Source organism: Schistocerca americana, chromosome X (genome assembly GCF_021461395.2).
Source record: "Schistocerca americana isolate TAMUIC-IGC-003095 chromosome X, iqSchAmer2.1, whole genome shotgun sequence".
Classification (NCBI taxonomy): domain Eukaryota; kingdom Metazoa; phylum Arthropoda; class Insecta; order Orthoptera; family Acrididae; genus Schistocerca; species Schistocerca americana.
This window is the reverse complement of record NC_060130.1, coordinates 594,179,891-594,439,900: the sequence shown is the minus strand read 5'-3', so window position 1 is coordinate 594,439,900 and position 260,010 is coordinate 594,179,891. Positions and strand designations below refer to the sequence as shown.

The 260,010-nt window shown below is 40.2% G+C and overlaps 1 protein-coding gene across 1 annotated transcript; it reads left to right on the top strand.

Annotated features, from left to right (window-relative positions):
• The first annotated feature begins 61,700 nt into the window (after positions 1-61,700).
• Positions 61,701-256,169, top strand: LOC124554973 (lisH domain-containing protein ARMC9-like). Its single transcript, XM_047128710.1, has 16 exons — positions 61,701-61,993; positions 62,074-62,158; positions 62,240-62,410; positions 69,361-70,005; positions 89,301-89,517; positions 118,965-119,089; positions 119,598-119,780; positions 131,020-131,351; positions 154,511-154,733; positions 156,057-156,164; positions 163,882-163,992; positions 173,107-173,227; positions 213,311-213,416; positions 219,332-219,459; positions 237,360-237,408; positions 255,935-256,169. Exons 4-16 carry the CDS (start codon positions 69,658-69,660, stop codon positions 256,008-256,010), a joined length of 2,127 nt encoding a protein of 708 aa, XP_046984666.1. The 5' UTR covers positions 61,701-61,993; positions 62,074-62,158; positions 62,240-62,410; positions 69,361-69,657; the 3' UTR covers positions 256,011-256,169.
• Positions 256,170-260,010: the final 3,841 nt, after the last annotated feature.

Here is a 260,010-nt window from a genome sequence, read left to right as displayed (position 1 = left end):
TCAGATTTAAGCAACACATTGAAGCTACTCAGAGTCTGGATGCTATATAAGTTACCAGTAGTTTCAAACTATGTGTGAGTATAATGAGAATCCCTGGAGGGAAAATAATGTTCTTTTTGTACAACACTATTGAGAAAATTTAGAAGGCATGAGAAATCCGGGTTCGGATGGTAGATAGCCTTTCTTCCCTCTCTCTGTTTGCGAGTGGAACAGGAAAGAAAATGATTTGTAGTGGTACAAGGTACCCTCCACCAGGTACCATTTGGTTGCTTGTGTAGTATGTATGTACATCAAAATACGGAAGAAAATTGTGACTGCCTACTACATTAAGAAGTAATAGTTGAACTAACCTAAGCTTTGTGATTTACTTCAAATGTTTTGTCCCACTGATACACTCTGACAATCAGTGACTTGCATTTATAGCAGTCTTACAATTTGGAGATGTCAGTAGGCTTACTGCTTGGATCTATTAATATTCCCTCATTGAGCTCTTTTTATCTTAAGATCACATACACTGGATTTTTGAGAAACTACATACAGGGAGATGTGATTGGCATATAGCTGTTTGTTTACAGAAAAACAGCGATCAAAATTTAAGCATATCGGTAACACACACTGGGCAAGAGCACATATCTGGGCTAGAGCACTATACTGGATTTCGCCCCCTTCCCCCCCTTTCCCTAGAAACCTTGGCTGGAGTAATAACTATTTGTAGCATAGTCTGAGGTCTACATTAGGTTGAAAAGCGATAATTTCGTCGACAGTTGTGGAACACAGCGAATGAGAAATAACGGTTGTGATAACAGACAGACGTGTGGCTTTGCCTAATATTTGTTTGCGGCGTATTTAAATGCACTTTCCCACATTTAATGCATTTCTCATAATAAAAAAATAAAACTACTGGGTCATCCCCAAAAAACATATATTAGAAAATGAACAATCATCCGACGTGTTTTGATGCATATTACTTACAGATATCGTACACAAACTGGAAAAATGGAATGGGCGTTCCACTACATATTCTTTACCATATTTGATTTGTTTTTCCGCATTTGATACTGCTGGTATGGGTTCAAAGACAAATTCGTGCTGCAAACGTCTCAGTGGTAGTTAGCCTACATTGGAAAGCTGCAGTTAATGCGTTAAAAACATTTATACACATTGTCCTCAGTGCGTAATATGTGTTTTGCCTTTCGACCAATAATTTGTTATCAGTTGTTATCACGTACGACTCTAATATGTAACTTTGACTATGCTGCGGATTTATCATGTCACTATAATCCAGATTATTCGCATTCAAACCTTCTTTCTGCATTTAATTATGTTAATGGAAGCTTCATTCAAACAATCTGGATTGATTTGACGTTCCAAAACGACAGCTGATGGCAAGTCTGTATAAACGCAGTGGCCAACTTGTGACGTCACTTACGTCAACAGAGTTGTTTACAGGTCTAGTCACCAGGCAGCGCTGTCACGCTTTCAGCCTTACTGATGACGTCATGAAGCGATTCCTCGGGGCCCGCGAGACGCACGTTACAACCCATGGAGGTAAAAATAAGAGGAGTTGTCATGACGTCACAAACTTGAAGCCGACCCAAGTCAAGATCCGCCATGTTAGCTACCCCAAAACATTCGCTTCTGGTAGTTTGATTTCGTGTAGTCGTGAAGTGTTTTGATAAAAAAAAATGCCGGCTTGCGTCGCTTACTGGTGTACTAATCGTTCTGATTGTAGTCTAAAGTTTAAACAAATCACATTTCATCCCTAAGTGGATGGTTGTAACATGGAGGTAGAATAAGGGGAGATGGCGCTACAGACTTAAGGCCCGTCCACACGCAACGATCTGTCTGCGCAAATGTCTGCGCACATCACATCTGCGCAGACAGATCGTTGTTTGTGAACAGAAGATTTGCACCAACCTGAGGTGTGTGCAAACCTGAAAGTTGGAGGTTTGAGCGAAACCTCTCAAATCTGTCGGTTCAAACCACATCTGCGCAGACAAGTTGGAGCGTGTGGACAGGAGATCGTCGCAAATCTGGCGCGAAACAGCTGTTTGCTCAGTCTAGTGTTTGTATTTGTGTGCACAGGGCATTAAAATGGCTGATACTCGTCAGTGTTGTCGAGAGTTTGTAAGTGAATTCATTGAAATATACAGGAACCACCCATGTTTGTGGAAGATTAAAAGTAAAGAATATAGTGACCGAGACAAAAAGACAGCAGCATACAATGCTCTAATTGAAAAATTGCGGGCAGTTGGCGCCTCGGCAAACAGATAAACGGTAATAAAAAAATAATTTCGTTGCGAACTGGCGAAATTATTTGCGGATGGATGTCGAAACTTACAATTATCTCTTAAAGCGTGTAACCCCTCATATTATGAGAAAAATACTTGTATGAGAAGGGAAATTTCTCCTCATGAACGCCTGGCAGTAACATTAAGATTCCTAGCAACAGGAAGGAGCTACAATGATTTGGAATTTTCATCTGCAATATCGAAACAAGCATTGAGTGAAATAATACCCAACACATGTGAAGCTATTTACGCTTTCCTGAAAGATGAGTTCATGAAGGCAAGTCAAGTAAATTAGTCTGTCAGCGAACTGTTTACCGAAAAGAGTTATCCAAAGTTCAAAAATCTAGAAGATCTGGTGTAGGAGTAGATCAAGTATACCAGCCAACGTTATGGTATTTTGATCTACTTGGCTTTCTTAGTGATCAAGAAACGCCAAGACCAAGCAGGAGTACAATTGAAGATGAAATTGGAGTGCTAATGTGCGAGGAAATGGAACACGAGGTTATGTAAAACAAAACAGGTTCGCCCTGCAACTCTTGCAGTAAATTTACGTGACAAAACTGCTTTCGCTTTAGCAGCCACTGTCTGCACCATTTTGACCGCTTTCTCTGTTTCCTGCGGTTGATCTGAATGTTTTTTGCAACACAAGTTGTGAACCCAGACCACAACAGAACTTCCTCCATTTCTATTTTTCAAAATAACTGAATTGAATTTTGACGTTTTCGGGGAGCGTAGTCGCTTGCCACTGATATTTCTTTTCTACACCGACAGATGGCGGGCGAGTAGTAGATTGGGGTTTGTGTCGTGTGAACACACCACAAGTGCAGCGATCTTTTGCATGTACAGACATCTGCGCCGATGTCTGCGCAGACAGATCGTTGCGTGTGGACCGGGCTTTACGCTGTACGTTGTTTTGAAGCCAGTGGGTGGGGCCTGCTGCCATCTTGGATCCTCCAAAACATTAGCAGACGAGTGTTTACAATTCTTTCGTGTTCGTTATATCGGTCGTGTGCACGCGATATTTATTTTATATAGTAAATGTTACACTGTTTTAGTGAACAACACAGCATAAGGAACGCAATTTCAATCGTTTTTCTGGTCTTAAATGCATATTCGATGCAGTACTACGACACCAAAATATGAAGCTTCTGGCCTCAGTACTGTAATTCCTTTTTGTTTATACAACGAATACCCGAGAAGAGAAGTATGTGCTGTGAAAAGCGTGCTTTCATAATCCATTTCTATTCACTTTCATTGTGTGTGTGCCGATAATTGATAAAGCCAGAACTCCAAAACAATGATTGATAGTTTACAGGCACCGATTTGTATTCGTTGCATTTTCAAATGTTCAGGTTTGCAAGAAACTTGCCTTATTTCCTTTGGTGTCCCATAGATCTATGCAGGGACGATATAAACAAGCCAGCTGTCGTGTCAACAAAGTGAAAGGTTCGTTAAATTACGAAGGAAAAGAACGGAATTTAAGATTGTCAGGCCCATCGTAGTTTACACATCTACTTTGTTTTTAAATTGTACCTACCAAGTGACATTCAGTGTGGCAAATAACAGCAATTTACAGGTTAACACGACAACACAGTGATTAATATAATGATCTAAGTAGCCGGGACATTGATAGGGAACTTTGCTTTAACAAATATGTAAACCTTTAAGTACTCATAATTTAACCACTGTAACATGTGTTCCACATATTTTACTGAAGATTTAATTAACTACATGAAGTTACACTACTTTTATATTAAATTATCGCATTTTAAAACATTAGTCTACATTTTCAGGATATTTATTGCCAGGACATTTCAGTTACTTGGGAATAACCAAACAATGAAAACCAAGTGTATTGCTCACCTCCAGAGAGTTCTTCGCATTGGACTGATAGGAAATCTAAAGTCAAATCACAGAAATAAAACCATAATGTATTACTTCACAGTGCATCAGAATTTCAAGCATATATAAGAAAATAGCGATTAAATAAGTCCACTTAGGGATGAAATGTGATTTGTTTAAACTTTAGACTACAATCAGAACGATTAGTACACCAGTAAGCGACGCAAGCCGGCATTTTTTTATCAAAACACTTCACGACTACACGAAATCAAACTACCAGAAGCGAATGTTTTGGGGTAGCTAACATGGCGGATCTTGACTTGGGTCGGCTTCAAGTTTGTGACGTCATGACAACTCCTCTTATTTTTACCTCCATGCTTACAACTCATGGAGGTATCATGGAGGTAAGAATAAGGGGAGATGGCGCTACGTATCCCAGCGGCACGATTCCGCTGCTGGACTCGCTGCGACGCACATCGTATCCGCGCACGCAACACCATGGCTGGGAAGCAGATTGCCGCCGCATTGGAAGTCCTCATCAACGCGATGGGTTTCAGCGGCAGCCGCCAACGGCAGCCAAGGCACAAGAGAACGCAGCGGAACGGGACGATGCTCCAGTGCTACAACTGCCAGCAGCTGGGGCACACCGCGCGCGGGTGTAAGAACGCCGTCGCGTGCTTGAAGTGCGCGGCGGCTCACGACACCCGCTGCTGCACGAAACCTCGTGGGGTGACCGAGCGGGGTGGCGCAGTGGTTAGACACTGGACTCGCATTCGGGAGGATGACGGTTCAATCCCGCGTCCGGCCATCCTGATTTAGGTTTTCCGTGATTTCCCTAAATCACTCCAGGCAAATGCCGGGATGGTTCCTCTGAAAGGGCACGGCCGACTTCCTTCCCAATCCTTCCCTAATCCGATGAGACCGATGACCACGCTGTCTGGTCTCCTTCCCCAAACCAATCAACCAACCTCGTGGGGTGGCCTGCAGCCGCGTGAACTGCGGCGGGCCACACGCCGCCAACTCACGTAGCTGCGGCTGCCTCCGCGAGTCACGCCGTCTACTCGCCGCACCACGTCCTGCGGTGACGTCCAGCGCCTCGACGGCCGCCCCGCCCCCCCGCTCCGGCGAGGGGTGCGAGCCGCGCCGACGTGAGGCCGCTACCGATGAAGCTCTGGCCGGCTTCCAAGCCGCCTTTGCGGCCGAAAGGGCCGCACTGAAGGAGGAGCTCGCAGCAGTCCATTGGGCTATCAAGAAGAAGCCGCCAGTTCCCGCCGCCGCCCCCGCTATGAGTCGTCCGGTGGGGGTCAACGCGGCCACGCAAACAACCGCTGCTCCGCCCCCTGCAGCAATGCAGGACGTGACCCCTATGGAAACCGACGATGTGACGCCACAGTCGTCACACTCCGCCAAGGCAGCTGCAAGCAAGGGTGCTGTGGCAGCGACCGACTCCTCCCATGCCGAGAAGTCTACCGCCAAGAAGTCACAGCTACGGAAAATGAAAGTACCAGATTCGCACGAGCTGCAGCCGTTCCTTAAGAACATTGCGGCGTCGATACAGGACGGGTCATACCCATTCGAGCAACCGTACCCCCTCACCCCAGCAGGTGCTAGCCCGCCCCCCTCCCACATTGCCCCCACCGCTTTAGCAAGTATGAGCTCAAGTGGCTAAATTTCATGACCAAGGAGGAATTAACCCTAATTGACAAATACCCCATCTTTACACCAGACGACTGGCAATTATTCGCAGGGCTAGCAGAAACACACGTGACGGGCCAGGTACCTTCCTACATTTGGAACCTACGTAGCAAAGCATGGAGAGAGTAACATCACAACTCAGCGTGACTCATCCGACCCCACCGGCCAGCCATTTAGGCCGTTCGTTTTCAGCGTCTCTTACTGTTCCTCTGACTATCCTTTAATCTTTCTTTTATTATTAAAAAAAAAAATCCCCCAGCACAAAAGTCAAGTAGCAAAAACACCCTCCATGTCATTTCACATTTTCACCCCATCATTTTAGAAGGTGAAGCGCACAAGGCGCTAGTACTTCGCCCCCAGCAGAGGGTTCAGCCCTAGGTCAAGTGCGTCTGCGTCTACGTATCCCAGCCGTACTACGTTTTGAAGCCATGGGGGCGTGGATCGCTGCCATGACACTCTGACCAAAACATTGCCAGTTTGCTATAGCGCTGCGTGTATTAAAGTCGCTAATTGCACCATATACGCATGTAACGTCATCAGATTGGTTGTTTCAAAGTTTTTATTTAAAACAAAACCTCGGTAAGGCGAAATTCCACGTTTCTTTTGATCAAAAATAGTTTTTAATGTAATATTACGAATAGCTAGTCTTCAATGTAAACGATGCAATTTTGTTAATTCAGTAATCAATGTGTATCACAAACTAGGTTTCTTTCTTTACTTATTCATACGATCATCTGATTGGACGAAGCAATGCCAGATTTACGAAAAGTGACGACGTCTTTTCCGATTTTCGTGACATACAAACCAAAACTTTTCAGTTGTTTGAGTTCAGAGTGATGTATTGTAGCAGCTATTTACTAATGTGTAACAGACTGATTGCGGTTCTGACCACCATCTATATCTGAAGAGGTAACCAAATGATCTGTCTTTGTTGTTAATTATTTAAACAATGAAGCAGCAGATAAATAAGTCTGATAAAATAACTCAATGTGAGTTAATGTTTAGCCAACAACCTGTCACATTGTGCACAACTTCATTCCGTTGTCAAGTGGAATATAACTGTGGAGAATCCCAAGAAATATAAATTCGGTGTTTGTTATACACAAAACAGGTACTTTCAGTTTGGATAACATTGACCCTGAGGAAGAAAACAAAACTCTTTGCCATACGGTTCATACACACTTCAATACATACCCACATTTCTTCTCTTAAGTGATATGCAGCAGCTCTAATATGAGACCGGGGCACTTTTTTTAGTAACTAACAAATCAACTGCAGCAGCCGCACTTAAATGACATGTCTGTTAGCCAAGGCAGTATAACAGTGTTCCAATTTTCATCTGCTATGGGACTCATTTTAATATTAGTAAGGAGTTCTACTTATTGCTTACTTACCTTAGGTTCCAATTTCTTATTTTGGTATGGAAGAGATTTGTTAACAGGGCAACCATGTCCCAGTGTTTTTAGGTAGCTTAGGCATAAACCATTCTTCATTGAGCTTTGTTTATGTCATTCCCTATTTTATAACTTTCATTCTTTTAAATGCAAGCCTTTCTTGTCAAGCTGACAGGTATTTACAGTGGTACAAAATGAAATGATGAAGGGATTGAGACAGATCATGGAGCAAAGCTTTACATCATAGTTTGAGAAGTGTGGAATGTCTCAATCAATAAGCAGAAGCTTCATTGCTTGCCAATGACAAAGTTTTACTAACATTGAAACTAGGATTTGCTTTTGAAATCATTATCCTACTAAAAATATAGGCTATATATTTCTTATTCATTCATAAAAAGTATGGGAGCTGGGAATGAAATAAAGCATAAATATTAGGTACTATATTCAGAATTTTAATCCAGCAAAAAAGCTTTTCTTGATCTGTTGTTATCCACTTTGTTGAACTGCTTGTTACAGGTATACAGAAAAATTATTACAATGTGACTTTTCAGTTAACTGCCTTTTTCAGAAGATTGTGGAATTTAAAAATAACAGAGTTCTATGTAAAAAATATTATATGAAATTGTAACAAAGTCCACATCATTGCTTGTTGAGAATGAAAGAAATGTCTCAGTCTCCTGACTGATACAAATGTAATACTATTTACCATTCCACATACATATGATTTATCACAGTGGTCTTGTATAAACCAGTAAAGTAGTCAAGCAAATAAACATAAGAAAATATGCAATCATTTATAAAATATGTCTTACTACAGATATAAACGTTGTGGGCTGTAGTTTCTGTACAACACGTGGGTTACATTTCAATGGATTAGGGGAGAGACTGCTAGAAAATTTAGTGCCCAATGAAGCAGTGAAAAACCAATAACGCCCACCTGCGAACACTACTATCTCTCATTTTTTGAGAGTAAACCACTGTTGGACTAGATCACCAAAAAATATAATTTGTAATGACACACAAGCAAAAACCATAACATACCACACAATGATAGTAATGTATTTCAATGTGACAAAAATGAGGCAATTCTATCTCTCATTATTATGTTGTCACTCGTGGAAACTTCATTGACAACACTGGCTCACACATATATAAAATTATAATTATCTGACTCCATCACACACCAGGAACAAATTTTCATAGATACACTGAATATGCTAGTACTAATAGTTTTAAGATACAGACATTACAAACATTTTGTAGCTGGTTATAACAACATAGACGTAACGGAAAAGGGAGAATGTGCATCATTTATTAATTACAATAAGGTTAAATTCCCAGTTTGCCTCAATGTAATGAGTGCTTTATACAATATGCCTCACACACTAGACCTCTGTGTACAAATATCAGTTACTGACCTTTAAAGAGTACCAGTTTTGTATAAGTTGTCCTGATTTTATTTTCATGCAATGCATCACTTATTCTCTTGGCTGCATGTTTTTGCCTTGTCAGGAGGTATCATGTGGCAATTGCTTTAATCAGCAGTATCATATGATTGTCCAAGGGATGCTGATTTTTCATGTGGTCTGCTAACTCCTTAAACACTGACTTGAATATGAATTCACTAAGCACCTCAGACACACATTTGGAAAACTGATTTTTCAAAGGAACTTTAGAATTACCTGTAGTATAGCACCTGAACACTTTTTCTGCACACACACAGATGTCAACAACATCATTCGATGGTAAAACCCACCATATCCTACTCTTTCTATGAATGAGAGAATAAGCAACATGGCTACCATCCCCCCTCAACACGGATAAACATGGTTAACATTTTAAGGTTTTCTCTAAGTGACACACCACAAATCCAGCTGTATATACTACAATATGGACTGCCACTTCAGAGAGATAAATTCCAGTAGCAAAGTAATCGTGGTCGTTGTCAGTTGTCGCTGCACTATTTTCCGTGCTTAGTAACTGCCACCGTTCCGAAGTGTTATTTATGTGATCTTCAACATCGGAACTGCTGAAAGTAAGAATGGGAATATCTTCCAAAGTTATACAATTCCCTCTTTCTGATCCACGGATCTCACTATGAATTAATAGCCTCTTGTATGCTGCAACAAACTGGCGAGCAGTGGGGTTGTTATTCCAACCACCACGACTTCGGATGGCACTAAAAAACATTTCCAAGTGGTCCTGAGAACATTTGTAAAAAGGCAGAAACTTCAATAGAGGAGCATGAGTTTGTGTCCCCACTACTTTGCTATACATGTGTAAAACACTGGATATACACACCAGGAATCCAATAAACCCTGTCTTTCTATTTGAGTCAACAACTCTCATTGCTTGAGGATTTGGACCAACAGTGAGTTCCTTGATGTACCTCTGTGCCTTTAAAAGAAATCCCTCTACAGCACTAAAATTTGCTGTATTTAATGCCTGCTTGAAACCACTTTGTAAAAGTGTTCTGGAATTGCAGACATCAAAGAGACAGTTGAAAATGCGTATAAATTTTACTGTTGCAGATGCCTGTTCAAAACCTGGGAGTTTCATATCACAACAGTACTGTATGGCATCTGCCACAGAATTGATATGCAGCTGAGTAGCCAGTTTCACCTTCATTTTATTTTAAAAAAAATTAAGGTGACTGGCAGTGATCTTGTTGCCTATGTGGAGCCCTTCCTTGACCTGTAATTTATGTAACAGTTCCAAAAAGTGCCAAGAAATGACACCACCTTGCTCATCCCAAAGAAATTTTTTATCTCCTAAAGCGTTGCGCACAAGTTTCAACATATGTGGAGGGTCTAGGAAAAATGACATTTCATGATCATTCCCTTCAACTGAAAAAGTACTTTTCAAAGTTTCACAATTGACATTGCAGCCTAAACATCTAGCCATTGACAAATTGCTAGCTGAACCATCACATGTGAGCGAAACAACTTTCACACCACTTGAATTGGCAAGATCAATGCACTGTTTAACTATCACGGCTTTTTGCTCACCAGTTATACCAGCAGTCAGGAAATACCCAACTGGGAGCTTCCAAGAAGCATTAATAGCCACAAGCATGAGCACAAATGCTTCTTTGGCAATGGGCAAATTATCTGTGTCTACAGATGACCCCATGTCAACATAACCGTAGTAGCATGTACCATCAAATTCTACATGTTGCCTGATGGCAATTTCATCAACTACCAAGCTACATATAGTTGGAAACTTTGTTTCACGGTGACTAGCTTCTGCCATGATTACCTTAAACGCCTCGGATGTGAAGCCAGGTGCTCCATCCACACACTGGTACCACTTTGTTAATGTTCTGGGGTGTGGCAAACATGTATTAAAACAGGGCCTAACATAATTATACGCCCTGTGGGAATAAAAATGCAGTGTTAAGGCAAAGGAGCGCAGTTCTGGGCTGTATGACCTAGGTACAGCCTGTGCCCCAGCTTTCGCAGTTTGTCGCTGCAGCGAGTCTCTCTGCATTCCAGGTATACTTTCTAGTATGTTTAGTGAACTTCCATCCATAAGATGCTTGTCCTTCAGTACCTTAATGATAGCACTCAAAGAAGCCACTTTCTTCTTAAGTCGTCGCTTAGACTGCTGAAGAGTTTTAATTTGTTTTTTGTACTGATCAGTTTTTCTTATGAGGTGTTCACACTTCGTCTTCAGTTCCTCACTTTCAGAGGATGACTGACTACGTTCTGGTGGTCCTGCAGTGTACTCAGGAACAAGAGCAGGAACTTCTTCATCCTGCACTCTGCTGACAGCAGCCAAAACTGAAGATGGAAAGGAAGAGCTCTCCTTCCGCAATGGTTGCTTTCTCTTCTTGTCTCCCTAAATGAAATAAATGGATGGAAAACATTAAGAACTGTTTTTAACAGATGGTTGAAGGTGTTACAGTCTTTGTCATGAACAGCATGTTACAGCCCACTAATTACTCCTATTCTTAGTCCTTTCCAGAATTATAAATTCTATTTTTCCAGCAACTATTTATCTTGTTCATAAAATACTCATTACTCTAACAAAAACCGTTGTTGTGTTCAGCAGACAACTTGAAATGCCTCCCATGTGCGAAGCTACAATTAATACACACTTATTGGAAAAATATAAACTTTGAACAAGTAAAATATTTCTGCTGGGGTGTCTTGTTTAACTGTCACACTGTATCGCTATGGGTGCTGTCAGTTAACAAGTTACCGGTCCAACAGTTAATGATATAAAATTGTGTGTTATATCTAATTTTGCATTAGTGGTTGGTGCACATTCAATGTTCCACAGTTGTGGATAATGTTAACAAGAAGGTACTGCCAAAGCTTTTTAATCAATGATATCTTTCAACGGAGAATGTCAATGAATAGTGCATCAAACAAAAGAAATGTTCATTTTCTGTGCTTAACCCAAACACAGAGTTATATTTAACACAGCCCACGTGTTAATTATTGTGACTTCACTAAATAATTATACCAGACAAACTTGTTAGCTTCAGTAGTCTCATAATCTAAACAGCGAACCTGAATTTTCTTCTCAAATATTCTCTTGTGTGCAGAGGCTGATGCTCATCAAAAAGGAGTTTCATAAATTTGTTTCTACATGACAATGTGGAGAACCAGATTATCTCTTTATAACATACTGTGTCGCTGCAGAAACACTTCAGTGTTCCAGCACCTCCCCCTCTTAAATTCTATATACAGCATGAAATCATTCCTAGGCAAAAGCTATGTGTAAGGACCTAATCAGGTGGAAAGTGAAATTAATGTATTCAAATGACCTGAAGGAATCCTCCCAAAATCAACATATATAAGTAAAACTAGAGCTGTATCAATTACTCCTAAAACATAACTGCCATTAACTAGCAAAGACAGTGCAATAAAAATGTTGTACAACACAGTAGACCAGACAAAGCGAGATGTTCACAAACTACTGCCTTAAATATTCACATAACTGATATAATTTACTTCACACGTGTATTCCATTACTTTCGTAGTTAGAGCTAAATAATAGAAACTGAAAACTAAGTTAGCTATACCCTCCCTCCAAAGCCCCATAAATTCATTTTGTTTGTAATACGTACTGGGACATTTCAGTTACGTTACTCTACTGGGAAACATTGTTCATTACCACCAATATTTACTGAAATACGGTACATAGAATGGCAAATCTACACAGTGTACTGTTTAGGCCTATACTTTACGCCAGTTAATGTAGTGTTAGCTTTTAATTTGGTACATGATGAAGACAAAGTGAGTTACTCAACACTTCGATTATCGACGATACGTACGTATTATACTGAAATGTGAACTTGAAAACTAAGAATTTAATTCTTTGAATTAACATACCTTTTGCAAATGTTTTGGGTGTGTAGGGAAAACTGATGGTACAGCATTTTCTCGGAGCATTACTGTTGAAAGGGAAGTTCGGTCTATGTCCTCTTCTCGGAAATGCTGAGAACATATAGTGCTCCACTTAGACGCACGCCAATTCTTCCTCCTTACGGCATTCTCCCACAGAGCTTTCCGACTTTCAATTTTAGGAAATCTAAAATCATACAGGAGAAAAACACGCTATAGTACAAGTACCGATGTAGCAGACGTTCATTCACAATGAAGTTGTAAAATCACACTTAACGAGACAACTTACACATGAAATGTTATTCCCTTCGATTTCGCATCACAATCAGAACGATTCGTACATCCGAACACCACACAAGTCACCATAATAACGCAAAATCTTTCCAAAAGCGAGCGACAAGCCTATGCACACAAGCTTACAGCAGCAAAGTTTTGGTCAGACTGAGATGGCTACCCTCGGCTTCACATAGCTTCACAGCTGTGACGTGCTATTTGTCCTAAGGGAACTCTTAAGAGCCCGTAGTTCATGGGGTATCATTATTGGATGGTTTTTGTTCATTGGAGCTCTGGATGTAATCAGTGTGTGAGGTGCAATCCTATTTGCAAAAATATCTGTAGAGTTATGATGCAATTTGTTAGGTCCATCTAGTTTTTGAAGGAGAGAGTAGGCCTTCCTACTAGATATTTTTCCGTTTTGACCCATTTCTATCGCCGAGCATCGTCTAGGCTATGCAGCAGGTCCTCTGCAATCTCAGGGTCTCGACTCTCAAGGAATCTTTCATACTTGGTTTCACACTTTTTGTCCCAGCGTAGTAAATATTGTTTTCAGAACCCCCTTGAGACAGTGGCTTTTGCTGCACTTTTAACGGCACCTATGTATCTATCATAGTTACTGGCAGTTGAGTGGATCAATCCCAAGCATTTATCCAGTTTCTCCGCCTCAGGCGTTGTGTGGTTGTTAATAGTGGTATATTAGTTCCAATTTCGATCAGGACTGGACGGTGTTGGCTGTGAGGGAAGTCTTTTCAACACACGTCTTGTTGAACTTAATGGGTTTTGGTTTTTGCCAGATGTCTGTTTTATATTCCTTTCTCCAAACTGCTGACCAGTCTGTTCTTCAGTCCTTCAGGTTGTTACTGTCTACCCACTCAACAACAGCCACGCCCATTTCCATCAGCTGTTTTGCATTTCCGCAGAGGGTGGTGGCTATTAAAATCCTCCACATATATGGCTGGGTGTTCTAGATAGGGCGGGACTTCTTGAGGCCAGGTACTACTTGGTGGTTTATACACATTATTCACTGAGAGTTCTCCTGTCTTAGCAACAATTTCATGTAAGTCATCGTGCACTGTTACTGAGAACAGATGGGCATCTCCAATTGCAGACTGAGCATATGTGGCCATGGCATAGGCACGATGATATGTGGCGCCAACTAGAGTGTAATCTGGGATCTTGCCTCTCTGTTTAAGTTTATCTTAGTTTTCAGCGTGAGTTTCCTGAACTGCAACCAGATCGATGTTGTCATCACATAAAATCGTACTTAACACTTGGCATTTAGCCCTATTTATTCTTTCTATGTTAATCTGGCAAATCTTGATGATTCATCCAAAGGGCCTCGTCCATGGGCTATGAGAAGAGCCTTCTCTATAGTCAGGCACGTTGGTGTGTCTCATATCAGTGATAGTCGATGTACAAATAGCCAGGAGATCAAAGATCAAGATCGAGGATTGTTTGGCTGCCTAAAAGTGGCTGTTCTTTGGCACCACACAGTGGACTTGTGTAGCTTAGGTATGCTATGGACAGAAACACTTGTTGACCATTGGGTACAGCTAGCTTGTTGAATATGTACCACTTCAGAGAGTACGACTAACTACTGACCAGACCCATTAGCGAATTACTGACAGTGCCAGAGGATACATCAAGTGGATGCCTGAGCATGATTCCGTGTGAGAGTTTGCTTGTACCCTCAGACCCTCAGAAACTGTGCTTGAAACCGCTAGCAAATTTCAATTAATTTTTGCCAAGATCTATGGACATGACACTTGTCAACAGCAACTGGCATAATTAAGAAAATGTGTGCTGTACTTAACGAGCCTTTTCCCAATGTTCCTCCAGAAATAATAAAAATTTGCGTCAGAACAAGGACCTTTATTCTACTACACTGGCTGTTATCAAAAGAAAAGGCAAAGAAGGCAGTGGCTGCTCACCATCACAAAGCAAGGAAGCGACACTTGTCTTCGTTTTTGGGTACAAAGGAACAATATTTGCAGAAATTAAGTTATGTAGGAACCTAAATTAGTGACAGAAGTGAAGGTCCTCTGACAGTGTTTGTTTGACAGCTACCCAGCAAGATTCCAAGACTGACAGTGCCAAGATTTAACTTAATGCCTCCCTCACTACATCCCAGCAATGCTGGACAACAGGCGTGGTAAGTGAACTTGCTTATTTTCCAATAGAGTTAAGTTCTCAGTCTAAAGTACTTTTATATGAGTTAATATGAACAACTGGGATCGACATTCTCTTCCCACTTGGTTAAAAAATGATGAGGTTAGAGGTGCGACTAAAATTATAAATTTGTGTGCAGCAGTTAGATTAGCTAATTTGAATGCCTTCTACAAATAAGACACTTACATGGCTCCTTGAGTGAAAACGACAGTGTCCACTTGTTAGTTGAAGTTGTTTTAAACTTGTGATATATGCAAAATGAAAATGAGGATTAGCTACATAGATCTTTTTATTTGTTAAAACTTTTCTCTGAAACAACTTGGGAAATTGAATTTACCTTGACAGAAAACTATGAAAACAGACTATACTTTGCGTATATTTTTAGATGCTTGAATTCGATAGAGTTTTGATTTTATTAAGTCAGCAGTGTCCATTTCAATTTGGAGAAGTTGCCGAATGTAGCAATAACATTATAGCAATACAAGCATTTACGTTTCATTATTCCAGTAGAGACTAAAATATACCACAAAGACATGGCATAAATGCGCGGCTCGCATATTATAGCGCTGTTCCCGAGGCAGACACTGTTTCATAGTGACATCGCAGCGTCAGCTAATCGCAGCTTGCTTACTGGAGACTACTAACTGCCCAACCTTATTTGTCTACGGACCTTGGCCAGAATCATCTCAAATTTAACAACTTCTTGACTGATGTCATGAGTAAACATTAGCAAAATTAGGTACTGAATGTACATGAGTTTCATACTACTGCTATGTATTATTTTAAATTACAGTCACATTCAAAAGTGATATTCATGGGAGAACTATCCAAAGTGTTTTTAATTAAAGCTCGGGTCTACAGCATGATTATTGTCCCCAGTTCTCTTCAACTTCATGTTAGAGAAGGTAATCCAATAATGGAAACAGGAATAACTTGGGAAAAAGTACGTCAATATACATCTGGAACACACACACACACACACACACCCACACACACACACACACACATAACACACACAAACTGGAGATACAATTTCATAGGTAGGCGTATGAAATGAGACTTCACCCAAACAGATCTCAGAAGGCCCACACAGCACTGACACACCACCATTTTATCCTCAGCCGACAGGTATCAGTAGATGCAGATATGGAGTGGCACGTGCTCAGCACACTGTTCTCGCCCACTGTCAGTTTCCATGACAAGAGCTGCAACTTCTCAGTCAGGTAACTCCTCAATTGGCCTTACAAGGGCTGAATGCACCCCACTTGCCAACAGCGCTCACCAGACCCAAATGTTCACCTATAGTCTAGGCACATACTCATGCTATTAACAAGGTTACATATAAAGGTAATAGTTTTGTTTAGATGTGTGACTATAATTTTCCTTTCACATACTGAGTCCTTTTTAGTGTTATAGCAGCTATATGTTATCATAAAATTGCTTCAGTTCTACTTTAAATTTATGGAATTACCCAAGTTTCTTTATTGTAACAATCAACATACTGAAACGTGGTATAGACTGATAAGTACACTTCTTTGGAAACGGCTTTCTTGTGGGTTCTCTGTTAAAAACTGAGCGAAGTGGCACAGTGTTTAGCACACTGGACTTACATTTGGGAGGACAATGGTTCAATCCCACATCTGACCATTGTGATTTAGGTTTTCTGTGACTTCCCTAAATTGTTTCAGGCAAATGTTGTGATCGTTGCTCTGAAAGGGTGTGGCCGTTTTCCTTCCCCATCCTTCCCTAATCTCCTCCTCCCTCCTTCTCATCTCTGTTTCTTGCTTTGTACTTGCAAACATGATTGTTCACCATTGAAAAATTCTTGATGAGTTTTCAGAAAACAAACCTGTTCCAATATGTATGAAACATGAATCGTCAGTATTTCAAATTCTTTAATGATATTCGTACATGACTCTCTATTAGGAATTCCTTTCATAATTCTATTAGTCCTTTTTTGAAATCTGAAACTTTTTGGCATATCTGTGTTTCCTCATAAGATTACACCATATCTAAGCAAGCTGATCATATAAGAATATTAGGTATACCACAATGATTCAGTGCTACAGTCCAAAATAATTTTTTATTCATAGTTTCTAGATGTTTTCCCACATCAAGTGCTCATCCATCCACATGCCTAGAAATATGTTGTATGAAGCCTGTACAATAATGTGGTTCATCTTTTCCAACATTCTTGACACTTTTTCCTGGTTCAACGTGGAGCTTTTCTGTCCACCTGATTCTTGGTCTTGGTTTTTCTTTCCCATAGCATAGCTCCCTAAATAGACCTTTTACAGATTCATCCAGGTTTTCTTCATTACCAACAGGATTTGCATCCAAACCTCTGTTAGGCAGCAGATTCAGTATTTCCTGGCGATCTAATGGAACAATGCCTGTTTTTTTTAAACCACTCCTAATGTTGTCTCCACAACTTTCACTCAGCACTTAAATGAGTTTCTTCAACATAGGTGGAAAATGTATCTTAGTCAGAGAACCTCGGTTACCCTGATTTCTCCACATCTGGAGGAGTGACCTCCATTTACTTTTCAAAGGCTTAAAAAAGGCCTCATCTACAGGCTGGGCCAGATTAGTTGAGTGTTTGGAGAGCATTACACTGTCCCAGGGGGTGTCTTGTAAAACCTAAGCATCTTTTTCTACCTAAAATGTTTTTTAAAAAGTTGAATTGCATTGAATTTAGGTTCAATGGGGTGAAGTGATACATGTACCATTTCACCCCAGGTAAGAAAATTATTTTTTAATTTTTAATTTTTAGAAAACCTTTCTTAAATGTGTAATAACAATAGCAAGTTAATGATCTTAGATACATTCCTTACCCTTTACAAGAAATTCAGCTTTATTCAAAAGTAGGATATGTGTTAGTTGAGCAAAGTTTCCAGTACCTTAAAAAAAAGCGCAACATTACATGTCAAAGTAAACAACTCAACTGACCAGAAAAATTGGCAGGAAAAAATAGTTGATGGTCACAGGATTTAGAACAGACCTAGATGGTCAGACAAACATCATTGTTGCCATCGTTTACTTTGAGTTGCTAATACAGAGACATATTATAACAAACGTTGCATTTTGTCTCATTTTCCCCCATCATATCACTTAATCCCAGATTATGGTAACAGCTCAGAAGACTTCGTGCAAAAGTGACGCCATTTTTACGTCACAGGAAGTATCGGAAATTTATTAAAAAAAGCTTTGTTCATAGTACGATTTATTGTTATAATTGAACGTCACATAATGATTTATTGGTGGTTAATGCTTTTAGGAGATCAAAGTTATCGTGGTGTAGTGGTAATGAGTGTGGAATTGTGAAGAGAACAATTGCTCGTTCCTAGTTCGAGTCTTGCAATTTCCAAATTCTTTTTCCCTCTCTCCATTTAATACTGATTTTGATGAAGTAAAGCTTATGCATTGCCCCATGTCTGCAAGCTAAAGAAAAACAGTATATCAGACATTGTGATTGCAGACTTTCTTTTCGAGTAATTATTTTGTAAGTTACATTGCAACAATAAAGTCTTTCTTCATAACATATGTGACACAGAGACTTTTCCAAATGTGAAAACTATTTTGACAGATGTAAGGAAGGCCTTTGTGAAACATTTTGAAAATATTTAGTTAATTACTATAATGAACATAACTGAAACCAGTTCTGAACTGGTCTGCTATTACTGTAAGGAAAAATTTGTGAAAATATTTATTAATTTACTATAACAGACACAACTAAAATCAGTTCAGAATTTATTTAGTATTGCTGTAATGTTAGAAACGCCTAATAACTTGTTAGATTACTATTTTTTCAGTTCTGTTTTGTGTTGGTTTTAGGTACAGATTCGTTCATTTGAAGTGCATACTCATATAGATTTGGTACATAATTTCTTCTTTTAGTGTAAATTTTCTATATTTTTGTGCATATTTTCATCCATAAATGAAAATAGACAGCTGGATATCTAGTAATGGCGGCAGCACCATCGTGTTTGCATTAAAAAAAAAAGATTAACAGAGATATTAGAAAATCTATGTCATTCGATATTCTCGTAAGTCGAGCTTAACATGTGACACTCCATAAAATAGAATAGGCTAAGTGCGAGTAGGACATGCGTTCTGAGGGTTCTGTACAAACTTAATTATGTATATAGATAGTTCATTCATCCCAGGAGTACAGAATCTCGACGATTTGTATCTGGCAAGATATCGCTCCCAGAAATTCCAAGTTCGAGAATGTTTTATGTTTAACCCTCCTAATATTGTGGGGCCGTAGTGACCCCAGTGTGGTACTCTCGCTAAAATAAACCTTATTCTATATTCCTCAAAGTTCTAAAAAAACTCTGATTTTTCCTGAAATAAGTACTAGTTTCATAATGCATCAACAAACTTTCTGAAGATCTTCAGTTTTGCAGAAAATCATGACACATTCGACTCCACTTCTCTCGTGGGGTTTTATCATATATAAATGTTGTTTTACAAGCTATACTTGTTGTTGTATTTGGTTTGTCCCCATATTGGAAATATTGTTGGAAAGTTCGGTTGTTAACAGGAATTAATATGCGGCCAGCTATTTGTTGCATGCTTCTGCTCCCGTGTCTTGCATTTCATTGAAAATGGCTCATCACCTATCTGAAAAGAAAGTGCTCAAAATATTACTTCAAGATAATCCTCTCTCAGGAGAGTGAGATAGTGATACAGATTTTGATGTCTCATGTATTGATGGAGAAATAGATGTCTTACAAGAGGATATTCTTGAATTATACGGAAGTTCGGACGAAGATTTGGGCAGTGCAGATGTCCAGCCTATAAAGTGATTGACACATACTTCTGACTTTTATAGATAAGTAATTATTGTATTTTAAATCTGTATATACGTGCAGTAGCGTCTAGTGCCATGACACATAGTTTTTATCTCTTTGGTCTAGGTCAAAAAACAAAGAAGTTGTGTAGCACAAACAGAAGTTGAGAAGAGGTTGTGGAAGAGAGGAAAGTTGCGATATAATGCGAGTAAAGGCTTGCCAGCAAAATTCGTTGTAAAAAATATTGACATCACAGGCTCAGCTTTTCAATTGTTTCTTAGGAAGAACATAGTGAATGATATACTAAAGTGGAATAACAAAGATAGCAGTCTTGTTTACAATAGTAGATGGACAACAATAGACGCCACTGAGCTGAAGTGCTTTATCAGTGTCCTCAGCCTAGCAGATGCTTACAAAAGGCCCTAAAACAGCAACTGCACATTTGTGGAATAAGGAGGATGGCAAACCCAATTTTAGTGAAGCAATGGCTAGAAATCGTTTTACCCAAATTTCAAGGTTCATCCGATTTGACGACAGAGATGCGAGATGTCACAATCGTACATCTGACAAGCTGGCTATCGTCACAGAAATATTTGAAATGTGGGTAAAGACATTTCAAGACACATATGTTTCTCACAGCAATGGAACGATTAATGGACAACTTGTGATGTTTCGTGGTAAATGTTCTTTTCAGCAGTATATTCCTTCAAGAGCAGAAAATTTGGGTTTCAGTTATGGGTTATACGTGATAGTGCAACAATGTATTCTCTCAGTCTGCAAGTGGACATTGGTCGACAAGAAAATGAATCATGTGAAGTTGGTCAAGACAAGAGAGTCGCTTTTGATATGGTGAAAGGCTTAGAAAACAGTGTAACAGCTGACAATTTTTTCACAGGCGTTACTCTGGTTGCAGCACTTTTGAAAATCGATCTCACACTTTTAGGAACAGTTAGGAAAAACAAAGGAGAACTACCAGAAACTTTTACTCAGACCAGAAGTCAACTCAAATATTAATCTATGTAATAATTGATTTGTGTGGTCCAAAAAAGGGCAAAGTTGTAACTTTTCTCAGTACTATGCATTCACAGAAATAAGTGGAAGTTGTGAAGAATCCAAGACGATAATGATTCTGGATTATAATACAACAGAGTGAAGAGTAGATACAATAGACAAGCTGGACAGAACATGCACTACAAATAGGATGATCAGGAGGTGGCCAATGATGTTAGTCGAAATGGAACGACTTTCCGATTTCTATCCTTCCCATTAGTATCCGCAGATCTTCTTCGAGTTTTATGCAAATTATATGCAGATCTTAATTGCAAATTATTAATTTTAATTGTTATTCAAATAACTTTTATATTGTGTGCAGAGTTTAATTATCATTTTCTAGTGTGACATAATTATTTGCATTAATTTTAAGTGTTAATTTATTAATCTTCCATTTCCAAAGATGTTAACGTTTTGTCAATTGTTTGTTCTTTAGGGAGATGTGTTTTGAAGGGAAGTTGGAACGGCAGTTGAATGCAAGTGGTTGGTGTTGATGGAGGAATTGGGCAGTAGAAATGTTTTGTATTTTTCGTGAATAAACAACGATGACTCAACAATTCTGCAGATTGTTATTGCAACATACACATATAGGAAGACCAGCTGCAGTAAGACCAAGGATTCTCTTTCCTAGCAGAGCAACCTACATCCAAAGGAATTTAGGTTAAGTATTCTTTAACCAGCAAGAGAGGACTGACTCTATAAACAGAAGTTTTTTTAGTTTTCCGGATGTTTATCTGGTGGTGGAGGAGACAAAGAAGCATGTGCTTAATTCTGTAAATGCAGACATTACTATTCGATGTAATTTTTAGTGTGTGAAGAACCCACTGATCACGTCGATAGTAATTGGAATGCTTCCCAAGGTAGCAGGAACATTTCATAGTGTACTGAATGTATTTCTAATACGACTGTATCTTATTCCAGGCTAAGCAGGAAGGAGTAACTACAATAGATGTACATTCCTCATAGAACTGGGAAAGCAATTCATTGTCAGAGAACTAGACAATATGAGTTCGCAATACTTTTACCAACACCACACATGTTAAAATAAGGATGGTGTCCGTTTTGTGAAAGTTCTCTGGATAGAAAATACAATGATAAGTGTTCATAATGTGGATGTTCTGTGTATAAAAACCACTCAGCAATTTCTTGCCTTAAATGCAATGCCTTATAATTGTCGAACTGGAATTTGATAAAAAATATCTGTAATTTCATGACACTCGTTTGAACCTTGTACTGAAATAAATGGTTAAAATAATTTTGCATTTTGATTTATGTTCATCCCACTAGCATAAAGTTTTAGAACATGAAAATAATATAAGGAACACTATTATACTCATCGCTTATTAAAATTATCCTCAATGAAAAATACACCAAACCGCCAAAGAAACTGATATAGGCATGCATATTCAAATACAGAGCTTTGTAAACAGGCAGAATAAGGCGCTGCGGTCGGCAACGACAATTAATCGCGCAAGCTAAGTTGATCCTCGGCGAGGTAGTTGATGGGAGCGACTGTAAATGTAAAATGGATTTATGGGCGCTTCATCAGCCACCACAGCAAGTGTCAGCTTACATTGAGAGATTAAAATGTAAGACAACAAGTGTTTTGTGCAGTTGTTAGATTGGTTACTGCCACCACAATGGTAAGTTATTAAGCTTTATGTGACAAACAATCCTGTTCGAAGAACATCCACAACTGAACATTATAGCAGAGGTTGGAAATACCGCTTCAGTTGTAAATTACTGTATTTTCACATGAACCAGTATTTCCAACCTCTGCTAAGCTTTATGTGAGTTTGAATGTGATGTTATACTTGGTGCATGAACAATGGGACACAGCATCTCTGAGGTAGCGATGAAGTGGCGATTTTCCCATATGACCATTTCACGAGTGTACCATGAATATCAGCAATCCTCTGAAACATCAGGTCTACGAGATCACTGCCACATGATGAAGATCCTGCCAGAATGGGATGAACAATGACTGAAGAGAATCGTTCAACGTGTCAAAAGCGCAATCCGTCAGTAACTTGCTGCAGAGTTCAATGCTGAGTCATCAACAAGATTTTGCATGTGAACTGTTCAAAGAAACATCATCAATATAGACTTTCACAGTCGAAGCTCTGCTCGTGTACCCTTGATGACAGCACAACACAAAGCTTTGCACCTCGTCTGGGACCATGAACACCGACTTTGGACTGTTGATGACTGGAAACATGTTGCTGGTTGGACCGGTCTCATTTCAAACTGTATTGAGCGGATGGACGTGCATGTCAGCAGGGGGCTGCCCAAACTGGTGGAGGCTCTGTAATTGTGTGGCATGTGCAGTTGAAGTGATATGGGACCCCTGACAGGTGTAAATACGACTGTGATAAGTAACATTTATGCAAGCATCCTGTTTGGTTACCTTGATCCATTCATGTCCATTGTGCATACAGACGGACTTGGGCAGTTCCAGCAGGATAATGCTACAACCCACAAGTCCAGAATTGCTACAGAGTGGCCCCAGGAAAACCCTTCTTAGTCTAAACAGTTCCACTGCCCACCAAACTCCACAGGCATGAACATTGTTGAGCATATCTGATGACAACAGTTCATGACAATTTTTTGTGCAATTTCCCATTTTCTATGACAAAATAGTATTCTTTCATATGATATAATTGTAAAGTAACAGTTTTCGTTTTTTTCATTTAATTGTACTACAAAACGCTGCTTCTTGCAAAATTTCAAAATTCTAGGTCAATGGGAAGTACTCTATAGCTTTTGATGAGTGAATTTGTAAGTATCAAAATGTGTGACAGAAATGGCCGTATTTTTTGAATGTATTGGCTTAGAAGCCTTCATTTTTACACCCCTAAGGGACTGCAGACCTTAGTAGATAACATAAATTTAAACTTGATACATCTACCAGTGCCTGAGAAAAAAGGGTCTCAACAATCTGACAGACAGACAATCTTACAACAAAATGGTACCATGAGGGTTCCGTACATCCATTTTATGTACAAAATTCTAAAATCACTGAACTAAATTGTGTTTTAACAAAGTATAAGCGTATGCAAAGTCGCAGGTAAGATGGCACTTAACAAACTGCTGGCCCATCTGTATAAAGATTCAAAGAAACCTCAATATGTCATTTTCATTGAAATTGTTTGAGCTGTACACACACACACACACTTATGCATGCACACAAACGCATATACAGGGTGACTCCCCTAAGCCTCATCAGGCACATTTCCTCCGGTGTTCCAGCAGCTATTTGCGAATTCTTAGATTGAGTTAGCCAAACAAATGCTCCTCAAGGCATCTTCCATCCCACTACCAGTGCCGTATGAAAGTGTAGTTTTGTTACAAACAAAATAATTTTTAAAGTGGAATTTTAGATGCACATTGGACAGAATAGTCTCAAATTGGTCTAGTGCAATATTCGTTTTATCTATTTGTGTTAACATGGAATGTAGAATATGATGAATAATCAGCACTGCAGCAGCAACAGCATTAACATTTTAAATACTTCTTGAAAAACATATGAGACAAAGGTCATAAACCATCTTGAAGCTGTACTGGTCCATTTAACAACCAAAAACAAAGAAATAGTGGTTGCTGGTGATTTCAATGTAGATTTCCTTAAAGACCCTCCCAATAAAAACTTATTTGAGTTAGTAACACTATCCTTCAACTTAATTCCCACTGTAAAGTTCCTCACTAGGGTAATAATAATAATAATAATAATAATAATAATAATAATAATTTTATTGTCATTCGGCCATTACAGCAATAGACAACGTCATATACATACTAAAATACAATTAATAGTTTGAAAGAAACAACAGGTTTCTTGTTAACATTATAGTATTATATTACAGTTGATAAATTCTCTTATGTCATAGAATGGGTGGAGGACTAGCCAGTCATGAATTGTTTGTTTGAATAATTGTTCAGGTAATTCTTGAACAGATTGAGGAAGTTTATTAGATAATTTGTACCCCATGATTTCGTAGCTGTTGAGTGACTTTGACAACCTGTGGTAAGGAATATAGAGGCACCTATTCCTTCTTGTATTGTGGCTGTGTACATTTTCTCTGGTTTTTGTTTCTGGTAATTTCTTCTTCGTATAAATTAGAACATAGTATATGTACAAGTTTATAACAGTCATGATTTTCTGTTCACAGAACAATGGTTTACAGTGTGCCTTATATGCAGAACCTGTAATTATCCTGATAGCTTTTTTTTGCAGTATTAATATGTCATGTACACAGCTAGAGTTCCCCCACAAAATAATTCCATATGTTATTATACTCTGAAAGAATGAAAAATAGAATGTTCTAACATATTTTTCAGGAACACAATCCATAAGTCGCCTTAACAGGTAAATAACTCTAGACAATTTACCACTAATATATTGTACATGTTGACCCCAAGATAATTTATCATCAATGTATACCCCCAAAAATTTGACATAACTTGGATCGTCTGACAGAAGCTTGTCTCTAAGACTACAGACCATCTGCTGTGTTTTGTTTTCATTCAGCAGGAATCCATTTGCCTTGAACCAATAGGATGCTTGGTCAATTGTCTTTGCTGCACAAGTTTTAAGGCTATTGAAATCCTCACTAGCATGAAGAAATGTTGTATCATCTGCATACAACACAGTGGTGGACTTGATAAATGACGGCAGATCATTTATCATTATCAGGAACAAAAAGGGGCCCAGCACAGATCCCTGCGGAACACCTACCTTGACTTGCTCTATACTCGACATTTCTCTCCCTACACAAACAACTTGCTTACGATTCTGAAGATATGATTTTATTAATTTAAGGCTGTTATGTCTAATGCCATAGGATTCCAGTTTTTCTAGGAGTGGCTTATGCTTTACACAGTCAAAAGCTTTGCTTAGATCACAAAATGTGAGTTGAGCATAGCCCTTATCCTCAAACACTTGATGTAAGTATTTGACTACAAAGTCTATAGCATCCACAGTGGACAACTTTTTCCTAAAACCATACTGAGATTCACTAATTATTCCTAATTTACACATTTACACATTCCAGTATTTTAGAAAAAGCTGGGACTGTGGAGATTGGTCTGTAACTGCAAGGTGAGTCCATATCTCCCTTTTTATATATTGGAATTACCCTAGCCACTTTGAGTTCTTCGGGAAAATATCCTTCAGATATGCATTTATTTATACAGAATGTTAAGGGGTACACAATATAGTCTATCACTTTCTTTAGTAAATTACAGGATATGTCGTATATATCTACACTGTCTGAAGATTTCATCCGTTTTACAATGCTTAGGACATGACTAGGTGAGACCTCGGAGAACATAAACGTACCTGTGTCTGTTGGTGTTCTGCAAACATTTTTAGAAAGTAACTCTGATGAATTGATTTCAGGTTTGATTATAGTATTTCCTACATTTTCAACAGATTTAATAAAGAAATCATTGAATTTTTGGGGACTTATATTAATTTTTTTGCTTCTTACATCTTTAGCAACACCATTTATTAATTTCCATGCAGCTTTGCACTTATTTGTAGAATTATCAATGGTATTGAAATTATGTGCTTTTTTGGCTTCCACGATGGCTTTTTTATACTCATTCCTGCATTTTATATAGGCTAATCTGGCATGTTCTGTTTTCTGATTGCTACATATATTGTGCAACACCATAACTTGGTTTTTCATACTTGATAATTGTTTAGTGAACCATGAATTTTGTCTGTTTGTAGCCCTGTTTGTAAAGCCTTTGTCAGTTAATTTGCATTTCTTTATGGGGATATTGTCATTAAATTGTGTCAGAAATGTTTTAAAAAATCTCTCAAATAATAGTTTCCCTGACAAATCAGCACTAAAACTATAACTTGTGTCACCATGACATCGGTTGAACCAGTCTCTCTCAGCAAGGGACTTACAGAGCTGAACAATTTTGTCATCTGTGACAGGCCTGGTGATTATAACTTTTGGGACAGGCTTTGGAATATTACTATTATCAATACAGAACCTACTTGTATAGTTTAAAGATACAGAGTCATGATCTGAAAATGGAAACGCTGTAACAGCACATGATTCTTCTGTAGTTTTAAAGTTGACAAAAATATTGTCAAGACATGCTTTATCTCTTGTGGGCCTGTTATTGATTGAGTGCAAATTGCACTGTCTTAAAAGGTTTTTCAACTCAGTCACAGTACGTTTATGTGTTGTTATATCAAAATCTGCATTCAGATCTCCACCAATTACTATGTCATAATGCAACCATCTGGTCCCTCTTAGTACATCTAACAGCATGTCCAATTTTTCTAGAAATACATTGATGATACCCTTAGGTGACCTGTAAAGGGATACTATTACTAACTTAAGACTGTCCATAACTATACCAGTGGCTTCAAAGTTCTGTTCCTCACATAAATAATCTAGGTCCAACTTAACAATGGAGCAGCTGAATGACTGATTAATATATATTGCCACACCACCTCTTATATGCAGTTTTCTACAGTAACTATTTGCTACATTATAGTTATCAAGTTTGACAACTGTAAGTACACTCTCAGTAACCCAATGTTCACTCAGACAGAAAATATCAAATTTGTTATCTAGTCCAAAACTGTTTACAATAAATTCTTTATCTATTAGTCCTTGAACATTCAGATAGCAAATTTTAAGATCATAATTGTTGTTTATTTTAGATTGAACGTTTTGGTGAGGTGTTGTGAAATTTGTTACACTACTTATCTCCTGGGCTGCTTCATCCTGCTGCCTTCCACTAAAAAATCATTTAGACGGACAGGAGGTGCTGTTTTCCGTCTACACGTAACACTTGATGCTGCTTCTCCTGCTGCAATTCTCATTTCTCCTTTTAGAGGCACTATAGTTACTGTTGCTGGTGAAACTTCTGCTGTTGATGCTACTGTTACTTCCTTTTCCACTGCTGCTACTGATAATGCCACTGGTGACTGTGACGCTTTACATGTTTGCACAGTTGTAATTTTTTCATCATAGGGTGTATCTGCAGATGTTTCTTCCTCATATGCTGTTGGTGCACTTTTCTTTTCTGTTGTCATTGGCAGAAAACCTGTTGCAGGTAGTGCTATTTTTACATAGGCACCCACTCCTGCTGTCTTTATCACCTGGAGAATTTCTTTCGCCAGCACTTTCTTGCCTAGGTTGTTTCTGTGCAGTCCATGTCTAGTAGTCAGTTGTTCACTAACAACCATTGATAATGTCTTTATAGAAAAGTCCAATGAGCAAAATATATTACAAAGGCAATAGTCAATGGCCTCTCAGACCATGACATACAGTTCCTTCTGTTAAATGTTAATACTGAACAGGATATAAAATCTGTTAAATCTTAGCTCAATAGGGTGATCAATAAGCCAAAAATTGATTATTTTGGTACACTCCTCAGAGACATTCACTGGACTGAGGTTTACAGTGCTCATGGCATGAATGAAAAACATAACACTTTTGCTAATAAAGTGCTTACCTTATTTGAACACTGTTTTCCCCCAAAACTAACCAAGGTTGGAGCAAAGTCTACAAAGAAGCCATGGATTACTCAAGGATTAGGAGTATCATGTAAAACAAAAAGAAAACTGTATCTGTCAATCTGAAACAGTTCTGATGTTGATGCTATAGCACATTACAAGAAATACTGTAAAATATTAAAAACTGTAATACGAACATCAAAGCAAAATATCACAAGGAAAAGATAGTCATATCAGATAACAAAATAAAGACAGTATGGGATATAGTGAAGGAGGAGACTGGTAGAACCACACATGAAGAGGGACAAATAGCATTAAGAGTAAATGATACATTGGTGACAGATGTGTATAGTGTTACAGAACTATTCAACAAATATTTTATAACTGCTACTGAAAAGATGGGATTGTCAGGTTCTGTAGATGCTGCTATGGAATACCTCAGACCAGACATTTCAAGTACCTTCCATAATATGAATTTGACCCACACTACCTCAGCAGAAGTAATGTCCAACATAAAACCTTTAAAATCAAAAAGTCTATTGAGTATAATGAAATATCAACAAAGTTAATTAAAGAATGTGATTCTGAGTTAAGTAACATAACCAGTGGTTTATCAGTGGAATATTTCCTGAATTGTTGAAATATGCTGAAGTTAAGCCACTGTTTTAGAAGGGAGATAAAGAAATAGTATCAAATTTCTGTCCAATTTCACTTTTGCAAGCTATCTCAAAAAATTTTAGAAAAGGTATTGTGAAACGTCCCCTTTGAATAATTTATACATGACTGTGCTTAAACTGACACACAATATTTTGTTAGCGCAACGCAATCTGACTTTCAAAATTCCCTACAAAAGAATGGCCCTGACTAACATTAAACTATACCCTTCACAAATCACTTACCTCACAAAAATCTTCGCTGCTCAAGCTACTGCAATACAGCGAGCGCCACTACTGCCAGCTAAATAAAAGATTCAAACTATGGAAGGCACTAACTACTGATAGGGATAGTTAGCAAATGAAAGATATTAATAGAGAACAAACAATGTATTTACCTTGATATCATCATATATAAAAATGAATTATTTGACATGATGAGTGATCGCCAAGGTGAGTTCATGACAATTTTTTGTGCAATTTCCCATTTTCTATGACAAAATAGTATTCTTTCATATGATATAATTGTAAAGTAACAGTTTTCGTTTTTTTCATTTAATTGTACTACAAAACGCTGCTTCTTGCAAAATTTCAAAATTCTAGGTCAATGGGAAGTACTCTATAGCTTTTGATGAGTGAATTTGTAAGTATCAAAATGTGTGACAGAAATGGCCGTATTTTTTGAATGTATTGGCTTAGAAGCCTTCATTTTTACACCCCTAAGGGACTGCAGACCTTAGTAGATAACATAAATTTAAACTTGATACATCTACCAGTGCCTGAGAAAAAAGGGTCTCAACAATCTGACAGACAGACAATCTTACAACAAAATGGTACCATGAGGGTTCCGTACATCCATTTTATGTACAAAATTCTAAAATCACTGAACTAAATTGTGTTTTAACAAAGTATAAGCGTATGCAAAGTCGCAGGTAAGATGGCACTTAACAAACTGCTGGCCCATCTGTATAAAGATTCAAAGAAACCTCAATATGTCATTTTCATTGAAATTGTTTGAGCTGTACACACACACACACACTTATGCATGCACACAAACGCATATACAGGGTGACTCCCCTAAGCCTCATCAGGCACATTTCCTCCGGTGTTCCAGCAGCTATTTGCGAATTCTTAGATTGAGTTAGCCAAACAAATGCTCCTCAAGGCATCTTCCATCCCACTACCAGTGCCGTATGAAAGTGTAGTTTTGTTACAAACAAAATAATTTTTAAAGTGGAATTTTAGATGCACATTGGACAGAATAGTCTCAAATTGGTCTAGTGCAATATTCGTTTTATCTATTTGTGTTAACATGGAATGTAGAATATGATGAATAATCAGCACTGCAGCAGCAACAGCATTAACATTTTAAATACTTCTTGAAAAACATATGAGACAAAGGTCATAAACCATCTTGAAGCTGTACTGGTCCATTTAACAACCAAAAACAAAGAAATAGTGGTTGCTGGTGATTTCAATGTAGATTTCCTTAAAGACCCTCCCAATAAAAACTTATTTGAGTTAGTAACACTATCCTTCAACTTAATTCCCACTGTAAAGTTCCTCACTAGGGTAATAATAATAATAATAATAATAATAATAATAATAATTTTATTGTCATTCGGCCATTACAGCAATAGACAACGTCATATACATACTAAAATACAATTAATAGTTTGAAAGAAACAACAGGTTTCTTGTTAACATTATAGTATTATATTACAGTTGATAAATTCTCTTATGTCATAGAATGGGTGGAGGACTAGCCAGTCATGAATTGTTTGTTTGAATAATTGTTCAGGTAATTCTTGAACAGATTGAGGAAGTTTATTAGATAATTTGTACCCCATGATTTCGTAGCTGTTGAGTGACTTTGACAGCCTGTGGTAAGGAATATAGAGGCACCTATTCCTTCTTGTATTGTGGCTGTGTACATTTTCTCTGGTTTTTGTTTCTGGTAATTTCTTCTTCGTATAAATTAGAACATAGTATATGTACAAGTTTATAACAGTCATGATTTTCTGTTCACAGAACAATGGTTTACAGTGTGCCTTATATGCAGAACCTGTAATTATCCTGATAGCTTTTTTTTGCAGTATTAATATGTCATGTACACAGCTAGAGTTCCCCCACAAAATAATTCCATATGTTATTATACTCTGAAAGAATGAAAAATAGAATGTTCTAACATATTTTTCAGGAACACAATCCATAAGTCGCCTTAACAGGTAAATAACTCTAGACAATTTACCACTAATATATTGTACATGTTGACCCCAAGATAATTTATCATCAATGTATACCCCCAAAAATTTGACATAACTTGGATCGTCTGACAGAAGCTTGTCTCTAAGACTACAGACCATCTGCTGTGTTTTGTTTTCATTCAGCAGGAATCCATTTGCCTTGAACCAATAGGATGCTTGGTCAATTGTCTTTGCTGCACAAGTTTTAAGGCTATTGAAATCCTCACTAGCATGAAGAAATGTTGTATCATCTGCATACAACACAGTGGTGGACTTGATAAATGACGGCAGATCATTTATCATTATCAGGAACAAAAAGGGGCCCAGCACAGATCCCTGCGGAACACCTACCTTGACTTGCTCTATACTCGACATTTCTCTCCCTACACAAACAACTTGCTTACGATTCTGAAGATATGATTTTATTAATTTAAGGCTGTTATGTCTAATGCCATAGGATTCCAGTTTTTCTAGGAGTGGCTTATGCTTTACACAGTCAAAAGCTTTGCTTAGATCACAAAATGTGAGTTGAGCATAGCCCTTATCCTCAAACACTTGATGTAAGTATTTGACTACAAAGTCTATAGCATCCACAGTGGACAACTTTTTCCTAAAACCATACTGAGATTCACTAATTATTCCTAATTTTTCAAAATAGACAGATAGCTGTTGGTAAATTACACATTCCAGTATTTTAGAAAAAGCTGGGACTGTGGAGATTGGTCTGTAACTGCAAGGTGAGTCCATATCTCCCTTTTTATATATTGGAATTACCCTAGCCACTTTGAGTTCTTCGGGAAAATATCCTTCAGATATGCATTTATTTATACAGAATGTTAAGGGGTACACAATATAGTCTATCACTTTCTTTAGTAAATTACAGGATATGTCGTATATATCTACACTGTCTGAAGATTTCATCCGTTTTACAATGCTTAGGACATGACTAGGTGAGACCTCGGAGAACATAAACGTACCTGTGTCTGTTGGTGTTCTGCAAACATTTTTAGAAAGTAACTCTGATGAATTGATTTCAGGTTTGATTATAGTATTTCCTACATTTTCAACAGATTTAATAAAGAAATCATTGAATTTTTGGGGACTTATATTAATTTTTTTGCTTCTTACATCTTTAGCAACACCATTTATTAATTTCCATGCAGCTTTGCACTTATTTGTAGAATTATCAATGGTATTGAAATTATGTGCTTTTTTGGCTTCCACGATGGCTTTTTTATACTCATTCCTGCATTTTATATAGGCTAATCTGGCATGTTCTGTTTTCTGATTGCTACATATATTGTGCAACACCATAACTTGGTTTTTCATACTTGATAATTGTTTAGTGAACCATGAATTTTGTCTGTTTGTAGCCCTGTTTGTAAAGCCTTTGTCAGTTAATTTGCATTTCTTTATGGGGATATTGTCATTAAATTGTGTCAGAAATGTTTTAAAAAATCTCTCAAATAATAGTTTCCCTGACAAATCAGCACTAAAACTATAACTTGTGTCACCATGACATCGGTTGAACCAGTCTCTCTCAGCAAGGGACTTACAGAGCTGAACAATTTTGTCATCTGTGACAGGCCTGGTGATTATAACTTTTGGGACAGGCTTTGGAATATTACTATTATCAATACAGAACCTACTTGTATAGTTTAAAGATACAGAGTCATGATCTGAAAATGGAAACGCTGTAACAGCACATGATTCTTCTGTAGTTTTAAAGTTGACAAAAATATTGTCAAGACATGCTTTATCTCTTGTGGGCCTGTTATTGATTGAGTGCAAATTGCACTGTCTTAAAAGGTTTTTCAACTCAGTCACAGTACGTTTATGTGTTGTTATATCAAAATCTGCATTCAGATCTCCACCAATTACTATGTCATAATGCAACCATCTGGTCCCTCTTAGTACATCTAACAGCATGTCCAATTTTTCTAGAAATACATTGATGATACCCTTAGGTGACCTGTAAAGGGATACTATTACTAACTTAAGACTGTCCATAACTATACCAGTGGCTTCAAAGTTCTGTTCCTCACATAAATAATCTAGGTCCAACTTAACAATGGAGCAGCTGAATGACTGATTAATATATATTGCCACACCACCTCTTATATGCAGTTTTCTACAGTAACTATTTGCTACATTATAGTTATCAAGTTTGACAACTGTAAGTACACTCTCAGTAACCCAATGTTCACTCAGACAGAAAATATCAAATTTGTTATCTAGTCCAAAACTGTTTACAATAAATTCTTTATCTATTAGTCCTTGAACATTCAGATAGCAAATTTTAAGATCATAATTGTTGTTTATTTTAGATTGAACGTTTTGGTGAGGTGTTGTGAAATTTGTTACACTACTTATCTCCTGGGCTGCTTCATCCTGCTGCCTTCCACTAAAAAATCATTTAGACGGACAGGAGGTGCTGTTTTCCGTCTACACGTAACACTTGATGCTGCTTCTCCTGCTGCAATTCTCATTTCTCCTTTTAGAGGCACTATAGTTACTGTTGCTGGTGAAACTTCTGCTGTTGATGCTACTGTTACTTCCTTTTCCACTGCTGCTACTGATAATGCCACTGGTGACTGTGACGCTTTACATGTTTGCACAGTTGTAATTTTTTCATCATAGGGTGTATCTGCAGATGTTTCTTCCTCATATGCTGTTGGTGCACTTTTCTTTTCTGTTGTCATTGGCAGAAAACCTGTTGCAGGTAGTGCTATTTTTACATAGGCACCCACTCCTGCTGTCTTTATCACCTGGAGAATTTCTTTCGCCAGCACTTTCTTGCCTAGGTTGTTTCTGTGCAGTCCATGTCTAGTAGTCAGTTGTTCACTAACAACCATTGATAATGTCTTTATAGAAAAGTCCAATGAGCAAAATATATTACAAAGGCAATAGTCAATGGCCTCTCAGACCATGACATACAGTTCCTTCTGTTAAATGTTAATACTGAACAGGATATAAAATCTGTTAAATCTTAGCTCAATAGGGTGATCAATAAGCCAAAAATTGATTATTTTGGTACACTCCTCAGAGACATTCACTGGACTGAGGTTTACAGTGCTCATGGCATGAATGAAAAACATAACACTTTTGCTAATAAAGTGCTTACCTTATTTGAACACTGTTTTCCCCCAAAACTAACCAAGGTTGGAGCAAAGTCTACAAAGAAGCCATGGATTACTCAAGGATTAGGAGTATCATGTAAAACAAAAAGAAAACTGTATCTGTCAATCTGAAACAGTTCTGATGTTGATGCTATAGCACATTACAAGAAATACTGTAAAATATTAAAAACTGTAATACGAACATCAAAGCAAAATATCACAAGGAAAAGATAGTCATATCAGATAACAAAATAAAGACAGTATGGGATATAGTGAAGGAGGAGACTGGTAGAACCACACATGAAGAGGGACAAATAGCATTAAGAGTAAATGATACATTGGTGACAGATGTGTATAGTGTTACAGAACTATTCAACAAATATTTTATAACTGCTACTGAAAAGATGGGATTGTCAGGTTCTGTAGATGCTGCTATGGAATACCTCAGACCAGACATTTCAAGTACCTTCCATAATATGAATTTGACCCACACTACCTCAGCAGAAGTAATGTCCAACATAAAACCTTTAAAATCAAAAAGTCTATTGAGTATAATGAAATATCAACAAAGTTAATTAAAGAATGTGATTCTGAGTTAAGTAACATAACCAGTGGTTTATCAGTGGAATATTTCCTGAATTGTTGAAATATGCTGAAGTTAAGCCACTGTTTTAGAAGGGAGATAAAGAAATAGTATCAAATTTCTGTCCAATTTCACTTTTGCAAGCTATCTCAAAAAATTTTAGAAAAGGTATTGTGAAACGTCCCCTTTGAATAATTTATACATGACTGTGCTTAAACTGACACACAATATTTTGTTAGCGCAACGCAATCTGACTTTCAAAATTCCCTACAAAAGAATGGCCCTGACTAACATTAAACTATACCCTTCACAAATCACTTACCTCACAAAAATCTTCGCTGCTCAAGCTACTGCAATACAGCGAGCGCCACTACTGCCAGCTAAATAAAAGATTCAAACTATGGAAGGCACTAACTACTGATAGGGATAGTTAGCAAATGAAAGATATTAATAGAGAACAAACAATGTATTTACCTTGATATCATCATATATAAAAATGAATTATTTGACATGATGAGTGATCGCCAAGGTGAGTTCATGACAATTTTTTGTGCAATTTCCCATTTTCTATGACAAAATAGTATTCTTTCATATGATATAATTGTAAAGTAACAGTTTTCGTTTTTTTCATTTAATTGTACTACAAAACGCTGCTTCTTGCAAAATTTCAAAATTCTAGGTCAATGGGAAGTACTCTATAGCTTTTGATGAGTGAATTTGTAAGTATCAAAATGTGTGACAGAAATGGCCGTATTTTTTGAATGTATTGGCTTAGAAGCCTTCATTTTTACACCCCTAAGGGACTGCAGACCTTAGTAGATAACATAAATTTAAACTTGATACATCTACCAGTGCCTGAGAAAAAAGGGTCTCAACAATCTGACAGACAGACAATCTTACAACAAAATGGTACCATGAGGGTTCCGTACATCCATTTTATGTACAAAATTCTAAAATCACTGAACTAAATTGTGTTTTAACAAAGTATAAGCGTATGCAAAGTCGCAGGTAAGATGGCACTTAACAAACTGCTGGCCCATCTGTATAAAGATTCAAAGAAACCTCAATATGTCATTTTCATTGAAATTGTTTGAGCTGTACACACACACACACACACTTATGCATGCACACAAACGCATATACAGGGTGACTCCCCTAAGCCTCATCAGGCACATTTCCTCCGGTGTTCCAGCAGCTATTTGCGAATTCTTAGATTGAGTTAGCCAAACAAATGCTCCTCAAGGCATCTTCCATCCCACTACCAGTGCCGTATGAAAGTGTAGTTTTGTTACAAACAAAATAATTTTTAAAGTGGAATTTTAGATGCACATTGGACAGAATAGTCTCAAATTGGTCTAGTGCAATATTCGTTTTATCTATTTGTGTTAACATGGAATGTAGAATATGATGAATAATCAGCACTGCAGCAGCAACAGCATTAACATTTTAAATACTTCTTGAAAAACATATGAGACAAAGGTCATAAACCATCTTGAAGCTGTACTGGTCCATTTAACAACCAAAAACAAAGAAATAGTGGTTGCTGGTGATTTCAATGTAGATTTCCTTAAAGACCCTCCCAATAAAAACTTATTTGAGTTAGTAACACTATCCTTCAACTTAATTCCCACTGTAAAGTTCCTCACTAGGGTAATAATAATAATAATAATAATAATAATAATAATAATAATAATTTTATTGTCATTCGGCCATTACAGCAATAGACAACGTCATATACATACTAAAATACAATTAATAGTTTGAAAGAAACAACAGGTTTCTTGTTAACATTATAGTATTATATTACAGTTGATAAATTCTCTTATGTCATAGAATGGGTGGAGGACTAGCCAGTCATGAATTGTTTGTTTGAATAATTGTTCAGGTAATTCTTGAACAGATTGAGGAAGTTTATTAGATAATTTGTACCCCATGATTTCGTAGCTGTTGAGTGACTTTGACAACCTGTGGTAAGGAATATAGAGGCACCTATTCCTTCTTGTATTGTGGCTGTGTACATTTTCTCTGGTTTTTGTTTCTGGTAATTTCTTCTTCGTATAAATTAGAACATAGTATATGTACAAGTTTATAACAGTCATGATTTTCTGTTCACAGAACAATGGTTTACAGTGTGCCTTATATGCAGAACCTGTAATTATCCTGATAGCTTTTTTTTGCAGTATTAATATGTCATGTACACAGCTAGAGTTCCCCCACAAAATAATTCCATATGTTATTATACTCTGAAAGAATGAAAAATAGAATGTTCTAACATATTTTTCAGGAACACAATCCATAAGTCGCCTTAACAGGTAAATAACTCTAGACAATTTACCACTAATATATTGTACATGTTGACCCCAAGATAATTTATCATCAATGTATACCCCCAAAAATTTGACATAACTTGGATCGTCTGACAGAAGCTTGTCTCTAAGACTACAGACCATCTGCTGTGTTTTGTTTTCATTCAGCAGGAATCCATTTGCCTTGAACCAATAGGATGCTTGGTCAATTGTCTTTGCTGCACAAGTTTTAAGGCTATTGAAATCCTCACTAGCATGAAGAAATGTTGTATCATCTGCATACAACACAGTGGTGGACTTGATAAATGACGGCAGATCATTTATCATTATCAGGAACAAAAAGGGGCCCAGCACAGATCCCTGCGGAACACCTACCTTGACTTGCTCTATACTCGACATTTCTCTCCCTACACAAACAACTTGCTTACGATTCTGAAGATATGATTTTATTAATTTAAGGCTGTTATGTCTAATGCCATAGGATTCCAGTTTTTCTAGGAGTGGCTTATGCTTTACACAGTCAAAAGCTTTGCTTAGATCACAAAATGTGAGTTGAGCATAGCCCTTATCCTCAAACACTTGATGTAAGTATTTGACTACAAAGTCTATAGCATCCACAGTGGACAACTTTTTCCTAAAACCATACTGAGATTCACTAATTATTCCTAATTTACACATTTACACATTCCAGTATTTTAGAAAAAGCTGGGACTGTGGAGATTGGTCTGTAACTGCAAGGTGAGTCCATATCTCCCTTTTTATATATTGGAATTACCCTAGCCACTTTGAGTTCTTCGGGAAAATATCCTTCAGATATGCATTTATTTATACAGAATGTTAAGGGGTACACAATATAGTCTATCACTTTCTTTAGTAAATTACAGGATATGTCGTATATATCTACACTGTCTGAAGATTTCATCCGTTTTACAATGCTTAGGACATGACTAGGTGAGACCTCGGAGAACATAAACGTACCTGTGTCTGTTGGTGTTCTGCAAACATTTTTAGAAAGTAACTCTGATGAATTGATTTCAGGTTTGATTATAGTATTTCCTACATTTTCAACAGATTTAATAAAGAAATCATTGAATTTTTGGGGACTTATATTAATTTTTTTGCTTCTTACATCTTTAGCAACACCATTTATTAATTTCCATGCAGCTTTGCACTTATTTGTAGAATTATCAATGGTATTGAAATTATGTGCTTTTTTGGCTTCCACGATGGCTTTTTTATACTCATTCCTGCATTTTATATAGGCTAATCTGGCATGTTCTGTTTTCTGATTGCTACATATATTGTGCAACACCATAACTTGGTTTTTCATACTTGATAATTGTTTAGTGAACCATGAATTTTGTCTGTTTGTAGCCCTGTTTGTAAAGCCTTTGTCAGTTAATTTGCATTTCTTTATGGGGATATTGTCATTAAATTGTGTCAGAAATGTTTTAAAAAATCTCTCAAATAATAGTTTCCCTGACAAATCAGCACTAAAACTATAACTTGTGTCACCATGACATCGGTTGAACCAGTCTCTCTCAGCAAGGGACTTACAGAGCTGAACAATTTTGTCATCTGTGACAGGCCTGGTGATTATAACTTTTGGGACAGGCTTTGGAATATTACTATTATCAATACAGAACCTACTTGTATAGTTTAAAGATACAGAGTCATGATCTGAAAATGGAAACGCTGTAACAGCACATGATTCTTCTGTAGTTTTAAAGTTGACAAAAATATTGTCAAGACATGCTTTATCTCTTGTGGGCCTGTTATTGATTGAGTGCAAATTGCACTGTCTTAAAAGGTTTTTCAACTCAGTCACAGTACGTTTATGTGTTGTTATATCAAAATCTGCATTCAGATCTCCACCAATTACTATGTCATAATGCAACCATCTGGTCCCTCTTAGTACATCTAACAGCATGTCCAATTTTTCTAGAAATACATTGATGATACCCTTAGGTGACCTGTAAAGGGATACTATTACTAACTTAAGACTGTCCATAACTATACCAGTGGCTTCAAAGTTCTGTTCCTCACATAAATAATCTAGGTCCAACTTAACAATGGAGCAGCTGAATGACTGATTAATATATATTGCCACACCACCTCTTATATGCAGTTTTCTACAGTAACTATTTGCTACATTATAGTTATCAAGTTTGACAACTGTAAGTACACTCTCAGTAACCCAATGTTCACTCAGACAGAAAATATCAAATTTGTTATCTAGTCCAAAACTGTTTACAATAAATTCTTTATCTATTAGTCCTTGAACATTCAGATAGCAAATTTTAAGATCATAATTGTTGTTTATTTTAGATTGAACGTTTTGGTGAGGTGTTGTGAAATTTGTTACACTACTTATCTCCTGGGCTGCTTCATCCTGCTGCCTTCCACTAAAAAATCATTTAGACGGACAGGAGGTGCTGTTTTCCGTCTACACGTAACACTTGATGCTGCTTCTCCTGCTGCAATTCTCATTTCTCCTTTTAGAGGCACTATAGTTACTGTTGCTGGTGAAACTTCTGCTGTTGATGCTACTGTTACTTCCTTTTCCACTGCTGCTACTGATAATGCCACTGGTGACTGTGACGCTTTACATGTTTGCACAGTTGTAATTTTTTCATCATAGGGTGTATCTGCAGATGTTTCTTCCTCATATGCTGTTGGTGCACTTTTCTTTTCTGTTGTCATTGGCAGAAAACCTGTTGCAGGTAGTGCTATTTTTACATAGGCACCCACTCCTGCTGTCTTTATCACCTGGAGAATTTCTTTCGCCAGCACTTTCTTGCCTAGGTTGTTTCTGTGCAGTCCATGTCTAGTAGTCAGTTGTTCACTAACAACCATTGATAATGTCTTTATAGAAAAGTCCAATGAGCAAAATATATTACAAAGGCAATAGTCAATGGCCTCTCAGACCATGACATACAGTTCCTTCTGTTAAATGTTAATACTGAACAGGATATAAAATCTGTTAAATCTTAGCTCAATAGGGTGATCAATAAGCCAAAAATTGATTATTTTGGTACACTCCTCAGAGACATTCACTGGACTGAGGTTTACAGTGCTCATGGCATGAATGAAAAACATAACACTTTTGCTAATAAAGTGCTTACCTTATTTGAACACTGTTTTCCCCCAAAACTAACCAAGGTTGGAGCAAAGTCTACAAAGAAGCCATGGATTACTCAAGGATTAGGAGTATCATGTAAAACAAAAAGAAAACTGTATCTGTCAATCTGAAACAGTTCTGATGTTGATGCTATAGCACATTACAAGAAATACTGTAAAATATTAAAAACTGTAATACGAACATCAAAGCAAAATATCACAAGGAAAAGATAGTCATATCAGATAACAAAATAAAGACAGTATGGGATATAGTGAAGGAGGAGACTGGTAGAACCACACATGAAGAGGGACAAATAGCATTAAGAGTAAATGATACATTGGTGACAGATGTGTATAGTGTTACAGAACTATTCAACAAATATTTTATAACTGCTACTGAAAAGATGGGATTGTCAGGTTCTGTAGATGCTGCTATGGAATACCTCAGACCAGACATTTCAAGTACCTTCCATAATATGAATTTGACCCACACTACCTCAGCAGAAGTAATGTCCAACATAAAACCTTTAAAATCAAAAAGTCTATTGAGTATAATGAAATATCAACAAAGTTAATTAAAGAATGTGATTCTGAGTTAAGTAACATAACCAGTGGTTTATCAGTGGAATATTTCCTGAATTGTTGAAATATGCTGAAGTTAAGCCACTGTTTTAGAAGGGAGATAAAGAAATAGTATCAAATTTCTGTCCAATTTCACTTTTGCAAGCTATCTCAAAAAATTTTAGAAAAGGTATTGTGAAACGTCCCCTTTGAATAATTTATACATGACTGTGCTTAAACTGACACACAATATTTTGTTAGCGCAACGCAATCTGACTTTCAAAATTCCCTACAAAAGAATGGCCCTGACTAACATTAAACTATACCCTTCACAAATCACTTACCTCACAAAAATCTTCGCTGCTCAAGCTACTGCAATACAGCGAGCGCCACTACTGCCAGCTAAATAAAAGATTCAAACTATGGAAGGCACTAACTACTGATAGGGATAGTTAGCAAATGAAAGATATTAATAGAGAACAAACAATGTATTTACCTTGATATCATCATATATAAATATAGCAGTTCATGACAAATTTCAAAACTCCGCCATCTCTCTCCCCACATCCACCACTGCTGGCGGCTCACCTCCAACTGCGCAACGCTACGCGCTGTTCACAGCCAGCTGCCTAACACTACAATGGCGAGTATTACAACAATGCAAAGCAGCCACAGACTACACACAGCATAGCCAGTGATTTTCATACAGAGGTGGCGTTACCAGTAAAAAAACCTAAACAGCCTACTTTCATAGCCCCCATGCTCCCCACAAAAAATTTTACAAATTTTTTTTGGTCACTGGCCAATACATATTTGTTAAAATTTTTTTTCACAATTACAATAACAAAGAAATCAGATGCACACACTTATTGATACAATGTTGGTCAAAAGCTCTAATTTTCTCACAGTCCAGAAAGACAGTCCTGATCGTTCATCACGGTAAAATAGTAGTGTTTTTCTCAAAGTCTGAGCAGTAGAAGAAAATGCACACGGAAGTAGTGAATTTCCATGCAGTCTTGAAGAAGTAGCGTTGTCCTTCCAACGGAAAGACAGTGCTGACTCTTGACATGCTGATGGATAATGGGTCACAACAGAGCAAACCCACAGCAGAGTCATTCGACGTTTTGAAGAATATTAGTAGGTAGGTCATCACAGAGTAGACCCACTGTAGTCCTGGTAGAGAGGATGGTATTGGTGGGCCACCAGAGGTGCAGACCCACTGCAGTCCTTGTAGAAATAATGGTATGAGATGGATCATCAAAGATGTAGACCCACTGTAGTCCTTGAAGAGATGGCCAGCAGCCATCTGTTGTGACTGTGCAGGTGCACAATCACCACTGAAGAGTCTTGCGGACAATATAGCAAGTCCATAAACCACCACTTGTGCACTCACAAAGTTTTTGAAATTGTCCTTAGAACCAGCAATGCTGTTATCCAGTCCCTTGCTGAATCATTAACACACGTGCAAACACTATCAGTCCCTACTTCTCACATATTGTCCATATACTATGACCAACAGAAACGTGTGCAGTGAAATGTAACTTAATTTGAAGAACTGGTGTCTATACAATTTTATAACATAAGAATACAATAACAAAGGTACAAAATACATCATTAAAGAACATAACAATACAGACAACATTTGTAGTAAAACAGGCGTTACAAAAGAATAGAAATAAACATATACATCAGTGTTACAGGAATTACGACATGAGTACAAAAATAAAAGATCAGAATCACTTTCGAAACATCAACTTCACACATGAGCATTAAAACAAAACAGAGTAAATAATGTCTAAACATCTTTACAAAGAAAATAACATAGTATTTGAAAAATTCTACAACATAAATCTTATTAGCTAAACACATAAAGACAGGAAAAAGACAAATACACAAGGGTACATATACACATACCAGAATAACACAGGAGAAAAGGACAGGGTTTGTTTTCAGTGTAACATTTGGTACTGCAGTATTTTGCGAACAAAACCTTTTTTGTTCTTGGAGATCTCCCTTCGTTCATCATTATTCCCAAAAAGTCCTATCTGTACCTCTTTTCTGTATTCTAACCATATTTCTTTCAAAATAAATATGGCTCATTGTACAATACTCATTTAGGCCCAAATCGTTTTCATATAACTTTCAAAGCATTATTTCCCTATTCTCCATAGTTAGGTTCTTATATAGTCTACCCCCTCATAAGCTAACTTAAATCTACTGAGCTCAGATATTAAACTAAGGGACGAGGCAATGCAGCAGCACAAAACAATTAACACAAACAGCAATGACAAAAAAAATGGAAAGTTGCAAAGCAAGCTACAGTAAATCTAAATTACCAAGCAATTCACATTACAACTAATATGAGGCAATGTGCAGTAACAAGAAAAATAAGTCAGTAGTAAAACTAGCTTAACAGAGTAACACAATTTAAAATTCAGTAGCACTATGCCTGGCAAACAGCAGCAGCAAATATAAAAAATATAAAAAATATAAAACTTATATCTATACATGACAAAGCTCAAGCAGAAAAGATATTACAGTAAAAATGGCCATGTCTAATACCTATGTCACATCTTAACACTAAGGTGATGCATCACGATAACTTACTCTATGAAATAAATTACCAAATATTGTAAAGAAAATTATGTATGCAGTTCCTGTGAAGGGTAATATCTTTTTGTGCTCCCTCATTTTTTTGAAATATATCACAAAACTATTATTTACTGGATCTGTAGACAGAAAATATTTATATTAGTACATCTATAAAATTTTATTTGAACCAATGCAGCAGTGCAGCTAGAAACTAGATATCAAATGAAATAAGCAACTATGTACACAGCAAAGCATAAGAACATCGTTCAATAGCCATGTGGCATTTCATAAGTTAGTAGAAAAATCTCTCAACTAGAGAGACAGTAGTCATAATCAGGTGTATAGACATAAAAATATTTCTCGTCATTTCATTAGGCATCCAGTGTAATCGTATGTTTTCAAGTTCGACCGTGTCGGTTTTGCGATGCTTTCTACAAAGGAATGTCAGAAGCGAGGTTAATGGCGTCTTTTTTTTATTTTTTATTTTTTTCTACCTGTGCCGCTGGAAAGGGCTCGCAATAATGGCTTTTCCTCCAGGCAACTGGCACACCTGGCCGCTCGCAAAGCATTACGTCACGGTCACTTACCTTTCTTACCGACATATTTACGACAGCAGTTTCCGCTACAGTGACAGTCTCATATAAACATTTCACAGCATTACTCCTTACCTTATTACACATATATATATTCGTCGACACGTCAATCTTGCGACGACACTTCAATATTTCATCATAATTGCATCAGCTTATTGATCATAAACATACCTCAACAGCATAATACACATCGTCGTCGTAAAAATATCATAACACCTCAGTCAAATCTCAAAAACGTCGTAGCTTTCTGCAATAATTTCAAAACCTAAAAAAATTCTCTGCTCATGTCAAAAGTGTCATCTGCCTCAAACGTACTTTAAAAATCATGATCCCATACCAAATATATCATTCAAAGCTCTCATAGTATCACAATGGTTCCAAAAAAATATGAACAGTTCACTAAGTACAGACAAAATACAATTTCGTAAGTGTGAAGTTATCCAACGGTATAATTACGTAAATATCTGTCACTGATGTAGTAAAAAAAAGTTTGTCTCTCTCAGTTAAATGATCAGATAGCTGTGTAATTATGTGTTAGAGAAATATGGTACCGATGTGTAAAGTTGTGTAAACAAATACCATATTAGCTAGGGCTCCTTGTGGTTGCCACACACATGGTACACAAAGTAAGCGTGTACCCCCCTGACGATTAATGTAATTATACCCTCAGGTGTTATAGATTATTGCAATGGAATGAAATGTATCACGCAAAACCTTCTTTGTAATTCAAAAATCTTTAAAAATAAATGGCTTAAGTACAAAATTAATCTCTCAAATGCGTGTCCTGTAGCGCTAAATGTGCGTCTTGCTGTAAGATAATTCTGTGGAAGTGTCGTAGTTATCGTCCTCCGAAAGCTAAGTTCTGCAGAAGTCAATGTACTTACCTCATGATACACAAAAGTGAAATGCTTTGCTTATAAATGTCTTAGTTATTACGCTTATTGCCGTGATGAGGAAAGCACTGTGCTGTAACGTATTGTTGTGCTACGGAAAAGGCAGTCTCATTGTAGCTATACCACAAAAGTTACTACTAAAACCTGTTTTACTTTCCAGAATAAAACAGAAAACTGTGCAGATATAAAACAGAAACACTGCAAAAGCAACATTGTAAATTGTCACTCATTAGTAGCGTCGTGATAAAACCGTGTAGTTGTCACATAAACTAACCACTGTGTCCTCTGGTATCTCACAGAAAGTACTTTAAACCCAGAATGTATTTTCAAGTAAACCAAAATGTTGCATTAAAATCTCATTAGCAGTACTGGTAAATGTTCTAAGTATGTAAGCCTTATAGTCGTTCCATAATCGTGCAACTAACAAGCAAGAATGTACACACACAATAACACTGTGACGTCTGTTCACTATAACAATGCATTCGTCGTTTCTGTTTCAATAAGTTCTCTTGGTTCTTGACTGGATATTTAACTTCAAACATTGTTGCATGTTAACAGATTCTAAGTCTGACAAGCATACTAGTAATGTGAAGTGAAAAGTTATATGGCAAAGACAAAGTTAAAAAGCAGATTATCTTTCAATAAACGGTTTTACATGTGAAATCTGGTGTAAACCTTTACTCTTCATAGTACTCAGAGTTTGAACTTGAATGCAATTGTCATGCGGTATACGTCGGATTCTGTAAGGTCCATTGTAAACTAGAAAGAATTTGTGACTCAAGTGTTTCTTCTTATGTGACAATGAATGAGCTTTAATGAGAACCTTCTGACCAATATACAATTTCTTTGCATTTGTTTTACCGTGTAGTTTTCTCCTTTTGTCTGCCGCAGATTTTATATTTTTAAGAGCCAAATCAATTATGTCTTTGTGTCGAAGTTTACGTATATTTAGGAAAGGTACAAGCTCTCTGATTCTGTTCGGTGGTTCTTCATTCTTTAGTACAAGAGTAGGTGGTAAAGCAGTGGAATCATGAGGCATTTCATTCAGCACATTTTGAAATAAGTGTAAATATCTGTCCCAATGCTGATGCTTTCTGTGACAATAAAGTCTGCAAAGCTTATTGATTTCTTTCATAATCCGTTCAGACGGGTTACAATGTGGTGAGTACAATGAAATAAAAACAGGTTTGATTTTATGGTTGCGAAGCATGCGTGACCAAACAGCAGATCTGAATTGCGGTCCGTGTGGTGGTTAGTGTTTAACGTCCCGTCGACAACGAGGTCATTAGAGACGGAGCGCAAGCTCGGGTTATGGAAGGATTGGGAAGGAACTCGGCCGTGCCCTTTCAAAGGAACCAACCCGGCATTTGCCTGAAACGATTTAGGGAAATCACGGAAAACCTAAATCAGGATGGCCGGAGACGGGATTGAACCGTCGTCCTCCCGAATGCGAGTCCAGTGTGCTAACCACTGCGCCACCTCGCTCGGTCTGAATTGCGGTCTGTTATCTGAAATGACTTTACTAACGTGTCCAACTTCACGTAAGAAATTTTTAACAAAGGCGTTGGATACAGACCGTCCAGTGGCTTTACGTAACGGTGTGAAAGAAACAAATTTTGAAGTAAGTTCAACAGCGACTAGAACGTACGAAAATCCATTAGGTGTTCTGACAAGCGGTCCCAAGAGATCAACAGCAGCAAATTCTTTTAATTTAGAAGGAATGATAGGAAACAGCGGAGCACTATGGGAGATAGTAGATGGTTTCGCCTTTTGACAAAGTTTACAAATAGACAAGACTCTTCGAATTCTCTTTTCCATATTGTTAAAATAACAAGTCGTTCGAAGAATATGATAACATTTTCGTGGGCCAAAATGTGCGTAGCTGAAATGAATGTACCAAATGAGCTTATTAACAAAATCGTCTGGAATGCAAAGTACCCATAGCTTGTCATCAACAGTGCAGCGTTTGAAGAGTATGTTGTTTCTAACCAGGTAATAATGCCGAATCTGAGTGTGTGTCTTTTCATGCCATTTACTTTTGATGTCTTTCCAAATCGGATCTTTATCCTGTTCATGAGCAATGTCTTTTAAAGATGTGGTGATGAAGTTTTCAAAGGCGACTTTCTGAATTTAAAGAATACTGAAATTTTTCTCGAGGTTGCCTTCTTTGTTACTTTTCTCAAGCCCAGCCGGTGCGCGTGACAGTGCGTCCGCAACAATGTTCTCCTTGCCGGGAATGTAGACTATTGTGAAGCGGAATTCTTGCAGAAACAACGCCCAACGTTTTAACCTGTCATGATTTAATTTTGAAGACATAAGAAATTGTAATGCACGATGATCACTGTATACTTTTACGTGCTTACCAGAAAGAAAGAAACGGAATTTGTTAAATGCCCAAACGATAGCTAAAGCTTCTAATTCAGTAACGGAATAATTTTTTTCAGATTTTGTTAGCACTCGGCTAGCAAAAGCAATGGTTTTCTGAATGGTAGTGCCATTTTCTATGGCTTCTTGAAATAAATGGGCACCAAGACCGACTTTAGAAGAATCCGTGCTAAGGCAGAAATCTTGTGACAGATCTGGATGAGCTAAGATTGGCGCGTGAAGTAACGCTTCTTTCAAAGAATTGAATTCCAATTGTGCTTGTTCGTCCCAGTTCCAAATAGTATTTTTTCCAGTGAGAGAACAAAGTTTTGGTGTAACAAGAATTTGCATATTCAGAAAACGACGGTAAAAAGTTACGAGACCTAGAAAACTGCGGACTTGTCTTTTTGTGGATGGAACTGGAATGGCTCTGATTGCTTCTAACTTTTCAGGATCCGGATGAATGCCTTCAGAAGAAATAATATGTCCCAAAAACTTCACTTTTGTCTACCGAATTCAGACTTTTCCAAGTTAACTGTAATTCCAGATTCTGCAAAAATACGTAACAAACTGTTGAGGATGCGATTATGTAGTTCCCATGAAGCTTCTGCTATTAGAATATCGTCCACATATAAGGTGATGTGACGTTTTAAGAACTCAGGTAATATGGAATTTAGCCCGCGAATGAATGCTGCTGAAGAAATGTTCAAACCAAAAGGAAGTTTCCGAAACTGATAACAAACGCCGAAACAAAGGAAAGCTGTGTATTTTCTACATTCTGGATGAAGTTCGATCTGATAAAAGCTGGATCTGAGATCAATGGAAGACAACACTTTTACACCATTAAAATTTTGAAGAAGTTCTTCCATCGTCTGCGGCCTGTCTGTTTCAGGAATAATGATAGTATTGATTTGTCTCGAATCTAAGACAAGCCTGATCGATCCATTTTTCTTCTCAACAACATGTAATGGGTTGTTGTATGAGCTTACTGCAGGCTCAATAATGCCCTCATTAAGCATAGATTGTATTTCTGTTCTAACACGGTCCCTATAATGCGCCGGAATTACGTATGGTCTAACACAAAATTTAGTATGCTCACGAACACGAAATTGGTATTGAAATCCCTTGATTGTTCCTGTTTTGTGAGTAAAAACTGTGGAATGTGCTTGTAAAATCTCCAAAAGGTCCTGCCTATCAGTGTCATTACAATTCTCAATTGTTTGAATTTTATTCTGAATTAACTTATTAGTGTCAAATGCGCCGTCGATATCATCCCTGTCAGTACTTGCAGAGTGATTGTTAGTGTCTAGTTCCGTAGAAAAGTCCGAACTGTTGTCTAACAGAAGGTAAAGCAGATTAATTTCCTCGTCATGGTTTGAGAGCCGATCTTCAAATTACAAAGCTATTGACTTACCTTCTTTCACTAAACTTATTTCAGCATCGTGAAAGTTTAAGATTGCTTTGAATTCATTCAAAAAGTCTACTCCCAATATAATTTCCGTCGACAATAATGGAACAATAAGAAAGTTCGTAGAGAAGCTGTGGCTTTGACAAAAGAATTCTAAGTTGGTTTGTTGGCGTACATCTACACTTTTTCCAAAGATTGCACCTTGTAATTTAATCTTACGTAACGGAAGTGTGGGGCAATCGTTCGATTTGTTGCATTTGCTAAAGGCTGTTTCACTAATTACTGAGATGGGACTGCCAGAGTCAAGTACTGCCGCAAATTTTACGTCATTTACAGTAATGTGAATCACAGGATATGCAATGTTGTTATGTTTTACGTCGTGTTCTTGGAGTAAGATGTCCCTAATGTCTTCCATTTTTACGTAATTACTAGCTGCGGCAGCTGCGTCGTCAGTTTCATAAGTACGTTTTGTGGCAGCCAGCGGTGTGAGTCATTGCCTATGGTCTCTTTGTTGGCGCGCATCGTTATTGGGGTTTGGACACCTAACTTCTACAAATTCACCGTGACGAGAAGGCCCTGCTCTGTTTGAATCCCGCCAGTTCTGATGCAATTCAGGTCTGTCGTTACGATCACATCGTCTGTCATCATGTCGGTAGTTCCTGTAGTTTCTTTCTTGTCCGTTAAGTGGTGGAGAATTTCTCCCTGAATCGTAACTGCGCGCTGGACCGTTGCGTCTAAAGTTATTCTGTCTCCCGTAATAATAATTATTTTGGTTCCCATATTGTCTGTTTCTCTGATTGTCTCTGTGATAGTCACTACCGCAGAGAGGTGATCTTTCCCTGTAATTATTACTACTCTGCCAACGGTTGTCATACGGGTGGTGTCTATTTTGGTCACGATTTGCGTTGTAAGAATAGACCTGTCGTGTCCAGTTATTGTTTCTGTCGTCACGGAATTGTGACGGATGTGACCTGTAGTGATTGTTTTCCTGTTTTCGCATCCCGCGACTGTCTGTGTCAATTTCCAGTTCTTGTAACAGTCCCTGAAAAGCCTCAATGTCTTCTTTGCAACGTCCTGCTAAAATAATATGTCGTAAATGTTCAGGCAATTTGAGTAAGCAAATGCGGATGAGTTCTGAGGGGCTGTATGGGTTTGAAAGATACTGATTCTTATGCAACATGTCTTCAAAATATTTCACAAGACTGGAAAATTCAGATCGTTCGAAATCTTTCATCATTATGATGCCATGTTTTACTCGGTCTTGTGTGGCTTGAGACCAATATGCTGAGAGGAAGGCATGGTAAAATTCTCCTTCACTGTGGCAATCGTGAATTACCGATCGCATTCTTACAGCCGGTTCATTCTCCAAGTAGCCACACATAAATTCTAATCTGTGTTCTAACGACCAGTTGGGAGGAAAACAATGAGAGAATTGATGGAGCCATGCTTGTGGATGAATGTCGTTGCCAGAATTCTTAAACGTTTTGAATTTACGTGTAGTAATGAACAGCTTATAGTCAAAATCGTCATGTCGGCGAGTCGCATGTCGGTCATTGTTACTTCGTTTCGGCGGTTCCATCTCAAAATCCAATGCGCCTTGCCAATTTCTTTCATAATTTCCGAAGTGTCCTGTGTTATTATTTTGTGGTTGTTCCGTATTTCTATGTCCCTCTTCCCGTATTGGAGCGCGAGTGTCCTCTGAAATACGTAATTCTTGTATTACCTGCGTCAACTGATCTTGTACTTCCCGGATTTCTCTTTTGTACTCTGTATTGATTTGATTTTGATTTTGTTTGAATTTTCTTATTTGTTCATACTCTTCTGTGTCAGTGAAGGCTACAGGTGTTGTGTTATTCAGATCATCATCTACCTTTGTAGATAAGTTAGTGAACTGATCTGAAAGTTCGGCTACTTTATCCGATAGTGAAATTATTTCCTCTGTATGTTTTTCTGAACCAAGTTTCAGAGTATTTACTGTGTCCTTTAAGTTTTCCTGAGTTTTTGCAAGTTGCGTAACCGAATCGGTAGATGCAACTGAGTCAAATTTAGCTTGCAAGGTCTCATGATTTTCATGAACAATAGTTTGCAGTTCTTTTATGGCTGCTTCGTGATTCCGTAATGCATTTTCATGCCGCGAAAAAATAGGTTGAAAATGCTCACAAATTTGAGTTTTTACGTCATTACAGACTTTTTGACATTTCGATTCAATGTTATGTAACTCAGTAGTTAAATCTTCACGTGTTTGTTCAAGAGTTTGTTCCAATGAGTCTAACTTTTTAAGATTTTGTTCCACTGTGTCTAACTTTTGCTGTGTTTGTCTCTGATTTTGTTCCATTGTGTCTAACTTTAGAAGATTTTGTCCCATTTGTTTCTGATTTTGTTCAAGCGTTGTGTCTAACTTTTGTAGCTTTTGTCCCATTTGTTGCATTAACTGTAATAACAATGCACTGGTGTCTGAAACATGTTCCTCAGTGCTTTTCGGCAGTGAATTTGCACCGGCAACATTCACATTTTGACAAGCGGAAAACGTGTCTTGACTCATTTGGGAAAACGGTGAGGACGCAAAACCTGAATCACCAGTATTTGCAAAATTGTGTCCTGTCATTTCGGAATCCTGAGGCGAGCTGTTGCCGACCGATCGATCGATAATGCTTCCCTCTTCACTAATTGTTTCACTGTCCACGCCATTGTTTGCCGCCCGCTCCATTTCCCTATGCACAATTACCAAATTACTACTTTGAACATCAGTTAATTCATTACTCGGTGGCGCTAACACACTGCTTTCATTTTCACTGTCATTTCTCAATTTACTTTGGAGCCTAGTATTACGTTTTTCACACGCCATTATTGTCACAGTATTTCACACGATAACACAGAAAAGCACAATTTGAAGAGCAAAAATAAGAGAACACATTAACATAACACTGAAAATAATATCTAGTTAATTGCAGCTGCGAAATACTTGGCGCAAATCTACATGCATACCACAACAGTTTTACTGTACAACAATGAAAGTCTGCAACTACAAAGGAGATTTTCTCTACAATTACGCGCTAGCAATAAACAAAATCTACACTAATTACACAAACTACAACAAAAAATCAGAAGATTCCAGTGAGGTATCCTCGGCTAAGGGTCGACATATGAAACGTCCCCTTTGAATAATTTATACATGACTGTGCTTAAACTGACACACAATATTTTGTTAGCGCAACGCAATCTGACTTTCAAAATTCCCTACAAAAGAATGGCCCTGACTAACATTAAACTATACCCTTCACAAATCACTTACCTCACAAAAATCTTCGCTGCTCAAGCTACTGCAATACAGCGAGCGCCACTACTGCCAGCTAAATAAAAGATTCAAACTATGGAAGGCACTAACTACTGATAGGGATAGTTAGCAAATGAAAGATATTAATAGAGAACAAACAATGTATTTACCTTGATATCATCATATATAAATATAGCAGTTCATGACAAATTTCAAAACTCCGCCATCTCTCTCCCCACATCCACCACTGCTGGCGGCTCACCTCCAACTGCGCAACGCTACGCGCTGTTCACAGCCAGCTGCCTAACACTACAATGGCGAGTATTACAACAATGCAAAGCAGCCACAGACTACACACAGCATAGCCAGTGATTTTCATACAGAGGTGGTGTTACCAATAAAAAAACCTAAACAGCCTACTTACAATTGTACAATCGGCTTTATAACCACCTTATCTCAAATAACATAATGTCAAAGGCGCAGTTCAGATTTCTAAAGGGTGCTGATATTGAGAAGGCTATCTACACTTACAGTGAAAATGTGCTTAATTAATTAGACAAAAAAATTGCAGGCAACTGCTATATTTTGTGATCTGTCTATGGCACAGGACTGTGTAAATCACAATATCCTTTTAAGTAATTTAGAATATTATGGTGTAACAGGAAATGCTGCAAAATGGTTCAAATCATATATCTCTGGCAGGAAACAAAGAGTGTTATTAGGAAAGAGACATGTTTTAAGCTATCAGGCATCATCTAAATGGGAACTAATTGCATGTTGGGTCCCAGAAGGATCCATTTTAGGGCCCTTACTTTTTCTTGTGTATATCAGTGACCTTTCATCAGTAACATTATCAGATGCCAAGTTCGTTTTGTTTGCCGGTGATACAAACATTGCAATAAATAGCAAATTAAGTGTAGTCTTAGAAAGATTGGCTCCTAAAATACTTGTGGACATTAATCACTGGTTCCTAGCTAATTCTTTGTCACTAATTTTTTAAAAAACACACTACATGCAGTTCAGAACTTGTAAGGGGTGTCCCACGAGTATATGCCTAACATACGATGACAAGCAGATAGAAGAAGTGGACAGTGTTAAATTCTTGGGATTACAGCTTGATAATAAATTCAACTGGGAGGAGCACACCACAGAACTTCTGAAGCTTCTTCACAAATCTCTATTTGAAATGCGCATTGTGTCAGACATAGGGGATATAAAAATGAAAAAGCTGGCATACTATGCTTACTTTCATTACATGTCATATAGGATTTTTTTTTGGGGTAATTCATCAAGCCAAGCTAAAGTTTTCTTGGCACAAATGTGCAGTAAGAATTATGTTTGGTGTGAACTCAAGAACATCCTGCAGAACCTTATTTAGGGAACTAGTGATACTAACTACTGCTTCCCAATATATTTATTCCTTAATGAAATTTGTCATTAAAATATATCACTTTTTTAATCCAACAGCTCAAGTCATGGAATCAGTACTAGAAATAAGAATAGTCTTCAGAAGGATTTAAAGTCACTTATTCTTGTACATAAAGGTGTGCATCATTCAGGAACACACATTTTCAATAACTTGCCAGCAGCCATAATAAGTTTAACACTCAATGAAATTCAGTTTAAGAGAAGCCTAAAGGATTTATTAGTGGCCAATTCCTTCTACTCCATCGATGAATTCCTCAGTAGGACCAACTGATATAAATATAGTTTACTATCTCAAAGATTTGCCTTGTGAGCCTGCTTTTATTCAACCTGCTGATATGTCCATAAAATTATATATATTTGCGTGTGTGTGTGTGTGTGTGTGTGTGTGTGTGTGTGTGTGTGTGTGTGTGTATTTACTATCTCAAAGATTTTTCTTGTGAGCCTGCTTTTATTCAACTTGCTGATATGTCCATAAAATATATATATATATATATATATATATATATATATATATATATATATATGTGTGTGTGTGTGTGTGTGTGTGTGTGTGTGTGTGTGTGTGTGTGTGTGTATGTATTATTATTATTTTCGATTATTGCCTTTTGAGAGAGCGATTGAACTTGGGTAGTCATGAGTTCTTCTTCTTTCTTTGTTCTTCCCAAATTCTCTTCATACATTCACTGTGTTCTTTCTTGCATTCTTCTGACCATTTTTTTCTTGTTGTGTTCTCCACCTACGCTCAATGGAGCACGTTATCATGATTTCATACGGGATACTCTACCTGTGCTGCTAGAACAAGTATGACACAGCATGTGGTTCATGCACGATGGAGCTCCTGCACATTTCAGTCGAAGTGTTCATACAGTTCTCAACAACAGATTCGGTGACCTATGGATTGGTAGAGGCGGACTAACTCCATGGCCTCCACGCTCTCCTGACCTCAACCCTCTTGACTTTCATTTATGGGGGCATTTGAAAGCTCTTGTCTGCGCGACCCCGGTACCAAATGTAGAGACTCTTCATGCTCGTATTGTGGACGGCTGTGATACAATATGCCATTCTCCAGGGCTACATCTGCACATCAGGGATTCCATACGACGGAGGGTGGATGCATGTATCCTCGCTAATGGAGGACATTTTGAACATTTCTTGTAACAAAGTGTTTGAAGTTACGCTGGTACGTTCTGCTGCTGTGTGTTTCCATTCCATGATTAATGTGATTTGAAGAGAAGTAATAAAATGAGCTCTAACATGGAAAGTAAGTGTTTCCAGACGCATGTCCATATAACATATTTTCTTTCTTTGTCTGTGAGGAATGTTTCCTGAAAGTTTGGCCTTACCTTTTTGTAACACCCTGTGTAAGTACAATATAACTTCTGCACAATTTCAGTGCAGTAATGTGTTCATTGTAAATAAGTGTGTGTGTGTGTGTGTGTGTGTGTGTGTGTGTGTGTGTGTGTGTGTGTGTGTGTGTGTGTGTGTGTGTGCGTGCTTGTGTGTGTGTGAGTGTGTTTGTGTAAGTACAATATAACTTCTGCACCATTTCAGTGCAGTAATGTGTTCATTGTAAACAACTATTGTAGTAGTTCTATTACATGTTTGTTACCTCATAAATAAAGAAAACCTTTTTTTATTTCAAATTCAGTGCATTAGTGTTTGTAAAATGATTGTTTCATATAGTCTTCATTTAAAAAATGACGATCATTCCAATTGGGACCTGTGGAAGGTACATTAGCTTATTTGTTTCAGTTGTAAATATTTGTCAGGTATTATTGTTTTTCTGACATGTTCCACATCCTGGAGGACCTCCTCACACTATGGATCAATTGGAATGAAAGTAAATCTAATCCGATCTATATGTTAATATCTAGAAATGAAAATACTGAAAAGTGAACATTGTACAACTCTCAACATGATTGAAATGTGTTTCTACATAACAGAATTTCAAGCCACAGTTAAAGGAAGGGCATTGTCTGCAGGATTGTACAATCATAAACAGGTTTCCTTATTGCAATTGCATGTAAGATTTCCAATATTTTTGCATATCTCACTTGCCTCTTGGTACAGTGATGTACAAGAGCTTGATGTATCAGTAATGTTATGCTTTTTGTTTGGTTAATCATTTCTGTCTCTTTTCTGTGTGTCTTTGCTTACAGAACTTGATCATGCATTATCACTGCTGTTTCTGCCAAAGCCATATCTCTCATCTAGACAAACTGATGGGCTGGTGCGTTACTTTCATGCAGTCTGTCAAATCCCCATTTGCGAAAAAATGAAGATGACATAGAAATGTTTGCATGGAAGCTTCCACTTTTAGTAATGTTCACTTGCAGAATTAGGTTCTGCAAAGCTTACTTCGAAATAAGTGTCTTGGAGCACTGTACTTTGGATGGGAATCTCTCCCAGAAGTTTCACTGCTACTGATTCATTACTGAAGTCAACGTCAGCTGAAGCACATCACTCCATGACATACTTCGCAGATTCGTGTATCTTTCCATGTCGCCGGCCGGTGTGGTCAAGTGGTTCTAGGTGCTTCACTCTGGAACCGCGCGACCTACCTTGGGCATGGATGTGTGTGATGCCCTTAGGGTAGTTAGGTTTAAGTAGTTCTAAGTTCTAGGGGACTAATGACCTCAGATGTTAAGTCCCATAGTGCTCAGAGCCATTTGATCTTTCCATGTAAGAAAAAATGGACAGATTTGTTGTATGTTTTTAAAATAGAATTCACCTGACAATTCTTATGAAAGAGACAACATAGAAAATTATTTACTTACACTTTGGTAACTCCATTCCATGTCTTACCTATGTTATGCCTTGCTACTGAGAGTAACCTAATAAGAGCTTTACATGTTTCTTTTAGCTTTGAATAGTTCTTTACATGTAGATTCTACAATATACTTCCATAGGTCCATAACTGACTTACTGCCACTTGTTGTAATTAGAGACCTTACTTTTCCAAGGCACTGGTTCTAAGCCTGCATCTGTTGAAATGAACACAAATATACTTTGGACATGAGGAATGCTTCCTTAAGTGTGCTTCTCTCAGACTCAGAGTAATTAGTAACCCAGTGAGTTGGGAGGAAGTCTGTGTTCCATGACTTAAAAACTTTTAGAGCTTCACTAACTGCACTCATATTTTATACCTGAAGAAAGAAAAAGCCAACCACTAAACTGCACTTATTTGCTTTGACTTTTACGAAAAATAAAGAAATATTGTATTTTGTCATTTTGTATGTTGCATCTAGTTAGCCCTTTAGGTCACAAATTATTTTTATCCTGAAAAGAAAAAGTCATGGCTTTGCTATCCAGTTCTTCGAATTAAATTGTGATTTTTCAGATGTATAAAATATTCCGTGGTGTCCCCCAAAGGCGGATACACCACATCCCCAAATGAGGACATTGTGTTCAAATGGGTGCAGTGTAAGTCGAAAACTCAAAATATTTTATTTGATTTTATTTCATCAAAGAACACAAATTACATTAAGTTTACTTATTTATTATATACACAAACTATGGTTTTACACTTGTGGAGAATAATAATCAAAGAAACATTTTTTTCTGTCCAGACATAAGTGAATGTTACATTTTACACAGTAAAATTTGCTTTTGCCTAGCAAACCCGGTTTCCTACACATGTCAAATGATTTTTTTGTCACTGACTACTGGAAGATACCCAACGTAGTAGACTTCCGCATTGACTCGTTTTGAAGTACTTAGAGATGGCATTGGACTCTCAGTAGTGGGACACCCCCCCCCCCCCCCCCACCCCCCCCTGTCCAGGCAGCTGGCTTATCTATTTTCGTCACTACTTTGACCACATTTGCCCTAAAGTGAGGAAAATCAAGTGTCTTAATTTTAGTAACACGAAATTCTGATGAATTAAATGGAGTTCGCCTTCAAGAGCAGTTAACTTCATGTTGTCTTTGGGTGCAAAGCCAGCCAAATGGCCAACAGGCGTGGCTGTCGCCCTGCTATGTCCGGATGTAAAGCCCTTGAACAGACACCAGACTTTCCAATCTTGATGTTTAAAGCTACCTTTCAGTCTGTTAAGACTAGAATTTTTTCTTGTTCAGTTTTGGGTTAGCTGCGCTGTAACAAATTCGTAAGCAACAATAACATTCTCGCTGCCAATGCATTGTCGTTTGGATGAGACGAGTGTTTCGTGATTATCTCAGTGTCACTTACCACGCAGTTAGCGGGCTTTGCGCTAGGCTACTCAACTTACAATATACTGTATGATATAAAACGTCTAACTCCTATATCATAGTATATGATAAAATGGATGCTCAATAAATAGTAAATAACCTCCATCATTGATCTCTTCTTCAAAATTATCGCCAGGATCATCGGATAGATCGTCAGTTTCATATGAATTAAGGAACTTTAAAAATTCTTCTTCTGTAAGTGGCATTCCTCTATCCTAGACTCGAGGCATTTTGAAATCACAGTAGATGGCTAAAAAGACAACGAGATAATGTCCTAAATTTCTGTACTGTTACGACCTGTCAATCATCATGTCCTCGTTTGTAGACATGTATAAAGTTATAAATATGTCACTTACCTTTCGTTCTGAAATACGCCTTTAGTTTTCACCTTCAAGAATGCACCTTTCTATGCACAAATATTTTTTTTTAACCTAAACTCAGAAGGTATTAATCGGCTGATGGAAGGCACAAAGATTACTGGAAAGCATCCATGTGACTGTGTGCATTCAAGTTTGTTTTGTGGTACCACAGATTGAGAGGAGATGTCGACATTGTTCTCAAATAAACACTCTGCTTGTGACAATAGGAAGACAACGATCACAAATGGTAAAATTTAACGAATTTTAATATATTGAGTATTTATTTAGTATGTCCTTACATGAGGACGCTGTGACCGAAAGGTTTAACATACATTCCCATAATTTCTCGGCAAATCCTTTGGCCACCTATTCTGTGGACCACGAGGGTGATCTTTACAACCTACCACTACCCTATAATATCATTGTGAATACATACAAAAACACTCAAATTAAATGTAATTGTGAAAAGGAGATGTTTTCCTTACTGTATTACATATTCATTCAGTGTTGATCACAGCAACTGAATCCAAAAATCGGACTCAAACAGTGTAAGGCCTCTTTGTACTGCTTTAACCACGAGTATGGCAGAAAATGCAACTTTTAAGGAAGAGAGAGGAATACAACACTGCATTAATACAAGTTCTTCTAATTTATTAAAGGACGATATTCACTTTTATATTACAGATTGAAGAGTGGAATTATAATGTGAACTAGAACACACTAAGAATGTTAGAAACATAAAATTTACCCAAGATAAACTTGCATTGCATAAAAGTCAGTATCTACTGTGTGTCATGTAGCAGAGAAACATTAATGTCTTGTACCTCAGCTATAGATCGTTTCTAAAAGTGCTTATGATGCACTATTTTTCTCCTCCTCTTTGTAGAGAACAGCTGTCTGTGAGGCTGTACACATCGTTCCCTTCTTGATCAAACACTGCAGGGACCAATTCTTTGATGATCTGTGTTGGAGTCAACAGCAGCTAATGTAGCTTTCAGGTCTGATATCTGACGCTTTAAAACCTACAGTTGCCTTGGATAAGATATTGTGACAATGAGACTGGTAAATTTCATCTTCATTTTCTCCTTCTACCAATTTAAATCTGAAGACTCAATATTTTCTTTGCTAAGTTCGACTAATATGCTTTCTTTCTCACTTATTGTTTCCCCTTCTTCATAAGTGTGTAATGTATCCTTGTGGATGTCAACAATAATATCAAAAAGTTATTGACGTTTGCTGAAATGGTTAGCTGTCTCATTTTTTGTTGACAGACACAGTGAATATGTTTACACACGTTACATCTGATACTGGACTCTTTGCATGAGTCCATATATTAATGTATGCAGGTTTGATATTTAATACAAATCAATTTACAGCTGCAGTCGTACAAATTTTTCTGAACAAAGAAAGTGACATCCATATCAGACATAGACAGTACAAGTCAGCCATTTCCTGCTCCAACTATGCATTCAGGGACCGCCTCTGCACTTAAGTTGTGCTTTGTGCAAATATCCTGGACTTTGCTTCTAAGTTTTTCCTTTGTCAGAATAATGAGCCTGTCAGGTAATTTGTTCTTGGCGAAGCCCATTAATGCATGAATAGATTTGTCTAGATATTTCACATTTTTACCATACAAATATAGGTGTTTTATTGGTCAGTGCATTCTTTTAATGTGCATCCATGTGTTGATACCATTGTTGGTTCTGCAATAGTATGCTCAGCACCTAGTGCTTTTAGAACAATGTTCTTAGAGATACAAACCAAACTCAGCTGTAGCAGAATCTGAAATAAGTCGCTACAGTGGTCAAGGAAATATGTGTTCAGATGTTATAACGTCTCCCTCTTCCATCAAAGTCCTTACTAGCTAATAAGTTTCAGCTTGTCTTTCCTTCGATTTGATTTTGGCACATATATTTTTCCTCTACGCCATGTCAGTGTGCCAAGAGCAATGTAGACTTCTGACAGGCTCTTCCATCTTGAAAGCCCAGATTATAAAACGGCTCAGGTAAATCTGACAGAAACACCTGAGGACGTAATTTTCCTACTTAAGTCTTTTTTTTTTTTTTTTTTTTTTTTTTTAATAGTTAGACCATCTCTTGATCAGACCTGTTTGAAATGAGAAATTCACAAGGACAACCTCGTCTCATGTAGTCATCCATAAGAAGTGAATTAACTCAAAACCATGAGCATTTGTTTCGTGAGTTCTATCGATGCAAATACAGTCACCCCTGTATTTCTTCAGAATTTCACATTGGGTAATGTTTGTAATGATGAGGACAACGACTTCCCATGAGTAGATGATGTTGGCTGCTTGTATCTTGTGGTTTGTCGGAAAACACTCAGGAGTTATCGCTAGCACTAATTTCGTTTACCCATACTGGTGCCACTGTCTTTACGTCTAATGACCTCGAAACACAAATTATTACAATGTTCAGAATTGTATAAACCTTGTTTTCAGCAGCTGGATACACTCTATCTGGAATCACTTACAGCATCGAGTATCGCATCGAACAGAATTTTGAGCGCTGTTAACAGCTAAAACGTTTCTTTCTTTCTTCTTCTTCTTCTTCTGGCAAACCTAAATGCCAAATAACAATTTCATGTCCCACATGAGTGATCACGTGTTTTACTTTGCAGCTGCCATCTCCAGCTTCAGTTATTTCAGTGCTGGAAAGACAGACACCTCCTATCTTGTTAGTTTCTTGGATTTTCATCTGGCGTATGCCCTTGCTTTTAGGTACATATTGCTCTGAACGACGACACAAAGAAACAAAGAAATGCAAGGAGACGTTGTCGGAAGTTCGAAACGACCCATACTTTTTGACGTAAAGTGTCCGTCTTTGTCTGCTTCTTCCAGTCAGCAAATTCCTGGAAATATATGTAAATTCAACCTCTTCTAAGTAGTCATAATCGCATTTCTTCGGAAGGACTGAAATATCGCATAATGGACATTTCATTTTCATGTAACTACTTTGCGATGCATGTTCGTTTTTTTGGTTGCATATTGGATTGCGCTCCTTGTTGAACTGTTTGCCACATCAACTATACTTATAAAAGTTCTTCGCTTTTAATTGTGGAACGATATCACTTCACTTTCCTTGATGTGCTTGTGGTACGTGTTTCCTCGGATTCTTGATATAGTCATAGCTTTCACAACACCTCAAAAATTTTACAGGACAACGAAAGCTATATACTCGATAGATAAGCAGTAGACCATGGTGAGTCGTGGAGTACTAGGCGTCAGGTAGCTGAACTTCGCGTATTTACCGTCAGCTACCATGTGCAACTTGGACTCTTTCCTTGAGAGATGGGCTCTGGAGACGCAGTTGCATTCCACGAGTGAAGACGATAGTTCAGCCAAAAATGCTAATATCAATATACGTCTGCACGGTAAAGTTGCTGATAGTTCACTTATTTTAGATTCTAACTATTAGTTTGTAGGAATTATTATTGATCAACCGATTACTGACCACTGGTGTCGGCGATCTCCAAGTTCTCAGCTATATTTCTGTAGTAATAAGACCGTATGGTGTAAAATCACTGTAAAATCCACGTTCCCCGACATTTATATACACGAGGAATTACAAAAGATTTGATTATAGCTTAAAAACTGTTTCAGTTTTTCAACAAGCAGAAATTAATCGTTGCTTGGCATGAGTAGTTGCGTCGTCTGCCGATATGACAAAGTTGATATCACTGTGATATTGTGTGTAATCAGAAATATACTTCCGGTTGGGAAGGCGGTGATTGCTTGAATGTCTGTTTACTTCGTACAAATCTTAAGTGTTCCGAGATAATTAGTAGCAAGATTTGCCCTGCTATTTGATGTTTATTGTTTCTATAGGAGCAGTTTTTGCTGTCATTTGGGTTACACTATAGTAGTACAATGAGTGCTATAAATTTTACATCGCCGAAACCAGTACTGCGTGATAAGTAAGAATTTAGCCGCTATTTTCACGATTTGATACCGCTTACATTCAAGTTATTTGTATGTGTTATGCTATTAATTTCAGCCGAAAGAATTTTGATTGGATGTCACTGATGGACAGTGACAGTGTTTGCTCCCAAGAGAATTTTGCGGCGAATTTGGTGTACGAGGTAAGTTGTTTAAAAAACAGACGTTTGTAGTACACAAAAATGCACTTTTTTTTTCCCTAACATCACGATTTCTGATTCCAGTTTCTCCGTAGCTACGAATTCAAGGAAACCCTGACCAGCTTCGTAGAAGAATGTAACAATATGGGTTTTGTGCTCAATGAACCGACTACACTGAAAGAAAAAATACAGAGGCAGGATGTTTGTAAGATCCAGAAAGTTTTCCTTGAAAACTCCGATATGGAATTTTTCAATGTAATTTAATATATTAGTTTTTGAAATAGTGATTTCGATAAAGTTGCAGAATTTTTTTATGGCTGTTGAACAGTAGAGCACTGGGTAAATTGATGCTCTCTTGTCACCTCTGATTTACAGATTTTTTTGTGTATATGCATTTTTGGTATGTATTTTATTCATTAGAAAATGTTAACATAATAGAATAATGTAAATAGTTTATAATCCAACTTTGAATTGTTTGCATAGTGACTATTGTCAACTTTGTTTTGACATCATTATTGTGTATGTGTGGTTGTATAATGCAGTGAAATATGTTCCTTCTCAAATGAGAAATACAATACAGCAGCATACCTCTTGGCAGAATGAAATGAAGTGGTGCAGTGGTTAAGGCACTATACTCTTATTCAGGTGACGCAGGTTTCAAATCTGTCTAGCCATCCAGATTTTAGATTTCCGTAGTTCACTTAAGGCCAATGCCAGTATGGCATGGCCAGATTCTTTCCCTGTCCTCTGTGACAAGCTTGTTCTTTAACGACCTTGTGACAGGACTTGAAAACCTGATGTTAGATAATCCCCTCTGGCTCATTTTATGTAACTTAGCTTGCATCATAAGTTTTTACTGCTTCTTGATTAAGAGATTCAGACCCTCATTCATTGTTACTTACTTGAAAGTATACAAGAAAATTAGACATATTTGACTCATAAGAAAGAATTAATTGTAAATGTATTAATAAATGAAGTCAACTTAACCATAATACCAGCCATCTCCTCTTGGTTTGAGGGTTCATTACATTTTTGTTAATTTTCCTGACTTGATACTACAGTGAGTTAGTAGCATATTTTAAAATTTCCTTTTTCTACTGTTGATTGGGGAAGGCAACTTCAGACACCTGTAGGTACTCATGTTGCCCACTTTGTTGTGTAATGGGTCAGTTTTGCAATTATAACACACTTTCTCAGTGAAAAATAGGGCAACATAATGACACTTTACATATCCATCTTAAGATATTAATTCAGTGCTAAGACATCCTGTGTTTACTAAGTTAAGATGAAGTATGGCTGCATTTGAATCAGTAAGTTACTTAGTGGGCCTCTGCCTTTTATATTTTTCATAGTTTATGTACTATATATTTACATAATATACATCAAAATACTTGTTGGAGTCTTTTCCATTACCTAATATAGGTTTCCTGAATATCTCTTGCAATTTTAGTTTTTATAACTGAAAGTGTTTTAAATGTAGCACTAACGTACATACCAGACTATACTACAGATCAAGTTTTACCAGAAACTCCATTTTGCATTTGTTAGCTTTGCCAACTCTCAGCCAGATTATAATATCCCCACCTAACCCATGTTTTGGTCTCTGCTGCAGATAATTGTCATCATTCCAAAGATTGTTGTTGTTGGTTTTTTTTTGGGGGGGGGGGGGGAGTGTTGCCAGTGGGAAGCCCTTTGTTAATGAGCAGTTGTAGTTTAGCAGAATATTCACCACATGCATTGAACGCATTATTATTATTATTATTATTATTAGTCGTAAAGCTCCCAACATGGAAGACGCTAAGTAAAGATGGTTCACTTCTGGGGCTTCTTATTCTTCTTGTTTGCCCACCAGGTCTTCATTCTTTGCGAGAATTCAGCTTTTCTTTCTTCGCTCCATTTTGTTCCAGTTCTCGGCGCTTTTGTCTCTGGTTTGACCTCCCATTTGTCAACTTTAAGTTTGAAATTGTTTCTTTTGTTCATGTCTTCAGTAGTAATGTTGGCTAATTCCAGATCTTTCTTTACATTTTTGATCCATTCTCCTCCATTAACAAGGGATGCTACGTATCTTACTATTTTTTTTGTAAGTCTGTGATCGGGAAGTCTCATTATGTGGCCATAGAATTTTAGACGCCTCTTCCTCATGTCTATCTCTATGTTAGAATATTCTTCAATTTTAGAATTTTTCTGTAATCTATACCCCTCTTTGGTCCATCTTGGTCCCAGAATTTCCTTTCCTCTTTCTTCAGGTTTTCCATATCTGTTTTCCTTTTAAGTGTCAAGGTTTCGCTGGCATATAGCATTATTGGTTTAATTACCGACTTATAATGTTTAATTTTTGTATTTATAGATAGACATTTTTTATTGTAAATGTTTTGGACCAGCCCTAGACCCCTACGAGCTTTTAATATTCTTTCTTGTTGTGAGTATTTTTCAGAAATTATCTCTCCTAAATATTTAAAGTATGGTACCCTCTTAATTTCTCCATATTTGGTTTGTAACTTAGAAATTTCTAGATTTGTTGTTGTAAACACCGTTTTCTCAAAAGATATTTGTAGGCCAACTTTTCCTGCACACTCTTTTAAGGTTTCTATCTGTTTGACTGCCATTTCACTAGAATCTGCCATTATTGCAAGATCGTCTGCGTAGGCTAAGTAGGGGATTTGTAGGTCATCTTTTTTGGTTCCCAGTGATATTGGTTTCCAGTACTTTTCTTTTTTGAGTTCTTTTTCCCATTCTGCCATGACTCTATCCAGAACTAAGTTAAATAACAGAGGTGATAATCCATCACCTTGTCTAACGCCAGTTTTTATCTCAAATGATTTTGAAAGTTTTCCCATGAATTTCACTTTGCATTTTGTATTTGTTAATGTCTGCTCTATGATGTTCCGTGTCTTCTTATCCAGTCCTTGTTCTTCAAGAATTTTAAATAGTGTGAGTCTGTGAATTGAATCATATGCCTTTTTAAAGTCGACAAAGACATATACTGTAGGCTTCCTTCGCATTTGTCTCATCCTTGTAATCAATTTCAAGTTTAAAATTTGTTCTGGACATGATCTGTTTGGTCTGAAACCAGCTTGGAAATCTGAGATTTTGGGTTCTAGCAGTTTTTGTGTTCTTTCAAGAAGACAAGCTGATAATATCTTGTATGTGACGGCAAGTAAGGAGATTCCTCTATAGTTGTTCACATCCGATTTATCCCCTTTTTTATGTAACGGATGTATTAGGGCACATTTCCAATCTTCTGGTATTTCTTCAGTAACCCATATGTTTTGAATAATTTTAACTAGCTCATTTCTTGAGTTGGACCCTAGACTTTTGAGAAATTCGGCTACAATTCCATCTTCTCCTGATGCTTTGTTATTTTTGAGTTTGTTTATGTGTTTGATAATTTCTTCTTCAGTTGGCGGTACAGAGTCTTGCTGTTGCGGGGCTTTAGTGCTGGATATTGGAAGAGCTTCTGTTGGTTCTGGACAGTTTAGTAGCGTTTCAAAATATTTGGCTAATTCTTCACAGTTTTCTTCGTCGCTTAGTGCCAGATTCCCATCTGATTTCCGAAAACAGACATTTTGAGGGATATACCCTTTAATTTGGTTTGCAAAAGTTTTGTAGAATCCATGCGTATTATAATTTTTAAAATCTGCTTCTATTGATTCCAGTTGCTGAGTTACATACTTTCTCTTCTCTTGTCTAATAAGTTTATTTGAAAGTTTCCGTGAACACATTATTATTATTATTATTATTATTATTATTAAAAAAAAGGGGTCCAAACTTGTTCTTATTCCAGTAGTGTGTATTTAATGGTTTAAGGCATACTGCTTGTTCATATTTCTCCTGATATGCACATGAGATTGGTAGCTGAATTAACTTAATGCAGTCAGGACACTACTCGTATTTCACTACAGTGAGAATTAATATTAAATTTAGTTATTAACTTTACAAACCTTTTCTGCAGTTTGAAAATTGTTTCCATGTTTTGTGCATGGAACAAGAACAGTTACAAGACACTGGCTATTGGCTGTTATACACTGATAATAGGACCCTAAAAGGGATAAAATGTTGATATCATCCTCTTTACGTTCATTGCATGTCAATGAACAACTGACGATTGTTGGGTCAAGAGGAATATACGATAAGAGTCACTGGCTTTGACCACTGACTTAAAGCTGATAGCTATGAGTGTATTCACAGTTTTGTTGTTAGTTGACTCGGCCAATGAACATTAAGGGGAAAAAAAAAATGTGGTTGTGGTTACGCCGATCTGTAGCCTAGCCTGAGGTCTAGCTTAGGTTAGAAGCCAGCTTGATTGAGTGTTGATATAGCCAACAAATGTGAAGTTTAAGAAATTCACTTATGGGGACAGACTGATCCATAGTGAAAAAGTGTGAAATAATTGCCACTTATGTTATGTTATAGTCGTCATGTTGTTTATTGCATGTTTCCTACATCACTGGTCAAAGCTGGCAACTCGTAGAGAATATCCTCTTTATCTGTAGTCACTTCCAGAAAGTTTTAGTTAGCTACACAGTCTGCAGATGTATCTTTTATGTTTAAAGAGACAGTTGTTTTCACTCTTTAATAAATTCGTAGTGTTTGTTTTCTTTATGTTCAACAGGTACAACTGAAACTTTTCATTAGCTATTCCTCTTATACCTACTGCTTCTGGTTTGTTTAGTAGTGATCTAGATTCTTCTTTATTTGCTCTACAGCTCATAATGAGTCTTGGCCTCTTCTACAATGTCCTTCCATTTCTCTCTGTCCTTTGCCAATAATCTCCAGTTTCTGTAGCCCATCCTCCTAAGATCTTTGATTACTCCTCCTTCCCGTCTCGCACTTGGTTGACCACGTCCTCTCTGCGCTCTTGGCTTTCCTTGTAATATTCTTTTTGGTACTTCTGTATCATTCATGCGAGCCACCACGTGTCCCACCCACCTCAGTCTGGATGATTTCACTATACTCCTGATGGGTTTTTCTTTGTATATGATGTACAGCTCATGGTTGTGTCTCCATCTTCCTCTTTCGCTGATTGGGTTGATAATTCATCTAAGTACCTTTCTTTCAAATTCATCCAGTATTTTAATATCTTTTGTTGTTAATGTCCAGGTTTCAGAGGCATATGTAAGCACTGGCCATATAAGTGATTTATAGATAGTTAATTTAGTGGTGCGAGTCAGGAGCCTTGAAGATAGAAGTCTTGTTAGGGCAAAATAGGCTCTATTGGCTAGTATTAATCTCTGCTTAATTTCATAGGAGGTATCATTTAGATGTGTAACTGTCAAGCCCAGGTTCTTGAAATGTTCAACTCTCTCAAACATATAAGTGCCCATTGTTATTGCATGTGGCATATTTTCTATAGGTGCAGGTATAGAATATATTTGGTTCCTTCTTTTCTAAAACTCCACTCCCCACCCATCTAATTTCTTGTAGTGCTATTATACTTTGCTTCAGATTCGTTATTTGATCCAGCATTACTTTCAGTGCTCCTGGACGATATAGGGATCTCACATTCCAAGTACCAATATATAAATCTGATCTACATGTTATATTTCTCTTCTTCCTTATTTTACCTCCTTCATTTACTTGTATTCCATCCTCATTGCCATTTTCCATGCCAAGTCTGTCTTCCTCCATCCGCCCTGCTTTACTTTGTCGAAGTTTTGCAACAATTGTTGTTTACAGAGTGGGCTGTCAACCCTGCATTCAACACCTACCGGCGTATGGGTGATTTTTAATCAGGGTTTTCTTCCCTTAGCCTTCGGAGACCCCACTCTGAACTGCAAGGCAGCAGTTGTTGTTCTGCTAGTTTTGGTCCGTCCTAGGTATTTTATTTCCCCGGTGTCCACCATATCTGGTGATGTTCCCCAATCCGCCACCTGGGTAGGTGTCCGATGGGAGACCAGCAACTCAACACGGGAGTGTTCTAGCTAATACTGAAAAATCCAGTACCAACTCTCACCTTTGACCAGTGACGTCAACAAGATGACACTCCCCAATTTCACCCTTATGCAATACAGCAATCATAACATCACACATTCAAGACAACACCAGAGGAAAACAATCCCATTATACAAAATATAATCAAAATAAGTTGAAGAACAACTTGAAACCAATGTAGGTTAGTTGAATTTCTATGGTACCAACACACAAATAAAAATGCTAAAAAATTGGAGTCAGAAATACACTTAACCTATGTAGCTCAAAAAGTCCACAGTACCATGCAACCACGACTCTCACTAAAGGATGCGAAAGAAAACTTTGCTTGACTTACATAGCTAGAACAAAGTCGAAGATACCAGAAAGCACAACTTGTTCCAAGAACAAGTACCGAAAACTTCACTTCACCTATGCAGGATGTACCATAATTTATGGTGTAAATGTATACAGTTGAAAGTACACAAAAAAACCTATAAGTATTGAGATTTAAAACTCATAGCTTTGCGCTATGGACATTTCTCCAGTATATGCGTGGTGTAATCGGTAGTGTTGTATATTGATAGTAGTGTGTGCTGACTGGTAACAGTTCAAAACTCATTGTAACCTACAGTTTTTACCCTCTGCCATGGATCTCATGGTGGTTTGCATAGTATAGATGCAGATGCATTTCACATTAGTGAAGATAAAGTAGTACTCATAGCTCTTAAGGTATGCCTTTTAATGCCCATGTTTACTGAGACTTCTTGTACTCCCAGTATCATGTACTTTCAACTGTAGGCATGGCACCATTAATTATGATACACAGTGTGTAACTTGTGCATAGTCAATAATGCCAAACTCACCTACCACAACTGATTCCAAAAATTAATACTGAAAACTTCACTTCACCGATATAGGAAGAACAAACTTCATCAGTAAAATACCAAAACTCGCTGCACTAACTAATATCGAAAACCTAACTTGACAAAAGTATGTAGTTCCAGCACTGCAATATCTGCTAATTTTAGTTAATCATTATGAACTGCAACTAATAAGAACCCACACTTCTTACATAATATACAACATGGGACTGTGCTTACCAACCAGTCAATCCACATTACACAAAATTAAAAGCAACAGTGTGTGTCATTGGAAATTCTTTTGTCTTACCACAGCTTATTGAATATTCTCCTCTGTGGTGGCCTCATTGTTAATAAAGTAAGTGCTTTTAGTTTTGCACACTCTATTTTATGTTTAGCTTTGTTGGTAACATGTTTCTTTCTCTTCATCCACAGGCTTGGAATACTCTCATACCACCATCAATAAAAAGTAAACTTGAATACAGAAAACTGACTTTTTACCTTCATGTCTATTTTGCAATAATACCACTAACTTTGGGCAAGACAAGTACATTAACATTATGACAGAAGGAATCTGAGAAACTGGAAGATCCTTCTAACACAAATTTTTGTAATGAGAACTCTGGACTTAAAGGAATTGCTGTGGGGCATGAAAATAATTGCAGTGATGCCAGAGTAGAAGACAAAAGTGAAAATGAAATAAATAAGAGTCACAATGTGAAAGAGAATTTTATGTCTTTGGAGAACACAGATACAATAACGGAATGTGGTGATCAGATGGAGTGCCGGCTTACAAATGAAATTAAAGATATGGATGTTAAAAGTGACAGTTCTGTTGTGGCTAAAAAAGGGGAGTTTTGTAACCTGGAACTAATCTCTGACAATTGCTATGAAAATGAAAGTGTTAGCAGTGAATCTGAGATGAACAGTTACAATGGGCAAAGTGGAATGACTGCCTTAAAAAACTTTTTGGAAACCGAAGGATGTGAATTTAGTGGTGAAACAGAATTTCTTCGATTCTATGCACTTCCATATGTTAATGATCCAAAGTCTCATCCATCATTCCAGAATCTATTTACAGTGAGTAGATATACACTGTGTGGACTTAATTCTTGTTTTGATAATGTACTGAGTATTGGGGCTGTGTGTAAAGTACATCGTGGGATTACTGCGATTACACGTTGTGTCAAATCATTTGTTGCTGGTATCACACTACTGACTGTTAAACTCCATATAGCTTTAATTGTTGTATTAAATCGCACTAGCACGTAATTTTGTTTTTTGTAATTCAGAGAAAAGACCACTGACTCCATACGAAGAATATTTCTTTTTATGTAGCTTTTCTTTTAAACATTTTTGTTGTGTACAGAGTGATACCGGCACTAATTTGTTTTTTACTATTGCTCATCATTTCAATATATGTAAGACTATTGTTTGTTGATATATGGATGTGATCCACAACTCAGTATAAGGGTTGATTGCTGAATGTAAATTTTTGTGACTTAAACTACTACCACCCTCATGATTTGCAATAGGGTTTTTTCCCCTCCCAGAAATATTTCTCAATACTCTTTTCAACTACAGGAAATCACTACATACAGCAACCCGTCTAATGGAGGGAGAAGCAAATCTGCATATTTCATTGGAGTTCAGTAGTGAACAGGACACTGTGGCTTCTGTGTGCTGTTAAATCTATCAACATGCGTGGAAGGGTGATTTTGGAATGTGACTAAGCATGCATAATTCCCTGTGCACTCCTGAAGGCTGGGCCATGGGTCTGACGTGTAACAGGTGACTAGATAACATGTAATTCCCAGCCCCGGGTCAACGAATAAGGTTCGCACGTTCCCCTTGGTACATGCCACACCCAGGGAGAGGTGATTACCTGAGCTGCAACCTTCCCAAATTGCCAATTGGTCCCTCTGTCAGGTGTTCAGGAGGTGTGACCTGAGGTTTGAACAATCACCTAAGGTGGGTGCGCCCCTTGGAAGGAGGGCACCATTGGAGGCACTGGCAATTGTGGGGGATTTTCTCGCAATGAGTCCATCATCTTTCCAATCAGTCTTCAAAATGTAATGAGGCTACTGATACAAAGACCCTTCCCGCTGCACCAAGATTCCTTGTGGTGTCACATACTGAAGACGGTCAGTCCTTCACCACGGTAAATCTGTTCATTATTCAGAAAGGTGTTGATACAATTGCTGGCCCTGTGAAAGCCTGCTCTCATTTATGGAATGGCACTTTGCTTTTGGAGACTACTTCTGATTCTCAAGCACAACAACTGCTTGCTGCCTCACTTCTTTACGGCTACCCTGTTCGTGTCTAGGCCCATAGAACTTTGAATTCTTTCCGTGGTGTAATTTACATGAGGCTGCTCGATGGTCTAACCGAGACCACAATCCAATCTTACCTCTCTGATCAGGGTGTCATTGCCGTCCATTGTGTAATGAAAAAGGTAGATTCCTCCTTAGTGCCACCCGCATTCTTTTTCTCTCCTTTGATAGTGGTGCTTCCGTCCAAAATCAAAACAGTCTATGAAATTATCACAGTCCAGCCGTACATTCCAAACCCAATGCGCTGTTACCTGTGTCATTGTTTCAACCACACTAGAACATTTTGTCGACACTCAGCCAAATGTGTAACCTGTTGTAGGGATGTGCACAAGGGCAATTGTCCACCTCCTTCTCTCCACTGTATCAACTGCAATCGCGGCCATGCCGCCGCCTCTCGGGATTGTCCCATGTATCTTGATGAGCGGGCTGTCCGAGAGATCCGTGTAAAGGAAAAAGTGCGTTACCCAGTCGCTCGCAAGTTACTGTCTAGTCACAAACCATGCGTACTCTCATCTGGCACCTATACAATATAACCCCGCTTTTACATTCCCAGAATTGATGTTTTGCTGCGGTTTACGACATTTTTCATTGGTCCCGTCAAATTTCCTATGCCCACAATGTTAATTTGCACCTGATTTTGTGTCAAAATATTTATAATTTTCCCGCGATCTACACATTACGAAACAAAATTACGATAAAATGACGCTGGTATGATGTTGGCCATTCACTAGTGTTTACAAATATTACGTGGTTAAATTTCTTGATACCAGGGCACGCTACTCAGCAGATTTGAACCAGTAAACATGTAAAAGTTGGAACAATTTGTGCTGTACCTCCCACCACTGCCAAGCTGTATTTGGCTTGGTGGCTGAGGAGAGTAACTACGTTCATTCGAGTGAAGATACCATGACCAGTCACAACCATTTCCAAGCTGTCTCTACTGCACACACGTAGTTTCGTGATCATCGTGACACCTTTGTTGAACCATATTTAGCGTGTGTGTGTGTGGGGGGGGGGGGGGGGGGGCGGTGTCTACATAACTGATGAGGCACAGTACCTGATAATCTCAAAAAGATTACTACTGTCCAACAGACACAGAATAACACATATTTAAACACCATACAAAATACTTATTTACATATTTGCACTTTCTGAAATGCGTCATGCTAAGCACAACAAAATATGTAACTAGTGCAATATTTCATTATTTAAATAATGAATGACAGCTGCTGGCTTTCAAGAACATCGATTATGACATATGAAATTGACTCAAACATTCCTACTTCCTAGAGTTACCATTTCCAGTTACATAGCAGTTTTTATTAGATAATAAACAAGTCCCTGACAAGTCTTTTGATGCCTGTTATGTACTTCATACATAAATTGCAAGGGCTATCCTATATGTAACTTATACAGCTTAAAATGTTATTTCCCACATATCACATTTTCCCGTGTTTTACCCCATTTTTTGGAAGTCTCTTCAAAAGTGTGGAAGCAGTGTTTCACTATAGTTCTGTTCTTTTTACCTCTCGCTGCATGAAGGACATGGCCACACAGACATGTGACCTCCAATTCAGCTCTGAGGTTGGGAGATCACCCAGTGTCAAGGTAGCATCACCATTCCCCCCCCCCCCCCCCCCCTCCCCCATCCAGCTGTGCAACAAGCCGTCAAACTCTCGCCTCAAGGGGCAACGCCACCAGCTACACGACCGGTTGGCCAGAAAGGACAGGAGGAGTACTAAAGGACAGGAGTACTCCCGTGAAGACTTCCTCTGTCCTTCCAGCCAAACAACACCCCAGTCTTCCTCTAACCGGAAAGGCGGAAAGAAGTCCAACAAAGGCAAACGGTCTTCTCCTTCAACAACTCTAGGATCCTCTTCGGCAGTTTTGCCATGTGATACCTTAGCCTGGCCGGCCTCCTTGTTGTCAGTGTGCACCACCAACTGTTTCTCAGCGTTGGACTCCACAGACCGACCGCACAAGCAAGCCAATGCTTCTGTGGACCCCATGGAGCAGGATCCTCCTCCTCCTGTGCCCTGTAGTAGCGACTCTTCACTGGCTGTCACTCGACAGCCGCCGAGGTGACACCCCTACATCTCTTCCTCATTGTGACTCTCCTCCAATGGAATGTTCGTCGCCTTTGGTCCCACAAAGAGGATTTACAGCTGCTTTTAACATCGCAGTGTCCCCTTGTACTCTGCCTTCAGGAAACGAAATTGTGCTCTCACGACCACTTTGAGCTTTCACATTTCTTACCAATTTGTTTTGACCTTCCCCTTGAGGTCGGCATTCCATCTCATGGGACGTAATGCTGCTCATAAGGGATGACATTCATAGTCAACCCATCTCCCTGACTACCTATCTACAAGCTGTTGCAGTTCGCCTTTTCCTTCCGCACCTGACTTTTTCCCTCTGTACCATTTATGTCCCTCCGCCATTCGATGTCACCAGGGCAGACTTTCTTCAGCGTATTGGGCCTCTACCTCCCAATTTTTGCTACTCGGTGACTTTAATGAGCATCATCCCCTTTGGGGTTCTCCCAGGACCTGTCAGAGAGGTGCCCTCTTGGCTGATCATCTTAACCCACTTAACCTTTTCTGCCTTAACACTGAAGCACCCACTTTCCTTTCAGACTCCTCCACACCTATTCTCATTTGGACCTATCCTTCTGCGCTGCCCAGCTTGCCCATTGTCTTGAGTGGTCCGTTCTTTCGGACACTTATTCTAGCGACCATTTCCTGTGTGCTATCTGTTTGCTGACTCCTACCCCATCCGTGTGCACACCCAAATGGCAGTTTACTAAGGCTGACTGGCAGCTTTACTCCTCCCTGGTGACCTTCGAAGAACAAGATTGCCCCTTTTGTGATGACCAGGTGGAATATCTCACAAATGTTATCCTTACTGATGCAGAACGTTCCATTCCTCGCACTTCCTCTGTACCATGTCGTGTCCCAGTCCCTTGTTGGACTGTGGCGTGCCACGACGCAATTCGCACGGAGATGTGCTCTCTGTGTTTTTAAGTGCCATCCTATGATGCAAAACTGCATTCATTATAAACATGTGTGCAAAGTGTCGTAGCAAAAGAGCTAGCTGGATTTCATTCCGTAGTTCTTTTAACAGTTCCACCCCTTCCTCTGTTGTGTGGGCCAACTCCAACGGCTCTCTGGGACCAGGATCAACACCTTGGGCCGCCATTTTGTGAAAGTTTCGAGCTCTTCCCACTATCACCCAGCCTTCCTCCATCGGAAATGAGTGGAGGCAGCTCGGGCAATACCCTTCTCTTCTTCGAATCGAGAGTCCTACAGTGCCGCCTTTACTATGAGGGAGCTAGTTCATGCTCTCAGTTCATCCCAATTCTCTGTTCCAGGGCCACACACCATCCACATTCGGATGTTGCAGCACCTTTCTTTTGCAGGCAAGCACTTTCTGCTTAACACGTACAACTGCATGTGGTCAGAGGGCACATTTTCCGGACGCTGCTGGGAAGCCACCACCATACCCATACCTAAGCCCAGTAAGGACAAAAACCTTCCTTTGAGCTCTCTTACCAGCTGCATTTGCAAGGGGATGGAACATATTAATCATGCCCAGTTGGTATGGTGGCTCGAGTCTCGCAATTTACTGACGAATGCATGGTGTGGATTTCGAGTGCAGCATTCTGCAGTTGACCATTTTGTTACTTTGTCCACCCATGTCGTGAATGGTTTTCTGCTGAAATCCCAGACTGTGGATGTTTTTTTCGATTTGTAGGAGGCCTAAGACACCTACTGGAGAACTGGTATCCTCGGTACTCTTTACATGTGGGGCTCCGGGGGGGGGAGGGCTGCCCTGTTTCCTTCAGTCAATTTTAAAACACCGAGTTTTCAAGGTGCATGTGGGTTCTGCCTTGTCGGACACTTGTATCCAGGAAAACGATGTGCCTCAGGGTACCGTCCTGAGTGTCGTCCTCTTTTCTATCGCCGTTAACCCTATAAAGGCCTGTCTCCTGCTGGGCATCTCTGGCTTCCTTTTTGTTGATGATTTTACTGTCTATTGCAGTTCTCCACGGACCTGTCTCGCTGAGTGCTTCAGTGATGTTTTGATCTTTACTTGTGGAGCATCGACAATGGCTTTCGCTTTTCCACTGACAAAACTGTCTGTATGAATTTCTGGCGATGCAGTTGGTTTCTCCCACAATCTTTACATCTTGGGCCTGTTACCCTTCCATTTGCTGAAACTACAAAATTCCTTGGGCTCATGCTTGATTGGAAACACTCTTGGTCCTCCCATGTGTCTTACCTGGCAGCCTGCTGTACTTGGTTCCTCAATGTCCCACATGTCCTCAATAGTACTTCCTGGGGTGCCGATCGAACTAACTTCCTCCGTTTGTACTGGTCCCTTGTCCGTTCGAGACTTGACTATGTGTGCTTTGTTTATTCATCTGCATGTCCATCCCTCTTAAGCCATCTCAACACTATCCCCCTCGTGGCATCCGTTTCACCATAAGTGCCTTTTACGCTAGCCTGCTTGAGAGTCTGTGTGCTGAAGCTGCTGAACTATCACTGTTCTACCGCTGTGACTTTCTTCTCAGCAGGAATGCATGCAATTTGCCGTGCATGGCCACCCATCCTATGCCTCCTTCTTTGATGATTCCTTTGATCACCAGTATGGGACGTGTCCCTCTTCTCTGTTACCTCCTGGAGTCCGCTTTTGGCACTTGATACAGTGGCTTAACTTCACATTACCTGCAACTTTCCCGGTGGGTGTGAACCTTTCACCACCTTGGCTTCGTGAAGTGGCCCATGTTAACCTTGGCCTTCATTCACTTCCTAAGAACACTACTCCAGCCTCGATCTATCGCCTTCAGTTTCACGACCTTCGTATTTAACTTCGTGATAGTACCTTTGTATACTCTGATGGCTCTTGGACTGACCATGGGGTTCGGGTGTTCCTGTTGATGTCGGCTCCCCGGCTCCCAGCATACCGCTCAGTATTTACAGCCGAGCTCTTCGCTATGTATCAGGTGATGGAGTACACCCAGCAATACAGCCTTTTCAACTGTGTCCTCTACTCAGACTCACTCAGCACCCTTCAAAGTCTATGTGCGCTGTACGCTACCCATCCCTTAGTGCAGTGGGTCCAGAAAAACTATCACTTCCTCACTCTTGGTGGAGCCAGTGTGATGTTTCTGTGGGTTCCTGGTCATGTTGATCTGCCAAGAAACGAGGCTGCTGATGCTGCTGCCAAGGCTGCAGTCCTCGTACCTCAACCCGCGAGTTCCTATATTCCCTCCGACGATCTCTGTGTTGCCATCTGTCAGGAGGTGGTATCTTTTTGGCATCGCCAATTGTGCTCTCACCCAGTGGCTTGGACGACCTCTTCTCAGCCCTCCTGCTGGGAGGAGGTCATTTTAACTAGGCTCCATATTGGGCACTGCCTTTTTAGCCATCGTCATTTGATAAGTGACTCTACCCCACCACTTTGTACACATTGTGCTCAAGTTTTAACTGTGTGCTACTTCCTGATGGAATGCCCATTTCTTAGCCTGTTATGTTCCTGCTTGGGTTTGCCACCTGAGTTATTGGCTGTTTTAGGAAAAGGTGCCTGGGCTGGTGAGTGGGCTTTACTTTTTATCTGCCAAAGCAATATGGCGAAGGCCATTTAATTTTTAGTTTTGGACCTCCATTTTTTATTATGTCTTTTTTAGCTGTCTTGTATTATGTCAATTGGGACTGACATATAGTCTTTTTTTAACTCCTGTCTGAGTTTGTGTTCTATAATTTTGAGTTGGATGCATATGACCCCAGTTGTTTTGTGCACCCTAAAGCAAATCAAAACCAAAACCAAACTGTAAATTGACACGCAAGGCGAGTTTTCATTTCCTCTTGCTAGTCTCTGTTCCCTGGCTTGTTCTTGAGTCGCCATCAGCCACTACCATACCTTGTGCCCACAGTGTTGTTTATAAGCGTTGTCACTCTCGTGTAGATGCTAAAGTGGCGATACAGGACATTCTCATCCATGTGACACTTCAATTTTTTTTTCCTCCCCTTTTCGTAGCATTAATTTTGAGCCACCATGGATCCAGCATTTTTACAATGCTGGAGGGAGCAGTTGCACCTACAAAAGGAGCAGCAGATGCAAGCACTGCTAAACCAGAATGCGGAATTGCTTCGCACCCATAACCATGCAGGTGGTGAGCCAGATGCCCGCTGTGCAGTCTTCTTCCCTGCCCCTGATGCTGTTTGCTGGTTTCGGTGAATATATGGAAAGGTGGGTGTTATGTCCGCACTATAACACAACAAATATTCCGTGATAACCAAATTTATTTGACCTTCTGTCACTCAAAACAAAACTTAAGTTCGACTACACAGCACTTCACTGGCTGTAGCGCCAAGGAGAAAATCAGAGTCACTAGTAGAGAATACAAGTCCAAACCACTGCCAACCAGTCGATACCGACGCGTCGCAAGTTTCCAGCCAGGGAGGCCACAGTACGGTTCGGTCGTCGTGAATCCAGCAGCCGGGTAGTAACACAGTCATCGTCGAAGATTGAACTGGTTAAACGGGCTCAGGGAGCTCGCTTAAATCCGCAGGTCCGGCCAATCAGAGTGTTGGTAGATGGCGCCCTTATACGGTTGCTCACTCTGGTGGCAAGGGCAGCACCGCCAGGGTAATCCGTACCTCATATGCAGACTCACTAATTCAGGACATGATTGCCTGGTTACCACCTGATCCTGAGGTACAGACAAAGGCATTGACCTTGTTCGACCTTACTTCCGCCAATGTTGCCCAGGTTGCAGAAGCGCATGAGCTTCTGGTGGTGGCAAAGGACCTCTTTCCTGACTATTGGTAGGTGGCACAATTAAGTGCACATGACCTCGGTGCCCCATGGCCTTCTCCAGGTGGTGGGTTTGTGTTAATGAAAGCATCGTCGTTCCTGTCTGCAGTGTTTTTTGTGTCCTCTGTGTCGCACTCCTTCTGTTTATTGCACGAGCCAGCAGACCTGCCCAGACTGTAATTTTGTGCATGTTTGATGAGATTTGCCTGGATGTGGAGGCCATGTGTTGGATATGCCATCAGATAGGCTATTTAGCAACTGTTTGTGATAGTTGGCATGCTGTGGATTGCTTATTAGGTGCCTCTGCATATACACTGGACTCTGCGCTGTCTCCAGTGCCCCGCACATGTTGCTCCATGCATTTTGCTGAGCTGCTGCCTCCATCTTAACCCAAAGGTGAAGTGGAGGCATATCCAGCATGGCTTCCATTCCCGCAATTGGTGTGCTGCTAATTCTGCCCGTTATGGCTAAGCAGGCCAATCTCTGCACCTTAACAAGCTCTTTAGCAGCAACCCACTGTTCTAACTTCTTCCACCACACTACAGCCCCATAGGAGATCCTAGCTCTAACCACTGTGGTGCCACAGGCCCTCCTAGTACTCACTAAAGTTCTTTTTGCCTTGGAGCAGATACTCTTAATATGAGGGGTCCAAGTTAGCTTCTCATCGAAGGTTACTCCTAGATATTTCACTGTCCCCTTCACAGGTAGAGTTTCATCGAATAGCTTTCAATTCCAATTTGCTTGCTGAATATGTCTCTTCGTAAATGGCACCACAACAGCTTTCTTAGGATTAACTCTCAGATCCTGATTAATGCACCATTTTTACACAATGTTCAACCCTCCTTGTGCCATATTCCTGACTGTGTCAGTGAATTTGGCAAGTATTACTATGACAAGGTCATCTGCGTATCCTTGGCAGAAGCATTGTCTGGAATTTAGTTCCTCAATCAGTTCGTTCACCACTAGATTCCACAATAGAAGAGACAAAACTCCTCCTTGTGGGCAGCCTCTAGTGGTCTTAATTATCATCTTTTCATTCATCATGGTAGCCTCTACCTTCTTTCCACTAAGCATGGCTCTGGACACCTACATATAGCGGACCCCAGGTCATGCACCTTTGCTGCCCTTACCATGGAATCGAAGGTCGTGTTACTCAAGGCCCCCTCGATATCCAGGAAGATGCAGAGGGCTATTTCTTGGAAGTGAAGTGCTTTTTCCACCTTCCTGACGAATTGGTGGAGAGCTGTCTCACATGATTTACCTGGTTGGTATGCATGTTGGTTCAGGTGTAGCCTACTTAGCCTCCTCTCCCCAAAGTATACATTAACCAGTTTTTCCAATGTTTTGAGAATGGAGGAGGACAGACTGATTGGTCTCATATCCTTGGTATGATCAATTCTCCCTGGCTTTGGAATGAAGACAACCTTCAGTGCCCTCCAAACATTGGGAATGATTCCTACTGCTAAGCTAACCCTAAATAGCCTGCATAGGATTCTTATAAGCTTTCCTCCTGCCTGTTGCAGGAGAGCTGGAAAAATTCCATCTGGGCCAGGTGACTTGAATGGCTGAAATGTTCCCACCGCCCACTGGATATTGTTGAAGTTCACACACTCCTTGGCCGAGTCCCAGTCCTCTCTTCGAGTGTCTGAGAATCGTTGTCTCTCTGGGGTCATATACTGTACTGATCTGTGTTATCTGGCAGAGCATATTGAGGAAATTGAGTTTTGAGGAGCAATTCCAGCGTCTCATGTCTTTGTATATTCCCCATCCTCCTTCCTCAACGTACCTCCTGGATTAGTTGGTACGCTAGTGAGAATATTGTGAAGTCTGGCTTGTGCAGCCGTGCCTTCCATTTCCTCACAGAATGCCTTCCAGGGTGCCTCAATTGCTTGTCTTATTGCAAGATTGTAACTGACAAGGACCTCACAATATTTAGCCCATTGTCCTTTACGTCTCGCAATATTAAACAGTCTCTGTACCTGTTTTCTTTGCGTTTCCAGTTTGTTATTCCACCAAGGAACACTCCTATTTGTGCACTTCCTGGTGATTGTGCAGTTGTCCTGATATGAGGTCACTATGGCAGAGGTAACAGCCTCTGCTACTTCCTCAAATTCTACTGGCTTCCTTATCGTGGTTTCAATTTCTGATAACCCTAAGTCAAGGTCCCTCCTATATGCCTCCCAGTCTGTTTTCCTGGGATTTCTATAAGTCATGGTCTGTCTGATTCCCATTTCAACCTTGAATTTAATGTACATGTGGTCCGATGAGGATGGCTCCAACACCACATGCCATTGTTTGACGTAGCTACCCATCATCATGAAACCAAATGTTATGTCAATTACTTCTTCCCTTCTGCTATTCATGAATGTAGGTTCATTGCCCCTATTCAGGACCTCTAAGTTGTTAGCTAAGAGGAATTCAAGAAAGTACTCACCTCTACTGTTGGTGTCCTTGCTGCCCCACACTAGGTTGTGGGCATTGACGTCGCACCCCACCAGCAGTGGGTCACCTTGTCAATGGCAAGTCTCAACCAGTCTCCTCACCTCCAAGGGAGGGGGAGAACTGTCTCGTAAGGTAGGTATGCTGAGGCCAGGACAATTTCCCTCGTGATACCTTCCTCACATTGCTGCATTTTGATGGTCACTAAGTCCCTAGAGCAGAAATCCATCATTGGCATGAAAGAAATGCCTTTTCTAACATAGATGCATGTTCTGGAGTTTCTTAGATTTCTAGCATAGATCAGCTTACCTCCAGTGCCTCCGAGGCCCGATACACCCCCTTTGTATAAATAGGGTTCTTGTGTCAGGACCATGTCCACTTCGTGTCTCCCCAGGCAGTGGCTCAGGGCAGCAGAGGCCCCTTTATTGTGCTGCAGATCAATCTGCAGCACCTCCAGGCTCCGTCTTACTGCCATCTTTGAGGTCTTTGAGAACCCTGATGGTGACCTGCGAGAACCCTAAAAACAGTTTCAGGTCCTGCTCACCTTTAGGGACTTCTCACCAACCTCCACCACCAGGGTTCGTCCTTCTGGAGCAACCTTCCGGTTAATCACTCTCCAGTCTTCTGTCGGGACTTTTGGGTTCTGGGCCCCCTATTTTCCTGAACAGAGTCTTGGGAGAGACTTCCTTAAGGATCTTGGGTATCCATAATGATATCTTTGCGGTCTTAAGAAGCTCCGGTGCCGTCTTGACCAGCAGCTTTGCATCTTCCCACGGGGATATCATGGGCACCTTGTCCTTGAGCCATTCTACTGTGTGCACCCCCTCACAGACCAAGATGAGTGCACCACGATGTAGATAGACCCTCCTGAAGTTGGGACCTGGGCCAGCGTCCCCCCCCCCCCCCCCCCCCCCCCCATCTTTTCAAAGAGGGCCATCTGTACTAGTTCCTCCTGCTGCGATGCTGCGAGGTAATGGTCACCAGTGGATAACCTTCCTGGATAACTGCCATCCTAAAAACTGAGGCTGCTGTACTATAGGTCTGTTTCCCTATTTCTTGCCTCGGTTTTTTCTGGACTCGCTTATCCTGGGAGGAGGGAGTCTTTGATTCCTCCCTTATCCGCTTACTACCTGTCTTTGACGTTGTGGGGGTCTGTGTGTCCCCTTCAACCTGAGACAGTGTTTTTCCTGGGGGTCTTGGGTTCTAGTCCCTTTACTTCCCTCCACTTGGGGTTACGAAGCCATTCTTTTCCTTCTGTTCTTTAGTAGCTTCCTCCTTTGGGCCCCAGACAAGCCTTTGATCTTAATCTGGTCTATCTTCTCAGTTACAGTTCCCACTTCTGGCTCAGGTCTAGACCCTGATTCAGTAGTGGAAGTGCCATCCATCGGTTCAGTCCCCGATGTTTGGGTATCTGAGGTGTCAATTTGCCCCTCAGTTTCTTTTTCTGCAGTCGTGTCCATGTTGGTCCCACGAGATTTGGGGATCTAGAAGGTCCACACCACAAATACCCCACACGGTGTAAGGCTAATTACTCAGGGAGGTCGCCTGGTATCCCTGAGGCTCTGTTTATGACACATCTTCCTATGTGCCACGCACCCCTCAGCACAGATCACATCACACCTTGGGTTGGGTCAGGGAATAGGGTAGGACTAGGAGTGGATAGGGAAGATGGGACGTTGTGGGACACTCTTAGTCTGATCCATCTGCTGAGGCCTTTCAGGCAGTAGGTCATCTACCTTCGGCATAGCCCTCAGCTTCCTGCGGGTACGCAAGCCTCTCCACCCGGACAGACAGTGCTTTGTCAAGGTGGTGTTCGCTGGAGAGGGGACCTGTGTTTATATGAACTTTTTTCTTTAGCTTTACTTGTAGAAAAACATATTAAAATATTTGCATATTTTCATGAATCACCCTGTATTGCTGAGGACTGTGGCTGCATTTTGTTTTATTGTCATTTGGTTTCCTGTATTTAGATTTTGTTCTGTTTACACTGTGTTTTCACCGAAAGTAAAGTCTTTCACTTGCATGGAAAGCTACTCTTAATGCAGTTTTCAGACATTGCTGAGCTATTATATCAGACACAAGTTCTTTTCATTCCATTGGCAGTTATTTTTCTGATGTCCCTCATTTAATGCAATAGTATCTATTCTTCATGTGTGCTGTATTTTTAATTTTGTGACATCTGGCTGGTAACCAAACTGTTGTTTATGCTGACTTACTTGAGGATAACTATCTCTTTCTTCTGTGCACATGTAATGAAAATTTAAGTAATATGTTAAGTGATAACCCTGAAATATGCGATCTTATGTTATCAGGTGCCAGTACTTACAATAGAGAATGTCAGTGATTGTGTGTTTTCTGTAGAGACCCTATAGGTATGGAACTGATGGTTGTCATTCTCTTTAGTGATTATTGTACTAAGAAAGTTAAATTTCACTTTTGACTGTGAAATTTATCGTGGGGTGAAATGTGCAAAGTTTCACAGCAACTTGAGTAATTTTTTTAAATTTTCTTTTCTTTTAATGACAATATTGAATTGACGTACATGTAATAGTATATAATTTTCTGAGCTATCACCAATATAGTGCTGTAAATGCTTTAGGCTTGTGTTAATACACTCCTGGAAATTGAAATAAGAACACCGTGAATTCATTGTCCCAGGAAGGGGAAACTTTATTGACACATTCCTGGGGTCAGATACATCATATGATCACACTGACAGAACCACAGGCACATAGACACAGGCAACAGAGCATGCACAATGTCGGCACTAGTACAGTGTATATCCACCTTTCGCAGCAATGCAGGCTGCTATTCTCCCATGGAGACGATCGTAGAGATGCTGGATGTAGTCCTGTGGAACGGCTTGCCATGCCATTTCCACCTGGCGCCTCAGTTGGACCAGCGTTCGTGCTGGACGTGCAGACCGCGTGAGACGACGCTTCATCCAGTCCCAAACATGCTCAATGGGGGACAGATCTGGAGATCTTGCTGGCCAGGGTAGTTGACTTACACCTTCTAGAGCACGTTGGGTGGCACGGGATACATGCGGACGTGCATTGTCCTGTTGGAACAGCAAGTTCCCTTGCCGGTCTAGGAATGGTAGAACGATGGGTTCGATGACGGTTTGGATGTACCGTGCACTATTCAGTGTCCCCTCGATGATCACCAGTGGTGTACGGCCAGTGTAGGAGACCGCTCCCCACACCATGATGCCGGGTGTAGGCCCTGTGTGCCTCGGTCGTAAGCAGTCCTGATTGTGGCGCTCACCTGCACGGCGCCAAACACGCATGCGACCATCATTGGCACCAAGGCAGAAGCGACTCTCATCGCTGAAGACGACACGTCTCCATTCGTCCCTCCATTCACGCCTGTCGCGACACCACTGGAGGCGGGCTGCACGATGTTGGGGCGTGAGCGGAAGACGGCCTAACGGTGTGCGGGACCGTAGCCCAGCTTCATGGACACGGTTGCGAATGGTCCTCGCCGATACCCCAGGAGCAACAGTGTCCCTAATTTGCTGGGAAGTGGCGGTGCGGTCCCCCACGGCACTGCGTAGGATCCTACGGTCTTGGCGTGCATCCGTGCGTCGCTGCGGTCCGGTCCCAGGTCGACGGGCACGTGCACCTTCCGCCGACCACTGGCGACAACATCGATGTACTGTGGAGACCTCACGCCCCACGTGTTGAGCAATTCGGCAGTACGTCCACCCGGCCTCCCGCATGCCCACTATACGCCCTCGCTCAAAGTCCGTCAACTGCACATACGGTTCACGTCCACGCTGTCGCGGCATGCTACCAGTGTTAAAGACTGCGATGGAGCTCCGTATGCAACGGCAAACTGGCTGACACTGACGGCGGCGGTGCACAAATGCTGCGCAGCTAGCGCCATTCGACGGCCAACACCGCGGTTCCTGGTGTGTCCGCTGTGCCGTGCGTGTGATCATTGCTTGTACAGCCCTCTCGCAGTGTCCGGAGCAAGTATGGTGGGTCTGACACACCGGTGTCAATGTGTTCTTTTTTCCATTTCCAGGAGTGTATATTTTGTAGAAATGGATGGAGATATGCCTCATAAAGTGTAAAACACATTACCATATGGGCTTTGGCACAGATATTAACTGAGTGGAGAAAATTTACACGGGGACGGCACTAACATTAAAAGATCATATATTGCTTTTAAATGTGTTTGTATGAGCAGTATGCAGTGGACACACGATTAAGAATTCTTCTGAAGAAATGATTGATCTTACATATTATATCTTGAACAACTTCACTTTAACCCTAGCATTACCAACGTATTTTTTGTTACATGTAATACCAACGGGGGGGCCTCAAAGGCCCATAAAGAATACCACAATTTATTTTATCATAAATCAAGTTTATTTACTTCTGATACCTCTAATAACAATTCAAAATGCTTAGACATTGTTTTTGAATACTGGATAATAAAAGATGTTATTATAATAGGAATAAAATGAACAAATCACGAGATTCAGTTTATATATTTTTTGGAATAATGTTTCAGAATAGTGTTTTCTAATAAAAACGAATTTTTTAATTCGATACACTACATGAAGCAAACAAAATTTACTGTCTCATTCCGCAACGCATTTTTCACACAACACTGTCTTCCTGCAGTGTTTCCCACAGACGTGTTTGTGGCACTGAGAGCAGGTAACAGTTGACTTTCCCAGCTTGTTGTACTTGATCTTTTTAGATGCAGCTTCTTGGCAGCATAGGTGGCACCGTCCACGTGTTCCTGGTTCTGCTGTTGAGGATGATGGTTCTACAGAGCAGCTGAGCTTCCGTTGTGTGATGCTTTCCATTGCCATTATTACTGGCTTCTGAAGTCCATACAAATTTTGTGCCCGTTTATCTACTTGAGATCTTATTAGTTCGAGACCTAAGTTAGTGATAAAAACTCTTCTGCGGTTTAGCAAATTCTTTTTCCAATTCGGAAAGTTGTGGAGGAAGAGTGAATATGCATTTATTGCTGCTATGTCAATGAGTGTGTAGAAGAGGGACAAAGGCCATCTTCTTGTTCCTCTCTTTGTGCTGTAGTGTCTTGCCATCTGGTCTATGGTGTCCACGCCTCCCTTTGTAGAATTATAAAAAAGATTTATGTTAGTCTTTTTTGAGTCTTCATTCAACACCCCTTCTGAGTGATAAGTTGAAAGCATCAACAGCAGTCGTTTTGGCTTCTCGCGGACTAGCGTTGATGCAAGAGTAACTGGTGGCCTCTGTGTCTGAGGGTCAGTATAAGCAAAGATGGAAGAGTGTAAACTGCGGCCAGTTGTAGTCTTCAGCTCTTCAGGTATGTGTCGTCTGTTAGACTGTAGGGTGCCAACAAGTGTGAGGTGAAAATCATTCCAGAGAGTCTCAGCAAGCTCCACTGAAGTATAGTACCGATCTGTGGTAACATTACGGCCTGATTTTTCAATAGGTTTTATTAGTCTCTTTACAATTTCCATCGGTCCATTTGAATGCTGTGTATTTCCTGACTTGCCTGTATAGATGTCCATGCTGATCACATATCTAGTCTCAGAATCAGACAGCATTCGAATTAGAATGCCGTATTTTCCAGGTTTTTCTTTTAGAAACACCTTGAATGGACAGCGACCACGGAACAAAGACAACATCTCATCCACTGTTGTATGTAGACCAGGAATGAAATACAATGGAAGTGAAGAATTGAAGCTTTCAAAAATTTCCCTCATTGGAGCAAACTTGTCAGTCTGGCGACAAATTTCTCTTGTGTTCTTATCATCAAACCTCAATATTTTAGTCAATTCAAAAAATCGGGTCCGACTCATTGATCCATAGTACACTTGTCGGCCCTGAAGCAAAGACCATAAATCTTGGACAGGTATCTTATTGTCATGATTTGAACCCATGATTAGCAAGAGTCCTATATAACAAAATAACTCATCTTCATCTGTGTGCTGAATACCTAGTCGAGAAGCCTCTTCATTTGAGTGTAGTTTTATTAGATTCATAATTTGAGGTGTAAAAAAGAGCTCTATAGCCTCTTTCGGAGACGCAATTCTTCCTTGTTGTCCTAGCCCCATTCTTTCTCGCACTATATTTTGTACAGAACGCCGATATTGTCGAGATGGCTTCGTAATATACTCTCGTCCACTTTTTGCAATGAATTTATCACATTCCGTATCATTATCATCTGGTGGATTGGCTTCAACCTCATCTTCATTCTCAGACGATGAATCAGTTCTAATTTCTTCCACATCATCATCCACTTCACTTTCCTCTAAATCTGATTCGTTCAAAACTTATTCTAGCACTCTTTCAATGGAACTATCACGTAAACGATGTCTACTCATGTTGCTGGTTTAACAGCAGCAGAAACACTGAAAATAACAATGGTCCGCTTCATAATAATATGTCTGAAGGCAACAATGCCAAAATTCGTTTCATGGTAAGAATTTGAAACGAGAGACTCAACCTCGTAAATCTTTCCTTGCTATTACCAACGGGTGGGCTTCTAAGGCCCACAGAGAATTAAATCAAGTAAATGAATTTTAATTACATTTTTATTCCGAAATTCTGTAATGACTCAATAGTACATTCAATAACGAACAATTACCTTTGCTTTCAAGTTCATATATCAAAGGGTGTGGATACAACATAGAAAAACTGAGTCAGTGGGCCTACGAGGCCCCCCGTTGGTAATGCTAGGGTTAAGATTCATGAGAGTTTTTGGATGGCAAAGATTTGATATGAACTGGTGTATATATATATCAAATTCAATTATGAAACTTCCTGGCAAATTAAAACTATGTACTATACCTAGACTCTAACTCAGGATGTTTGCCTTTTGTGGGCAAATGCTGAGAGGAGGGGTCATGAATCGTGCTTGGGTGACTCAGTTGGTAGAGCATTTGCCCACGAAAGGCAAAAGTTGAGAGTTAAAGTCTCAGTCCAGCTCACAGTTTTAATCTGCCAGGAAGTTTCATATCAGTGCACAGTGCGCTGCATGTTAAAAATTCATTTTCTAGATTCAAGTGTGTTTTCCACATAAAGAAACTTGAGAATACAGTAGGTGTCAAATTCGTTGATTATGGACCCAAACTACTTTAAGGAGATCTCAGAATTAGATTTGGTAGCGTTGAATAATACATTCGTGTGCAAAACTTAAGGATGAAAGTAACTTTCACATGATTTGTCACTGCCCAGTAACATAGCTCAATGAAACTTGGATCGGACATAGGAAAAACTGCTACACTGTAGTACAGAAGGTAACTGAAGGAAATACAGAAATGACACTTTTATTCAAAGACAGTAGTTACACTGAAGTTACTGTGATTTATGAGGGTCCCCTGGAAATTACAATAGGTAGCACGTGGTTTTTAATAGGGTGTCTTATCACTACGGATGACAATGCATCTCTGCAACTTGCACCCATGCTGGCTACAAAATTGGTAATGAGTTCTTGTGGTAGGGCATCCATTCCTCCCTTAGTGTAGTTGACAACTGCTGGATGGTCATTGATACACGTGGACATCCCACGCATGGATGATGGGATTTAAGTTGGGGGCTGGGCAGATCAGTCAGTTCGCAGAATATCCTCTCATTCCAAGATCTCCTCCACATGCGCTGTTTGATGCGGTCGTGCATTGTCATCCATAAAATGATGTCATGACTGAATGCACCCTTGAAGATGCACTTGGGGAAGGGATAGTCTCACAATAGCGTTGACCGGTGCGTGTACTGTGTTCAAAGATTTGGAGATCAGTACCCTTATCCAATATTATGCCTTAACATGTGGACCACCTAAATGACCACGTGCAACAGTGTTCTGAAGGGCATTATGTGTTCCTACCTCTTGTCATATAAGGGTATGTCCAGCATTGTCAAACATGAACTTTATCATCATCCTTAGAAGCGGTTTATACAGGTGATTAGATTATCTGCTCTAAAAAACTGCTGCTTAAACACTTTATTGGTCCACTTAGCTTGTACAGTCATTTGAACTGACAAAACCAGACAGTTGCTCAAACTACTGTTGTCAAAGTATATATAATCTAGTGAGTGGTTTCCTGAAAGTATGGAGATATTTTGTGCAACTGTAAATGAAGTACTTGGGAGAAAGTATGCTGTAGCCCACCGTCAAAAACCCAAAAGGCAGGTGTCATCATGGTGAAGCAATTGAATCTTGCTTGATCAAATACATAGAACTCCATGAAGATTAGACTGAACAATTTTTTCAAAAAAATATTATTTACTATGCTTTTTACCAAACTTATTGACCAACTTATGCTATTAACATTTGGCTTACATTGTGCATATATAGTTTTTCGTATACACATGAGAATCATCATCATCATCATCATCATAATCATCATCTGGCACCAAGCTTCCTTTGCTCATTTAAAGTTTGCTACAATTGCACAGGGATAATACTCCGCATTAATCTGTAGATATTTTGGATTAAGCATATAACTTGTTTCCTATCAAGCCTAGGTTTCTTCTAATGCACAGGAAACCTCCATTTCTGTAGCTTAACATATTTCTTTAGGAGTCATTTACTGTTACATTTGTGAATATTATTCTGCAGACTTGTTATAACTGCACTATGATACTTAACTCATGGATTGTTAAGGTCCGATAAGAAAGGATAACCTTTCAGTGTAAGTATTTATTTTTGGAAAGCGTGTGGCTTTGGACTGTTACTTTAAAATATTGGAAGTTAATCATGTTAATTTAGATGGTAATAAGAAATTTTGTGAGTAATTGTATTTTAGTTTAATGGGTAAACATATGTTTTATTATGTAGGATACATGGATTTCAGACCTAAGAGCCAAACTCAATCAGTTCCTGTTTGAACATAGCTGTGGACCAAGTGTTGCACCACAGTTATTACAAGTATGCAATGTATTCCACAACCACAAGGAAAACAGCAGAGGAACCACACAGTCTGTGCTACTTTCCAAATACCAAAAGTTGCGGCGAAACTATAACAGCTTGCGATCAGATCATCATAATCTAATTGGTTTGGAGCAACTTTTTATATTCCTGGTTAAATGTAGTGTTTTAAGGAAAAACACACTGTGGCTTTGTTGCACATTCTATTGGTATGTCTTATGCACCATGGTTTAGAAATGAAATAGTTGCACAGTGTTTGATGTTATGTTGCACAGATTTCTATTTATATGTGCATGTGTAGAAATTGCTCTTTAGAAGAAATTACTTAAAAAAATAAAAATAGTGTTTGGTTCCATGTTGGTTTATATCCATACACTCCTGATCATTGAAATTAAATGGCAAGAGAGAAAACTGTTGACTAGTCTCAATTTTTATATATTTACCTGTTATGCATCCCAGTGATGAAGTTTCATCTTGAGGAGAAAATTTGTCTATAGTGTCAGTTACAACGAAAGGCAATCAGCATTCATATTTACATGTAATATCAATGCCAGAAAACAATCAGTTGTGACCATATTTTCAACATATAAGCTTGGCTGCAATGATTGCGTTACATTGGTCAGAAATCTCGCAGTTCCATAAATGTGTAAGAAAGGTGCTAGGCATTAAGTCATTTGTGAACTTTGTGTATTGTGGGTCAGTGATTGGATTTATTGGTACCTGATAAAGGACAGTTTGTGGGGTCATGAAGTACTGGTGTCTCGACCTACTGTAGTTAATTGTACAGAGACTTACATTTGCCTTGGCCATGAACAACCAATCAACACAAATTTGGAGGACTGTGAAAGGTACATAGTTGAGGCTAACACCATCTTGGCAGCTAGCAAGTGTTAAGAGATGTTGCTCTGTAAGCAGTTGACCAGTCAATTTGGTAACACATTCTTGATTACCATACACTGCACATTCATGTAAACTAGATCATAAATGGATTATCACAGAATATGGTCTATATGCACCTGTGTTTAATAAGAATTCATCATCAAAAGACAGTTAAGTCAAAATAGTTCTGTTAGCTTGACAAGTTACCTTTCCCTAGTGTCTGACATAAATTTGTTTGGTGTCAGCTGCATGAGGCAACAGATTCATTGTGAATGGTGTCAACAAAGCTGATGATTATTGTTTAGTACTGTGTGTATGTAGTTGACAAGAACATATGGAGTAAATTTCGAGAAACACACTACAGATTACAACATTGCACATTTTTCAAAACAGTGCTGTCATCTTTCAAGATGAAAGAACTAGCCATTTTGCACATCATTTGGTAAAATGATACATTATATAAAGTGGTCCAAAATGTTTTTAACATGACCTTCATTGCACAAAAATGTAAAAAAAATTCTGCAGGTCACAAACGTTATGGTGACAGCCTTTAGACTTGTAGCTACCTTAGCAGATAGCATGTCAATGTCGCTGCCCAATTGCTAAAGTGGCTCCTTTGCGGATCTCACAAGGAAGTGTGGATCCTGTACCCCTACAGATATTTTGTGAGATCAGTAATTTAACATAGGACTTCCACATCAAAAGTCACCAATGCTAACAATTTAGTCATATAGGCTATTCACATTTCTCATAGTTTACAACTGAAACTAACATAGTGGTATCTGTCCATAATTAGATAAGTTTTTTTTACATATATAATGATGTAGTCTCCTCATTTTTCAACCAGCTGACATTTGCAGTTAATACACTGTAGAGATATTAGGAGTAGATCAGATTAGATTAGATGCAATTTTTATTCCAGTAGCTCCATAGTGAGGGGTCCACTAAGAAGTAGAACATGTCAGAAAAACAAAAGTACCCTTTAAATGTTTACAAAGAAAAACAAAGAAGCTAATGTACCTTCCACAGATCCCAAGTGAAATAGCCCTCATGCATGTAGAATAAGTAATAAAAAAAACCCTCTTGAACATATTTTTATTTAAAAGGTAATAACTGGTCACAAAACACACAAATGTTCAATACACTGAGGTGCATATGATTATTCTTAGGCCATTGTAGCCATACTCATCAAATATAAAAACCATTTTACAACACTTATTTACAATGACCACAGTACTGCACTGGTTGTGTGCAGAAGTCAGATTTTACAAACTTGTTACTTGATATTATTAGTAACATACAAATCAGTTGGTTCTGCTTAGAAATTCATAACTAGAGTAGATGTAGTTAATCACTAATAAATCTTTTAGGCTCCCCTTAAACTGAATTTTGTTAGTAGTTGAACTTTTTATGTCTGCTGCTGTGTAGACACCTTTCTGGACCAAGGTAAGTGACTTTAAATATTTGTGAAGATTGTTCTTATTTCTAGTATTGACTCCATGAACTGATTTGTTAGTTAAAAAAAAGAGATATGTATTTTAATGACAAATTTCAGAAAGAATTAAATATACTGGGAAACAGTAGTTAGTGTCCCCAATTCCCTAAACATGCCTCTGTTGGATGTTCTCAAATTCACACCACAAATAATTCTTATTAAACATTTTTTGACATGGAAAACTCTGGCTTGACATGGTGAGTTACAAAAAAAAAATGTTCCTGTATGACATTGTTGAATGAAAGGAAGCATAGTATGCTAGCTTTTAATTTTGATATCACCTATGACTGACAACATTCACATTGGAAATAGAGATTGGTTTAGGCACTTCAGCAGTACTGCGGTATACTGCTCTTCCCAGTTTGATTTGTCATCAAGCAGTAATCCCACCAATTTAACATTGTCAACTTCTCTCTGTTTCTCATCAATTTTAGGCATATATTGGTGGGAAACCTCTCGAAAGTTCTGAACTGCATGTAATGTTTTTTAATCTTTAGTGACAAAGTGACAGCAGTAACCAGGAACCATTTATTAATGTTCATGAAAATTTCAGTAACTAGTCTTTCTAACACTTGATTTGCTGTTATTGCAATGTTTGTATCATGTGCAAACACAACTGTATTTGTATCTGCTAACATTACAGACAAAAGGTCATTACTGTACACAAGAAAAGAACCATAAGATGGAACGCTGTGGGAGACCACATGTAGTTAGTTCTCAGTTAAATGATGCCTCATAGCTCAATACATGTGTCTTTCCTTCCCATTCTACTGTACTAATCTAATTTATTTACAAGGTTGATGTGATTTACATAGCCTTTGACAAGTCACAAAATATACCACTAGCCTGTAATTTATTGTCCAATGAATTAAGTGCATTCTCACTGTTTGTGTAAATAGCCTTCTGAATATCGGAACCCTTTTGAAATATGAGCTGTGGCTTTGACAATATATTATTTGTTGTCACATTGTTAAGAAGCTGATTGTTTATTACCTTTCCTAAAATTTTTGAGAATGCTGGCAAAAGTGATATTAGACATAAATTTGACAGTATTCCTTTGTCTTTTATAAACAAAGCCTTAACTTAAGCACATTTCAACCATTCGGGAAATTCCTTGCATGCTTTTGTGGTTATTGTTAATATGAATACTTAGTGTGTTAGGTTGAACAAGTGGCAGTCTTAAATTCATTGGTGGCATAGTCCATGTCAATTCAGGCAGGCTAGGGAAAAATCTTACCTTCATAGTCTCGGATGTTACTGAATTTAGCATATGTTAAAGTGAAGGACTAAGTAAGGAACACACACTTTTTTTGTTTTCTCAAAAAACAATTTCTGCTCTGAGATACAGCCCTCCAAAGATGACTCTGTGCATACCATTTTGAAGATGCAAATTTTGGAACAAATTTTAAAATCTCTGGAACAGTTCTAGATCTACATCTACATCTACATCTATACTCCGCGAGCCACTTTACGGTGTGTGGCGGAGGGTACTTATTGTACCACTATCTGATCCCCCCTTCCCTGTTTCATTCACGAATTGTGCGTGGGAAGAACGACTGCTTGTAAGTCTCCGTATTTGCTCTAATTTCTCGGATCTTTTCGTTGTGATCATTACGCGAGATATATGTGGGCGGTAGTAATATGTTGCCCATCTCTTCCCGGAATGTGCTCTCTCGTAATTTCGATAATAAACCTCTCCGTATTGCGTAACGCCTTTCTTGAAGTGTCCGCCACTGGAGCTTGTTCAGCATCTCCGTAACGCTCTCGCGCTGACTAAATGTCCCCATGATGAATCGCGCTGCTTTTCGCTGGATCATGTCTATCTCTTCTATTAATCCAACCTGGTAAGGGTCCCATACTGATGAGCAATACTCAAGAATCGGACGAACAAGCGTTTTGTAAGCTACTTCTTTCGTCGATGAGTCACATTTTCTTAGAATTCTTCCTATGAATCTCAACCTGGCGCCTGCTTTTCCCACTATTTGTTTTATGTGATCATTCCACTTCAGATCGCTCCGGATAGTAACTCCTAAGTATTTTACGGTCGTTACCGCTTCCAATGATTTACCACCTATGGCATAATCGTACTGGAATGGATTTCTGCCCCTATGTATGCGCATTATATTACATTTATCTACGTTTAGGGAAAGCTGCCAGCTGTCGCACCATGCATTAATCCTCTGCAGGTCCTCCTGGAGTACGTACGAGTCTTCTGATGTTGCTACTTTCTTGTAGACAACCGTGTCATCTGCAAATAGCCTCACGGAGTTGTTGCGCTTTTTTTTATTTGAAAGCTAATTGCTTTATGATTACAAATAAATCCTCAATTTGGACTTAACTGTCAAAGTTCTTTTACTATAGTGTTCTGAACTTTTTTATAATTTATGGAATTTTTTTTTTTTTTTTCAAAAATGCCAATCCATAAAATTAGGATTTTTTTTCTGCTGATTAGTACCATATTGTTCTACATTCCCTGAAAAGGAGAGCTTCCACTTTTAGGTTGAACAGGTTTTATAAACAACAGGTTTTCTGCCATACATACAACCTGTTTTATTACCACATTATCACATAACAGGCTCATAAAAATAAAAACTTGCCCTTAGTTAACATAATTTTAGTTTTGAAAGATGAGCAAGAGACTCATTTTTCAAGCATTTTAAATGGCTCCAAAATGTTTGTGAATGGTCCAAAGACTTAAAACTTCCAATTTATATAATTTCTGTGCTCTTTGTTTTGTACTGAAGTTAGCCAGTCAATGAACTAAAAATGTGTCCCACTGCTTCAGTATCTTCCTTTGATATAGAGTGATGCCTTCCTGTTGAACCAATATGAACTGGCAAACTTGCAGTCTTCAAAACATTGTGAACAGGAAGTGAGCATTGATGACGTTGTTGCTGTCCTTCAACTGGTAACCTATATCCAGCAGCTGGTCCATGTGGTAGAATAAAGTTCACTACACTTTCATTTAACATGTCTATAATCTCTGCAATCCACCAGTCACATTCATATACACATGCCACAACATCCCCCTTATCTGGTTGTGAATCTGAATATTATCCTGCTGTTTCTGAGGTGTTGGCCGAACGAACAAAATTTCTTATTTCTTGCTCCTTAAAGTTCGTGCAATATGAGTTTGCCCATCACTTTGAGTCCAAAAATGTGTCCTGAATTCCTTTCACAGGAGTAGTTTGTTTGGACCATTCTTCTTTTTTCTGCTTGCGGAATTCTTCTATGTCCTTTTTGGACAAAAGAATCAGTGCTGTGGATGTGTAAGATTTCACGACTCTCGTAAAATCATCAGCATTCCGAATCGCAACTGTATTTGGTCTGGAAAGATTGTTTTGTAGCATGGTGCTTCAGCAAGCCTCCTACACCATCACAATGCCCCTTCCAATGACCAGTAGCACTGTATACCCAGTCAATTGGCAAAAGAGACTTGCTCAATTCAAACAGCTGATAATGATTTTTTTAAATGACTAGGAGCACCATTAGAAATAATGATGATCTTCTCTGCCCCTGTTTGCGGTGGAAGAATTTTGCGCATTGCTAGCAAAGCGTGTGCTGAGTCATGTCCTGTGTCATCTCTTATAATTGCAACACTTGTGGTCTTATTTTGAAAATATGTCACTCCTATAAAAACTGAAACCTGGTCATTACTTTAATGATACCATTGTACTTCTTGTGGGATAATTACAGACCAGTCCTCAGCAAAATCACAGTGAAGCACAAAGCATAGTTCTTCAGCCTGTACGCACCCTTTCACTTCTGCAATGTGCTGTTGTTGCAATTTCTTCATATGCTGGTGTGTTACTGCTTTCACTGATCATTTACTAAGTTCATCAAAGGCAACAGTTTTCATAATTAGTTTATTTTCCTCCCATGTCACACATGTAATTTCTGCAGAGTTATCTGCTACGTCTTCCAGGCCAAGTGTCTGTAAAGAGTCCTCCCTTTCCAGGGCAGTCACCACATTCATGAAACAAAAGAGTCTCTTGCTTTACGCCACAGACTACTAATGACTTCACATGCCCAACCAAGGTGTCCTATGTCATGTGCTCCAGTAAATTCTTCAAAGTTACCACATAAAGTTCAAAATTTGCGTAGTGCACACATAAACAGACATCTCTAAGTGGGTGTGAAACTACCCACTTAGGTCATAGTGCATAAAATTTTGATCTTCCAATATGTGAAGTTGTATAGTTGCTCTTATAAATTGCAAAAGTTTCTTTAATACTTGCCAGTCATGTACCTTTCACAACTTTTTGACCTTTAACTGTTACAGTTATAGTGTCTTTCTTGTTGGCACTCTGGCGAGAACAGTCCCTTTTATCTTCCAGATAAAATGACTGCACTATTTGAACTTGAGCTGCTTCTACAGCATGACCATAATAGGGATCTGGTCTTCCAAAGACTCCTTTTACAGACCTCACATTTCTTGATTTGTCTACCATGTACTTTGGTGCTGATGGAATGTGGTTCAGAATTGTTTTCTTTGAAAATGTCTCTGGAATAATAGTTAAACCTTGCACCTTTTTACTGTAGAACGCGCAATATTCAACAGCTGAATTGATATTTGTGAAAAATTCCTGGCAAGAGGTGCAAGAATGCTTTGGTTCATTTTCCTCTGAAGATGGAATTTCTACTTTGAAGTTTTGCTGTAGTGTATTCATCCATAGCTTTAGTAATTTCTCCCCAATTTCTTGATGCGTAGAGTTTATGATTAAAGTTCACTGACCACAGTTTCTTAACAGGACCAGCATCTACCTCTGTAGTTGACTGATTCAGGCTATTTAATTGTTCCTCTGTTTATGCAAAATCTGCATCATCTGCACCATGGGAGGCTTCACGTTGTTCAGATACTATCATTGTTGTTATTCTGTCAAAACATTTAGAACACAAAAGTCATCACTGGAAACATCTTAACTTTGAAACAGTGTCTTCAAATCAGAACACTTATTCCCAACCTGAACAAAATCTGTTCTTTTTTTGTTTGTCTTATACATCGCTCTTTTATGGATATGCAAATAATCGGCATACTTCGCTCTCCTGTGGCCCCAGTCAGAAGACATTTCAAACAGTCCTTTTCACAAAACACACTGCAACTGTGTCAACTGTCAAATTCCTCACGAAAATGCAGAACTCACTGGATGGTCTCAGATTTCTTACAAGCCTCTTCAGTAAAAAAGATTAACACTGAACAACTACTATACAGAAACCCGCAATGACAACCATGACAACGAAACTGACAAGAAACTACAACAAAGTGTAAGAAATATCTGCAACAATGAAACTGATAAGAAATAACTGCAACAAAGACAATAGAAATAAACATTGTAACAAAAACAAAATTGTAAGAAACAACTTCAGTGAAGACATACATTACCCTTGAAAGTTAAAAAAAATGATTTTTTAAAATAAAACCTGTCCAACTTAAAAGTGGGAGCTCTGTGTTACTGAGAATGTAGTACTACATGGTACTAATTAACAGAAAAAATCTAACTTTTCAAAGGGGGAAAAAAAATTCTCGAAATTATAAAAAAATTCAAAAGGCGACAGTAAAAAAAACTGACAGATATGTCCAAACAGAGGATACTATTGTAATAACAAAGCAATTATCTTTTAAATAAAAAAACTCTAAAAAATATCTAGAACTGTTAGAGAGATAACAATTTTTCCAAAATTTGCATTTTCAAAATGGTGTTCATAGTGTCATCTTTGGAGGCCTCTCTCTCTCTCTCTCTCTCTCTCTCTCTCTCTCTCTCTCTTACTCTTACTCCTGAATTTTAACATATGCTAAATTCAATAACATCTGAGACTGTGAAGGTGACCCCAGTGCCTGAAGTGATATGGATTATGCCTGGTAGGATACTGGGAAAATGCAGTCACTCTACAAAGCAAGATTTTAGAAGACACTTGTGTGATCAAAACTAGAGTACTGCTCAAGTGTGTAGCATAATTACCAAATAGGACTAGCAAGGGTTACTGAACATGCACAAATAAAGGCAGCAAAAATAGTCCCAGGTTAGTTTGACTCAAAGGAGACTGTTATGGAAATGCTGAAAAACATCAACTTATAGATGCTTGAAGATAATGTCAACTATCCCATGAAAGCATATTTACAAAGTTTCATTAACCAGTTTTAAGGGAGGGATATACTACAGTCTCCTGTGTATCTGCAAGGAAGTCCTGAATCCATTTACAAATGTTGTCTGTTTCTTGGTAAGTGAATATTTTGTTCTCTCTCATTCAGAAGCAGAGAGAGTCAAATGTCATCTGGCCATACTGATTTAGGTTTCTGTGATTGTTGTAAATCCACTAATACAAGTCCAGTTCTTTGAAAAGGAAGCACTGAATTTCCTACCTTATCCGTAGCCTATTGAGCATGTGCTCTGTTGCTAATAACCTCATCGACATGTAGGTTAAATATACAGAAAGCCTTTCCAACTCTGTTTGTGAACATTGCAGGGTGAGCAGCCTCCTGGAAATTACACCTAAATTTTTTTCTTTGCATGTAGATCAGAAAAATTATTTTGCGTTTCATACATGGTGAAAATTCATTCAGGATGATTTGTTGCTTGTGTAGTTTCTCAGCAGGAAAGCCATATTTCACAGAATTGTTTTTATGATAGTTTTCAATGTGTTTTTCACTCCTGTTGAGCTCACTTAGTGTTGTCATAGTTAACAACATGTGGACTTTCAATCTTCTGTTTTTGAGACTTTTTCCTAGACCTTCTTTGGGATAGATAGTGATGGGAATAATGCCTTTTATCATTGAAAGTAGCCACGCGGAATAGCCGCATGGTCTGGGGCGGCTTGTCACGGTCCGCGTGGCTCCACCTGTCAGAGGTTTGAGTCCTCCCTCAGGCATGGGTGTGTGTGTTGTCCTTAGTGTAAGTTAGTTTAAGTTAGGTTAAATAGTGCATAAACTTAGGGATGGATGACCTCAGCAGTTTGGTCCCATAAGACCTTACCACAAATTTCCAAATTTCATTGAAAGTAGAAAATATTCCACAGCTCATAAGTTGACTGTCAGTGAATATGTTCAGTACCCTCATGTCCACTTGATAAAGCACCTTTGCCTTGCTGAATAGGTGACTGTTTTATACAGAAAACTGCTCTGAATGTGTGTGGACACTGTAGCCCCAGGCAGTTGCCAGTGCTACAACCATCCATACAGGCATGGACCACGGGTAGTCACATCTAAAATCTGCAGGCACACTACAATGGGACATCATATACAAAGAGCCTGATAATATAAATAGCCCAGTTTGTTTTTGACAAAACTTCTCGCTATCGGCACAGCATCAGTTGCCACCAGCTGCGCTGCTGGCAGTGTTGTGATCGCAGGTGCCTCTTCTCATCCATGTGATCCTCTGCCCACTGTATGCATGACTGTATTCTTCTGTCAGGCATGTATGAAAGGCACCATCTGACCACTCCACTGCAGTGTGCACTCGCTGTGTACGTGGCTGAGCTGGTTGAGGAGCAAACACCACTGCGTCCAAATTGTCAGGCCATCATCGATTGTCTCCTCCATGTAAACTTGCTGAACTTCATCTCCAACCCATCCTCCAACTTACCACTGCCTGTCCAGGGCTCTCACCTTGCTAGACATCACTGCCAATCATCTCAGGCAATCATCCCAGTCTTCCACCTCGCTGGACATCACCACCAATTGTCCTGGGTTTCTGCCTCACTGGGCATCATCTTTGGCTGTCCTGGGATGCTGTCTTACTGGATGGCTCTCCGACTATCCAGGAATTCCCTGTAACTGGACAAATCTCCGATGGTCCAGGGCTGCTGTCTCGCTGTACACACCTCTGACCTTGCAAGACTGCCATCTGATTGTATGCATTTCTGATTGTGTCCACAAATGCCATCTCCATGGATGCATCTCCGACTGTCCAGGACTGACATCTCTGTGGATGCATCTCCGACTGTCCAGGACTGACATCTCTGTAGATGCATCTCCAACTGTCCAGGATGACTGTCATGCTGGACATGTGTGTGACCATCCAGGGCTACTGCCTCGCTGGACACCATCTCCAATCATCCAGTGATTCTGCCTCTTGACTGCTGCTCATCCTCTAGTGTTCTACTGTTCTCGATTGACCGTGCGCTCACGAACCGCATCTGCATTATTATAATTCAGTTCATTTATGTAAATAAAAACTCAATTGCTCTCTGCTAACTGTACAACTCACTCACAGTGCATTGCTTGCTCCAGTTACGAACACAAAAGTGGTGATGAAGACCTTTCTCCCTTTTCTTTTTCTTTTCCCAAAATATTCCATTGTTTCTGTCGTGGACTGAGTATCTTTACAATGCTGGAAGGAGATGCTGTGCCTCCAAAAGCAACAGATGAAGCCACACCAGGAGTAGATGTGCGCAGTGCTACAACAGAGTGTGACATGCATCCATTTTCACTCTTGGTATCAGTTCAGGCATCTGCAAAGATGCTCTGTCCTCTGCTGCCACCAACATCGCACATGTGTTTTGACATTTTTCTGACTGCCACTGGTGCTCCTGTTGCTGAGCACTTCTGCCACCATGCACTGCTGCTGCCGCTAGCCCCCTGCCGACATCCAACCCGTTACTGGGTCAGCCACGTCAGCCCTCATGTAGTTGGCCCATTCAACACTGACACTGTCCCAGCCACCAGCTTTGCTGCCAGGCTAGGCACCTCTGCCACTAGACCAGCCACCTTCGCCGCCTGCAGGGCTCCCTTTGGCACTGCCGTGACTCCCTTTTCTGCAGGTGTGGCCTCCTCCTGCCACCAACGCAGTCTCCTGCTCAGGTCCAGCCTCCTTTGCTGCCAGTCTGGCCAGTTCCTTTGTGTCTCGGGGGACCGTCATTGATAGAGCATGTCTCCCATTAGCCACAGATGCCCTGCTGCCACCATTGCTTCTCTGGCAGCGGTCAGTGGTTCTGTCTGTCTCCTGTCATCCACAGAGATGCCAATTTCTCGATCATGTCTCCGCCAGCCGTTGATAATAGAGCCTTGTCTTCCATCAGCCACAGTCACCCCGTCACCACAATCACATTTCCAGCAGCCATTGATGGTCGAGTCCTGTCTACCATTGGCTGCAGACACCCTGTCACTGTGGTCCACTACCATGAGCCTGTGTCTCCTCCCTTCAGGTGCTGAGTGGCCTCAAAGCTGGCTATGCCATTTCTTCTGAAGGGAGGAGGCGTACTGTAGCCCCAGGCAGTCACTTGTGCTACAACCAACAATACCGGCAGGGACCGCAAGTCTACAATCTGTAGGCAGCAGTGCTCTGGGGTTCATATACAAACAATATAAATAGCCCGGATCATTTTCGACTGATCGCCCCACTGTCGCCATGACACTGGAGGTGCCTGCCACATGCATGTTGCCATACACAGCACTGGAATCAAGTCCATCTGTTCCCGTTGCTGAGATCATGTGCTCACTGCATGCATGCCTGTATTCTTCTGTCTAGTGGGTATTTACGGTACCACTTGGCTGCTCCACTGCAGTGTGCTTAGTGTGCTCTCACCGTGTATAAGGCTGAACTGGTCAAGAATCAGTCATCATACTTCCTCTGAGGTGCCTAACTAGGCTTCAGCCATTTCTACAGCTTGCTGCTGACTGTCCAGGGCTGTCACCACAATGGTCATCATCTATAACTGTCCAGGACTCTCGCCTCACAGGGTATCACTGGTGATCAACCACGACTCTCACCTTGCTGATCATCATCTTCAGCTCTCCAGGGCCGCCATTATGCTGAATGCATATCTGTTCGTCCACTCGCTGGGCGCATATCCGTCTGCCCAGGACTGCCGTCTCGCTGGACGCATATCCGTCTGCCCAGGACTGCCGTCTCGCTGGACGCATATCCGTCTGCCCAGGACTGCCGTCTCGCTGGACGCATATCCGTCTGCCCAGGACTGCCGTCTCGCTGGACGCATATCCGTCTGCCCAGGACTGCCGTCTCGCTGGACGCATATCCGTCTGCCCAGGACTGCCGTCTCGCTGGACGCATATCCGTCTGCCCAGGACTGCCGTCTCGCTGGACGCATATCCGTCTGCCCAGGACTGCCGTCTCGCTGGACGCATATCCGTCTGCCCAGGACTGCCGTCTCGCTGGACGCATATCCGTCTGCCCAGGACTGCCGTCTCGCTGGACGCATATCCGTCTGCCCAGGACTGCCGTCTCGCCAGACGCCACCTCCGATTGTCCATGGCTTCCATCTTGCTGGACTGCGAATGCTACTTGTCCTCAGTCATCCTACTGCTGCTGGTATACTGTAGCCTCGTGGACTGTAATTCAGTTGGTTAGTGTGAATAAAAGTTCCGTTCTTCTCTGCTATTCTCCGATTAACATCACTTTGTGATTGATGTGTTGCAGCGGCAAGGGTCGGTGTCATTGGAATGCAGCGAGCCGTGCTTCACAAAGCGCTGCACACACCTACAAAACAGGCAACACAGAGAGCATGTGCTACTCAAGAAATAACTACTGTTGGATGGTGGCTGATCCCTACCATTTGACTCACTCAGAAGTCAATCACAAAGTACTTTTAATTAGAGTATAACTATGTATCTCATTTGCAGTGCGTAGCTTCCTGTGGGCGTGAAGCCAGAAGTGGATTTCGAGACAAGACAGTGTGTCATTAATTACATATCATGATGTTCTTCCAAGGATTGTAGGCTGTGTGCTGCTTTTTTACAGACCATGTGTAACCATATACCAACGTACAAAACCAAACGTACAATAAAATATGAATCTATCAACAAAGCAAAATAAAATTCTTGTCTGATCATTTAGATTTAGATTTCAATTTCCATGGTTTTCCTACACCAATTGATGTGAATGCCATGATGGTTCTTTTTGGACGACACAGCAAATTTCCTTCTCCATGTTTGTCAATTATGACAATCTACTGCATCTTACAATCTAATTATTGATGGGACGTTAAGTCCTAATCTTCCTTCTTTCATTTTGACAAAGAGAAAACAATGTCTTCCTCATAGACATTACTGTACTGAGACATACAGGCTGCAGACAATGTGGATAGGAGATAATGTTGAAAACACCAAGAGCTGCTAACATGAATCACTTTATTTTGCTACCAGTTTTGATCACAAATGATTGCTTCTGGGTAGCTGAATAATTTAGAAATGAAGTAGACATAACTATACATAAATAACCATAACAGGATTAATATAGCTCACCATATTGTTGTTTGTACTTATGGAAACCATCACTCTAGCTTCCCTATACGTAAACGATCATGCTGTTGGAAGTGACCATTCTGTATCACATTAGTTACTGTAAGGTCAAATCATCATCATCATCATCATCATCATCATTTCCAAGTGAACACACGTTATGTCATCAACTTTTGTTTCAATTCAGATGATGTTATTGTTGCAAGCCTGCTTCCTCAACAAGTTTCATTAAGCACAGCTTATTTAACAAATAAAGCACAGAAAGTAATAGTTCCTGACTCTCCTGGAAAGACACAAAATGGAAACTTCTGGAGGTGAATATCTGTTGGCCAATATAGTACTCTGAAAGTTTGTTAAAAAACTCGCATGTTAGTGCTGGAAAAAGTTGTTTGTACATTTGATTGGGAAGTGGTGAAATACAAACCGTGAGCTTGATGCACTCATATACTGTTCATTATTCACTGAAAATGCTACTCGGAGTTGAATGGTGAATGAAGACAATTCTGCATTAGACAGACAGGTAAGTCAATTTTACAGCTACACTTCGGTGGTATGTACCAGCAAAAGTCCAGATCAGTCCAGGAGAAAAATAATGTAGGGCAAGGTCATTGTCAATAACTATACTGGAGAGCTTGCTGTAAACATTTGTTGGTTGTGACAAGCATGACTGGGGAAGAACATGGCAGCCCACAAATATGCCACTGGTTTTTTGCCCCATAACCTGGTACCAGTGACTATATCTTTCAATAATTTTGCGCCATGCCTAATGATCTCTCTGGATGTATGCTTAATTATACTGAGTAATCTGTCAATACGTCCAGCATGATTACAAGATCCTTCCCTTTGTGAATTGGTCCATAGGGCCAGAACTGTTGTGGGTAGTGTCAAGGAGGATGAGATGGGTGTGGCGGAGCCTGATGCAAAGAAAGGCTGGGGTGTGACTTTCTATGCTGATGGACAGAGAAGACGATGGTGGTTCAGACTCACAGCTTGCTGCTGGTCCTGCCATGTCAGACCTAGCACAGACAGGGGTCTCCTGTGTATTGTCAGGGTCCAGCTCCATGGGGGTGATGGATGTTGGCTATAGAAGGGAATGTGTGCACCAGGTGCTTGGGGTGTTGTCCTGGAACTGGACCCTACGACTGCTGTTGTTGGCACTTTGGGTGGGTAAGGTGGGCTGCCCCTGCCTGTATGGCAGACCCAGAGTTGGCGTTTACCCCACACAGCCTGTTGAGGATGCTCTGAGATGTGGTCACCAGGACCAGCTGGTGACCTTCCTGGGCAGTGATGGAGCCACATATCCAATCAGACATATGTCCTAACATGTGTGCCCAGACAGGGATGCATGTCTTAAAACGTGTGGCTGCTGCTGTTCCTCCTCCTCCTCCTCCTCCTCCTCCTCCTCCTCCTGATGGGGGCTGCAACAGATTTAACAAGGAACATTGAGGGTGTGTCTGCAAATTCTGCCAGGCTTTGATTGTGGGTCGGTGTTGTCCAGTAAGAGGATAAAAGGGAAAGCAGAAGACATGAATGTTAATAGTTGTTCTGTCTGCTTTTTAAACATTCATACAAAATGTTAGGGCATGCCATTAGAGGGAGGGTAAAAGGGAGCTGTTATAATGTGTTTGATTCCATTCTAGGTGCAAAACCAGTGAAAGTCAGTGGGTACAAGCTGTGGCTTGTTATTGGTGACAAGAGCCCGTGGGGCTCCTTCAATAGAAAAAATGGTGGTCAGTCTGTTACTGGTATTCTTTGTAGTGGTCTGTTGCATTTTGAGCATGTAAGGGAAATGAGGGTATGCATCTATTAAAAACAACCACATGGTCCCATGGACTAGACCCGCAAAATCCATGTGCACCCAGTAGCACAGTTAGTTAGGCATACTCCACATTGGCAGGCTTTTGGCTGTGCTGGTGGATGCACCTGACAAACTTGGCAGGGTTGAATCATGTATGCAATATGTTTGTCAACCAGTGGCCAGTACATGAGACATCGGCCCAGAACCCCTGGAATCTCCACTCAACACTGTATGTCATATTGGCTCAATTATAGGACACCTTTGAAAAGTTGAAGGGTGTGACATCATAAAAAGAAACAACAAAGTTCTGTGGAGGCTGCCAAAGGAAGGGTCTGTGGCTAGCCAGTTCGTACGGATTAGCAAATCTGTGTCAGGTGTGTACCCATAAGTATGGCTGATGAGATGCCTGTGGAAGTAATGGGAGACTCTTCTTCTTCTTCTTCTTCTTCAGCACTACAGCCCTTGGTGGGCCTTGGCCTCCTCAACAATCTCCCTCTGTATCTCTCTGTTCTCAGCTTTTTTCTTCCATCTATGGATCCCCATCTTGGCAAGGTCAGCTAGCACATTGTCCATCCATCTAGCTCTTGGTCTGTCCTTCCTTTTGGTGGAACACAGTCTGGCATTCATTATTCGTTTGGGCATCCTGTCTTCTGTCATCCTCTCCACATGTTCTAACCAACATATTCTTTGAAATTCGTAAATTTCACTGTATCTTTCCCTTGTATAAGCTCCTGTATTTCATGGTTGTATCTTACTCTCCAACCTTCTTCCTCTCTCATAGGCCCATAGATTTTTTGTAAGATTTTCCTTTCAAATGCCCTTAGGCCTTTACTGTCTGCTTCTGTCACTGTCCACGTTTCTGATCCATATGTGGCAACAGGTCGCACAAGAGAATAGTATACTCTCAGTTTAGTTGTTCTTGTAATTAGAGTGTTCTTGAGTATCTTTAGGTTTGCATACTAGGCTTTGTTTCCTGCTTGTATCCTTTCTTTAATACATTTTCTCATACTATTATCATTGGTTAGAAGGACACTGAAATAATGGAAGCATATAACAGCTTTGAAGCATCCGAGATCTTGAGGTACTGTGGCATTCGTCTACCTTCAGAATTGGACATAACCATATATTTTGTCTTGCTTTCATTTACAGTAAGTCCAATTCTTGTTCCTTCTGCTTCCATTTGTCCATATATTTCTTTAAGCTACGTTACATCCCTTGCCATGATGGCAATATCATCTGCATATGTGCGTATCTGGCTAGACATCTTCATTATTTTTCCTCTCTTATCTACTTTTTGTATGATACTATGCAGTTCTAAGTTAAATAGGACTGCAGAGAGGCCATCACCTTTTTCGCTCCATCCTCAAAGTCAAACTGCCTGTTGTTCACTTTTACTTTTGCTTATGTATCCTTCATTGTTAGCTTGATTAACCTTCTCAGTTTATCACAGCTGCCCAATTCTGGTCTATTAATACTATCAAAAGTTTGTTTAAAGTCAATGAACAGGAGGTAGAGATCTATATAATATTTATAAAATTTTTTCATTATTTGTCTAACAACAAACAACTGGTCAGATCCAGAATGAGATTTTCACTCTACAGCGGAGTGTGCGCTGATATGAAACTTCCTGGCAGATTAAAACTGTGTGCCGGACCGAGACGAACTCGGGACCTTTGCCTTTCGCAGCCAGGTGCTCTACCAACTGAGCTACCCAAGCATGACTCACGCCCCATCCTCACAGCTTTACTTCTGCCAGTACTTCGCCTCCTACCTTCCAAACTTTACAGAAGCTCTCCTGCGAACCTTCCAGAAGTAGCACTCCTGAAAGAAAGGATATTGCGGAGACATGGGTTAGCCACAGCCTGGCCGGCCTCCGTGTCGCCTGTGCACACCATCAACCATTTTTCAGCATTCGACTCCACAGATTGACCACATAAGCAAGTCAATGTTTTTGTGGACCCCATGGAGCAGGATCCTTCTGCTTATGTGCCCTGTAGTATAGTAACGTCTCTTCACCAGCTGTCTCTCTGCCGGCAGCCACCGAGGTGACACCCCTACATCTCTTCCTCATCATGACTCTCCTCCAATGGAACGTTCGCGGCGTTTGGTCCCACAAAGAGGATATATAGCTGCATTTAGCATCACAGTGTCCCCTTGTACTCTGCCTTCAGGAAACAAAATTGCGTGCTCATGACTGCTTTGAGCTTTCACATTTCTTATCAATTTGTTCTGATCTTTCTCCTGAGGTCGGCATTCCATCTGATGGTGGCATAATGGTGCTCGTTAAGGGATGACATTCATAGTCAATTCATCTTCCTGAATACCCATCTTCAAGCTGTTGCAGTTTGCCTATTCCTCTCCCACCTGACTTTTTCCCCTCTGTACCATTTATGTTCCTCCATCATTCGATGTCACCAGGGCAGACTTTCTTCAGTGTATTGGGCCTCTACATCCCAGTTTTTGCTACTCGGTGACTTTAATGAGCATCATTCCTTTTGGGGTTCTGCCAGGACGTGTCAGAGAGGTGCCCTCTTGGCCGATCTTCTTAACCAACTTAACCTTTTCTGCCTTAACACTGAAGCACCCACTTTCTACATCTACATCTACATTTATACTCCGCAAGCCACCCAACGGTGTGTGGCGGAGGGCACTTCACGTGCCACTGTCATTACCTCCCTTTCCTGTTCCAGTCGCGTATGGTTCGCGGGAAGAACTACTGTCTGAAAGCCTCCGTGCGCGCTCTAATCTCCCTAATTTTACATTTGTGATCTCCTCGGGAGGTATAAGTAGGGGGAAGCAATATATTCGATACCTCATCCAGAAACGCACCCTCTCGAAACCTGGCGAGCAAGCTACACCGCGATGCAGAGCGCCTCTCTTGCAGAGTCTGCCACTTGAGTTTGTTAAACATCTCCGTAACGCTATCACGGTTACCAAATAACCCTGTGACAAAACGCGCTGCTCTTCTTTGGATCTTCTCTATCTCCTCCGTCAACCCGATCTGGTACGGATCCCACACTGATGAGCAATCAAGTATAGGTCGAACGAGTGTTTTGTAAGCCACCTCCTTTGTTGATGGACTACATTTTCTAAGGACTCTCCCAATGAATCTCAACCTGGTACCCGCCTTACCAACAATTAATTTTATATGATCATTCCACTTCAAATCATTCCGCATGCATACTCCCAGATATTTTACAGAAGTAACTGCTACCAGTGTTTGTTCCACTATAATATAATCATACAATAAAGGATCCTTCTTTCTATGTATTCGCAATACATTACATTTGTCTATGTTAAGGGTCAGTTGCCACTCCCTGCACCAAGTGCCTATCCGCTGCAGATCTTCCTGCATTTCGCTACAATTTTCTAATGCTGCAACTTCCCTGTATAGTACAGCATCATCTGCGAAAAGCCACATGGAACTTCCGACACTATCTACTAGGTCATTTATATATATTGTGAAAAGCAACGGTCCCATAACACTCCCCTGTGGCACGCCAGAGGTTACTTTAACGTCTGTAGACATCTCTCCATTGATAACAACATGCTGTGTTCTGTTTGCTAAAAACTCTTCAATCCAGCCACACAGCTGCAGTTGACGATAACCCTAATGTCAGTGTCAGAGAAGTTGCTGCTGTACAAGGTAATGTTGACCACGTCACTGTATGGAGAGTGCTACGGGAGAACCAGTTGTTTCCATGCCATGTACAGCGTGTGCAGGCACTATCAGCAGCTGGTTGGCCTCCACGGTTACACTTCTGCGAATGGTTCATCCAACAATGTGTCAGTCCTCATTTCCGTGCAAATGTAAGTATTCCATAGGCTCTTACTTTGTTTATCAGGCGACAGTGCGGAACTGTCTCGAACGCCTTCCGGAAGTCAAGAAAAATAGCATCTTCCTGGGAGCCTGTATCTAATATTTTCTGAGTCTCATGACCCCTTGCTCACCTATTCCCATTTGGATCTGTCCTCCTGCACTGCCCAGCTTGCCCATTGTCTTGAGTGGTCTGTTATTTCTGAAACTATGGACAGTGTCTTGAAAGGAGGACATAAGATGAACATCAACAAAAGCAAAACGAGGATAATGAAATGTAGTCGAGTTAACTTGGGTGATGCTGATGGAATTAGATTAGGAAATGAGACGCTTAAAGTAGTAAATGAGTTTTGCTATTTGGGGAGCAAAATAACTGATGATGGTCGAAGTAGAGAGGATATAAAATGTAGACTGGCAACAGCAAGGAAAACGTTTCTGAAGAAGAGAAATTTGTTAACATTGAGTATGTGAAGTCATTGCTATTTTTCTTGAGCATGTGAAGTGTCAGGAAGTCGTTTCTGAAAGTATTTGTATGGAGTGTAGCCATGTGTGGAAGTGAAACATGGATGATAAGTAGTTCGGACAAGAAGAGAATAGAAGCTTTCGAAATGTGGTGCTACAGAAGAATGCTGAAGATTAGATGGGTAGATCACATAACTAACAAGGAGGTATTGAATAGAATTGGGGAGAAGAAGAGTTTTTGGCTCAACTTGACTAGAAGAAGGGATCGGTTGGTAGGACATGTTCTGAGGCATCAAGGGATCACCCATGTACTATTGGAGGGCATCATGGAGGGTAAAAATCGTAAAGGGAGACCAAGAGCTGAACACACTAAACATATTCAGAAGGATGTAGGCTGCAGTACGTACTGGGAGATGGAGAAACTTGCACAGGATAGAGTAGCATGGAGAGCTGCATCAAACCAGTCTCAGGACTGAAGACCACAGCAACAACAACTCAAGTTACCATTTTCCGTCTGCTGTCTGTTTACTGAAACCTACCCCATCCATGTGCACACCCAAATGGCAGCTTACTAAGGCTGATTGGTAGCTCTACTCCTCCCTGGCGACCTTTGAGGAACAAAATTTTCCCAGTTGTTATGACCAGGTGGAATACCTCACACAGCTGGCCGCGGTGGCCGAGTGGTTCTAGGTGCTTCAGTCCAGAACCGTGCAACTGCTACGGTCGCAGGTTCGAATCCTGCCTCGGGCATGGATGTGTGTGATGTCGTTAGGTTAGTTAGGTTTAAGTAGTTCTAAATTATAGGGGACTGAAACCTCAGATGTTAAGTGCCATAGTGCTCAGAGCCATTTGAACCAATACCTCACACATGTTATCCTTACTGATGCAGAACGTTCCATTCCTCGCACTTCCTCGTTACCCTGCCTTTCTCCGTCCTGGGGCATGGCGTGACACAATTTGTGCACAGAGATGTGCTCTCTGCGTTTTTAACTGCCATCCTACGATGGCAAACTTTATTCATTATTAACAGATGCATGCAAAGTGTCGTTGCATTCTTTGGCATAGCAAAAGATCTAGCATGATTTCATTCATTAGCTCTTTCAACAGTTCCACCCTGTGTTCTGTTGTGTTGGCCAACCTCTGACCGCAATCTCGAACCAAAATCCATTCCCCAATTTCTGGCATGACAGTACCAGATGATGTCATTGTGGACACTATGGCTATATCCAACACCTTGGGCTGCCATTTTGCGGAAGTTTCGAGCTCTTTCCATCACGCTGCCTTCCTCCGTCAGAAACGAGTGGAGGAGGCTTGGGCGATATCCTTCTCTTCTCCGAATCATGACTACTACAATGCCGCCTTTACTATGAGCATGCTCTCAGTTCATCCTGATTCTCCGCCCCAGGACCAGACACCATTCACATTTAGATGTTGCAGCACTTTCTGCTTAACACGTACAACCGCATCTGAGCAGTGGGCACATTTCCTGAAAGCTGGCATGAAGTCACTGTCCTACCCATACCTAAGCCCGGTAAGGACAAAAACGTTCCTTCTAGTCACCACCCCCATCTCTCTTATGAGCTGTGTTTGCAAAGTGATGAAATGTATGATTCATGCACAGCTGGTATGGTGGCTCGAGTCTCACAATTTACTGACAAATGGACAGTGTGGATGTCGAGCATGGCATTTTGCAGTTGACCATCTCATTACTTCGTCCACCCATGTCATGAATGGTTTTCAGTGGAAACCCCAGACTGTGGCCGTGTTTTTAGATTTGGAGAAGTCCTATGACATCTGCTGGAGAACTGGTATCCTCTGTACTCTTTACACATGGGGCTTCCATGACCGCCTACCCTGTTTCCTTCAGGCATTTTTAAAAGAGCCGAGTTTTCAAGGTGCTTGTAGGTTCTGCCTTGTCAAACAACTTTATGTAGGAAAACGGTGTGCCTCATGGTTCCGTCCTGAGCGTCGTCCTCTTTGCTATTACCATTGTCCCTATAATGGGCTCTCTCCCACCGGGCATCTCTGGCTTCCTTTTTGTTGATGATTTTAACATCTATTGCAGTTCTCCACAAACCTGTCTCACTGAACGGCATCTTCAGCGATGTCTTGATTGTCTTTACTCCTGGAGTATTGTCAATGGCTTTCGTTTTTCCTCTGATAAAACTGTCTGTGTGAATTTCTGGAGATGCAATTGGTTTCTCCCACCATCTTTACATCTTGGGCCTGTTGCCCTTATGTTCATTGAAACTACAATATTCATGGGGCTCATGCTCGATAGGAAACTCTCTTGGTCCTCCCAGGTGTCTTGCCTGGTAGCCCACTGTACTTGGTTCCTCAATGTCCTACATGTCGTATGTTTTTGGATAGGGTCCGCCTTTAGCAAAACACAGTTTTGTTTTTTAACCCAAACATGTTTCACTGTAGTTGCAGCATATTCAGTGGCCTTTTATTTTTCATATGTTGAAGATAAAGTGGGTTCTTTGCTGTTTGTATATGTGTGTGTGTGTGTGTGTGTGTGTGAGAGAGAGAGAGAGAGAGAGAGAGAGAGAGAGAGAGAGAGAGAATGAATGAATGTTACAGTACGTTTTAGGATTTTTTTCTTCTGTGTGTGTGTGTGGGGGGGGGGGGGGGGGTAGGGGGGAGGGGGTGAGAGCTGTATTGGTTGGTCTTGTCTAATAATTCCCTGAGGGCAGACAAGACCAACCAAGAGAGCTCTCTGCCGCCCTCTTCCACCATCCGAGGCCCCCCACCCACACACACACATAAAATAAATAAAGAAATAAAATAAAACAAAACAAAACAAACCACACACACACACACACACACAAAATCGCCAGGAACACCTTCAACTTTTCCACTGTCAGTCATCTTGTTTTTACACTTTCAATTGTTCCCTGCCAGCCATGTTTGTTTTGTTTGTTTTTACAGCTGGTAAAGCAGTGAAACAGTAAAAGTGACAGTGACAGTGGCAACTCTATATATAGAGTTTGATAGTGATGAAGATGATTAAAAGAAACATGTAAGTTCAACATTATGTAAATAGACACACAAATAGAATTAAATAATTTCAGGCATAGAAATAACAAGTTTTCAAATCGTAATTTTGTCTTAAACAGTTTATCTACTTTAAGGTATAAGTGGTTGCAGATGACAAACTGTGCAACAAAACAGTCACTGTAGAAACACAACACAACAGAAAAACCACACCATGTGGTAAAAAGCTATGGATTTGTAATTTATGTGTTTTTTACCAAATATCTGTAATTACAATTTAAAAACTAATAGCTACATGTATACAAACAGCAAAGAACACTCTTTATCTTTAACAGATGAAAAATAAAATCCCTCTGAAGATGCTGCAACTGCAGTGAAACATGTTTGGGTTAAAAAACAAAATTGTGTTCTGCTAAAGGCGGACCCTATCCAAAAACATACGCACTGTTAAAGCAAAACACGGAAGAAAAGAGCTTCAACCCCAAGACGATTAGTCCTACATGTCCTTTGCGATAGTACCTTTGTATACACTGATGGCTCTTGGACTGACCGTGGGGTTGGGTGTGCCTTCATCATTGGCACCCATGTCTTTTGATATTGGCTTCCAACACACTGCTCAGTATTTACAGCCGAGCTCTTCGCGCTGTATCAGGCCATGGAGTACATCTGGCGACACAGCCTTTTCAATTGTGTCCTCTGCTCAGACTCACTCAGATCCCTTCATAGTCTATGTCCACTGAACACCGCCCATCCCTTAGTGCAGCGGGTCCAGGGAAACCATCACTTGCCCACACTTGGTGGAGCCAGTGTGATGTTTCTTTGGATTCCTGGTCATGTCAGTCTGCCAGGAAACGAGGCTGCTGATGCTGCTGCCAAGGCTGCATACCTCAGCTCGTGAGTTCCTAAATTTCCACCGATGATCTCTGTGTTGCTGTCTGTCAGGAGATGCAGTCCCTTTGGCATCACCAATTGTCCTCCCTACACGGGAATAAGCTCCTTCTTATGAAGCCTCTGCCATCAGCTTGGACTAACTCTCAGCCTTGCCAATGGGAGGGGGTAATTTTAACTAGGCTGCATATTGGGCACTGCTTATTTAGGCATCATCATTTGATGAGTGGTGCTACCCCACTGCTTTGTACACATTGTGCCCAAGTTTTAACTGTCCATCGCTTCCTGATGGAATGCCCATTTCTTAACCTGTTATGTTCCTGCTTGGGTTTGCCATCTGAGTTATCGGCTGTTTTAGGAAATGACGCGCAGGCTGTTGACCGCATTTTATTGTTTATCCATCAAAACAATATGGTGAAAACCATGTAATTTTTAGCTTTGGACCTCAGTTTCTGTATGGTGTCTTTTTTTAGCCCTTTTTCCATGTACCTGTTTTTAGCTGTCTTCTATTACGTCAGTTGGGCCCAACATGCCGCTCTGTCTTTGTGTTCTGTAGTTTGGAATTAGGAGCATATGACCACAGCTGTGTTTTGGTCCCAAAAGCAAAAGAAAACCAAACAAAACATCTGCTATAAGTTACTACTCACTCTTTTAATATTGTATGGACAAAAAAAAAATTGAAGTCATTACCAAGCATGGAGAAAACAAGGAAGCATATTGGAGACATAAATAACCCACTTCTGGATGTGGAACGTTATTTTGAATTGCTTGGACCATGTGTTGTGTATGATACTCAAAGGTTGTATACACATCTAGGTGAAAAATATTTTTCATTGTGGTTCTTGGAACTACAAACAAAGGAAGGATTGTAGTTACTTACTTATGAATTAATTTCCGAATTGCCTGGTGTAGTACCGGAATTCCTTGGTGAGCATAAATCCACAGCTTAGCTAATAATGCTTTTTAATTTGGGGACTCCAGTCGGAGATATGTAAGCAGATTAACAATCAAGACTGAGCCCCTGTAGCAAAAAAGAATAAAATGGAAATACTATGAACTGTTGCTGACAGTGTAAAATGGCATGGTGCTACACTTGACTCTGTGATGTTATTTATATGCATTGGTGCACTCAACTGCTGACTGCACAGCTGGCTCCAACAAACATCTGCTGTATGTCCCTAGTAAAAACACTGTTGACAGACAATATAGACAACTACAACTACCATGCAAAGAAAAATAATCAGAACAACTGAGCAGTCTGTGAAAACTGTGCCAAGACTGGATGGAATAAATGTTATTGCGTTGGGTCTGATTTCTGTCCAGTTGGGTGAGAGCTGCTCTACTGCTGCCTTGATAGCATAACATTTTTGCAGTTTCACCATCAGACGGTCTAGGTCGTACTGCATTCGCTGACTGAGGTGGCGGTTTTGATGTCTCATAATCTGCAGAAATGGAAGCCGGAGCTGCTGGAATTGTGAAAAGCCAGCAATATGCAAACTTAAGCTAAAAAAGGGTCTGACTGTCTTCATGCTTCAGCATGTACTTCACTGTCCTGTACTATTCTAACCAAAATTCCACGTATTAATGTCTCTGCTTGTGATTGTCCACAAGAATATGTAAACTTGAATTTCCTGGTCAGGCCTTGCAGGTCAGCAATCCGTGATGTGTAACTGCCTAATGTTGAAGGAACTCTAAAAAAGTGGCCACTACTTGAATTTTCATAGAAAAATGTTCACTTAAAAGCAAATGATTAGTGGTGATCAGCAACAGTGATGGGTCAGATAAAGGGGTGAGTTTTTGTGAAAGGTAATAGTGAGGGTCAGGACACTTAATGTCACTTGCCCGTAACCGAAATTCTAAAATTTTTTATACACTACAAAGTCCTCTTGAGCTTAATTGAATTTCTGGAAAGCTGGGATTGCTGGAGGCAATTGTAGACATGCCAGATTGTCGGTTTCTATATGGGCTCATGCTGCTGCTCAAGCTGTCATTTATAAAGTCTGAGAAACGTTTTGTCCATCATGGTTGGAACACTGGGGAAAATGGCCTGACAAGTCCTATTCCAGAATAAGGAGCTTGCAGTTCCTCATTGTCACTCTTGTAAGTCTGCTTCTTCAACAACACAAATCATGTACAAATAAATTACAGAAACTAATAGTTTCTGACTCTTTTGGAAATACACAAATGTTAACTGCTGCAAGTGGATACCTCTTGATCAGTACAGTAATCTCTAAGTTTGTTCAAAGAACAGATACAGTAGTGCAGGAGAACACTACCTGTAGGCTCGACTGGAAAGCATTGAAATATGAATCATGCTCTCAGTGCACCCATATGCTGTCAGTTCGTTCACTGAAAGCATTAAAGATGGCTGGACAGTGAGCAAAGACAATACTGTATTATGCAGACAGACAAGTCTTGCTTTATACTGAAATGTTGACAGTAGGTAACAGTCAAGTTCAAATCACAACCCAGGAGAAAATAAAGTAGCACAGGATCATTGTCAATAGGTCCAATGGAGAACCCTGCTGTAAGCATCAGCTGGTTGAAAAATGTGCGACTGTGGTGGTCCGTGGTAGCCGTTAAATCTGCCGTGGGTGTTTTTTCACATGACCTGTCGCTGCCCCTAGTGACCTCTCCAGACATGTGCATAATTGTATCAATTCATCCTCTGATATGTTTGATGGGGTTATAAGTGTCTATGCATGGGGATACGAAGGTGTTTTCTGGGAGCATAGCCAGTAAGCTGATGAAAAGTATTTTGTTTATAATGGTTATTAACTACTCGATTTGTTCTGGTTGCAAATGTAGAAGACACTAGTGCCAAACGAGTGTATCATAATACAAAGAACTGTACAGAAAAGCAGTTGTAACTGCAGTTCTTTGCCATTATGATTATACTAATAAATATGTTCAGTGAGTTATGCCTAATTATCACGCAGTACTACTACTCCTTGTTATCAGCTTTCTCCAATCTTTCCCAATTCTTCTCAGTACCTCCTCATTCCTAACTATCAGTCCAGCTGATCTTCTCCATTCTGTGCCCTATCCACATTTCACAAGCTTCAGACAGACTGAGGTGGCGCAGTGGTTAGCACACTGGACCTGCATTCAGGAGGATGATGGTTCAAACCTGTGTCCAACCATCCTGATTTAGGTTTCCATGATTTCCTTAAATCATTTAAGAAAAGTGCCAGGATGGTTCCTTTTGCAAGGACATGGCCGACTTCCTTCCACATGCTTCCCAAATCTGATGGGACCGATGACCTCGCTGTTTGGTCCCCTCCCCAAATCAACCAACCAACCAACCACAAGCTTCAATTCTCCTCTCATCCCGCTGTCACAATGTCCATGTTTCTGTTCCACACAAGGCCACACTCCATATCACGCATTTCACTATTAACTTCCTTAATTCTGCGTTCACACCACTAGCCAAGAGCTTTTTCTGCTTTTGAAATTCCTATCTCACCAGTTCCATTCTGGCTTTGATGTCCCATTCACAATACAAGTTTTCCCTAGTGCAGTTTCCCTAATACTTGAATGTACCACCTGTTATATGCTTTCTGGCCCTAACTTATACTTCACTCTTCTTTTCTTTAAACCTATATTCAAACCTTTCGTTTTATTTTTGTTTATTTTCATGCTGTACACTACACAGTCTTCTTTTAGGACATTTAGCATTTCAATCAGTCTCTCTTCATTTTCTGCAAAAATCACGTCACTGCACATCTTAGTATTCTGTTTTCGTTCACCTAGCCTGATGGCTCTTTTCCCATGCAAACAACTTTTCACTATTTCCTCCAAATAAATGTTAAATGGGATCAGTGAGAGAGAAGAAAGAATAGCAAGGTAAGTGGATAGTATGTAATTTTATCCTGGGGAAGAGAAGGAAGGGGAGAAGAATATACCAGATGATGTGTGATGTCAGCAAACTGCAAGGAGGTTACCACAGAATGAAGAGGAAAGCAGAGGACAGAGAACCATGGAGGGCTATGATGTCTAAACTTACCACAAGGCATATAACCAAATAGGTTTGTAATCTGTGACTTAATATCTATACATTTCAGTGCATCTGTCATCACACAGCTGTTGATAAAATATTAAGACGCTTTGTTTACATTCAGGGAAATCTCAGTTTTTGCAATGGTAGCTCGATATACAGGGTGTTACAAAAAGGTATGGCCACACTTTCAGGAAACATTCCTCACACACAAATAAAGAAAAGATGTTATGTGGACATGTGTCCGGAAACACTTAATTTCCATGTTAGAGCTCATTTTAGTTTCGTCAGTATGTACTGTACTTCCTCGATTCACCACCAGTTGGCCCAATTGAAGGAAGGTAATGTTGACTTCGGTGCTTGTGTTGACATGCGACTCATTGCTCTACACTACTAGCATCAAGCACATCAGTACGTAGCATCGACAGGTTAGTGTTCATCACAAACGTGGTTTTGCAGTCAGTGCAATGTTTACAAATGCAGAGTTGGCAGATGCCCATTTGATGTATGGATTAGCACGGGGCAATAGCCGTGGCGCGGTACGTTTGTATCGAGACAGATTTCCAGAATGAAGGTGTCCCGACAGGAAGACGTTTGAAGCAATTGATCAGCGTCTTAGGGAGCACGGAACATTCCAGCCTATGACTCGCGACTGGGGAAGACTTAGAACGACGAGGACACCTGCAATGGACGAGGCAATTCTTCGTGCAGTTGACGATAACCCTAATGTCAGCGTCAAAGAAGTTGCTGCTGTACAAGGTAACGTTGACCACGTCACTGTATGGAGAGTGCTACGGGAGAACCAGTTGTTTCCATGCCATGTACAGCGTGTGCAGGCACTATCAGCAGCAGCTGGTTGACCTCCACGGTTACATTTCTGCGAATGGTTCATCCAACAATGTGTCAATCCTCATTTCAGTGCAAATGTTCTCTTTACGGATGAGGCTTCATTCCAATGTGATCAAATTGTAAATTTTCACAATCAACATGTGTGGGCTGACGAGAATCGGCATGCAATTGTGCAATCACGTCATCAACACAGATTTTTTGTGAACGTTTGGGCAGGCATTGTTGGTGATGTCTTGATTGGGCCACATGTTCTTCCACCTACGCTCAATGGAGCACGTTATCATGATTTCATACGGGATACTCTACCTGTGCTGCTAGAACATGTGCCTTTACAAGTATGACACAACATGTGGTTCATGTACGATGGAGCTCCTGCACATTTCAGTAGAAATGTTCGTACGTTTCTCAACAACAGATTCGGTGACCGATGGATTGGTAGAGGCGGACCAATTCCATGGCCTCCACGCTCTCCTGACCTCAACCCTCTTGACTTTCATTTATGGGGGCATTTGAAAGCTCTTGTCTGCGCAACCCTGGTACCAAATGTAGAGACTCTTTGTGCTTGTATTGTGGATGGCTGTGATACAATACTCCATTCTCCATGGCTGCATCAGCGCATCAGGGATTCCATGCGATGGAGGGTGGATGCATGTATCCTCGCTAACGGAGGACATTTTGAACATTTCCTGTAACAAAGTGTTTGAAGTCACGCTGGTACGTTCTGTTGCTGTGTGTTTCCATTCCATGATTAATGTGATTTGAAGAGAAGTAATAAAATGAGCTCTAACATGGAAAGTTAGCATTTCCAGACACATGTCCACATAACATATTTTCTTTCTTTGTGTGTGAGGAATGTTTCCTGAAAGCTTGGCCATACCTTTTTGTAACACCCTGTATTCATTCTCCCATCCTTGACCAAATAAGCTAGTAGTTCATTCATTATCTCATCCCCATTGGCAGTTGACTTCAACAAAAGAAAAGAAAAATATAGTATTTGCATAATGCTATCTGTCAGCAGATAATATAGTAACCCTTAGTGATTTTGTGTGTGTATTTGTTTTTGTTGTCCTACTATCATGGTGCATAAATACAGGTATATGGCATGTGCAGATATCCGTCCATTTAATTTCTGAGATATGTACTATTTTATCATTTTTATTTTATGATTTCATAGATTAACTTTTGTTGTTGTGTTCAGGTGTGGCAGCTGAACTAACAGATGCTTTGGAAAAATCTGTGACTGGACAAGAGGTTGACTTAGAAATGACATTAACAAACTGCACAAAAATATATCCAGAACTTTTCAAAAATGATTTGAAAATTGTGAGTTAAATATTATTTGTGTCCCCAACTACTATACTGTAGTGTGTTTTAATACTTAAATGCTTGTTCAACAATGTAGCAAAAATTAGTGGTTACTTACTATGAAGAAGACACATTAAGTTGCAGACAGGCTTAATAAAAGACACTAACTTAAAGCTATCGATCACAGTCTTCGTCAGCTACAGAGAAACACACATCATTTATACACACAATCAAGTACACCCCCATGCACATGACTGCCAATTCTGGCAGTGTGGGTCAGAATGCTGAGCTGCCAGAGTTGGCGGTCATGTGTGTATGAGCTGTGCTTGCTTGTTTGTATGAATGGTGTGTGTTTCTCTTTTGTTGATGAAGGCTGTGGCTGAAAGCTTTATGTAAGTGTCTTTTAATTGTACCTGTCTGCAATTTAACATGTCTTCTTAATGGTAAGCAGCAATCTATTTTTTCATACTTTGTTGGTTATTCCTACCGGCAGTTTCTATTGTTTAAATGATTGTTTCAATTTCAGAGAAATCATCCATATTTGGAACCTGCACTTGGAGAAATACATAGACCTTCAGTTTCCCAAGGAAAAGAAATTTCTTTGTCAAATATTATGACACATTTTGAACTTGACTTCAAAAAAATAAAACACCATTTGACTTCGGGAAGTGTTAAAACCAAACTGCTGCTTTTACAAGCCCTTCGTTGGGTAAGAAAAGTTGTATTTCCATTTTTGTGGATAATGGTTCTGATATAGCTTAACTTGTTTACATAAAAGTAGTTTTTTTTTTTCAGAAAACTCAGATGGCAAATATTACATATTAATTGTGATTTGTATTGCTGTTAAATCTGTGCATTTTTTATGGAGTTGATTTAAACCATGTCATTTTGTGGAATGTCTTAAATTTGTTTAACTGTGTGCAGGACCAACATGAACAGAGAGACAGAAGAGCTAATTTTTTGAAGAGCTAAATTTTTATGCTGTCCATATAATAAGAAAACTCCTGTTGCAATCATGTAGGATTTGTAGATGATATATGTCAGTTCATTGACAGCACAGAAACTTTGTACAGAGAAGGTAATGGAATGTGAAATTTATATTCCATTGAAATGAGCCACAGAAAGCATCACTGTCAGATTGTAGTCATTATGTGTGCACAACCTATTCAACAAACATCAAAAATTTTCCCAATACCACATCTCTCCAGGTGCCATCCATCACTAACACTAAACTTTCAGCATCCATTAGATGAATTGTGTGACTGACAGCATTGAGATACACATTTTGCAATAACAACTACACTACCAACCATTAAAATTGCTACACCAAGAAGAAATGCAGATGATAAACAGGTATTCATTGGACAAATCTATTATACTAGAACTGACATGTGATTACATTTTCACGCAATTTGGGTGCATAGATCCTGAGAAATCAATACCCAGAACAACCACCTCTAGCCGTAATAACGGCCTTGATATGCCTGGGCATTGAGTCAAACAGAGCTTGGATGGCGTGTACAGGTACAGCTGCCCATGCAGCTTCAACACGATACCACAGTTCGTCAAGAGTAGTGACTAGTGTATTGTGATGAGCCAGTTGCTCGGACACCATTGACCAGACGTTTTCAGTTGGTGAGAGATCTGGAGAATGTGCTGGCCAGGGCAGCAGTCGAACATTTTCTGTATCCAGAAAGGCCTGTACAGGACCTGCAACATGTGGTCGTGCACTATCCTGCTGATATGTAGGGTATCGCAGGGATCGAATGAAGGGTACAGCCACGGGTCGTAACACATCTGAAATGTAACGTCTACTGTTCAAAGTGCCATCAGTACGAACAAGAGGTGACCGAGACTTGTAACCAATGGCACCCCATACCATCACGCTGGGTGATACGCCAGTGTGGTGATGATGAATACACGCTTCCAATGTGATGCAGCGTCAAGTGTAACCGCAGCCATGGTCTCCGAGCTGATAGTCGATGCTGCTGCAAATGTCATCGAACTGTTCGTGCAGATGGTTGTTGTCTTGCAAATGCCCCCATCTGTTGACTCAGGGATCGAGACATGGCTGCACGATCCGTTACAGCCATGCAGATAAGATGCCTGTCATCATGAGTGCTAGTGATACGAGCCCATTGGGATCCAGCACGGCGTTCCGTATTACCCTCCTGAATGCACCGATTCCATATTCTGCCAACAGTCATTGGATCTCGACCAACACGAGCAGCAATGTCACGATACGATAAACCACAATCGCGATAGGTTACAATCCGACCTTTATCAAAGTCGGAAACGTGATGGTACGCATTTCTCCTCCTTACATGAGGCATCACAACAACATTTCACCAGGCAATGCCAAACTGCTATTTGTGTATGAGAAATCAGTTGGAAACTTTCCTCATGTCAGCATGTTGTAGGTGTCACCGCCAGTGCCAACCTTGTGTGAATGCTCTGAAAAGCTAATCATTTGCATATCACAGCATCTTCTTCCTGTCAGTTAAATTTCGCGTCTGTAGCACTTCATCTTCGTGGTCTAGCAATTTTAATGGCCAGTAGTGTATATTAACATGTTAAACTATGCACAGTTTCTGAGAATGAATATCCACACAACTTGATAACAGAAGTGTTGATCCTTGTCAGTGCCTGACAGGTGCACACTAAGGCATAGTACAAGGACATTGTTGTAGCATGGAGCAGGGAGGATAGATACTGACACAGTCTCACAAGGCTGAGATCTCAACAGTCCACTGATGGGCAACAAGGCACTGTGATGGCATGCTCCCATGAAGCGATGAGCTCGTGGGCAGTCACATGCAGATCATACAAAGTGATGCCCTCAGGAGCGGCCAACAGAAGTGTAGCATTGTAAATGGCTCACGGTATGTGGATATATGACCCTACGGACCCAAGTAGGCAACTGCAACATTGGTTACCATGACTTGCACACCCCATAGTGGCATGGCTCACAGCACCAGACATTGTGCTGTCTCCAGGAGACTTGACAGTTAACAGCTTAGTGACTCTATTACCAAACATCCTCTAGAGTGATGCATGGGCCGTACCTGGCCTGCAAAGCATATCAATAAGTATGGTGGCCAAATATGCAGGGGCATTGCCCCGCATACACCTCATCCCTCACAACTTAAAAAGGGGTGGTGCAACCATCTCAGAGAAGTGCAGGCACCCAAGAGAGGAGACACATTAAAGGGATCAGAGTGAATGTTGGTTAAACTTTTTGAACCAGAAGAGACACTTCCAAACTTTTGAAGTTAACAGAAGCTTTTATAAAACAGGTGCAAGAAGTTGAGGAGGCAGGGAGATGCACACGCCAAAATTTTGAGGACCTCTGCATTATAGCATGATGTTGACCCTCAACAGAAACACTAAAATAAAATAGTCCTTGACAATTTTAACTACATGTATAACAGAGGACAATTGCCAACTAATAAAGATGGTATTTCAGTTCCCTCCTCAACAATGTCTAAGGAACTCTTTTATTGTTGTCGTAAATATTTATGTGAGAAAAGACGGTCAACTGCCATCATGTCTGGACCTTGGAAGCCAAGCAACTCCTTTGTCACTGTCACTGTGGGTTCAGGATATCATTCCACCACAGTCCCTATAGGACGCAGCTATACAGAAGACTTCTCTGTACTAGCTCACCAAATAAGTGAATTCTTCCATCTTGAGAAAGTTTCTGGTGCTGCTGGGAGGTTTATCGTCCTCATGGAGCTCCACACAAGGGCTCCCTCAACATCATCCAGTTCTTTTTTAATTATGCTTCTTTCCTCAACAGCAATTTGGATATAGAGTCATACTGTCCTTTCAGGTAGTATTTCAAGTGTAATTAATTTTTTAGTAGCTGTGAGCAGTGTAACAGCCATATTCAGGAGCCTTGTTCACTTCTCCTTATTTGTGCCTTCTTTTTCAATTTTCTGCTTTCCTTCCAGTCACTATGCATAATTTACAACCAGTGGTTAAGATTCTGTAGTAATGAGCAGAAGAAACTATTTAAATTTTGTGCCTAGGAAGCTGTCTTTGTTCTTTTAAGCCATGAGTGTGATTTTCTGTTTCTGTAAATTTTCTCAATAGTGTTTCATGAAAACAAAGTCTTCTTCCCTCCAGAGATTGTCATTTGAGTTCATGAAGAATCGTTGTAATACTTGTGTGTTGATTGAACCTACCAGTAACAAATCTGTCAGCGCACCTCTGAATTGCTTCAATGTCTTCTTTTAATCTCACATGCTGAGGATCCCAGACACTTGAGCAGTACTCAAGAATGGGATGCACTAGTGTTCTATATGTGGTTTCCTTTATAGATCAGTCATACTTTCCCAGAATTGACCCAACAAACCATTCACCTTCTTTGCTACCGATCTTATGTGCTCATTCCATTTCTTATCACTTTGCAACATTATACCTAGACTTTTAACAGATCTGACTGTGTCAGGTGTGTCAAGCAGCACACCATTATACTGTGTTTGAACATTACTTGTCTGCATTCACTTACGTTTTTCCACATTAAGAGTAAGCTGCCATTCATAACAACAAATAGAAATTCTATGTAAGTGACACTGTATAATCCCACAGCCATTCAATGACAATGCCTTCCTGTACACTACAGCATCATCAGCAAACAGTCACAGGTTGCTTCTCACCCTATCCACTGTATCGTTTATCTGTACACGGGACGAGAGTGGTCATACACACTTCCTTGGGGCACTCCTGATGATTGCCTTGTCTCTGATGAATACTTGTCATCCAGGACAACATATTTGGTTCTGTAGCTCAAGAAGACTTCAAGCCATTCACGTATCTGAGAAATGATATCATATGCTTGTACCTTCCTTAACAATCTGCAGTGGGACACTGTGTCAAACACTTTCTGGAAAACTAGGGATATGAAATCTGCCCGATGCCTTTCATCCATGGTTTACAGGGTGTTGTGCAAGAAAAGGGCAAGCTGAGTTACACTTGAACAGTGCTTTTTAAATCCATGCTTATTTGTGGACAGAAGCTCTTCTGTCATAAGGAAATTTTGGTCCATAATTTTGTGGGCCCATTCTTTTATCTTCCTGTGTACAAAAGTCACTGTTCTTTTGTAATAAATGCAAGCCAGGTAAGGGCCAATGCCAAAGAGTACACCCTTTAAAATCGAATTTGGGATTCCATCTGGATCTGGTGACTTTCGTTTTCAACTCTTTCACTAGTTTCTCAGGGCCAGAGATGCCTGTTTCCATGTCCTCAATACAAGAAATCATTTGACAGCCAAATGATGGTATGTTTGTATGATCCTCCTGCATGTATGATTTTTTAAACACAAAATTTGAAACTTCAGCTTTCTGTTCATTGCTGGTTGATGAGTGACTGAATAGAACCCTTCAACCAGTTTAGTGATTTTATGTAGGACCACAACTTTCGCAGGTTTTCACAAAGATGGGTTGCTAAGGATTACGGTGGAAGTTGTATGCTTCGCACATCAATCTTTTTAGAGATGCATGAATTTCTACTAACTTTTGCCTAGACTTTTCCACACTTTTTATGAAACAAGAGTGCAATAATCTCCATTTCCTCAGTATTTTCCAAATTTTGTTATTAAACCGCAATGGATCTTTTCTATCCTCACTCTGATCAGATGGCACATACTTTGCCAGAGTTCAATATACAGTCAGTTTAAACTTTGCCCATAATTTATCTACATCCATCACACTGGAAATACACGATGCCCGTTCATTGTGTAAGTAAGATGCTAACAACTGGTTAGCTGCTATTTCCAGCATAAAGACTCTCCTAGCCTTCTTGATGGATTTATTAACTTTAGTAACCATCATCGCTATGATGATATAGTGATCACTAACCCATGTCTTTATTCTGACAGTGTCAATAATATCAGCCCTGTTTGTAGCTACAAGGTCTAAAATATTTTCACTGTGTGTGAATTGCCAAACTAGCTGCTCAAGACAGTTTTCAGAAAATGTGCTTAGATGTACGCCACAAGACAGACTGTCCACACCATGTGCCATGAACACATAGATGTCCAGTCTATACTCAACAGGACAAAGTCAGTTTCTTGGCCTAATAAGCTTAGCTGGTTACTATACCTGACGAATCTGAAGACAGTGTCACTCAGAGTGTTCTGTATTTTACAGTGTGGCAGTTAGAAGACACATGGAGCTGTTAGCACTGTCTGTTCCAGTTTTATAGAGCCTTTGTATGATCCTGACTTTTATTATCACAAGTGGTATATGCATGCGCTCAGTCAGTCTGCTTGAAGAGGTGTGATGCAGTTTACTATGAAGGAATGAGGGTGGCATAGTGGGCATTTAGGGTCAACTACATCCAGAGTCTCTGTACTGAGGCTGGAAAGCTGCCAGTTTGAAGATGCAGCAACTCTTCATAGTAGAAGAAGCTTATAAAATTCATTCTGTACTGTAAATCCCTGTACACCACAACAATGGCCTACCAAATTTTTACATCTACATGATTACTCTGCAATTCACATTTAAGTGCTTGGCAGAGGGTTCATCGAACCACGATCATACTATCTCTCTACCATTCCACTCCCGTACCGCGCGCGGGAAAAACGAACACCTAAACCTTTCTGTTCGAGCTCTGATTTCCCTTATTTTATTTTGATGATCATTCCTACCTATGTAGGTTGGGCTCAACAAAATATTTTCGCATTCGGAAGAGAAAGTTGGTGACTGAAATTTCGTAAATAGATCTCGCCACGACGAAAAACGTCTTTGCTTTAATGACTTCCATCCCAACTTGCGTGTCATATCTGCCACACTCTCTCCCCTATTACGTGATAAAACAAAACGAGCTGCCCTTTTTTGCACCCTTTCAATGTCCTCCGTCAATCCCACCTGGTAAGGATCCCACACCGCGCAGCAATATTCTAACAGAGGACGAACGAGTGTAGTGTAAGCTGTCTCTTTAGTGGACTTGTTGCATCTTCTAAGTATCCTGCCAATGAAACGCAACCTTTGGCTCGCCTTCCCCACAATATTATCTATGTGGTCTTTCCAACTGAAGTTGTTCGTAATTTTAGCACCCAGGTACTTAGTTGAATTGACAGCCTTGAGAATTGTACTATTTATCGAGTAATCGAATTCCAATGGATTTCTTTTGTAACTCATGTGGATCACCTCACACTTTTCGTTATTTAGCGTCAACTGCCACCTGCCACACCATACAGCAATCTTTTCTAAATCGCTTTGCAACTGATACTGGTCTTCGGATGACCTCACTAGATGGTAAATTACAGCATCATCTTCGAACAACCTAAGAGAACTGCTCAGATTGTCACCCAGGTCATTTATGTAGATCAGGAACAGCAGAGGTCCCGGGACGCTTCCCTGGGGAACACCTGATATCACTTCAGTTTTACTTGGTGATTTGCTGTCTATTACTATGAACTGCGACCTTCCTGACAGGAAATCACTAATCCAGTCGCACAACTGAGACGAAACCCCGTAGGCCCGCAGCTTGACTGGAAGTCGCTTGTGAGGAACGGTATCAAAAGCTTTCCAGAAATCTAGAAATACAGAATCAACTTGAGATCCCCTGTTGATAGCGGCCATTACTTCGTGCGAATAAAGAGCTAGCTGCGTTGCACAAGAACAATGTTTTCTGAAGCCATACTGATTACATATCAATAGATTGTTCCCTTCGAGGTGATTCATAATGTTTGAATACAGCATATGCTCCAAAACCATACTGCAAACTGACGTCAATGATATAGGTCTGTAGTTTGATGGATTACTCCTACTACCCTTCTTAAACACTGGTGCGACCTGTGTAATTTTCCAATCTGTAGGTACAGATCTATCGGTGAGCGAGTGGTTGTATATTATTACTAAGTAGGGAGCTATTGTATCAGCGTAATCTGAAAGGAACCTAATCGGTATACAATCTGGACCTGAAGACTTGCCTGTATCAAGCGATTTGAGTTGCTTCACAACCCCTAAGGTATCTACTTCTAAGAAACTCATGCTAGCAGCTGTTCGTGTTTCAAATTCTGGAATATTCCATTCATCTTCCCTGGTGAAGGAATTTCGGAAAACTGCATTCAATAACTCTGCTTTAGCGGCACAGTCTTCAGTAACAGTGCCATCAGCAGTGCGCAGCGAAGGTATTGACTGCGCCTTGCCGCTTGTGTACTTTACATACGACCAGAATTTCTTCGGATTTTCTACCAAATTTCGAGACAATGTTTCGCTGTGGAACCTATTAAAGGCATCTCGCAACCATGGGTCACTAAGGGGATTAAAGTTTCTTGTGAAACGAAAAGGAAAATGTATCTTTTGGCAAGAACAAGTAGAGAAGCTGCAGTAGTTGCGCACTACAAAAATTCCTCAAAATTACTAAGAAAGGTTATTAAAAAATCAAGAAACATGCACATAATGTCAGAAATCAGTATGTCTGACAACAGTTAAGGGAATATGGCATATAGTGAAGCAAGAGACAGGAAAACCAACCACAGAAGAGGATAACATTACTATTGAATTGAATGGAAGGCTTACAAATGACAAGTCACAGGCAACAAATGTATTTAATAGTCATTTCTTAAACATAGTAGAAAACATAGGGACCAACAGTTCAAAAGAAAGCTCGCAGCAATACATTAAATGTTTAATGTTTAATGTTACTTCTGATTAGATTATGCAGAAAGCTATTTTCAAATAATGATATGAATTTATCATGGAATGGATTAAATTTTATATTGGCATTTGGTTCTTTATACATTTCATTCCAGGTTATTTCTTGTAAACTACTCTTAAAAATATTTGCCCTGTAGTCATTAATGATTATAACTGACTGACACTGAGGTGTATCCACACTTTAAGGTGCTATGTCATTTATTCTGACTAACTGTGCATCATGATCAGAGAGAGCATTTGTTACTAGGTAAACAGTTATTTTCATGCTTTGTGCCTCATGAAAGAAAACATTATCAATTAGGGACCTACTGTCTTTATCCACCCGTGTTGGAAAGTTAACTACTGAGAGCAAATTGTAGGATCCAAATAAGGTTTCCAGGTCATTTTTCTTATCAGAATCCTTTAGAAAATTGACATTGAACTCACCACAGACTATTAACTGCTTGCTGATGCCTGACAGACAGCACAGTAAGGACTCTATCAACTTAATGATGCCTTCTACTTCACTCACACTAGCTTCAGTTGCACATTCAGATCAAATATGACATCTGAGCACTACACCAATCTCTCTCAGTTTAGTTAGAACATGAGTAAACCTTCTTAAATATGGAACCCTGTCATATTCTCTTCAAGCAGCAGCTGTGTTTGCATTACAAAACCAATACATGAATACCATATCAGCATACTTGTAATTTGTAAATATGTGGGATATACTTAAACAATGCAGAACAATTAGCCAACAAATCATTCAAAATTCAGTTTCATAAAATTAAGGCCAGCTTTACAAACCTGGTCAGAGAGCTGTGCCTGTTAAAGTGCGACTTCCGGGACAGAGCGGTTCACCAGCCCAGCATCAAATCTGCCTGGTGGATTCATGATGAGGGCTGGTGGACCAACCAGCCTAGATATGGTTTCTATATGATTTCCCACTAAGTGAGTACTAGGCTGGCACCCAAGTCCAACCTCAGTTACTTGATTTTGCAAACATTTTGAAAAATTACTGCTTACTTCCGCATGAATGATACCACAGACAGACAGCTGCGACACACACCTTCCGTCCCAGAAGGTAACAAGGTGGCAACAAGAAAAGAAGATTGAGCCACCTCCTTAAATTAACCATGCAAAATCTGTAAATAATAGTGGCAACCCTGTAACGATGTGGGACAAATGCTCAGGAAGAATAAGAAGTACAATTTTACAAATTGAACATAAAGTCAGAAATTATGATAAGTAAATTAGCCCAGAGCTACTGAAATGGAAACTTCTTTCTGTAACCAGCTGTATCTGTGTAATCAATAAAAATTGGATGCATGCTATGTGGACTGTGTTGTAAGTCTCTCTCTTCAACAACATGGATTTTACTAAGCACAACTTACATACAATTAAATCACAGAACGTAACCGCACTTGACTTCTCTGGAAATACACAAAACAAATGACTGCTAGAGGTGAATACTTCATGGTCAATATTGTACTTTGGATGCTTGTTGAAAAATTCACAAGTAATTGTCAGTTCGACTGCAAAACAACCTACAAATTTGGTCTCATGTTCGTGTGTAAACGCACTCAAAAACTCATCCCATACAGGTACAGAAACCAGCCACTGGTTTGGAATGTGTAGCTTGTTACTGATGGTGTCATTTTACTGGTATACATTTATAGGCAAGGCAAACAGTTGGCACAAAGGAATAATGTTTTCATTTTTGCTTCAGCCATTCTTTGATAACTTTCTGATCCAGGCTCTAAATTTTCCATGAATGGATTATATTGTATGTACTTTCTACAAGTAAGCAGATAAATATACTAAACCACATAAAATTTATATGAGAATAAATTGTACAGATTTTATGAGCTAAAAAATGCACTACTTTACTCACTTGATTGATAGACTGCTCAGTTGATGCGGAAGAATGAGGTACTAGTGTAGGCTACATATCTTTGTATTCCCCTGTCTACAATTTTAGACATGCTTTTGGTATTTGATGTGGTTAACTGGTTGTATACAACTGAACATGGCATGTCAGTTGTTTCATACACTGAGAAGACAAAAGTCATGGGATAGCAATATGCACATATGCAGGTTGTGGTAATATCACATACACAACGGATAAAAGGGCAGTGCATTGGCAGAACTGTCATTTGTACTCAGTTGATTTGTGTGAAAAGGTGTCTGACACGGTTATGGCCACACAACAGAAATTAGCAGACTTTGAACGTGGAACGTTAGTTAGAGCGAGACACATGGGACATTCCATTTTGGAAATCATAAGGAAATTCAATATTCCAAGATCCACAGCGTCAAGAGTGTTCCAAGAACACTGAATTTTAGGCATTACCCCTCACCATGGACAACACAGTGGGTGGTGGCCTTCACTTGATGACCAAGAGCAGTGGCATTTGTGTAGAGTTTTCCGTGGTAATGGAAAAGCAGCAATGCATGAAATAAATGCAGAACTCAATGTGGGATGTATGACAAATGTATCCATTAGGACAGTGTGGTGAAATTTGGTGTTAGTGGGCTATGGCAGTAGATGACCGATAAGAATGTCTTTGCTAACAGCTTGACATCGCCTGTAGCACCTCTCCTGGGCTTGTAAACACATTGGTTGTACATGGATGACTGGAAAAATGTGCATGGTCAAATGAGTCCTGATTTCAGTTGGTAAGAGCTGGTGGTAGGGTTCGAATACGGTGCAGACCCCATGAAGTCATGAATGCAAGTTGTCAACAAGGCACTGTACCAGCTGGTGGTACTCCGTAAAGGCATGGGCTCTGTTTACTTGGAATGGACTGGCTCATCTGGTCCAACTGAATTGGTCATTGACTGGAAATGGTTATGTTCAGCTATTTGGAGACCATTTGCAGCCATTCATGGACTTAATGTCCCCAAACAACAAAGGAATTTTTATGGATGACAGTGCATCATGTCACCGGGCCACAGTTGTTTGTGATTGATTTGAAGAACATTCTGGACCCTGAGCAAATGATTTGGCCACCCAGACTGCCCAGCATGAATCCCACCAATCATTTATGGGACATACTCAAGAGTCATTTCATGCGCAAAATCCTGCATTGGAAACGCTTTCCCCATTATGGATGGCTGTAGTGGTAGCGTGGATCAGTGTTGAGTTGCTGCACTATTCTGGGCAGAAGAAGGCCTGGCATTATATTAGGTGGTATCCCATGACTTTTGTCGCCTCAGTGTATGTCATATTGTTTCATAAAAGTAGTAGTTTCTTTCTCCATTGTAATATCCTTAATATTGTTTTCATTTCATTAGCGTATCACACAAAATTCTCTTGAGGAACGTGAAGCAGCACTGGGAGCATATTCTCGACATGATGTTCTCTCTTTGCGACTGAATCGGTGTCAGCTACTGGCAACACAGCTTATACCGACAGACGTAGCTACACCACATCCACTTCAGCAGGCAGCTGCAAGATTACTAAATACTTTGGCATCACTTCATACAGGAAGGGATTATCTCTGTTCAGCTGGACGCCCTCTTATTGATACTGTGATTGAATGTATCTCTGGTCACAATCCAGCAGTTAATGTTGATACTGTCACAACAGACATGCTGCTAGCTGCATTGCAAAAGCTGTCACTCAGGTAATATATGAACCTCATATCATAGTACTTTTCTATTTGTTTGGCAGTTTTAGAAACAAGAAATTGTCTAATGTTACTGGCTCTGATTATTATTGATGTTATTGTTTTAGTGTTGTTTGCTACTTCCACTCTGTTTGGTTGTAATCCACATGGGAATTCACAATGTACATAAGCTATTTCTCTATTATGTGTGTGTAGCATGATTACCAACACATTGCCTATTATTTTGTTTTCAGGTGCTCAGCATCCCTTTTGTGGTAAGAGTCATGATAGGCAAATAACTCATGTACGAAGTGCTGATGGAAGTAATGTTTTGGAATCTTAGGGTCTCCAGTGTCCCATTTATAAAAGTGTAAATTTGTCATTGCTTACTGAGCAGATGCACATTCCAGCTGCTTTTATCTTCTTCCTTCTCCAACTGGTCCTTTATTTTTATTTAATAGGGAAAATTGATGTTAGCAAGTGTACATTTATTGAGTGGGGCAATGAAATGGGCAATTTGGTTACCCTGGAAATAGTGTGTTATGTCAGAAATCAGAAAATGGCAGTGGTGCCATTTGGACAACAAACCTTTGCCATTGATCCTGATACTGATGCTAGGTCAAGATGGCATCATGGACTGGTGAACAATTACATGGTCACGAAGCATGTATTTCATGCACATTACACTCTAGCACATCATACCCTAGTTCTTTTGGCACATTCTATCAAAGTGTGGGAACAAAACTTTGAGGGAATGGGTGACATGGTGCAAAAGAGGGGTTGGACTGTAAAACCCTAGTGCACACCAGAGAATGTTGCAGGAGTGGAAGAAGCTTTCAGCCAAAGTCATAGGCATTCTGCATGCAAGCATGCACTGCAACTAGACATATTGAATTGCTGTGTACAGGTAATATTGCACAAGGAACTGCAATATCTCCCATACAAAATCCAGAGAATGGGAAAACTGAATGCAGGTGACCTCCCAAAGAGACTAAGCTTTTAGTAGGAATTTTTGGAGCTCACGAATGACAATCCTGGCCTTTGTGACAATCTGATCATGAACAATGAGGCCAATTTTTATGTCAAGCTTTGTTAACAAGCAAAACTTTAGATACTGCTCACATGAAAATCTTGAAATGCTTCACAAAATGTCAATTCACAGTCAGAAAGTGGTAGTGTAGTGTGGCATTCCCTGGCGTGTGAGGTCTCCTGACCTTCCAGCATGTGATTTCTTCCACTTGGGGGTCATTTCAAATTTCAGATCTTCCAGTGCAATGTACCACACACCATCCAGGAACTGAAGGCTTAAATTTAGAAGCAAGTTAATCATTTTCAAGTGATGGGCATTTTAAATTGCAAGCAAGCCTTGTAAATTCATGTTTTACTTCTTTTCTATTGATGTGAATAAATTTGTGTCGCTGGTGGAGGTTTCAAAATCACCTGTTTCACTGCTGCACCTGTTACATCTGTATTCTGCAAACCACTGTGAAAGGCATGATGGAGGGTACTTCTAATTGTACTATGTACTAGGAGTCCTTCCATTTCTTTCACATATGGAATGCAAGAAGACTGATTACTTAAGTGTTTGTGTGGAGGCTGTAATTAGTCTGATGCTGTCTTTGTCATTCCTACCAGAGCAATGTATAATTGGTTGTAGTATATTCCTAGATTCCTCACTTAATAGTGCTATCTCAAAATTTTTAAGTACATTAGAACCCCTATTTAACCTTAAATGGGGGTTTACCTTAAATCGAGGTTTCAATATAAAGCAAAACTTTTCCAGAACTCTTTGCCTGTATTGACATGACTTGCACCAACACACATAATTTACACAATAACAACAATAAAACAAGGAGATACTTACCCTGCACACTATAGTGTAATTACAACTTTTTTTGTAGCACTAATACAGTAGTCAAAGATCGTAGTTTCCAGCACACTACAAAATTAAAACATCCACAAAATACTTGTACAATTACAGTAATATAATAAATTGAGCTACTTTTCCTGTATACAACACACATTTACACAACTTTCACAGTGCCTCATTTTTTGAAATACCTGTAATCAAAAATGGTAGTCTGCTTTTTAGCACTGTTGGATTTTAGGTTAAAAATGTCCATCTCCAACTGATTTATTCTGTCTACTCGTGTAACAGGGTTGTCCACTTTAAATGCTGTTACAAATCTGCGGACAATGTCTATGCTGGCAATAGCTTCACTAAATGACGGTGTTTGCATTTCTTCATCCATAACATCATCGTCTTCTTCGATATCTTCATCATTCTGCTTTACTTCATCTTCGCAGATTTCCTCAACATCTCAGATGCATGTAGTGATGGCATCATCACCACAAGCCACAAATCCATCAAAAGTGATGGGTAAATTGTTAGATACCCTCACCCAATCATGCATGTCCACTACTGCTTCATCACCGTCTTTGTCGTGAGTGCTCATTTCATTAAATACAGCCTTATGAAAGCAATTTGAGATGGTTTCCTTAGTTACCATTTTCCAAGCTCCTATGAGCATATGCGTTCCTTGCAGGATGTTCAATTTAAGCACTTCATTCCTATCAATAAAGGCAAGTGCCTTAAGGACAAGAGCTTTTCGATACTTGCTTTTCAGGCTATGAATAATCCCTAGATGCATGGGCTGGAGTGTGCTAGTGCAATTTGCATGAAAGAAATGCACTTTCATGTACCACAGAAATCCTAAGTCTGTTGGATGAGCAGGACACTTGTCCATAAAGAGAACAACCTTCCTGTTTCTAGCACCCATTTGTGCATCAAAAGCTTGTAAGAACTTTTTGAACAAGTCTGCAGTCGTCCAAGCACTTTTGTTGCTCTAATACTTACATGGCAGCATAGCACTGTTCTTAAAGCAATGTGGTTTGTGGAACTTCCCAGTTACTATGGGATCCAGCTTGTCGCTGCCATCTGCATTGCTGCATAAGAGAACAGTAATTCTCTGCTTGCTCATTCTTCCTCCATGGCATGCTTCTCCTTTAACACTTAAGGTTTTAGAGGGCATGAGTAGGTAAAACAGGCCTGTTTCATACACATTCTGAGATTCAAAACCTTCCAAGAGGGGTGGCAGCACCTCTTCTTTTCAGTGTTCAACACTTTCATCACTAACTGCAGCACTCTCTAAGCTTTGAATTCTGTTTGCCCAAGTTTCCCTGATATCGTAGATGCTTTCATTTTTATCAATGCCCCATCGATTGGTAAACTTTCAGCATATGCTCCATTGAACCACTCCATTAGCTTCTATTTCATTTCTTCGTACGGCGACTTTTCACCATTTTTTCTCTGCTTTGCTTTTGAAACACACTGTGTTTCTTGATCCAGAGTCTTTTCCTTATTCTTCAATATTCCTGACAATGAAGACAGTGCAAGTCCCAGGTGTCGAGTCATTTCACTTACGGGTGCATTTGCATTTCTCTCCACTTACCAAATCAAGTTCACTTTCTCCATGACAACTTGGCCGCTTGCAAGCGTGCAAAGCAGCATGAGTGTTAGCACGCTGTACATTGTTAGTCTTCGGCCGCGGTCGGCTAAGTTCGAGCTTGCTCATGCATGTAGTGAGGAGTTGATATGGAAGATGATCGATCACGTCCAATATAAATGCTGGAGTTCATAGGTTCTTAAAGCCTGTATTACGTGATGCTTGCATTTGGAGGCAAAGCCTATGGAAGTTCAGAAAAATCCCGCTAGAAGCCACTGCAAGTACTGTAATTACCATATTTAGCCGATTGCAAGCCAACCTCGAATGCAAGCCACACCCCAGAAATGAGACTCAGAAAAAAAACAACAACAAATAAATAAATAAATAAATTTTATCTCGATTTCAAGCCGCACTTAAAAGTGAAAGATATGGCTCATCATATGATGGATAGAGTATTAAGTGGCCCTACCTCTCAGGGATTTGGGACTCTTAAAGTTACAATTACATCACAAAACACTGACAACAGTGAAAATTCATGATATCTATCGAAATGCTGTACAGTATTCCGGATCTACAAGCACATGAGCTGTGAGCAGTGACGTCGCAGGTGAGCTCGCTGCACTGCATACTGGAACACAGTCGTGATTTTTCATGTTTTATCATTAACGCTAGCTACTCCTTGTCACTACTTTTGTACAAAGCATCATCCTCTGTGCCATCAAGTGCATTAGAAATACAGTATTTTTTAAATGCGTGATGAACAGTTTCACTTGGGAGACATTTCCAAGATTGACTAACGCACATGCACGCTTGAGACAGGCTTGCACACTTAACATGTCCTGTAGGCATTAATTGCCTATCTTCTTTCATTAGGCACTGTGTATACATATTTTCTTCTTGTCTATAAAAGGTTTGTCTAAACAAACATCTAACAGATGCAGAATGGACGTCGTCCATTCTGGAATTACAACTAAGTCAGTTTTACCCTCTACTCATTTTTTTTTTGTTTTTTTTTTTTCCACAGCTGGTGTACAGTGACCTGTGTACGAATCTAACACAAGCGTACGTGTCAAAACTAGCAAGGTACCAGGATGACGTTGCCAGACAGGTCTGACCCACTCTAAAACCATGTCCTCCGTGAACGAGCCAATTTCGTTAGCACATACAATAACATCTTTAGGAAACACTTCGGACTTCAGTTAAGTCTTCCGTGTGACATGAATGGTGGCAATTTATGGACATTGGCTGTACAAGCTAGCAAGAATTTCCGGTGCGCAGTTTGATGATGTCGCACTGAAATGCGACAAGTTTTTCCCTGTATTTTTCAAGCCCAATTGCGGCTCCCTTTAAAATCCTGGATTTTTAATTGCTATGAATATTTGAAAAATTGCTAAATTCGCCCATGATAAAAAATACCTTAACATTCGTTACTTGAAACTAACACAGTGGCTTCTGTGGCGGCTTATAGTGACAAAAAACAGCAATAAAGGCCACAAGTGCTTACGGTGGCAACTAGAGGCATTTTTCGGAATTTCTTAGGCTTTGCACCTGAATGCAAGCCACAGGTGGTTTTTTGGATTCCGAGAACTGGAAGAAAAGTGCAACTTGCATTTGGGCTGCAAATGTCACTATTGTATTGTTTTCAATATTTAATATTCCTAACACTAAATGCAGGTTTTGTCGTAATGCAAATTTCGTTAAATTGAATATAAAATTGCATTGCACTTGTGGAATAATTTTTGGAACTTGAAATTTCTTTCATTAAATGGGGGTTTACACTAAATCGAGGTCATGTAAAATCGGGGTTATACCGTAGTCTTTCATGGGATAGTTGAAGTCTGTCTTGAAGCTCAGCCAGTTCATGTTCTTCAGCACTTCCATGATTCTCTTCAGTGGTTCAAACAAACTTGTGACTATTTATTCTACCTTTGTTTGTATACTATCAACATTTTGTGTTAGTCTTATTTGGTATGGATTCCACCCACTTCTAGAATGAGTCACACGAGTGTTTTGTAAGAAATCTCCTTTGCAGACAGACTGAATTTTCCCAGGATCCTACAAGTGGACCAAAGTCTGTTGTCTGCTTTACACATGACTGAGCCTATGCAGGCATTACATTTCATATCCCTACAAATAGTAACATCTAGGTATTTGTATGATTTGACTGAATCCTATTGTAACTCACTGGTACTGTACTTATAGGATACTATATTTCTTCATTTTAGTAGGTACTCAGTTTTAAATTTCTGAATATTTAAAGCAAGTTACCAATCTTTTTGCAATACTTTTATATCCTGTCAAGATTCAGCGAATATTTGTGCAGAGATTTTCAGGTTGTACTTCAGTATAAATAACTGCATCATCTGCATAAAGCCTGGGGTTACTGTTAATATTGTCTGTAAGGTCATAACTACACAACATGAACAGCAAGGGTCCCAATATAATTCCCTGGGGTGTACCTGAAGTTACTTCTGCTTCTGTTGATGGCTCTCTCTTGTATCTGACAATGATTAAAATTCCACACTATTGATATGGGTCTGAGATACTGTGGGTGATAAGTAGACACAGTTAATTGTGGCTCCACAGATGGTAACACCCAAACATACAGTGGGCACACCCTCTGGCAAAGTCTATACAGGGCTATTACAAATGATTGAAGCAATTTCATAAATTAATTGTAGCTCCATTCATTGACATATGGTCACGACACACTACAGACACCTAGAAAAACTCATTAAGTTTTGTTCGGCTGAAGCCGCACTTCAGGTTTCTGCTGCCAGAGCGCTCGAGAGCGCAGTGAGACAAAATGGTGACAGGAGCCGAGAAAGGGAATGTCGTGCTTCAAATGCACTCACATCAGTCAGTCATAACAGTGCAACGACACTTCAGGACGAAGTTCAACAAAGATCCACCAACTGCTAACTCCATTTGGCAATGGTATGCACAGTTTAAGGCTTCTGGATGCCTCTGTAAGGGGAAATCAACGGGTCGGCCTGCAGTGAGCGAAGAAACGGTTGAACGCGTGCGGGCAAGTTTCTCGTGTAGCCCGCTGAAGTCGACGAATAAAGCAAGCAGGGAGCTAAATGTATCACAGCCGACGGTTTGGAAAATCTTACGGAAAAGGCTAAAGCAGAAGCCTTACCGTTTACAATTGCTACAAGCCCTGACACCCGATGACAAAGTCAAACGCTTTGAATTTTTGGCGCGGTTGCAACAGCTCATGGAAGAGGATGCGTTCAGTGCGAAACTTGTTTTCAGTGATGAAGCAACATTTTTTCTTAATGGTGAAGTGAACAGATACAATGTGCGAATCTGGGCAGTAGAGAATCCTCACGCATTTGTGCAGCAAATTCGCAATTCACCAAAAGTTAACGTGTTTTGTGCAATCTCACGGTTTAAAGTTTACGGCCCCTTTTTCTTCTGCGAAAAAAACGTTACAGGACACGTGTATCTGGACATGCTGGAAAATTGGCTCATGCCACAACTGGAGACAGACAGCGCCGACTTCATCTTTCAACAGGATGGTGCTCCACCGCACTTCCATCATGATGTTCGACATTTCTTAAACAGGAGATTGGAAAACCGATGGATCGGTCGTGGTGAAGATCATGATCAGCAATTCATGTCATGGCCTCCACTCTCTCCCGACTTAACCACATGCGATTTCTTTCTGTGGGATTATGTGAAAGATTCAGTGTTTAAACCTCCTCTACCAAGAAACATGCCAGAACTGCGAGCTCCCATCAACGATGCTTTCCGACTCATTGATGGGAACGTGCTGCGCCGAGTGTGGGAGGAACTTGATTATCGACTTGATGTCTGCCGAATCACTAAAGGGGCACATATCGAACATTTGTGAATGCCTAAAAAACTTTATGAGTTTTTGTATGTGTGTGCAAAGCATTGTGAAAATATCTCAAATAATAAAGTTATTGTAGAGCTGTGAAATCGCTTCAATCATTTGTAATAACCCTGTACTTCAATTTTTGCATGCAGTCACATACTGCCATATGCTTGTTATCACTTGAAGCCTTTAGACCATGCCATGTGATACAGTGTCTGATTGATCTTGTTTGCTTATAACAACCTTGTAGTCTTTGGGCCTCTTTCTAGCCAGCCATTCACTGCATTAACTTTGTTGTTACCATCCACTCGGAACTGTTATTTGCTCCGCCTGGTACTCTGTCACTGTGTGCTGAAGACTACTGATCTTTTGCTGCCTATGCTGAGTAGGGTATTAAACTTTCCATCCAAGATACTTCATTACATTAGAGCTCAGAATATGTTCTAAGATTCTACAACAAATATATGTCAATAATACTATTGAATTGTGGCTGTGTGTATCACTTCTCTACTATTCTTTTATATGGGTGTCATCTATGCTTTGTCCTAGTTTAAGCTGACCTTTGTGCTTTGGTAATCATTATTGCTTCAAGAACATCATTGTCACTGATACCATTTTCAATCTTGGTGGATCTGTGTTTCTTGTCTACACTTATCACAACCATTTGTTATAAGGCTACCTACTTATTGAGGTGTTACATTGGTTGAGACACTGACTTTATGCAAGAAAAATGGGATTCAAATTCCTCCCCAACCATCCAGGAATAAGTTTTTTTATTTCTGTGTTTACAAAGAGTGTTTATGGGATCATTCATCTACATATTTAATGCTTTCTTCCTTATGCACTCAGTTAGCAGGCCAGTACTAAGAAAAGAAGGGAAAACTTAAGGTGGAAGGAATATATGGACCTATACATAGGAAACAAAATTGAAGACAATACTTTGAAAAGGGTAGTAGATGCGAGGAGATTGGAGCTATGACGCAATGAAGAATCATTTGACAGAGCACTGAAAGATGTAAATCGAAATGAACACTTGGAGTAGATGACATTCCATTGTTATGGGTTCCACACACATCTGGAATGAGTCACATAAGTGTTTTGTAAGCAATCTCCTTTGTAGATGGACTGAATGTCCCCAGTAACCTACCAATGAACCAAAATCTGCCACTGCATTACATATGACTGAGCCAATGCAATCAGGGTTACAAGGGGGTAACGCTGTTCCTTGAGAAAACATGTCATAATGAAACCAATCCACCTGGAATGCAAGATACATGAGATAGATGAAATATTTTGAAGATTTCAAGAAGACTGTATTAATTCAAATTTCAAAGAAAGTAGGTGCTGATGGATGTGAAATTACAGAATAAATAGGTTAGTAAGTCATGGTTCAAAATATTGTCACAAATTATTTACAGAAGAATGGAATCACTGGTCAAAGTTGGCCTCAGGAAGGTCAGTTTGGATTCTGGAGAAATGTAGGAACACGTGAGTCAGTACTACCTTACGACTTATCTCAGAAAATAGATTGAAGGAAGGCAAATCTATGTTTATAGCATTTGTAGATTTAGTGAAAGTTTTTGTTGATGTTGAATGGACTACATTCTCTGAAATTCTGAAGATAGCAGCACTAAAGACCATGGGAAAAAAGTTATCTATGACTTGTACAGAACCACACAGTGGTTATAAGACTTGAAGTACATGAAAGGAAGGCAGTAGTTGAGAAAGGAATTAGGCAGGGTTGTTGCATATCCACAGTGTTATTCATTCTCTACACTGAACAGTTACTCACAATGCTATTCATTCTGTACACTGAACAATTACTAAAGGAAAAGATCAGTTGGAAAAATTAGCAGTGTCTTGCAAAGAGGTTGTAAAATGAATATCAGTAAGGGCAATTGAGTGAACTTGAGTTATATTGGGCAATGCTGAGGGCATTGGGTTAGGAAATGAGATGCTGAAAGTAGCAGATCAGTTTTGCTATTTCGGCAGCAAAATAACTGATGGTGACCAAAGTAGAGAGTACATACAAGGGATAGTAGTCACGGTTTAATAATCACTTTGGAAAAAAAGTTGAGTAATTAATTTTTTGTTTGTATGCAAGTACACATCTGCTGTTCTGCTACACACTGAAAATCCCTCCGCTGTACTGTAGCACACCATTAGAGGAGCCAAAACAAAATGGCACAGCTCATTGATAAAGTGGAATATTTTGCAGAAATTTGTTTTATCCACCTGAAGGGCACAATGCTGCAGCAATCCATGCTGAGTTTGCAGTGGTGTATGGGAACGATGCACCATCATATGACACTGGTTAGATGGCACAGATGATTCCAGTGTGCCTAAACAAGTCTGAATGAAGAAGAACAAGGTGGCTGACCATCTCTCTTTTAAGAACAGGGAACTGCATGAGAAGGAGAGTGCCTGATGCTCAAAGACAAGTGTATTACAATTGAGGCAATAGTGAAAAAAAGTTGAATTCAGTGTTTGATCAGTTTCAACATCTTGTATGACATTTTGAAAATGACAAATTTTCAACTGCTGGGTACTGTGACTTCTCACATCTGTCCAAAAAGTCAGCAAGAGAAATGTTACAGTTGTGTCAGACCAATCCTGATAACTTCTTTAACAACCTAATCACCATGTATGAGTGCTGGGTGTGTCACTAACCTCAGGGCAAAGGAGCAAACCAAGCAGTGGAAACTGGACCCATCACCCCAGGAAAAACATGATAATCTAGCCATCATTGGGCAAGGTGGTGATGCGTCTTTCTTCGGACTACCATGTTGTGGTGCTAACAGATTATGATCATAAATGGCCAACCAACACAGGTGATTACTACTGAAATCTCGTGATGTTATTATGGTTGGCTGTCAAGATGATGCATCTTTGGAAGTTCCCCAAGGGGGAATTTTTGTTCCTTGGCAATGTCTCACCTCATCTTCCACAGGGCACAGTCACACATGGTGTTTCTTTGGTCACAGCCTTTTTGGAGAAATAAATGATTGGTTCTTTACATTGGATCTATCATATAGATTACATAAAATGATAAATTCTTGTTTTGACAGTACACTACAACCTTCTTGTTTGACAACCTTCTACATGACTGTCAATTTGTTTGATGAGTTCCTTGCCAGACTATCATTGTGTAACATTTTTGAGTGCCTGATCACCATACTGTATATCTTTTTGTAGATTTCAAAATAGGCATCAAATTCTTGAGAAACGTTATATCTTGTTATAGCATTACTGCAGAAATCTGTTTTCTTTTTTTCCTTTTTTTTTCATTAGAAATTTTAATGCCTCTTGTCATCCATTTTCTTTGTTCTTAACATCTAATATTTTGCTTTTAGGAGGGAAAGTTCAATTAAAATAGTAAAGGAAGATATTTTGGAAACACACGTACATTCTAACATTCTATCAACATTTTTCTGAATGTTTTCTTAGTTTGGCTCATCTAGAAGAAAATTTAGATATCTCAGTATTATCTTTAAAAATGCTCTTTTTTTATTTGCTTTATTTGGAACTATTACAGCTTTTTCTATGTTTGTGCATAGTATCTCTGGGTGATCACGTCATTCTGGAAAGCACAATAAATCTATACAGGTACACATTTATCCTTGGGGGCCATGGCATCCACCAGGAGGACAATGCAATATGTCACACAGATTGTGGTGTACATGCGTGGTTTGAAGCACACCGTGATGAGTTTACCATATGCCACTGGTCACCAAACACCCAGAAACCTAATGCAACTGGCCATGTTGCCATGGCCCCACATATGTCAGTGCCTTCAAGAATCTCATTGACACACTTCCTGCATGCCTCACAGTGGTCCATATAGCAAAAGGAGGTTATTCAGGCTATTGACAGGTGGTCACATTAATGTGACTGGACAGTGTATTTCTTCAATGATGATATATATATGGATTGGGTGTCTCTTCTAAGAGTCATCAGACTATTGTGTCTGGTATTTTGGCAGATATTTGCAGTTTAAGTTTTCCATTGTGTAGCCTGAGTCAGCCCAGACAAAGAGCACTCATTACGTTTTTCATGAGATGCCCAGGGTGAATGAAAACAGTTTGCTACTTTGATAAAAAGAAAATGATTTCTAAAGTGGAATTTTACATGCACATTCAACAGAGCAGTCCGAGATTACTCTAGTGCAATATTCATTAATCAGTGTGTATTAACAGGGAAAGTAACACATGATGAATAACCATTACTTCAGCAAATACAGTAGTGCTGTGGCCTGCATTGACTGCTACTGTCAAGCACACAGCACTACTGCGTCGCTGCTGGATTGCTATTTATTCCTTGAGTTTTACTGTCCCTGTTAATACTTATCAATAAAACAAAACACTAGACTAACTTGGAAGTGCAAATATTGCTGAAGTATTGGAGAAAATGTGCCTGATGACTCTTGGGAAAGACACACTGTATATATGCTGTTGACCAGCATAATTTAGGGACCAGTTGAATGTTTTCATCATTTTTATTAAAGCATCTCTGTTTTCTGAAAGCAGGTTGGTTTTATTCAGGATTCCAATACACCATATTATTTCCCACTCTTTTGGCTACAAAACCCTGTTTTTCAACATAGTCTCCATCCATGCCTTACTGTCAGGGTCTGGATGCCTGTATATGAACTCTACTGTTTGACATCAGAGCCAACATCGTATTGCATCAGTAACCTCTCCATTATCTATGTACTGCTTCCCATGGAGTGCACCCTTCATTGAGCTGAACAAATGGAAGTCGGAAGGTGTAAGATGTGGGCTTTAGGGCGGATGAAGAAGAACATTCCATCAAAGTTTTGTGAGCTACTCTCTGGTGCACAGACTTGAGTGTGGCCTTGGATCATCATGCAGATAGCACAATACACTTCAGAGTTGATTGTTCCACAAAGAGGGAGGAAATCAAAGAGAATAATCCCTTCAGAGGCCCAGAAGGACCTCACCATGACTTTACCAGCTAAGGATGTGGCTTTGAATTTTTCTTGACAAGGTGTGGCCCAAGCCCTGATTTTAACAGGTTCAAATACCTGGAGACAATTGAGTTCTTGATTAATGGCTGTGCATAAGGAGACAGGAAGAGGACAGGCCTGACAGAAATGGGCCTGACAGAAATGGGGCACTGCATGTGGATGTAAGGATATATGCACCTGGAAATCTGTCACTGCCAGGCCAGTTTCGGTGTCTGAGATGACTTGCACCTTGTCAGTAATGGAGAACTCAAACATATAGAAGGCATCCAGACCAAAAATGTTGCAGTGGAGTGACTATCGACAACAAACAGTTATAATTTGTACGCCCTCTTTGTATGCAGTGTTGAACTGATCCCAGAGGTGACTCGTGCTGCATGGTGTGCTGGCACCAGCTTATGCCAGCACATTCTGTACCCACGAAATGTCACACCGTTGTCATGTAGTGAGGCTGTGAACAACAACGGCGAGAGAGGCAAGACACTTGATGCAGAGATGGGCCGAAAGTTGTTGCTATAGAGGATGGGGTACTTCCGACTGTACTCCACCATCTGGCTTGCGAGCTAACAGGGACATCCTCTGGAAAACTGATGTTGGCGACAGCGATGGCAATGGTGGGCCCAGGTCCATGTGCTTGGCGAGTGGGGATGGCGGGGATGAGGGCACATTGTCCATCTGCTCCTCCTGGGGTGCCCTGATAGCACCAGCGGGCAGTTGTGAAGGCCACACAGTCCATGTAGCCATGTATCTGGGGGAGAAAAGCAGCAGAATCATGGGGCAAACAACATGCGCAAATTTGGTTCTGGTGGTGCTGCTTCAAACCACCAGAACGTGCACCTGCTTCCTACTAGAAGCGGTGACTGTACTAAGGGCTCTACTTATGCAGAACACCCTGTGCCCTCCAGTTAATATCGAGTTACTTCATACCGAGGTTAAGGGCTTAAAACTGGATGTTTTGGAAGAAATGCAGATCATTAAGCATCTGCAACATGTTAAAGACAATATCCTCAATGACCAACTCCTCCTAAGAAATAGAAAATTTTTGAAGGTTTCGCACCTTTACTTTGTTCTTCATACTCGTAAATCTGATGATCTGGGGATTATCACATGCACGTGCTGATTGGCGAGCGTGGTTGGTCAAGCTGTTCATCTTCTTTCTTTTTATCCTCATTTCCTTTTATGATGAAGGTGATTTTAGCCCATTGAACACCTCAAGCATAAGCAACTGTGTGTGGTTATTTTTAGGTTTCATCTCCTATTTAGCTCGTCTCTTATTCTATCCATTTAATTTTGCGATATACGTTGATCCACAGTTAGGAATATATGGGCTATTTAGCCTCGGGCCCATGTATAAACTTTCTCATATTCGTATGCGCATGCGCATTCGAGTAACTTCCCTTGTCTTGCGCATGTGCATAGATAGCGGGTCAGGCTTGTAAGTGAGCGATCGTTTGTAGCTGCAGTTTATGGCGGGTCATGGCCCATTGAACATAGGCCGGTGTGAGGTGGAACGTACACCATTAAGTTAAGTAGTGGTTTTGACTTTGTACACATGTACTGTTTGTGTTTTCCTTTCTTTTTTGTTTATAAATGTATAGCTATGGTGTTCTTTTAATCATTGACAAAGGTCTTCTTAGGCACTTGTGGGTTTTATTGTTGTTCTGAAGAAGGTGTAGTTATCAACACCGAAACCTGGGTTAACACTTAACACTAGGTGCTTTTTTCGCAATCGAGGCGGGTTTTTAGTTTTTTAATATATTAACCAACGATTACTGACGCGCTCCAATGTTGAAGGTTCTGAGATAGGAAATGCCAGTGACAGAAATAGAGTAGGTATTAGTCCTGTCAGTGGCATTTTCTGTGCCATCAAAGGCAGCCCCTCCTCTCTCCCCCGGTGTGTTTCAGCAGCTGATGAAGGCCTTTGTCTGATCAGTAAAGAATAAGCAACAATTTGCTTTTAAACATGCCTGTTTGCTTTTCACTAAATAACTCATTTCTGTTTCACTGACAACGCCCTTAGATCCTCCAATCAAAAGGTATTTTCTTGTTGACTTTTCATTGACCTAAGTAATGCTTTATATCTTGTTAATCACTCACTGGTGCTTCAAAAGCTGGGATCATATGGCAACAGAGGCAGAAAAAATGAGCTCTGCAATTGAAGTGTAGGATTAATGGGACAACTAGTAAGCCCATAGAACCCCGTTTTTTGGAATGTAAACAAAAGGCACTGGAAATAATTTATTTATTTCTTTGAATATAGATTTGGTGGTTGATCATGCCATTGTAGTATCCTTTAGTCCAGAGGTGTGACTGACAGTATTGAGATATACACTCTGCAGAAACAACTATTTATTAACATCAGTAAACTACGTACAGCTTCTGGGAACCATAGTCCCGAGAACTTGATAACAGAAATGTTGAGCCTCAACAGTACTTAGCAGGTGCACGCTATGGCAAAGGAAGGAACAGAGAAGATGACTGATGACTCAGACCCCCGAGGCAGGGAGCTCGTAGGTAGCCAAGTAATGAGCAGCAAGATGCCATAAATATACAGTCCCATTAGGCAATGAACTCATGGGTGGTCACATGCAAATAATGCGAAGTGGTGCACTTAGGTGCAGCTGACGGAAGTGCAGCATCATATGGGGCTCACGGCAAGGGTGAGGCAACACTTTGGCAGGCAGTGGCAGCAGCAGGCATTAGAGACTAAAGTGCGCGTCATTTATGACGGCGGCCAAGTTTAGGTTCGTTCTGCGCATCTGACGTCACACAACACAGTCAGCCAATGAAGAAAGAACGACGTTGCCAGAGCTCGACTGCAGTACAGAGCACGGACGAGTGTCTTCAGTTTTAGAAACGTTCAGTCATAAATAAAGTAACTGAACGAAAGCAATGTCTTGATAGCAGAATTTCTTTTATAGAAACTTTGGAAAAAGCATTCTTTATACCAATTGCTTCATATTCTATTAATTAATTAAACCAAACAAGCAATAAGCCTCCTAATTCAGGCGATAGCAATTAAAGGTCTTTGTATCATTCTCACTAACCACTTTTTCGCAATAAAGAACAGCGGTAATTGTTTATTTCCTATTGTACTTCGACGAAACATGAATAATTCATAGTCATACCAACAGTGTTTGTCAGTATTTTGCGTCCTAGTTTAAAGTCCTCCAAGAATCATTTTAAGTGATGAGCTGCAGTAGCGTAATGGTTAGGAACATCTTGAACTCCCTATGGATTCGTTTAGAAGGCTGGAACTGACAAAAATAACAAGGCAGTGAAGTATTTTGTGATGTCGCTGTTTGGGACTGCTCTTCTGTCCACGTAATTTACCCTGGAAGGAACACACATCAATGATTTACTGAATGATTAATTTAGGTCTGGGAAATGTGATGAGGAACTGGCTGCAGAAGAAGAAAATGTGCATGCTGAACTGCCACCAGTTGAAGGTGACAGTCAAGGTGCTAAATTGTGCTACTGCTAAAGACTCAGTCTTTGAATGCTGTAATTAATGACTGCAATTATATGTCACCCTATTTATGTCATTTCATTGTAGCCATTTTTGTTACTGTTTTTGTGGAATAAAAAAAAAAGAAAAAAGTGTTTGGCTGCTAAGCGAAAGGTTCCAAGTTCAAACCTTGTTCTGTGCTTCATATTTTCTTTATTTAAAAACAATATCAAAGTGTCTTACTTCTTGAATTTTGTTTGTTTGAATGTAATTTTTTGAAATTTCTAGTGGCAACTGAAATCGACCATACCGAAAGTATACCCTATGGACTTTTACCTCTGCAAATTCTTCAAAATTTCGTGCAGTGGTTTACTACATTTAATGCTGCACAATAACTGCATTGAACATCGAAACAAAATTAAGTCATTTATGGGGGGAAGGTATCAGTCAAGAAGATGTGTAAAAATCAAATTTTTGGGCCAAATAGTTTTTGTGAAATCGAATGATAAGTGTGTCAAAGCAGTCAGAACACCATGTGTCTGCACAGGCGAGCAGTGCAGTGATGACAAAATCGCACACAGCGCAGAATGCGGGGAGCACGTCTCTGTAGCAGCAAAAGGGTTAATGAGGCCGTGGTGACTTTACTTCATAAACTGCGTGCTCCCCCCTAAACGTAAGTTTGCGGCGCGTGCAACTGGCAATGCAGCAATCTCCCGCGTCTGGGCGGGCATACGCGAACCGCCAAGATAAAAGAATTGAACTATAATAGCAGCTGTGGGTCAGTTGGAACGTAATGGCTCTTAATGGATGGAATGCCGACTGAAGTAGGCACCCATGGAAGAGCACATACGTGGTGTCACATGCACACATGACTGCTTAGATAGGAGTAGGTGCTTGCGATTGCAGTACTGTGTTCTGTGACCTGCGCACACTGTAGTGGCACAGCTTAACAGTTGCAGGGGGCTTGACAGTAAACAACTCAGTGATTCTTCTATAAACAAACATCCTCTAAGGTGATGCAGGGGCCACATGTAGCCCACAAAGCATCTCAGTAAGTGAGGTGGCCAAAGATACAGGTGTGGAGTGTTGCATATATGATTTCCTTCCCCCTTAAAAAGAGATGGTGCATCCATCCCAGAGAAGCATAGCACCCAAAGGAGAAGACAGAACACAGCCACCAGCACAGATTGTCCTAAAAACTGGAATGAAGCAGAAGAATCAGCTAGTGGTTTAATGTGTGCCTGAGAAATAACCAGCATATGCCTCAATACATTAACATAACCTTGGATTCAACAAGCACTGAACATAACTAAAACACTATGTAAAAAAAGAATCCCAGAAACTATACAAACATCTGAATAAGAATGCAACATATAACTAATAAGACTGCTGAGCATGCAGTGTACGCAGAACGACATCTGAGACACATAAATAGAAACAGTGCATAAATGTTCCACAGTAACTGCCAAAAGCTCAGGGCAGGGGACATAAATATGCTGAACTAAGTCACTAAACAACATAAAAAGTAATTCCATCAAAACATGCATGCCGTGTCCACATTGGCAAATGGCAACCGGCCTTTGCATGTGACAGTAGGGAAGGCCAGGCATAGGCAGGGCTTGTTGCAAAATTTACGTGAAGATGCAATGTAAGGTCTGGAAGAACATGACTGGATCAGCAGTGCCAGCAGGGATGATGAGACTGGCAGCAGGGTGGCAGCAGCATTGGGAATGGCCATGGGGTGGCTACAGTGTCACCAATGGGGAAAGTCGGGTTGACCATGGAGGCCTCAGCCTTGGAGAAGCCTGGCCATGACAGGGCTGGTGATGAGCGTACTGACAAGATAGCTGGCATTGGTTTTGACAAGGCTGGCAACATCAGGAAGGCCGGCCACAACAGGGCCTGTGATGACAAGATTGACTAGCAGAAAATTGACATCATCATAAACACAGTTGTTGATGACAGAATGGCTGGTGATGACTGGACTGATGAGAAGACTGGCAGTGTCATCAACAGGGCTGCCAACAACAGAAGTGATGAGATTGCTGGTGTCAGTGATGGCAGGACCGAAAACGACAGGGCTGGTGACCACATGGGTGGTATAGGATGGTGTTACTGGCAGGGGCTGGGCCAATGGCATAGAGACTTCTGTCACAGAACTCTGTGAACATGAAATGGAGTGCTGCATAGAACGACAGCATTGTAACCATCTTGACTGATGGTGGTCCAGCTCACCACACATAAACTCATGGATGCCCAGTCTGTACACCATCCATAATGATGCTCACTCAAATACTGAGGGGAAGACTGTCTGTCATAACCAAGGACATAGCATCCACACAGTTTGGCCAGAAGCAACTGACACTAGCAAAATGCCCATCTAACTGTTTCACAAATAAAAACTGACAACACAAACAAAAGATTTCGGTACCCATACTTGGGATAAAGTGAGCATTGTGCTGTGTACCTTGGACATCACCATACACCATAAAGTGCATCTTCAACTGTTGATGGTATGAGGCCCAGTCCTCTTTCTGGCTGTCAAACACCAAAAAATTCAGTGCAAATGCGGGAGAGGCTTGCCAAGATGCAGCCGTTGCAGTCACAACCTGAGTGAGCTGAGTTACGCTCTGCAGCAGTTTACAAATTTGCTTCTCCTGTAACTGAATGACTTGAGACAAAGGCAGCTCCATTGATAGGGCAGGCATAATTGAAAAGAACACTCAAACCTTATGCGAAAATGCACTGTTAGTGAACTGTAACCTGAACTGTCACAGAAGTAGAAACAGTGCACTAAATAACTGCTAAAAATAATGCAGTCCATCAACATCAATTAAGACAATTCGTAACACAACAAGACAAGAACAGACTGCTGAATTGTGCAGAAGATAGAACAATTATGAGGATTGTCCATAAAGCAAGGTCTCCGATGAGCTCCCACCAGGATGGAGCATGGAGCGAGCTAGCTTAAATCTGACAACAGTGCCATGTTCCTTCTTTTCCGCACCACTATTCTCTCATTCTTGGTGTAGCAACTGTTAATGATGGAAGGGAAAAATGACATTCCCACCAAATGTGAACTGTGTCCTGTGATTTCTGGTTTAAGGGGACATCCCTATTGAAATCTATTGCCAGTTAACTGATGTGTATGGAGAAAAGCGTATGGATGTAAAAAATTTGCATGATGAAGCCGGCCACAGGTGTCCATCAGTTTTGGATGAGACAGTGATGAGAATTGAAGAAGTTTTGCTTGTAGGTCAGCTTGTGACTGTGGGAGAGATTGTCAAACTGATAGGGGACGTCTCTAAGACTACCATGGACAAGATTTTGATGGATCTTTTGAAGTGTATCACAAGATATGTGCCATAATGCTCACTGATGAACACAAAAAAAAACACATCAAAAGTACCTGGAAGTTTCTGTGCTGTTACTGGGAAGAGTGTGAGGGATTTCTGGATTCAGTTGTAATTGGGGATGAGACTTGGGTCCACTACTTTGTGCCAGAGACTAAGGAACAATCGTAACAATGGTGGCATCTTGGTTCTACAAATGTCAAGAAGTTCAAGCAAACACCATCAACAGGGAAGGTAATGGCTTCAGTATTCTGGTATAGTAAAGGCATTTTGCTGGTTGACTACCTGGAAAGAGGTACAACAATCAATGAGACAAGGTACTGCAAGACAATAACAAAGTTACACCGGGCTATACAGAACAAAATGAGGGGTCGGCTGACAAAGGTAGTTTGTTTGCATCACGACAACACCCACCCCCACATCGCCAGCACCACAAAAGAGCTCATCGTGAAATTCAGGTGAGAAATCAGTGACCGTCCTCCACACAGCCCTGACTTGGCTCCCAGTGACTACTATTTGTTCCCCAACTTGAAACAACATAGAATCAAATTCTTATGTGACAAAGAGCTGAAGGCAGTTGTCCATTCCTTCCTGCATGAGTTACGAGTTGGCAGGAGAGTGATACAACACGAGTATGTAAAAGCTTCCACATTGTTTCCAAATATGCATCAATCATGATGGGGACTAAGTTTTCTAAAAGTCCAAGTTTCAGAATCTGTAATTGATTTGCCAAAAAAATGATGCTTACTATGTGAAAAAGCATTGGAGACCTTAATTAATGGACAACACTCATACCAATTTCACAAACTTTTGGTAAATTGAACTTCAAATGATGCACTACTAAATTTGAGGCAACCAAATTGACAACACAACAAGCATGAACATGCTACCCCAACAAAACAGACTAGTACAAAGCAAAATCCATTTGGTTGAAACCTCATGAACAATCAACAAAAAAAGATACCCTGGTCCAGTTAAATGAACTAACACACATCAAGAACCTGTAAAAAAAAAAAAACAAAAAAAAAAAAAACATGAAGAATTTTGTGGCGGCGTTCGTAGCGACAAACAATTCGCTGTAGAAACGGCTTACGAAGTCACCGCCACACTTTTAATAGCGGGCCGACCGGTCCGCTGGAACAGTGAACAGAAAGATGAAAACCCAAACACTCTGATTAAATAAAAGTCGGTACTTATCTTTATTAACGAAGATACAGAAACACAGTAGTGAACTCCGTGTCTACAGAGAGCTGTCTAGTTCGAGTCGGAGCGGCTAGGTCAGCGTCGGCTGATGACAAACAACAACTCTGCTGCGATGAACACACAACTGACTAGCAAGTACACAATTCGGTTGCGAGTATACAACTGAGCGGCGAATACAGAACTGTCCTAGCGCTCGCGACTCCAGCGCTTAAGAACCCAGAAGCCAGCGGTGGCGCGCGCAGACTTGCGGCGATTTCCTGTCTCGCTGGCGCTGCTTATGCGGACGGCGTCTGGACTTTGATGCTGCCAACCTTTTTGGCAGCGGGCTCGGGTGGCATTACTGGCTAGGATATAACAAAGAACATACTTATTGCCATTTTATTATGGCAGATGGGAGACAATTACTGCAAAATCATATGAATCCATTACCATTTTAATATCCTTTAGCCGAGTGGTGCGACTGACAGTATTGAGATAGACACTTTGCAATAACAACTATTTATTAACATGTTAAATTATGTACAAGTTCTGAGAATGAATGTCCACACAATTTGATAACAGAAATGTCGATACTCAACAGTGGCAACAGGTGCACATTTCAACAAAGTCCATGAACACTGATGTGGTGAGAACCAGGGAGGATAAGTAACAACTCAGTCTCACAAGGCAGAGAGCTCATAGGCAGTCCACTGATGGGTGGAGTGATGACCTGAGTAGGCATCTGCAGAAGATTACCTGCATGGTGTAACTTGAACATGTGACTGCATGCCTGCGACTGCAGCACTGTGTACTGTGACCTGCACACTCCATAGTAGTGTGGCTTGCACCTTCAGACACTGTGGCAGCTGCAGGAGGCTTGACAGTAAACAACTCAGTAACTCTTCTATTGACAAACATCCTCTGAGGTGATGTAGGGGCCATACCTGGCCTGCAAAGCACATCCACAAGTGTGGTGGCTGAATATGTAGGGGTGCAGCCCAGCATATACCACAGCCACCAATGCTAGGCCTCTGAGAAGTGAGTCATTGTTAGGAGTGCTTACCAGGTAGTTATGCCGACCACTCTGTGGCCCCTCAATTGGTGTACACTGCTGACCAGCACCAATGCTGCCAATTCTGGACAGACCTTTACATCTGTGTGGAACTGACTTGCAGACTGGTGCTTCTTTCTACTCCTCACTGTGTTAGGGTATCATCACATACTTTCCACAGAATTAGTAGTGTTTCTCTTCCTGTAACTTACATCAGAGCTGTGCCATAACCTGTAGTGTTATCTCTTCTTGTAATTATATCTAGACTAAACAAATTATTATTTTCAGTCTATCTGACTGCTGTTAATTCTGTGTGCACTTTGACCACTCGCACACACAGATACTGTATTTGCAGTGAGGATAGTTATGCCTCTAAAGCATTCTCTTCCCATTTGCCATTGGGCTGTCCCCTTCAGCTCCACCTGATGCTGCTTTCTGCCGCTTTCACAAGTTGCATGTTTCAGCCATGACAGGCCTTTCCCTAGGGTGGCACTGCTTCAGACAGTGGTTTAGCGACAAGGTTCAAGCTCTTCTTGGCAATGTCCAATTTCTGTCATTGTTCTCCATGTTTTGCAATGCTGTTTCCACATTGCTCTGTTCTATTTCATCATTGGTACCAAGTTACTAATTTTCTTTGCACTGTTCCCATCCCTATAACAGATAGATGATCAGTCTGCCCGTTGCTGCTTTCTGTCACATCAGTGCATTGGAGCCATGGCAGGTCACCTTTTTGTGGGTGGCGTGGTTTCTGATGACCACCACCCTTCTCTCCACCCATCCTCCTCCCCCTTCCCCTCCACCCCTCCTGGCCCTTACCCCCATCTTCTCATCATCTTGGCATGTAAGGAGAGATGCAGTGTCTGCACTGCACCTACATCCTGACTGGACAGTAACCACAGCACACCCATGTGTGTGGGTGGCCTAGCCTGAGGCATCATCAGCTCCTGCATAGACATCTGCTGGAACAGTTCCAGGTAACAAGCCAGTGGAACAGCAAAAAATTCAACATGGCTAGTTATCACCAAGATCTCAGGACGCCACTACTGCAGGTACTACTTTCACCATCTGGTGATGTTGCAATTGATGACAGGAGGCACAGCCAGTGCGGGATTATCTCCCTTCACAACTCACGTGCCTGGAAATAGTATATCTCCGCCTCAGCAATACTTAGGCCAGTACACGGCCTCCGAGAAGTCAGTTGGTATTGGGAATACACACTGTGTGATTACTCAGACTGCTCCACGGTCCCTCAGTCTGTACACACTCCTAACATGCACCAATGCCACCTATCCTGGACAAACGTTTACATCCATGCGGACCCGACATGCAGACCTAGGCTTCTTGCTACTCCTCACTACTCCTCAACATGCACCTTTCATAGAGTTATTTGATAATGTTCTCTCTTCCTGTAACTTACATCAGAGCTATTCCATAATCTGTAGTGTTATCTCATCTTGTAATTACATCCAGAATAAACAAGTTATTATTTACAGTCTACTCGACTGCTGTTATTCCTGTGTACACCTTGACCACTCATAGACACAGATACTGCAGTTATTATGATATTCATTCAATTAATATAATCATGCAATCAGTTTGATAGAGAAAGCACTAGAACTCACTATACTAAAATTTTGTTAGCAGTACCTGCTTGCCTCATATCATTTTCTAAAGTTATATGTTTGTTGTCCTTCACTTTATAGTATTTTCTTTCTCCTGATACAAGAGCTTTCACAGTTTAGTTTGGTAGCAGATTTCGTTTTTTTTCTTTATTATTTTAATTTTTTAAAATTGGGGTATTGATAGTGGAGTAGTGAGTACACAGAAATAGGAGATTTAATGAAAGCATTTGATGTTCTGTATTTCTAGACGAGAACAAAGAATATTCATGATTGATGGGGGTCTAGTGGAGTGGCTGGTGCAAAGACTGGAAGCAACTCAGCATACACAAATGCGATCCTATGCTCTTGAGTATACCATGGCGCTGTTCATGAATCTGTGCCTTCACCGACAAGCCAGAGAGCGTTGTGTGCCATTTGCAAGGCCATTGGTTGAAATACTTGCATCCTATCTTGGCAATAGCTTGCTTAAGGTATAGTAATGTAAGAATCATTATGTATTTATAACAGATCATGTGCTGTTGACCACACTGAACAACTCCATTTATGATTAAAGTATTTAATAATAGTAAAATGATATCCAGTCATCATATTGTTATTACTTTTTCAGTGTCCAGTGTGTATCTGAGCTAATTCTCCATTCACATACTTGTTTTTATGGCATGTATGCTTTAGTAGTGCCACTAAAAACTGGAATGTACTCTTCGAGAATGTTTTCTACCTGTGAAACACATTGGGCATAATAAATGTTGTTGCAAATACAGTTAGGTTGTTGGTAGTCATGACATGCCCACACAAACTAAAATGGTGAATAATAATAAAAGTTTGATATTTTATTGTGAATATCACTAGATAATAATACAACAGTAGTCTGCAAAATATTGAAAGAGAAATATAATGTAAGCGTGTGAGGTATTTGATACAACTTAAGAAGCAATAGTTTAAATGAATGGATTTTGTCGCACTGTTGAACTACCCAGTGCATTTATAAAATACTGTATCAGTTAGTGCTGACTACTGTATCAGTTAGTGCTGAATGAATGTTACAACTTAATTTTTTGCCAGACCATGGTTTGAACCAGGACCTAGGTCTGTTTCACTCTAGTGCACAGTTTCAAATTGTCACAGTCAACACAGCATTGTTCTGCATGGACACAGAGAATGCATTTTGAGTACCTGTCAGTGGTTTCATGACTTGCATTTGTGTATGTCATTGACAACCTATAACCTTAACATGAGCAACAACAGTGACACAGTTCAAGTCAATGGCTTCAAATATCTGTGCATTGCATTTTTTTTTTTTTTTTTTTGTTGTTTTGAAATTTTTGGTTTCCATATAATTGTTTTTGTGACTGTGGTTAATTTTTTCCAATATTTTTAAAATTAAAATATGTGGCAACTTTTAATAACTTTTAATTAGAATTACTCAGCAAACTCTGAACAAAATTTTAGTCTGTTGCTTATTTAGAACAGAGCATCCCTATTTTGAAGTATGTTGTGTTTTCCATGTCTTTTAATGGATATGCAAAATAAAATTAAGTACGTTTTTTGGCACTTAGTTTTTCACCCATTTTGCTGCCCAGTTAATATGAAAATTGAAACCTTTTTTACTGCAAAACGTACTTATTTCTTAGATTTATTGTTGTTGGTCATCTCTTTCTGTAGTTACTTGTATGTACCTCACTTCTTTCTGTTAGTGTGCTGCAGAAGAGTTACATGATTAACTCTCTATAGGATATTAATATGCTGTGATACAATATGTTGCACTTGTTATAATGACATCCTTTAACTGATAGCCTACACCCTACGTGACTGGGACACTATACAGTTTACTGGCAAACCATCAGATTAACCAAGAAGCCAAGAGAAGTGGACTTTGTGACATTTTGGAGCATTTACAGAAGGTACTGTTGCACTGTTATTTCCAAACTTTCATTTGAAATACAAATTTAACTTTAGGAAAAAAAGTAAAATTATGCCCCAAACAAATAAAAACACAAATGTGTTGCTTTGATTTTTGTCAGAGGTTAGTTTGTGGCTGTCTAGTATGATAACTAACTAACTCTGTCTGAACAGGCCTTGGAAGGCCCAATGATACCGACCAGCGGCCATGTCATCCTCAGCCCACAGGTGTAACTGGATGCGGATATTGTGGGGCATGTGGTCAGCACACCGCTCTCCCCACCATATGTCAGTTTATGAGACCGGAGCCTCTACTTCTCATTCAAGTAGCTCCTCAGTTTGCCTCGTAAGGGCTGAGTGCACCCCGCTTGCCAACAGCACTCAGCAGACTGGATGGTCACCCATCCAAGTGCTAGCCCAGCCCGACAGTACTTAACGCTGGTGATCTGACAGGAACCGGTGTTACCACTGCAGCAAGGCTGTTGGTTGTCTAGTTCACACACCAAAAAAAGTTTTGTATCACCTTTGTTCTGAGAGTTCCAGAACCTGCACAGAAAATTGGAATAGAGATCAACATAAACATCATTTCCGCCCTTTTTATTGCTCATGAGAAGCACACATTTCACATTGTACCACCATACAGCGAGACCTTCAGAGGTGAAGGTCCAGATTGCTGTACACACTGGTACCTCTAATACCCAGTAGCACGTCCTGTTGCATTGATGAATGCCTGATTCGTGGTAGCATACTATCCACAAGTTCATCAAGGCAATGTTGGTCCAGATTGTCCCACTCTTCAACGGCGCTTCAGCATAGATCCCTCAGAGAGGTTGGGGGGGGGGGGGGGTCACATTGCCCATAAACAGCCCTTTTCAATTTATCCCAGGCATGTTCGATAGGTTTTATGTCTGGAGAACATGCTGGCCACTCTAGTTGAACGATGTCATTATCCTGAAGGAAATCATTCACAAGATGTGCACGATGGGAGTGTGAATTGTCATCCATGAAGAAGAATGCCTCACCAATATGCTGCTGATATGGTTGCATTATCAGTTAGAGGATGGAACTGTGGTACTGACCATCTAGGTATGTTTGAACTACAGACAACACGAGCTGTGTACCTCCTTCCTGGTGGAATGACTGGAACTGATCGGCTGTCGGACCCCTTCTGTCTAATAGGTGCTGCTCATGCATGGTTGTTTACATCTTTGGGTGGGTTTAGTGACATCTCTGAACAGTCAAAGGGACTGTGTCTGTGATACAATATTCACAGTCAAAGTCTATCTTTAGGAGTTCTGGGAACTGGGGTGATGCAAAACTTTTTTGGATGTGTGTATAATACTGATTAAAAACTGCACAATATTTATCAAAACATAATGTAATTTTTTTTTTACCAAGATGATGATCTGCTAAATTGCTGTGTTGCACAATTCTGGCAGATTATATTACATGAGATACTCTAGATCTATTTTCTATAGATCCTCTCATACGTAAGCATTGTTCTGATTATTGTTTGAATTAATCTGGGACCAACTAGTTTGAAATATAATATTTCCAATAATTTTATAGCTAAAATCTTAAAAGTGATCAGTGACTAGTTTAGATAATCAGTCATGACTTTTAATATCTTGATCACAATATTTATTTTAATGTCTTGATCACAATATTTATGATGATGAAGACATTATAATTAATTTGTGCCTGAGAGCATTTTCATTTGATTGAGTTATGATTTATTGTCAATACATTCAAGTTACAAGAGATGCATGCAATCTTTGTAATCTGATTGAAGAGAAGTTTGTAAATAATTAATCAGAGTAATTGATCCCTCTCCTTTTGTTTTATATTAACACATGAAATTCTAGTCTGTATGTAATAAGCTTATCGAGTATCTCAATGCAGAACTGAGCAAAACATGTTACCTTCTTTGCTCATTAAAATCATGCTGTAGTGAGAAAACAGTAATGAATGCATATCATGTCTGCTTTCATTCTCATCTTAGATGTGGGGTCACCTTCTGGGGAAACTCAAAAACAGCTAATAGCACTTTTAAAATACAAAAAAGGGCCATTACAATCTTGTTTGGCTGCAAGCCTAGGGACTCTTGTCAACCTCTGTTTAAGAAATCTGGTATTCCTCCATTACCATGTGTATACATAATGGAAACCCTTTTATTCTTTAAAATAAATATAATAGGTAAAGACTGCAGACTGCAAAAAAAAAACTTTGATTTACATGATCACTTTACCAGACAAAACAGTAACTTTGTTGTGACTCACCGATCTTTCAAAGTGCCGCCGCGCAGTTATGTGTGTCCTCTACAAGCGGCGCTGTCTGCCAGCCATGCAGCAGCAGTGCCACCTAAGCGGCCAGCCAGCCAGCGGCCACTAGACTTGGACTCAGTCATGATTTGACTGTTAAAGTGTACACACATCTTACTCTGTTTACTTGATCTGTGACTTTCATGTTGCATCTTCCTTGAAATATATTTGTTCAACTTGAAGTTATAACAGTTGGCGACGAGGATGGGATTTTTCTTTTCCATTGTTGACACACATGTTTCCGTGGCTACTTTAGAGCAACTATTGCAAGGTCTCATAGAACAGCAAACGCTTCTCACAAATGCAATTCATGATTTCGTCGCTCCATCAAATGCGGGGCATCTCTTGTTGTTGTCTTTACCTCCTTTTCCTCCGTACGACGAGACGGCGAAAGACTGTTCTGATTACGAAAAATGTCTACGACAGCACTTCTTGACATTTCATGTCACGGACGAACAAACATGTAAGTCTCTGTTCCTTTCATGGATTTCACCTCAAATGTATCGGTTGTTGTCACAATTGGATCCTTTGAAAGATCCTGCGTCTTTGTCCTTTGCTGAAATGTGCTCACTTCTGTCCGTCTATTTTCAAAAGCAAACACATGTGGTAGCCTCTCGTGTTGCCTTTTATCATTGTCAAAAACAACCAAATCAATCCTATCGCGCTTGGGCTGCTGAACTTCACGGCTTCAGTAGAAAGTATCAATTTGTTACTAAAGTTGACAAAGAATCCTACGCCGATTCCATGGTACGGGATGCTATTATCCAATCGGCGCCCGACAAAGAAGTTAGGCAATGTGCCCTTCAGTTGGTAAATCTGACTCTAGATGAAGTCCTATCCATCGCTCAGTCTTTTGAAATTTCTCGCACCGCTGGAGCTCAAATAGAGGCATGGGGCGATGGTGGGGAAATACAACCTCTGTGCAATGTTGACGAAGCGTGTGGCATGTCCCCGCCGACCGACGTGGCCGCAGTACGCTCCCAAGCACAGCCTCGGCCTAACCGTAAACAAACCTCTAAGATACTGCAGCAAAGCCCACGGAAACTTCCTTCATGTTCGCGGTGTATTACGAAACATTCACAAGAAGATTGTCCACAATGTTGGGCCATGTGTCACAAATGCAAAAAAAAGGGTCATGTGTCATCCGTTTGCAAATCCGACCGCATACATGATGTTCATGAACATGACGCTGATTCTGATTCTGTGTTGTCTGTCAATTGTACTTCTTCCCTTTCAGGGAAGTTATTCCTCAGGGCCCAAATACTTGGTTGAGATGTTCGCATGCAGGTGGATACTGGTTCTGCTGCCACTATCATCAGTTCTCAGACGTATCTTCAGTTGGGTTCTCCAAACCTATCACCTGTCACTAGGCAATTACAGATGTACAATAAACAGAAGATTTCTCTCTTGGGACAATTTGATGCTGAGGTATCTTAGAAATCCATCGTTCGCACTGTTCCCATATTTGTGGTCGACCATAGTAATGCGGAAAATCTTTTTGGTTTCGATCCCTTTCGTGTTTTTGGGTTCTCCATAGATGACTCTGTCAATATCGTCTCTGATGCTATTCCTTATGCCCAATTGGATTCCTTGTCGATGACATTTTTGTCCCTTTTTTCTCCTGGGTTAGGCTGTGCAAATGACTTTGAAGCTCATATCACACTCAAACCCACTGCTCGGCCTAAGTTTTTTCGGGCTCGGCCCATTCCTGTGGCCCTTTGTGATCAGGTCAAATGGGAGCTGGATCGTCTCACTGCTTCAGGGGTCTTGCTTCCTGTCACTTCCAGTGAGTGGTCCTCTCCTGTCATCGTTGTTGCTAAGCCAAATGGTGATATTCGTCTCTGTGGCAATTTCAAAGCCATTGTAAATGCTCAATGCCATATCGACACCTACCCTATGCCCCAACCTGAAGAATTGTTCACTAAATTTGCTGGAGGCCAGTATTTTTCTAAACTTGACCTGTCAGAAGCTTATCATCAACTTCCTCTCGACGCTGCTTCCCGGCAGTTTCTGGTTCTTAACATGCCTTTTGGCCTCTATCAATACCAACGATTGCCATTCAGGGTTGCCAGCGCCCCTGCTCTCTTTCAGCGATTCTTGGAACAATTATTGCTCACTGTCCCTGGGTGAACAAATTACCAGGACAAGATTGTTGTCACTGGCTCCACCACTGACAAACATCTTCAAAATCTCTGCACACTTTTTCATGTCTTACAGACTGCCGGTCTTAAGTGTAATCTTCAGAAATCAAAATTTTTTCAGGCATCTATCACATACTTGGGGTTTCAACTCTCTCGGGATGGTATTCGTCCACTTCAGCAAACTGTCGCTGCAGTCGATGCCTTTCCTTGCCCTACATCTGTTAAGGAACTGCAGGCCTTCTTGGGGAAAATAGCATACTATCTGCTGCTTCGGTGGCTCAGCCATTGCATCGCCTGTTGCATAAAAACGTGCCTTTTCACTGGTCCGCGTCATGCGATGCGGCTTTCCTGAAATTGAAGACTATGCTGAAACAGGCCCCGTGCCTGGTTACTTATTGACCTGGCCAAAATCTTGTTCTAGTCACGGATGCCTCTCAATATGGGGTCAGTGCAGTCGTTGCGCACCGTTTTTCTGACGGTTCTGAACAACCCATTGCTTATGCCTCCAAAACCCTCACGGATGCCCAACAAAAGTATTCTCAAATTGAAAAAGAAGCTTTGGCCCTTATTTATGCTCTTCATAAGTTTGGCGTTTCTCTCTATGGATCCAAATTTCATCTTGTTACAGATCACAAACCACTTGTTTCCTTGTTTCATCCATCAACGTGACTTCCTGACAAGGCTGCACACTGCCTCCAGCGTTGGGCTCTTTACTTATCTCGTTTCAGTTATGAGATTCATTTCTGGCTGATGGCTCAACATGCGAATGCTGATGCACTGTCTCGCCTTCCCATGGGTCCTGATCTGGCATTCGATAGGGATGAACTTTTGTGTTTCCACCTGGATGTTGCTGAGCAGCGGGTTGTGGACAGGTTCCCCATCACCAGGGACTGGCTGGCGGCTGCTACAGGCTCTGACTCTACCCTCTCCCGGGTTTTACGCTGTATTCAGAAGGGTTGGCCATATCGTCCATCCACTAAGACTTCTGATACATTGCGGAACTACTACACTTTGCATTACCGACTCACCGCTAGGGATGGTGTTATCATGCTTTCCACCGAAAATGCTTCGCCGCGTGTTGTGGTACCCGCATCTTTGCGTGTTTCGGTCTTGTGCCTCCTTCACCAAGGGCACTGGGGTGTCTCTCGCAGAAAATCTCTGGCTCGCCGTCATGTGTACTGACCCGGCATCAACTCTGAAATCGCACACGTGGTCGCTGCCTGCGGCCCTTGTGCGTCACAGGCTGTCGCCCCGAAGTCATCTTTGTCACCGTGGCCTTCACCTGAGAAGCTCTGGGAGCGTATTCATGCTGACTTCACAGGATCTTTTTTAGGTACTTATTGACTTCTTGTTATTGATGCCTACTCTAACTTTCCTTTCATTGTCCGTTGCACATCGCCTATCTCCACGGCAACCACCAATGCTCTAGCTCGCATTTTCTCTTTGGAAGGCCTTCCCTCTACTCTTGTTACTGATAATGGTCTCCAATTTTCCTCTTCCGATTTTGCGGATTTTTGTGCCTGTCACGGCGTCATGCATGTCACGGCCCCTCCATTCCATCCACAGTCAAACGGTGAGGCTGAACGACTGGTCCGCACATTTAAAGCTCAGATGAGGAAACTCCTGATTTCTTCTGCTGCTGATGATGCGCTTCTCCAATTTCTGACTTCTTACCGTTTCACCTCCATGGGTGACCACAGACTGGCTGAGCTCTTACATGGCCGACAGCCCCGCATGCTACTTCATCTTCCATGGCCCTCCATCTCACGGCCGTGGGTGCTTTTGTTTGGCCAGTTGACTGCCGACGACCTTGTATGGGTACGGGGATATGGCAGGCGGCCAAAATGGAGTCCTGGCCGCATCTTACGACACCGTGGCCAATGCCTGTATGAAATCCAGATGGACACGGGTGTTGCAGTGCATCATTCGGACCAGCTTCGGCCTCGTGTGCTGGCAACGCCTCTTCCGGATGCTGTTACACCACCTTGAGCTCTACCTGATGCTCGGGATACTGGAATCTCTCATTACTCACAACGCAGTCCTCTCACCGTCATATCGGTGCCAGCACAAGAACTGATGCCACCAGGAGACGTGCCCATTCAGGAACCAGATGACCATCATCTGTCGGAGCAACTCTACTCGCCTCCTTCTCCTATGGATGCAGACACATCACCCATGTCTCCTGTTATAACAACTGGACTTGCCGCAATGGGCAGATTGGTGCACAGAGCCCCAGCAGATATGACCCCCACGTCTCCTGTCATCTCGACCCGTTATCATCGGGGACACTTCCGTCCGTACGGGAGGCCTCCTCCTCGAGACTTTACAGCCAGTCAAACAACACCTATGGACGTTAGCAATCTACAGGCCTCCTCCATCAAGACCTGTGCAAAAACTTCAAAGGGGGGAAAAGTGTTGTAACTCGCCGATCTTTCAAAGTGCCGCTGCGCAGTTACACGCGTCCTCTACATGCGGCGCTCTCTGCCAGCCATGCAGCAGCAGCACCACCTAAGTGGCCAGCCAGCCAGCAGCCGCTAGACTTGGACTCAGTTATGATTTGACTGTTAATGTGTACACACGTCTTACTCTGTTTACTTGATCTGTGATTTTCATGTATTGCGTCTTCCTTGAAATATATTTGTTCAACTTGAAGTTATAACAAACATATAACTCAAATCAGCACAGCTCTGTGCCAAGAAGGTACTTTTCACATGGGAGTTAAGCTTTATAACAAACTTCCTGAAAGCATAAAAGCTATTACTGAGTTCAGTATGTTTGGGAAATCTCTAAAGTCATATTTACAGCATCACTGATTTTACACCATTGAAGAATATTTAAATTTATGTAGTGTGTTATATAAATACTTATGTACAAAGTGTTTTTTGGCAACCTTAAATACGTATGCCTAGAAATGACTTTCAACTGTATATTTATAACTTGACTTATCCAATGTCTTATGCATAAGCTGCTTTGTAGACAACAGGACCAATAAATACAACAACAACAACAACAACAACAACAAGAATATAGTGTTTTGTTGCACATTTGTAAGAAATTTTAGCCATCTGGCACAACCAGTTCCAAGTGCTTAGTCATAGTCCTTTTGAAGTAGGGAACATTTTCTCTGGTTCTTATTTAAAAATAAACATATAAAATTGTGCTGTTGATCATTTTTTGTTTTGAAACCACAAACATTACTCTGTTCCTTTAGCAAATAAAATTTTAGCACTTCAATTTATTTATTCATTTATTTGTAGCAAAGCACAGGAGAAGTGCAACATCAGTTGGAATGCCTTCTCAAACGTCACAAGGCCCTCCTGCCTGACCAATATACATCTAGTGAAGAGGAGATCACCGATGATGACACAGTAATGCATTTCTTATGCTTTTTGTATGAAACAACATATGGCTATTAATTCACAGAAGTCAATTAATGTTGTGTATTTCAAGACTGTACTGATTTTTATTTATCTATCCAGAGAATTATGTGTTTTCTAAACTCAAAAAGGGCTGGTAGAAGGACAGAGTTACAGATAAGTGCAAAACATAATGAGGAGAGTAAATGGCAAACTAGGAAAGACGATTGCTTTTATCTTGACTGTGATTATGCCTGTGATGACTGAAAAAGTTAAAGCAAGGTTTCTGCACTTTGAGATTTAGCCATATATTTCAAACTCAGGTTTCAAAAGTTTGATCTCATAACTTTGGGATATAATGACCAATAGCTTTTGGGAATTGTGGCATGGCTGCTCATGATCTTAGTATTGCATATATGTCCCATGGTAAGTGTATCAACTGCCCATAATCATCCCCTTGTGCTTTTGAGATATGCTTTGCTTCAACTCTGAAAATTCTTATGGTCAAGGTGACTGCCACAACAAAGACCCATGATTAAAGACACTGATTGCAATTGCAGATATATCTCCAAAAGGAATCCAACCCATGAATCTGCTGCCATACATAAGATGATCCAGCAATGGTGAATGTCTATTAGAACACTCCATTAGAACACACAATCTACAATAACTATGTCCTCAGTGACATTAAGTGTATCATTTCCTTGAAACACAGAGAAAGAAGACACAACAAATGTTAGTGAAAGAAAGAAACAACACTTCACCCTCCAGTACAATGCATCTAATGTTGATCATGTAATGGACGAAATAAGTCATAATGAGTGAACAACTCAACGTTACTAACCTTCCATTGTGAGCACTTTTTTCCCTGAGGAAAAAATCTCAGCTTTAAATGGCATCCATCACACAAAGAAGGGGGGGGGGGGGGGCAAACACCTGATGGATTTGAATCTAGTGCACTTGCATGAGCCGACCTTGAACGTGCATGTGCATGTGTAAATTTTTTCCCACCTGTCGATAACATCTGTTGCTGCAAGCAGCAGTTGAATGAAGTAGTGTGTAATGCTCGTGTCAGTTTTTCTTTGCAAGGGAAATGACGGAACAACTGCAGCAACACTACTGCATCAGATTTTGCCAGAAACTGGCTGACAGCCAAATGTAAACCATTTGGCAGATTCAAATGGCTTTCAGTGACACTCCTATGGGCATAACACAGATTAAGGAGTGGTACAACCAGTTTAAAGATGGGTACACTTCAGTGGAGAGTGAGCTACACTCTGGTTGGCCATCACCATTCCAAAATGATCAGGTCATTGCCAAAGAGAATGCTGCGGTCACGTGGGACCATTGTGTGACTGTCAGAGAAATTGCAGAATCGGTTGATATCAGCACTTTTTTGGCTAATTCCATTGTGACCGAATATTTGACCATGAAGAGAGTGTCAGTGAAATTCGTGCCGAAGCTGCTGAGGTTGGAGCAAAAGCAACTGTGTGTTGAAATCTCATAGGACATGCTGGACTCCACAGTCAGTCACCTCACCCCGACTTCATGAAAACCATAATCTCTGGTGACAAGTCCTGAGTATAAGAGTATGACCTGGAAACCAAATATCAGTAATTGCAATGGAAGCATTCTTCGTCACCAAGACCAAAGTGTGTAGCAATGTCAAAGTGGTGATGACTGCTTTCTTTGACTCCCGTGACATAGTACACCATATGTATGCACCACAGGGTCAAACAATCACCAGATAGTACTATGGGGATGTCCTTCATCACGTACGTGATGCTGTCTGGCGCAAGAGACTCAACTTGTGGTCAATAGCAAATTGGTGTCTCCGTCACGACAATGCTCCATCACATTCCTCGTGGAGGGGGGGGGGGGGTTAGTACGGTACTGTGGCAGTGGTAAAGTTGGCTGCAGCAGCAGGCTAAACAGAGTTCAGGAAAACTCTTTATTATTCATCAAGCTACAGCAGATACAGGTGTGCACCATCGCCATGTGGGTGCAGCCTGGTGTTCACCCACAGCATCTTCATATCAGTGTAGCAGCGGTGGTTTTTATTGATGCTCATGCACATTACTGGGAGGCAGTGCACTGACAAAGTGCTGAGTGACCCCCAGACAGCTGTAGCTAGAGCGGCTTGCAGGCTAGAGCAACTGTGCTTCACACAACTGGCAGTGGCTAGATGAATGTGTCACTGGATTCCACCAGCTGCCTGACAGCATCAAACCTTGGATGTCAAGAGTGTGGTTGGAGTACACTGTGTGACCCAACACACAGGTACAATGCACTCTGTTTTTGAACTTTTTCCTGATACCTTCACTGCATGTAGGCCACCTATTTTTGTAGCTTTCTTGTGCCAAGTTGTTCTTCTGTCTGGTGGCGACAGCATACAAAACAAATTGATGCAATACTGTATGGACAATTCTTTGCCAGAGTATTGCCACTCATTGACTTAATGTGTGGGCTGGTTTGCAGATTGGCTGTGTCTTCGGGATGGTAAGTAAATCACTGTGTCGTGAAATTCCATGATGTCACATTATTCTGTTCGCACAGCAACAGTGGAAAATGTTTCTACAGTACAACATCTGAGAGCCAGCTCTTGGGTTTTTGCACATACTGCGCAACTTTAGAGAAGTAGAAGCACAATTTTATGTCTAGAAATAACAAGGCCTTCTGTAAGTAGAAAATTCATACTGAGTTGGCTGCCTTGCATGATACCACCTGAGCACCAAATGCGATTCATTTCAGTGCACTGAAATAACTTAATTCAGCATTTAAGGAAATCCTCCTTATATTTCACAACAAAATTTGGCCTGAGGGCAAATACCCCAGTGTATGAGAAAGTCTGTTTTGATACCTTGTTAAAACTGGAAAAGTATTGCCTTCAGCCAAGTAATTCATATAATACAGCCCTTTTTAGCTTCTTCCAAAAAGACTCTAAAGCACATGGTTAAAAATAGTCAATCTGGTCATGGAAACAAGAAAACTTCTCATTCTGTGCACATATTCTGCAGTTTACACTTGATGAAGTCAAAATTTCTATGCATTTTACTAAGATTACCTTACAAAGGTCCTCATACTAGCTAGTTCAATCACACACTCATTCTTTACTATCTTAATAAGCCACACTCATTCTTTACCATCTTAGTCAGCCCTTTTGATATGGTCATTTTTTATGGGAAGCATTAATTGTGATACTTGACCACTGTAATTACGTATACAGTACTAGAACTTGAGAAGGATAGTCGAATCAGTTGAATTCTTAGGTCTTATAATTTTTTGCATCATTATTTCTTGCATCAGTTGTAAGTAATATGTGAACAACTTGCTTCTAAAGAAGCCAATATAATATATTTTTACAGTGGAAATTTTGTATATCACCCCTGTTACAGAATCTATTTGAAATATATTAAAAGCTTTGAGGTCAATAATTTTCTTATTTCCCCATTCTCTTTGAGGCTAGAAACACCTTTGTAACTAGAAAAAATAGACCCTCAAAACTGTCACAGCCAAATTTTAAAATACCGCATTTGAAAAGTTGTAAATTTGTAAATTGTGACTTACTCAAAGAAGAAGAAAAAGAGTACTTAAATACAAGGGTTGGAACTTAAATAGTGGCAACTATTGATTCACAACTGATACAAAAGAGTTACATGTTTGCACCTGTTACTGTCCTTCAAAGTAGTCACCAGCATTGTGCAGAGCCCGGTGCCAGTGATGTGGAAAGCATAATATACCATTATCAGAGCCTGTTCTGTTAATGATGCGAATGGAGTGGTCTAAAGTAATGGTGATTCTTGTGTACGACTGTGATGGTGTTATCCTAACACATTACATTCCTCCACGGCAGACCATCAATGAACAGTATTACCGTTCATATTTGGAGCATCACGTGCGACCAGCCTTGCGAAAGAAGCGGCGACACTTTCTGCGCAACCCACCCATCATTTTGCACGGAAATGCTCGGGCAAATACAGCACAAGCTATGGCTGCTCTGCTTGATCGATGGGACTGCACCATACTCCCTGGACTTAGGTCCTTGTGACATTGATTTGATTCCGAAGATGAACATTTGCTTCAGAACTGTTCCAGAGATTCAACAGGCAGTAGACCGCTCCATTCGCACCATCAACAGAACAGGCTCTGCTAACGATATACTACGCCTTCCACATCACTGGCAATGGGTTCTACACAATGCTGGTGACTACTTTGAAGGACAGTAACAGGTGCAAACATGTAACTCTTTTGTATTGGTTGTGAATAAATAGTTGCCACTATTTAAGTTCCAACCCTCTTATATTTTTTTCTTAATTGTTCCATTTTTGTGAATGTGGTAATCTCCTGTTTGCTAATTTGAAGGTGATAAAAGTGTACATAACAAGGTAGAATGCAGTTATGGAAAAGTTGGTGTGACTGGAGATTATGCAAAGATGAGTAGGTGAGGTAGAAAAGACAAGCAATGGAACATTTGAGAAAGCTATAAATTGTAGATTGCACTCAAGGTGGAATGAGAGGAAAGAATGGGGGGTTAAAAGTGGCAGAAGTAAGAAAATGGGGTGTAAAAAATTAAAGAGGATAGCATATAATGGATTCAATGATAATAGTAAGGATAGAATTACCATTTACTGTTTCCCTTATGTCCCCATCTTGATATTCTGTCTGCTTTTGGTTTTATTGGCTGGTATAGCATGAAGCTGTAAGTCTTGTTTTTTTTTAATTTTACATGTGAGGTTTTTCTTGTCTTGAAATCATATTTCTATCTTCATTTGCCAGCTACACCTAACATAGCTTGATCAGACACCCATCAGTTGTCACTTTTCAGGCAATATCCTGTTTTGTAGGATTTTCAGTCTCTCAAATCTTGAATAAGGGAATGAGTTAATAAAAGAATAGAGTAAGTTTTTTTTTATATGGAGACACATACTTACTCTGAAATTGAGTTTGTCTGTGAAAGAATAATCAAAATTAATATAACAAATGTAATTAAGACAGGAAAATTTATTTTGGTATAACGATAAGGTGTGGGACATAAATAGACACACAAACTAAACCAGTTCTATAGCATGAATACTTAATCACAATGTGTTTCAAAATCATTGAAACCAAACAAGCAGATAAGGTGTTGAGCAGAAATTCTTGACAGTGCCTCTAGTAACTGGAAATGAGGAGACAGACTGCAAAAAACTTCCAGTACACGAAGAGATTGACAACAGAATACAGAAATGTCCAAAGTTTACCACTTAGTATGCGAGACACTTTGGCAATGGTAATTTCCAAAATCAGCCTGTATAAGACTTTTTTTTTACCTCTGTAGATGTATGCCCTGGAGGCAGCAACAATTACTGTACCAGTAAAGGGTCACCTCCAGGCAACAGAAATGAACTTCCTGCAATATTGTCTTCAAAAGACAAAAGTTGATAAAATAAACAATAATACTGAGCAACAGCTAGGATTGGAAAGACACCTGCTGGAGATCCCTGAAGTAAAATAATTTCAGTGGTATGGTCATATGAAGAGAATGGCTTGCCACAGGATCCATTGAGTTGAACAGAATGTTCCTGCAGAAAGACCATGTGGTGGGATAAACAAATGGTCAAAAACTCAGTATTAAAGATGCCAACTTGCATAAAACATATGAACGAGAACTATGGGTAGCAAAGCCATTGTGTAGAAAGTTTATCTAGAACTGCACGTGGCTTGCTGAATGAAGAAATTACGATGGTGATGAATATTGTTATATTTACTTTTCTTTGATCATTTTGTACAACCACATACAATCATTTAAATTAACTGGAGGTTGTAAACTTGTGGATCATACAGAAGTATTAGGAGATAAAATTGAAGATGTGTATTAGGAACCTGTGTCAATGCTATGAAAATTTGATGGCCTGATAATGTTACACCTGTAAATGATATCTAGCAATGGTCACAGGGTGTTTCCCCATCTTCAGCTGTGATTGTAGATGTTGCACTTAAGCTGCTCTTATCATTATAGGTATCTATCTTACTATTTTGATCACTTTTATTAATTTTTATTTGAATTTTATACAGGGGCTAGACAAAAAATAGGAACACCACAAACACAACACATTACCACATATAATACAGTGTAGAAAACCCACCAACATTCAAAGTAGCTTCCTCTCATCTCGGAATGGAAAAATACAGGTCCTGAATGTTTTTCAAGGGAATTTATAACATTCTCCTGCAAAATAATGACAAGTTCAGGTAAAGGTGACGGAGGTAAGTAGTAATCATACATCCTTCTCTCCAAAGCAGACCACAAAGGCTCAATAATATTGATATCTGGTGACTGTGGTGGCCAGGGGGGATGTGACACTTCATCCTCATGCTCACAAAAACAGTCCTGGATGGTGTGAGCTGTGTGAACAGAGGCCCTGTCATCTTGAAACACAGCATCACCATTGGGGAACCAACATTGTACCATGGGATGGATTTGATCAGCCAAAATGGTCTCATAATCCTTGGCAGTAATGTGACCTTACAGAGTAACAATGGGGTCCATGGAATTTCATGATATGGCTGCCCAAATCATCACTGAAACCCCACCATGTTTCATTCTTCTGATGTAATATTGGCCAGAAGTTGGAAACAGTGTGATACAAGACTCATCTGACCAAATTACACTACTGGTCATTAAAATTGCTACACCAAGAAGAAATGCAGATGATAAACGGGTATGCATTGAACAAATATATTATACTAGAACTAACATGTGATTACATTTTCAAGCAATTTGGGTGCATAGATCCTGAGAAATCAGTACAGAGAACAACCACCTCTGGCCGTAATAACGGCCTTGATACGCCTGGGCATTGAGTCAAACAGAGCTTGGATGGCGTGAACAGGTACAGCTGCCTATTCAGCTTCAACATGATACCACAGTTCATCAAGAGTAGTGACTGACGTATTGTGATGAGCCAGTTGCTCATCCACCACTGACCAGAGGTTTTCATTTGGTGAGAGATCTGGAGAATGTGCTAGCCAGGGCAGCAGTTGAACATTTTCTGTGTCCAGAAAGGCCTGTACAGGACCGGAAACATGCGCTCGTGCATTATCCTGCTGAAATGTAGGGTTTTGCAGGGATCGAATGAAGGGTAGAGCCACAGGTCGTAACACATCTGAAATGTAACGTCCACTGTTCAAAGTGCCGTCAATGTGAACAAGAGGCGACCGAGACGTGTAACCAATGGCACCCCATACCATCACGCCTGGTGATACGACAGTATGGCGATGACAAATACGCGCTTCCAATGTGCGTACACCGCGATGTCGCCAAACACGGATGCGACCATCATGATGCTGTAAACAGAACCTTGGATTCATCCGAAAAAATGACACTTTGCCATTCGTGCACCCAGATTCGTCATTTGAGTACACCATCGCAGGCACTCCTATCTGTGATGCAGCATCATGGGTAACCGCAGCCATGGTCTCCGAGCTGATAGTCCATGCTGCTGCAAATGTCGTCGAACTGTTCGTGCAGATGGTTGTTGTCTTGTAAACTTCCCCATCTGTTGACTCATGGATCGAGATGTGGCTGCACGATCCATTACAGCCATGCAGATAAGATGCCTGTCATCTCGACTGCTAGTGATATGAGGCCGTTGGGATCCAGCCCGGCGATCCGTATTACCCTCCTGAACCCACCGATTCCATATTCTGCTAACAGTCATTGGATCTCAACCAATACAAGCAGCAATGTCGCGATACGATAAACGAAATCGCGATAGGCTACAATCCAACCTTTATCAAAGTCGGAAATGTGATGGTACACATTTCTCCTCCTTACATGAGGCATCACAACAACATTCCAGTAGGCAATGCCAGTCAGCTGTTGTTTGTGTATGAGAAATCGGTTGGAAACTTTCCTCATGTCAGCATGTTGTAGGTGTCGTCACCAGCGCCAACCTTGTGTGAATGCTCTGAAAAGCTAATCATTTGCATATCACAGCATCTACTTCCTGTCGGTTAAATTTCGTGTCTGTAGCACGTCATCTTTGTGGTGTAGCAATTTCAATGGCCAGTAGTGGACTTTCTTCCATTACTCCATAGCCCAAGGTTTATGACTTTGGCGCCACATTTTCCTCTTACAGGCATTTGCATCACGTATGAGCAGTTTTGCAATTCCAGCATGCCATGCACATCCCTGCTTATGGAGCTCCATTTTTATTTTTTTGCTACTGACAGGGTTTGTGAGTGTGACATCCAGTTCAGCAGTGACTTTTGCAGCTGTTATCCTCTTATTTCTTGCCACAAACCTCTTCAATGACCATCCATCATGATCACCCAACACACACTTTCATCCATGCTGTGACTTAGCAGATGGTGTTTTTGTACTTTGCACATATGTGGTACAGATCTGCAATACAGTGCCTCTCAAAACACCAAACACTTGGGCTACCTTGCGTATAGAAGCACCCACCATAATAGTTCCAGGAATTTGTCCACATTCTGCTTCACTTAGCTCTAACATAATGCATTCAAAAGTGCACAGAACACTGTTCTGATACAACTGACACTTGCTACGCACTAAGGACATTTCACAGGTGCCGGTCGTAGTCAAATTTAGCAGTGTAACCTGCAGGTTTGGCTAGCATCTGAATTTACATTTAAGCATGCATTTCTCATGGTGTTTCCATATTTCTGTCTAACAGTTGTATTCCTCTTAATGTTGAGTTATTATCTTTGTTGTAGAACTATAATAATAGTTTGACAGCCTTGCATTCTCTACAATCTCAAGAACCCTTTAGTACTATTGTCTTTTTGTGCACTTTATCCACACCTATAAATGCATATAAGCCCCACTGATGAATATCATTTTCTACTTTACTATGACAAAACAAGGAGCCTGTGTTCGAAAGCCCAAGTCTAAAGTGTTCTTATGAGCATTTATGTTGATTTTGTTGTAAATTTGGTTGTATGAAGTAAACAGACTGTTCTGTCTTACTATTCATTCTGGACACCACCATTAACTGCTTTGTTTTGAATGTTCTCAAAATTATAGTCTTAATGTAAATTTAAAGAAATCAGTTGTTTGAGTTTGTAAACATTTATGGTATTAGAAGTATCTTACATTTTTATTTGTTCCTTGTCTTATAGGTAGAGCTTGACTTGTTAGAAGATGAACTTGATGCAGATGATCCAGTGACAAACATTCATGGTGAACTATGTGGTGAGGCTCTTTTGTATCAACAGTATCGTCAACCATTCCCTCGTCATGGTGGGTTTAACTGTTGTATGTCCTGTTGTTTCAGCAGTAATTCCTCTTTTATTAATAGTTAAATTAGAATATGTTATAACCAATAAACACACTTGTATCAGCTATACCATTCTTTTCGTTACATACCCCTAGGAGGTACATAGGTTAGGGCTGAAAAGAAGAGGAAAACGTTATGACAACTTCAGATAATTTTTGAATGTGTATTGTTAATATTTCCTTTATGCAACTGGTTGTTAGTAATCACTCTTATTATAAAACTCCAAATTTCCTTTGTCTGTTTTTCAATATTTTTTTGTGCTCATAAACTAAAATAGTGTCAGTGATGTTGAGGAACAGCTAAAATTGTTAAAATTTAATAAAGACCCAGGACAGACACTATTCCCAATTTACAGCTGTGTTAGCCCCTCTATTGACTATAATCTACTGTAGACACAAAAAACCCTGCCCAGTAGTTGAAAAAAAGTGCAGGATACACCCAGCTACAAGAAGGATAGCAGGAGTTGTTGGTTGATTTGGGGAGGGAACCAACCAGTGAGGTCGTAGGTCCCATGGAATTAGGGAAGGATGGGGCTGGAAGTCAGCCGTGCTGTTTGAAAGGAACCATCCCTGCATGTGTCTGAAGCGATTTATGGAAATCATGGAAAACCTAAATCGGGATGGCCAGACGCGGATTGGAACTGTCATCCTCCCAAATGCGAGTCCAGTGTGCTAACGACTGCGCCACATCACTTGGTGGTAGCAGAAGTGATCCACAAAACTACCACACAGTATCCTTGACATTCATTTGTTATAGAATGTTATAACATATTTTGGGCTCAGACATAAGGAGGAATCCTGAACAGAATGACCTCCTCTGTGCCATCCAACATATATTTTGAAAACATCAGTCTTGTGAAACGCGACTCACAGTTATCTCACATGACATGCTGGTAGTCATGGATCAAGGCAGTCAGTCAGGTAGTTGCAGTATTTCTTGATTTTCAAAGAGCATTTGAATCAAAGACACTTTCCACAGTGCCATGTAATTACTCACAGGTGGAAAATGAGGCAATGGCTGTCATTTTTGGAGTTAAAAAGTTTCATGTTTTCTTGTATGGGGCGAAATTTCTGCTCATTGCTGACCACAACCTGTTGGTTTCCTTATTCAGCCCTCATCCCATACAGCAGAATAGGGCTGTCAACTAATTGCAGAAATGGACACTTCCACAATAACTATTTTTATGACTTTTGATACCAGTCCGCTGCCCAGCATGCCAGTGCAGATGCATTCTGATTGCCATTGGGACTACATCCAGAGTTTGACTGAAAAGAGACACTCACTTTCACTTGGCCAAAGCCTTGCACCATAATTTGGTGGATTTTAATTTGACAGTGTGGAAGATGAGGGCCACATAATCACTTTTCTGGTTTCAGCTGATCAGGTGTGGTAGGCAGAGCATGCTCTTTTGGGAACAGATTTGGCCTGGTATGTCGTTACTGGCTGGTGGCCAATCATGATGTTGAACATCTTGTGTGGGCCCCTGCAGCCTGTGGACAAAACCAGGTTGTGTTGCCTAGTCATTATTCCTCTCTGCCAGTCCCAACTTTTCAGGCCTTTCCTTGGGAAGCAGATTGTTATTGGTAGTTTATGTATTGTGAAATTTCCTCTATGTTGCCAAGATGGCCTTCAAAATGTTGATGGCAACTGTTTGCACACTGTTGGTCATTTTTTCTGTCATGGGCCACCACTGGCACTCATTTATGATAACAGTTGGCAATTTGTATCACTGGAGATTGAATATTTTTGCATTTGCAGGGGTATCTAACATCTGACTACTGCCCCATTTCACCCAGTGTTTAACTCAGAGGTGGAGAACTTAATGCATTCATTCAAGACCCAAATGAAGAAACCCATGTCTGCCTCCTCCTGAGATGATCTACTGTTGGGTTTTCAGACTATGTACTTAATGATGCCAATTAACAGGTGTTGTCCAGGAAATTTTTGCTTGGTCACCAGCCGTGGGGGCTTTTGGATTTGTTGCACCCAAAGTTACCCGCCAAAGACCATCACAGCCCACTGTGTTTTCCTCACGGTGGTTTCATTTGGACTTGGTCTTTTGGCCTGTAGTAGGGGTGGCTGGCTGCTAGATGTAGTGATGAGACACAAGGTTCAACTTTTTTTTTTTTTAAATGGTGGATGTCGGCTGGGAGCAGGTGATCCTTCATTCCAACCAGTCGCAGCCATGACTTGTTGTACTTTCAATGCCAGTGTCTCCAAGCCAACAAGGTGATGGGGTTGGTTGCAGAGTTGTTTTGATGGGAGCCTCCCAGTGTTGGCAGGATGTTCACCCACTTCCAAGACATCTGCCATCATACCTTCCGTGGCAGAATAAGGTGATATTGGGGATAACTCCTGTGCCTACATCTGTGGAGCCCCTGGAATTTGAACTGGTAACCTCTTTTTCCTGCTCACTAGTGGCCTAGTCCTCACCCCTACCCATGCTGGTGGACTAACTATTAACCCAGCCTTACAGCCTTCTGCCTTTGCAGCAGAGCAAGCTGCATTTGCACTGTCTCCTTCTGCCCTCATGCCCTCTCCAGTTTTGTGACAGAGGTGACAGCACAAACTGGTCTTTTTTCGATTTGCATTGCCTTTTCAGTGGTAAGGGATTTAGTATCTCCTCTAGCAGACATTGAGATGGATGCAGAGGAGCTACCGTGGTTATCACATTGGAATAGTACAGAATGCTGCCATGGAGGGTGCGGGCGAAGTGTGGCATGGGCAGAGAAACTGCCCAGGTGTTTACCTGCCAGTGGCAACAGGCCTGTCCCAGTAATTCTAACACTAATTTCAATGCCTGCAGACCAAGCCATCACCTTGTGCAGTGCTCTGCTGCAGGCTGCTCTGTTATCAGTCACTCGCTCTTGTCATGTGTTGTGTTTTCCTCAGTGCTCATGCTCTATGCGGTTTCAGACAGTCAGCTCACCTGCAGATTGACTCACATGTTGAGATGTGTTCCCTCTTCTGGGCCTCTCTATGGATGGTAGTTGACCAATATTGTGTGTACTACCTCCTGATCCAGCTACACAGTTTTGACACCTCAACGATGGTTAAGACAGGTTCTTGTCCAACAAATTGAGGTGTCATTCCTGCTATCGTCAGCCTGTCAGCTTGTTCATTGCCACTAATTCCTGAGTGACTAGGAACCTGCTGCTGTTTTACTCTGTCTCTTTCCCCTTGTGTCAAAAGGGATTTATGGCACTCTGCAACAATTTTTGATCATGTTGCTGGGGCTGATAGAGATTTCAGAGCTGCTTGGCTCTCAGAATGGAAGAAGATGCCACAATCTTTGTAGCACCTATGTAGAGTCTTCTCTGCAACTATTCTGATGACAAGTTTTTCTGCCTGGAATACTTTGGCCAGCCTCCGTTGAGAGATTGTGTTATCTAGTCTAGGCTATATCCATATACCCTGGCCTGAGTGAGCACCTTTGTCTGTTTTTGACCCATCAGTAAACTGGACTATGTCTCCTGAATGGTACATTGGTTGCTCATTACCTCCAATTGTTACTTTGAATGGTTTATTGAAGCAGCTAGTCAACTGACATTTTCCCAAACATTCCTATGTTTACAACATTCATTATATTGGTGTAGGATTCTGGATGTCCCAAAAGTTTCCAGTTTTTAACTTGTATGGCCCTGCCTTTGCCTCTGTTGTACCAAAAGATGTAGTGTATGTCCAGCATGGCCTCTATCCCAACAGTTGGTGTGCTACCAATTTCACCTGTTGTGGCTAGGTTTGGACAGTCCTTGCACCTTTCCAAGCTCCTTAGCAGGCACCTTATGTTCTACTTATTCCACCATACTGTCGCCCTATAAATTATTATAGGTCTTACTACAGAGCTGTATATCTGGTATATGCTCCTGGGGCTTGGGCCCTAGTTTTTACCACAGGTTCTTCTAGTGCACATGAGAGCACCTTGTGCCATATTGTTTACGTGAGGGGCCCCATGATATTTTCATGTCGAGAGCTATGCCTAGATACTTCTCTGCCCCCTCGTACTAGTAGAATTTTGTCAGAGAGCTTAATGTTCCAGTACATGTCCTGTATATGTTTCCTCATGAGTGGTATCACAACAGTTTTCATGAGACTGATCCTTAGGTCCTGTTTCCTGCACCAGTTCTGCACAATGTTCTGCACAATGTTCAGAATGGTTGTGCCATTGTTCTAATGATACCTGCAAATTTACTGAGTATTACAGGCTGTATGCACCCCCAAACAACTGGGAAATCCAGGAAGGACATTGTAATTTTTTCATTTGAGGAAAATACAGGAAAAACTTGGGATTTTTTTTTTTTTTGAATTCCAGGAATTTTTTATTGTTTTATCTTTCAGTTAATTTTTTTTCATTTTGACTGGTAAGATTTGATGCTCTAACAAACGATTTTAGTTTAGCCCACTATTTTGTTGTTGTTGAAATAGAAACAAAGGACTTCATCCTGGTCGAAGGTTGGGTAGAGACCCATAGGAAGGCAGAGGAGGGTGTTGACATTTGAGTGCTGAGCTGTTGGATGAAAATGATCTCACAGGGATAATAACTGAGGAACAGAGCCAATCATTGAAGTCTGTGTGCCATCTTGTCCAGCAGATGTGTCATAGGGTTAAAGAGGGGAAACTAAATGCTTATGGTCTTTAACCAGGTGAAACTTCACACCATAGAGAAAGATGTGTAACTTCTTGATTGAATAAATAATGATGATGCCCTCCTCCTTGATTTACAAGTAATTTTTCTGTGCTACGTTGATCATCTTAGAGGCAAAAGTAAGGGGCTTTTCTGAGGCATCCGTGCTATGTCGAGACAGACCTCTTTCCTGTTGTTGATGTTGCACTCGGTTTTACATATCTTGAAGTCTCAGATCTCAGTATACTGAAAAGATATTTTGGAAGAATAGTGTCAACTGAGGTAGACCACACAATAGGCGAATTTTAAAAGTGACTCCTCCTACTTTATCCACACTTTAACATTTTTGATGGGCAATTCCAGATTTACAGATTACAGTTTAAACAGGTATAGAAGTGCCCATCTCTTCCTCTGTAAACACATCCAGAAGAGAACTAATTTAACTATTAATCAGAGTCACAGTATTTGTTGAACTTCATAGTGACATAACAGACAGTGACTGAAATGTGCAGTTAACCATGCACATGATACAACTTGTTGTACAGCTACTGAAATCAGTTACCCTGCTCAGTGAATATTAGTAATCAAACATTAACACTTTGATGTCACACCAATGATGTCCGAATATATATGTTCACATGAGATCTTAGGTATTGGAAAATTTGCCTGGTGCTTTCACTCTGTCTGACATAGTTATCTTTTCTGAATGCTATCTAGTCACAGAAATTTCTGATGCAGTGGTATTGCCCATTTGGTAACACTTCTGGTACTCTAACACAAGTTGACATAGAGATGTTACCCGGTTGCTCACCAGTCGCAGAGTTTAACGACTCAGTTAGAGATAGATGTTTAGCATTTATTTCCTGACCACAGACACGTACCAAAATCAACATGATGATCCTACCCAAATGCTTGGCTATCACAGACTTTTTTATGCTAGCAGTGAGATGTTAGCATCTTGCTAGGCACAGATTTTTACTTTAAACTACATAGTTGTTATGTGCTTACTCATTTGATAAGGGCTTAAACATGACTCAACATAGAGGTGTTATCTGTTTGCATGCTGATTGCATACTGTCAGTTTTGGGGGAGAGGTGACCATTTAAAGACAGGCATAAGAATATGATGTGATATCTAAAAGTAATTAATATTTTGAAAATCAACTAAGTTCGATTTACTAGTGTATGGACTCCAAGACTTAACTATTAACTGATTTCTGAAAAATGTTTCAGGTTCGTAAATTGGAAAAGTGTATGGAATTGTGTCATAAAGCTAGACACAACCAATATTACAGCCACTGAGAACAAAGTACATTAATCCACATTCACGTAAAGGACAAATGTAGAAACAGTACAATAAGCAATTGAACACAATCTGAGGAGGAACAGTGGCTGCACTATCTCTATACATAGGAAGGCTCAGGTAGGTGGTGTGGCAGATGATGTACCATGCGCACCATGCCCTACTGCAGGTGACCTCTGGTGGCTAGCCCATGCAACTGCCATTGGTGGACTATTTGAAGCATAGCGTATTGACTGCCTGGTGCTGCTGCACATATCCAGGTGTTGCATACAGGATGATAGCGCCCTTCCCCTCTTGGGGAAAGGATGCTCCTCTGATATGGGAATTGGCGTGACTAACAACACATCCATGGCCTCTGCAGTGGGTACCACACCTCATGATGGTGGGGACAGAGGGAAATTCCAAACTGGAATGGTTGAGTAGGGGCAGATGTGGTGCGTGTGCAGACGTGCACAGTGTCTGCCCCTCTGTGAAGTACCATAATGGGGGATCTGTAATAAGGGTGCTGGCAGCATCTCAACATCTGGGTCCTCAACATGGTGGAACTGCAACAATGGTGAAGGTGCTGACCACTTAGGCAGGGGTGCCAGGGTTGCTGGTGGTGAACAACCTGATGATGCCAGCCCTTCCAGTGACAGAAGCACAGATGGCAGTGAAGCATCACAGGAAGAGCCAGCAGCATCTATTAGGGCATCAGACCCTGGAGGAGAGACAGGAGATAGCGGCATCCATGAGGGCAGGTCCACTCACCCAGCGGTGATGCCCCCCAGGCCAGGTCAGGTGCTGAGTAAGGAGGTGAAGACAGCAGTGGCAGCTGACTTCTGGGACTTGCTGTGGCAAAAGGACACAGCTGATTGTGATGCCATGCCACCAGCCCCCCATTGATGCATGGAAGTTGTGGACTGTGGCCAGAATCCATTTCTGTTGGTTGCCGAACCCCCGAGCACAGACCATGTAGTTAGGAGCGAAATGCAATGAGGGCTGTGCCAATGGGTGTTGGTGGGTGGTATGAGCAGTTGCAAGAGGGTATGTTGCTGGTAACCTTGGGGTATCTTGCCCAGACTCCAATCCCACATCAGCGTAAACCTTTAGGAACTCAGGAAGCACATCAAGGTGTCATCTGTAACATACTTCTTCATTTGAACCTTGAACGTGCAGGTGAGCCTTTCCACCTCATCATTAGATTGGGGATGGAAAGGAGGAGCCGTCATGTGGCAAATGCCTTGACAGGCACAGAAATTGTGGAAGGTCTGAGACACAAACTGTGGACTGTTATGTCACAAGTATATAAGGAAATCCTTCAATAGAAAAAATATTTGAGAGGGCTTGAACCTTAGCCGCAGCTGATGTGGAAGGGTAACATATAACATATGGAAATTTAGGGAAACATAGACAACCAACAACTAGTAAGAATTGAGGATTGGTTCCACAAAATCAACAAGGAAATTTTCCCATGGACACAGTGGCGCAGGCCACAGAGAGAGCACCACCCACAGTGCTGCATGTTGTGTGGCACACTGAGAGCAGGCCGCGGCAAGACACACAATGTCACCATCAATTCCAGGCCAAAAAACGTGCTGATAGGCAAATGAGTGGGTACGGGACACCTTCAAATGTCCATGATGTAGGAGTTGAAGAACAGCCTGCAATAGAGCGCCTGGGGTCACAATCGTGGGTGACAGCCCATCCATAGTTAAGAGGACAACACCATCAAACACTGAAAAGCAGTGATGGAGGGCAAAACAGTTACATAAAGGATCAGAAGCCTGTCTGGAGACTGTCTGACCAACCATGCTGAATGAGGTGAGCAACTTGGTGCAAAACAGCAGCAGCGATATGGGAGTATGTGATAGAAAAACCTTCCACTGTAAGCTGTGCCTCAACATCTAAGTGAAAACAAAGGTGCCAATCCTGATCAAAAGTGAGATCTGGCCCCACTGAAAGCCAGGACAGCACGCTGGCATTGGCATGCTGCATGGTAGACCAAAAATGTATTTCATAGTTGTAGTAAGACAGAAACAAGGCCCAATGCTGGAGACAGGCACCAAAGTAGAAGGATTAAACAATGATACCAAAGGCTTTTGATCTGTAATTAAGTGGAACTTAGACCTATACAGGAATACATGAAACTTCGTGAGGATCTAGACGATAGAAAGTGCTTCCTTTTGCATTGGAGAATGTTGTTGCAGTGTGGCGTTGAGCATTTTTGATGCATAAGTTATTGGTGAATGTTCAGAACCATTCTGACAGTGATGTGCAAGAACAGCTCTGAGGCCATACTGAGAGGTATCTGTAGTCAAGACCAGATGGTGGCCAGAAAGTAAGGTAGCCATACAAGGAGCAGAATGCAATTTAGATTTGAAAAGCCTGAACGCACGCTCGCATGTTGGTGTCCACTGAAAAGCAATGTCCTTGTGGAGCAGTTTATAGAGAGGATTAACCAACATGCCTGATTAAGGGATCTGACGTTCTACGCTCTGATCTGTAGAATGCCAGTTTTCTTTCTCCTGATAACGACGTCCTCCTGAGTAGTCCCCACCCGGAGATCCGAATGGGGGACTATTTTACCTCCGGAATATTTTACCCAAGAGGACGCCATCATCATTTATCCATACAGTAAAGCTGCATGCCCTCAGGAAAAATTACGGCCGTAGTTTCCCCTTGCTTTCAGCCATTCGCAGTACCAGCACAGCAAGTCCGTTTTGGTTAGTGTTACAAGGCCAGATCAGTCAATCATGCAGACTGTTGCCCCTGCAACTACTGGAAAGGCTGCTGCCCCTCTTCAGGAACCATACGTTTATCTGGCCTCTCAACAGATAACCCTCCGTTATGGTTGCACCTACAGTACAGCTATCTGTGTCACTGACGCACGCACGCCTCCCCACCAACGGCAAGGTCTATGGTTCATGGGGGGGAAATGGATAGTTTAAAGTTAGATATAGTGGGAATTAGCAAAGTTTGGTGGCAGGAGGAACAAGACTTTTGGTCAGGTGAATACAGGTTTATAAATACAAAATCAAATAGGGGTAATGCAGGAGTAGGTTTAATAATGAATAAAAAAGGTAGGAGTTCAGCTAAGCTACTACAAACAACATAGTGAATGCATTATTGCGGCCAAGATAGACACGAAGCCCACACCTACGACAGTAGTACAAGTCTATATGCCAACTAGCTCTGCAGATGACGAAGAAATTGAAGAAATGTATGATGAGATAAAAGAAATTATTCAGATAGTGAAGGGAGACGAAAATTTAATAGTCACGGATGACTGGAATTTGATAGTAGGAAAAGGAAGAGAAGGAAATGTAGTAGGTGAATATGGATTGGGGCTAAGAAATGAAAGAGGAAGCCATCTGGTAGAATTTTGCACAGAGCACAACTTACTCATAGCTAACACTTGGTTCAAGAATCATAAAAGGAGGTTGAATACATGGAAGAAGCCTGGAGATACTGACAGGTTTCAGATAGATTATATAATGATAAGACAGAGATTTAGGAACCAGGTTTTAAATTGTAAGACATTTCCAGGGGCAGATGTGGACTCTGGCCACAATCTATTCGTTATGAACTGTAGATTAAAACTGAAGAAATTGCAAAAAGGTGGGAATTTGAGGAGATGGGACCTAGATAAACTGAAAGAACCAGAGGTTGTAGAGAGTTTCAGGAAGAGCATAAAGGAACAATTGACAAGAATGGGGGAAAGAAATACAGTAGAAGAAGAATGGACAGCTTTGAGGGATGAAGTGGTGGAGGCAGCAGAGGATCAAGTATGTAAAAAGACGAGGGCTAGTAGAAATCCTTGTGTGACAGAAGAAATACTGAATTTAATTGATGAAAGGAGAAAATATAAAAATGCAGTAAATGAAGCAGGCAAAAAGGAATACGAACATCTCAAAAATGAGATCGACAGGAAGTGCAAAATGGCTAAGCAGGGATGGATAGAGGACAAATGTAAGGATGTAGAGTCTTACCTCACTAGGGGTAAGATAGATACTGCCTACAGGAAAATTAAAGAGACCTTTGGAGAAAAGAGAACCACTTGTATGAATATCAAGGGCTCAGATGGAAACCCAGTTCTAAGCAAAGAAGGGAAAGCACAAAGGTGGAAGGAGTATATAGAGGAACTGTACAAGGGCAATGTTCTTGAGGACAATATTATGGAAATGGAAGAGGATGTAGATGAAGATGAAATGGGAGATATGATACTGATGAAGAATTCGATAGAGCACTGAAAGACCTAAGTCAAAACAAGGCCCCTGGAGTAAACAACATTCCATTAGAACTACTGTCGTCCTTGGTAGAGCCAGTCCTGTCAAAACTATACCATCTGGTGAGCAAAATGTATGAGACAGGCGAAATACCCTCAGACTTCAAGAAGAGTATAATAATTCCAATCCCAAAGAAAGCAGGCGTTGACAGATGTGAAAATTACCGAACTATCAGTTAAATAAGTCACAGCTGCAAAATACTAACACGAATTCTGTACAGACGAATGGAAAAACTCGTAGAAGCTGACCTCAGGGAAGATCAGTTTGGATTCCGTAGAAATATGGGAACACGTGAGGCAATACTGACCCTACGACTTATCTTAGAAGCTAGATTAACAAAATGCAAACCTTCGTTTCTAGCATTTGTAGACTTGGAGAAAGCTTTTGACAATGTTGACTGGAATAATCTCTTTCAAATTCTGAAGGTGGCATGGGTAAAATACAGGGAGCAAAAGGCTATTTACAATTTGTATAGAAACCAGATGGCAGTTATAAGAGTCGAGGGACATGAAAGGGAAGCAGTTGTTGGGAAGGGAGTGTGACAGGGTTGTAGCCTCTCCCCGATGATATTCAATCTGTATATTGAGCAAGCAATAAAGGAAACAAAAGAAAAATTCAGAGTAGGTATTAAAATTCATGGAGAAGAAATAAAAACTTTAAGGTTCACTGATGACATTGTAATTCTGTCAGAGACAGCAAAGTACTTGGAAGAGCAGTTGAACGGAATGGACAGTGTCTTGGAGGGAGGATATGAGATGAACATCAACAAAAGCAAAACGAGGATAATGGAACGTAGTCGAATTAAATTGTGTGATGCTGAGGGAATTAGATTAGGAAATGAGACACTTAAAGTAGTAAAGGAGTTATGCTATTTGGGGAGCAAAATAACTGATGTAGAGAGGATATAAAATGTAGACTGGCAATGGCAAGGAAAGCGTTTCTGAAGAAGAGAAATTTGTTAACATCGAGTATAGATCTAAGTGTCAGGAAGTCGTTTCTGAAAGTATTTGTATGGAGTGTAGCCATGTATGGAAGTGAAACATGGACGATAAATAGTTTGGACAAGAAGAGAATAGAAGCCATTGAAATGTGGTGCTGAATGCTGAAGATTAGATGGGTAGATCACGTAACTAATGAGGAGGTATTGAATAGGATTGGGGAGAAGAGGAGTTTGTGGCACAACTTGACAAGAAGAAGGGATTGGTTGGTAGGAAATGTTCTGAGGCATCAAGGGATCACCAATTTAGTATTGGAGGGCAGTGTGGAGGGTAAAAATCGTAGAGGGAGACCAAGAGATGAATACACTAAACAGATTCAGAAAGATGTAGGCTGCAGTACGTATTGGGAGATGAAGAAGCTTGCACAGGATAGAGTAGCATGGAGAGCTGCATCAAACCAGTCTCAGGACTGAAGACCACAACAACAACATAACCAACATGGCCATATATGGAATAAATTTGTGATAGTAGACAGTTTTCTTGAAAAGTGCTCAAAGTTATTTGACATTGGAAGGGCAAGGCAGAGCTGTGGCAGTGTGACATGATGACATAAAGGCTTTACACTACATCAAGAAAATTCAAACACCAAATACACAATGGATGGCTGAAAAAATTGTGACTGGGCCAAACTGCACTTTAGCCCCACAGTATGTAAGACCATGAACAAGGAGTTTAGGTTGCAAATACATTTCCATAGATGCACCCGTTAGGACGATGTCATTGAGATAGTTGGTACCTCCCAGAAAGGACATAGTCAGTTGTTCCAAAAAATGCTGAAAAGTCTCGAGGATGCTAGTCATTCAGAATAGGAGACACTGATAAAAGTGCAACCTGAAGGGTGTGTTAATTACAAGGAGCCTTTTCGAATCCTCTTCCAATGGAACCTGTAAATGGGCTTCAGATAAATCAATTTTATAGAAAAACTTTCCCCTGGCAAATACGGCCAATAACTCATCCTGGTGGGGCTAAGGGTAGGTTTCAGTGATAGACTGAATGTTAACAGAAACTTTAAAATTGTCACAGAGGTGAAGCTGATGATTTGGTTTTTTTTTTTTACAATCGCAAGGTGGGTAGACCAGTCACTTCATGTAATAGGCTGTCTGATCCCCAGTGGTGTCAGCCTGTCCAATTCTGATTTCACCTGCTCACACAGGGCCAATGGAATATGGCATGCATGGAAAAAGCATGGTTTCAGGGTAATGTGGGCCATAATGTTAGTGACACAACCTAACCCATCCAAAAAAAGAGATGAGAACTCAGAACATGGAGAATCTAACTGCTGACAAGGGACCTGGTTGGAAACAAGGTGCACTGCATCCACAATGGAGTAACTGAAAGCCTTGAAAGCATCCGGGTTGAACAAATTGTTGGCCTCAGCATCATCCACTACCAGAAAAGTCAAGGAACAAACCACAGATGCTTACACAGTGGGAGTCGTAAATTGCACAAAAATTGGGAGATGCTGTTTGTTGTAACACACTGAACGTTAAGTAACTGGAGCCAATGCCATAGATCCCAAGTCCATATGAGCTTGTGAGTTCAGCAGTGTCACAGCTGCACCCATGTCCACTTGCAATCGGAGCGCTTTATCCTTCATTCACACTTCTATAAACAGTTTGTTATTATTTGTAAGCACTGGTGACACACAATTAGCATTCATGTCCATGTCTGCAGGAGAGGGCTGGGAATGACACATAGATACTATATATTCTGTTTTCCATAGCTGTTGCAAGCCACCCAGTGCTTAGGGTACACGGGCTTGTCATGTTGCACAAAACAGTATGGGCAAGGTGGGACCGCTGAGTGCAGCTGCTGCTGTGGTTGTTGTTGTTGTTTGGTACATCGCTGTCTAGTGTGACATGGAGCCTGTGTTTGTATGGCTGCCACATTGTCCTCCCATGAGAACTAACTGAAGCACAGCGATCATGAACAGGAGCTACTGCAGTGATGTCATGCCAAACCTCAATTTGATCACCAGCAACATAAGAGACCTAGAACCACTGAGCAGTATTTAACACATCAGTGAAAGATAGGTTCTTGCACTGTAGTGCGCACTGATACACCTCCTTGTCAAGAGCCAACTGAGTGGTGGCATCACAGACCATAGAATCAGTGTAGGAATCATGATGAGCATTGGTAACAAACTGACGTTTGCTACTGAGGCTGTGGAGTTGGCCAAAAACGATAGAACTCAATATATGCTGCAGTGACATGGGTACACTTATGGTGATAATTGGACAATAACTTACTCATTTTGTTGAATGAAGGTGATGCCAGTTCCTGGAGTGGGGCTAACACACACAATAACTACCAAATCTGAGGGGGAATCCAAGAAAGGAACAAATTCTTACATATGTTCATGTCAGTGACACTAAAATTGAGGAAATGCTACCAAAGCTGTTTCTCGTGAGCATCCCAGTCTTCAGCCACATCGCCAGAAGGGGGAAAAGGTGGCTGGTACACTGAATGCATAGAAGCATGCATAGTCAGCATGGCTAACAAATTCATGGTAGCATCCTTAAGAGCCTGTTAGTGCTCAAAGAGAGATTTCAGCACTGCCTCCATGGACATGAGAGATGATGGAACAACCAACTAGACATGACACATGGAGGTGAACACCACACTCATCACCAGTAGTGTCATAGTACTACAAACAACCAACAGTGTGGCCACTGAGAATGAAGTTTATTGATCAATTTTCAAGTAAATGACAAACATAGAAACAGTACAATAAGCAGTAGAACAAAATCTGAGGAGGAACACCGGAAGCATTGTCTTTATATAGAGGAAGGCTCTGGGAGGCAGTGCAGACTATTTGAAGTGTAGGGCACTGGCAGCCTGGTGCCGCAGCGCATATCCATCTGTTGGGTAGTGGGTTATAGGAGGTGATGTGTCGACATAAGTGCCGACACAGTGTGATTTGAGGGGACCGCAATGCACGCTATAAACACACGAAGGATGGCGTGAGGTCTGAAACAGGATACGTAATGAATGCTATAAAGAAAGGTACGTAGCTTTTGGAATACTTAACTTTAATCCATCCTTGTTGTATACATCGTTCTTGATGAGACATGCTTTATACGATAAGTATCAATTGCTATGTAAGGCTAATGGCGCCTTGCTAGGTCGTAGCCATGGACTTAGCTGAAGGCTATTCTAACTATCTGCTCGGCAAAGGAGCGAGGCTTCATCAGTGTAGTCGCTAGCAAAGTCGTCCGTACAACTGGGCCGAGTGCTATTCCGTATCTCGAGACCTGCTGTGTGGTGGCGCTCGGTCTGCGATCACTGACAGTGGCGACACGCGGGTCCAACATGTACTAATGGACCGCGGCCGATTTAAAACTACCACCTAGCAAGTGTGGTGTCTGGCGGTGACACCACAGGAGGAATCTTATCATGTATCCGTAGTCTGAAATCCCCTATTTATGAGCGTGGCATCCATTTTGAAATCCATCTCTTATGATTCTAAATTATATGAAATTTTAATTAGTGACTGGATTAATTAGTGAATAGTGTTGTCTGATTCAGAAAAAATATAGCAACAAGCATTTGTTGCCAAAGTTCAGAATCTTGTAGGCATTAAAGCAAAATAGGCAGTTGAAGTTATGAGGGTCCAAACGTTTAATGTTGGTTCTTTTGTAAGTTAATTAGTTTCATATAATTCAAAATATGTTCTCAAAAATTTCAGAATGTTTGCTTTTGAATGAGTGGTAACAATACCTCCTATGCTGATCTATATATCAAAACATTTTCTCATTGCGCGACACTGTAATGTCAATAACTTTTAATTACTCTTCTTTCTAGTAAATTCAGTTGCATCATTATAATCAGGAAGATAAATGTATACAATTGGAATGTATTATTCTTGAAATTTTCCCAGCATAAAGAGTATTCCATGAAGTTTCAGGATTGCAGCCCGATATGGTCGACTTCTTGCCGTGCTACTGCAGCTGACAACCGATCAGCCATCTTCAGATGAGTGTTTAGAAATGGAGATTGCTAGTTCATGTCACTGACTTCATACCAAAAATTTGGGCAGAGACACATGTGGAAGGGCAGCGCCTACATGAGCAACTTCTGTCGAGTATCTCACCCTCTTCAAATATTGCTCCATCTATGGTGTGCAGGCACATGTGTAATGGTGATACTACATGCACGCTCTCTGTCTCAATGAGGGCTTGTGGAATTAAAATTCAGATGTCAAATTAATAAAACTAGATGTTGCTAGACATGTTGCAAGTCATAAAATGTTTCCTTTCTGTAGAGATTAAAGAAGCCACTGGGTCCTACACCTTATACAGGTCCCACACCTTATCCAGTTGAGAGCTGCCAGCATGACAAATAAAATTTTCTGCCAAATGTATTTCCACCAATTCCTTAATAACTGAATCCCAGAAGGACCTCGTTGAGTCCAAGATTTTCATGGCAGAATAATCCATGGAATGTCTTATGGAGATACAATGCTCAGGAGAGGTCGCTCATGGAGTGGCTGCTTTTGCGCATGCATCTTGCACCAACTTCTGGTATAAAGTCAGTGACATGAACTGGCAATCTCTAGTGCTAACCACTCACCTGAAGGTAGCTGAATGGCTGTCAGCCAAAATGTCTTGGCGAGAATCGATGTTATCCAGCTGCAATTCTGAAACTTCATGGAGTTGAATCATAAATTTAAATGGAGTTTCTCATAAATAACAATTTGACACATTACAGTACAAATTAAACATTATATATGCAACTGCATTAGGTATAGAATGAAAGAGCAATAAAATTTTAGTTATTCCTGGAAGCAGAAAACGTAACAGATGGGGATTAGTTTCCAACATGCTATGCCTCGAATCATAACAAGATGAGCTGGTGCCCCATGTCTTGTTATGTTCACGGCCATTGTGGCACTGGTGCAGTAGTTGTGGTAACATAGGATTACCACAGATGTTTAAAATGATGCTGTTAGAAAGTGCAAAATGGCTAAGCAGCAATGGCTAGAGGACAGATGTAAGTCTATAGAGCATGTATAACAAGGAGGAAAATAGATACCGTGTGGTGTGCGTACTGTAAGACCTTCGGTACACACACCATCAGATTATTTGACTTGTCACTCTAACGAAGTAGGCGAGTGTCAGCAATATGTCTCGTGGTCTTATCGTGGTGTGTTTATCTTCTGCTGTTAGGTCAGACGATAGAAATGCCACTTGCATGCTTAGAGTAGCAGATTGACAGTGACCAACTTTAAACAGAACTTGATTAATTTTCACACACATTTATTACAATAATAAAAAGCATAAAATTAATTAACTTGATTCTAGATGCTATTTAAAATTGGCAATCTGAAGTTCCTTTGGTCTTGGTACGTTAATCTTATTCTCACATATCTTTGATACTTGACAAAGTGTTTATACATTTATCTTCATGGCTATCTACATGAATATGATAATCTTCTTAGGTGCAGACTGAAACTTGACTATTGACTGGTACAGACTAATGCAGACTGGTACAGACTGGTGCAGACAAATGCAGACTGACTAATCGGAGGTTAGTACACTCATTATAATACCTCGCGCGTTCAGGTATCACTGCGCGAGTGTGATCCGTGAGGAGAAAAGGTTCTACGTTAGCAGCAATCTCATTGGCTGCGTTACATATTAATGCGTGGATCGGCGGAAGCAGAATTTGGTCCGTCTCTAAGGCAGCGCCATCTCGTAGTGCAGAGACGGACGAGCGCTGCGCCTGCGCTGTTGTGCTTAGCGGGGCGCGCTCTTATGGGAAAGTTGTGTATGCGCTGGCTATACGGAACTATGTACGCAACATACCACCTACAAGGAAACTGAAGAGGTCTTTGAAGAAAAGAGAAACCGCTGTATCAGTATCAAAAGTTCAGATGGAAAATCAGTACTAAGCAAAGAAGACAAAGCTGAAAGGTAGAAGGAACAATAGATGATAAATTAACTTATGGGCAATATTATAGAAAGAAAAGAGGAAGTAAATGATGATGAGATGAGAGATGTACCACAAGAATAATTTGGCAGACCAATGAAAGACCTAAGCTATAACAAGGTTCCTGGAGTAAGCAATATTCCCTCTGATTTATGGAGAGCCTTGGGAGAGTCACCATGAAAAAGCTATTCCACCTTGTGAGAAAGACATATGAAACAGGTGAAGTACCCCAGACTTCAAGAAGACTGTAGCAATTCCAATTCCAAACAGGCAGTTTATGACAGATCTGAATGTTACTGAACCATCAGTTTAATAATTCAAAGTTACAAATTACTAATATGAATCATGGCATTTTGACAGATCTGACTGTACTACACTCTTTGAAATTCTTGAGGTAACAGGGATAAAATAAGAGAAATGAAACATTATCCACAACTTGTATGGAAACCAGGCAGCTTTTTTAAGAACAGAAGGGCATGAAAAGTAAGAGCAACATTTGAGACTAGAGTGAGACAGGGTTGTAACCTACCCCTGATGTTATTCAATCTGTACACTGATTAAAACGTGAAGGAAACCAAGGAGACATTTGGGAAGGGAACTGAAATTCAGAGAGAAGAAATAAAAAACTTAGTGGTTTTCTGATGACATTGTAATTTTGGCAGAGATGGCAGGGGACTTCAAAAAGCAGTTGAGTGGAATGGACAGTATCTTAAAAAGAGGTTACAAGATGAACGAGAACAAAAGTAGAAAAGGTTAGTCATATTAAATCGGGCAATACAGGCAATGGTCAGGGAATTAGATTAGGAAATCGGACATTAAAAGTAGTAGACGGGTTTTTCTTCTTGGCCAGCAAACTAACTGATTATGGCCAAATTTGGAGGGACATAAAATGCAGACTAGCAGTAGCAAGAAAATCATTTCTGAAAAACAATAATCTCTTAACATCAAATATAAATTTAAATGTTTAAGTGAAAGTTCCTCCAGTTGATTGTATGTAATTTTTATTCTGTTGTACACTCATGATTTCAGCCTTTGGCCAATTTCAAGTACCACAAAGTTAAGCATGATTAGGCTTCTCTAAAAGAAGTCATTGTCAAAATGTATTAAACTTGTTGATGAATCTGGTGTCACAGGATATAAATAAGAACATATTCACAAAGTGTCTGGCAAGTTTAATACATTTTGATGATGACTTCATTTAAACATGTCTGAGAATGCTAAATGTTGTGATCCCTGAACATGGCCAAAGGCTGAAATAATGATTATACAATAGAATAAACAATCTGTACAATCAATTGGCAGAACTTTCATTTAAACAGTATTATATGACTGCGGTCCCAACCTACAGAAAGATTATAAATTTAAATGTTGGGAAGTCTTTTCTGAATGTATTTGTCTGGAGTGTGGCCTTGTACAGAAACGAAACATTTAAGACAAACAAGGAGTAGTAGCTTCAGAATAATTCTGAAGATTAGATGGGTAGATTGAGTAACTAATGAAGAGATACTGGATCAAATTTATGGCAAAACATGACCAAAATAAAGGAGTAGTTGATAAGATACAACCTGAGATATCAACTAGTATTAAGTTGGTAGAGAGAAACCAAGGCTCGAATACAGTAGGCAATTGCAAGTAGATACAGGTTGCAGTAATTACATAGACATCGAGAGACTTGCACAGGAGCTTGAAGAGCGGCATCAAACCTCTCTTTATACTGAAAACAGCAACAACAAAACCAAATATTATGTCTGTGAAAGTGTTTTGAGCAATCCTGACCGCCGGCCGGCAGCTGAAGAGACTGAGTCCAAGTTGTTCACTTAAGGCACCAATAAAACTGCCTGCCCCTCAGAATTCTAAGTGTGGCCATCTGCATGATTTGGCAGCACTGTAGGGTGCAGAAGTATCTGAAAGAAGTGTTGTCTTCTGCTTAAGGTATCACAGAGCTGTATCTGCTAGTGGTAAACATCTCACAACATAGACACAAAGTCACAAGTTTGAATTCATGCCTTCCTTTATTTTTTAACCCACATGCTGGCTGTCTGCTAAAGGTATCAGCCTGATGGAACCTCAAAGATAATTTGCTTTGATTTTTAACACACCAGTAATAAGAAAACTTTTCTCAAAAGATCTCGTGGCTGATTTTAAGTAAGAATAGTTTATGCTCAAGCGTTTCAGTGCCCTACAGCAGTCAGCGGCCGCTGCCATCCACCACTAGCACTTGAAGCCAACCACCATCTGACCAGTTGAATGTGGCACAGCACATCTTGGGCACATTTCTACTCTCACAATAGCAAGCATAAAATTGTTTCTTATTTTAGTATGATTTTCCGTCTGAAATAACTTCAATAAATTGAGTTAATCTTGTGAAGTAACACAGCATGCCAGGGATGCTATGAGTCTTTTTATTAAGTGACATGTTCTTTTTTGAAGTTCCAGTATTTGTCTTGCAGTTATGTATTGGATTTTACATACTTGAATCTTATGAAAGTTGTTAAGGCATTATAAAACAGAGTCGCAAGTTGTAAATGGTTCAACATTTGTGACATATTGTTCACTTTGAACTTAATGGAGCGGTGCAGGCAGTAGAAGCAATTAGAAGCATTTTGTATTGTGTGTGGATCAAGTACTATTGGCCAGACCATGTCATAAAATGATTTTCTTGTTTTAAGAAAGATTGTACTGGTATGAATGATTTTCCACATTTAGGAAGTTTCAATAATTGGCTTATGTGATGACCTGCAACATTTGCATTAATAGTCTATGCAACTATTACTACATTATTGCCTGAATGTCATTGTTTCACTCATTGAACATTTCTATGCAATATTATTACTGGTAACAAGTTATGATGCCTTTATGTTAATTTCTTAAGAACAAGTTAACGACTGAGACTTAATGAAGGACATCTCCTTGAGTAAATGGCAGTCTGAAGAGATAATGTTGTGCATATGGTGGCACAAAAAGTATGTTGTGCACTACAAACTCCTCCCCAGGTGCGTTTTAATTACAGTTGACATTTCTGCCAACACCAAAGATATCTTTCAGTCACAACATAAGAAAAACCTCCAACAAAACTGTGCCAATTTTCACTACTACACATAACACTTTTTGCTGATTTCACAAACAAATCCATCCAGTAGTTTGTTTGAAATGCCATCCCTCACGCACGTATTTTTCTGATCTTGTGCCCTAAAATGCTTACAAAGTCAAAATCAAACTCAGTTTTTGATTTTGATTTGATAAGAGGCATGTGTGGATTGTGGCATTCATTCTGACAGTGTCTATAAATCATGTGCTGCCACTTTGATGTTTATTATTAAGATCAGCCACTGTCAGTTTAGTCTTGCTATGTCAGGCTTGAAAATGAACCTGTAAGGTTTGAAACTAGTGACCTAATATAAATACTGCAACTGTTGACAGAATCTGTGTTTTAACTTCATTGAGTGTTCCAGTGGCTGCTTGAATTTTTGATTTTAGCTAATAATTTTGTGTAGTTTTGTTGGTACTAGTATTAGCTGTGGTGTAGTAGTGTTAATACAAGTAGTTGCTTTCTTAGTAGACAGAGAATTTCGAGACCGTTATTGTTAGTTCTATAAATAGTTATACTAGTGTAACTGAACTTAGGTAATGTAGATGTATAGTTTTTTTTCAGTAACTGTAAAATTTTACCATTATTGAGAAGTGTGGGCTCTATCGTATGTTTGTGAGTAGTGGATTACGGGGTGGGATTTGTTCAAAGTATTTTCATTGGGGGCAATGCAGTGGGGTAGCCAGTGGGCATTCTAGTGATATCTTTTCCTGGGAATGCAGAAGCTGTAGTAGAGATAAGTTGATAGAGGAGGAGTGTAAGATCTGTGCCCTTCAGGTGTGGTTACAATGTGCAAAGGAGGAACTAGATAGGTTGAGGAGGGTGAAGGGTGGTGGGGAATGGGAACTGGCAGATGGCAAGAAGGCAACTAGGAGGAGGAGGTATTCAGACAGTTTTAATTTGCGTGTGTGCAATAGATTTGACCAACTGTCAGAGATGAGTGGAGAGGAGCCTCTTGTAGCTTTAGATGTAGGGAACATGCAGCAGTCCTAAGCAGTCAGGAGGCCTAAGTCAGTTGCAAAATCAAAGATAAAGAACACACACTGGATGACAGAGAAAAGGGTAAATTAATACAGACAATTCTTCAGCACCCACCCTCCGATGCCATCCAAAAATCCATAAACAAAATATCCAAGTAAGAGCCATTGTAAACTTCAAAAACGCTCCCTCTTACAAACTTGCAGGACACATGTTGAAACTGAAACTGATAAAATAGAAGTTGACAGAACTATAAGGAACACCTCACAGTTAATACAACTTATAAAAGATATAAAAATCCCAGACACAGCTACTCTGCTCTTTTTTGACATAGAAAACCTGTACTCTAACATTCAAATAGCAGAAACAATAAATATCATAGAACAAAACCTGAAGGACAACAGCCATCTATCAGATGAACACATCAAAGAAATACACAAGTTGCTGTAACTGATAACTGAACAGAACTACTTTCATTTCAATAATGAATACTATTTACAGGAAGATGGTTTACCAATGGGATCCCCAGTTATCAGGTGCCCTAGCAAACATTTTCATAAACCATGTAGAAAACTTAATTTTCAAAAATGTTATCAAAAAGAATTACAACATACTTTATTGGGTCAGATACATGGATGACATCGTTTGTTTAATAGATGAACCTCAGACAAAAATTGACCAGTTGCCTACAGATATAAACACAATACAGAGAGAGAAAGATAAGATTCACAATGGAAAAAGAACAGAACAATCAAATGAACTTTTTAGATATAATGATTAAAAAAGAAAACAATCAGCATAGCTTTGAAATCCACCATAAACCTATAACAACTGACACAATCCTACATCAGACTTCTAATCACCCACACTCACAGAAACAATCAGCACTCAGATACATGCTTCATAGACTCAACACAGTACCACTCAGCACAGAAAATTAACAGAAAAAACTAGACATCATCACACAAATAACAGCAAACAATGGATACAATAGGGATCTAGTCACCAAATTAAACAAAAAAATTAAAAAAACAAATACAGTCAGTGAACACAGTACAAAAACACTCACAAACAACAGTACAACTAAACACTACACAAACAGGCACAAACAGTGACAGAACAATAATGACACAAAGAATGCAGGAAGATTCAAGATGGTACACAATGACATACAAGTACAAACTCACACATAAAATAACAAACATTTCCAAAAGACAAGGGGTAAACATAGCATTCAAAACAGACAATTCAATCCAAAGGCACATTCCAAAAATAACAAAAACCACAGATATCTACCAAAAAGCAGGAATATACCAACTACAGTGCAACACATGTGATGGAAGGTATATAGGACAAACCAGCAGAACATTCGACACCCGGTACAAAGAACATATCAGAGCATGGAAATACAGAACAAGCCACTCAACTTTTGCAGAACATTTGAGAGAAAACAACCAAAAACCCACTACAAGAGAAAATGATATGAAAATAATTAGAATAAATAATGAGAAAATCTCCGACATTACAGGAAAATTATCATATATACAAAACGAAGGGTGAAAAGAAGCAACAACTAAATGACCAAGTAAATATGACTAACAACTCACTGTTTACACTAATTGATCATATAACAGACAGAAATCCCAACAAATGATTACATACCTGATTCCTCTCATAAGTATATACAGGAAAATATAATAATAATAATAATTATTATTATTATTATTAAGAATACATAAATGAATAAAAATAGTAATAAAAATAAAATAAATGATTCTATTAAAAAAATAAGAAATCTTTCTCACTTCTTTCTAACACACACACACACACACACACACACTTTCACACAACAGTTGAATGCAGAAAACTGAGAATGTTGGCAACTGGTAACACTTAGAGAAATGAATGAAACTCTGTATTAAAAATATGTTAGTTACAGTGATGTATAATGTAAACAGAGAACTGAAAGTGAACTTTAAGATGTCCACCTGGTTGCCAGATGAGAAAAAGCAGTTTGCTTAGATGCAATGAATTAGAAGTTACCTGTAAGTACCTTTCCATTTCATAATAAAACGTTAAGGAACTGTTTTTAAATCTATAACCTAGATGTGAAACCATAACCTATGTATAAAAATGGACAGATCATGTAATATTTCAGGACACGCACTGATGATGCCTCGCAAGAAAGGTGAAACATGTCTCGGTGCATAAATAAAAATAATAATTTCGATGTGCAGCATGCAAAAAAAGCATTTTCTTCAAAACAACTGCAATTTATATACAGCTGCCGCGAAAATGGCCACTACAAGAAACGTGTGATAAAGAAGAAGGTTCTGCTGCTATGTAGCTCGCACAGTAGAGGTGTGGGCCAGTGGTTGCAGGAAGTGTTGGGGAGTGAGTACCAGGTCACCAGCATTGTGAAGCCTAGTGCAGGGTTGGCTTAGGTGACCGACAGCATAGAGGAGTTATGTAGGAATTTTACAAAGGAGGCTCAGGTAGTGATAGTGGGTGGAGCAAGAAACAGTCTTGATAGGGATGGGGAATATGATGTAGGTGGTGACCTGGTAAAGATTGCTACTCAAACTGGTGGCACTAATGTGCATTTTGTGAAACTGTTTTAGTGTCAGGATCGGCCTCATCTTAATGCGGCTTTTAGGTGCGTTAACATGGGGCTAGAGAGGGCGCTGATTGCAGAGGGCATGGGTCACATTTCAGTGGTGCCAGCTGGGTCTTTCAGCAAATCAGGTTTCACGAGGCATGGCCTGCACCTCAATAGGAATGGGAAAGAGAGGCTGGCAAAGCTTATAGGTGACAGTGTAGTGAGTGGTGGTGGGATCACTCATGGAAAAAATTCCTGTAGTATTTGGTGTTAGAGGTGTATCTTTTTTAGACTGAAGTCAGCTGCTGCTTATAGGAAGTTCCTCTAAGGGCTCACCTTCAGAGGATGTCATGTTTCCAAGTAGAGATGGAATTAGCATATTTCATCAAAATATAAGAGGTATTAGAGATAAAGTTAGTGAACTGCTTACAGATGTTGACTCTGAAATTATTGGTATGTTGGAGCACCACTTAAATAATTTGATAATTCAGAGGCTTCCTTTACCAGGATACAGATTAGCTGGCTGTTTTTTGAGGAGTTCCTTGTGAGGTGGGGTAGTGGCTGTATATGTGAAAAACAGTATTCCTTTTGAGTCCATAGAACTATCACAGTGTTGCACTGAACAGATATTTGAATGTTGTGCATGGGCAGTTGAATTTAATGAAACTAAACTTCTAATTGGTGTTTATAGGTCCCCTAACCCTGACTTAAGAGCATTTCTACTCAAGCCAGAGAGGGTTCTTGATTCACTTTGTAGGAAGCTCAAGAAATTAGTTATATGTGGTGATTTCAATATAAATTTTGTGTATGATCGTGCAAGAAAAAGGATGTTGGTAGATCTCCTAAATTCATATGATCTGATGCAGACTGTGTTTTTTCCAAATAGCGTGCAGGGGAACAGTAGCATACCATAGACAATATTTTTATTCATTCTTCATTACTAGATGGGCAATCTCTTAGTGAAAGCATGAATGCCCTGTCAGACCACAATGCACAAATTTCAACACTAAAATGCTTTTGCACTCAAACAAATGTCACATGTAATTTCAAACTGTGTAGGAAAGTTAATCCAACAGTATTAGAGAGTTTTTTTTAACCTTGTCAAGGAACAAGAGTGGCAGGATGTTTATAGTGCAGATAACATAGATGATAAATATAATGCTTTCCTTAACACATTTCTCATGCTTTTTGAGAGTTGCTTTCCATTAGAATGTTCTAAACGGGGTACTAGCATTAATAAGCAGCCTGGGTGGCTGACTAATGCAATGTTAGAAGTAGTCACAATCAGGCTGCAGTAGCCCATTACAAACAGTATTGTAAGGTGTTTAAAATGTTATTAGGAAGGCAAAGAGTATGTGGTATGCAAAGCTAATTCACAGGATAAAATTAAAACCATATGGTCTGTTGTGAAGGAAGTGTCTGGTCAGGAGCACAAGGTCGACGATATAAAGTCAGTTCATAGTAAAAATATTTCTGTTACTGACAAATCAGATATATGTAACAATCATTTTCTGAGCATTGCTGCTGAATTAAATAAAAATTTAGCTTCTACAGGGAATCATATAACTCTCTTGGCAAATGCCTTTCTGAGATTGATGTCTGAAATACTCCTCTGCGATACAGACAAGGGGGAGATTGAGTCAGTAATTAAATCACTGAAGACTAAGGATGCTTGAGGTTATGACGGAGTGCCTAGCAGAATATTAAATTACTGTTCTGCCCGTGTTAGACCTTTATTTAGCCATATTTGTATTTTTTCCTTTAGAAATGGTCAGTTTCCTGAACAATTAAAGTTCTCAGTAGTAAAACCGCTTTATAAAAAGGGAGAAAGGGATAATGTAGACAATTTTAGACCTATTTCTATATTAGTGTTTGCTAGAGTTATTGAAAAGGTTGTGTATGTAAGGATAATTGATCATTTTATATCACATGATTTGCTATCGAATGTTCTGTTTGGCTTTAGAAGTCGCTTAACAACTGAAAATGCTATATTCTCTTTTCTATGTAAGGTACTGAATAGGTTAAACAAAAGGTTTTGAATGCTAGGCATAGTTTTTTGATTTAACTAAAGAATTTGATTGTGTTGATCACAAAATATTGCTCCAGAAGTTGGACCATTACGGAATATGGGGAGTAGCTCACAGTTGGTTCACCTCTTACATTAGCAACAGACAGCAAAAGGTGATTATTCATAATGTTGAGAATGGCTGTGATTTGGGGTCTGAGTGGGGTACGGTCAAGTGGAGGGTGCCCCAGGGATCAATGTTGGGGCCACTCCTGTTCCTTATTTATATAAATGATATGCCCTCTAGTATTACAGATAATTCTAAAATATTTCTGTTTGATGATGACACTAGGTTGGTAGTAAAGGATGTTGTGTGCAACATTGGGTCAGTTTCAAATAGTGCAGCTCATGACCTAAGTTCAGGGCTTGTAGAAAATAAACTAACGCTAAATTACAGTAAGACTCAGTTTTTACATCTTCTAACACACAATTCAACAAAACCTGATGTTTTAATTTCACAGAATGGGCATATGATTAGTGAAACTGAACAGTTCAAATTTCTAGGTGTTCAGATAGTTAGTAAACTGTTGTCAAAAACTCACATTCAGGATCTTGTTCAAAGACTTAATGCTGCCACTTTTACTATTCGAATGGTATCTGAAGTGAGTGATCGTTCGACACAAAAATTAGTCTACTTTGCTTAATTTCATTCGCTTATGTCGTATGGTATTATATTTTGGGGTAACTCTTCCCATTCTAAAAGGATATTTTTGGCTCAGAAACGGGCGGTACGGGCAATAAGTGGTGTAAGTCCACAAATCTCTTGTCAACCCCTGTCGGTAAGTCTGGGTATTTTGACATTGGCCTCTCAATAAATATATTCCTTACTGTCATTTCTTGTTAACAGTATTAGCTTATTCCCAAGAATAAGCAGCTTTCACTCAGTTAATACTTGGCAGAAATCAAACCTGCAGTTGGATTGGACTTCCTTAACTCTTACGCAGAAGGTTGTGCAGTAGACTGCTGCATCCATTTTCAATAAACTATCACTTGAATTCAAAAATCTTAACAGTGATCCATGCGCTTTCAAATCGCAACTCAAGAGTTTCCTAATGGGTCACTCCTTCTATTCTGCAAGGAGTTCCTTGAAGAAGTAAGCTGATACTGGTTGTATTGTTGATTGTGTTCACTTGAACTTATGTAGTGACTTTTTTGAGGTTCATAAACATTTGATTTTTGTCTGTTTTCCTTTTATGTTGTAATTTCATGTACTGGCTCATTCCATGACCTTGGAGATTTGCTCCTCAATTTGGTTCCATGGATGACATGTAAATAAAAATAAGAAAAATCGTTAATGAATGCTTTAGGAAATTTAATAAAGTTGCAGGTTCCCTGTCAACAAAATGTTGAAATTGAAAAAAAGACCAAACTAATGGTAGTTTAGCGCCATGAATCAGCAGGGTGTGGACAATCTGTGCAAATGCTGTAACCATCTGCCCATCTGTGCCGTCACATTACATTTCAATAATTATCATATGACTGTTGTGATGGGCTAGAGGCGTCATTTGTATGAAACCATCAGAGACTAAATTAATAATATTCTGCATCTAGTACAAAGCAAAATGTATTAAATTAGCCCATACTGAGTTTGGTGAACCTATTGTTATTTCATGTTCTCTGTATCTTAAGTGTACTGCATGTAGAAAAGCTCTTTGACATAGACACTGTTCACTTTTGTAAGCGTAGGCTTCTGCGGCCGTTGTCTTGTTCAATAAAATTCTTCAGGGTATCAGACCGCATTGTCATAATTTAAAATGCGCCAACGTTTCGCCCAGCGTTGCAGCTAGCCTTCATCAGGGCCTTACGTTAACTGCTAAATGAACACACTTGGTTCCTTAAATAGCTGCACGAGAAAACCGTGTCGTTACTTGATTGGCTGTAAAAGGAGGAGGAGGAGGGGTGAAAGGTATGCTTTATTGGTGTTTCCTTTATCATCTGTCATTGTCTGAAATAGCTGTTTTCTATTGGTCTTTATATTAACCCACCCCATTGGAGGAGACGGACGAATAGTGAACAGGTGATGGCTGTGATGTCACACTGTTTCCATGCTGTCCAGAAGCCGGCTGTGGCGTACCATTGCTTTGCGTGCTCGCGACCACTACTGCGGCTCTCCGCGTGTCTGCATGGGCCGCCACGGCTCTGCCGCCGCTCCGTAGCCCTGCTATTGCAGGCAGCCAAGACCTCGGAAGCTTGTACTCGTCCTCTCTATTCATGTTGGCGGGTCTTTTGGCTATTTCTATCGCCTCTCTAATCTTTCTTTTGAAAGTGAGAGGCTGTTTCGCCAGGACGTGGGCTTCTTGAAAAAATATTAGTTTCCCACACTCGTCTCGGTGTTCCGCCACTGCTGACTTAGTGTGTTGTTTCAGGCGGATATATCTTTCATGTTCCGAGAGCCTTGTGCTAATCGGACATCCCGTCTCACCTATGTAGACTAATCCACACGCACAGTGTGACGTCACAGCCATCACCTGTTCGCTATTCGTCCGTCTCCTCCAATGGGGTGGATTAATATAAAGACCAATAGAAAACAGCTATTTCAGCCAATGACAGATAATAAAGGAAACACCAATAAAGCATACCTTTCACCCTTCCTCCTCCTCCTTTTACAGCCAATCAAGTAACGACACGGTTTCTCGTGCAGTTATTTAAGGAACCAAGTGTGTTCATTTATCAGTTAACGTAAGGCCCTGATGAAGGCTAGCTGCAACGCTGGCCGAAACGTTGGCGCATTTTAAATTATGACGATGCGGTCTGATACCCTGAAGAATTTTATTGAAGGACTGTTCACTTTTATTGACAAAGCATCAGCAGTGGTTATATTGTAATCATTACGAGTAGATGATACTTGTCTTTCTTTGAGTATTTATAAACTGAATGACAGTTTTGCTTAAGAATGACTTATTCTAGACACTGATGCAGTGTTTTGTGTTTCTTACTCTACGTTCTGATGACAACTGCTTCTCCTTTCATGTTAACAGAAGCTGGATTCAAACTTGCACTGCTCCCATTCCATGGTGTCAATTTCTCCATGGCATTTTGAGCCCACTTTTTTGGTCACTATTAGTTTGGAAAACCTATATTACTTATAGCTTACAAAGTCTGTCCATGGACCTTCACATTTTGCAGTCAGTGCTGTGTCACTATCTTGTGCTTTGTATTCCTCTGTTTTAGAGACTGTTTTTCTTACAGATGCTATAATAGGCACATTTTCTAAGTCTATAACTCTCAAAAGATGTATGGCATGCTCGTAATATTTGCAATACAAACACTGGAGATGCCCCAAAAATGTGAATCCTGCCCTGTGAGTTAGAGTTTCAGTTTTCAGTATGCTTAAGGGAGAAAAAAATTCGCTGTGACAGTTAGTGGTGTATGGTGTTAATGCTGCAGTCAGTAAAAACGTCTTTCTAGAAAACTTAAAGCTGCTAGAAATACCACCAACATCCTTCTCTGAAAGTAATAGAAGTATAAAAATCTCATATGGTGTTGATAGAATTTCAAACAGAATTCTGAAATGTTTTTCCAACTTAATAAATAATGTCCTTTATGATGTGCGTAATGCATTATTGTCATAGGGAATTGTTCCAGACAGATTAAAATATGTAATTGTTAAACCTCTTTATAAGAAAGGTGGCAAGAAACACGTATATAATTATTGTCAAATTTTCTTATTGACTTTTTTTCTCCAACATATTCAAAAAAGTAATCTATGCAAGAGTAGTCTCACATTTAAGTAGAAACAATCTACTTCACATATCACAATTTGGATTCCTGAAGGGTTGCTTGGCTGAGAGTGCTATTTATACATCAAACCACCAAATTTTATAAGCTTTGAATGATAAAATGTGACCAGTTGGTATTTTTGTGGTCTTTCGAAGATGTTTCATTGTGGAGATCATATAACACTCTGAGAAAAACTTTGGTTTTATGGAACTGATGCTTTGCATGTGACTGGTTTGACTCATACTTGACAAAAAGAATGCAAAAAGTTGTGTTGAATAATATAAACAATGTTTGAAAGGTAGAAAATTTTAGTGACTGGGGAGAAATAACAAAGAGAGTCCCAGAGGGCTTGATTTTGGGTCTATTCCTACTCCTTATATACAGGAATGACCTTCCACCTAATATTCAGCAAGCAGAACTGGTACTTTTTGCAGATGATACCAGTGTTACTATAAATCCCATTAGAGGGAATGCAACAGAAGAGAGTTTTTCAAAGAATTATTAAGAGTTTTCTGAAAATAGAGTCTCCCTCAATTTTGAGAAAACACACTATATTAAATTCTGTACAACAAATAGTCATACCACTAATTGATGTAGCACATGAACAGGAGTCAGTAAATAGGGTAGAATCCTCCATACTTTTGGTGTACATACTGATGAAAACTTGAACTGGAATACGCATATTAATGAGCTTCGCAGGCAATTAAATTTAGCTACTTATGCTCTTCATATAATTGCTAGTCTTGGAAATAAACAAGTTAACCTCCTGACGTATTTTGCATATTTCCACTCAATAATGTCTTATGGGGAGTAATTTTGTGGCTTAACTCAGCACCTAGAAAGACAGTATTGATTTGGGGAAAGAGAGAGAGAGAGAGAGAGAGAGAGAGAGAGAGAGAGCAGTAGGAATAATATGTGGTGTTCACTCACTGCCATCATGTAGATACCTCTTTAAGGAGTTAGGCATTTTAACTGCATCATCACAATATAAATATTAGCTAATGAAATTGGTCATAAATAATCTATCACAATTTGAGAAGAAGAGTGACGTTCACATCTACAACTCTATAGGAAAAAATGACATTTATTAAATCTATGTTTACATCTGCATGTACATACATACCCTACAAGCCACCATGCAGTGCATGGCAGAGGGTACCCATATTACAACTAGTCTATTCCTTTCTTGTTCCACTTGCAGATAGAGTGAGGGAAAAATGACTATCTATATGCCTCTGTATCAGCCCTGATATTTTATATCTTATCTTCATGGTCCATACATGAAATGTATGTTGGCGGCTATAGGATCGTTCTGCAGTCAGCTTCAAGTTGTGGGCCTCCAAACTTTCTCAGTACTGTTCTTTGAAATTTTGAAATTAATGTCTTCATCCCCCCGTCCCAGGGATTCCCACTTGAGCTACCAAAGCATTAAAGCTGTCAGTGGCTCAGAAAGGAGTTCAATGTACAACAACAAAATTTTTTTATCATTTGCCCACTAAAATAAAATGTAGCAAAGCAACTTTTAAATCTAAACTAAAAACATTTCTCTTGGATAACTCCAAGTTACATGAGTAGGACTAAAAAATAATGTGTTTATTAAAGTTAACACAAAACATTTATACATATCCTGTAAACTGACTCATTCCACATAATTTCAACAAAGGAATCATTCAAATGATCTATGGAACATGTGACTAACTAACTCTCAGTTGTTGTCAAAAATGCCAGCTGCAAGGGAAGATCCCTGCGAAGGCATTTGAAGCACACAACACCCTCTTTGTGCCACTATATGCAAAATATTATCTAGTTATGCTGACCTTTGGTTAAGGAAATGTCTTTCGTTAGGGTTGAGCCATTAATTATTTCTTACAAAATGAACATAAACACAGTGTAATTAATCACAAGAAACAATATGCCATAGAAATGTTCAATTAGTGAACTGATGATGATCAAGTGAAAATGTAGCTGGTTGCTTTTCATTAGAGCACACAGTTCCTCTACACCCAAATTGTGCACCTAGGCTATTGAATGCAAATGTTGCAATTCATCATATATGTTAGTTATTAAGACTTCCTGAGTATGGAAAATCATTCTTCCCTGAACACTCTTTCTTGAAACAAGATAATCCTTTTCTGACATGATTTGTCTGATAGCATTCCCCTCACACTTTTTAGAAATGTTTCTAGCTGCCTCTGATGCCTGTGCCCCTCCATTAATCAAAAGACTGTATTTTATAATGCTTAAACATATTTTGTTAAATTGAAGTACGCAAAATCCAATACATAACTGGACAACAAATGCTAGAATTTCAAATGGGGAAATGACACTTGATAAATACACTCATCACAAACCATGTGTTTTGTGTAACTGTGAGATGTTCACTATGTATATCGATGTTATTTCATGTGGGAAATCAAACTAAAATAAGGAAAAAATTTATAGTATCAATGTGAAGGCAGAAAGATCCCAAAATGTCCCATGCCACAATCACCTGGTCAGCCGGTGCTGGCATCAAGGTACCCAGTGGTGGGTGGCCACTGGCTGCTCTACGTATGAGGAAACTCTCAAACATAAACTGTTCTATATATGGTTCTCGGGCGAGATGTCGGATGTCATAGTGAAAACTCCACAATATTTCATCAGCGCAGCTGGCCGACATCTTCAGGTGCGACGAACACACTGCTAAGGCATGAATAGAGCCCCCTATTTATGCCAGTCTTAGACAGGAAGTGCGCATGCGTGGAGGCGCCAATTCGATGGCCAATAGCAATGATATCAACCAATATCTGGAAGGACAGCAATGCCACCTGCAATACGAAGAACCAAAGATTTCGGCGCACACGCGGAGGCTGCTGCTGCTGCTGCTCTGTGCTGCCATCAGCCACCCCAGCGACCTCTGTCAGAAGCCGCAAGCAAAAATGCTTGTCAACAGAATATTTATGTTGCTGGCGAATCATCATCCGTCGTATGACCAATAGTACTCCTCTCTGCTCGATGTGACTTCAATATGGCCAATGTTGGATCCCAAGCTGTGCTGAGCTGAAAGCCCTTGTCTCTGTTCACAAGATTCGTTGAGCTACGTATTTCCACTGCTTCCTTAATAACACTGTCCCAGTATGAACTCGTTGACGCGAGAATTTTGGTGTGTTGATAATTCATAGAATGGCCTGTACTGAGACAATGCTCGGCCACTGCAGACTTCTCCGGTTGCTCCAGACAAGTATAGCGTCGGTGTTCAGTATATCTCTCTTGTACAGTGCGACAAGTTTGTCCGATGTGCGACATGCCACAGCTACAAGGAATCTCGTAAACACCGGGTCTTCTTAGGCCAAGGCTGTCCTTAGATGAGCCCAAGAGAGCTCTGAGTTTTGCCAGCAGACGAAAGACACATTTAACTTTATGCCTCTTCAATAATCTTCCTATTTTTGAAGAGACACCATCGATGTATGGCAAGATGACCATTCCCCTTTGATCTTCGCCTTCTTCCAGTTCCTCACATTGGGTAACCTGCTCCGGGTGTAAGGCACTGCGAATCTCCCGTTCGGAATATCCATTCTGTTGGAAAGTGGTACGCAGATGGAGTAGCTCATTGGATAAGCTGTCTGAGTCTGATATGGCTCGTGCTCTGTGAACCAACGTCCTATGTACACCACTTCGTTGTGAAGGATGGTGACAGCTAGTGGCCTGTATGTATAAGTCCTTGTGTGTTGGTTTATGGTACACTGCGTGACCTAATGTGCCATCTTCTTTTCTCCATACCAACACATCCAGGAATGGAAGTTCGCCATTTTTCTCCATCTCCATAGTGAACTTGATGTTGAGATGAAGCGAGTTAAGATGCTCAAGAAATACATTCAGCGATGCAGTGCCATGAGGCCAGATAACAAAAATGTCATCCACATATTGCCAAAAACATGTAAGTTTCAAATCCGATGACTGGAGTGCTCTCTCCTCGAAGTCTTCCATAAAAAGATTAGCCACAATGGGTGAAAGGGACTACCCATTGCGACCCCGTCAGTCTGTTCAAAGTATTGTCCGTTGAATAAAAAATACGTTGAGATGAGGACATGTTGGAATAAGTCTAAAAGTTCCCCATCCAGCTTCTTGCTAATGAGCAACAGCGATTACTGCAATTGTACTCGAGTAAAAAGTGAGACTATGTCAAAACTTACGAGTATATCTGATGGTGCGAGTCGTAAGTTCTTGAGCCGACGAATAAAATCTTGTGAGCTATGGATGTGATGCTCACACTTTCCTACTAAAGGGCTCAGTTGCGCTGCCAGATGTTTCGCAAGATTATACGTTGGTGCCCCAATATTACTCACAATAGGCCGCAGTGGGGGCGCCTTGCAGGGAAAGTTTCACTATTACTGATGGGTTAGAAAGTGAAGCAAACTATATTTGTGTTTCCAACAGACTGATGCCTTTAGCAGTCTGCTGATATGTAATTTAAAAAAATAAAAGGATGAGTGTACACAAACTCACTATTTTGTGTGTAAATTGTGCAATGTCTACCACTATACCACTAGCAGATAAACCAGTTTACAGCTTGAGCAGAAGACACTTCCTCCAGATACTTCTGCATCCTACTGTGTTGTCAGATCATGCAAATGACTTGGCTTAGAATTCTGTCCAGTTTTATTGGCACCCTAAATAGATGACTCAGACTTAATCTCTGTGGTGGCTGGTTGCCAGCCATGTTTTATGTCTAAGAGTGTACAGATGTGTGTTGTGATGCTGTATTGATATATCAACATGTCACACCACAGATACTTTCAAGAAGTGCCCACTTGTTTTATGCATCCATGATAATAGTCACAAATTTACTAGGGGTATCTAGAGCTACTGTTCTGTTATTGTACCTACATATATAATTCATGGGAGAAACTTGCGCTAAACACAATATCAGAAGAAAACTAGAGTTACTCATGGGGACATGATTGTATTAGAGCAGGTTTTTACTCCTATTAAGAAGATTACACCTGTGACAGTATCTGCTGAGATTAATCTACATCTAAAAAATACTTAGTAAAAGAAAACAGTGCTATTGGAACTGCATAAATGAAATATTTCTCATGAAACTTTGGTGGCAAAACTGGACATAAAGAAGGTGAATGGAAAAAGAAGCGTCATTGTGCAAGAAGTGCTGAATCTAAAAGTCCACTTTGACATTGTTCTCTGCTACAAGGTGATGCATTTGTCTCAGAATGTTTTAGGAATGGTACCAATAACTTCACTGTTGTGTGCTTCATGACCACAGGCATCATCATAATACAGGATGGCAAGTGAGATATCCTCCCAAGGTGGAGCAGGCAATGAGAGACCTTCTGGGGGAGGGGGCTGCTGATCAAAAGGCTTCCTGGTTCATCTGGCAAAAAGATTTAACGCACTATCTGTGGCTGATAAGATCATGAGCCAGATACAGTCACTTGTCCTTTTTTGGAGGAAAACTCTGAGCCTCCTATATCCGAGCTTTCACAGATGGTGGAATTATTGGTAGTTTGGAGCTTCAACACTAGGTGTCTAGTGGTCCCCCTTAGGGATGTGGCTGCCGAGGAGGGGAAGAAATCCAGTGTGCACTCTGTGTGTATACTGGGGGAGGAGTCATCCAAGATGTGGAACGGGTCCTTTTGATACCATGAAGAGCTCGGTGTGCAGCCAACTACTTCAGGTGGTGGCTCATCTCCATACTAATTACATGTGCTGCTTTGATTGGAGAAGTTTCACTCTGGTTTCAAGCAGCTAGCTGAATGGGTAAAGTCTGCCAGTCTTGGGTGTGAGATGAAGGCAGAGCTCACCATCAATAGCATCATTGACAGTATGGATTGCGGACCTTTGGTACAGAGCCAAACGGACAGTTTGATTCAGAGACTCAGACAGTTGTGAGACCAGGTAGGCTGCAGACTCCTCAACTTATGCTATATGGTGGTGCGGTACTGGGTCCAATTTAATAGGTCAGGGATCCATAACACACGTGGCGACTACATGGATAGTGGTGACTATGTGAAGTAGACTGGGTGATCTTTTGAGATTAGAGAGTCTTGGGAAAGAACAAAAAGGGTTTCAGTCTCAAACTGTGCAGGGCAAATATGTGACAAGTGTTGACCTAGAAGCCATAGTTATTATAGTAGTAAATTTCCTAGCTGTGTTGGGAAAGAACCAGAGTTCCAAGCACTAATAGAAAGCACTGCAGCATAAATTGTTATAGGTACTGAAAGCTGGCTAAAGCTGAAAATAGGTTCAGCTGAAATTTTTACAAATCATACAATGATGTTCAGAAATTTTAGGCTAAATACATTTGGTGGTGTCATGTTTGCTGCTGTTAGAAGTGGTCTGTATTGTACCAAAATTGAGGTAGATAGTTAGTGTCAGTTTGTATGGGTAGAGCTTATACTTGACAACCAGAATAAATTTATAACAACTGTCTTTTGCCAACCTCCCAACTGAGATGATATAGGTGCTGAACAGTCCAAAGCAGACTTAAGTTTCATTTAAAATAGGTATCCCACTTATACAGTTATTCTTACTTGTGACTTCAATCTACCCTTGATATGTTGCTGAAAATATATCTTTTAAAGTCAGTGACAGACATAAAACATCATCCAAAATCATACTAAATGCTTTCTCCAAACATTATTTTAAATAGGCAGTTCGGGAGCTCACCCAAAGTTAAATGGTTGTAAAAACATGGTCGACCTCTTAGCAACAAGTAATCCCAAGCAAATAGGGAGCATTATGATGGATATAGCAGTTAGTGTCGACAAGGTCGTTGTAGTCAGACTGAATACTGTAACATCCAAACCCACCGAAAATGAACACAAAATATATCTATTTAAAAAAAGTGGATAAAGTGGGCTTGATGCCTTCTAAGAGACAGCCTCCGTTCCTTCCAAACTAACCATGAAAGTGTAGACCAGATGTGGCTTAGATTCAAAGAAATAGAATTGACAGCAGTGGAGAGATTTATACCACCAAATAAATTTATAAGAGATGGAACTGGAACCACCCCCCCCCCCCCCCCCCCCAACCATTAATGATCAGTGGTACACACAAAACATCAGAACACTGTTACAGAAGCAACCAAAAAAGCATGTCAAATTTAAAAGATGTTAACATCCCCAACTTTGGCCAAGTTTTACAGAAGCTCAGTATTTAGTGTGAACTTCAGTGTAAGTTCCACAGTGAACCTCTGTTGGAAAACCTGGCAGAAAATCGAAATAGATTCTGGTCATATGTTAAGAACACCACTGGCAAGACACAATCGATACCTTCACTGCGTGATAGTGATGGTAATGCACGAGTGGCAGTGCCACTAAAGCAGAGTTACTAAATATGGTTTTCAAAAAATTCCTTCACCAAAGAAGACAAAGTAAATATTCCAGAATTTGAATTAAAAACTGCTGCCAATTTGAGTACCTTAGTACTAGATATCCTAGGTGTAACAAAGAAACTTAAATCACTTAATAATGGCAAAGTCCTCTGATCCAGATTGTATACAAGCCAGATTCCTTTTAGAGTATGCAATATAATAACCCCATACTTAAAAATCATATACAACCATTCGTTCAATGAAAAATTTATACTGTCTCCAAACTTTATGAACTACCTCGAGGAAGATGATATGTTGACGCACATTCAGCAATGATTCAGAAAATATCATTCTTGTGAAACACAACTAGCTCTTTATTCTCATGAAGTAGTGAGTGCTACCAACAAGAGATCTCAAATTGACACCATATTTCTAGATTTCCAAAAGGCTTTTGATACTGTTCCTCATTAACGGCTTCTAATCAAATTGTGACACAAAAACTATGCCATATTTAAAAGAATACAGAATGGTGTGAGAAGTTGCATTGACCCTAAATAATTGAAAGTGTGAGGTCACCCACCTGAGTACTAAAAGAAATCCATTAAATTTTGGTTACACAATAAATCACTCAAATCTAAAAGCTGTCAGTTCAACTAAATATCTAGGAATTACAATTATGAACAACTTAAATTGGAATGATCACATAGCTAATGTCATAGGGAAGGCAAACCAAAGACTTTGATTTATTGACAGAACTTGTAGGAGATGCAGCAAGTATACTAAAGAGACTACCTACACTATGCTTGTCCATTCTCTGCTAGACTATTGCTGTGTGGTATGGGATCCTTACCAGATATGACTGATGGGGCACATAGAAAAAGTTCAAAGAAGAGCAGCTTGTTTTATATTTTCATGGAAAAAGGGGAGATAGTGTCACAGATATGATACATTAGTTGGGGGCAATTATTAAAATCAAGGCTTTATTTGTTGCAGCAAGATCTTTTAATGATGTTTCAATCTTCAATGTTGTCCTCTGAATGTGAAAATATTTTGTTGACATCTGCCTACTCTGGGAGTAATGATCCTCATAATAAAATAAGAGAAATCAGACCTCATACGGAATGATGTAAGTGTTCATTTTCCCTTGTAATATACAGGGTGAGTCACTAACCATTGCCACCAAGAATAATGCTGAAAGTATGATAGGAGCTGAAAAGTTTGTGGGACAAATGTTGCATGGAACAATGGGGGGCCATAATATGACAGTTTCTTGTTGCTTGGTGGGGTTGCTTCAGAGATATGAAGCTCCACTTTGTTTTTTTCAAATGGGATGCTATAGTTTGGTACTTATATTGTGATAGTGGCTATCAGGACAAATCCAATGATGTGTTACAGTAAAGTCTCTGAAGGTCAAAAAGGCGGCATGAACATCCATTTACAGAAGGTGTTCAAAGTGATGACCATTGGTATCAATGCAGTGCTGCTGTCTTCTTATCATGGATTGAGTGGTATCCCTTATCACATTGGCACTTACTGAAGCATATGCTCTGACAATTCTCTCTTGCATATCTTCAGGTGTAGTTGGAACATCTTTATAAACGATATCTTTTACGAATCCTCACAAGTAAAAATCCAGAGGTGTCAAGTCTGGCGAACGAGTCGGCCATGACACATCTCCGCATCCAATCCAACGATTTGGGAATTCTCTCTGGAACTCGTTTCTAGCCATCAGCAAAAAAATTTGCTGGACACCCATCATGTTGATACCACATTCTGTTCCTTGTTCCTAAAGGTATTTCTTCCAATAACAGACCTAACGTTTTTTGCAGGAATGTGGTCTACTTCCTACCATTAAGATTTCCTTCGATTAAATAGGGGCCTATAATTTTGTCCTCCAGAATCCCACACCATACAGTCATTGACCACAGTTTTTGGTGTGCATCTTGCCGCTGCCAACATGGATTTTCAGTTGCCCAATAATGCAATTTATGCGAATTAACATTTCCATGTTTCATGAATGTAGCCTCGTCAGTAAATAAAATCAAATTAATAAATGTGTCATCCCTCTGAATCTGAAGTTGAGCCCATCGGCAGAATTCAATGCGATGCATACAATCCGTACCAGTTAATTCTTGGTGGAGACTGATATGGTAATGATGATATTTATGGCAATGCAGATCATGAACAATACTACTCTGGCTCATGCCAGATTCCCTTGAGATTTGAAGTGAACTAACACAAGGATCTCGAACCACAACGGCAAAGAGTACCAATTTCCATTTCCTCATTAGTAATTTTCCTTTGCCAGATATGTTTCCGATGCGTTAAAGATCCAGTTGTTCTCAGTTTATCATACACACATTTAAATGTATGACGTTTAGGGTGAGAACGTTGAGGACATTTTTCAGTGTAGAAGTCTTTAGCTCTCACTGAATTTGGTTGACATTCTCCGTAAATGATAAGCATATTGACTTGTTCTTCGAAGGAATACATCATTCACATTCGCTTGATTCAATGATTCTAGTCTTACCTTTCCTATTACTGTTGTATTGCGAAACCATCGAATGGTGTTTACATGTCAATCGCACGTTAGATAGATATGCCGTATTCAGCAAATATTTACTATTTGCACGCTATACAAGAGAGAATGTTACACATTATTGGATTTGCCTCGATAGCCACTGGCCCCCATTGTTCCATGCAACATTTGTCCCACAAACTTTACAGTTACTATCATACTTTCAGAGTTATTCTAGGTGGTAGTAGTTAGTGATTCACCCTGTAGAGAGGGGAATGGTAGAGAAATAATGTGCAAGTGGTTTGATGAACCCTCTACCAACAATTAGCTGTGAACTGCAGATTAGTCATGTATATGTAGATGTGGTTTATGTGTGTAAAACATCAAGGAAATTTAAGGATACAGGCTATCCCCATCCACCTGTGAAGCATTTTGAGGGTTCTGTTATGGTTTGGGTGAGTTTTGTGGTCACACCGAAAGTAAAGGTAACTAGTAAGGACTGTGAAACTAATTTATGTGCTCATGTTTAATCAATGGCCAGTGGCACATGTAGTGTTCTCGGCAGGGACTGCAACTTTCAGACTGATAATGCCCTCACGTAGACAGCTGAAACATCCAAAATTATATTGTCATTCATGGTTTATAGGTTTGGTTTTGCCATCGAATACATTACCTCATGCAGGAGAACCTGTTTTCCGCGCTACCACACCCCAGCTGCAGCGGTCACAGGCACTCGGTCATCCATCAAATGCGTAAGTATCTTTCTACATTTACTGGCTTGTTTAGTACTGTACTGTTTCTGTGATTTAAAATGAAAAATTGTCATCATTATAAGAATTTATTTTAGCAGTACTGAATTTGGGCTAATAATATTGATCACAGTAGCACAAGCAATACTCTTAATGATAAAATGGAATTAGCTTACAAATTATGTATGCTAAAGGACGTTAAGCCTCATTGAAAGACAGCCTCAGTGGCAAAATGGTGAAGCTCACAGTGGCTGTTTTTGTCAGTGATTCCTATGACTCCTCACCCATTATCCCCACCTTCAAGTGATTGCCACATCAGTGCATATTCTACTTGAAATAATAGTGTGCTCTGTATACTTATCCCTGACAGTCAGGCCCAAATAGGTCTCATTGAAGATCTCTCCTCTTACTTCTCCCTCCTTACTACACAACCTGACAACTCTCCTTCTGTTAAGATGGAGTGGAGTTCAGATCCTCTACTACCCACTGATATTTAGGTTTGTTTTCTGTAAACCTTTCAAGATCAGTGCTAGAATGCTCCATTTAAAGAGGTTACAGCCAGTTTACTTTGTAACTTTATACAACTGAGATAGTACCCTGTTGCTAATGATATTGATATCAAAGAGTTTTCACTCTAATCTGTATTTATTCTCGTTGAAAACATAAATGCCCATAATATGCAATGGACTGTTTCTGAATGCCACCCTCCCCACCCCCACCTTCTCACAGTCCTTTTTAAGAGAAAATAGGAAAGTTGTATTTGTGGCTTATCGGCTTATGATAATAATACCACTACAGAATCTGAATCACCTGAAACTTTGTAAGCCTACCCATTCCCAGATTAAAACTATGCAAAATACTGTCATTGAAGCTACTATCCTCCAGCAGCAGGAGAAGTGTCATGTGCCCCATATACCAATGATCCGAAACAATTTACTCATTCATGTTAAGTGATTTTCGTTCCCAGTCAAGAGTTTGTTGACAATAGTAATAAACAAGACTGATGGTTGGAGAGAGAGGAGAAGCAGAGATGGGTGCAGAGGGGGTGGAGGAAATAGACATAGAGAGGGAGGAAGAGGAGACAGACAAACAGAGAGATGGGGGAGGAGGAGGAGGAGGAGGAGGAGGAGGAGGAGGAGGAGGAGGAGGAGGAGGGGGAAGGTAGTGGGGAGGAGGAGATGGACAGAGAGGGGGAGATGGGGGTGGTGGACAGAGAGGGGTTGAGGAGGAGGATATGGACAGAGAAAGTGGGGAGAAGGAGATCAGAATGTATATCAAGATCCGATATATGTTTAGCAATTGTGACCATTACTGGATTTGCTAGTGTAATATAAAGTGGAGTAATGTGAGAAAAGGAAAGTTTCACATTAGGAATGAGACCAGTATGAGGTCCACTCATCATTTCCATCAATAACATGCCTCACCTGATGAGGGATACAGGCAGTCAGTCATTTGAAATATGTCTCAGCATCCAGTGAGACTCTCCCATGTATCCAACAGTAGGTCTCACAGTTGGTCAGGTGTGTGGGGTGCTGGTGTCCACCAGTGTAAGTTCCTCCGACACTTCATTTTGTCCCGCAAATTTTCAATGGGCTTCAAGTCCAGTGCATGTACAGGCCAGTTGATCAGGTTCACATCAGCCTGTTGTTAAAACCATTGTTGAACAATTCAATTTGTGTTAATTGGTGAGTCATTCTGCTAAAACTGGATCACTTCATTGGGACAGCCCACTGAAAACTTCATATTGGACAAGTGCCAGAGACATTCTGACAGTAAATGAGTGCTTGTCATATACCTGCCTATGGAACAATGTGTTATCATGTTCGGCATCCCTCACCTATATCCGTGTTATGTTTTCACGTATCAACAAACAATACAATGTAAAAAATAAATAAAAAAGGGGATGGGCAGATAGGGGATGGGGAAATAGACAGAGTGAGTGGGGAGGAGGAGATGAACAGAGACAAGGGGGAGGAAGAGCTAGGTAGAGATGAGAGGAGGAGATGAACAGACAGATCAGGAAGAGGAAATGGACAAAAAAGGGAAGAGGAGATGGGCAGAGAGTGGGGGATGGAGGAGATGGACAAAGAGAGGGGGAGGAGGAGATAGACAGAGAGAGGGGCAGAAGTACACAGACAGAGAGAGGGGCAGAAGTAGATGGACTAGGAGTAGAGGGAGTAAAGGGTGGAGGAGGTGAAGAGAGAGAGCAGGTGGTGGAGATGGACAGATAGAGGGAGGAGGTGGAGATGGCCTTATAGAAGAGCGGAATAAATGCATACACAGGCAACTACAGGTACTCAGCTATTATATATGAGGGTTGGGACTTAAATTCACAGTCGATGCAAAAGAGTTACATGTTTGTACCTGTTACTGTCCTTCAAAATAGTCACCACCATTGTGTAAAGCCCATTGCCAGCGATGTGGAAGGCGTAGTGTACCATTAGCAGAGCCTGTTCTGTTGATGGTGCAAATGGAGCGGTCTACTCCCTGTGAATCTCTTGAACAGTTCTTAAGCGAGTGCCACAAAGTGTTCCTTCATCTTCGGAATCAAATCAAAGTCACAAGAACTTAAGTCCGAGGAGTATGGTGGATGGTACAGTACTTCCCAGTCCCATTGACCGAACAGAGCAGCCATAGCTTTCACTGTATGCGCCCATGCATTGTCGTGCAAAATGATGGGTGGATTGCGCAGAAAGTGTCACCTCTCCTTTCTCAAAGCTGGTTGCAGGTGATGCTCCAAAAATGAACAGTAATACTGTGCATTTATGGTCTGTCATGGAGGAATCTAATGCATTAGGATAACACTATCACAGTCGTACCCAAGAATCATTATAACTTTAGACTGCTCCATTCGCACCATCAACAGAACAGGCTCTGCTAACAGTATACTACGCCTTCCACATCACTAGCAACGGATTCTAAACAATGCTGGCGACTACTTTGAAGGACGGTAACAGGTGCAAACACGTAATTCTTTTGTATTGGTTGTGAATAAATAGTTGCCACTATTTAAGTTCCAACCCTTGTGTATAAAACAATATGTGGTAATTGCACTCAATCACAAAAAATGAAAAAGATCTATAAGTAAAATACAATAAGAAGGGAATAAATACACTGATAAAATTGTGGTACATATGGTGCTGCTGATGTTGCCGGTGTGCATTGCATTATCACTGGTGTGAGCTGGATACAACCAAAGGTACCCAAGCTTATCAGGACATGTCAACAGTTTTATTTTGTCAACTGTAAAAGTCACATGCAATCACAAAAAATATGCCAATAGTGAAATAAAAGCTTAGAATAGTGAAACATTACAGAAGTTTACTGGTATGTTACTGCTGCTCAGGTGGTGTGACAAACCCAAAATTTTGACTTTGATTGTATGTACTCATGTTTCTAGCCAAATTTTCAATTCCATAACAATTGAATTATCAAACTGGCTGGAAACATAATAACATATACAGATGAATTACCTCAAGAAATGCTTAAGTATCATGCTGGATGTTAATAACATGCCATACTTCTGAAATCATTCTGCACCTACATGGATACTCTGCAAATCACACTTAAGTGCCTGGCAGACTACTCTGAAGCAAAACATGAGACAGGAGACTTTAAGAAGATATCATAGTGCATTGTAAAATACAGCAGTCTCATCAGTACTGGTGGTCTAGCAGTGAAGCACATGGCTGGAAACTAAAAGGTCTTGGGATCAAATTCTGGCCAGAACATGGAATATTTCAGTCTGCCTTTAACCGTAGCCTTCACCATCCAATGATGTGAAGATTCATCAGGAACAACACTTGGTTTGGATTCCACATTAAACTTTAGATCCCCTTTCCCTGCTAATATTACTAGGTTATGTTAGGGACATGCAAGTTGCCGAAGTGGAATCCAATTGTAAGACTTGCACCATGTTTTTGAACCACATGGAATTCACGCAGTCCTTTAATAGATCCATTGAAAGAACTGGTGTAACTTTAATTATTAGTGATATGTTTGCTATCACTGAATTTGTCCTAACACTAATCAGGGAAAACTACAAATGAATACTAAACAGCAAAGCCAGACTGGAGGCAAAGGATAATTCACTGAAGAGAGAGAGAGAGAGAGAGAGAGAGAGAGAGAGAGAGAGAGAGAGAGAGAGAGAGAGAGCACACTGAGAGTGAAAATATGTGTGTATGTGTGGTCTGATGTTCAACTTTAGATATATACTTGTTTCTCAATATTTCAATCGAAGATAAATGTTAGTCCATGTGGCAGGTGGCAACAGAAGAAATTGTTAATAATGTGTGTCAAATAGTTAATTAGTGGTTCTCTGGAAAAGAACTTTTCCTTAAATTTGGAAAAAGAAAACAGTGTACTCAGTTCTGCACAATAAACAAAATATTGCCAACAGTTAATGCAGTCCAATTACAGGCATCAGTGAATAATGTAGAACAGTCAGAATATTCTGTGTACAAATTTTTATTTGAAGTGGAAGAATCATATTGCAGAGCTTCTGAGCCAGCAAAGCTCAGCAACTTAAACTCTTCATGTAATTGCTAGTTTGTGAAGCAAACAAATTTTCATTTCAGTTTTGCATATTTCACCTTATCAATACTTTAGGGCATATTTCTTGGGGGTAACTCATCAGTTAGGAAGGGAGCATTGATTGGTAAAAGTGAAGAGTGAGAGTAATATATGGTGTTCATCCATAGTCATCTTATAAGTACCTCTTTAAGGAGTTAGGCATTCTAACTGCACCTTCACACAATTTTGTCATAAATAATCCATCATAATTTTAGAATTTTTCAATATGCTGCCAGAAAATTCGTTAATAATTTGCACAATATCATAATATATCTGGCAGGTAGCAATAAAAATTTTAAATCAAATCTCAAATCAGTTCTGAACAACTCCTTCAATCCCATAGATGAATATTTAATTAAACCAGGGTAAAATGTATAGTAAAACAGAAAAAAAATATGATTGCTTTTTTGTGTTTCAGTTGTAACATGGGTAGTGACTAAGACCAGTATCCATTTATGCCTTTGTACTAATTAGTATTCTGAAAATATGTAGCATGCAGCAATATACAAAATTATAATTAGAAATAATTTCAGTAATTCATGGAATGTGTAATTAATTAGATAATCTGTTAAACTGACATTTGTTGCAAATGTTAATCTCTTCAAATAATTTGAAAATGTCACTCAAGGGTTTTTTTTGTGTAATATTACATGCAATGAACAAAGCATTCAACACTAAGTAACACACAAGCACTGCATTGTGGTAACAACAGCTGTGTCAGGCACTTGTCAGTGAAAGAATTAAAATAAGTTCAGCTACAGAATGGCTGTAGATATAATCATCTATCTGTGCTAAATTTGCCTCAGCCTGCATCATATTGTTATGTATGTTACTTTCAGGTTTGTAATTATTATTAACATTGTTAAGCAATGCTCCCTCAACGTATAAGTACTTTGGTACATTTAATGTAATGTAATTATGGCTCATGTACTGTTATTTTATTACTTTTCTAGTTCTCATTTTGCAGTTTAGAAGAAACACTGTGCTTATTTCATCAGTATGTTGTAACTATTACTACAGCTCAAAACTGTTTATGGTGCAATAAATCATAACAGCAAAGAAAATATGATTGGCTGCTGTTCTTCTTTTTGAATTACAGGCTTAAAAATTCGATAATCATAATCAAACAGTCAATGGGTGTACTGCCGATCATAGTGTCCAGACCCATTTGATGCTATGAACAGGCATTACATCCACAGACTGTTCGACCAACTTGTATTCTGAGAGAAACTGAGTATTAGAGTTTTAGCATCAGACCTCGATGTTGTAATTAATTAGTATGTGTTATAGTTCACAAAGTTCAGAAGTTATATGCTTATCATTTATTGGTAACTCTTTGTCTTAAGGCTGATATTAGAGAACATTGACTCAGCAACTGATGGGGAAAGCACAAAGGAAGTTGTCACATTTAATGACATACTGTCTGGTCCTCTTCAGATGGCTGTACTTGGCTCAGAAGTGGCACATTCAGCAGGTAACTATGTGACATGGCATAATGTTAACTAATTCTTAAGTTCTATCATAAATGTGCCTGCTATTGGCCAATATAACTGAATTGCACTACTGTAATATAAACCACAGCTTGTGTAATTTCCAATTTTACAGTATTAGCATTACCAACAGTCTCTCTCCAATAGTTCAACAGAAAATATGATTTTCAATATTTCTTACAAATGTCTTACATTGCTCTCTTTCTCGCTTAGTTATGCAGGATATTCCTATCAAATGTGGCACATTTCATCATAAAATACCTTTCTACATCATTAGAAAATAGCATAGGTTGGAAGGTAATCAGATTAAGAGAAAAATTTGAAAGACACAACTTGTGCAATGTTAAACTCGCAGGGGTCGTCTACTGTTTTTCTTAATTTTTATTTGTATCCATGCTGGGAAACATCATAATCTATTTATAATGAAGTGCAGTATATTGCCAGGGTGTAAAAGGTATCAAATCATTATTCAAAGTAAGAAATAACAAGTATGGAAATGTAGTAACAATAAATCTCAATTGTCAATGTATCTAAATCTAATAAAACCTTCATGTGGATGCAGTTCGTTACTGTTAATTTTGTTTGTTGCTGTTAATTTTGCATGTTTACCTTGACTGCATGTTTACCTTGATTGTGTATTAAAATAATTTAAATCATCATAGTGATTGCCACATTGTGTTCATTTTTTAAATTTTTTTATTTGATGTTTACTTGGATGCATTTGGCAGTAAAAGTATATTATTTGCGAATTTAAAAAAAAGAGAATTGACTTGGACTCCATATTTGTGTAACAATGCAACTCATTAGATGGTATCCTACCCTGTCAGTTTTCACAACTGCAATTAACACTTTGCCTCTTAAGGACAGTCATGGTGAAATACCCTCAGACTTCAAGAAGAATATAATAATTCCAATCCCAAAGAAAGCGGGTGTTGACAGATGTGAAAATTACCAAACTATCAGTTTAATAAGCCACAGCTGCAAAATACTAACACAAATTCTTTACAGACAAATGAGACAAATGGAAAAACTCATAGAAGCCTATCTCGGGGAAGATAAGTTTGGATTCCGTAGAAATGTTGGAACATGTGAGGCATTACTGACCCTAAGACTTATCTTAGAAGAAAGATTAAGGAAAGGCAAACCTACATTTCTAGCATTTGTAGACTTAGAGAAAGCTTTTGACAATGTTGAATGGAATACACTCTTTCAAATTCTAAAGGTGGCAGGGGTAAAATACTGTGAGTGAAAGGCTATTTACAATTTGTACAGAAACCAGATGGCAGTTATAAGAGTCGAGGGGCATGAAAGGGAAGAGTGGTTGGGAAGGGAGTGAGACAGGGTTGTAGCCTCTCCCCGTTGTTATTCAATCTGCAGTAAAGGAAACAAAAGAAAAATTCAGAGTAGGTATTAAAATCCATGGAGAAGAAATAAAAACTTTGAGATTCGCTGATGACATTGTAATTCTGTCAGAGACAGCAAAGGACTTCGAAGAGCAGTTGAATGGAATGGACAGTGTCTTGAAAGGAGGATATAACATGAACATCAACAAAAGCAAAATGAGGATAATGGAATGTAGTCGAATAAACGCGGGTGATGCTGAGGGAATTAGAATAGCAAATGAGACACTTAAAGTAGTAAAGGAGTTAAGCTATTTGGGGAGCAAAATAACTGATGTAGAGAGGATATAAAATATAGACTGGCAATGGCAAGGAAAGCGTTTCTGAAGAAGAGAAATTTGTTAACATCAAGTATAGATTTAAGTGTCAGGAAGTTGTGTCTGAAAGTATTTGTATGGAGTGTAGCCATGTATGGAAGTGAAACATGGACGATAAATAGTTTGGACAAGAAGAGAATAGAAGCCTTTGAAATGTGGTGCTGAATGCTGAAGATTAGATGGGTAGATCACATAACTAATGAGGAAGTATTGAATAGGATTGGGGAGAAGAGGAGTTTGTGGCACAACTTGACAAGAAGAAGGGATCGGTTGGTAGGACATGTTCTGAGGCATCAAGGGACCACAAATTTAACATTGGAGGACAGCATGGAGGGTAAAAATCGTAGAGGGAGACCAAGAGATGAATACACTAAGCAGATTCAGAAGGATATAGGTTGCAGTAAGTACTGGGAAATGAAGCTTGCACAGGATAGAGTAGCATGGAGAGCTGCATCAAACCAGTCTCAGGACTGAAGACCACAACAACAAAAAACAAGTTTTTTGTGAGCAATTCTTTCTAAATCCATGCTGATTTGTGGACAGAAGTTTTTTTCTGTCCCAGGAAAAATTCTATATATGTGGTGTCATACATTATTGACACCACACCAGGCAGAACACATCCCGAGGTTGCCAGTAAACCATGCGACAGCCTCACCAATCCGCAGCCATCTAGAAGCCACACCTCCTGCTGTATACGTGAGCAGCACCACCACCTAGGCAACTTAAGTAAGATACAGCACTGATTTCATCCAGTTTGACTGTGGAGTTCCTCAAGTAAATTAGCAGTCTTATTCATAGTTTCTCTGTACTATGATTGTTTGGGATGACTAAGCTCTGACTAAAGGATTTCTGGAATACAGTTGGACTTGCTGCATTAATGTTAATTCACTCAAATTATGTGTATTTTTAACTATTTCTGTTTTCTGTGTAAGTGCCCACCTATTCCTCAGTATCCAACCTCAGGCAGATCTAACGATATTCCAATTAGAATATGCTCAAGAATTCTGCAGCAAATCAATGTTAAGATTGTTAATCTGTAATTTTGCAAGTCTGTTTGTTTACCCTTCTTATATAAAGGAACCATCTCTGCTATTTCCAAGTTGCGTAGGATCTTACTTTATGTTGGATGGGAGATTCATGATAAATGCAAGCTAAGTAAGGGGCCAATGCCAAAGAGCACTCTCTGTAAAACCAAACTGAAGTTCCATTCGAGCCTGGTGACTTATTTGTTTTCAGCTATTTCTGTTGCTTCTCAGTGCCAGGAATTCCTCCATAAGGGAGTGCGACAGTCAAATGATGGTATGTCTGTAAGATCCTACTGTGTTAATCATCTTTTAAATGTGAAATTTAAAGCCTAAGCTTTCCTTTTGCTATCTTCTATTGCCACACCAGATTGGTTCTTCAAGCAACTGAATAAAAGCCTTCAACCTGCTTAGTACACTTTCCAGGTTAGGTGATAGTTTGAGGTTATCTGATGGATACTCAACAGTTGATATACAGAGAGCAAAACCAGATCATATACAAAACAAAGACACTTAGAATGTCAACATTTTAACTGTAAATTGCCAAAGCATTTGTAACAAAGTCCCTGAATTTACAACCCTCCAGCAAAGCTGTTGCATTCAAATTATATTCAGAAAAGAGTACCAGAATTCTCTTGGGTTCTCTACAAGATCTTTTCACTGACAAATTATGGCGGAGTTTTTGTATGCTCTGCACATCAGTCTTTGTATAGACACACAAATTTTTATTAACTTTTGTCTTCCGACATTTCCTCGTTCTTTTGTGAACCAAGTGTGCAACAATCTTGTATCCTCAGCATTTTCTGAAATTTATTATTAAGCCCCAGTGAGTCTTTTCTACCCTTAATCCACCTACTGAGCACGTACATCTCGGAGCACAATTTATAATCTGTTTAAACTTTGCCCCTAGTTCCTCTATACCCATCATATTGGCACTAAATGATGTCCATCAATGTCTAAATAGGGTGCTAATAACTGCTTATCTGCTGTATCCAGCATAAAAGCCCTTCTAGCCTTCTTGACAGATTTATTAACTTTAGTAACTGTCATTGATGTGATGACATCATGATTGCTGAAACCTGTCTCTATACTGACACTGTTGATACGGTCAGGCCTGTTTGTAGCTATAAGTTCTAAAGTAATTCCATTGAGCGTAAGTTTGTTGAACTAGCTGCTTAAGACAGTTTTTGGAAAATGTGCTCAGAACTACTTCACAAGACTATCTGCCCGTACCATCTTCAGTGAATCCATAGAAATCCTAGTCTATACTTCATAGGCTACAGTCGTCTCCAGCTAACATTAGATGAAATGAATTGTTGATGGCTTACAGCTACCAGCCACAAATTGGTTTTAGAATACTTTATTCTAAAAGCACTGTTGCTGATTTTGAATTTTTCACAATTCAGCAACAGGTGGTTTTTTTCTGCGCTTTCATGAAAACAAATTATGCATTGGTTTCCTCTGAGTTGCCCTGGAACAAACAATAATTCTAGGGCAATTCAGAGGAAACTAGTGTATAATTTGTTTTGATGAAAGCATGAAAAAAACCATCTGATGATCAACTGTGAAAAATTCAAAACCAGTAATGGTGTTTTTTGGATAAAGTAACCTAAAAACAATTTGTGGCTGGTTTCTGTCCACCATCAGCAATTTATTTCATATAGCAGCCACGGTCTCCAACCGTTTCTTCATTCGACAAACCTACATTAACTTTAGGTGATTGTGGTACTTCTGCATTGCTGAGCACAGACTTTCTTTGAATGATTCTACAACTGATATGATGTAATTGAGCTGCAAGAAAAACGTCTGATGACAAGTGGTTAGACATGTCCAGACAACTTCACACTCGGACACAATTTTGACCTTGATGGACACAATATTTTTGTCAATTGCAGTGTCATCATGGCTCCTATTGCATCTAAGCTGTCTTTTTGATATATGTTCCATGCCTTGTTAAATACACTATGTGATCAAAAGTATCTGGACACCTGGCTGAAAATGACTTACAAGTTCGTGGCGTCTTCCATCGGTAGATGGAACCAATATGGTGTTGGCCCACCGTTAGCCTTGGTGACAGCTTCCACTCTTGCAGGCATACATTCAGTCAAGTGCTGGAAGGTTTCTTGGGGAATGGCAGCCCATTCTTTCACAGAGTGCTGCCCTGAGGAGAGGTATCGATGTCAGTCGGTGAGGCGTGGCACGAAGTCAGCATTCCAAAACATCCCAAAGGTGTTCTATAGGATTCAGGTCAGGACTCTGTGCAGGCTAGTCCATTACAGGAATGTTATTGTCATGTAAACACCCCGCCACAGGCCATGCGTTATGAACAAGTGCTTGACTGTGTTGAAAGATGCGGTCACCATCCCCGAATTGCTCTTCAACAGTGAGAAGCAAGAAAGTGCTTAAAACATCAATTTAGGCCTGTGCTATGATAGTGCCATGCAAAACAACAAAGTGTGCAAGCCCCCTCCATGAAAAACACAACCACACCATAACACCACTGCCTCCGAGTTTTACTGTTGGCACTACACACGCTGGCAGATGACATTCACCAGGCATTCGCCATCCCCACACTCTGCCATCAGATCACCACACTGTGTACCATGATTCATCACTCCACACAACGTTTTTCCACTGTTTGATCATCCAATGTTTACACTCCTTACATCAAGTGAGGAGTCGTTTGGCATCTACCAGCGTGATTTGTGGCTTATGAGCAGCTGCTTGACCATGAGATTCAAGTTTTCTCAGTGGACCCTGATGCAGTTTGGAATTCCTGTGTCATGGTCTGGATGATGTCTGCCTATTACACATTACAATCCTCTTCAACTGTCAGCGGTCTCTGTGAGTCAACAGACAAGATCGCCCTGTACGCTTTTGTGCTGTATGTATCCCTTCATGTTTCCACTTCACTATCACATCAGAAACAGTGAACCTAGGGATGTTTGGGGGTGTGGAAATTTTGTGTACAGATGTATGACACAAGTGATACCCAATCACCAGACCACGTTCGAAGTCCGTGAGTTCTGCGGAATGCCCCATTCTGCTCTCTCACGATGTCTAATGACTACTGAGGTCGCTGATACGGAGTACCTGACAGTAGGTGGCAGCACAATGCACCTAATAGGAAAAATGTATGTTTTTGGGGGTGTCTGGATACTTTTGATCACAAAGTGTAATTCAGAGTTTTCTTCTTGTGGTTTTGTCCAGCTCTCACTTCTTAATATAATTTGAGTGTGACAGTTTTGCTGGAGGGTTGTAAATTTAGGGACTTTGTCACAAATTCTTTGGCAGTTTACTATTAAACTCTTGACATTCAAAGTGTCTTTACTTTGTACATGGTCTGGTTTTGCCCTCTGCATGTCAACTGTCGAGGTTCATCAAAGAACTTAAAACTATCGCCTAGCCTAAAAAACCCACAAGGACACTCCAAAAGTTCTCTGCTGCATGAGTAGCTGATTCTTCTGTATACTGAATATTCTACAATTCTCCAGCCCATATCTCCCTCAAAAACAATAAATCTTACGTAGGTGACAACATCTCAAGTAAAATATGTATCTCTGCCACAGAAGATGTTTCCAAACAGACTGATATATGGCATCATCAGATATCTTTACAAAACAAGTTGTAACACAGATGTTAATAATTACTGACCAATTTCATTACTCACTTCATCCTCAAATGTACTGGAAAAAATTATGTATGCAAAAACCACTGCACACCCTCTCAAAATAGAATGCTTTGTCACTCTCAGTTTCGATTTAAAAGAGTCTCTCCACAGAAGATGCTATTTCTCAGTTGATAAATCAGACTGTAAATAATTTAAATGACAAAATATTGCCTACTGGTATTGTTTGTGGCTTATCAAAAGCATTTGATTGCACAATTCACAGTATTCTTCCATAGAATCAAAAATATTATGGTATCAGAAATCTTGCTGGTAAATGGAGCATTAAGAAACTTATGGAGTGTACACAGTCAAATATTATCTTCAGAACAGGGAGTAACCATTACAGATGACTATAGGGGTCAATACTGGTACACGCAAATGATTTGTCTACAGATATCCAAGAGCAGAAATAGTTCTCTTTACTGATGATTGAAGTCTAATGAAGTAATTTCAACATAATGAAGTAACTTCAACATTCTTGAAAATTAATAACTGGTTCTCTGCAATTGGACTGTCACTGAACATAGAGACATCACAGTACATGCAATTCTACAAGGCCTGACAACAGCATTATAAATAATGGAGAAGGGTAAATCAATAAATGAAATGGAATATTTTAAATTTGTAGGTGTTTGTATTGGTATGAACCTTGGATGTCACATTTTACAGATCGTCTTACATGTGTTAAGACCTGCAACTGCTGTGTTATGGATAAAATCAAATTTTGGAGGCAAAAATGTCAAAAAGTTGACTTATGTATTCTGTGCTAACTCATCGCTAAGGAAAAAAAGATTGTTGTACAGAAGCATGTAATAGGGATAATATTTGGTGTGTACTTTAGAACCTCTCTTACACAGCTCTTTAAATGGAGTTACTGACAACACTCTCACAAAACGTTTGCTACCTAATGAAGTTTGTTGCTAACAATCAATTACAGTTTTATTTCAAAACACCACTGACATTCATAAATAGATACTAGGAATAGAAATGACTCACTGAGCCATAATGTGGCATAGAAATGAGTGAGATGTGTAGCCGTCTTTGTCCACCTTCTCACTGATGTAAAAAATTTAATAGATATTAAAATTAACTTCAAACATGAACTGAAATCTCATCTGCTTCACAACTCCTACTGTCTAGAACAATTTCTGATATGTAATAATAAGATTTGTGTGTGTGTGTGTGTGTGTGTGTGTGTTTGTGTGTGTGTGTGTGTGTGTGTGTGTGAGAGAGAGAGAGAGGGAGAGAGAGAGAGAGAGAGAGAGAGAGAGAGAGAGAGAGAGAGAGATTGAACATAGCTAAGGATAAATCACTTTATGGATGTTAATAATACTGATAAAAACTTAAGAAATCATGTAAATGATTAGCATGTTATCATATTTTCAACTGAGAACAAGAGCAATATCACAGTGAAAAATTGCAATCATGAACAGTGGAACATGCAAATAACTAACTCCTATTTCAACTCAATCTATTAATTACTGGAATGGACCAGTGAGGTCTTCAGTGTGAAAGCTATTTATAATTTCCCGTAATATTTTGAAGGCACGTCAAAAGACATCATAATGTGATCCTGCAGGCCAACTCAGTTTGGCAGTAAGTGCTTCTTCCCAAACAGATTTCATTTTATTACTTCCTCAGCTGACAAATGCATTAGCAATCACCTTTTTAGTTACTTGCTGTGCCTTTTTGGTAAACCATTGTGTTACATTTTAAATTTAGCTTTTAATATGTATTTTACTTCGCTGATTTACTTACATTTATAACACATTCTGCCCCCTGTGGGCCCGGGGATTAGAAAAGGCCCAAGGTATTCCTGCCTGTCGTAAGAGGCGACTAAAAGGAGTCTCACACCTTTTGGCCTTTATGTGATGGTCCCCTGTAGGGTTTGACCTCCATTTTTCAAAATTTTCCCAAAGAGCGAGCCAATTGGGGAAGGGTGCCTTACTTGGTGCACCGTGTCAATCATACATTGAGATCCTTAGCCCATGGAATTCTTTGCACCTTATTTCCAGCATGGTAGTCAGTCCGTTGTGGTGGGGTCATCATGTACCCTGTTGGTTGTAGCCCCCTGACTACACAGGGATCGCTCTGCTGATGCCTGCATCGTTAACTCCCCACGTATACCAAGGAGTAGATGCCTGTCACCTTGGGGTATCACAGCTCCCGGCAATGACCATCCTGCCAGGTGGTCTTTTCTGCGACTGGATGGCACCCATGGGGAGGTCCCTTGGTCAGAGCGGGTGGTAGCAGAGCGAATGATGCGCAATGAAGTGTACCACATCATCACTTGGTGGTGATCAAACACCAGCAGTCTCTAAGCGTTCCAAGTCTCAGTACAATGCAAGGAAGTACGATCCTAAATCATTCCCCTCCCTGGCCACACCATGGGAGGAATGCCAGGCTTAGGATGGCAGCAAACATTATTCACCACAGTACCTCGTATGTATGAGAGTGATCTTGATGAAGCCTCAGTTTTTTGTAGAGCATTTAGAGGACAAGTTTAGGGAGGTGGAGGGCTTGTCCAAAATATGGTCAGGGTCAGTCTCGATAAAAACGGCATCCTCTGCCCAGTCATGGGTATTACTTGCTTGTGACAACCTGGGTGATGTTTTTATTACTATCACGCCTCATAAGAGCTTAAATATGGTCCAGGGTATTACATTACACAGAGACCTTCTTTTGCAGTCTGACGCCAAGCTGCACACCTCTTAGAGCAACGAGGAGTTCATTTCATCTGGCACGTCCATCAGGGTCCAAAGGATAATCAGTCTGCCACCAGTGCCTTCATCTTGGCCTTTGAGGGTGACACATCTCCCGAGAAGGTCAAGGTGATGGTCTACCGCTGTGATGTCAAGCCATACATTCCTCCCCCAATGTGATGCTTTAAGTGCTGGAAGTTCGGCCATATGTCTTCCCGCTGTACTTCCAGCATCATATGTCGAAATTGTGGATGTCCATCCTGTCCCAATACTCCATGTGCTCTGCCTCCATCTGTGTCAACTGTGGAGAGCATCATTCCCCTTGCTCACCAGACTGCAAAATTTTACAGCAAGAAAGGAAAATCATGGGATACAAGACCCTTGACCAACTGACCTGCACTGAGGCTAAGAGGAAATTTGAGTGCCTACATCCTGTGGGTATGACCTCTTCTTATGCTGCTGCTATGAGAACAGTTGTAGCCCCATCAGTTCCAGTTGGCTCTTAGAACCGGAAGACTACACCTGCCCCCTTGATGGTTGGGGGGGCACTTCCCTCTCTGTTGCTCCCACACCACCTACCTCAGGAGCACTGTCCCTCAAACCATCAGGGACACCAGTCCCCGCTTCTCAGCCAGAGAAGCATAAGTCTTCTTTGGCTCCTCTCGCTAGGAAGGGGTCCCTTGGGTCACTCCCTTCCCAAGTTCATACAAGTGAGAATGCGAGCACCCGCCAGTGGCTGAAGTGCCCACAGGCAGCTGGTCGTAGGGCTTCAAGATCCTCCTCAGTCCTAGAGACTGAATCAGTGAAGCCCTCCCAGCCAGAGAAACCCAAGGATCAGCAAGAGAAATCCAGAAAGAAGACACCCAAGACCAAGGGAATTGTGGTGAAACCCACACCACTGCTGCCTACAAGCTCTGCGTCTGTGGATGAGGTGAAGATTCTGGCGTCCACCAAGGACCTAGATCTTGCCAAACCCTCAGACACAATGGATATAGCCTGCTCAGGAAATAAGTCAGTGGCAGCAGGTGACCCTGAGACATAGACTGCCTCATTGAGTGTTTCATGCCTTCCCAGTCTCACGATCATGTCATCCTCCAGTGAAATTGCGGCAGTTTTTTCCACCACCTGGCTGAGCTACGGCAACTGTTAAGCTTTACACCTGGTTTCTACATTTCCCTTCAGGAAATCTGGTTCCCAGCAATGCGGACCCCTGCCCTTCATGGCTACAGGGGATATTACAAGAACCGTAGTGAATATAATAGTGTGTCAGGTGGAGTTTGCACTTATGCCCTAAACTCAGTATGTAGTGAACTCGTGCCGCTTCAAACTCCTCTTGAAGCTGTCGCTGTCAGGATAAGGACGATGCAGGAAATAACTGTCTGCAATGTATATCTCCCTCCAGATGGTGCAGTACTCCTGAATGTATTGGCTGCACTGATTGATTGACTCCCTAAACCTTTCCTATTTTTGGGAGATTTTAATGCCCATAATCCCTTTTGGGGTAGCACCATGCTTGTTGGCCGTGGCAGAGATGTCAAAAATTTACCGTCCCAACCCAACCTCTGCCTCTTAAATAATGGGGCTGACACACATTTCAGTGTGGCTCATGGTAGTGACTCGGCCCATGATTTATTGATTTGTAGCCCAGGACTTCTCCCATCTATCCACTGGAGAGCACATGATTGACCCTTGTGGTAGTGACCACTTCCCCATCTTCCTGTCACTCGCCTGGCGTCATGGACACCTACCCAAATGGGCTTTAAACAAGGCACACTGGGTAGCATTTACCTCTGCTGTCACCGTTTAATATACCCCACATGGTGCCATTGATGTCTTGATCGAGCAGGTCACTACAACGGTCATTTCTGTGGTGGGAAACGTGATCCCTTGTTCTCTAGATTGCCCCCAGTGAAAGACAGTCCTTTGGTGGTTGCTGGAAGTCACTGAGGCAATTAAAGACCGTTGGTGAGCTCTACAGCAACATAAGTGGCACTTGATGAAATAAATCTTGGGTGAATGTGCATAGGACACAATATTTCGGCAATCGACCACGTTGCCATCATCAGGTGCACTGATGTGTTGACCGGCAGTGGGCCGGCGCCAGTATATATAGGACTCTTGTACACAGAGCTCACACCGTTTCTGACAGGGACAGTCTCCAACAAGAATTGGACCCTCTGAAGACCGTGTTTTGGAGGAACGGTTACAAGGAAGGGCAAATTCGGAAGGCTCTACATCTCACACCTGGAGCACCGGCGAAAACTGAGGATGAACCTCAGGAGGAGTAGCCTTGGCTATTATTCCATTTTGTGGGGCCTTATCTGGAAAAATTGGACACATTTTATGCAAACACCAAGTGAAAACAATCTTCTGTCCTCCAAGCAAAACCAAGAGTCTTCTTGGTAGTGTTCAAGGACAACCTTGGTCTACGTAAATCAGGGGTTTATCAGATACCTTGCCAATGCGGTAGTGTATACGTAGGGAGACCATTCGTACCATTGAGGACCGATGCCGAGAACAGGAACGGCATACTAGACTGCAACAGCCCAGTAAGTTGGCAATCACTGAGCAGTGCCTGTTAGAACTCCACAGCATGGATTATGACCAAACCAAAGTCCTGACACAGACTTCCAAAGACTGGGACTGTGTCATCAAAGAAGCTATAGAGATCAGAGCAAGGGAGCCACAACTAAATCGTGACAGTGGTTACATCCTTAGCAAGGCATGGGAACGCGCGATCACCCGGACTAAGAAGAAAAAGCACATTTCCCAGAGTGTACCGACTTCGGGGGAGGAGGGAAGAATAACGAGAGTGGTGCCAGCAGACCCTCCTGAATGAGAAGACCAAGGACGCAGCACCCAAACGGCAGGAGAACAGACGCTGTACCTGGACCACGCGCGGGGCGTGGACTGCACCGACTCATAGGAAGCGCCTGAGGGAGGAGCGGGAGGGGAATTGTCCTATATATACTGGTGCCGGCCCACCGCTGGTCACTACATCAGTGCACCTGATGATGGCAATGTGGTCGATTGCCGAAATATTGTGTCCTATGCACACTCATACCAGACTGTTCACCCGAGATTTATTTCGTCATAAAATACGCCTGGAGAAATTGAAGAATCACATACGTGGCACTTTTACCTAGAGCACCTAATAGTCTTTAAGTGACTCTGTGCCCGCGTTCACATGCTTATAAAACAATGGAAACAGGAGTGTTGGGAGATGCACGTCTTGACCATTGGATGCCATACATCACATTCCCGAGTCTGGACGAAGATCAGATGTCTTTTTGGGTACCAGACCACAACAAGTGCACCTGGCGTTAATATCAATGCTGTGCTCTGTACCGACGCAAACACTATTGCTGACCACTTTGCTGAGCACTATGCTCAAGTTCCTGCATCAGAGGACTACCTCCCAAGCCTTTCGCACTCTGAAATGGTGGAGGGAAAGGAGAGTCCTCTTGTTCACTACATGCCACAGTGAACCCTATAACACCCCATTTACAGAGTGGGAGCTCCTCAGCACCCTTGCACACTGCCACAACACAGCTCCTGGGCCAGATCAGACCCACAGTTAGATGATGAAACATCTCTCGTCTGACTACAAGCGATATCTTCTCATCATCTTCAACTGGATCTAGTGCAATGGCATCTTTCCATTGCAATGGCAGGAGAGCACCACCATTCTGATGCTAAAACCCAGTAAAAACCCACCTGATGTGGATAGCTATTGGTCCAGCAGCCTCACCAACATTCTCTGTAAGCTGCTGGAATGTATGGTGTGTTGGCAGTTGGGTTGGGTGCTGGAGTCACATGGCCTACTGCCTCAATATCAGGGAGGCTTCCGCCAGGGTCGCTCTACCACTGATAAACCTGTATACCTTGAGTCTGCCATCCGAACAGCCTTTTCCAGATGCCAACACCTGGTTGCCATCTTTTTTGACTTATGTAAAGCGTATGACATGATTTGCCAACATCATATCCTTGCCACATTGTATAAGTGGTGTCTCCAGGGCCTGCTACTGATTTTTATCCAAAACTTCCTGTTGCTCCATACTTTCCATGTCCAAGTTGGTGCCTCCCATAGTTCCACCCATATTCAGGAGAATGGCATTCTGCAGGACTCCATATTGAGTGTATCTCCATTTTTAGTGACCATTAACAGGCTAGCAGCAGCTGTTGGACTGTCAGTTTCCCCTTCTCTGTATGCAGATGACTTCTGCGTTTTGCATTGCTCCTCCAATACTGGTGTTGCTGAGTGGTGCCTACAGGGAGCCATTCACGAGGCACAGTCATGGGCTTTAGCTTATGGCTTCCAGTTTTCAGCAGTGAAGTCATGTGTCATGCTCTTCTGTTGGTGTCGTTCCATTCATTGAGAACCATAACTTTAGCTTAATGATGATCCACTCTCTGTAGTGAGGACATGTCAATTCTTAGGACTGGTTTTTGATGTCCGACTGTCTTGGCAACCTCAGCTTTGTCAGCTTAAACGGAAGTGCCGGCAGCACCTCAATGCTCTCCACTGCCTGAGCAACACCAACTGGGGTGCAGATCACTCTACACTGCTGCAGCTCTACAGAGCCCTTGTTCAATCCCACCTTGACTATGGGAGTCTGGTTTATGGTTTGACGGCACCCTCCGCGTTGCGTTTACTCAACCCAGTGCACCACTGTGGTGTTTGCCTAGCGACAGGAGCTTTTAGTACAAGTCTGGTGGAGGCCAGAGTCCCTCCATTGTGGATCTGATGTGCACAACTGCTCACCAGTTATGTTGTACACATTCGTAATTCTCCTGAGCATCCGAATTACCATCTCCTTTTCCAACCCACGGCAATTCATCTGCTGCATTGGCGGCCCAGGTCAGGGCACATGATTGCATTTTGCGTGTGATCCCTTCTCTCAGAACTGGAGTCCTTCCTTCTACCACCTCTACTTGAGGTCCATTCACATGCACCTCCATGGTGTACACCTCGGCTGATGCTTTGTCTGGACCTTTTCCATGGCCCTAAGGACTCCATTAACCCCACCGATCTTCACTGTCACTTCCTCTAGATTCTTAACGTGTTCTGGGTCTCTGAAGTTTTTTACACTAATGGCTCAATGGTTGATGGTAATGCTGGCTTCACCTATGTCCACAGAGGCCATATTCCACAGCATTCTTTGGCTGCTGGCTGCAGCATATTCACTGCAGAGCTTGTGGCCATATCTTGTGCACTTCAGTACATACGTTCCTGTTCTGGTAGGTCGTTTCTTCTCTGTTCTGACTCCCTGAACAGCTTACAAGCTATCAGCCATTGCTATCCTCACCATCTTTTGGTAGCAAACATCCAGTAGTCCATCTCTGCCCTGGAGCAGTCCAATCGTTCAGTGGTGTTTGTGTGGGCCCCAGGACATGTCGGAATCCCAGGCAACAAACTTGCTGACAGGCTGGCCAAACAGGATAAGCAGACACCACTCCCGGAGATGGGAATCTCTGAAACTGATCTGCGTTCTGTCTTATGCTGCAAGGTTTTTTGGATTTGGGAGACGAAGCGGCATAACAATATTCACAACAAACTGTGTGTCACTGAGGAGACTGCAAATGTGTGGAAGTCTTCTCTGCAGGCTTCTCGCAGGGAATCAGTTGTCCTTCGTCGGCTCTGCATTGGCCATATGTAGCTCACACATAGTTACCTCCTCTGTCACGTGGACCCACCTCAATGTCACTGTGGCTCCCAAATAACAGTCGTCCACCTCTTGCTGGACTGTCCACTTTTAGCCACTCTGCAGCAGTCTTTTAACTTTCCCAGCACCCTACCATTGGTGTTGGATGACAATTCCTCAACAGCAGCTTTAGTTTTACGTTTTATTTGTGAGGGTAGGTTTTATCATTTGATCTGAGTTTTAGCGCATGTCCTTTGTCCCTCTCTGTCCTCCACCCTAGGGCTTTTGGGTGGAGGTTTTAATGTGTTGCAGAGTGGCTGGCTTCTCCTTTTTTATTCTCATGGTCAGACAGCCATGGTAATCTGCTTTCTTGTTTTTAATCTCCTCTCCCTGTTTCTTGCATCTCTCTGTGGTGTTCTTGTCCTGTTTAGTCCATTGTAGTGTTTGTTGCCCTCCTGTCATTCTTCTGGTTCTTCCTTTCTCCTGTTATTGTGCCATATGTCTTCTTTGTTTTCTTTTTTCCCTTGGGTAATTGTTCTATTAAGAACAAGTGACCGATGACCTTGTAGTTTGGTCCCCCCCACCCCCTTTTTAAACCAACCAACCATAAAACCATAACACGTTCTAATGATTTCATTACATTCTGAATTATTGGTGTGTTTCTGTAAGGTTTAACTTTTCTTTTTCTTTTGTCAATACGAATTCATAGCAGTACCTGCATTTACATACCTGAGAGATAAAGCAGTATGAGCGTAATTTCCACAATTGTAACATAAGGCCATATTTTCAATATGCAAACACAGATTTATTTGTGAAAGAAGGGCAGCAGTCCTGCTTCACCTCATGGTTAATTTAGGTGTTCTTAATAGGGTGCATGTCCATTTAACACTGCCTAAGTTGGTCATGAGCTGGAATTGCCTCCCATCTTCCATGAATGAAGCAGTGTCTTAGTGTCACAAACACAGTCTTACAATGAAACTGTGGAAATTGGACGTATGTGCCTTTACCTCTTAGATGTGGTACTAAGGTCAAATGATTCAAACATTTTCATCATTACCTGTACTGAAAATGATGATGCTGCATTCTTCAGTAAGTCTTCCTATATTTTAGTTTTCACTGATTGCATAATGTTTATTCAGTCATTTTTAGGCTCCAGTTCTTTTTCTAATAGTCTATAAAACCACTATCCAACACTTATTCATATTTTTGTTTGCCAATTAATATTTCATCACTCATAATTTCCCATCACTCTCTGTGTATTGCAGCATTATGTACTGTTGGTGTGACATCAGTGAGCTGAACACTCAATACATTTTTGCACTATTAATTTTAACATTCACATTACCAAGTAAAGCTGCAAGTATGAGTCACAAATGAGCATTTTGACTAGTAATTAAGATCTTTTAGAAAACCTTCATGATTACAACAAGTAAAAGCTCTTTTCAATGATCTGTAGATGCACAGTTTAATAATTTCCATCTGTGATAACTCACAGAAACTTTAGTTGTTTCAAAGGAATACATTTACCATATTAGGTTTGATTTCTGTTATGTAGTCACTCTGCACCACACAAAACTATGTCCCTAAGTACAACATATTATTTGAAAACATCAAATCCTAGTGGTACATGTTTGTCTGTTGTAAAACAAATATTCATTTACATACAGAACTTAAATATTTTTAGGTTATCATTTAGAAGAAACTTCTATTTTTCTCTGTTTGTTGCATTAAAACTGTATATTTTTGTTTTTCAGTTGAGCCATCGACAATATATGCAAAAGAGGCTCTTTATCTCATCCTAGAGTTTGCGCGACCTGGCCATCCTTTTTAATCTTTCTCAAACTATCCCTCTCTCCTCTACAAAGAAGAAACTGTTAATTCTGAGAGCTTGGATAGGTTTTATACTTTAATATATATGTATCAGCAGTAAGGAAAGTTCTGGCCAGCAATTCCATCTCATAATTTTATATTATTCTTGAGTCAATGTTCCTTTTGATATAATTGAACAATTGTCTTTTTTACAGCCCTCCCATTATGCTAGTGGCTAATTATTTGTCCCTATGAACATGAACATATTTAAAAGAAGTGATAGGATAAGTTAGAATAGTAAATACTTGTTCCTTTGACTGTGAGTGTGACAAAGGATGTACTCAAAAATGATATTGACAAGGGTGACATAAGTCTGGAGAGTTAGCCAATTTTGGTGTCTAAAATGAAATTCTGTAATGTAACTTATGAGAGATTAAATGTGGATGCTGGACTATGAGTCAAACTTGGACCTTCACTTTGTTTTAAGATTATGGGAGAGGTAATGTCAGATTGAAGCTTTAATTTGCTCATTTATGTTTGCTTGGGTACCTTAGTTGGTACAGCCTTCCAATGGAGAGTAATGGTCCAAATTTGATGACCTGACTGGCATGTCATTTAATATGTCAGGAAGTTCCAAGCTTTGATGTATTTCTTGGCTAGTTTTTCACAGCAGCAGAGATACAATTTTGGCTCCCACCTCAGAGGGAGACTACAAAACACATAACATAAAAGAATTTCTCAAAAGATCTATAATTCTTGAAGTAATCACACACATTTCTTTACATTGAAATTATTTATGTTAATGTAAATAAGAGGTACTCCCTGAAAAAATTGTATTACGTGAGGAACAGAAAACATGTCATAAAAATGTATGTTAAGCCGAAACAAGACAAGCAGCACGAAAAAGAAAAGACACGAATGAAATCCATTTGTTCTTATTTTCTGAATTTCAGGCAGATGAAATAAGTATATTCGGTAGTCATAAATACCATACAAGCAGTGTTATGTTATTGAATTTTATGGTCATATATATGACAGATCGTTGTGGGATTACTTCCAGGTGGCTTGTACCAGAATTAGTTCGTATCTGTACAACTACACAGGGCCCAAATCGTGTTGTTCCATTAATGATGATACTGTACAACAGTTTCTTGAGTTTCAGAGCTGTGTGGGGTTAGTCAGTGTTCTCTGTGTGTGGCGTACCTTTAATGAACTGGTACTTCAGTGTTATCTGGCGACACTCTAAGATGCTGTCTAAAGTTTGCATTTTTGACAGGTAGTAGTTACCTTAAAAATAAACATATCTGTTTATGTTTCAGTACAAGGAACAACAGCAGCAGAAGATTGTTCATCTGTCTGTGAAGAACGGTAAGTTAGAAATCATGTCATAATTTAGTTGTATCTTGAAACACTGTCATGAAATCTATTTAATGTGAAAGTAAAATTTCTTCAGATTGCACTTTTACTCTATTGGTTGTTACAGTCAGTGATGTTAGTGTAAGTATTCACATTATTTCACAGGTTATGGCAGTCATGTGAAAAACAATGATGTCTTGAAAAGTAAAGATGCAAGTCCTCCTTTGCGTGTGTGACATGCCAGATCAGCTTATATCAATTGTGCCACTTTTGGTATTGGTGATGAAAAGTATGTCCAGGGTTACCATGCCATTTTGAAATCCTGCTAAGTAAAGAGTGCATCCTATAATTAGTTTTTTGCACACAAAAGTGGAAACAACTGATGAAACATGCTTAACGCTAGCCCTTCACCCAAGGAAGTTAATGATAACTGTTTAACTATGTGCTGTAATTATTATCCAGTATTCGTTACTTTTTAAAAAGTGAAAAAAAAGAATGCTGAAAAATATTGCCTTCTTTTGAGTGAAATATCTAAAAAGAAAAAAAATACAAGAAACCTAAATTGCTTGACACAGAATATTGGTAAATTCGATAGTGTCAAGCTGTGAAAAGTATTCCTGCCATTGATAGTGGAGGTAATGAAATCAACATTGTCAAATATATATTGACAACATGCTACACTTGGAACAGGCTCTTTGGTATGATAGAAGTTCATAGCTCCAGCTGTTGAGATTTTTTACATAAGAGTTCTTTTAACAACTGCAAGTAAATATTCCCTTAATAAACTGAAAATAGCTCTGCTATATAAACACAAGATCAGTGAAGTTATTTTGTCTATTCACAAGAGAGAAATGGACAGGAAATTCCAGGGAAGTATAGTCTGTGTAAACTGGAAAGCAAGCTGCACTCATGGTGGGGGAAGTTGCCTTTCCTGGAAGAATGCTACAGCTGCCATACAGATGATTAAGAACCAGTTTCCCCTCTAGCATTGTAGAACAACATGCAGAAATTTACATATATTCTGTCCAAATGTGTTCCTTGTGTTAATATTAGTAATTCAGATCTGTATTTAATGTAATGTTAATGCACTTTGTGGAATAAATACCCTCGTGCATGTCTGCACACTGTGTCATCAGTGATTTATAAGGCGGGCAGCAGAAGGGTCAGTTTAACTTCGTGAAACACCCTGTAGTTGCTTTTTGTGATGTAGTGCAGTAGGGAGAACGGGGAATTGTCTGCATGCTCTTCATTTTGCAAACCTACAAAGGAAGGAAAACATACCACAATTTAGTGGCTTACATACCCTTGTGTTTCTACTCTCCAACTTTTCACGCTGTTAAACCCCCAGAACACAATTTATCCCTTAATGTGCTTTTACTGCTCTTACATGTGGTACAGCCTTTTAATATTTGTTCTTAACCAAAGCTACTTAACAATATACATTAATTTTATACCATTAAAACACAATTTTTAATAATCTGCAATTTTTCTATCCCCTGCAATAAGGAAACTATTAGTCCTAATGAAAAACTGAATAAGACCTTTTTTGTAGGAAATTTAGTGTAATTTAATTTTGCACCAGCAAGCATTTTTGCTAGATGCCATGGTTTTTGAATTACTCAAGAAAAACATGACAAAATGACCTTTAAACTCCTACCCACCTTCACGTTCACAGCCCAATGATCAGAATTTTTAGTGTGTTATTCATTACACTGTCCCTACGACTGTAAAAAAATGTGTGACCACATGTATTTTGTGCCTAATTTTCCTTTGTTGATTGGGCTAAGGAGTGAACACAACTTTTTGTTTTATTTTACTAGGGAATTCCCCACTCAGAGTGGATAATGATACCTGTAGGAAACCTCATTTGTGACCCAATGAAATGCCCACCAAGATGAGGCTATTAAAATCTTAATGATCAACTACCAAAACATTTGCAACAAACTCTCACAGTTTGAAATTCTCCTAAAAAGCAGTGAAGCTCACTTAATACTAGTGACAACAAGTTTACTAAAACCTCAAATTGAAAGTCTTCAGATTTTTAGAGTGAATCTAATAAGTGAATATCTGAAGGATAGACTAATAAGAAATTGGAGTGATGTATTTGTTTGTTTAAACAGTAAGCTCAAGTCTGCTCATAACTGGTATCAGTTACCATGGGGCAGTTGTAACAACAATGATTACATAAGTACAAAGGCCAAGGAAAACAAGTAGAAATATAGGAGACAACTCCCTGAAAGACAGGAGTGTTGCATTGTTGATTTGTACAGAAGCAAAAGGTACAGAGCTTGGCTAGCTCTTGGAATGCATTTCCTTTTTCAAGCTTGTAGGAAACACACACACACACACACACACACACACACACACACACACACACACACACACCTGTCTCCCTACATTATGCTCAGCGGACAGCTAGCTCTTTCCTGTCCCACAGTGAGTTTACTGGGGTGAGGTAGGGGTGTGGGGCTGGATGGTATGTGGTATGAGGAGAGGCAGGAGACAGGGAGGAGGTTGAGGCGAAGTGTCTAGCGATGCATGGCAGAGTGGGGAGCCATCTGTGGGCTAGCTAGGGGTGTAGGTAGAAGGGGCGGGGGGTTGGCGGCATGTGGCAGATGGCTGGGCACTCAGTTCATAGGCTAGGGCATGAGATAACAGCACACAACTAAGTGATGTGGTGGCACAAACTGGACGGGGGTACTGGGCAGGTGATGGTGTACCCACACACATGCACGCGCACTGGGTGGGGACAGTGAGTTACCTTAGATTTAGGACAAGAATGTTATGAGAGTGAAGGATGCGCTGTAAGGATAGCTCCTATCTGCACAGCTTAGTAAAGCTGGTGGTGGTGGTGGTGGTGGGGAGGATCCAGAAGGCACGGGTTGTGAAGCAACCATTGAAATATCACATGTCATGCTCTGCTGCATATTGTGCCACTGGGTGGTCCATCATGTTTTTAGCAACAGTTTGGTGGTGGCCATCCATTCTAGTTGACAGCTGGTTGGTTGTCATACCAATGTAAAACACTGTGCAGTGGTTGCAACAACACTGGTATATAACATGGCTGCTTTCGCAGGTGGTCCAGCCTCTGAAGGGATAGGATAAGCGTGTGACTGGACTGGAGCAGGTGGTGCTGGGTAGATGGATTGGTCAGGCCTTGCATCTGGGTCTTCCATGGGGTATGTTCCCTGTGGTAGGGGCTTGGGGGTAAGAGTGGCATAGGGGTGAACTAGCATGTTGTGGTGGTTCTGTGGTTGGTGCTACACCACTTTCAAAGGTGTTGGAAGCATCTTGGGTAGGATGTCCATCATTTCAGGGCATGATGATAGATAACCAAAGCCCTGATGAAGGATGTGATTCAGTTGTTCCAGTCTGGGATGGTACTGGGTGACAAGGGCAGGGGGGGGGGGGGCGGCTTCTTTGTGGTTGGTTCTTGGGATAGATGTGAGGATCAGTTGTGTGTGAGGATATAGCATGGGAAATCTGTTTGTGAATTAGGTCTGAAGGCTATTGCCTGTCAGCAAAGGCCTTTGTGAGGCCTTCAGCACAATGGGCTAAGAAGTTCTCATCACTGCAGATGTGCCTACCATGGGTGGACAGGCTGTATAGGAGGAATTTTTTGGTGTAGAACATGTGGCAGCTGTCAAAGTGCAGGTACTGTTGGTGATTGGTGGGTTTGATGTGGACTGAGGTGTAGATAGAACTTATCTGAGAGGAGCAGATTGACATCTAGGAAGGTGGCATGATGGGTGGAGGGGGGGCCCACTGAAGTGGATGGGAGAAAAGGTGTTGACATTGTAGATGAATGAGGTGTCATCACTAAACCTAAACCAGATGAGGGGGTTGTAGTTTTGGGAAGCTAAGAATGTTTCCTTTAGGTGATCCATGAAGAAGTTAGGTTAGCATATGAGGGTACCGTGCGGCAGCCTATACCTGTGCCAAGAATTTTTTTGTGTGACTTCCCTAGAAAGGTGAAGTAATTTTACGGGTTAGGATGTAGTTCATTAGGTATACAAGGAATGAAGTGGTGGGTTTGTGATCTGCAGGGTGTTGGGAGAGGTAGTGTTCAATCGTGGCAAGGCCATGGGCATGGAGGATGCTGGTGCGTGGAGAGTGTGCATCAACAGTGATCAGTAGTGATCCACGAGGTAATGGTGTGGGGTGTTTGAGAGCTGGTGTCAGTGGTGGTTGGTATCTTTAATGTGGGAGGCTAGGTTTTGGATAATTGGTTGGAGATGTAGGGGGAGTTGAATAATATTGAATAACATTGATGTGTGTAAGGAATGAGAGGAATTGTGTTGGCAGCAGGGGTAGTATTGTGACTGGGGTGTGACCGCATGTGAAGTAAATTCGATCACGCATGATTTATTGTCACGTGTAAGAATAAAGAGAAAACAAGGAGAGGCACATTGGGAGTGGTATGTGAGGTGGGGACAATTTTGAGTTGCTAGAAGTGTGTTATGTTGTTATCAGGAGTCACATGGCATGTGGAGTTCACTGCACGGCTGTCATAACGGACACAGCCAATACTACTGGGTGTAACAAAAGTTATGTGTGACCATGTGTGTCGCCATTGTTATGGATTGTGTCATAAATGTGAGAAGGAACAAACAGAAGAGAAAGAAAGGGAAGGACAATAGAGGGGAGCCAGTCCCTTTCCCTGGTTCTATAAAAACACTTTTCCATGGCACAGGCATCTCTGCACCACCTCCACTACTTCCGCAAAACACTGTTACTATGCAGTCCCCTTCTACATGCTCCCCAAAATCCGCAAACCTAACAATCCTGGGCATCCCAGTGTGGTTGGTTACAGTGTCCCCACTGAAAGAATCTCGGCCCCTCTTGATCAACGTATCCAACCAATTGTCGAAAATCTAGCCTCTCACATCAAAGGTACCAACACTTCCTGCACCAGCTCTCCACTATCACCAACATCTGTACCTCCCAGATCCCTGATTGCCACTTTTGATACAACCTCCCTATAGACTAACATCCCTCATGCCCATGTCCTTGATGTGATTGAATACTACCTTGCCCAGTGCCCTGCAGCTCCCAAACCCACCACTACATTCCTTGTACACCTAACAAACTGCATCCTATTCCATAACACTTTACCTTTAAAAGGAAGGTATACAAACAAATTTGTGGCACAGCCATGGCACCTGCATGGCATCCTCCTATGACACCTCTTCATGGGCCATCTAGAGGAAAGTTCCTAGCTTCCCAAAACCCCAAACCCCTCGTCTTGTTCAGATTTATTGATGACATCTTTACAATCTGGACACAAGGCCAGGACACCTTCTGCTCATTCCTCCACAATCTCGACACCTTTTCTCTCACCCACTTCATCTGGTCCTCCTCTACCCATCGTGCCACCTTCTTAAATGTCCAAGATACTTCCAACCTCTCTGAAAGTCGTGTAGCGCCACCCACCCAAGTTCCACAACATCCTGGTTCACCCCTATGCCACTCTTACCCTCCCCCCCCCCCCCCCCCCCCCAGCCCCTGCCACATGGAACATACCCCTGTGGAAGACTCAGATGCAAGGCCTGACCAATCCATCCACCCAGCACCAACTGCTCCAGTCCTGTCACAGGCTTATCCTACCCCATCAGAGGCTGGATCACCTGTGAAAGGAGCCATGTTATATATCAGCTTTGTTGCAACCATTGCACAGTGTTTTACATTGGTATGACAACCAACCAGCTGTCAACTAGAATGAATGGCCACTGCCAAACTGTTGGTAAAAACACAGTGGACCACCCAGTGGCACAACATGCAGCAGAGCACAACATGTGAGATTTCAATGGCTGCTTCACAACCTGTGCCATCTGGATCCTCCCCACCACCACCACCACCACCACCACCAGCTTTTCTGAGCTGTGCAGATTAGAGCTATTCTTACAGCACATCCTTCATTCCTGTAACAGTCCAGTCCTAAACATAAGGTATGTTGCTGCACTCCCCCCACCCATTAATTTGTGCATGCGTGACTGTGTGTGTGTGAGTGTGTGTGTGTGTGTGTGTGTGTGTGTGTGTGTGTGAGTGAGACACACACACACACACACACACACACACACACACACACAACATCCCTGCCCCAGTACCCCCACCCAATTTGTGTCCTCACATCAGTTAGTTATGTGCTATCATCTCACACCATATTCTGTGAAATCAGTATCCAGCTATCTGCCACCTGCCCCTTCTACCTGCACTCTAGCTAGCCCATAGATGGCTTCCCGCTCTCCCATGAGCCACTTCACCTCAATCCCATCCCTGCCTCCCGCCACTCTCCATCCTGCATACCATCCCACCTCAACCCATACCTCCACCTCACCCCAGTACACTCACTGTGGGCCAAGAAAGAGCTAGCAGTCAACTGAGGCCAACGTAGGGAGACAGGTGTGTGCATGTGACTGAGATTGATTGTGTTTGTGTGCACGTTCTTCTAACAATCTTGAAAAAGGAAATGCATTCCCAAATCAAGTCAAGCTTAGTACCTTTTGTTTGTGTATGTATCGACAATGCAGTGCTTCTGTCTTTCAGTGAGTCATCTCCTTTATTTCTAAATCATTCATAATTCTCAACCATTACTTACCTACAGGAAGATTCATACGTTCACTAAACTATATAAAACACAGTAGTGTCATATCTTTAGGAGAAACTCAAAACATTTAGCTTTGCATAGAAGTATGAGGGAATGTGGCTCATGTATAAAAGAATAGTTGACCAAGTGTTGGATAGATATACTGAGAAGCCAAAACATTATGACCATCATTTTAACAGTATGTTCGTCCACTTATGGAATACAATGAAGCAGCAGTTCTGCATGGCATGAATCTGCTAAAGTCCTTGGTAGGTTTCTGGAGGTATATGGCACCACATGTCTATGCATAGGTCATGCAATTCCCAAACATTATGGGCTTGTGAAATTTGGCCACTGAGCTGGTGCCTGATAATGTCCTGGATGTGTTCCACTGAGTTCAATCAGGTGGATTTGAAGGCCAAGACATTAATATAAGTTCATTGTCATGATACTCAAACAACTATAGCATGATCCTGACATTGTGACATGGACAGTTATCCTGCCAGAAGATGATATTGCTTATCAAGAGACATCAAGCATGAAGTGATGGTCCACAATAATGCTCACATAGTACACAACTGTCATGGTGCATTCACTTGCTATCACATATCCCATCCAAGCCTAGATGAATGTCCCCCCTGGCATAATACTGCCCACACAAAACTGCGTCCTTAGCATAGTGCATGTTTTGAGCAGTTGTTCATTCGCATGACAGTGTATCCAGACACAACCGTCGATTCAGTGCAACAAGAAATATGATTCATAGAACAGAATGGCGTGTTTCCATTGATCGATGGTCCAATCTTGATGATCCTATGCCTACTGCAATCATAATTGACCGTATTGTTGGCCCAACATGGGGACAGGTGGGAGTTGCTGCTGCAGAGCTCTATGTTCAACAATGTGCCCTGGATGGTGCTGTCCAAAATGCTTGTGACTGCACCACCATTGTATTCTGTCCAGCACCTTCTCACTTAATCATGGTTTCACCATCCTTCAACCACTTTCCATAGGTGCTTATGAGAGTTGCATGTGAACAGATGACCAGCTTCACCCTTTCTAAGATGCTCATTCCCAGGAACCAGGCCATAAGAATCTGCTCTTTGTCAAAGTCATTTATATCAGTGGATTTCCCCACTATCATGATTCGTACTTCACCTCTACTCCACTTACATACTGTCCTTATTGTATCATATGTTTGCAGTGCCACCATGCAGCATTCAGTCTCACGTTGGGCAATGGTCATAATATTTTGGCTCATCAGTGTATGTACGTAGTAAGACTTTTCATGATTGGAGGGGCCATCCATGGTATACTGTAAAGGAACATCAAAAGAAAGAGGAACTACAGCATAATATCTGTAAAGCAAAGCATAGGGCTGTAGATATGGAGTTACTGAATGAAAACTTCAGAATCAAAAGGGTAAAGCAGGGTGACCACTGTAGCATAATCTTATGGGATAGTCTCCCACAAACCCCAAAGCAACTCTAGTCATATGTAAAATCTGAAAGTAGCACAAAAGTTATTGTTCAGACACTTACGGATAAAACAGTAAGTAAAATTGAGGATAGTGGAGTAAAAGCAGAAGTGATAAATTTTTATATTTTGCTTTACAAAAGGACATACAGGAATGCTGTCTCTGGTTAATTGTCACACACTTCAAAGATTAGTGATGCACATCTTAGTTTCAGTGAGACTGAGGAGAAATCAATAAAATTAAATAAGGCACCAAAACCCACTGATTGATGTGACATTCTGTACAGAATTTGCAGTTGAGTTGGCTCCCATTTCAATAAAAATAATCATTGCTCCCTTGAATAAAAAACTGTGCCCAGTGGTTAGAATTAAGCATATGTCACACTCATATACAACTAGGGTAGCAAAAGTGATCCACACAGGTTGATATCCACCTGTTGTAGAATCTTAGAACATATTCTGAGCTTAAACATTGTGAAGTATTTCAAACAGAATGTTCTCCATGCTAACCAACATGGATTTGAAAAACATTGGTCATGTGAAGCCCAACTCATGTTTTGTTCATATGACTTCCTGAAAGCTGTGTATAATTTGTTTCATTTACACTACTGTGACAGCAGATCAATAATCCTCATATACTTCATTTTTACAAACAATAGTCATCTGCATAAATCATTACACTGTGTTAAGACAGTAATATTTTATACTGTTAATGTATATAAAACACAGGAGTGGTCCTAGTATGGAATCTTAATGTATGATGATATTGATGTTAGTGATTTCAAATCCTTATTCACATCTGAGTTTTAACAATTGCTAACTGTTGTCACACTCTCAGGTATAATTTTTTAACTCGTGGATAGTACATCTAACACCAAAATTCACACTTTATCTAATGATATTTTACACTAAAACAATCAAAAATATTTCAGAATAATTACATGTTCCTTGTTCTCCATACCACTTATCACTTCTTCAAGGAAGTGAGCAGATACGCTGATAAACTGAGACTAAAACGAGGTCATTTTTATTTTTGAAAAAAAGTAGATTTTATTGTTTCAGATTTATCATTCTGTTGTACATTATGTTCCCTTTTCTGGGAGAAGGTAGACTGGCCTAAATTTTTTCATTTTCTGTCATCTTTCCTAAAACATGGAGCTAATGGAGCTATTTTTTGTCTTTGTAAAAAGGTACTTGTTTTGAATATACTGTTATCTGCTGCAGACAGATGTTCACAAATACTTTTTACACTCATTTTGAACAGGTAACATTACTGACCAGTTTGCCTACTATGATGTCTTCCCTGTGATCCAGTTAATCATCAAATAGATAGTGGTAAGGATTTAGACTAACTGAGGTGACACTTCAGAAATTTAAATTGCAGTCAAAGTAATGTATTTCACAATCATCACATATGGTCAGCTTACAGTTCATATTGTTTACTGCTTTTTGCATAATCGTGTCAGTAACCTCTATTTATATGAGTGGCAATTAATAATGTTTCACCACTATTCTCAATTTGAAAATACAACTGGTAGTGGAGAGGCACTCTGACTTAACCTGGCTGTGGTCTGGCGGTGACTTGACCGTATATGTAACACAGACTGACTTCAGTGGTGGTTCAGTGCCCAGACACAAAGGAATTAGAGACATTAGCTGCCAGTGCTAATTGATTCGTATCAGTGGGACAAGATGAAAATTTTTGCCAGACCAGGATTCGAATCCGGATCTCCTGCTTACTAGGCAGATGTACTGACCACTACACCATCTGGGCACAACCACCCAGACTACCCTAGCACTCCTCCTGCCAGACCAAAATTCTCAACTTACACTTCACATTACTGATGTAGTGCCCTTGCTCATTAGCCTAATTATTCACGGTATCTTGCCAATTCCCCTAAGAGTTTGAGCTTGGTGTGTATCTGCAGTGAAGGGATCATTGGCCGACATCACTTTAATTATGTTGTTTTAGATTAGATTTACTTTCATTCCAATTGATCCGTAGTGAGGAGGTCCTCCAGGATGTGGAACATGTCAGAAAAACAACAATACATGACAAATATTTAAACTAAAACAAATAAGCTAATGTACCATTCCACAGGTCCCAAGTGGAATGATCGTCATTTTTTAATGAACACTAAGAGTCATTTTACAAATACTATTGCACTGAATTTAAAATAAAAAAGTTTTATATTTATTTATAAGGTAAGAAACATGTAATACAACTACTGTAATACTTATTTACAATGAACACATTACTGCACTGAAATGGTGCAGAAGTTAGATTATACTTACACACACACACACACACACACACACACACACACACACACACACACAAATTTTCAGTGAACACATTACTGCACTGAAATTGTGCAGAAGTTATGTTGTACTTATATACAAATCAGTTGGTTTTCCTCAGAAATTCATCAATGGAGTAGAAGGAGTTGGCCACCAATAAATCCTTTAGGCTTCTCTTAAACTGAATTTCATTGGTTGTTAAGCTTTTTATGGCTGCTGGCAAGTTATTGAAAATGTGTGTTCCTGAATAATGCACACCTTTTTGTACAAGACTAAGTGACTTTAAATCCTTGTGAAGATTATTCTTATTTCTAGTATTGATTCCATGAATTGAGCTGTTGGTTTGAAAAAGTGATATATTTTTAATGACAAATTTCATTAAGGAATAAATATATTGGGAAGCTGTAGTTAGTATCCCTAGTTCCCTAAACAGGCTTCTGCAGGATGTTCTTGAGTTCACACCACATATAATTCTTACTGCACGTTTTTGTGCCCGGAAAACTTTAGCTTGGCTTGATGAATTACCCCAGAAAATAATCCCATATGACATTATGGAATGAAAGTAAGCATAGTATGCCAGCTTTTTCATTTTTATATCCCCTATGTCTGACAAAATTCGCATTGCAAACAGAGATTTGTTAAGACGCTTCAGCAGTTCTGTGGTGTGCTCCTCCCAGTTGAATTTATTATCAAGCTGTAATCCCAAGAATTTAACACCGTCCACTTCTTCTATCTTCTTGTCATCATATGTTAGACATATACTCTTGGGACACCCCTTACAAGTTCTGAACTGCATGTAGTGTGTTTTTTCAAAGTTTAGTGACAAAGAATTGGCTAGGAACCAGTGATTAATGTCTACAAATATTTTATTGGCTGATCTTTCTAAGACTACACTTGATTTGCTATTTATTGCAATGTTTGTATCATCAGCAAACAAAACAAACTTGGCATCTGGTAATGTTACTGATGAAAGGTCATTGATATACACAAGAAAAAGTAAGGGCCCCAAAATGGAACCTTGTGGGACCCCACATGTAATTAGTTCCCAGTTGGATGATGCCTGATAGCTTGATACATGTCTCTTTCCTAATAACACCCTTTGTTTCCTGCCAGAGATATAAGATTTGAACCATTTTGCAGCATTTCCTGTTACACTATAATATTCTAGTTTACTTAAAAGGATATTGTGATTTACACAGTCAAATGCCTTTGACAGATCACAAAATATACCAGTTGCCTGCAATTTTTTGTCTAATGAATTAAGTACATTTTCACTGTAAGTGTAGATAGCCTTCTCAATATCAGAACCTTTTAGAAATCCAAACTGTGACTTTGACAGTATGTTATTTGAGATAAGATGGTTATAAAGACGACTGTACATTACTTTTTCGAAAATTTTTGAGAATGCTGGCAACAGTGAAATTGGACGGAAATTTGATGCTATTTCTTTATCTCCCTTCTTAAACAGTGGCTTAACTTCAGCATATTTCAGCCATTCGGGAAATATTCCACTGATAAACGACTGGTTACACAGATAGCTTAATATGTTACTTAGCTCAGAATCACATTCTTTAATTAACTTTGTTGATATTTCATCATACCCACTAGATGTTTTTGATTTTAAAGATTTTATGATGGACATTATTTCTGTTGGGGTAGTGAGGGTCAAATTCATATTATGGAAGTTACTTGAAATGTCTGGTCTAAGGTAATCCATAGCAGCATCTACCGAACCTGACAACCCCATCTTTTCAGTAACAGTTATAAAATGTTTGTTAAAAAGTTCTGCAACACTATACACATCTGTCACCAATGCATCATTTACTCTTAATGCTATTTGTTCCTCTTCATGTCTGGTTCTACCGGTCTCTTCCTTCACTATATCCCATATTGTCTTTATTTTGTTATCTGATATGACTATCTTTTCCTTGTAATATATTTGCTTTGACATCCGTATTACAGTCTTTAATATTTTGCAGTATTTCTTATAATGTGCTATAGCATCAACATTGGAAATGTTTCGGATTGACAGATACAGTTTTCTTTTTGTTTTACAAGATACCCCTATTCCTCGAGTAATCCATGGCTTCTTTGTAGACTTTGCTCTAACCTTGGTAAGTTTTGGGGGAAAGCAGTGTTCAAATAAGGTAAGCACTTTATTAGCAAAAATGTTATATTTTTCATTCATGCCATGAGCACTGTAAACATCAGTCCAGTGAATGTCTCTGAGGAGTGTCCTAAAATAATCAATTTTTGGCTTACTGATTACCCTCTTGAGCTCAGATTTAACAGATTTTATATCCTGTTCAGTATTAACATTTAACAGAAGGAACTGCATGTCATGGTCTGAGAGGCCATTGACTATTGGTTTTGTAATATAATTTTGTTCATTTGACTTTTCTATAAAGATATTATCAATGGCTGTTTGTGAGCAAGTGGTTATCCTAGTGGGGAACTTTACTGTGGGAATTAAGTTGAATGATAGTGTTACTAACTCAAATAGGTTCTCATTGGGAGAGTCTTTAAGGAAATCTACATTGAAATCACCAGCAACCACTATTTCTTTGTTTTTGGTTGTTAAATGGGCCAGTACAGCTTCAAGGTGGTTTACAAACAGATTAAAGTTACCTGCAGGTGCTCGATATACACTTAATATTATGAAAGATTTTTTGTGAAAATCTAATTCTGTTGCACATGCTTCCATATGCTGTTCTAGGCAAAATTTATGAATGTCTATGTTCTTAAATTTATGACAGTTCCTGATGAATGTGGCAACTCCTCCTTTCTCCATTTCTGATCTACAATAGTGAGATGCTAACCTAAACCCTGTAACACTTAAAAGTTCTATACCAGTGGTCACATGATGTTCAGAGAGGCAGATTATGTCAGCTGGGTTTGAAGACTCTAATTCATCTATGCAGATAGTTAATTCATTAATTTTATTTCTCAGTCCTCGAATATTTTGATGCAATAAAGATAGCTGACATTTCACATTGACTGACTTAAAATTGGATGGAGTTAAAATATCTGCTGACAGTTGAAAATTCTTAACCAATGGCTGTTTATGTTGATGTAATAAGCTGGAATTATGTTTTTTGATTTCTTTCTCAAACTGAAGGTTTGTCTCAGTTCTAACCTCTCTTAAAATTTGTTTTCTTTCTTTCCTCCCTACCCTAAAAAAGGGTCTTTTCTGAATCCTATAACCACTGGTATTTTACCACTCATGACAGTGCCTCCCCCCTTTAACTTTCCTGCTATTTCCCCAGCCAATTTACCCTTCCCCTTCCTGTTGAGGTGAAGGCCATGCCTAGTATAATCCCACCTACTGACAGAATCAACATGAACCACACCAATGTGTGACCCCGCACCCGACATGAGCAGCCGTTCCAGCTCCAAATGAACTCTCTTGTATGTGTGGTGTCTGTTCTTTGAGACATGGCTGAAAGAACAGACACAGTTTTGATCCTGGTTTACTGCTTTTGCCACTGTCCATGATGTCTATTAAAAGACTTGTGTAGAAAATTTTAACAATTTACTAATAAAATGTTAAAATATGAATCACTTACATATTTAATAAAAACATAAGAGACCTGAATTGTAGCCAACACTTATACACATATAAAAATGACGATATTTTGTTTGACTATTGGCTATGTATTCTTTAAGTGGCATTACTATTGTTTTCTGTTTTTATGGGTGGATTTTTAGGCATCCACTTTTCTCCTACATTTTCTGATAAAGTCCACCAAGATTGTTCTAGAAATAATGTCTTATATTGGAAATATTTAATAAATCCTAGTGATAATATATATTATTATTAACAGAAAAATTAGGGCTAAAATAGTAAAATGGAATTTTTGAATGTGAAACTTGAGCTTCTCCTTGTATGTAAAATGTTCAGACAACTTATGGGGATGCCACTTGGTTACGTCGTCAACAACCACCGATATTTTGACAGGTGAACACCATGCAATTTTCAAGGCATCTGGGTTGAAGACATCACCCAGTTGCATTCCCATAAATTATTTGAAAATTTTTGAATGATTTACATTCTACAATTTGAGCAACCCTCTGTTTGTTATGATAACATTTCTGAATAGCAATATTCCCTAAACCACAAAATTTTGAAAGAAGATGAAAGTGTTCTGTACGTGGAACCAGTACATGGCTTTTATATTATGTAAATTAATCATGAATTAATGGGATCAGAATTTTAGGTGCATATGGTTTTACTGAATCAAAATATTGAATATTTTCTTAAGTAAAAGTTTTTGTACGGAATATTTATATCATTGTATTCAGTCAAATGCAAGGTACATATGGGATGGTCAAAACTACCATGTGTAATACGGTGTAGGAAACCCGTTGGCATTCAAAACAGCTTACAGTCATCTCAGAATGGATAAATAAAGGTCATGTATGGTTTTAAAGGAAATTTATACCATTATTTCTGCAAAAATAGTGGCAAATTCAGGTAACTATGCTGGAGGTGTTATAGCAGTCACACACTCTTCTCTCCAGAGTATGCCACAAATCCTCATTAATACTGAGATCTTGTGACTGTTGTGGCCAGGGGAAATGTGGCAATTCATCTTCATGCTCACAAAACCTGTCCTGGGTGATGTGAGCTGTGTGAACAGGCACCATGTCATCTTGGAATCCAGCCTGATCAGCCAAAATGGTCACCTAATCCTTGGCAGTAATGTAACATTGCAGAGTAACCATCAGCTCCATGAAATAGCATCATATGGCTGCCCAAATCATCACTGAACCCCCACCATATTTCATTCTTAGGACATAAACTTGGCCAGAAGTTGTAAACAGTGTGAAACAAGACCAGTCCATCCAAATGACTTTCTTCCATTGCTCAATAGATCATGGCTTTGGCCCCATGTTTTCTTGTTACAAGTATTTGCATCACTGATGAGTGGTTTTGGAATTCCAGCTCGCCCTGCAATTCTCTGCTTTTGGAGTGCCCTTTGTGTTGTTGGGGTGCTGACAGTGTTTGCAGGTGTGACATTCAGTTCTGCAGCGACTTTTGGAGCTGTCATACTGTTAGTTTTCTTCACAATCCTTTTCAGTGACTCTCATGATCACTCAATGCACACTTTCATCTCCATTGTGACTTAGTGGATGACGTGTTTTCACTTTCCCTTTTTGTGATGATGATAATGATGATGATGATGATGATGATTGGTTTGTGGGGCGTTCAACTGCACAGTAATCAGCGCCCGTACAAAGTCCCAATTTTTACACAGTCTATTTTCTTTTCACAATCCAATCTTCTCACTCTCACAAGTGGTGGTGGTGGTGGTGGTGGTGGTGGTGGTGGTGATGAAATGATGAGGACAACAAAAACACCCAGTCCCCGAGCAAAGAAAATCCTCAACCTTGCTGGGAATTGAACCTGGGACCCTGTGATACAGAGGCAGCAATGCTAGCCCCTAGACCACGAGCTGCAGACTTCCTTCTTTGTGATACAAATGTTCAGTACGGTGCCTCTCAAAACACAAAACACATTGCCTCCATTGGTTATGGAAGCATCCATCGTACAAGAACCATCAACTTGCACACATTGGAATTCAATTAGCTCCAACACAACGCACACACTACTACACAGAACACTTTTCTGACCATGACTGACACTTAAAGACATTGCACAGCTGCCATTCATGGTCAGACAGAACCGTGTGACCTGCAGGCTTGGCTACCATCTGTATTTATGTTCAACCATGTATTTCTCGCCATGTTTCCATATTTTTCTCCAAACCCTGTACTTTAGACAATAAGGATCAGAAAAGACACTTTTAAAAGAATTTTGAGAATTCATGTAGAAAATTTTGCATATTTATTAGATAAGAAACACCAATTAAAAAATAGTATAGTATATTAGAGTAATTGGAACTATTCCATACTGCTTCATTACAAAGTGGGACAATTCTATGAACTAATGAGTGTACTCTGTCTGTTGTCAGTGATGGACAAGTCTGTAGAGTGCTCCACACTCATGGTTCAGAAAAAAAACATAACACATTGAACAACTAGATATAGGATGTTCATATTCAGAGGGCATGTACATTAGTATGTTCTGCAGAAATGATTAGCATTTCAGTCACCTCGGTTCAGCATGTGCCCTGTTGCTGGTAGGTACAGGTTCTGCCATGGGCCCTGATAACTTGTTCCAGGTGTGATAGCATTGATGCGTATAAAGCACAAATGGCGTCTTGTGGTATAGCCATCCATGCTGTATTCACCTGGTTCCAAAGTTCATCTGTGGTGATTGGCATTGGGTCACAGTGCTGCGTTTCAACATGTTCTGTACATTTTTGATTGGCAACAAGTCTGGTGATCAGGCGAGCCAGGGCAAAAGGCTGACAGCATGTGACACCAAGAAGGCATGTGTTCCTGCAGTAACATGTGCTCATGCATTGTCTTGCTGAAAAATGGCATCTGGTTTGTTGTGGAGAAAGGGTATGGCTAAGGATCGCAGGGTGTCATTCACGCACATCACACTGGTCGCAGTGCCCTGGACACGCACTAACTGTGATTTGTGGTTGTACCCAATAGCATCCCACACCATAAGGCCTTGAAAATGAACATGGACAGTCACAACCACAAGAAACTTCTTTATTTTATGACATTTTAGACCCTCTTCAGACCTCACACCATGCTGGTAGGTGGCGGCAGTGAATGGAACAGGTGCTACAACTTCATGAATACTAAAGGCTTGAATGTTCTCAAAAATAAGGTCTCAAATTGGCACTGTATATCTTGTGTGAATGCAGTCACTGTGATTCCACTCACCCTATCTGCAGTGAACCAAAATGTAGCCATCAGTTTCAAACAGACAGTATCTGGATTCACCCAAAAACACTGTTTGATGCCATTTGTTTCCCCAGTGATGCTGTTCCACACACCGTTGCCATCTAGCGTGTTTCTGTACATTCATCAAAGGTAGATGGAGAACTGGATGACACACACGTAACCCATGCCGTAATAAATGGTGATGGACTATCATCCTTGATAGTGTATGATGTGTTCCACTGTTGTAGCAGAGCTGAGGAGGACGCAGCTGCATCCTGCAATGCCATTTGGATGAAGTGGTCTGATGCATATCATCATATTCTGAGGTCTTCTGTGAACCATTCTGCACACACTCGTTACACTGCCAAAACACTTCCCCACAAAATCGGAAATTTCCCTGATGGATGCATCACATTCTCTCATGCCAGTAATGCACCCTCTTTCACACTTAATTATCTGGTGATAAGGTTTGTGCATATGTCTGCAAGGCATCCTGCACATCTACTTAAGTCACACTGATCCATTACCTTTAGTTAATAGTGACAATGAGAGCCACAGGCACATTTTACCAGTATGTGGTGTAGCACCACAATATAAATGTTGACCTGGAACCTGCGAGCTGACATGGTTAAAATGCTAATCATTTCGGCATCATATACTAATGTATATGTCCTGTGAATATGAACATGCTATCTCTGCTCATTCAAGGTGTTCTGTTCTTTCTGAAGATGAGAGAGAGAGAGAGAGAGAGAGAGAGAGAGAGAGAGAGAGAGAGAGAGAGAGAGCAATTGCTGAAGGCCACTAAGCTTTAAATGTGTATTTCCTATTTACATGTTACACACAAATAATTGCACTTTCAAATGTAAAGTCATTAATTACCCAGCTACTTTTATTTATCTTTTATGTAACATTAACATTTATTGCCTATGGGTACCTAGTATTGAAAGAGTAATTAGAATCAGTGGCAAAACTGTCAGGTGGTAACATTTATTACTAAAATATGATGTGAATTATGATGTAACTCAAAAAATTTTTTGTTCTTTTGCTTACATTTTGTTTATTATGGAAGGTGTCCCATGGATGAAACTGTAGCTACAGTGTGTCATGATTAGAGAGAGCTAGATCTTAAGACAGAAATTATCTAATCCACACAACAGACTTAATATGTTTCCTTTGTTATCATCTATGTTTTACTGAGGATGTTTATTGCTTCTTTAGTTTATACCATCCCATACCAATGCATTTACTGGTTCTGTTCACCAGGAAACTGACTGTAATGGCCTCTATTATTAATTAATTGGTTATTTCTTCCCTCATTTTTTGAAATACCAGTCCTGGAAAAGGTAACGTGATCTTTGTTAAATGTTTCAGGGAAAATGAATTTACAAAAGCTTTCACGTCCCGTCCACGTATACCTCGGACACCGTCAACAGGGAAACCTTCTTAAACAGAATTACTTTCCATACTAAAGAAGGGCTGTTATCAGATCAGGAATCAGCAGATGTAACTGTTTTTATCTGATTAGTTTCTGAAATATTTCTGTGCATTTTAAAAGTTTACCACTGAAATTTTGAAATTCAGGGATGTAATGTATCTTTTATATTGATGTGGGAAAAATTGTAAGGCTTTATGTACATTTATGTTATTAGCTGTTTCGTGTTACTAAATCCAAATCTGAGTGCCTTATATGGAATGCAGTTTGTACCATTATGTATGAAGTAAACATAATTTTTAAAGGTTTTTATCATTTAGAGGTTATATGATGTATCTGTTGCATTTATGTGCAACTATAATTTCTTAGAGTTAATACTTATTCATCCAAAACTCTCATTTGGGAACTGCACATAGAATGGTTCTGTGTTCTGCAGCGGAGTGGGCTGCCATCCAGTAGTTCAGTCCCACTCACTTTGTTGGCCAACTCAGGTACAGGAGTGTTTTATTTGGTGCAGCCAGTTGCCAGCCCTTGGCCCCCCACACCGGGCAGACTGCATTGCAAACAGTGGGAAGAAAGTACAAAATATATGGACAGGGCACACTACCACAAGAGCACATGGTACACACGCCACACTATTTGTTCGGTATGTGGTTTGCACATCCTGCCATCACCTGTTCTCACTTAAATATGAACTTTAAAACAGGATGATACAAGGTTTAAATAAAACTGGCAATATTGCCCCTAAAATTCAGTGAAGTCATTCCAAAGACAATTTAGGTAAATCAAATATACACAAAAATATGGAATAAATGAAACTTTCCTCCGATGTACATACAATGGAAAAGAAACATAATGTGCAAAAATAACTTCATCGTGCTTTTTCACTCATTTGTGTCAGTAACGGAATTACTATGAATAAAAAGAGAAGCATCCACATTGCCCAGGTGTAAAAGTGATGGTTTAGCACTGCAAATGAAACTGGTGGAGCAAAATTTCTTCCAGAAGCTGAGCTCGATCCTTGTATACAAAATATTTTTCTGGCAATCTATGGAAGATATGGAAAATTTTTCCTGTTCAGTTTGCAGTAGGGTGCCCCATTTTCTCCCATTTTACAGTTTTGCTTTTAATACCTGTCTAACTTATCTGTTGGAGTTGATCCTTCCAGAACATTTAACAGAATTCCTTGGTTTCACTGGTACTGCAGTTTCATGAAATAACTCTCTACTCATGGTTCATACAGCATGACATTTTACCTAACAGTGCCAATACTGCGAGTGTGAAACTGCTGTTGAAAACAAAATCAAATGCTCTGTTCTTGAAGATACTTGAACCATTTATTGGCAGTATCTGTAGTTTGTGAGCATTCACTTCTTGTTGTACAACCAGTCACCTCAGGCGTAGTTAGACGTCTTAGTCTCTTAGCATTTTCTGCCATGTGCTGTGACGTGGTTGTGGAATGAGTTGTAATTGCCTTTGCGGATACTTTTCTTTACATATTAGCAAGATCCAAAAAACCTTCACCTGCAATAGTTCTGTAGAACCTAAAGCAGCTGTCTCTCTCTCTCTCTCTCTCTCTCTCTCTCTCTCTCTCTCTCTCTCTCTCACACACACACACACACACACACACACACACACACACACAGCCATACGTATATCAGTAACTATCTTCTGAACAAATTGTAGAAGTAATTCTCAACAACACAAGATGCTTGTTTATTAACCACACACAGATGGTGAGAAATATGCAAAATGCATTTGACCCTTTAAGCATGAGCATTAAAGTTCAGAGCACAGTGCACAACAAACACAATTAATCCTTTTCCCATTTCCAAACACTCTAGGGTTAAATAATGTCCAAATTGAACTTTTAAGATCTGTATCACTCTCTGTGTTTCTGTACTCACCACTGATTAATTCTTCCCGGTACTTCACATTTTCTTGACATGCTGTCTTACAAACAATGTTTATTTTCTGCACTCTTCTACCATGATAACAAAAGGAAAAAAAATAGAAAAGTTGGTGATAGTGATAATGTGAACTGCCCTACACACTACATATCACTGATCAATACAGCACTGCCCCTACTCACTGTTCATATATTGCAGTTTGAAATAACCATCACTGCTGCAACCAGCCCATGGTGCACCAGTGATTTTACGGAGTACAGCCTATCATGTGCGATGAGATCATGGGCTCGTTTCATCTGAAACTGTTGTGAACCAGTTTGCAGCACTGGGGAAGTTGCCCTTAGGCTGGGCCTCTGTGCATAACTCTATTCTACAGCTAGATTGTTTTGATCAATTGCCAATGAATTTGAGTATCTGTCTGTTCACAACACTCCTTAACAGCAATATGTGATGTAGAGAACAGTTTTATGGCCATGTCCAGTCTTCATAAGTGGCACTGGGAAAACTGAAAAACTGATAAATGGAATGAAAGAGTTTAAATTAAGTAGTAATGGTACTTATTGTTAGAACAGTGCTTCTTAATTGAAGGGCAGTGAAGTGGCTATTGAGCACTAACAAGGGTAGCACTTTTGAAATTCAACTTTTTTTTGGCACAAAGCATACAGAATCCACTGGCTTTCATAAATGAACACACGTTTTTCCTAATGACAAGTAAACAGTTGAATTCTATTGTTGTTGTCAATGTTGTTGTTGTTGTTGTTGTTGTTGTTGGTGGTGGTGGTGGTGGTGGTGATAATGATGTGATACTGATTATTTCATTTATTGTTATTGGACATTTTAGTCCAGAAGGAAGTATTCTTATGTCTCGTATTTTATCAAACACTAAGTAAATCTGTTTACTATGAAAATTATTAGTATTTATGTTTTTCAGTGTAAGGAAACCTTTTGCATATCGTCATTTGGTCATTGAGCATAATTTTTTGGCAATACTTTTTTACTGTCAAGAGTTTTTTTCATTACTTCCAAGAGTAACAGGCCTGATTGTGATCAGACATAAAATTAGAACTTTCTAACAGAGCTGAAACTTTTCCCTAACACTGAGTAAATTTTAGAGATAAATTTCTTTTGAGGCCCAAGTGCATGTCAGTAGGCCTGCCACGTACAAGGCCAGTCTCAGTACACAGGCAGATGAACAAAATGTATTTTGTTTCACCTGTGAAACTAGAATGAAAAGGTGCAGAATATGAAGAATGTGTTACTATTCTGGCATACATTTACATTGATGGATGTCTTGTTATTTACTTGCAACAGCAATGTCTTTTGGCTTCCATTAAACATGTGCTTATTCAGTCAGTCATTGCAATTTCACAAGTTGCCTGTCACCTAAATTAGCCAACTCTTGGAACACTGACTTATGACCCACAGATACCATTTCTCCCAGTTTTTTCAGTGAAACTTCAAGTGTACATCTGTGTTACCTTTGCAAGTAGAAATGTCCAAGATCCTTTTACAATAGAAATCTAAATACCAGATCGTTCTGCTTCAAGAAACACAAATGAAGGCTACTTCTTTGCAAAGAGAATGTCACACACATTTACTATGAATGCACCACTGTGTGTGGGAATCTCTCTGTAAAACAAATCATGTGGTTGAATGCCCATTGTCTTCATCATGCTGCCAGTTACTCATATTGTACAACAAGGTATCTGTTGTTTCCTTACATAGATCTAGTAATAGATAATTTTTATATGGGTGCAGCAGGCCAAAACTATGTTTGTGGGACCAAACTTTCATCTCTGCAAACAAAATCAACTTACTGACTATACAGTTTCGGTTTTAGTTAGCAACAGACCATCTACAATGAGTGTCAAACTTTGCATTCATTATGCATTATATACATGACTTTTATAATGTCAGACAGTAGTCATTAAAACCCGATTAGGAATGTACACAGCATAGTCTATTCAGTGAATAGCCACACATACCTTAATCTTATAGTGGTCACCTAGTCAGATATTTATTATAAATTCTGCTATTCAAAACTAATCGTGTGTACAAGTCAGTCTAGTTTTGCTTAACACGATACCTTCCACTATACTCAAAGT

Excerpts from the sequence above, each read along its gene's own strand:
- LOC124554973 (XM_047128710.1), top strand. The coding sequence starts at position 69,658 with ATGTCTTTGGAGAACACAGATACAATAACGGAATGTGGTGATCAGATG. Across the intron at positions 89,518-118,964 it reads AGATCATCATAATCTAATTG|GTGTGGCAGCTGAACTAACA; the intron begins GTTTGGAGCAAC and ends TGTTGTGTTCAG. Across the intron at positions 163,993-173,106 it reads AGATCACCGATGATGACACA|GTAGAGCTTGACTTGTTAGA; the intron begins GTAATGCATTTC and ends CTTGTCTTATAG.